The 288,358-nt window shown below is 36.9% G+C and overlaps 3 protein-coding genes and 2 long non-coding RNA genes across 31 annotated transcripts; 3 read left to right on the forward strand and 2 right to left on the reverse strand.

The window, feature by feature from the left end:
* Positions 1 to 5,200: 5,200 nt before the first annotated feature.
* LOC134666035 (uncharacterized) lies at positions 5,201 to 45,410 on the forward strand. Its single transcript, XM_063523141.1, has 5 exons — positions 5,201 to 6,176; positions 18,631 to 18,731; positions 39,313 to 39,384; positions 40,289 to 40,402; positions 41,363 to 45,410. Exons 1-5 carry the CDS (start codon positions 5,978 to 5,980, stop codon positions 41,768 to 41,770), a joined length of 894 nt encoding a protein of 297 aa, XP_063379211.1. The 5' UTR covers positions 5,201 to 5,977; the 3' UTR covers positions 41,771 to 45,410.
* A 2,211-nt stretch (positions 45,411 to 47,621) lies between these two features.
* LOC134666028 (protein still life, isoform SIF type 1) lies at positions 47,622 to 204,514 on the reverse strand. 27 transcript variants are annotated; one of them, XR_010098442.1, is made up of 45 exons: positions 204,116 to 204,512; positions 198,697 to 198,811; positions 198,089 to 198,236; positions 186,117 to 186,301; positions 183,899 to 184,017; positions 183,541 to 183,671; positions 183,021 to 183,100; positions 180,133 to 180,288; positions 178,602 to 178,732; positions 177,773 to 177,955; positions 177,343 to 177,448; positions 175,131 to 175,350; positions 173,136 to 173,346; positions 172,173 to 172,377; positions 171,533 to 171,589; positions 171,265 to 171,333; positions 168,900 to 169,014; positions 167,080 to 167,151; positions 159,221 to 159,271; positions 147,898 to 148,098; positions 140,676 to 140,808; positions 99,882 to 100,030; positions 91,656 to 91,935; positions 91,070 to 91,201; positions 87,930 to 88,112; positions 84,739 to 84,939; positions 82,195 to 82,419; positions 79,482 to 79,668; positions 77,040 to 77,154; positions 72,589 to 72,743; positions 62,005 to 62,108; positions 61,044 to 61,238; positions 59,148 to 59,342; positions 58,934 to 59,042; positions 58,585 to 58,764; positions 58,364 to 58,501; positions 58,124 to 58,281; positions 57,853 to 58,040; positions 56,778 to 56,925; positions 56,291 to 56,377; positions 55,972 to 56,095; positions 55,524 to 55,641; positions 55,168 to 55,271; positions 48,869 to 51,894; positions 47,622 to 48,673 (listed from the first exon to the last, which is right to left on the reverse strand). XR_010098442.1 is itself a non-coding variant. In XM_063523127.1 (44 exons), exons 3-44 carry the CDS (start codon positions 198,196 to 198,198, stop codon positions 51,713 to 51,715), a joined length of 6,225 nt encoding a protein of 2,074 aa, XP_063379197.1. In that variant the 5' UTR covers positions 198,199 to 198,236; positions 198,697 to 198,811; positions 204,116 to 204,511; the 3' UTR covers positions 47,622 to 51,712. The 27 variants fall into 27 exon arrangements, 24 of the variants coding, with proteins under 24 accessions (XP_063379197.1, XP_063379191.1, XP_063379189.1 ...); XR_010098443.1 differs by having other exon boundaries at positions 55,491 to 55,641; positions 61,044 to 61,217; positions 172,188 to 172,374; positions 204,116 to 204,511; XR_010098441.1 differs by having other exon boundaries at positions 55,491 to 55,641; positions 204,116 to 204,511.
* On the forward strand, positions 190,883 to 191,907 carry LOC134666038 (uncharacterized). The gene is made up of 2 exons (XR_010098444.1): positions 190,883 to 191,131; positions 191,210 to 191,907. It is a non-coding gene; the product is annotated as an uncharacterized LOC134666038 (long non-coding RNA).
* LOC134666039 (uncharacterized) lies at positions 194,523 to 195,547 on the forward strand. Its single transcript, XR_010098445.1, has 2 exons — positions 194,523 to 194,771; positions 194,850 to 195,547. It is a non-coding gene; the product is annotated as an uncharacterized LOC134666039 (long non-coding RNA).
* A 21,191-nt stretch (positions 204,515 to 225,705) lies between the features above and the next one.
* LOC134666036 (protein lin-28 homolog) lies at positions 225,706 to 244,060 on the reverse strand. The gene is made up of 5 exons (XM_063523142.1): positions 243,603 to 244,060; positions 230,155 to 230,315; positions 227,875 to 228,047; positions 226,710 to 226,830; positions 225,706 to 226,128 (listed from the first exon to the last, which is right to left on the reverse strand). Exons 1-5 carry the CDS (start codon positions 243,640 to 243,642, stop codon positions 226,048 to 226,050), a joined length of 576 nt encoding a protein of 191 aa, XP_063379212.1. The 5' UTR covers positions 243,643 to 244,060; the 3' UTR covers positions 225,706 to 226,047.
* Between the last annotated feature and the right edge of the window lie 44,298 nt (positions 244,061 to 288,358).

Here is a 288,358-nt window from a genome sequence, read left to right on the forward strand (position 1 = left end):
GACGTAACCTAGTGTTAGAAAAACATTAGGTATCTTACATACATTATTATTCGATAGAAAAAGAGTTTCAGAGTGATTGTTAGGTAAATAAATAAAATAAAATAAATAAATAAATATTATAGGACATTCTTACACAGATTGACTAAGTCCCACAGTAAGCTCAAGAAGGCTTGTGTTGTGGGTACTCAGACAACGATATATATAGTATACAAATACTTAAATACATAGAAAACACCCATGACTCAAGAACAAATATCTTTATCATTATACAAATAAATGCCCTTACTGGGATTCGAACCCAGGACCATCGGGTACCTACATGATGACTTGTAAATCTTGTAACGTCCGAATTTATAGAACCAAACGTATGGTTCGTATACATTGAGCTAGAATATATGTGTACAAATACAAACACTCCCTTCGATCGTGTTTTAATGTATTCGCCATTCGTTGCGGATTTCCTATTTTTCGCACTTGTATCGTAACGTATTATGATAAAATGTTTACTCTATTTATATGAAACGCGTTTATGTCGTTTTTACTGACCTGCTACGAGATTAAATTAAGAAAGTTAAGGGATCCGCAAAATAATTAAGTACGTATACGTATACCTACAACTCCTACAAGTAGAGTTACACTAATACTATCAGGCGTGTCTCACTCCGCGATTTCGTCGCTTTGCTACAGGTAACTAAAAGTACATCCGTTCGACCCCAATTTTGGGGTTTGCCATAAGCCGCGCGTGGCGCCGTCGCCACCTAGCGACCATATCTGTGCTGATCGTGACAGATGCGTTTTGTTAGAGAGTGAGTCTTCTGTGCCTAGTACTATTATTTATTCTGTGGTACTATAGCCTTGGAGAGCTGCTAAACTTGAATGACACTGGCTCCTCCCACACACGTCGCTTGTAAAACAACTGGCAGCTGGAGCAGAAAGGTTCCTGAGTGGCGACATCATGTGTCCTCCAACAAGATGGACAGACGATCCGGGCAAGAGCGCGGGGATCCGACATTACCCGACCCGTGTATTAAGACAGCGGGAAATTAGTCGTTTAGATCGATTTTGTATTAAGCATAAACGTTTGCAAAGTAAAGGAAAAACTGGAAAAATACTCCCACGATTTGCTGTCAACGTCTAACGTCGGTAGCTCAGTTGTTAGAGCAGTGGGCTAGTAACCGGAATTGTACGTTTCGAGACTTTCCCGAGACAGTGAGTATTTGTTTACTTTTACTTAATTTCCAAGAATTCCAAGATTGGTATCGTATTACCGGAGTATTAACGATGAAACCTATTATTTGCTCTTACCTTACCTCATAATGTAAAAAAAAAATTACTGACGAGCATGTAGTTTCAGCTAGGTAGTATTTAAACACGAAAGCAGTTAAATTTAATAAATATTGGTCACTTTTTACACAAAACACCTAAAATTAATTTACCAATACGTAATGGCCAGTATATTTATAGTCGAAATGTCTACTCATGAAACGCCTAATGGCCATTATACCATTAGATCTTTAAATTTTTAATTACTAATTTCAATAGTTACCACTGTGTTCTGCTAGGTGCACGCATCTGCTGAGTCAACAGATAGGTGCGACGACGAGCAAAGCGAGGAGGAGCGTGTTAGGTTGACCGTGTAATGACCAAACAAAATATTTTAAAAGAACTTCATTTTTGAATGAATAGATAGCCATTTTCTTTTTAAAATGTGCTTCATAAATGGTCTCCAATATAATAATTAAGTTGCCAAATAAATATTTGGTACCTGCCTAAAAATAATCAAAAGCTGTAACGGCATTAAAATACAACTCATATTGATATATTTTAAGGCTCCGTTCTTGTTGCCAAACTATTAATTTTAGTACCCATTTCTATTTTTCTAAACTACCCAAATTCCATTAATTAGTTGACCGGTTAAATACGTGCCTTAAAAATGTATGAATCCATCTTATCCCAACACACTTATTAGAAATAACTCTGCACCGGTAAACATGAGATTCTAAATCAGGCACTTTATAATAACGGTACAACATTTTGAAGTAAATATAATACCTACTAATCGACCTTGTTGAGGTTATTTTGTTATAAAATATTGTTCCTTTTATATGCGCTTGCAACTGACATGTTTGAAGTCAGACGCCTGAAACATGGGCGCAAGCTAGCCATTATAAACTCTATTTCAAAGCATTAGGGTTACTTATTAAACGGTATTGAAATCATTTTGAAACATACAACAGTAGTAGACAAGTCCAGTCCAGTGGTAATAACCTAATATAAAATGAGATAAAGTACCTGGTAAAAAAATATTACAATAATTTTGTGTTTAACGGGAATTTAACTGTTCATACACATATACAACTACTCATGTGTCTAAATGGTTCAAGTACCTACTCAAAATACACGGCGCAATTCGGGAAACGAATTAGAGATTCACTAGATATGAAATAGTAAAGATATGTGACGTTCCACGACAAAAGGTACCTTATGGCGGTGGCGCTTACGCTATTTATTAACTCTGCTCCAACATTCAGCCGGGGCAATGGTACCTTTTGCCGTGGAACGTCACATATCTTTACTATTTCATATCTAGTGAATCTCTAATACATTTCCCGAATCGCGCCGACAGTCAATTTTACAATATAAACAAGTATGTACAGTGGCGTTCAAAAGTGCATGGACACGCTTCAACCGTAATACATATAACTGTTCCTTCTGCAGTTTTGAAAGTAGTGCTTGTTAACTTTCCTATGGGCCCGATTCGGATTTTGAAATAGACATCTATTAGATATCTTTTAAACATCACCAAGATACGATAACGATATGTTTTAGATCTAACCTGTCACATTTAACATTTGCGCGATTCTGGAGATACTCTTGAACGATTTCTACAGGATATGACTTAGAGATCCAATTCACATCTAATAGATATCTTATTTTATCTAATGTAAAAGTGACATTTGGTTGCCCGTATTGCGCTGCAAAAGAGAACTAAGTAGTTGATATATATCTAAACTATAAGTACTATAACGTATCTAGAATGGATCTAGTACGTGTCGTCTTATGTGAATATCTTGAAGTTCGAATACGGCAGTATCACTAGTTTTGTCACTTCTTAACGGATAGGTATAAAGTCCGACACATTTAATGATCGATTGTACATGTATATCATGTCCCTATATGCTAAACTGCTATAATATGTGTAATTTATTCTCCAGTGATACTATGCGTAGCACACTTATGATATGATAATAAGGGGGTGATCATACCGTACATATTGATCAACACTATTGCCTCGTCTCGTAGCGCCGTAGCGATCCATGCTGCGCTACGTAGCTCTCCAGTTGCAATATTGCCAATTTACCTCTCTTTCTCACAAATGAAACAGCGATATCCCGGGATTCCCGGGCAATAGAGCCATATGACTTTGACATCTCGATTAAAGGGCCTGTGCAACTTGACGCGTTGACCTAACTCGTTATTAAATAACTAATTATTCAATCAAACTTTCGTAACCCGAACATGTTTGAGGTTAATCGGCAGGATGTTTCATTTCATTTCATTTCATTTATTTCATGCGAAAAACCATGGATATAAAGGTGTTACATATAGGTTTGGTACATGGTCACCCTGCAAGGGCGTAGCACTGTCTTAAAAACTAGTTAAAAACTAAACAGTTTATTTATACAAAACAAGATATGTTTAAATTGGTAGTTGCAGTGGAAATATTATAATAATCAATTGGTAATAAATTTTTAACATTAGTGATTTATCATAATTATCGTCAAACATTATTATTATAGTAAATTAGAATGATAACAAATTAAATAGTAAAAATTAGTTAAATGTCAAGTCGTTACAGTTAGAATTTGTTAAATTGTCATCAAAATATTCAGTAATAGTATAATAACATTTTGAGATAAGTAATTGTTTTAGAATTCTTATGAAGGTAGAGTCTAGTTCTTCGTTTCTAAGTGCGTCTGGTAATTTATTGAAAATTTTTATTGCCATGACATATGTGCTTTTTGAGTGCATTTTCAATGTTGATGAGGGCAGCATAAGCATGTTTCTGTGTCTGACTGAGTGAGCTCTTGATAAAAACCTCTTCTCGTTTCTTAAACATACCAATGTGTGGCCAGTTCAGCTTGAAACTGATTGCATAAATCATTTATGGATAGGGTAAACGGTGAAATTATACCTACTATACCTATATGTACTTATTGTATTGAAATGCCGTTTTCGGATCGGTAGAGATCATACTTTGGAAGTTGATGGTCTTGGGTTCGAATCCCGGTAAGGGTATTGAGTTAATACACACACTTAATCCTCAGTTACAGTAGTACCTAGGTTACGGTATGGATTTTTACATATAAGTACGTATGTCGTTGGTTCGTTGCCTGGTTCCCATACCGCAAGTCTAATAGTTTTGTTTGAAACGAGGTCGATATTTTTAAATTTCCCAAAACTTTTAATTATTTGTAAAATTGAATAAATGTTATTTCCTATTATTTGAATATTAATTGTTATAAGTAGGTAATTTAGGGCCCGATTCGGATTTTGAAATAGACATATTTTAGACATCACCAAGATAATAACGTTTAAGTTCTAACCTATCAAATTTGACATTTGCGCGATTCTGGAGATACTCTTGAACGATTTCCACAGGATATGACTTAGAGATCCAATTCACATCTATATAATATATATCTTACTCTATCTAACGTAAAAGTGATATTGGTTGCCCGAATTGCGCTGCAAAATAGAACTAGTTGATATCTAAACTATAACGTATCTAGAATGGATCTAGTACGTGTCGTCTCTTGTAAATATCTTGAAGTTCGAATACGGCAGAATTGTTCAGCGGGTCCGTAGCCGCTAACAATACGATGCGAAGATTTCAAGAAACCGTTGAATTTGAGTGGCGAAGTGGTTTGATGTGAACCTAGTTAGGCTTTTGCCCACGACTGGTCATTTTTGCTGACATTATGAAGCTTAGTTAATAGTTTCCTGCCAATAAATGCATGTGACTCGGCAATAAATAAAAGTTTGCTACACTTTTCAGGCTAAGGACGGTCGCGCGCGAACGTCACGAGTCGCGGCGATTTGGGTCACCGCTGTGTCGAAGGATTCAATAAAATTACACACTACGAGTACTCTACAGAGCTCAGAATGTCCGAGCAACAGGTAAAACATAGGTACCAAGCTTACCGCCTCTAACTGTCAATTCTCTTAACGCAATTGCTGAACTGCCGTCGTTGAATATTTGAAACAAAAAAACAAGTTCTTAGCATTCGCATGCTATTGCGCAATGTTTGCGAAATGTGCTTGAAACATGAAACCAAGTTTAAGTTTAGCGTGATTAGAGAAAGTGTATACTAATTAATAGTGCAAAGTATTGATCAATTGTTTCAACGTGATTCTAAATATAAAATTCCGTTGGGAAGACAAAGTTCGCGCGCAATACGGGCGCAGGCAGGTAGTGTGGGCGCGCGGTCGAGGCGCGGCGGGCGGGTGGCGGCGGCATATCGATTCCGCAGCGCCTTCAGTCGGCGTCCGTCGAGCGCCGCGCTGCGCCGAGCCGCCGGCGAGCGGGCGTCGCCCCTCCCTCGGCCCGCACCCTGCCCCCTCCGCCCTCGTCCACCGAATCTCTCGTCGCCCGTCGCCGGCAAACTCGAACGACCTCTTTCCGCTAACTAACGTCGCACCGCGCCCGCCAGCCGCCGCGGAACTACGCTCGATCGCTAAGCGACTGACTTTTCCAACTATATAAAAATAACTTGATTTGGCATCGTAAAGAGAAAAACTTTCACTGGATAGTATCCTAGCAACGTCGGGACGATGTTTGAGAGTGCGTTGTTATGGCGTAGGATCTAAGATCTACGCTACGTGGTCGGTAGTTCGGTGGTGGTGCGAGTGATGTGGTGTGCGCGGCGGCGAGCATGGTCGGCGCGGGGTGCGCGCGCGCCGGGCGGCGCGTAGGATGGACTGCTGCAACTACGAGTACCGCGCGGGCGGGGGGTACGCCCCGCCCGGCTGGGAGGGCTACGCGCCGTACGCGCCGCTGTACGCGCCGTACGCGCACGGCTACTACGCGCACGCGCATCATGACCCCTACGCACGCTACTACCGCTACGACTACCCGCACCACGCACACCATAATGATCATGTCTCACCAATGGGTTGGTATCATAGCTATAACATTTAGCAACATTATGTTGATTAGAGTTCCGGCCGGCAATACTATTACCGTGTCTGTAAGATAACGAAGGATTTTTTCAAATTACTATTAGGTAGGTATGTAGGTATTTAGGTACCAGACCTTAAGTAGGTATTAAGTAAGTCCATAAATGTTAGATATCAGAATATCGAAACCTGATTTACCTAATGTTGAATCACCTATGCTTGATTAACCTATTTTTAAATTAGCTATCGATCATTTTACCTAAACATTGACTGACCTAAGTTTATATTATCTAAGTTCAAATTACCTAATGGACGAAACGCCTAATGCACGATATAACTAATTCACGTTTTACCTAATGCATGTTTTACCTAAAGCCGATATACCGAATGCACGTTTCACCTAAAGCTATTATACCTAATGCACGAAGCACCTATGGCTGAATTTCGTGCTAGGTATATCGAATTTAGGTATTCCGTGCATTAGGTATGTTGTTTGGGAGGTATATCAACTTTAGGCATTTCGTTCGTTTCACAGTTTTAGGTATTTCGTCCATTAGGTAAATCAACTTTACGTACATCGTTCATAAGGTTATCGTCCATTAGGTATATTAACTGTAGGTAATTCGATCATTAGGTGTTAGAGTCCTTGCTAACTCTAACATTTACTTGATGAATATCTTGATAGTAATTTGGAACACGAAAGACGACTTCTTGAGATAAACTTGATTTATTATAACTTGATAGGTGTGCACACTTATAGAATAGCGAACGTGAATATGTTTTGAATGAATAGGTACTTATTGACTAATTACGATACTTTTATATAAAACTAAATGCTGATGGGGCAAATGAACAATATGTGCAATTTACTTGTACATAAGGTATACCGACTTTAGGTAATTCTTGCATTAGGTATATCAGCCTTAGATGTTTCGAGCAATAGGTATATCAGCTTTAGGGAATTCATGCATTAGGCATATCAACATTAGGTGTTTCGTGTATTATTTAGCGTTAGTATTTCGTATATTAGGTAAATCGGTTTTAGGTATTTCGAGCATTAGGTGTTTCAACTTAACGGTAAATCAACCATAGGTATTCTGAGCTTAGGTAAACCAATTGTAAGTGAAACGTGCAATAGGTAATTCGTTCATTAGGTGTTATGAGCTTAGGTTAATTGATCATTAGGTATTTAAATAAATAGGTGAAACGAGCATAGGTAATTCAACATTAGGTAAATCGATTTTCGGTATTCTGATATGACGTAACCCCATACATCACACTTAAAATATGAAAATATTTCACTAAGTACCTTTTAATATCAAGGTGATAGTTTATGTACCTATATAATGTTTAGTGGTCATGCAGTAGTTACCACTATACACAATAACACATAATATTAACATGGAGAAATTCGACATTATCTATTGGCATAGCGACATTGCCCGCTCCTATCAGCAAAATAATGCAGCGCATTGGTGACATCGCAACTTTCATTAAAGGTTGCACTGTCACTAATTGTCATTATACTCGTAATAAGAACAGTAGTTTTAGTAAAAAATTACACAACATTTATTGTATTAAACATTACACTTCAATTTTAAATATCATAACAATTTAACAACCCTATAAGTAAGTTACCACATCATACCTTACCATGTAAGTATTTTTTTCTTTTCGGTAGGGTAACGGGACACTGCGTACCTATTCAAGATATCTTTCAGCTTACCTAAATAAATTTCCAGTTTTAATTCCACCATAACAGCGTCATAATACCTTGGGTCCTCTGAGCAAGCTTGTCCCATAGGTAACCTAAGTGTAAGTAGGTATTCAAAAATTATGTATTAATTATAAGGTAATTAATTAATGAACTATAATTATGGGCATGTGGTATGTACCTCTGTAAATAATTTATAAGCATAATTTTGATCTATGCACGAAGAATTCTTGCAACAAAGCCATTATTCTAATAGCTGTAAAGAGAAGAATACCTAATGTGTAGAACGCATACGGCTATCCTTGAAATGTATCCTTGTCACAAGTCGAGGCTAATCTAGATAACGTTCTCGCGTTGCTAGGAGTTACTTTACTAAGGCGACCTTCAGGCAAGGAACTAACTAAGTAGAGAGCTAGACACAAATTGAACTTTAAAAACAATCAGTGAAACCTACGACCACCTACCTAAGACCTACCTACGACCTACCTTCCTACGACCTACGAGACTCCTGTCTGTGTAAACAGTACCTACTTAGTGTGACATTTGAAAACCATATGGTTTAAGAGCGTTTTACACTGTCCGGTCCGGTGATCTTTGAAGATAAATTAGCTGACAGAAAACGGCATCAAGTCTTTTCATTTTTGTATTAACGTTTTTTTTAAAACAACAAACAATAATTAAATGTATAAAAAATTTAAAATGAGTTTTTCGGAACTTATGTACGAAATATCATTTGATATTTACCGCTAGCTTTTCGGTGAAGGAAAACATCGTGAGGAAACCTGCATACATCTGCGAAGAAATTCAAAGGTGTATGTGAAGTCCCCAATCCGCAGTGGGCTAGCGTGGGGACTATATAGCCCAAGCCCTCTCGCGCATGAGAGGAGGCCTGTGCTCAGCAGTGGGACGTATATATAGGCTGAAATGATGATGATGATAAAAAATAAAGAAAGACACTTTTTTACTTTTTGCTTATTTGTAGTCGGGCGTTTTCGGAAAAAAATATTTGGGTAAAATATCACTGTCCTACGACTTTGGTATACTTTTTTACTGTCAAATACTGTTTTAAAGTGTACTACATGTATACAAAAATTGTAAAGTGATTTATTATCTGAGTTTTTATGGTAAAAAAACTGATTTAATGGTACTTTCAAGTAAAGAAAATGTACAAAAACTGAAGAAAGGGAGATGATTTTTGAGTGTCCCATGCACACTTTGCATACTTTGGATCCAAATATTATATATCTGCCTCCTTCTAGGCCTGAACCTGGTTGTTGTGTGATAAGAACGTACCAGCCAAAATCTATTAAAAACCTTATTTTTTAGCACCTAAAGTAAAAATATGCATTAAAGTTTAATTTATTGTTGTCCTTCAATATCGACGTAGTGGAAATTTCCACCAACGTCACGGAGTTTTTACCAACTTAGTAGCAAAAATCTACTAATATCATACGGATTTTTAGATGATCGTAACATTATAATCCTATAATTACCCGGTGTTTAGGTTTTACAAGGCAATTGGGCTCGAAAAAAGCTAGTGTAGGTTGTGCGTCACGATGTGCAGAAATTTGTTTTCCACAACGAACTCAATTAAACTGAAGATAAGGAGCCAATTATTGACTAAATATTTATGAATTACGTTAGATTATTATGTGTAGTATGATATCAAATAATTATAATTAAGAAAATTCAAACGATCAGACCGCTATTTCGCTTTATTAACCAACCGGCATGCCTACGTCACATCCAAAACGTTACGTGATGTATTAGTGGAACAAAAAAACGTGACGTATGGAATGAAAATGCACGGTTTACATGCCGTCATTTTAAGTTGCCAAAATATAGTAGGTAGAGTGATATTAAAAAGACAAATAATTTTATTCTAGCTATATTCTTCTAACTACTCGACCTACTAGTAATTACTTAGCACCAGTGGCGGCTGGACCTAAGAAACGCTGGCAGGCGCAGGTTATGCTTTCGACTGCAGCAGTATTGCAGTACGACAATACTGCTGACTGTAAATGTCAAAAAACTGGGCAGCAACATCTAAGTATTTTGATTTTGTAGCAGTATTGCAGTCGGCAGTATTTTCGTGCTGCAATACTGCTGCAGTCGAAAGCATAATTACTGCAGGAAATTTTAAAATCTGTTAAGTTAAACTATAATAATAGGTATTAATTACTAAATTATTTAATTTAGTACAACATTAAGTAGGTATTAAAAAAGTAGCTATTTATCCGCACATGTAAACCCGTCATGTAGTTCCTAAACGCGATATTATGGTCCATAACGTCACTTTGTCCTACTGTGGCTGTGATTGATTTTATTAGAATTTATATTAATTATTAGGATAATTGATACTGATTTCGATCTCATTTGCAAGAATAATATATGATAATTATTAAAAACAACTTTTTATAATACCTTTACCTTACGTTTTTTATAAAAAAATGATTGCAAAGCAACAATTAAAACGAAAAATGTGACGTATTGGAAAGACTTCTTTAAATAACTTTATTGTAATACTTAGTATTGCAGTTGTTATTCGTTTTTAGAAAATTAATATTGTTTTGTATTTCAATAAATAAAAACTGGTTCACTTAAAACACTCCGATCTTCACTTAAAACCTGCCTAAAATTTGTAACGTAATGGATCGTCACATTGGCTGTCATTCAGTTTAAAGTGATTTATTAAGAATATAAATAATGTATATAGAAAGAAAGTAACATTTTCATAAAATATATTAATAGTAGATTTAATTCAACCCATTTTTAGTAAAAAAAAATTTTTTTTTGGTGTGTGGAATTCCATTACGTGACGGACTCTAATTCTAAAAACGCCCAGTCGTATCCGACATCCAGTATAGGATCAGACAGTGTGAAAACGCTGTAAGTCATACAAAATATGTAACAATTCATTTTCTAAGCTTCCTTCGACGTTTGTGCAATTAAAAATGCACATTTTTAGGGTTCCGTACCCAAAGGGTAAAACGGGACCCTATTACTAAGACTTCGCTGTCCGTCCGTCCGTCCGTCCGTCCGTCCGTCTGTCACCAGGCTGTATCTCACGAACCGTGATAGCTAGACAGTTGAAATTTTCACAGATGATGTATTTCTGTTGCCGCTAGAACAACAAATACTAAAAACAGAATAAAATAAAGATTTAAATGGGGCTCCCATACAACAAACGTGATTTTTGACCAAAGTTAAGCAACGTCGGGAGGGGTCAGTACTTGGATGGGTGACCGTTTTTTTTTTCTTTTTTTGTTTTTTTTTTGCATTGTGGTACGGAACCCTTCGTGCGCGAGTCCGACTCGCACTTGCCCAGTTTTTATTAAGTACTTACCTACAAAAATAAACGTAATTTTAATGAGATAAAAAAAATCTATAACATAATACAACTCGTCATCATAAATATCATCCTAATAACCGTAGGTATATAAATCATACCTATAAGATTAAAGTGATGATGTTTTCAGTATGGCGTATACATACAGGTTGATGGGCGCCAGTTACCCGAAAGACTTTTTTTCGTAGGTCTAATGTAGTTTTTTTACACCTTTGATCGCGCTATGGTATGGTAATAAAATCTGACAGTGAGGAATTTGATGCGACCAATTATTGGTCAGGGTGAGTTTTTATTGACACCTTATTTTGGATTTTAGAAAATTAGGAATACCTAAGCATTTTCCGCCGATACGTAAAATTACTTTTTTGTGTACCTAACCTAAGGCTAGACAAGAAAACAAAACAAAACTAAGGCTTTCGTTTGTAACTTTAAACAGAATAATCTATATTAGACATTATGCAGGTTATTTGATCTCTCTGTATAGTTTCACTCACAAAAATTGAGAAAATACCTACTGCACGCATAGCTATTGGTATCTAATTGAAAGGAAACCTTACAATGAAACTACTCCGCTATGTTCTTTCGTTTTTCTTGACCTTCCGCCGGTTACGATACAAAAATATGACAACTATTTTAACTCTGACCCAATAGGTAGTAAGTGACTTTTTAAATAGAACACGTTATATTATTCATACAATTCTCCACTTGTTGCTAGTACTAACAAATTACAATGTCGCTGTCATTCGGTATGCCCATAAACGCATCCCGAGAGTCAGACTGTTAGTACACGCTCAATTTGTTTACTAATACGAGACATAGGCATCCGAGCGCGTGCTAACGTCAACGGCATTCTGTACTAAGAATGAAGTTTGAATTTAATGTTTACGTTTGGGCGGATTTCTCGGCGACCACGTCACGTGTCGATGTAGGAGGGCGAGTTAGCGGGGGGGACGCGCTACAGGTGGTCGATGCCCCCCCTTTTACCCCTCTAACCCCTCTCGACGATTGATCGCCTGCACAGCCACTCTACGTATTGACCGGGCGGCTACCACCCGTGTCGCGATTCGCTGCGAACTTCGTATACAAGCTACGTGAAATATACCGCCTTAATGTTTGCGGTGCTGGAAAACAATGCTCCACTTAATTATCGACCTGGCTACGGCCAATTTACTGCTCCCACTACTCGACTAGTTTCGATATGGGTGAATTAAGTATATCGGTCACTTCTTACACTACATACATATAACTTATTGCAAGTTGGTTCATGCAAATAGTATGTATGGGGAAATTTGTTGTCATAGGAAGATGACAGAAATTTTAAAATAAGTTTAATTTAGTTAAAATCCGTCCATTGATTTTGATTATCGATCGATGATGATGGATCTTCGGTGTTTTGGCACATTGAATGCACGTTCGCACGTACTAACGCACCGTCACAACTGTCACAAGTAGGGTTGCCAGATGGTCGGGATTTGGCGGGATTCTCCCGATTTTTAGCATGTGTTCCCGATTCCGGCGATTCCCGACAAAGTGTAAACTGTCCCGAAAAACAGCTTCACGTTATAAAACAATAATTTCAAATTCCGAACCGTCGTCGAGCGAGCGAGCGGACGTAGTGCCAATAATGTAAAATATCGTCGTTTTTAATACAATCAGTACTTTAATTTGAATATATTTTTTCCCGACTTAAGTCCCATAATCCCGAAAAATTGATATTGTTTCCCGATAATAGCGCCTTCCGATCTGGCAACCCTAGTCACAAGTGATACAACTAAGTACCTATGTACCTAAGCAATACATTGCCACTCGAAAAAAAATCAAAAACTAAATTCAATCTGTTAGTTAAAGCCAAATTAAAAATGTATTTTATAATCTTATCAATAGCACTAAAATCTACCCCTTCGTTTCAATTTGCCGTTGTATTGTAAATACACAATGTATTGTATTACCATGTGGTATTTAACATTCCATTTCTAACCGCAGCTGCACTTCCGGTACTGAATGCGTCGCTGTCAGTGTCAATTTCCATAGTAAAATGAACAGGCCGCGTAGCCAAGATGCCAATCGCTTACGCTCTGTAGCGATCGAAACGCAACTGTCACTGTCACACTAATAAGGAAGAGTGATAGAGAGACATAATGCTTTTCGTTGTCCAAGCGATAGCGATTGTAACCTTGGCTAGGCCGGCTGTAATGCAGCTGTCGTTGGAAATGGACTGTCACCTTAAATCAGATGACAGCATTACAGTGACAGAGGGAGTAAAAATCAGCAAGAAAAAGCATTTGAGTTAAATGTATCTTGCTCGTAGGCGCCTGTTAGATGGCAGTTTACTTCCCATCCCCTTATAAAAACTCGGGTCAGCGATTAATAAATATGTAGATGAAGGTTTTCACGTAATTTAACGTGGCAGATAACAATTTGTATTATAATTTCGCGCCAAGGAAGACATCAAAAAGGTGTAAGGATTACGGATTTTTCGTCCCCAGTTTTTATGTGTAATTAAGGCGTGCTTTTTCCGTAGGAGCTAAGCGAACCAGTTTTTTGAATCCATTAGAAATATAAAAAACAATGTTTTAAAATTGTGAAAAAAATATATCTTATACTTAAGGATCTGGCAGATACGTTTTGGATCTCAAAAACATGATTAGATAAACTTTGCTCGATAGAAAAAAATTCCAAAGTTACGCCTTTTTTTAACAATAAATCCAAACGATATCTACAATACAAACTTTTTTGACTTGTTTTTTACACAAATGTATAGGTAATAAGATAATCTAGACGTTTTGGATCACTTTTTCTCGGTAACATCATTAAAATAATTTCTATGTTTCAATACCTACTAAATCCGCAAGCGCAATCACTCGCGAACGCACTTACGCCCTCTTCAGTCGCGCGGCAGCGCTTGTAGAGGACGGACCTGTGTCAGTGTGTTCCGCGCGGTCACGTGATTTTACCATTTACAAACAATGGAAAACAAAGCATATGAAACGTAAGAAAAAGTCACTAAGTGCTATAAAAACACACTTTCTGATAACAGAAGCATCTAATACTTTACGAGGTGGTTGAAAGCGCCTAGCTTTACTACATCAACAGTTAAAATATTTCAGTATTTTCACTAGGTCAGCAACCAATTTCAATGTAGGTAAATAATATTATATTCCTAGATAATATAATTGTGAGTATGTAAGTATGATATATTTACAGTATTTCACCTTTACTGATATACCTACGTCCGATCTGCAAAATGATTATATTCCTTCGTGCTCTTTGACTCCTTTGAAAATCAGAAATTATTTATTTGGATTGACACAGTATGGGGATGTTACAATATATGTATAGTGTTACGCTTTTAGTATGAGGATGCCGAAGGCGCCCGGCTTTGGATCGCATGCAACGTGCCAGGCCCGTCAAGCGTGCAAATTCATCATCATAATCATAAATTTATATAAATATAAAATGTCAAATTGAAATAATTGAAAAAATTACCATAATAGGCATATCGCAATACAATTATTTAATAACTAAATACATATCACTAATTTTAATATTTGACCACGGTCGACATGAATTAAATATAATTGAGAGTTCCAAGTGCCTACAGGCAGTTCATCTTGTGCTTGGTTGTATTAGTCTTGTTCGAGAAACTGAACACGGTGAAAAATAGAGATAATACTCCTAAAAATACGTGTAATACCTCATTAGATTCGTCATAATGCCTAGAAAAATGTATTCGAAGCGTGTAGTAGCACACACAAAATATCAAAAGTTATAAGCAAAAAAAGGGGGGAAAAGTAGAGATCTTTAATTTCCCCAATATCTCAAAAAGTATTCATATTACGGTGCGAGATGGGTGGGGGGTGCTCGACCAAATGTCATAGAGGGCCCCAAGACAAAACAAAATACATTTAATTTTTTTCAAAATGGCAGACTTTTTTTATTTTTTTTCAAGTTGGTCCGAGCGCGCTGAGATTTGGCATGGCGGAAGATAGAGGCCCCTAAATTCCTATGAAAAAAATTTTATGGAAAAAATCCAAGATGGCGGAAATAATGGTCATTTTAATTTTGTATGGCAACTTTTAAACGGTGCGAGATGGGTGGGGGGTGCTCGATCAAATGTCATAGAGGGCCCCAAGACAAAACAAACTGCATTTAAAAAAATTCACACAGGGTGACTTTTTTTTTAATTTTTTTCATGTTGGTCCGAGTGCGCTGAGATTTGGCATGCGGCGAGCTTGGAGGCCCAAGATTACTATGTGAAAAAAAAAGGGAAAAATCCAAAATGGCGGCGGACACAGGCCAAATTCAAATTTCCAAGTAGGTTAGGCGAGCCCGAAGGAGGCTGAAGGCCGACCCCGCGGAGGGTCGTCAGGCCCGGAGCTTTATCTCGAATGTCCAAGCATGCTCCACCCCCAGTAATTTTGGGCGAGGCCGAAAGTCGAGCTGCGGGAATGACGAACTAAGCAAAATCCTATACAAAAGTTTATAGGATTATTAAGCGATTTGTTAGCCCGCGCGAGGCCGGGGCGGGTCGATAGTAATAAATAAACATAAAGCATACGCTAGACTGAATAAAAATATAAAAGTTTCACTAAAATTTACTGGATTGTACAGTCAGCAGCAGAAATAGCTACGGGGCCTAGTAATCAAAATGATGACACGGAAATGTCAAGATAATAAGGTCTGTGTCGATCATTTTGAACATGTTATTCTGCTTATCTATTTCTGCTGCTGCCTGTACTGGTTTTAGAGTCTGGCTAATTTAGGTAGAACTAGAGTTTAGCTAAGAAAGGTAGAAGAAATTAATTTGACTGAACCATATCTGGTAGAAAAAGAAAGTGATTGAGGTTTTAAACCTGTTCAAGGACGTGGAATAGTAGATATTAATTCGGCGTCCTTGAACAGGTTTTCAACAACAATCAGTTAATGATTTAATAGATATTTGGAAGAAACAAAACATAATATTGAAAATAATTTGTTACGTTACGGTATGTACGTGTGGCGTAAAGCCAGTGGACTGTAGTTTTTTAAGTTAGTTCCTTCGCTACACTATACTGCTTTACCAGATTGTAGAAGGGCTTACCGGGATTTTGTGGTCTGCAGCTGGCAGAGGCCTCGGCGGGTGGATTGCTCGCTGCTGGCTTCCTCGTTATTTCAAGGCACTGTTTTATGGTATATTTTGCGAATTCAGATATCCTTTCTGTCGCGTTGTTTTGGTGACATTGACACCGTTAGTTATTACTTTTTAGACCATTGCTTGTGTGTCGCCGGCCAGTAGCCTCGCTACCTCAAGTAAATCAGTATAGCAGTAGGTATTAAGGATGAATACTAAACACCCCCCACCGAAAGCACTATGTGGCTTTCTCATAATATGAAAAAAGTTAAAAGTTAGACCAAATCAAAATCGTTGCAGACTTATCTTTGTCTAGCTCTGCCAATCAATTCAATTACATCATCCGCTCCTCCATCTGACCTTTAACTGAGTTTTCCCTAAACCCGATAAAAAAATTTTTTTTTTTTTTTTTTGTGAGTACCTCTTATAATGAAGGATATTTTTGCTGAGTATCAACATCCTACTAGTGACAGTTTTTGACTTATGATTTTATTATTATTTTTCTTTAATGTATTGTTTTTCGGGATGTATTCAAGCGATTTGCTGAAATTTATTGAATAGTGTTCTTTATTTAGGTATGCCTTGATACTCAAAAACCGAATACCATTTGTCATATAAAAAAAAATTACTCTCTACTCAACCGGTGTTTTACAATGTAGTATACAAACTCTTCGATTATGTTTGCGTTTTCTTATCAGGTTGTCGTATTTAAGAGTAAAATGCTAATCTCTCACCCCGATTGATTAAGGTTCTACCTACCTACCTACCCACCTACCTACCTTACCTACCTACCTACCTACCTACCTTACCTACCTACCTACCTACCTACCTACCTACCTACCTTACCTACCTACCTACCTACCTACCTACCTACCTACCTACCTTACCTACCTACCTACCTACCTACCTTACCTACCTACCTACCTTACCTACCTACCTACCTACCTACCTACCTACCTACCTACCTACCTACCTACCTACCCACCTACCTACCTACCTTACCTACCTACCTACCTACCTACCTACCTACCTACCTACCTACCTACCTACCTTACCTACCTACCTACCTATACCTTACCTTTATATGAACAATACCTTACCTTAATTGACCGTCACCTTAAAATGTTTATTTCCTTTCGGTACTTTAATTCTACTACGCTGCCATTAAATTAAAACGTTGTTACCGATCACTAAATAATAAGTACACATGGCTCTGTAAAAATAATAATTCTAAATATAATGATCAGAAACACGTAATGCAAAAAATATATACATATACAATAAAAAGTATAAAAACGTGACCCTTGCACGGTATGGTTAAAATACTGCCATCATAAGATCCTTATACTGTGACCCGTTTGCTATCGCCGCCGCGCACAGCGCGCGCTCACGAGCTCGTCGAGCGGGTCGGGACGCGCGGGCGGGGCTTCACGGTTTGCCGCGCACCTCACCCCCTCAGATTCGTTGATGAGTCGAATCATATCGCCTTAAATGCTTTCCTCGTGTTTTCGTAAAGAATTTGTTTGGGCTGCATATTCCTGTAGCTAAGTCACAGAATAAATAATAGTACTAGGTACAGAAGACTCACTCTCTAACAAAACGCGTCTGTCGCGATCAGCACAGATATGGCCGCTAGGTGGCGACAGCGCCACGCGCGGCGAATGGCAAACCCCAAAATTGGGGTCGAACGGATGTACTTTTAGCTACCTGTAGCAAAGCGACGAAATCGCGGAGTGAGCCACGCCTGGCTAAGTTGATACCTATGTTGTGAACCTATTTCCATATATATTTTGGTGAATGGAAAATACTTGTGTCTAGTACTCTCATTTTCATGATTAGAAAAAGTTTATAAACATGACACTGCGTTATCGTATGATTTTTTTTAAATCGCATTTATTGTCGTTATCCATATCTTCTCAAACATTAGGTAACAAAATAAAATCTAAAATATTTTCTGTCGTCATGTCAGTTTATAGGAGTTGATTCACAAAAGCTGGTGCGGATCTTAAATATAAAACTGACTTAGGTTAATATTATATTTTGAGCCGTTAGTAGGTAACTTTTAACCGCCTTACAGTGGACATCGAATACGCAATTATTAATTCTTCTTTTTTTGAAGTGATAACTTCTTTAGCAGCGCTGTGCACTTTTTGTGATGAGGAAAAAATGTTAAACTCGCGACAGGTCACGTGACCGACAGATCGAAAAACTGTTACAATGTCAACCCGTTGTTTTTTTTTATTTCTTACATACATTTATTTAATGACGTTATTGCAGACTACGGCGCTTACGCGACGAAAGAGGCGCGCGTGCGGCGCGCGCTGGCGCGGCGAGATGCGCGTGCGCTGCCGGCGCAACACCTGCCTCTCACGCCCACGGTATGTTTCACTTGTGTTTGATATTTGGAAAATAGACAGATTTATGTTTTACCTTGTCTTATTGTTCGTAAAACCATATCGTGATCATTTGTTTTACACTTTTAATAGAGTTAGACCAAGAAAAGTCTGCAGAGATTTTGACAGCACACTCAGTGTCAATGTTATTTATACGTCATAATGTCTTACAGGATTTACGTTTAATATAACACCTGCACTGCGTGCGCTATAAAAATCTCTGCAAATTTTTCTTGATCTAACTGTACAAAACAAAACTAGTGAGTGTTTTTGGTATACTGGCACCAAAAACACTCCAGTGACCAGTGACAACCGGAAATGAAATAATTAAACACGAGTATAATAATCACAACCTTGTAAATTATGTCAGAATCCAACATGTTTTTGCTCACTGCGGTTAAGATCAAATAAGAAAATTTAAATTATGTAAATACAACTAATAATTACTTTGAAATTAATTTAGCAACAATGGAATATAACTTATATAACACTTTTAACTCTCGCGTTTTGTATACATAGGTATTTAATTACACAAACGTCTAAAAAAATCGGGAATAAAAAATCGGGTGAAATTATATCGCGTTAGAGCCGTTTGTGTAATTCAATATGCACAATGGAATAAGCCAGATGTACGGCGCGATTCGGGAAATGAATTAGAGATTAACTAGATACGATATAGTAAAGATAATTATCTTCACTATTTCATATCTAGTGAATCTCTAATTCATTTCCCGAATCGCGGCGCCAGCCGCTATAAAGTACCTTTTGCAGTGGAACGTCACATATCTTTACTAAGTATGTATTTCATATCTAGTGAGTCTTTAAGACGAAACGGGAGCTGAGCTAAAAGTCAATTTTGAGATTTCAAGCTGAATATACCCGTCGCTCTGACGGGGCGTAACCGCGGCGTGAGAGACTGTATTTGTATGTGTAATGCACGCACACAGACGCGTGCGGCGCGCCCGTACTCGCGCTGGCGCGCACCTCACTGATTGCAATTTGCATTGCCACTTTTTGTTACTGCTACTACTAAGTAGGGTAATTCGCCAGTAACTGGCCACTTTTAATAACTGGCCGCCCTAAACTAAAAATGAATCCTATTCACCTATAAACAGAATTCATTTTAGTATAAGGTTTCAATAACTTCAATAACTGGCCACTTTATACTAAAATTAATTCTATTTATAGGTGAATATAATTAATTTTTGGTTTGGGGTGGCCACTGACGAATTACCCTATTGCGATTGAACTTTTTTACTTAGGGGTCATCCATTAATTACGTCACACGAATTTCTAGGTTTTTTGACCCCTCCCCCCTCCTTGTCACACTTGGTCACATTTGGCAAACCCCTCCCCCCTAGTGTGACGTCACATTTTTTCTACGAAATCGCCAAATAGAATTAAGTAAGTACCTAAGTATTATTAATATTTTATCAAAATATTTTTGACGATATAAATATTAGTAATTTTATAACCCAAAACTGCTTAGGAAAGAAAATTAAACGAATAAAAACGATTATCGTTTTAAAAACTTGTTATTTTAATGTACAGCGAATAAAATAATCTAAATAATTTTTCGGTTACTGATGAAGTTAAAGTGACGTCACAAAGTTTGTGTCTCCCCCCTCCCCCATGTCACAATATGTCACATTTTCTTGACCCCTCCCTCCCCCTAAACGTGTGATGTAATTAATGGATGACCCCTTACCCGGCTTACGTTTACGGAACTCGATATCGAATAGGGTAATTCGCCAGTAACTGGCCGCCCTAAACTAAAAATGAATTCTATTCACCTCTATACTGAATTCATTTTAGTAGGTATAAGGTTTCAATAACTGGCCACCTTATATTAAAATGAATTCTATTTATAGGTGAATAGAATTCATTTTTGGTTTGGCGTGGCCAGTTACTAATAGTGGCCTGTTACTGGCGAATTACCCTATTTATGTACTTAGTGGTTAATACTAGTATCAAGTAAGTTTTTTTTTTTCAATAATGCTCAGAAACGAAGTATAGACATGACAAATATAAATATTAACGTCTTTGTAAGGCAGGATTGGACATTCTATAGAGTAAGAGTAAGTGTATGAAACAACCAATTCAGCTAGGACTAGGGAATGCTATCTAGATCTCGCAATTTCGAGATCTCGCTAGATCTCGCACGTATTTTCGAAATTTAACCTAGTTGACAGGAAATCTCGATATATGCAATCTCGGTCGAGATCTCGATTAATATATTCGAGATCTCGAACAAGACTGAAAGTGAAATACTTTGTTTTAAGTAATATATGACCTTAGATTCATGTTGTTCAGGCAGTGCTATTATGTGTCCGGCTTTAGCTCTATTATTGTTACGCAGTTTCTAAGTAAAGGTAAATAGTGGTTTAACATCGATAGCATTTCATAGAAGTAAAGTAAAAATTAAAATTGATTTTATGTTAAATATTTAATTTGTTGTTGTTATTTTCAAAATATAACATGAGGTACCTTAAATAAGTAGTATGTCGGCGGCATATCGAAAAATCGTAATCCTTGGCGTATCATGAAACGCCACCATTTCCTGATCTAATATTAACCCAGGCATATCACGATCTTCCTTATGAAAGAGACGGCAGATCCATCAGAGCAATGCATTCTTTGATATTCCTAGCTTCATAGCGGGCGCATTGTAAAATAATTGATCGAGAAATCATATTTGACGACCGGTCTGGCCTAGTGGGTAGTGACCCTGCCTATGAAGCCGATGGTCCCGGGTTCGAATCCTGGTAAGGGCATTTATTTGTATGACGATACAGATATTTGTTCCTGAGTCATGGTTGTTTTCTATGTATTTAAGTATTTATATTTATATATTATATATATCGTTGTCTGAGTACTCACAACACAAGCCTTCTTGAGCTTAGCGTGGGGCTTAGTCAATTTGTGTAATCATGTCCTATAATATTTATTTATTTTATTTATTTATATACATATTTTCAATGATTTTGTAAATGACTACAGTTATGACTACGGTTATTAGAAACCAATTATAGTATGTTTAATATTCTTTCTAATGGTATGCATCACCAATTGATCAGTAAAATAGAACCCGAGAAATAATGATCAGTTGAGGTCGGTCGCCCGCCATTTACGTGACGGAACAAAATTCATCATTACTTTGTTATATGTATAATATCATACATCAATAAAACTTATGTTTTTGGAAAGCTAATGAAATTTTTCGTATATTTTATAATAACATTAATTGCGATAAAGTTATAATTTATTGAGTTAGACGCATGTTTTGTCAGTACTTATGCCATCCATGCACGGTAAAAAATCATATATTTTAAATATTTTGTAAATGACTACAGTCATGACTACGGTTATTATAAAACAATAATTGCACGTTTAATACTCTTTCAAACGACATCTCACACGAACCGATCGGTCCCATAGGACTAAAGACGTGAACAAATATCAATGCTGGTCGGCCGCCCACTTTTTCCTTCCTTTTTTCGACACGTCCCCCCCCCCCTCCATAAAATAAAAACCGGTTTATTCATATTCTGGAGACCAAGAGGAACACGTCCATACCAGTTTTAGGTATTTAGAAGAGATGTCGACGAAAATCGTGAAGGAGACGACTTTTGTTTAATTAGCCTATAGACTATAGGAATATCAGAATACCACACCTTGAGGTTTGCGCAAAATGGCTGGTGTTCGCTAGGCAGATCATGAAATGTCGGCGTTTCATTATATTCCTAGGAATATCTCGATACGCCCGATTTTACGATGTCTATATCTATGGAATTCTTAGAGATTATTGATTAAAATAACACATTTTTAGTTAATTTGTCAAATTCGATCTCGTCGAGATATTAATCTCGATCCCGAAAATCTGACTGTCGAGATCTCGAAACACCCAATCTCGATTCGGATTTTTTGTGCGAGATCTCGAATCGCCAATTTTGGTGCGAGATTGCATTCCCTAGCTAGGACCTTAAATTGCTCGACAATTACGGAGCGTGACTGTACCTAAAAATTTTGTAAACCCATAACCATGCAATAAAATATTTTTGATTTTGATTTCTAATTTGAAATATTAGAATCAAAAAGTTCAAAATAGATTGTACCTATGTAACTACAAAAATGTGTTCCCTCTCAACGCAAAACCCCTTGTGTCTTAGGAGGATCTAGATATTTTCACACAAGACGGTTTATCGATAACTTCTTACATCACTAGATTATCGACATTAAATGTCGACTATTTCCCATCACTTTTCTGGCTGTGTACGTATTTAGAAACTTGACTCCGCCCCTAAAATTAGTGCGGTAGGGACAACTGCAGCTGAGGCGAAAAATCCTGCGTAAAAATGACAAAAATCGAGGTTTCGTAGTCCTCTTTTTCCTCCTCCAAAACTTAACCAATCGTAACCAAATTTGGAAATCTAAATGATTATGAAATTATCTGTGTCGGACCGTTTTGCTTTTTTGGCTAATTGATATCAGTTTTGAATACCACGCCTCTCATTGCGGCATAGTTAATTAGGCCATTTTGGCCATTTTTGAAGGGCTCTAGCGCCTTAAAAAACAAATATATAAAAAAAAAGCAAAACGGTCCGACACAGATATTGACAATATTAATCTGTGTTGAAAAAATCATTGCTCTAGCTTCAAAAACCACGGAGGAAAACGAGGACTACGTTTGTATGGAGAAATGACCACTCCTGTTGGCTCTTAATTTATTTCCCGAATCGCGCCGGTCGACCGCAGACGTTACCACCCCTAAGTACAAAATATAAAATTAAATGAAGGCGCGAGTTAAATCGTCACACTCGGCGATATGTATGTAGGTCAGTGTCGGCCGCCCTCTTTATTAGCTCTCCATTTATTATCAATCATACGCGCCTCTTTACACCAATCCCCAACAGTGTTGCCAACTCGGATTTTGAAAAAATGCTAGACTAATGTCTAGATTATGCCAAAATTATGCCAAAGATTTTTGAAACACCTATGCTAAAAAAATGCTAAAATATCACTTGAATTTAGACACTTAAAACACATACTTTTTTCAAATTTACCGACTTTTTCTACTGACAAGATCTGCTTGACCAACTTTATATAGTCCGTTGACGTCCATCCGTCCACAAAAGTCAAAATTCATATGAAAATATGAACCACATAAGGCGATGGCGCATATTGTTGCTGCCAAGTTGGTGCAAACTTGGCTTAGACTAAATTATGCTAAAAAATATGCCAGATGCTAAATGGAGAATTTTGGTGCCAAAGCGAGTGAAAATATGCCAGATCTGGCATCATTTATGCCAAGTTGGCAACACTGATCTCCAATTTGTATTCAAGCCAGGCGGCGGTAAAAGTCCCGGACATTCTGTCTGTCTCAATACAAATCAAATTCTTATTCGACCTTTCAACGGATTCGCGCGCTTTGGATCAGGCCCGATTTGAACTTTAAGATACGTCATGTTAGGGTGTTGCTTATTTCGTCGAAATTGAAATTTTCTATGTCTCACCCCCTTAAATTGTTCTATTTGACTAAAAAACAAATGTGGATTTTTTTCAGAATTTTCAATTACGTTTTAGGGGTTGCTACCGAATTTTGAAAGTTTGGATCCTCCATACAGATTAATTTTTTTTAGTTTTTTTTTCTCGTTTTTTTTGAGACAACGGGTCAGGGTGGGGAGAGGGATGTGCAGTTTAACATAAAATAATACCACTATTTTTTTAAAGATTATTATGCGTGTTTTAGGCGTTCTAAATATTGATTCTGCAGTGCGCACTCCTAAAACAGGAAAAAAATATTTAAAAATATATATATTAACTATACCTAGTATTGAATTACATATAAATAGCTTATACTGTGCATTCCAATTATAACGAAAATCGCAAGTACATAGACTAGGGTGTTGCTTATTTCGTCGAAATTGAAATTTTCTATGTCTCACCCCCTTAAATTGTTCTCTTTCACTAAAAACAACTGTGGAATTATTTCAGAATTTTTAATTTCGTTTTAGGAGTCGCTACCGAATTTAGAAAATTTGGATCCTTCATACATGATGTTTTTTTTATATTTTTTTTTAGTGAAACAGTGAGTCACTAAACACACTCGCAACACCCTAGTCTAGTCTATGTACTTGCGATATAATTGGAATGCACAGTATAATTTTGCAATTTTCATTATGAAAGTCTATAAAGAAATGCGTATTAAATTTTAATAAATTGAGATATTAAAACTATGATACATACCTACATATTCTACTTATATTTTAGTCTAAGTAATATAAGAATCGTATTTCCAATTTGAAATGATTATACTCTAAACTATTATTGGAATTTGGAGATCACCCTTTGAATATGAACAACCCTTCATAAAAGTTGATGTATTTAAGTAGGCAAGTAAGTAGCTATCCTAAATGAAAAAGTTAAATGACACAACAAGAATTGCACCGAACGTGCCACATTTTTTTTTGCCCAAACGGTTTAACCAATAACCAATAACGCACCACAAATATCCCAAAAGGCATATAAGCCAACGATTTAATTCCGCGGTATCGAATTGCGAAGTCAATGGGCGCGGTAATGGAGCGGCGTTCATTGACTTCTGCCTCTCCATGAATGATCGCTCCGGACTAAAAGATATTCAATTCATTATACCGGGTGTAGCCTGTAACACGAGCAAATAATTAAAACATAGATTGTACTCCTCAAACGGTGACACTTTTGTTCAACAACTTTTAAAAATTATGAAGTATTTAGACTCCCTATTTTTCATACAAATTAAATATTATCTTCAATGGACGCCATCGCCACGCTATATCATTGTGATTGACGTTGCTTGTCACGCCTTATAAACAACAAAATTCGCAATACATTGCGTCTTAGAATAAACTTTAGTGTATTAAAAATCAAACCACAAGTTATTTTTTAAAGTCGCTGAACAAATCTTGGTCAGTATGAGAAGTACAGCCTACAGTTAAATTTTTTGCTCATATTACAGGCCACACCCGGTATATCGAAATGACTTGTTTGGAGTTTACGTGGATGTCAATCGACTCGCTTCGTTCATGTAAATAAATGGTTTAGAAGTTTAGGCTTTAAGGACAGCTTTTACTTATTGCATTTTATCTACGTCGAATAGTGCAATGTTTTGTGCGGGCGCTGAAAATTTTTTTTTTTTTTTTATGAATGGGCTTACTCATGGCCACAGACTAGCCGAGGCGTAGACGTGGCCTACGATGGAGCGAGCTCGCCCAGAAGGTGCCTGTTCACTCTTGATTTGAAGGTTGCCGGGTTATAAGAACACGGAAATATAGACGCCGGCAAGGAATTCCATTCCTTGGCAGTGCGCATAAGGAAAGTAGAAGCAAAGCGCTTCGTGCGAATTGGTGGAATATCTACCAAGTAAGGATGGAAACCGGCCGTGCGTCTAAAAGTCCGATGGTAGAATGGGGACGGTGGAATAAGCTCGTGTAGCTCTTGGGCACACTCCCCGAAGTGCAACCTGTAGAATACCGACAGGCTGGCGACTTTCCGCCGATGGGCCAAAGACTGAAGCTTAGCCGTTAGCTTCTTGTCGCCAATCATCCTCCTGGCTCTGCGCTCCACTGAGTCCAAAGCGGCGAGTTGGTATTTAGCTGAGCCATCCCACAGGTGGCTGCAATACTCCATACACGACCGGACTTTAGCTTTGTAAAGTGTTAGAAGCTGTCCAGGTGTGAAGTATCGCTTCACCTTATTTAGGACGCCCAGCTTTCTGGCCGCAGTTTGTGCTTTAGACTCAATGAAGCTGCCGAAGCTGAGGACTGAACTCAGCTCCATGCCGAGGAGTTCCAGGCTGTCGGCAATAGGTAGGTACAGATGCACCCCGGAAAGAAGGAGTCAGGTCGAATGGACTCCGTTTTGCGGAAAATAGACACGTCTGCGTTTTGGAGGCATTGAACGTGACCAGATTGTCATCACCCCACTGGGAAACGAGACTAAGGGTCAAGTTCATTCGCTCAACCATGGCCTCTCTCTGTGAACGTATATCCTCCCTGCTGTCCCCTGCACCAGCCAAATATCTCTCAACAACCGTACTGTCATCTGCATAACCTACAATGCTGGGTTGCAGCATGTCGTTAATGTGGAGCAGGAAAAGGGTTGCGGAGAGAACAGACCCCTGAGGAACACCGGCGTCAATGGCCATGAGGTCTGAAGAGCAGCCATCAATAACTACTCTGATCGACCGTTCACTCAAGAAATCAGATAGCCAGCTACAAAAGTCAGCAGGGATGCCGTATGCAGGAAGCTTGCTAAGGAGACTTGCGTGCCAAACCCTGTCAAAGGCCTTCGAGATGTCCAGTGAAACAGCAAGCGCTTCACCGTTCCTCTCGATGGCCTCGCCGCAGCAGTGCGTGACATACGCTAAAAGATCCCCAGTAGACCGACCTCGGCGAAAGCCATATTGACGGTCACTGAGCAGATAATGATCTGCCAGTGCTTCGAGGTATGCCAGCAGCTTGCCGTTAAGTACCCTTTCCATGACTTTACAGAGCATGGACAGTGGCGTGCAGTGGAGATAAGACTTAAATCGGGCTCTAGAAGAGTCATTCTTGAAGGAATGTAACGCAAACTATAAAAATCGGCAACTTTTTTTTTGGTCATTTTGTATGGACTGCCTACCCTAGTGCCTACCTTTTTTTGTATGCACTGCACGCCACTGAGCATGGAGGTAATGGCGATTGGTCGGTAATTGCAGGGATCAGCACGACTACCCTTCTTGGGTACTGGCTGCACGTTTGCAAGCCTCCAGGATTTCGGCACCGTTCTTGTTTGGATAATTGATCTGTAACATTAATATATATTATCTAACAAGATAATATAGTTAGTTGTAAACATACAACTAGGCTCTAATAGACAGGACATTCAAACTATTCAAGATATTATGATACTAGGTTCAGCCAATTTAAACCTTGTACTACTGGTAACAAACATAGTTACTGGTAAGGTTAACTGGAAGAGATCCCTTAAAGGGACACGTTCGACTTTGTACTAATGACGATGTTATTTTTCCTGTTTTGTTTTGATCTTCTTACAATAAAGTGTTAAACTATGTACTACTAGGGGAGACCGAGGTGAGTTGTGACAGAGGAGAGTTGTGACATTGACGATTTTTTGGAATCTAATAACTGTTAGCTAACTCGCCACAATGTGCGTTTGTTAGCTCGTAACTAAACTAACGCGCATTATTGCGACCTTGTTTTTAGTTAATAGATTCCAAAAAATTGATGATGTCACAACTCTCCTCTGTCACAACTCACCTCGCTCTCCCCTACTAAGTTAAAATGACTGTAAAGTAACTGTGTGCACCAGCGTGCTGCTGCAATTTACAGTCATTTTAGCTTTATAATTAATTATTATTTAATTATATAGTATATTCATATTAAGAGTCCCGTAAAACCTAATTATGATCCAAAATTAACTGCAATGTCTTCCAGTTGTAACTATTATTTTAAGTTTGTGGTTCTGAAGGAAAATTATTTTTATTAATTAAGGAAATATAATTAAAACTTAAATAAAGGAGTAATAATTAAATATTTTTGGAAGAAATAACTGTGACGAAACCAAAGAGAACATTGGCGTTGATACTTGATTATTAATTACTTATTGAAGTTCAGGGCCATACAAGTATGGCTATGACCATACAAATATGGGTATTTCTCAACTACTACAAGTAGTAGTAAGGTGTGTTCGGGTAATACCGAATGTCGGATAATTCCGAAATTCAGATGAAAATCACCCTTAATTCCATCATAATAAAAGTCTCATTTCGGAATTATCCGACAGTTTCCGACATTCGGAATTATCCGAGTAAACCTTACACCAGTCTATAGTTGTGTGGTTTTTCGGTTCGATTATGTTTATCTAAATAATTCGTCCTTAGCAAAAGACTCAACAAGGTTAAACTACATAACTACACCGAAACCTAAGATAATAGACACGTTCTAAACATTTCACGGCACATAAAAAACCGTACGAACTACTGGCGGGAGATTTGCCGGCTAACTATCGAGCGAGAGGCGGGCCCACGTGACTTATCGATCAGCGCCCACGACACGACACGCGGAAAAATCAACCGCTGACAGCTTTCCCCCCACCCCCTCGCCCCACCCCCACCCCTCTACCTCCCCATCCCCTCATTAGCGCCTTTGTGCCGCTCACTTGTCTAGAAACATGATGCCGTAATGATACCACTTTTCACTCAATTATTTGGTCGCACTCATTATTGGGTGACGAGATGGCGGATAACTTTTATTGTTATTTTAACGTTTTCAACGTTGCATTTTTTTTATGTAATAGTCAGCAAACGAGCAGACGAGCCGCCTGATGGGAAGCGGTCATCGTCGCCCATGGATGGACATCACAGGAGCCACTTAAGCGTTGCCGACCCTTGAGAACCCTAAATACCCGCTTCTTGCGCTTACCCGCTTTATTTATTTATTTTATTTAAACTTTATTGCTCAAAAGAAAAACTTAATGTACAAAAGGCGAACTTGATGCCATGAGGCATTCTCTACCAGTCAACCTTAGTGCATTTCGGCAAATAAATATCTTTATTATTTTCTAAAGACTGTATGTACTTATATGAAAGTGTGTGTTAGAATTTAGATGTTTATTATTTATTAATTACAGATAAATAGAAAAATAATTTCAGGTATAATTTAACATACCTACTACATACTGTAATAACATGAATTAACAAATTGATGCTTTATATTACTTAAGATGATGAAATGATAGAATAAGTGTGCACTTAACTGCATTTCGGGTTGCCATACGTCGGGATTTGTCCGGACATGTCAGAATTTTTGACCCTTTGTCCGGATTGCGGCCGGACTTGGCAAGTGTCCGGATTTATGGGAATGACCTTATAAAAATATATTTATTTGATATATTAATTACAAAGTTTACACATGCCTCCAAATCTCTGTTACAAGAAATGTCCTAATTTTTAGAGTGATGTCAGGATTTTTATCAGGACATTTAATTGTTCCATATGGCAACCCTGTCTGCATTTAACTATTTCTACGTGAAGGAAGTCACGTTAAAAGTCTAACGTTGCGCCAACCCGACTAAAGCAAGCCACTGACGAGCCTTCCAAATGGATGCCGTTACAATGGATTCATCCAAATGGACGGCATCCTAATATTAAACATTGTACGTTTTTGACATTCACGGACCGATTTTGGATTGCAGCCACGCAATTTGGACTGTTGGAAGGCTCGTCAGTGGCCACCTTAATATGTACACATTGATGCGCTATTATCGATATCGTTTGTTATCATAACACAATAGATGATTAAATTACAACTATCACCACCTGACCGTCTAGCATGAGTTGCGGTGTCGCGCGACTCCATACACGACTTCAAGTATGCAATCACGCGCGAGAAGGCGAGAATGTAACTCATGCTAGACCGCCAAGTATTGGCCGAGTTTTTAAGACTGCATCGAGCTAAATCAGCGAAAAAGGCAGTCACCGTTTAGTCGCTAGCGTTCACATCTCTTGATAAAAAAAAATTACAATAAATGTCATTATTATCCCAAAGAGTGTGTTAACAACGAATCACCCTTGAAAATCTGAAATCTTTTACAATATAATAAATACACTTATGCAAAGTTGTACCTAAAATAGATATAGAAGATATATATTCTTCTGTCTTAGAAGAGATATCAGGTAGTCTAAGAAAAATGTTCTGCTATGCGATATTCGCGTCCGATATCTAGTAACTTCATACAAAAAGGTTTACCTTTATGTCAGAGCGGTAAACGCGTTCACAAATATCCGAACAAAGCTTCTATTTATTTATATCCACCCAAGGCCAAAAGTATGGAAACAAGCTTTGATAGAAAAGTTTGATTTTATATTATTCATTGACGATTTGAAAACTTTTTTTTTTCTTTTCGATAATATTTTAGGATATATTGATATGTAGCGGGAATTTTTAATATTTTGGGGTTGCCCAAGGCAAATTTTAGGATACAAATATAAAAGATAGATACATGAGCCATTAAAGAAAACAACATTGTTTCCATACTTTTGGCCTTGGGTGTACCTACTCGTATTCTCAAAAACCGGGCAAGTGCGAGTCGGACTCGCGCACGAAGGGTTCCGTACCACAATGCAAAAAAAAACAAAAAGCAAAAAAAAAAAACGGTCACCCATCCAAGTACTGACCACTCCCGACGTTGCTTAACTTTGGTCAAAAATCACGTTTGTTGTATGGGAGCCCCATTTAAATCTTTATTTTATTCTGTTTTTAGTATTTGTTGTTATAGCGGCAACAGAAATACATCATCTGTGAAAATTTCAACTGTCTAGTTATCACGGTTCGTGAGATACAGCCTGGTGACAGACGGACGGAAGGACGGACGGACGGACAGCGAAGTCTTAGTAATAGGGTCCCGTTTTACCCTTTGGGTACGGAACCCTAAATACGCTAAAATGCATATCCTTCTAATGGCGACTGTACGATTTTTTCTCAGACACACCTCTTCTACAATCGTCTGATCGTTTGCCTCCTTATATCATAAAAAAGCAATAGCAGAAAAACACGTGTTTATGATCTGATGTTAGCAGCCGTACAAACAGCAACTCTCCTAACTGTACAACGGTGGACCTTATTACAAAAGGCATAAGGTCCACCGTTGTGCAGTTAACAGTGTGGGCGATGGAAGTAGGGTTTTACGAGTGGAAAGTGAGGCTGGACTCTCGTTGTATGTGTTAGTCTGCCGTATTCGAACTTCAAGATATTCACAAGAGACGACCCATACTAGATGGGTCGTCCATTCTAGATACGTTATAGTTTAGATATCAACTAGTTCTCTTTTGCAGCGCAATTCGGGCCACCAATGTCACTTTTATGTTAGATAGAGTAAGATATCTATTAGATGTGAATTGGATCTCTAAGTCATATCCTGTGGAAATCGTTCAAGAGTATCCCCAGAATCGCGCAAATGTCAAATTTGACAGGTTAGATCTTAAACATATCGTTATCGTATCTTGGTGATGTCTAAAAGATGTCTATTTCAAAATCCGAATCGGGCCCAGTGTCTCTAGTGCCTCGTAAACTGACACCTGCCCTATTCAAGACGTGTTGGTAACCGTGACATGGGTAATCTTTAGGGTTACATACCCAAAGGGTAAAAACGGGACCCTATTCCTAAGACTCCATCGTCCGTCTGCCTGTCTATCTGTCTGTCTGACCGGCCATCTAAACTTTGATATTAAACCCAAGAAATAAGCCAAGTCATTTTCTGGTGTTACCGATTTAAATGATCGTAACCATTATGTAATGGCACTACTTTAAATTACGAACTAGTTAAATTAAAAAACACAATTAAACCTTTATAGAGCACGGAATGACTAATACGAAAGCATTGTCTGATTATTGTAAAAACAACAAAGTCATGTGTCACATTACAAATGTCCGCCCGTGCATATAAACATGCATTTAATCTCTTAATCCCGCCAAATACATAAGCGACTTTATTTTTATAACCATAAGGTGGCATATCGCGGAACAGCCGTGCTTGTAACTGATCCAATTGATTTTGTCTACAGCGCGTAGGCCGTAGCATCGTAGCACCCGGCGTAGCGCTACGACAAATTGGACTAACGAAGTTGCGCTTCGCGATCGAACGTACACCGATACGGGAGGCCGAGAGGCCGATTCGACATAGCGAATCGATGTCGATTTTGAATTCAATTTGACATCAGTCGCTCGTGCTCGCATATTGGTGCGAGTGAGATGCCCTGCGGGTAATAAGATATCAATAACAAAAAATAAAAACTCGAATTCCGCTCCAGGGCGCGCGTAATATGAGTTGCTGGCATCGTATTTCTATTAAATTAAATGAGCAAAGCTTTTGACATATGAAACGAATAATTTTATACATACTTACTTACATTACTTACATATTGTGTTTTTATATTTGGTATTGTATATTTATCCTATCGGGTTTTTATAACTTTTTCTATTATCTGTAGCGGATTTGTTAATTACTTATTTGCAGTTATAAGGATTTTAGCAATTCCAATAGTACTTGAAAAAAACTTTAACTACGCTACAGCCTCTACAGCGTGTAATTTTGATACGACCACGATCGAATATTCTAAAGCAGGCTACTGACGAGCCTTCCAAATGGATGCCGTTACAATGGATTCATCCAAATGGACGGCATCCTAATATTAAACATTGTACGTTTTTGACATTCACGGACCGATTTTGGATTGCAGCCACGCTATTTGGACTCTTGGAAGGGTCGTCAGTGGCCACCTTAAGGGTAGTTATTATATGCCCAATTTCAATTAACTGACATATGTTTTACTAAAAATTCACGACATTTTATTTTTTCTTATAAAGTGATTTAGCACACAATAATAATAAGATAAAATAAAATATCTTTATTTCAGAATATTAAAAAATTCCATATTGTTAGTATCATTTTAATCCTTTATTCATCATTTTTCTTAGGCTAGGTTTTTATAATATGTATATAAAAGTAAAATACAAAAACACATAAAAAACAACAAAAAATAAGTATAAACACATTATAAAAAACCTAACCTAGGGTGCCGCCAGCAGCGGGGCAGGGCCCAAGCTGCCGGTGGTCAGGGCCGCAGAGAGAGGAACCGGCGGACTATCCGCGCCGTGTCCAAGATCACCGCCTTCTGCATCTGACCCTTGATCCAACCACCTAGCGAGAGTCTCTCAAGATGTCGGTCGAGACTCTTCGCTATTAGACCGTTCACTGAAACGACTATCGGGACAATGATCGTCGAATCAACATCCCACATAGCGGTTATCTCGTGAGCCAAGTCTAGGTACTTACTGGACTTGTCCTTCTCGGCTTTCACGAGATTCTCATCATGGGGGATGGTGATGTCAACGAGCACGGCCCGACGTTGCGATCGATCTATTATCACGATGTCAGGCTTATTGGCTACAATAGTCCTGTCAGTGATGATAGATCGATCCCAATAGAGCGTGGCACGACCATTCTCGAGAACAGGCGCAGGTAAGTACTTGTAGTACGGTACTTCGCGGTCCACAAGGCCGTATAGAAGAGCAAGTTGCTGGTGAATAATCCTGGCTACGAGATTATGTCTGTGCAAGTACTCACCGTTAGCAAGATGAGAACAACCGGAAATGATATGCCTGAGTGATTCTCCGGGACGGCGGCATGCCCGACAAATGTCGACCGTACCGTCCTTCAGGATATATTTCCGATAGTTGTTCGTCATCATCACTTCGTCCGCAATTGCACAGGCAAAACCCTCGGTTTCTCCGAAGAGGTCCCCGAATCGTAACCAGTTCACCGACGCGAGCAGGTCCACATCGGGTCCCGTGAGGGCCTTGTAGAACCGCCCGTGTAGCACCTTACTCTCCCATGCCGCCTTGCGATCCGCAGTACTTAGTACCACAGGTTTGCGCCAGTTCTCGTTTGCCAAGGAGAGCGGCGTGAGGTTCCTGTCTACTGCCACCACATCACGATGCATCCCACACTCGTTGTTAAGGAAATAATTCCTGAGATTGTACACCTCGCGGTTGTGGAGATCCTTGGCGTTTAGGAAGCCTCGGCCTCCACACTTCCGTGGGATGTACAATCTCATAACCGACGAGCGTGGGTGTAGCATGCGATGTGTGGTGAGCAGTATCATTATCATTAGTATCATTACAGCTACATGTTAGTAAGTTCCTACATTAAAATTAATCATTATCATTATACAATGTAGTTATCATTAATTACTTTGTTTTTATCCAAAACGTCGCACTTACTATAGGCGCACCAATAAAAGTCTGCAGCGGATTTGATAGTCCACGCAATGTAAGTGTTATTTATACGTCATAATTTCATACAAGTTTGACGTTTAAAATAACACTTGCATTGCGTGGGCTATCAAAATCGCTGCAGACTTACTGTACTTTTTACTGTCTAACTCTAACGCGACATCGCAACTGTCAAAATACCGCACCTACCGCAATAGGCACCTTCTGGGCGAGCTCGCTCCATCGTAGGCCACGTCTACGCCTCGGCTAGTCTGTGGCCATGAGTAAGCCCATTCATAATAAAAAAAAAAAAATAACCGATAACTATAGTAAGTACGCAAACATTACCGCTCGAAAAAAAATAGCACTCTGTTAGTTAAGGTGTAATAGGTTCAGCCAGTAGAGGTTTTGAAAAACCGCAGTGCTATTTTAGATTATTATAAGCGGCGCTATGTGACGTAAGTGCCAGCCGCCATAAGGTACCTTTTTCCGTGGAACGTCACATATGGTTGCCAAAAATACGTCGGCCCGATCCGAACATTACGATACGTGAATTAATAGATCTACAAACGATATGGATTAGATATGTCAGTGTGAAATGTGACGTTTCTTCAAATAAAAACGTCATGACACTGACATATCTAATCCATATCGTTTCTTGATCTATAATTTGACGTATCTTAAAGTTCAAATCGGGCAGAATAGCAATTTAAAAGGCTTTTTTTTCTCGTAAGTAATTTCAACGATTGGAAACCTGATTTCGTGATTTTTGCTCGATAGAAAAAATCTGTCTCAGTATTAGTCATTATGTTTAGTGCATTCTGTTGAGGCCTCTCTTTACTCTATCTCATCTCATCATACCCTCGTGAGAAAGACCCAAGCTAACTTTTCCGCTTTTGAATTTGGAACTTTGTTTCATTTCTATAAGAGTTCATAATTTGAATTTAATTTGTACCTGTAAAAGTACACGGGGACTTACGAGGATACACATGTAACTATGATTTCAACATATATAATCACTAATATACTTAATCTAATTGTACAAAAAACTCGATCTCCTCTTGAATAAACTGTTTGCTGTGCCCTACAGGGTGTCATGTTGTACACAATTCTATGTAATAGGTTAAGATACAATGTGATATGCAATAATAAAGATTATGAGTATGAGTATGAGTATGAGTAATATGATCCGCTATAACATATGTGACGTTCCACGAGTAAAGGTACCTTATGACGGTCGGCACTTACGTCGCATAGCGCCGCATTAGTATTGGAGCGTCTTTAACCCTTTAACTGCCAGAGTCTGATATATAAGACGTTACATATCCAGCTCATTTCGCCACAGTCTGATAAATAAGACAAAGATCTGATTTGGTTTTTACAGCACATTTATAACTCCCGTAACTATGCCAACCTGACTCTGCGTGGTACAATTACTGTCGATGGCGACACGAGCACGCTCGATCAAAAATTGCTGGTGGTTAAAAGGTTAATAATAGCCTAAGCGCCATAAGGTGCCTTTACCAATGGAACGTCACATATAGAGTGGAGTCAATATGTTTAGCGTGCTGGGATGAGGGAAAGGTCGCGACCCGCCGGATCGATGTCCGTCACGCCGGCCGTGCACTGCGGGTGCAGCGCCTCATCCTATATAACGGCTCCTCTACACGATGGGCCAGCGCCGGCCACTCCAAGGGACGTATTTATGCGTTAGAGGGAGCAAGTGATATTGCTATCTCATTCTACCGCATGGCTGCGTCCCTTGGACTGGCCGGCGCTGCCCATCGTGTAGAGGAGACATAATAACCACGATACATCTCCAAAGCCAGGAGGCGGACTTTGAAATCTCTGAACAGATAGACGAAAGAGCTGAGCGCTTCTTCATACAAACTTGGGACTGCGTTTTTATGAACATTTTCCTCTCTGGTTATTAACATATAGAAAATATGTTTGTACAATTTGATGTAAATATTGTGCAAAGTTAGCTTAGATGGACTACAATATAGGCACAGACGTCATAAAAATTAATTAATTTGGTACATCTAGCGATTTAAATTACATTAACAGTTTACTGTATAGTGAAAATGCAAAAATAGAATAAAAGACACTCGTTAGAAGCGTTGGGATATGAGTATCTACAACCAACAGCCCTATGTTATGAGAATACTACTTATACTAAGGGGTCGTGAACCCCCCCCCCAGTCTTCACACAAAAAGGGGGAAATTTTCCATCCCCTAAACTAGGTCCGAATCCTTTCTAAAATGTAAAAAGTGATATGAAAAAATTGTATTTAGGTAAAATATTATGTACCTACATTTGAGATTATGCTAAGATCCTCCTTTTATGACCGAAAGTTGGAGTTACCCACGTAAATTTTACTTATTTAAGCAAAGATTTAACCGACCTATTAATGTACCTAAATTAAAATAAATGTCATATATTAAGAAATATGACATAATTTAATTTGTTCTAATACTTCTAACAGTAATCTATATCCTAACAAAACAAAATATTTCACCGCTTAGCGATATCGATTAAAATTACTTCAAAATCTCTCTACCTGTCTGTTAGATACTTCGGATGCCCAGATAATTTACATCGTGTTCCTTCCGTAGGAAAATGAATGGAAAGCCCTGTCGGGTGAGGGCGCGCGTACTCGAGCCTGAATCGATACGAGGCACCGCCAGTGCGCTATCGGCGTATGGGGCAGACACGTCCTGTGTTAGCGGGAAAATACAACTAAGTAAGGCTGATTTAGACGGCGCGCGAACTCGCATACGACTTTAGTTACATTGCGGACTGTTGGTTACGTCCAATTCAACCGACCAATCTAAACCCGCAATGCTATGAAACGGGCATGCGAGTTCTCGCATCGTCTAAATCAGCCCTTACCGAGTTGCACCAAAGCATCTGTCACCGTTAAAGCATTTGCAAAATTTTATTCTATGGCAAGTTTTATAGTTCGCTGCTGGATGACGTTGATCAGTGGTTAGTGCAACTGGCCCTTATTCTGCAACTTAACATTCAATACCAACGATACACTTTTAAATAAAATTGTGTCGCTGAACTTCAAACTCGGGTAAATCCATTCGGCCCTCTCAGCAAATATCTGCCCTATTACCTTTTCTTAATACCAAAATCGCATAATTTGACAGATGGATTTACCCGAGTTTGAAGTTAAGCGACTCAATTGTATGTCCAAGTCGCACAAGTGATACTGAACTGAACGCTATCGAGCCATGAATTATTTTGGACGTAATTTTGATACAGCAAATGTTACGGGAAATTTGCCGATAAGGGTCATTATAAGATGTGAAACATGACATGTTCGTATAGCGTTGAACTTTCGAATTATTCTTATAAAGAATGTACTGAGAACGATTGATTTAAGCTAGCTAGCTTTTCGGTGAAGGAAAACATCGTGAGGAAACCTGCATACACCAGCAAAGAAATTCAAGAGGTGTATGTGAAGTACTATCGCCTAACACTCTCGAGTCTGAAAAGTGGGACGTACTGAAATATTATAATCATATTATTGATTTAAAACGCGATTATAAACGGATTTATATCTATGGATGAAGTGAACACTCTTAAATTTACTCAATATTTCTCTATTGTACCTACACAATAAGTACCACAGAATAAATAGTCTCTAACAAAACGCGTCTGTTACGTTCAGCACAGACATGGCCGCTAGGTGGCCACAGCGCCACGCGCGGCATGGCAAACCCCAAAATTGGGGCCGAACGGATGTACTTTTAGCTACCCGTAGCAAAGCGACGAAATCGCGGAGTGAGACACGCCTGACAATACCTACATAGTAATATTAGTAATGTATAATATAATGTGTCTAATGACATTCAAACCTGTAATGTTTTAGGTATTCTAATAAATACGTCTGTGAAACGAAGCAGAAACATTTCTATACTCTTTTAAAACAAGTACTTGTAAAGTATTTTTTACCCTGAGAACTTCATTTTCAGCGAACGTCTTTCTTTAACGATTTGTTCGAAACTTTGTTTTCACAAATCATTTTCCGAGCTTCCATACCTTTTGAGAAACTTTCCAAGCGGCCGCTTGGTTTAATTTTGTTCACCTTTTCATTGTTAACATTACAAATTGTAATGTTGTAATTTACAATTTCTTTGTGGTTTTGAAATGTCTTTTAAGAGAGATTGGTTTTATGTTGCCTACTACCTAGTAGGCAAAATGAGTCCGTACTTTAATTCTAGAAAGGTATCGAAATGAAATGCTTTTATGGTAGAGTACCTATCATGCTACTCGTATCAAGCCGGAATGACTACTTAAGTATGTCAAGATAAGAAAACATTGAAATCTTTACATGACTGATGAAGCAAGGATAGTTACTAATAATTTTAAAACTGAAAAGAGACTTTATAGCGTGCGCTTATTTTTAATACTTGGCCTGACGTTTTGATCGTGATGTTACGTTCGTGGTCACAGGCAGACAAGCGCACAAGTGAATAATCAAGATGAAGTGCGGGTAGTTCGCAAACCCGCGCAGCTAAAAGATGTTGATACTCGTACAATTGAAGGGATGTTTACAAAAACAACATAACTGACTACACTGGTTGACACCTGAAACGATTAACAATGTTCTTAAAAAAGTGTCAACCGCTCTAAGCAGTTATGTTGTTTTTGTAAACATCCCTTCAATTCCTCGCCAGTCCCTCGCAATAAACTCCCGTAAATCAACATAAAAATACTAATGTTTATTTTTTCTATTTTTCAGCCTCCACTAGAACATGGGCTGAACAATCGCGGCTCTTCCTACTGTGAACCGCAAATGTGGTCACATTATCAGGTAAATTCTAAGCAGACATTTTTAAACAGAATCGACCTTGTTATTAACTAAATTCTTATTACTTTTTAATTTGAGTAGGTAAGTACAAACTTATTGAGCAAGGTTGCTTTCTGCGGCGGTATCAGCATGGTCGCATTTCGATATATCACTTGTTATGTCATCCGTCACTTTCGCACTTAGGTACATACTTGTTAGAATATGAAAGGCATGATGACAGACGATAAGAGACCGACCATCTTAGCCCTACTGGCTTTCGAAGTACTTGATGATGATGATGATGATGTCCGAGCAGACGTATCCGTCGACGGCGACACCCGGACAAATCAGTAGGCCTAGCCAAGGTTACAATCGCTATCGCTTCGACAACGAAAAGCTTTATGTCTCTCTATCACTCTTCCATATTAGTGCGACAGTGACAGTTGCGTTTCGATCGCTACGGAGCGTGAGCGATTGGCATCTTGGCTACGCGGCCTGTATCAGGTATTCAGTAAAGCCTGACGTGCATGGGCTCGAACGTGACTTGCGAAACCAAACTCACGCGAAACAAAACTTGTTTTAAACAAAACTCGAAGTACTTAACAGTAACGGCTCGGCCACGACATCGAGCGACTTGCGACGGCGGGAGCGATAACCATAGGTTGGAGCGAAAGGTCCGATCGCTGTGTCACGCTCCAACCTATGGTTGTCGCTCCCGCCGTCGCAAGTCGCTCGATGTCGTGGCCGAGCCGTAAGTACGTGTGACTTTTCGAAAGAGGAGCGCCTGTAATCTTAGAGAAAGAGCTTTAAAGACATCAATATATTCCCCTAATATCTCTCATGATTGAATCGCTTGGCTTTAATTTAATGTTTAAAGTTTAAATAAATATGCGTCATAAATAATAAGTTTTTGTTGGTGCATTTACAGATGGGAGCGATGAGTGGCGGCTGGAGTGGTAGCGGGCCGGGCGGCGCGTGGGCAGAGCGAGGCACGTGCGCCCGCGACCTTCCACGCTATCCGCCTGACTGCTGGCCGCTTAAGGTACAGTTGCTATACATATTATATGTCTGTGGCCCGTAGAACCGATGGCCATTGGGTCGGAAACGATCTCGAGTGGCGACCAAGTACCGGAAGGCGCAGCGTGGGCAGACCCCCCACAAGGTGGACTGATGACCGTAAAGGTCGCGGGAGTCCGCTGGATGCGGGTGGCGCAAGACCGGTCATTGTGGCACTCTTTGGGGGAGGCCTATGTCCAGCAGTGGACGTCTTCTGGCTGATATGATGATGATGATGTCTGTAGTTCATGGTGTGTTCATAGATGTGAGGGATCAGTACCATCCTAAAGAGCTGTGTATATGTCCTCAATCTACCTACCCACCTAACTGTCGGCCGCGATAAGGTACTAATATACAGGCATCAGTAAATATAAGTGATCTGTGGTGGATGGAAAGGACCATCCTCAGAAGACGCACGTACGTTCTAGACTTTCCGCGCTACCTACTGGCCTGACTGCCGAACGCACAAAATAGCGTTGATATGTCTATAGTCGATTGTATATTAGCACGGCAAATGGTAGCGGTGGGTTGTGCTTAGTGGGACTATTAGTAAAGATGAAAAGGGTGCGTGCCGCGTTAGAAACTACCTGCAGATCAAGCTTAACCATTAGGTACGCGCGCATGCGTGTATAACTTATAATAAGAACTCCTGTCAATATATTTAAAAATATTTTATTTGTTATCAAATGCGAAGTATGCCTTACCTTTTTTTGCCGCTACCGAGGTGGAAAAACGCCACAGGGTCCATTAAGTCATGTCAGTCAAGGAAAGGACTGCGTTTTGTGTGCGATCGATGTGGCAAGAAATGCCGCGCTGCTATAGGACTTTATAGCCATCAACGGCGATGCGGGACCCCATAAACACACAAGCGCCGCAACAAATATCTACTACAGATGATGTGGCCAATGATGTACGGTTATTTATCGACTGATTTATTCAATTTCAGGGACCTCAGCTGCATCTCCAAAATCAAATGTGCGCTTCCGAAGGGCGATCGACGCCTTACCCAGTGTATGAAGACTCTCCGTACAGCGGTCAGAATGGGCGCAAGCAGAGTCCTGTGCCGCGGTCCGGCCCGGCCGCGGAGCGCGCGCGCGAGCGCCTCTCCGCCGAGCCCAGGCGGTCGCCTCCGCGCGAGCCTAGGCCGCCTGTAGTGCCTCTACCCGCTTTCCAGCAGGCCTTCGGCTCCACAGAAATAGGGAAGTTTGCGGAGGCATTCAGCCGCACGGAGGTCGCGCTTGAGGACGCCTCGGAGAGCTTTAGCTACGAGTCCTTCCCCGAGTGGGACGCGCCCGAGCCGCAGTGGTCCTCCCAACCTGCTGCGCGAGAGGTCAAATGTGAAGACACCTTTTGAGCTGACTTCGCTCTAGTGCTAATTTTCGGCGTAAGCCGACTAGTTAATTAGACAATTTTTAGTTCCACCACCTTGTTGCCAAAATGATTAGAGATGGAGTTCGATATCTTAGAACTTTAGGATGTGATACCAAATTTACAAACGTGTACGAATAATGAATCGGTCGGTAAAATTGTGGTGTGTCGTTTAATTTATATGAAGTAGCATAATGTTATTGTTCCCTTTGACTAGTTTTAGACTCACCTTAATGAGATAAACAAAGTAACTTACTGGTAAAGGGATGTAGGGATTAAGGTACTGCAATGCATAGTAGAACAAATAAATCATGACTAAATGTGCCTTTATTCGGAGAGCCCGGCCCTAGCGCGCCCCCGCCCCCCGCCCGCAGCGCGCCGGCGTGGATGACGTCATACAATAGCAATTATTGGGACCAACGTTTAGACAAATATACCTACACCACCCAGTCGCATACACGACCGATGCTTACATGCACTCTTCAGCAACGTTGTTCTTTACGTAGCAGGAACATTACAACAGTTAGGTTAGACAATGATCAATGATACAACCCTATAGGACTACATACAGGAAACAAAAGACGACGAAACAATTATAAGACATTCAACACACAACTTATTTTGATATGCCGTAGAAAATGATCTTGAAACTGTGTCGTCAAAAAAACGTTTTCAAATATACGTTCTGGGCAAATCGAATGGAGGGGGGCTAGGGAGATGCCGCGCGATACTATAATAAACATTCGAAATTATTCAGGAAAAATATAAACAAGTCATGTATGTACGTAGGTGTATATTTAGGTAGTTAAATTTGATAAAATTTTTGAAGAGATTACACACTTATGAATAAAACGGCTTTTTAATTAAACGATTAGGGGTCCAACAACTTTCATGTAAAGTCTGTAATCATTGTGCTAATTTCTTTAAAATCATATGTGACGAGTCCCACGTTGACTTGCCACAAATTATTTCTGTTACAGAAATGGACTTTTAGTCAGACCGAAATTTTATTGGGAATGATACCAATAATTAATTAGTTATTGAGTATGTTTAACTCTCTGTGATATATTAATTTTGTTGTGTTACTCCTAAATTGTACGTGTTTACTGTTCAATTGTATTTGTAGTTCCTCTATTATTTGGTACGGATTTGTTAGTTAATTCGCACATTTAATTGAAACGTTAGTAAACTTTTGAAGAAAGTTTTGTAACAGTATTATGATTAAGTCGTTACTTCGTTACTTAAAATTTCTGAAGTTGTTGATTTCCAAGTAGGTATGTGCCACCTGTTGGATTGATTGATCTTGTTCTTTGTAAACTCTTTAACCGCTACCGAATCGTGGTTTTTCGCCTTTAATTTTCATCATTCCTAAGTTTAGTTATGTTATGAAAATTTCACAACGAATGAAAATTCGGCGTTTTCATAAACCAATAATATCAGAGGGTTTTACAAGTAAAAAGTGTAGGTTTAAATTGCAATGGAATCCCATTCAAAAGGCAGTAGAAAGTAAAGCCAGGCACCGCCGGCAACCATCTTCTTCCAGCGGTCTTCGTGTAATAGTTAAACAAATCTTCGTGTACCAGTATTTTTGATCTCTTTCGACAAAAAACAGCAAAATTAATGGAGTGCCTTACCTATTTAAATATGATATGAAATTAGGATGGATGAATTTTATTCTAGCATAATTTGATGAAACACCATAATATAATAGCATAATAAAACTTCCTTGAAACCGAGTAGGTATTTCTTTAAATAGTAGATAATATATTGTAATGAATTTAATAAAAGTTATTTAATAATTATACATGTAATTAATAACATAAATATGTACTAAAATAATTATGGTGTGCACTATTATTTGAAAGAAAATATATTTACGAAATCAATTTGTTATTTTGTAGAAACGTAAGTAGGTCTCTACTAATTTTTGTTTGCGTCTTTAATGCTAATAGCCTATACCTTCCATTTATTTCCACTGTCTTAAGAACCGTCTAATTAAATATAAGCATTGATTGTAGTATGTCTAACTAAATTGCATGTGAGAAAATCTGTAAGAAACCTTCATTATTGCACTTTAGAAAATCTACGAGGCTTGTCTTTTATATTTTCATATAATTCACAATAGAACAAATAGCAAGACAAATTACATACTTTCGTGTAACCAAGTTGGCAGCTTGGCGCTAGGACAAATACTTCCATTTTGGAATCCAAAATGGCGGCCATGCACTATGTCATAAAAGTCGTCATGGATGTCAAGAGTTAGACCAAGAGAAGTCTGCAACGATAAAGATAGCATACGCAGTGCAAGTGTTATTTATACATACGTCACAATTTCATAGAAGTTGACGTTTAAAATAACACTTGCAACGCGTGTGCTATCAAAATCGTTGCAGACTTTTCTTGGTCTAACTATGACCATCAAGGGACAAGTTTTTAAGCATTTAGCTGCGTAAGGTATTACGTTCGATTGATTTGCCTCAACACTTTAAATGTCAAGTATTTTTAGTGAACGCTTGATAAAATATTGATGCAATTCTGGTAGAAAAAATGCTCCTGTTATTTTGAACTCTTTATTAATAAAGTTTATTAAATCTAAATGTAGCCTGTGCCACATGATGTGTATATACAATATACATTTCTCTAGATAGTCCTATTGTTATATGTTTATATTAGGAAGGTCATTTTTACTATAGCGAATGTAAAGAACTTATTGAAATTAGGTGTTCCACAATAGAGCTTCCTGATTGATAACTCCATGATTTGTCTACCATCAAAGTTAGTTGTGTGTTGTTCCCAAATTGTATTGTAATAAAATGTATCTTTATTATAAAACTACGATACTTGCCGAAGCTGATTATTGAGCATATCTAAAAAAGTTATTTTATCTTTATCACGTTTTTATGTTTTCGTAATTAAAAAGAACCTCAATACACGCACTAAAATTTTAATGAAAAAAATTGGCAACAAAAAGTAATACCTAATAGTTTTAAGAAAGTATTATTTTTGTCCAAAGTTACTTTAGATAATATATGCTCTAATGTGGTCATATCATTGACAAAAGGGATTTTTTCGGAATAGCTTCAGTTTGTGGTTACCATTTTTTTTGTAATATTCCAAATAAATTCTTAACAAATATATTTAAAAAAAATCTACTTTGACCTGAAATCAGATGTAAACAATATTATGACGATAGATCAATTTTGCTCAAACTTGAAACTACTTAAATAAATTCTTACATGAATTAAAAAAATATAATCTTAAGGCTTATTCTTATTGTAATAACAGGGTGCCGATTTTTTAAATTCGATCGCTCGATTTCGTCACTCGAAAATCGGTGAGAAACAGCGAAATGCTAATTTTTGAAATACGAGCGATAGAAATTTGGAATCTAGTGATATTGACCACTCGTTTTCAACTCTATTTGTAGAATTTAAATGACTAGTAGTGGAAATATTATTTAACGATATACACGTTTCGAGCGGTCGAATTTCAAAAATCGGCCCCCAGGTTATGAATTTGATCCGGATTTGTTATGGATATAATCTGTCAGTGTCAAAAGTGATATTTCTGGTTATTAACATCAGAATGAGCCTCCTTATCGTTTGACTAAATTAAAGGCCTGTGTACTGCGGCTGCGTGTGCGTGACGTGCACGTGCGCGTGCGTAGTTGTAGTATTTAGATCCTTACGAGAGACGGCACACCGCTTGCGTGACGTGTGCGTGTGCGGCTCCAACATTTTAGCGCACGCGCACGTGCACGTCACGCACACGCAAGCCGGTGTGCACAGGCCTTAAGGTTTAGGCAGAAGTCATATTTTGGGTTTGATTTGACAACAACTGTAATGCGGACTAAATATGGGACTAATTCTCCATAATTGGTCGACACAAATTTGTCGTTTAGCATGTTATTAGACCTGTTCAGGTCCAGTTCAGATTGGTCTTATCGAGCGTAAGTTTATGAATATATCAATGCCTCTGCTCAGAAATTGGGCACGCATTATAACAAAATTAACGTAATTCTAAATTTAGTGCTTTGAACTTAGAGCCTTCTTCAAATAAAACGCTGATTCAGACAAAATATGTAATGTAAACACCAAAAAAAATCTATATATTCTCTGGAACACAAAATTCAAATTGTTTTATTTAGGTGTATTAGGAAAGCCTATTTCCTTCATGGCATGATTTATAAATGAGTAGGTATCATCATCAGAGTCCATCAAAAGATCGGTGTATATGTACAATCTCAGCGATCACGTAAGACAATCTCTATTTTTGTTTATTAATTAAATATTTGGCCAACAAAAATCTAAAATTTTTGTCACAGTGAAGTACTGAAAAAGGTTTTTGTAAGCTAGTTATAATTATCACGTACCTTGTAAATACTTATTATATTTTAAATGTTTCACTCATATCATTCTAGAGAAACAGATTTATTAGAGAATTGTAAGGTTTTAAATTCATGACACTGATATGTTTGATTTATGAAAGTGGATTTACTATTTAATAAACATATTGTACCTACATGATACATTGCTTTTTTATTTGTTCTTTTTTTTATATACCACATCGGTGGCAAACAAGCATACGGCCCGCCTGATGGTAAGCAGTCACCGTAGCCTATGGACGCCTGCAACTCCAGAGATATTACATGCGCGTTGCCGACCTTTTAAAAACCTGTACACTCCTTTTTTGAAGAACCCCATACTGTAGACCCTCGGGAAAACCTCGGGAGGGAGCTCATTCCACAGCCGGAGCGTCGGCGGGAGGAAATTCCTCTTAAATCGCACAGTACGCGACCATTTAGGTTCTAGGGTGTGAGGATGAACACCCTGCCGACGGCGAGCGGTGCGGTGATAGAAAGCGGCCGTTGGCATCATGTCAAATAGTTCCTCAGAGCACAGCCCATTGTACAAGCGGTAGAACACCCACAAGTCTTTCTGTATACCATTATTGTTTTGAATCTGGATTTAACATAGTTTTTGTTATTTTGAAACCTTTTACTGTTTTGAGATTCAACGAGCCGTGGAAAACCGTAGTCTGAAGTCATCACAGTTTATGGGGTCGATGGACTAAAGTATCTACTTAACGTTCCTTTGTGGAATTAACATATAACCTTGCTAGAATCTCCTCACATGAAAAAAATGGATCATTGTCAAGTCAAGTACTTTGTAGACCTAGGGGCTTAGCTAAGGTGAAAATATTTTTTTTCTTTTCGTTTGGCGTTAGTCGATGTACTCTCATATTGGCTAGGCCCCTGGTATGAGGTAGATTAAGTCACAATCTTTTTGATCAAGTATCTTAAGTAACCCCGCAGTCTAAATTGCCCCCCTGCACCGTACATACTATTTTTCTTTAGACTCTCAACAACCGCCACATGGCCCAAAGTGGTCAACCTCGGTAACTAAGTAGTTACACTACGAGCGACTCGAGCCAGAATATTCGCATTTCAGGCATATCTAATATACACAGTTTTATATTGTAATTAGCAGACATCGTAAATTTTATAACATTTTCGGTGCAGCGGAGTGGTGTTTTAAACGGAATTGGTATAAACAATTTCAACCCTAATGATTAATTAGCTTTAATTAAATTTACCATTTCAGTTGGAATTATCTATCCCGATTCCGCTAACACCACTCACCTGCACAAAAAATGTTAAAAAAATACGATGTCTGCTAATTAAAGTTCTCTTTTCCCGATAGTTAAAAACCCACATTGGAAAAATAAACTATACTAGGACCATTTTGTCTGCTCCTACCTTAGGTACATCTACCTATTATTCTGAAAATTTATACAGTAGTTATTTATGGGACCCTGGTAGGCTAAGAAAAATACTCTCAACTTGTATTTCATATTTATTCATAAGCAATAAAAAGTAATTTCCATATTCGTCACAAAATTTAACAAAACGAACATTGAAACGAGTCAATTACATACATCAATTATAAATACATATAAAGAATGACGGGAGGCGGGCGTTGACAAACTGCTGCCACAAGCGCAGTGTTCACATTTCAGGAAGGGTGCGTGCACTTTGCTTTCCCAAAATATGTGAAGGCACTTTTCATTTTAGGCTTTCGAGTGAAATGAACATTACTGAGCAAAGTATCAATATACACCGAGCGCTGTCGGCGTCTCAATGCAGGTCCAAGTAAGAGTCGAGCAACTAAAATGATTGTAACTCAAAACTAATAAGTTTATTCGTTATTTTCTGTGTCTCAGTTAGGTAAATTTAGTTTCAGATAGCTAATGTGCACTATCAGTGGAGTAGTTTGTCAATTCACACAATTATCACAAACGGGTAGAAAATTATTCTGCTTCAAATACAAATACACATGCGAGTAAACGATTCACTATACACGATGCACAAATGAAACTATGTCATAAACTATACAACGCAAACTTATAAAAGTTCAATACTTATTATAACATTAGGGTATTTACCTTCGTATTTACTTCAATAAGTCTTTCTAAATATTCACTCATTTTCCCTACGTTACTTTCAAATGTCATTGAAGTATGAAATACATTCGCAATTAATGAGCTTTCTTCATTTTCACTCATATTTGTTTATTCATTTTATTAATTATATTTTCTTAGTATAATAATATCTATAAATTGATTGTATAAGTTCGTAATTATTAAATTCGAATATTTTAACATATGTATATTAATAAACAGGTTTTATTTTAATAAATCACAAAACAATCATTTAAACGGCACGTAAAGTCAAAATATATACTCATGTTTTGTGGTCATAATTCATAAATAATTGCACAATCTACATAGTAATTATTAATAAATATACAATATTATTTAGTGTGAGGTAACTGTAAAATATGTTCAACATAGGTGTCGGAACGAGCAAGAAAAACTACGGAAGTATATCCTAGACGATCACTCGGTATCGTCTTGGGTCGTTCCATTCGTTTGTCGTCAAGTTCTTAAATTAGTCCTATTCTGCTTTCGTCACTCATTCTACATTCGTCACAATCGTCGGTGGCTTTCAATGTAGAATGAGTGACGAAAGCAGAATAGGACTAATTTAACAAATTGACGAAAAACGAATTGGACGACCCAAGACGATACCGATCACTCCGCTGGTGATATGTCCTAAGTGACGATAATGCCCCCTCTGTTAGTGGCGTAGCTTAAACTATTTTGTGTTCCTACGCCCTCGCATTAAATTAATGCTAGTATGAAGGTTACATTATTGTACTACAAGCAAATATCATTTTATAGATCTTCACGATCTCTGTTCATTGGAATGTGTCACGCCATACTCGTAGCTATTTTGAAATACTTAAAAAATATTGTTAAGCCGACCACTGATTTAACAGGCCGCCGGACGATATCGACCTGTCAGTTTGAACAAATATTTGACAGCTCCGAATAACTGACAGGCCGATATCGTCCGGCGGAATGGTAATCAGTGGGCCCCTTTAGTCTAAGAAAATTTTAGGTTGTCTTAGCTGCTCGCCTCTAACAGAGTAGGTACTATCACAACTCGGCGCCCATGCGGCTCGCGCAACTCAAGAGCGACATTCAAACTTCACAATTTGAATTATCTTGACATACTTATCTTGTAGAACAGATGTTCTCACTTGCACGTAACGATAGTGACATCAAAGCGAAATCAATTTGTAAAATTTGAAAGCCACTGCAAGTAGTCTACAAGGTACGTCAGCAGCTGACAAAACGGAGCAAACGTCTACTCTTCAGTTCAACCAACCCATGATGTCAATTAACACATCTACAATAAGCATATACTATAGAAACTTGTGGTAAAATTGGTTTTATTGCCAAACAAAACAACACAATTGTGTATAGGAAAGATGTTACATTCGCCTAGCCTATGATAGAACTTTCGAATTTGATCACGAAGAGAAATTATTATCAAAACTACCTAGTGTACTTTTCCATTAGGGTGTGTGCATTTTGAACTATAGGGTAGTGAGTTTTGCATTGCAAATGCGACCAAATGAAACGCAAGTACATTACAGCTAACTACTCTTACAATACAAGTATTTATTTATGTTATCTTGTCTGTGAGTATTATAAAGCATAGGTAGAGTGAGTACCTAATTTGGCACAGAAGTCCGTGTAGGAAGATGCACCCAAACACTCTCTTTAACTCCTAATATACACAATAAAGTAACAAAATGAGTCACATTTAAAATACTAGGTAAATATAATGTCGCTAGAGTCTTTATTGGATATCTCTTCAGTTTAATGGTTTAAAATATAATACAAGATTTATTTTATACTATCAGTGTAACAAAAACTGGAATGTGACTTCAGTTTTTGCCTTCTATTGATATTGTCATTTATTTTATACAAGACCTATTTAAAAGCACTACTGTTTGCCAGATGACTTTGAAATCGTATGAGATGACCAGGGCCCCAATTTCACATCGGTGACGTGCGAGAATTGAAAAACATAACTGTTGCTGACGTCACAGGCATCCATGGGCTACGATTACCACTTACCATCGGGCGGGCCGTATTCCTGTTTGCCATCATCATTATTCTTAAAAAAACCTTACTATATTGGAAAAAACAAATATTTCTCTTGCGAAGTTTCTGACAATTGTCAAGATTTAGAAGAATTGTAGGTAATTCTTGTCAGGTTATACCCGGCATACTCGTGTGTCGGAATTTTGTGACAATTGTAGTGTTTCTTGTGACAATTGTCATAAACTTAGCAAGAGAAATATCTGTGTTTCCGATATAATAAGGTGTTTATTAATAATACAATGATGGTGGCAAACGGGAATACGGCCCGCCCGATGGTAAGTGGTAACCGTAGCCCGTGGATGCTTGTGACGTCAGTAACAGTGATATTTTACAATTGTCGCACCTGTCACCGTGGTGAAATTGGGGCTTTAGTTACATTATGTAGGGAAAGAGTTTACCATCCCAGTCAGTAAGCATAACAGCAGCGCGATCAAAATAGCATAAGCTATGTTAGGTCGAAATGAAACTTAGATTCTATCAGTTTAACGGTACCTACGTATTTTTATTTAGATGTGACAGTTGTAGGTAAGTTCTAATTTCAATAGGAAGTGCATTTACTAGGAAATATTAAGGTACGATTTTGTATTGTGGCACAGATGAGTTTTTTATTTTGAAGTAAAAAAGTAACTTAATTAATTAGGTACGTATTCGTCGACAAGTTATATTCATAAGTGCGTACTTACTCGCAATTTCCAGTCTTTTGGTACTGGAATTGAATGTAGGGACGCAACATGATTTGAGCTTTGTTTTCTGGAGAAATCAACATTCATTAGGTAACGAAACGAAACTATGCATTTTAACTATAAATTAAATTTTAACCAATTTCAAATATAATAAATAATATTGTTACGAACGTGAATAACAAATTGATCAATTATCTAGTTCACATGGTGTGTAAACCATGTAAAAGTTCATGGGTGAACAGAAAAGTGCGAAGGGCTCACTGAATTAATATTTTCTTTTAATTCCTTAGAGGCTTCTTAATAAATTAACAACGCGATTGATATATCACGAGTCAGTCACATTAAAAATATAGTACGGTGAGACTTAGATTATATAAACAGGGAAGAAAAAATAGGTTGTGCCGAATTAGGTTTAGATATGTAAAACAAGAAAATCGCGAAACAATATACATACATCGCATTGGGATTGTAATGATTAACAGAGAATCTTTGCTGTTGTATGTAATTTTAACAGTATAAAACGGATTTAACTTCATCATTAGCTAAAATCAGCCCCACTTAGGCAGTGAGAATTATTCACACATTTTAACCCACTAACGGGACCCACTGGGGTGACGAAAGTTGGATATCTACGAGCGACTGACCTGAAGGAACTTCGAGGTAATCGAAGCTTCCTCAGTCGGAGGTCATACATTGGGAGAGGGACAGAAGGTCGTGGTCGCGGGAGTCTAGTGTCGGTGGTCCGGCGCGAGCGACTTGCGGCTCGCGGAGAGATGGTGCGCGCGCGGCGCGGGGCGCTGCGAGCGGGGCAGCGTGGTGGGCGCGGAGGGCGCGCCGCCCGCCGCTCCCGCCCCGCCGGCCCCAGCGCTCGCCTCGCTCAACATGTCGCGCGGTTTCCACACGGGCGATCCTACAACAACCAAACACCAAACTCTTTAAGTTTCACTTCCTCTTTTCAATGGACGAATTTTAAATTTAGAATGACAATTTTGCTCCGATCACCAGGACATCGCGGCGGCAAAAGAGTTGAATGTTTGATGAATGTTGTAGGTGCCACGCCCTGTTAGAAAGCGTACGAACATCGAGCTACACGGACGGCCGACTCCGTTGGGTCAAATGCAATAAAAGTTCGGAGAGCGAGCGTGCTCACTAGCGGCCGACGGGTTCTACGCCGGTCAACATTATCATCGAACATTCAAATAATATCACATCTACATAATACAATTTTACGACTATAACAATACGACTACTTGTTCGCACAGTAGACTAAAATACCTACTGTGATATATATCCACTAATTTCTAGAGTGCAGCTAATGAAGAGGCGTTGCCTAGTTGTGATCTAACACCAGATATCCACGTCAAGACTCTTACTGAGCATATTTAGGTGAGAGCGTTATAAGTATCGATTTAAGTGTTGGTGAGCTATGTGAAGCGCTAGGTGATAAACGACGGTGGGTTTGCCTATTTACTTACGTATATGTCTATGGTGACACCATTTATTATTTTTAAGATAATTGCGATTAATTTTACCAATATCCTGGCTACAATTTTATTAACTATATATTAATTTGTTAATTATAATATGCAATATGCGTTTAGTATTTTATTATAGGTGGACATAAGGAGGTTAAGTTATATTCACTAGATGGCGTTAGTACTGCAGTGAGTTCGCATTGAAAAATAAAAATTAGAGAGTTGAAGCGAATATTTTGTCAAGTTAGAATATAGTCATCTGGATGAAAATTAAAGGATGTTCTAGTTAACAAGAAAATAGGTTGAATCCTAGAATTAATCAATGGAAAATAATAATCACAAAAAATGTTATAAGCTTATAAGTAAATTTTGTCATATACATATTTGGTATCTATAAGCACACAAAGCAGTACTAACCCCCGTTTACATATATTTTATCGAGGGCACGATTACTCACATACATATACACGTGTATAACTGGTAAAGCTATAAAACCGATAATGTCTTAAACTTTATTAGGAAATTGAGCTGGCGCAGAAGGAAACCTCAGAAATAAATTAATCTCATTAAATATAGGTACTTCGAAATGGAAGACATAATGGTTTAAACTATACTTAGGCCCTTTACATAATAATAATTTGTTAACCTAATACAAATGTAAGTGTAACATTCAAATCAAATTGAGGAGAGAGAGAGAGAGAAAGAGACACTAAGACGACAGTGACTAAGGGTAACATCAGTACGATTCCACAGCCATTATTATGTAACACTTAGCACTTGGATTATCTAGAATTAATTTTATAATTGAATATTACGCTTAGTATTGGGTGTAAATTACCTTGTCTAACTACTCTTTAAACTACTACATTCACATAAAATATGAAGCCACTTGACTTTGTGGTATCGCGCGTTGTACGCGAATTGCCCTTGTTGCTCAAGACTTATAATTATGTAATTCAGTCACACTCAGCCGACGCGAGTGTTCGGCGCAGAGGGGCTACCGCGAACGTTCGACGTGTTGACTCCCTGTCACACTTACGTACGAATCTATAAGTGCGACAGAGAGGCAACCCGTCGAACGTGGTTCGCAGTAGACCCTCAGCTCGCACGAGAGTTCAACAATAGGAACTGGCGTACAATGCATTCTTCCGCTTAAGCTCCATTGGTGGAGGTAGGTAGTGTAATTACTTACTCAAGTTATATTGTTCTATAAGATCTTCATTCATTCATGATTCTACGCTATGTCGATAATATACTAAGTATTTATTATCATTCTAGAACTTTGAGCTAGTCTTACTGTTTTTGACTTTTTTTGGTGTTAATTCCAAAAAACTAAAATATAATAAATATCTAAATTAATGTAAGCTAGTGGTGTGAATTATAGGTATAAAAAATATATTGAAAAGGTAAATTGACCTTTTATCCTTCACTACTCAATTCCATTTATTATGATAGGACTGTAGGTACCTACACACCGTTGACTGCTAACGTATACGACCAGGTACAAAGTTAGGATCTAAGTAGGTTTCGGATAGAGCTCCAGGATCGGTTTCAAGTTGTAAAATATGTACTATTTAAAAATAATAGAGTACCTACTTACTGCTGTTTGATAAGGCAGTGTTTCAAATTAAAACTGTGTTATCGGCCTAAGAAGATCATGAGTATCATGACATTTAATAGGAAGATGAATACATCAATGAGATTGGAAGGGCGGAAAACCCAATCTCACTAGTACTAAAATTCCAAATTATTAGTTACTCATTTTTTTAGACCAATAGCAAGATTTCAAACATAGTCAACTAATAATCATTATTAATAACCAAAACTCATTCGAAAATTTTGTTGAGCATCTGCTTAGACGTGTATTTGATCGAATTCATTCATCTCGTAATGACGGTTGTTGGTGCAAATATCTCGAACGGGCACGTCTTCGAGAGTTTCAATGCTGCTTCTGTCCGAAGAGGTCAGAATCGAATGATGAGCAGTCAAAGACTTTCGCCTTGACTTAGGGGACTTGCCCCTAGGCTTATGCTAGGAGGTTTTGCTTTGTTTTTTCCCAGAAAGGTAGCATTGCACACAGGTCGGGTGTTCAATGGCTTTAGTAATTGATTCCGTCGACTTTGATACCACTATACCCATTTTGATTGCCTTGTCTTCCGCTTTAGCAAGTTGGGAGTAGTGCGTCATTCTGTCAAGCGAGTTAGTTCCAAGCCTAGCCAGTTTTTCTCCACTCGATTTAGAGGACCGACGGCTCACATTAGGTGATTTACACGGCGATCTGTCAAAACTCGCCTGAGGAGTTCTCATTATTCCCTTCTTAGGAGCCGGTTTGGGGGAACGCGACCTGTCCATGCTGTTCTCTCGAGATTTCATAATACTGCCGCGTGGAGATCTAGAGCCATCGAAACTTTGCTGCGGGGAGCGCGACTTATCAATGGATCCACGGGGAGACTTGGACTGGTCAATGCTACCTCTAGGCGACCGATGTAAAGTTTTGCTGTGTTTCAAGCTCGATTTATTTGGGGATTTGCAGACTATAACTTTAGTGACACGGTCTCGGTCCGGCGATGGATCCATGGATCTGTTAGGGGACTTATCCCTATTGATACTACTGCCGCTGCATGACCGGATGACTTTAATCTTTTTCTCAGAAGTTGTGGAGCTTTTTCTTTCTGGCGAGGATTTAAGTGACTGTGACTCCTGCTTACCAAGTTCTTTGACCATAGTAGGTTGGTACTGCGTGGGCTGGTGCGAGGACTGGATCAACTTTGCCTGGCTGCCGGTACTGCCGGCACTCAGCGTCGACGTCGTGCTGCGAAAGCGCATACAGTGTGACGTGAGTACATTAATCAGGAGTTTTACTTAAAGCAGTCAGTAGTGACATATGTATGAGTAAAATCAAGCAAACCTACATAAATTTAGAGCGCGTGGAAGAAATCAAAATAATATTAAAGTGTAAAGAGTAGCCAATTCGAATCGGTGTAGGTAATGGCATGTGTTGAAAGTGGTTAACCCATACATATGCTGGTACCTTAATGTCAGATGGTTGGGAGTTCTGCCTAACCCTCGCTTGGGAGGAGGTTGCGGGTGCTCGTCCTCTCCCTCCGACTTGGAGCCGGGGTCGGACTTGTCGGTGTCGGGCGGCGGCGGCGGCGGCGCACGCTTTACACTGGCTTGGGTATCTAGTGGGGAAGGAGAAGGAATGGACCGATGTTAGTACCGTTAGTGATCCCATGCACTGATAATTATTAGTATGTCAAGTAAGGCGCACAAATACAATACATACAATTTTTTCATGTTATTAAAAAAGTGTTAAAGGATTAATCTTCACTTTGGTTTTCCATAATGCAAAGTGGAAGATAGATATCAAGTTCCCATCAAATCATGCTTTATAAACCCTACGCGTTTTCCCGCAGCTATACGTAAACATCCAGAGATTGGTCCAACACTCAGGGAGTGAGACACGAACACTAACATACAATGACAAGCTTAGTAAGGATATATTTTCGTACATTTCCGGGACTCACCGGCCGCGTCCCCGAGCGTTTTGCTCCGGTGCCGGAACGCGGGCTCGTCTGCAACCTCTTGAGGCGGCTCTTCGGCATCTTGGGAGTTTTCGCGCGAAAGGTCGCCGACCTGAAATTAAAGCCATATTTGGTCATTTGTCATCATCAGTAGTAATCATGAGTTAGGTTTAAATATATTACTAGTAAGACACCAGTTTTACCATGTAGAAACAATATTATTATGTACCAAGAGTGTTTTATTACAGTATAAAACGGATAAATGGGTTCATAAAAATAATTATGAGAAGGTTTGACAAATATTTACCTCAATATTGCCGGCTGATAACCGCTGCCCCGAGGTTTTAGGTTTTTTCGTTTTTCCGAGTGTTTGAGATCCCTGCATGACTTGCACCTATTAAAAAAAAATGTATTGTACATACGTACATAAGTATGATAATTGAGGACAGCATCATGTTGTTCATCAACTCGCGTTAAGAGGCAAACACCAAAGAAAACATGCAGGTATCGGGATGACGGATGCTACAATAAGTCTATTATAACGTGACTATTTCAATACATTATTTAAGTTTTGATTGGCGTTTTCTATGAATGATTGCCATCTTGGCTAGGCTCCCTGTTTTATAGAAAAATCAAGAGTTCTCTGAAAAGGACTCGAGTCTCTACAAAAGACTCGGGTCTCTAACAAGTTGAAAAGAACTCGAGTTTAGACTTGATTATAAGTCTGAAAAACTCAGTCGAGTTTTGGAGCAGAGGACTCAAAGGACTCGAGTCCTTACCAACACTATAGTTACCTGGTGTTTAGGGCGGTCTCGCTCGAGCGTGTGCGGTGCTCGTGGAGGCATGGGAGCCGGCCGGTTCGTGGGAAGCGCCATGTTGCGCACAGACTCGCGAATGATCTGTCGAATCGTCTTGAGGAACGCGTTCCGGAAATCTGCGGTACTGTACAAAAACATATAGAATTAAGTTTTTGTACAAACATATATTGTAAATATTATAAGTTAATAGTAGAATACAAATACATAAATAATCAGTGATATTTTCGCAAGTTTCAATTTAAGTACACATGTCTTTAAGTAAGTATTTATTTGCATTCTACCCGAAAATAAGGCTAACGCAGGTAGCTGCCTTTTGCCATTTCCATGTACCTATAGGTACTGAATTTCATTACTAACTCTCAACTTGGTCTGAACGAAGTTGAAACATAATTTGAACTTTATTCAACAAAAGTAACCACTTGCGTAAATTTAAATCAAGTAAATAACTTTCAAATCCGTAAACATTCGCTTTACTTCTCATTTATTAATGTTCTTATAATGTTACTAGACATAACTATGTTTGATCTAATATTTCTTTTGAAATTAAAAAGCGCGGAACGATTGCGGTATTTTCTCTTCAGTTTAATAAGCGACAGTTTCTCTTGCGCGAGATATTGTCACCGTACACTCGTGCTAAGTGCTAGCTGATAATTATATATAACATAAATAAACTAATAAAAACTTAAAACGCCGCAGGTAGGTATTTAGACGCTATTGTATCTCGTTTAAGTTAAATATATTGTGTGAGACAACAAACAACAAACAATACAAAACAATATATACATATTCGGCTAGGTCACCCACATTATAGGTATTAGTTTTATATTTTGTAGGTAGTTTTAATTTTAGGTTACTTTCTATTGTAAGTTTGTTATTAATTATGTTTAAAGTAGATAATTTTATGACACATTAGTATTATTTGTTGGTCCTAGGAAACGTACATCGGAAAATTATGCAAATCTACGTATGTAATTATGTAAATTACGGGTCTGTATGAATTATAAACAATGCTGCATAATATTAAATTATGCATGCGACGTGTCTGTCTTACCTGTTTGACAGAACGTAGACCTTCTCCGAGCGCCGCTGCAGCTGACTGCGGAGATGGATGAGCTCCCAAAGGAAGTGACTGTCCATATCCTTCGCTGACGAGGCCCTAACTTGGACCTCTGTCACGGGAATCAACACTTGATATCGAATTATTTCTACCTCGTTTGAATTATTCTTTGAAGATACTCCCTGTGAAATGTAATAGAAATTGTTATCATACTGAGCTTTGCCGTGCAATTTTATATCAAGTTCTTTTCAAACTTCAAGCTTACCATTAACTTTTTCTTTTGTCTCAGTCTTTCTTTACAGAGGAAGACAACGGCTGATTTAAATACAAAGCACATAGCGTGCAGTTCCAATCCTTTCTTTATTTTACCTAAAAAGTCTGAAATATTTAACCATTCTACACCCCCGTAATATAACAAATCACCTGGAAATTAAAAAGAAACATTAGTTTTTTGCCTTGACTAGTTATACTTATGGTATGAAATTTTTCATACAAAAACACGTACCAGGACTTAGATCTATTGGTTGCTTGCAAGACTTTTGGTGTTGTCTAAACAAGTGATCAAATATAGCACCATATTCTTCATGTATTCGTTGCATCTCATTGATGTGTTCAGCAACTTTCTCCATGCCTTTCAAAGCCTCTGAAATATTTAAATGAGTTTGTAAACAAGCGTGTTTTCTTTAATATGTAAATAGGTACAGAGGGAACTCGCTACGCCCTTACCTACTAAATGTAGATGTTCTTCAGAATTTGCATCAGTCAAATTTCTCAATTGCTGGAGCAGTAATGGGTACTTAAGTATCCGCTGAATTGGTTTAATTAAGTACGACTCCAAAGTTGACGAATGTTGTTGTTTTGGATTTCTGGCAGCCAAGAATTCTTGCAATGCCTGATTGCCTTCATCTGTTCAAAATGGATTCATTTAATAAGTTATACCAACTATTGTGATTTAAACTTTAAATGATATTAGGTAAATCGCAGTTCACGTAGTTACTATTAAGTTAATAATATTAATTAGACTGTAACGAAGTTATTTAATATTAATTAGAGTTATAAACATGCTGAAACTTACTTGGATGTAAAACTTTTTGTGCTTTACTGTGACTAGCGCAGAACGAGCTGTATAATTTAAAATGATTTACGTAGTAGAGGAAGGCATTTCCCACCGCGAACAGAATATTCTGTAAAAAACATGTCATCTGAGTATCGTTGCTACAGTTGCTACACGTGTTTAGCTAGTTTATATTGAGAGTATGTATATGTAATAAACAGGGCGAAGCACTTACCTTAAATTGGTTTGAAAATTCAAAGTGATGGAAGTTGGTCTCCGATTTAAGCGCATCCTCTAAGTTTTGCAGAAATTGCCGCTGGAACGTTACAATCTCCTGGATGTTTCCGAACAGCGCGTTGATCTCGGCGTTCGATAAAAAAGTCTCCCTTTTCAGAGGCTCCAAGTAATTCTCTAATAAATTGTTTAGGTTCTGCAAATGTGAAATATTGATTATTAAATTTATCAACCGTCGCTTAACTGAATATCGGGTGCCTAATTAATTCATTATACGGGATCAGGCTACGGTTTAGTAGAAGATTTGTAGTTAAATGAAGCGCAGGTGCGACCGGCTTTACGAAGTTTTAATACATTTTGTAAATCCATTAAAACTTTTCGGTTTAATGAATATTTTTGTCAGCAAATACAATTTCGTCACGCTTTAAATTAATTTGTACGGTGACGTGTGTATGTAAGTAATGTGTTGGCTCGTTAGTCGCAAGCAATATGCATAACTTAAGTATAAGAGTTGTGAGTTCGACTTAAAGGAACGCAGCGAATACCAATGCGCGATATTGCGAGCATCGGCCCGGGCCCGCGCGGAGATAACAAGTGAAACAAGTATGCTGAGTTAGCAAATTCCAGTTGAATTACGCGAAAATGGGGCAAAGTTGCCGATTGGGGGTGCCTTTATAAACACGTTCATAGTGCTGTTCCTTGTTTAATATTACCTTCGTCTCGGGGCGCAGACAATGGTTACGGTTTGTTTACAAAGCGGTTAATTGAAGAGAATATTGGAGCTAAATGTCTATAAATACTTTAATTTTAAGTAAATTACTATTTTTATAGAGCATAACTAAATCACCAATATCCAACCAATATTTGAATACCACGAGTCTTAAATTACAGCGCAAAACTAGATACTACAAATGTGAATAAAATGGAATCGCTCACAAAATGGGATTTTTCACATCGCAAACAAAAACTTCGATCATTTTATTCCAAGCAAAGAGGGATTACAAAGGCGGCTCTACAGTCTACATCCATAATTATTCTTTCAGATAACTGGCGGCCAATCAAACCCTTTGTGTGGGATGCTCCATGCTCTATGATGCCCCTTATTTAAACTAGCGATCCGGCAGAGCATTGTTCGCTGCATGTTTGCGATCTCTGTTCATGTGTCATTGTTAGCATATTCATGTATCTAAGTCTTGTTAAAACAAAGCCGTGCTTCAGATGCAAAATAATGGAGATGAATATGATTATGCTAACTTCGTTAAGCCCCATGAGGAGGTTTTTCTAAAGCGTTCTCTTTGTTTTAGCGATACCAGTGAATGTAAATAAAAGAGTTATTTAACATACTTATTTCTCACATGGGATTTCATAACAACAACTGTTAACTCACCAAACTAAACTAACTCGTAATTAATTGTAGCCTCACCGAATGAAACTAACTTATATAATTAACTTAGATAACGCTTATTGTACACATATATATAGTTTTTTTTCTGAACGTAACACTCTTCCTTCTCTTTCTTTTCTACATTTGTTTATTTAGAAATAAAAGAAGTAAAAAAAATATATTTATTTAAACTGTTATTTAAGACACTATACAGCCTAATTTAGCAATAAGGCTAAGATTTAAGGTTAGCGGGAAGAGCTTCTTTATTTCTGTCATTTATTTATTTTAGCTATGAACTAAATTGTGTGTATTGAACGAATTCAGGGGCGTATTTTGAAATTTGGCGCCCGGGACAATACGTTTCGCCGTCCCAGAAGTCAAGGAAGAAAAACAAAATGCAATCCACCAGGGCATATGCTGCCCCCGGGGGTTGGCGGTAAATACGCCCCTGGGAACAACAACTACAAGTAAATGAATATTATTCTCTGTAACATAGGTAATATAATTAATTACCTTGACATAAGCGCGTTCGGTGTCGACGAGTTCCGACAGCACTTTCCTCAGCTTGTCCGCGTCAGAGAGGTGTCGTGAGGGCGTCCCGGCGGCGGCGCTAGCCACGCTGCCCGTCGGGCTGCCGCGGCGCGTCTCCGCCGGCGACCGGCACCAGCCCGTCACTTGCTCCGCGCTCTGACGACCACGCGGACACTTCTATTTAATGCCCACCGAGTTAGATGACTGTGTGACTGTTCGCGATCGAGACCATTCGACGACACGACATCGACGGCGCGACATTCATGCGGGTACGCTCGCAAGTGAAGTCTTTTAACATTAGTATGATTATATGCTTTTATGGTCAAAGTGATGAATGGTCAAGTGAAATTCCAATGTTGATACCTAATGCATAACTAATTAAAAAGGAATAACAAATGTTTAGTCGTAATTCAGCTTTCTTACCGAATAATTAGCGAGAAGCAAGTAGCGTTCGAACAAGTTAGTTCTTTGCGTCAGCAAGAACTAACTTGTTCGAACTAGAACTAGAGTAAAAAAAATGAGCTGAAAGAACTAAGCGATTAAAAATTAGAAGCTTTATAAGATTCTTGAGCAAGAACATGTTAGATCGATAGTCGCTTTCTTCCCGACGGTCGGACAGATGCCGAAATGAGACAATAATGAAATTCATATGCTAAAAGACTTCAGCTCGCAACCGTAGGTACAATGTGACTGCGTGCGTTGATTGGTTTCATAAAACGTGCTGTGTGGCTGAGGCATATAACAGGGTAGGCCAAATTGCGTCCCGTTCCATTTTCCGGACGATTATTATTTCCGGGGGAGACATTAGGACATTACCATGCAGGTGCCGTAACGTAATAAAACGGGAAAATACTCGGGGAGATAAAGATAATTGAATTGGGAATCAAGTCACACGAGGTAGGTTAGGGTGGCAAACTTATATTTATTGTTTTATGGACTGTACCTTGAGCAGGTTTTCGATCTCGAAGGAGTTGGTCCGAGAGCTGACTTTGGGCGGGCCGGACACGTCTCCGTGCCCGTCTGCATCAGGGCTATACAACTCCTTACCTGTTTGTGCAAATATTTTAATTAAAATCAGGATTCTACACTGAGAGAAAAAACATCACCAGGAATTAAAAAACAGTTCTGTACTGGGGGAAAAAATTGAAGTTTTAGTAATAATTATGGACGTCTCACTATTTCTGTAAAGTGTATTTATTTCTACAAACAGCTCAGTAATCCCAAATATAATTTCAACAAACAGATAATAGAAATTGCAAGAACTAATAGAAATTGCAAAAGTCAATTTGTTCCTATTAGTTAACTCTCCTTGTCCCCGGATTAAGTTTATTTTTGTAATTCTAAGTGTGTTTTTGTTGTACTTTTCTCTCAGTGTATGCGTTCATACGCATAAAGAAGTAAAAATGGTAAAGAACATTGTGACAATTGGATTCTGTTTTTAAATAATTCTCAATATCAATGCTTAGTTCAAAACGCGGTTTGTGGGTTCGATTCAAACCCCTGTAACGTACCATCATTGGCACACTTTGTACACAAACAGATATCCAATAGTTAGTTGCCTGACAATATGGAACTGTAGCTAAATAAACAACGTTCAACTTGCTATATAAATAAATAAATAATAAAATAAATAAATATTGGGGACATCTTACACAGATCAACCTAGCCCCAAACTAAGCAAAGCTTGTACTATGGGTGCTAGGCGACGACACACATACTTATATAGATAAATACATACTTATATACATAGAAAACACCCATGACTCAGGAACAAATATTAGTGTTCTCCACACAAATAAATGCCCTTACTGGGATTCGAACCCAGGACCATCGGCTTAGCAGGCAGGGTCACTACCCACTAGGCCAGCCCGGTCGTCTTATTAATATTAAATTTACTTAAATAAGAACTGCTTGGAAATAGAATATTGAAAAATGTATAAAGATATTCTTGCAAGAATCTCTCTAAACAATAACGTTTGTACAATGTACATGTATGCTCTAGCTAAAACAGGTCACCCGTTATCAAAGATTTCAATATCATCGTCGGAAATTACCCGCTCGCGGTGAAACTTTTATGCAGAGGGACGTTATATGACAAGTAACACAATGAGTTTTTGGCCGCAGCAAGTCAACACCGGCGCAAGCAAATAACCCGAGGTAGGGTCGCGGCCTTTATGTGTCGCAGTCGAGGTGGCCGCGATGCTTAAAATACCTACTGGAGGCGTGAGGCCGTTTCCAGGTATTTAAAATGTTAACATAACGTTCAGAGAAAGTCGTTTTATATACTGCGCTGACGTCAAAAAGAACCAGCAAAATGTAACTACAATCTACATAAAACCATTTTGTAATTAATGTATTTAGTGATTCTTCTAATTTAGATAAAGATGAGTAGGTAGTTGTTTGTAAGGCAAGGTAAAAAATGCCGTTAACTAAGACGAAAATATATTCTATTTAAAATTTTCAGCTACCTGCTCTAGATACGAAGTATCACGTTCAATTATTCGATAAGTACATTAATTCAGTTACGACCCGGGGCGGTTCCATGTAATTAAATTAATGTCGATAGCATTTATATTTGTGACTATTTTAACGCACACAAAATAAGTCAATCACCAATCTAGTAAAGATAACCCTTTATTCGATAATAAATCTTGTTTTCTGTGGATGTTAGAATCACTTAATTAGTTTTCCTGTTACAGTTTATTCATTTATCACAATTTATTACCCTCAGGTACCTAATGCTGGACTGGCTTTTCCGCCCTCAAACCCTATAATTAAGTAAATCTGCCTTAGTTAATGAAAATATGTTACTTTTTCACTCGCATTTCTGTTTATTTTATATTTACTTTTCTGGCTAATTAAGACAACGATGAAGATTAATGTTTTATTACGACAGCAAACGCTCTTAAAACTTTTTCATCATCTATGAAAATGAAAAATAAACAACGAACAAAAAAAGCCCTTACCTTTATACTAGCGAACATAATTTCACGCGGGAATACGACACGGCGGAAGAAAAATGAAACAATCAGAAGTTGAGAAAAAAAGCGCCATGAAAATAATAAATGAAAGGCTTTTTTCGCTACACGTATTGAATACGCATCATTAGAAAGGAGCAAAACAGAAGAGTGAGGGTCTAAATTGTCTCGTTAGGCTGAAATGTCATAATAAATAACGTGGTGCGGCCAAGAACGCGGCATTGTTCGCCCGCCTACTCGCACGCGGCCGCGCCGGCTCGGCAAGTCCTCAGCCCCAATATACGGCGGGATAGACATCATAAAACAAACAACAACTACGACACGAGTCGATATGTCGACATTATGAACACGCACGGTATAAATCATTGTTAACGTTTCAAGAGTGCAACGATTTCGAATCGGTAGTTTTTTAGAGCGTTACACCCACTGCCCAATGAGAAAAAGGCTTCGGGGATATAAACCAGCATTTATGTAGAGTCGGCCTCGTTTATTTGAATAGAATTACAAGCCGACTGTACAAAGTGCCTTATAAATATTGGAGATTTAAAAGAAAGCTGGCTCTGAACACGAAATATAGGCCAAGGTTGATTATAATTCGTGCAGCGAGGGCGCCGCTTTTCTTTTTCACATTTTTTCTGTGAATGATTTTGAGAGGGTTGAAGCTTCATATGAATTAGAGCAAAAACATTTTTTGTATTACCGAGACGGGTAAGTACGACACGGCCTTTTATAAATTTAGGTTGAATGCGAGGTAAGCATTTAATTTATATTAAAATATTGAAACGAAAAGTTAGATATTACGAGGATTTTAATATCAATGTGAGTAAATATGTACAAGCAAGTACTGCCTTGTCAATCACGAGTCATAATATCGGTAAGTCATATGCAAAGATCATAAACCCAAATTTCATATCGCAATAGGTATTTATATCGTCTTAGATATACTTAAAAGGGTGGGTATTAAACGATAAAATCAATAATCGCCGCGCTAGCGAAGGCCGTAATTTTGTAATCTGCGATGCACAAAATACTACTGGCTGTCAGCCACAATACAAGTCAATGAAGGTTGGGGATCGGGAATGATGCCAAGTATTACGCAGACATGAAGATTGAAGAGTTGCTTGTTAAGCGGCAACCGCAATACCAAATGAATGATGACTCCAATTTCAGCGTGGAAGGAAATGAAGTCCATATTTTCACCCAGTCAGATTATTGGTGAGTTGCCGTGGATGTTATCAAAGTTTTAAATTTACGGTTGGTTAAATTACTTTTTTAGGTTTCCTATCCGCAATTGATGCAAATTGGGTACGTTGGTTTTGCTGGATCTGGCGTTAAATGTCGGATGAAAATGTTGATACAAATACAAATACAAATGTTTTATTTCGGAAATAAAATTATAACAATATTACATTTATGCTAGCCACCACACTAGGCAAAGCCTGTCCTGTGGTGGACATAATACGGACACAAGTAATAACAATAATACAATGAGGCTTGAAGGAAAAAAAGGAAACAATTATTTGGTTAAAAAAGAAAAAAAAAAAAGCGGTGAAGGATGGAATTTACAGAGATACAGTTACCAGGGATGATAAAGAAAAGAGAAAGAATAAAAAAGATCGAATAAAGTACCTAATATTAAAATAATAAAACAAACATAAATTATGTTTTCCATTGGAAAAAAAAAAAAAACATTCTTCTTGAAATAAAATTAAAAATGTAATAACACTTAACGTAACATGTGTGTGTGAGTATGTGTGTGTACGTTGAGTGTGTGTGTTGTGTGTGTGTGTGTATGTGTGTGTGTGTGTGTGTGTGTGTGTGTGGTTATTGTGAGTTTATTCAATATAGTATCTTGATTAGATTTTCTGTGTCTTCATATCCTAGGTGCATTAAGTTCTTTGATAACACTTTTTTTGCCTCGAAAATGGAGTGTTCTTTGAATTCATATAACCTAACTAATCTATTGTAAATTCGGGGGTATAAGAAAGCGGAGAAGTGACGTGCAAATGTAGTTTTAACAGCAGTAACAGGAATTTTAAAAATTCGATTTTTAAGTAATGTGTTGTAATTGGATGAGCTAAGTACTTTTCTATGTACGTACAACGCGACCCTTATTAAGTAGAGCTTTCGGACGCTGAGTACCTGGGTGTCATTGTATAGATCGATCGTAGGATACCTAATTGGTTTCCTCAATGCGACCTTCAACACCGCTCTTTGCGCTCTTTCTAGTTTTATAATTCTACTACATAATATCACGCGTCAGTTTATAAAAAGAACTGTAAATACACCGGGTGTCTCCTATAACTAGCATGCAATTAAAACATAGATGTTACTTCTCAAATGATAAAATGATTGTTCAAAATGTGGTTAGGTATAAGTAATGTTATTGGTCGCCACGATACAGGCGTTACCAATGTTTAACAACTTTTATTGAATAACTTTTAAAAAAATATGAAGTCTTTATATTTTCCCTTTTCCCTAAAAATAATAAAGTAATTTTTAGGTACTTTTTAATTATTTTCTTTTCTAAAAAAATGTCCATTTCTCACCTGAAACCTTGCTTACAAATATCAAGGTGAAATGGAGCTCTGAGCGTGAACAACTAGGTACTTAAATTAAAAATTGTTGTATATTTATTCACAACACGGTGGGTGATAGTGTTTATATTACATAGGTACTGTAGGTAGATGAGGCTAACAAGCATGCAAGGGCAAACTTTATGATTGATCACTCCCATAACTTCCGATCTCGTAACAATAACGATGTTTGATATAACGGCGAGAATAAAACAACGTTACACGGACACAAGTCCAGAGTACGTCGTAAAATATAGCACAGAGACGAAGCGGCAATAATTTGCAAATTCTATTGATTCAGACCCATTGTCCTAGAATGGTTGATTTGTTCGCCGAGGGTTTTGTACATGCTGCGACACGACAATACGCCCGCCCGGGCGAGGTTGCGGTTTGTCTCTTGTAAAAGGAATTTCACACTCGTATGTGTGTAAGGTACGAATATCTTTGTCTTTGTACCTGGACATCCAACCATAACGAAGCTGCATATACGAAGGTGCTTGTACATTTTTATCTTACTAAAACCGTGAAAGCAGTGTTTTCTTAATCTGCGAATCCTTGTAACAGTACGCTGTTTACTTAGTAAATCCGTTCTCTGAACTGTGAGAGCTTTGACGCTTTATGTTTAGAAAGAAAATAAAGGTAATATAGAAAACAGGCGTCTAAAGTAGGAATTACTATTATACGCAGTCGTTTGCGGGCCGGGCGTGTGAGGGCGAGCGGCCGCGGTCGGTGATCCTTCACCCTCACTGAATTAGGCATAATTGGAAAGGTGTTTGTGGTCCACAGAAATCTGTTCAAATTTGTACCTTGTATAATGGAATCTTAGTAGCGAAGCCGGGCACAATCGAAGATTATTCAAATATCAAATATTTGCATAAATGCTCAAGCTGTAGGTATTAATTCCAAAGTTACATAAATGACGATTTAATTAATTCATCTAATAGGTTGCTTAGCAAATTGTAAATTGTAATTTCTATTGATGAAATTAATTTGTTTTCAAAATTAGCTATGCTATGTTATGTTACTACCATCACGCTGTAGACTACCTAAATAAGCAATTTCAGTTTTAGAAGAAAAGTGATAATAGGTAGGACACGTCTATAAATGACAAAATATGTCTATATATATTTATTTATCGTTATATTATCCTTGAAAATAAGAACTCCATTTAAAATTAAACTTCTTACAAGGGATATTTTAACATGGGTGAGTGAATTATTGTTATAAAGTGGAAATAAAAAAAAGCTTAAAATGTAAAGAAACCAAACAATGTCAATAATTGCTTTTAAGCTAAGTAATGCGGTTTACAATGAAAAAGGGGCACTTTTAGATAGATTAGATACAGCTCCTCCAACATTAATTCATTAAAACTTTTTAGCCTTTTCACCTTAATACCCTTTGCACTCAAATATTCTGAAAGCAAGTAAAACGCGAGCATAACAATGGAGTCATAAATACCTACCCTATTTAAGTTTGTTTAACCCTCCGGATAGCTCGCAGACAAAAAGGTCTGTAATAAAATGATCGTATCTCAAGTCGTAATTCAAATCGAGTTCACTTTGGAGGTTCGGTTCGGCTAGCTTTAACTTTTATGACTATTGCGTGAGAATATCATGTACAATTTAACAATATAGTAACGCCGTATGCATCATATGTAGGTAAGTATGGATTTTCAGTTTCGACATTACATGTTTCATCAAACCATAAGGACCATAAGCAGTAGATTTACTGTCGTATATTAATATAAAAGTTGAGTGTGAACACCCGTAATAAGTACTGTCACAGCCTAGCGCATAGTTATAACAACAATCCAATATAATTGATGTTATACTTAGTCTTAATCTGAAGTCAATGTATAATCGTTGCATTTATTTTGGAGTTTAGATGCACTAATACTACACTACATACTCAACATAAATTGAAAATACTCAAACTTTTTTTACTGGAATTTGAATTTAGACTATAGTTGTAAGTTGTAGACTAAAGTTACCTGATTTTACGGTATCAATGTTATCATTCAACGCAGAACTTTTGTTTAGTAATAGTAACACACCAAAGACATCTGAACATCTATCCAATCAACATTCGCACATCATATTTGTGTACCTACATTTCCATGTGCCACTTTGATTCTGGTGGAGCATTCCAAGCGCCTGCGTGCGGTCGCGCGGTTGATTGGTTTACTTCTCGCAGTGGCACGGTGCTACGGCGCAGGAATTCTAACTACAGAGGGAATCTATTCTCTACATCGGCTACATCACACGAGCTTCGTAGCAGGTGATGGGGGTAAGATAGCTACGATAGAAACTACGACCAGGGATCGGATACCATTATTTTTTGCATGGGAACGAAATCGGTATATTTTCGTTCTTTGTTAATTATATCATTTTCTAATTGAGCAATCTAATAATACGTAGTATTTACCTATAAAGGCTATAAAATAACTCGAAATATTTGGTTATTTCGAAGTTTTTGCAAGAAACTGTTTCCGATCCCTGACTAAGACACCTTAATAGTTAAGTAAATTTAATACTGTAGACGGTAGTTAGAAAATCGCTTCTCAATAAGCTGCTTAAAATTTATTTATTTTATACTCAAAGTTGTAGTATCAGAGATGCAAATTTTACATTACGTTTATCAATCAGGAATAATATTTATCAGCTTTATAAATAATAAGGATGTTGGTTGATAAGTTAAACCAGATTCTATTTTCAAAGTGTCGAAACAATAAATGCTATTTAACTATATAATACTGAACAGTGATTTTACTTGCGTGTTATGTCAAATTACCTACCCTGTGTAGTTCTTTCCGGTTTATAGGACATAAATTGTGTCCAATATATTCTGATGATTTCCGAATAGTTTTTACTGCATTATTTCGTTCGTCAGGAATAGTAATTGACTTTACTACAGTAAACATCTCTATTTGCGTAAAATAGTTACTCTATTCTAAAATGCATTGAATGTTGTATAGAAATTAGATTTGAAAAAGTATTAGCGTCCACACAAATATGTGAGAGCGCTACGCACGGCTGAGCTGAGCCTGCTGTGTTGAGCGTGTAAAATTAAATTCCAATATGGCCCTCGTCCACGAGCGGCATTCCAACTTAAAAATCTATTATTTCCGGCCAATTCGAACGTACACTGACATCATATTGATATTTAAATTATGTAATTTAGCAGTCGAAGTAAGAGCGAAATGCACGATAACTAAATGACATCACCTAGATATAATTTTAATGCCAGTCTACGTTTGAATTGGCCTGTTTGACTATTTATTGCTTAGTAACGCATTGTACTTGAATAAAAATATAAGTGAAAACGATATTGGATACCTAAATAATTTTAGAATGACATAAATTCGTTGAATTGGTTGAACAGTTTGAATAGAAAGTTTTAAAGCATAATAACCTGTTCACTTAAACTACAAATAGTATGTCCTCAATTTGTTAATAGGATTAGATAATTAAAACATTAGTTTTTTACAGTATGTGGTAGGTAGGTAGGCAGGTATAGGTATTTGTGTGTCCAACTCGAATCCGCCTCTACATACGAAATTAATAACTGTTAGCTAAGCTAGGGACATTATTTTTTTATTGACACTTTTATATAGGTACGGTTACTAAAACATTTCTTGTTAGCATTATTTTATAGTTAAGTTAAAACTGCAACTGCGTTATGCTAACTAGTCCGCATTGTGCAATCGGTGCAGTCATCTTTAAGGGTTTTATAAATAATACTGTATCGGCTCCTATCATGAAACATCTCGGCTTACTTCATCCGATCGCAGCGCTGCGTTCGATTGTGATTGCGATGACACGAGGAGACATATTCAATATTAAAAATTAGGTCTTAATTTGATATTAATGTCAGTGCATCTGATTCGCAGGGTAATAAGCAAATGCGAGAGAGTAGAGTTTTTGAAATCTAAATAAACCCATAGTCTTGCTATAGATAGACGGCGTATTACGTATAAAATAGATTTTAAAAGGTACACTATTTCTTGAGCTTATGAAACTTGGCATCTTTTTGTAATGGGTTGGCAAGATATTTCGACCAGTTGAACTGCAAAATTGGTGCAAGAAATGATATCAATTTATGAGAAAAAGCTCGTTGCAACATGATATTAATACATGTATATACCTTTACAAGTTATGGCTAAGCCATTTGTCTATTCTATACTATTAAGTGAACATAATCTGTAAAGATTAATTTAGTTGAGTTTTAGAAAATTTAAAGTAGGTGTCCATGTTTACAAAATATAGGCACACAATATTGAAGTTTTAGATTTAGTTTTAGAGATCTCGCAATAAAAGCAATGATTTTTTAAGTACCTCCATTTAACTATATCTTTACCTATATTAAATATTACATTCCATTCGGTTGCTGTTTGCTTCCTGGGATTTCGGTCAGTTTAAAATGTAATTTGTTACGAAAATATTCCGTCAACATTTCCAAATATCTCAAAAAGATTAAGTGCATAGCAGTGTCCACTTTATCTCCGACAGAAACCGTTTGTTGCTTTCTGCCTTGTAGGTATTTTATACCTTGTCAAAGCGAAGCTTTTATTGACAGTCAACTTTATGTATGCTATACCGTAGCTCGTAGCATCCTTGCTCTAAACAAACGAGGGAATCGCACAGCGAGTCGGTAGCACTCAAACAACTAAGCTTTGGTGTGGCAATTATTCCAATACGAGTGTCTAACGGCTCGATTCGGAAAATGAATTAGATTTCTACTAGACTTCAACAAGTTACGATACGGAGAATTTAAAGATATTTGTAAGATAGATATGTCAAATTTGACGTTTGCGCGATTCTGGAGGTCCTCTTGAACGATTTCGAAAAGTAATGACTTAGATATCCAAGTCACATCTAGTCGATATCTAATGTAGATCTAGTTGATCTCTACTATATCGTCTCAAGATTTTGTGATTATCTCGAATTCCGAATAGGCCTGTAAAATGTACGTAAAAATACACTGATTCCTATTCCTACTCATCTTTTCATGAATGTCGTTTTTTGTTTAGAATATCTATTATTCGGTAACAAGGAAATATAATTAAAACTATTTAGTTCTAATTATACAATTTAAAAATGTCTGTGACAGTAAAAAATCTAGAACTAGAAATTAAAAAATATTGTAAATTTGGATTTACTTAGCTGTCGATAGTATGGCTCCAGGCGGGCGCTGGCAAAAGCAGCCGACCTAGTCAAGCTGACAATCGCTATCGCTACGACAACGAAACGCTTTGCGTCTCTCTATTACTCTTCCATATTAGTGCGACAGTGACAGTTTCGTTTCGATCGCTACGGAGCGTAAGCGATTGGCACGTTGGCTACGCGGCCAGACCGGGCATCATGTCATCTGAGATACCGAGCGGGAGAAATGTTGAACATACGAACAAATCATTTCGTCGGTTAAAGCCGAAGTTTGCTAGGTGACTCCCTGTTGAGAGCAAGCCTGCAAGTAAGTACTCACTCCAAGCCGGCGCCGGGACGATCAGACCGGAGATCATGTCGTTGGAGATACCGAGCGGGAGAAATGTTGAACGTACGGACGATTCACTTATTTCATCGGTTAAAGCCGAAGTTTGGTAGGTGACTCTGGGCCCGATTCGGATTTTGAAATAGACATCTATTAGATATATTTTAGTCATCACCAAGATAGGATAACGATATGTTTAAGATCTAACCTGTCAAATTTGACATTTGCGCGATTCTGGAGATACTCTTGAACATTTTCCACAGGATATGACTTAGAGATCCAATTCACATCTAATAGATATCTTACTCTATCTAACGTAAAAGTGACATTGGTTGCCCGAATTGCGCTGTAAAAGAGAACTAGTTGATATCTAAACTATAACGTATTTAGAATGGATCTAGTACGTGTCGTCTCTTGTGAATATGTTGAAGTTCGAATACGGCAGTCTCTGTTGAGATGAGAGCAAGGCTGCAAGTAAGTACTCACTCCAAGCCGGTGCCGGGACGATCAGACCGGAGATCATGTCGTCGGAGATGACAGGCGGGTCGCTGGGCGGCGGCGGGCACACGAGCGAGTCGATTATGTCGTCGGTGGCCGCTCGCATCATGCCCGCGAGCTCGGGCGGCTCCGTGCGCGAAGACCTGGACATAGGTTATAGGTTATAGGTTCTCGCGGGCTTGGTTTCCGCAACTCGACGTTATATTAATGCGCCTATTTTGCGTGGTGGGTTGGCGGCACTATTCTTGCTCACTATTCTTGCCAACCCAACTCTACCAAGAAGCCTAGCAGACGTTGCCGACGACTTCTGGGAGAGACCCCGGTGAGCTGGACATAAGGGCTGATTAACGGCACGCGAACTCGTACGCGATTTTAGTTACATTGAGGACTATTGCTTACATCCAATTCAGCCGGCCAATCAAATACCGCAATGTAATGAAACTCGCATCTGAGCTCTCGCACCGTCTAAATGAGACTTAAACATCATTTTATAAATTTGATTCCTTATATGTTCATTAAACAAAAACATTTATTTAACAATATGTACAAAATGTCTTTGGATGACCGAAGTTTATCTGTGTAGGTACAGTCACCTGTGAAATACTATGTTACTCTTCGAAGGCCGCAAAAATATGTGACACGGTCTTATGGCTCTACAAATAAAATCGTATCAGATATTTTCATATATCAGTAAAAAACAATAGCTTCAGTTTTGAAAAGTTGGCGTCGTTGTCAAGGTTCTATGTTCAGAAATAATCTCGAAATAATTTTACTGGGCTGTACAAGTGTACATATTAGAAAACTACAGTATTCATAGACAAAATTAACTTTTACTTTCAGTAAATATTTAATAGAATAAGTTAGCTGTTGCCTAACTCTATTTTAACTTACAACAGCAGTTACAACAACATTACAGTTGTTTTCTGTATTTTTGTTTTACGAGTAAAGTAGTATGAAAAACAAGCTTAGACTATTTTTTATTTAAATATCAAGACCCGGCGAACCTAAAATTAGGACTTTGTGTTTACATTTTACATTTTAGTTTCGTCGTTCCAATTATTCACAATGGAAATCCTCATTTCAGATTTATAGAGGCAGATTAAATAGTACAATTCGCACCCGTAATGGAAATTAGTATACGTTGAATATTTAAATTTTAAGTCTGGCTTCACTGAGTGTGTTACATTATCACTGGAATAATTACGCATGTATTCCATAATCGGCTCTGATGGTTGAATGGTGAGATGGTTCTTTATCAAACATACCTACTGCTGCTTTTAGTTTTTTGGCAAAGCTAGTACAAAATAAAGTTTGTTTAAAACCATACCAATATTGACTATACTCCGGAGCGTAGCTTTGAATACCAAACATCGAGTCTGCTAGTATTTTATAAATCTCCTAAAACGTGGATATGAAAACCCGTGTCATACTTGTAGATTGATTGACAGCAAGTTTAATTGAAAGTTTTTTTCAATAAATCCAGAGTTGTTTATTTTTATCGTGTTAACAACACGATTCCTACCAGCAGATTTGATTGCTAAAGTTGTGTTAAGTGTAGATAGGAAACAACCCTGCTAGCGAAACAATGACGCAATTGTTTAGGTATCTATGTGTCTATTTAATTATGGCGCCAATGTTGCGCTCCTTTCGCACCGCAATGCACATCTCAGTGCACCATGTTTGCCAACAGCATGTGTCAAAACGACGTAAAGCTAAGTCGACAATAGCGCGCTTTCACATTCACCTTGCGTCGCTGTTTTCAATTCAACTTGCATCAAGCTTGTGTTGACGGTGCGATAAAACGTATTTAACAAATTGTTTACACATGTGCGATTTAGGACCACATCAATGCGGAATTGGTGTGCACTAGAGGCATTTGCGTTTGTTAATCCAGTTTTAGTCTACGTGCTGATGCATCCGTTATGCGTTATGGTGTTTTAGGCATACAAAACGTAAGCTAATCTGACTGGTGTGCACTGAGCTTAACGTTCACAGCCGCACCCGGATATGAGCTCACCAGCATCGTTAATAAATGTAACATAATCCAATTGAGCAGACAATTAACATAAATGAGACGTCTCGAATTTACCCCGTTATTATTCAGCTCACTCGACGGTAAACTATTTATCACACTTTGCCCATTGTGTTGTTCGGAAACGGTACTATAATTTATTAAGGTACTACGTCTTATTCATTGTAATAAATAAAAATGGGAAGCTATTTGACATGTTAGACATATCGCTCCGATGTTGCTATGATAGAATAATAAATCTCATATCGTGATTTAATATAAATTCGGAAAGTAGAAGGAACATGAAATAAAATACCAAAACACAGCCTAAATATAAATTACAAATGACAATGACAAAAATTCACGGTTAAAATGCTACAGAATATTTAACATTTAGACAGTGAGTAAACTTAATGATTTACGGCACAGCCCACATTCAAAAACAAAAGGGCCGTCTGAAAACCGGAGCGGCTTTATGATATAGCGATAAGATAGAACTCACAACAATAACACCAAGTCGCAAGCGTTTGTTCCGAAACGACATTTGTTGGGAACCATTAGTTACGTCTGTAATTCAGGCGGCGAGTCTCAATTGCAGCTATTAAATCTACAAAACATTTCGCCTCGGCTGTGAGCTCATTCCTAGTCCAACTTGATCTGGAGATTTGAATTAAATAGGCGGAATCAAAGGCAGAACTAATACTGGTGCGCTTGAAGCGATACGCGGCGAGTATTGCAAATAGCAGTTCAGGACGCACAATGCCAGCGCCGCCGCGGCGCGAGGTGTCGCAAGTAAATACTACGCAGAAAGGACGACGTAAACCATTTAAACGCTGCAAGCTATCGCTATCTTTGTCGTTCTAGTGCGTCAAAGCGGCGGAGTGCGCTGAAACATTGTCAAGTGCAACTACGCTTGCAAATGAAGGGTGCTGCCGGCAGCTTCCTTTTTATAAGGAACAGTTGCCTGTGTTGTTTTGTAAGCGGATAAACAACGGGTATTATTTCAAAGGGGCAAAGTTAATAGGAAAGTAATAAATAGCTAATTATTATAGTCCGTTTACGATTTTCTAGACGACCAGTTACGCTGCCTTATATACTTATTTATTTATCCGAAGGCTCATAAACTTTTAATGTCAAAAGTCTGTCAGGAACGTTAAGAACTTATACGGGTTTATTGCAACTACCGCGAAACCCTTAAGCGCAGCGATCGGCAGCGGGTGATTGTTTTATAACAGGTGCGGCGGAGGGCAGCGCAGGGCGAGGCAGGGCTGCAGGCTATGTAGGTCGCAGCGAGCGCTTCAGTAAACTTGTCGCGGCCGCGAAAGGTCAGGTGTATGGGGGCGGGAAACGCCGATGAACAGCCTTTCCACTCTGCCCCGACTCGCCCTGCCGCGCCACGCCACACTTTAACTTCCGCTTTATTATCCTCGCAACCAGCTTCCTATTCCTCCGGCGCAGTTTAAATATAAAACCTTTTCTCGCGCAATTCATATCGGGGTTTCTTCCGAGTTGGGGACGCAATTTTTGTCTATTTGTCCAGTACGAACTAAATGCAATTTGCATTTACCGTAGCCTAGAAGCATAAAAGGCAAATTGTTTGGCACCAAGTCCGTAATGTCGAGAGAGTGAGATGAGCTTTTCATATTGGACTTAATTTAAAATGAAGCCGTTATGTAAACATGTTTACTGTGATTAAGTATAAAACTTTGCATTCTAAAAGCTAGAGCATTTCATTAGGCGACCCCAACTGTTTTCAATAAACGTTTTAAATGACGGTAGAACGTGATGCGTGTTTCTGATTAATGGACTGTAACTCGACAACTAACATCCAGCCGTGCGGAAATCGAAAAGTAAATGGTCTCGTATTTAGACACAGAAAACCAGGGATGTTACGGATTCAGATATTTTTGACATCCGCGGATGCGGATGTCGATATTTAAAGGCTGACATCCGCGGATGCGGATGTTAAGATTAGGTTGTTAAAAATGGTGAAATATAATTTTTTTTTTGAATTTTTATTAAAAAACACGAAAAGTTTAGTATTTGAGCAAGAATAACAGTAACTTGGCCGACTTTTCTAGATCTAGATGATTTCGTTATAGGTAATGACGAAATTACCTAGCACTTACGCCGCCGCTAAGACGTTCCTGGCCGCGTAGCCAAAATGCCAATCGCTCACGCTCCATAGCGATCGAAACGCAACTGTCACTGTCGCACTAATATGGAAGAGTGATAGAGAGACACAAAGCGTTCCGCTGTCGAAGCCATAGCGATTGTAACCTTGGCTAGGCCGGCTGTAGCGACTTGTTCGACAGCCGCATCTGCATAAGCTCCGTATCGATTTTATGCGGATGCGGATGTTGAAAATAATGCGGAATTTCCGCGGATGCGCATGGAGATATTCGCAACATCCCTGCAGCAAACATACCTCATCATCATGACGAGCGAGAGTTCCTCTTGCAACACGCTCTCCAGGTACATCATATCTAGGTCAGATACGATCGCTCCGTTGATCACCATTATCTCGTCGCCTTTGATTATACCTGACACAACAACAGTTTTATAAACTGCACAGTTTATTTTTATCTTATCTAGGATGCGCTTTGGAATTGAAAATAGCTCGGGCGTTAGAAATAGAATTAAAACCTTATAAAGTTATTTTTATTTTGCTTTGGTTGAAACTATGGCAGGCTTAGTACTAAAGATATAAACCAAATCATTTTTTTAAACATACAGATACGTCTGCGAGCGATATTCCAAATTTTATATTAAAGGAAAAAATTAAAAAAAAAATATTGGTTAGAGCTAACGCACGGATTGCGGAGGTTGCAGGTTCAAGTCCTGCCGTAAGCGTAAATTTGTCCATTTTTCCTTTACTTAATATAAAATTTGGGATATAAAATAACTTTATGCAGTCTTTTTTATTAACTGTATTTTTAACTTGTATTACATAAATCTAATTTTATATTTCGTTTAAACCAGATCTATTATTCTGTAAGATGATCCAAAAGTTTGTTCTATCATAGGGATAAGTGCTAGCTAACACGATTGAGTCATGATAAAGTCTCCAAACACAAACTGGGACAAAGTTCGCTAACATTTTTTTCCGAACTTTGATAAAGTTGTGTAGATGTTGAAGCGTGTTACGAAACTAGTTTTTTGAAACCACCTAAACATTGTCATTGCTACGCGTTAATCATGCCAACACTTTTGAAAATAACAAGCTAATATAATAATATCTTAAGCTATTATATAAAATGACATATTTTCTAAAAAACAGTTAGGTACAAATAATATAAAAAAAAGAAAAAAGAGTATTTAAATAAACACCTCGAAAATATTTACCATAAATATTAAAGACGGTAAATAGTCGAGTCGAAATTTACTCTACAGAGTAGAGATTTATCGTTCCAGATATTGAAAGATGGATTACCTACGGTGAAACAGGGCAAGTTTGTCTTGCCACCATATTTTAACGAGTACGGAGTTTGTGTAAGCTTACTTGACCTTTCACCCGTATGATGGAAACACGATGGAAAATATATTGGTGAGAAAGAAATAAAATTCACTTTTATTCCTTATTTATTTAGTACCTACGATAGGTAAAAAAAAATTCGTACAAAACTTTAATGCATATTTTAATTTTCATTGCAGATGATTCAGTTAAATTGTGTTCTAATGTATGGGAAAGACAAACTAATTATAGCCAGCCTTTTATGAATGTAGTATGATACCTTAGGGTATGGAGCTTTACGCACACTAGCGTCCCTCCCCCTCCCCCTGACGCAACCCCCCCTTTTAGCATGAAATATGTCCCGGATTACTGTTTTTTTTTATTTTTGAGAAAAGTATTAGAGTTAGGAAAAAAGTGTCAAGGTAAGAAATAATCCTTAATCAATTTTAAACAAAAAAGGTTATATACAACTTTTTGGTAAGACTCACCATATTCATGCAATAACTTGTTGAAGTTCAATATAAGTTAGTACGTGATAGTACTGAAATAAAACTAATATGGAGAATAAGCTTGCAAGCTTATTCTCCGTGAAGATTTCTTTCTGTACTGTCACGTACTATGTTATATTGAACTTCAACAAGTTTTTCAACGGTTAAATTTTGTCGAAGTTCATCTAGCTATAACATCAATATGGTGCGTCGTATCAAAAAAATGAATATAACCTTTTTTGTTTAGAATTTAATAGGGAACATTTCTTTCATTGACACTTTTTTCCTATATTGTATACTTTCCCCAAAAAACAAAAAAAACTCTCAACCGGGACATATTTATGCTAAAAGGGGGGGGTTGCGTCAGGGGGAGGGGACGGGACGCTAGTGTGCGTAAAGCACCATATCCAAAGGTATCATACTACATTCATAGAATGCTGGCTATAATTAGTTTTTCATAAAACACAATTTGACCGAATCAAGAATCAACAACATCCAATTGAAGCAATTATATAATTATAACCTATTACCTATTTTCCAACAGTCATTTCCGTCTTCACCATCAGACAAGATGTATAATGATACAAATAGCAATTTATTTATTTTTAAACTATTAATTTCAGGAAATGTTCAGGAAAACACAACATATACAGACAAAAATTAGTAAAAAAATTGAAAAAAATTATATTAAAAGGAAAAAATCATATTAAAAGAAAAAATTAAAAATGTACGCTTCCGGCAGGACTTGAACCCGCAAGCTCCGCAATCCGTGCGTTCCTCTTAATCAATTGAGCTACGGATGCCTACCAGAGACTCGCTAATATTTCCATTCCTTCCCTTATGTGCACGCTTTTGGGGTGGCGTATAGCGACATCTACCGAAAGACGATTACATCTTTTAAAACTTGAAAAATATAGTGAGTACTGACCGTTTTGCATGGCGACACTCTTATCCTCGACTCGGCTGACGTAGCAGCAGAGCTCGTCCTGTCGCTCGGCGTTCTCGATCAGCTCGGCCTCCACGCTGAAGCCCCACATCTGCTCTAGCGTGTTCCTTTGCAGCTCCACTTGGTACAGGATCTTGGCGCACACCTCCACTACCTCGTGTGTGTGCAACTAAATTAATAATATAAAGTTAATCATTCAGATTGCAGAGTGCTAGAAAAATATAACTATGTATATACAGAATTAAATACACACACAAATATATAAATGAAAAACAATAGCCTTTCTTGCCCTGAATTTGAGTAAAGTAAGTAGCAGAAAGCACGTTTAACTGGACGTTACTAATAATTCCGATTTTATTATTTTACTTTTATCTTTGGGTGGACGAGATTAATATTGTAGGTACTGACTTTGTTAATTAATTATTAGACGGAATTAAGAAGAAAGCGTTATTTCTGTAGTCCCTAAAATTAAATATTTAAAACAATACAATCTTACATGAATTTAAACGTTTTCGGCGCGCGGTTCCAAAAACTGTGCCATCATGCTTGAGTTGAGAAGGTCTATTTGCTCTTTGTATACGAGTTTAATTTTCGTATTCTGCATTTAAAGCTTACGCTACAAAATTAGTTTGCATTTACAGTGAAATACGACGAGAGAACGACAAATAAAAAGCCCGGGGCGATGTGATTCGACCCGAATGAGTCTGACTCGAGTAGCGAAGTAGGTACTAAATGGGCAGACTATAAAGATGGGACCCGTGACAGTCAGCGCCAGTGAAATGTGAATGCAGGATAAAGTCATGATTACACAGGAGATAAAGTGACGGCCGAGACGCATGGAGGTCAGAGGAAAATTGATGCCAGGGATTTTAGTCAGCTCGACACGGATAGGTGAAGTGTATTCGCTAGTGTGTAACTACTATTAAGACCCGGAGCTGTCAATAGAATATATATGACAAGTTTATACCCGTATTTGTAGCTTAGAGGGATGAAATATTTTCTCTTTTGTTTTTCGCAAAAACTGTTACGTAATGCAAAAATAATATCAGTTATTTCAAAACTTTGGATCTAAGGTCTTATTAAAAAAAAACAACAATTATAATTTTAAATCCATAACCATTAACCGGTACACTTATTTATAATACCTATATATGTATTATTAGGTCCAATAAGTACCTATATCATTCATCTATTTATGTTTGTTACACCGAATATCCTGCGCTGGAATTATGCCAAAGACCATCAATTCACTTTTTTCAAGTTGGTTCAAAAATACACAGCACAATGTATTGGATCGTGTGATGTATTTCCCAGAGGATTGGCACGTCCCCAAACCTTCAGATGGAAATTTAAAACTCCCTTTAGAAAATATATTTTCGAGAAAATATTTTACCACACAGATGTAGATGTATGTAAGTACCTATAGATTATACATTCTTATTTGCGCTAAAATTAGAGAACACACATTAGTACATTAGTACCCTGCTAAACCGACTTCTGTCGTACCTCAATCAAAGTGAACCCGTAGCAGTTGCTACCAACATTAGCATAAGGGGTCAAAAGAATTCCTTTATCCTTATTTTGTTTAAATAATTTCAATGTATCGCAGACCCTATCTGTGATTGATTATTCGTAGCCGTGCTTCTGTCCGAGCGCCTGTTTCGATGTACCTTGATTTATGGTGTGATTAATGTGCCCTATTTATGCCGACGGCTTTCCCATGTCCGCGCAAAAAATTAGAGCAACCCTGATCTACGCTACATTAACTCTGTTCTAAAATATGCGCTATAGGTATTTTCGCGGTTGACTATTTTAATACGAGTTTGATGTAACTATCGGCCGTCCTCCCTTATAGAATGTGAATAAAATCAGAGAGTGAATAGATATATGGGCTGTCAGACCGTACTCAAACGAGGCTCGGTCGCAAAACACTTTTATACATTTTTTGCACCCCTTACTACCTAATTAAAAAAAATCGCGCGTGCTCCTACCCAAGCCGAATAATTTAATTTGTTACGCGTAATCAAGTCACCATGCCAAGTAATCTGTACAAAGGGATTTTTAAGACAGAACGTTGAACGTTGTATTAGGTCGACACGGGCTGCAGCTGAATCATTAACATAATTACTCCCCTTGTTTTGAGAACAACAGGAATACGCTAGGGACAAAAGTTAATCTCTTCTTACTCGTAGGTCGTTACTTTGTTCAAGCGTTTCGAGCTACGATCGTACATTACCGTCTAACCTTGAAGCTTGATTACTTTAGTGAAAATAATACCTAGTTGTTTTTTTTTCGTGAAATGTAATAACATTTAATCATTAAATATGATACCTTTGTATTTAGACTTTGTACGTTTAATACATAAACACTTCATCATGCTAACTTAAATTCCAGAAGCCAGCAATACCGTGTCGGCGTCAATTATTTAGGACGAAGCGGGATACAAACGAGCTAGCCCCGTATCGTAACCCATCCTTTTACACAAAAAAAAATCTAAGCCCCCCTGGCAAAAGGGGTGAGCCCCTGACACATAGAGTTGTAACAAAAAAAGGTTTTAAAATCTGTTTTAAAACGAATCGTAGCAGAGAGCCGGGGAAAAAGCAGCTCGAAAGCTTCCGGCGTCGCAATGTAAAATCCTAAATTCGTGCCCCTAGCAGTGTAAGATTTTCTACCTGAAAATTATTCGGGTACTCACGTAAGTCTCAATGAGGTCGCTACGATGCGGCACGAAGTAATTGTGATCCTCCATGTCACGGCGTTTCTTCACTCTGACGAAGTGTTCGAGCGCGTTGAGCGAGCGTCGGGCGCAGGCGGCCGCCAAAAACTCCTCCACCGTCATGCCCTCGCGGACCCCCACTGTTGCGGTCGTGCCCTCTGGTAAGGACACCCTGACCGCAGCCTCGCCTTCGTCGCGTGACATCTGCCGTCAACGGGCGAGGTTGTACGTAGGTAAACATGCATAAATGATCTGAATATGACGCGGCAATTTTGACGTTTATTGGACCGACAGCGTTCACTCGTTATCGATAACGAGCGTGGCTGAAATGAAGCTTATAATGGCTATTATTTTTCTTCGTTATTTTTTGAATATTGATATCTTTTAGCAAATGGAGTAAAATAAAATTGCCAGTAATGCAATGGATACACTTTGTATGGACATACTATAATAAGTGTACTATTTTTATTACTCTTGACTAGGCTATGCATAAAACAATAAACTCGGAGAACGTTGTGAAATATTAACTAACCGGCCAATTCACAGAGAAACGATCAGATTTTTCAGTTTGTGTAGCGTGCAATAGATAGACGGCAATTAGCAGCAAAAAGGGGAAATCATTCTCGTGGAGGCCGCGACCCCAATATTGAGAATAACGATGGAACGAAGACGAGTTTCGGGGCATTACAATTTGTATTTCAAAATACAACGCTCCATTCCCGAGATTAAATGTAAACGTTTTTCCTTTAAAATTTGTGTAAAAATAAATAAGTATAGAAAAAAAAATTACTACTACGAGTAAGTAGTGGCGGATTTGCAGCCTTTGCCGCCCTAGGCCCCAGGCCCTGTAGCCGCCCCTTTCTCAGCAACCATAATTTTGACTACATTTTGAGTTATTTTTTGCTATCATCAGCGAATATTTTGTCACAATTTGCCGCCCCTAATATCTTGCCGCCCTAGGCCCGGGCCTACTTGGCTGTAGGGCAAATCCGCCACTGACTATAAGAACAAGTGACATCAATACCCATGATTACATAGTATCAGTAGCTTATAATTCATATAAAACCATGACTTTTTGCACTCATAAGTTCAAGGCTCAACTTTCACCTTCCCATTTAGAACAAGATATAGGTGCAATTTGTTGTAGAAACAAGGGCGGTCTGCCTAATGACAAGCAGTCAGGGCCAAGCGGCGGCGAGTAATAGTCCGTTGTCGTGACGGCGGGTATTAGGCCCCGTCGACTTACAACGCCCAACAGATTTTTTGACCGGTCGGTATTTTCACGATTCCCCGCACAAAAATGTCCGGAACACTTGTATTTGCGTTCCTTTTCTACGTTGTGTTTTCAACCGTTTGTAGTGCCCACGTAACGTAATTAGGAAGCGGCAGAGAGCAAAATTAACGAAGTTGTTCAATTTTTGGAGACAAATTCCACTTTGCCCTTTTATGGCTAGCAAACAAAAAGATAACCTTATTTCCATTGAATAATGATTGCTACGTAACGTTAGCGAAAATTAAAATTTTCCGCCTTTTTATGCTTCGAAGCATTATTTGCGTTTTTGTATTAAGTTTAGTTAATTGATATGAACTCACTTATACTGTTTTGTAGAATGTCATACTATCAACTTTCGAATTGCGTAAAAACATTCGAATTAAATTAACTTACTAGATGATTTTTTGGAAATAGTGACAACCTTTTTGGACTAGGTACGAGGAAAAAATCATCATCATCATTTCAGCCTATATACGTCCCACTGCTGAGCACAGGCCTCCTCTCATGCGCGAGAGGGCTTGGGCTACAGTCCCCACGCTAGCCCAATGCGGATTGGGGACTTCACATACACCTTTGAATTTCTTCGCAGATGTATGCAGGTTTCCTCACGATGTTTTCCTTCACCGAAAAGCTAGTGGTAAATATCAAATGATATTTCGTACATAAGTTCCGAAAAACTCATTGGTACGAGCCGGGATTTGAACCCGCGACCTCCGGATTGAAAGTCGGGCGTCATATCCACTCGGCCACCACTGCTTAGGAAAAAATATATTTCGATAAAAACGTAAGTTTTTTTAATAGTAGGTATATTAGGTACAAAAAAATCTAAAGAAATTGTGACAAAACTATCGTGATAGTGACTAACTGTGAATCGACCAGGAAACAGACCATAATCAATACTTTCAATCGTATTCAGTTATTGAAAAACTACACCCACAAAACGAAACTCATTATTATCCGATTATCACAAAGACTTTGTGATCACATTATATACTAGTCAGCCAATTGGTTGACTAGTATATAATGCTTTAAGGTATTAAGCTCGCCATTTGTACTTGTGTAGTCCAATAAAGTAATTTTAAATAAATAAATGGCCGCGGAAGGCCCAAACGGAGATGGTGAGATGACCTGGACAGCTTCCTGAACAACTGGCCGGAGGAAGCGCCAAATCGGGAGTCGTGGAAATTAAGGGGAGAGCCCTTAGCCCAGCAGTGGGACACTCAAATAGGCTAGGGAAAAAAATGACATACCTGCATAGACCGTCGGCTGGAGCCTGAGTTGGAGCGCGAGAGGTTCGGCGCCCTGCGCTTGGTGGCGCCGCGGCCGGCCAGCAGGTTATTCAGCAGCGAAGGCGAGCGCGCGCAGATGAAGGCGTGGAATGAGGACACCGTGAACACGCCCAGCTTGTTCAGCGTGCTCTTTGTGCCGCGGGACACGTGTGTGAGCAGTGACTGTGGACAATATATACTATTAATCAACTTGAAACTATCGGCCCAATTCGAACTTTAAGATATGTGAGTTAATAGATCTAGAAACGATATGGATTAGATGTGTCAGTGTCAAGTGACGTTTTTGTTTGAAAAAACGTCACATTTGACACTGCCATATCAAATCCATGTCGTTTGTAGATCTATTAATTGATGTATCTTAAAGTTCGAATCGGGCAGTCAATCTCTTGCATCGAATGATTCCTATGACAGCTGCAGCTCATTAATATATGGAGTAACTAATATTGTACTGTAAAAAGAAAATAAACCGGACACAAACACACACATATTTTTCAAACACGATTTTCAGAGACGGACAAATTTCTCTGCAGATTATTGTATCTATATATTTTATATTAGCTGTTTACGAATAAGTACACTGTTGGTAAGCCAGTTGACAAAACACAAAACACAATCACTAAGAAAAATAGATCAAATAAATCGCTAATCGCTAGTCTTTTCTCACTAACCAACATGGTACAGTTGATTTTACAATCGTACCTAGTGTAATATGTAAATCAAAAACAACCACACGACACTATTTAATTATAAAACTTTTAAACTAGAACGTTGAAAAGGTTAAATATTGTGTAATGCTGACGGTATTCCGTCTTACAAAGTTTCTTGGAGCAATCTGTGTAGCGCAGGTGTAAGATAATGCTGTTAATTAATTAGTGACGTTAGCTAGTTAAGAGCCGTGGTAGCGTGGCGTAAACACCACCTTACATAGTTAAACACAAACTCGTGATACCTATAACTAGTTTGAATTGAAATTTGTTACCGAGAATCTTAGAGGATATAGTAACTGTAGACGCCTTGGCTGTCATTTTCTGTACAAAACAGTCTGCCGATTTTTGCGGGGAAAGGGGCACAACAAATGTATTTGTACATAACGTGCAAATAGCCGTGTCAGATAAACATCAGTCCATATAAAAGTTTGCACAATTGTGCAAGGTTTTGGCAGAGGGGTAAGCTCTTAAAGGCGATTCCGGTTATTAAATGCTCCAAGCCGAGAATAGAATAGGTTTCAGAATACGAACAGCAACACTCAGGTCCACCGATGGACAGTTAACAGTGTGGGCGATGGTACAACACTTCCTTGCGTATCTAATTATTTGGCGTTATATTAGATGAATTAAAATTATTGTATTTTTATAACCCTTTTACGAGTATACCTTGGTTTTATAAGAATAAATTATTGGTAAACCGAAAAAGATACGATACGTTAGAAATATTCGCTGGCCAAATCTAATTTGTCACTGAAAGGAAAGTATTATGGTACTACATCGCTGGCCCAATATTACAAGGTTCTATGTTACATTTTCAAGACAGTCGAGATTCGACTTAATGTCACTATGACAACATTCAAATTTCAGTTCGATAAAAGTGAAACATAGAACCCTGTAATATTGGGTCACCGATATTATGTCGGGCGTCATTATCGTGAAAGAAAACGTCATATGTGTCGTGACAAAGGTCGTCGTATAACAGTTTCCGTCGCGCCGCGCCCAGGAACTGTCGAATTTGACAGCAAACCTATTAAATTTGCCCAAGCTGTCAACTTGAACAAATCACAGGTTTATTTTGGCCCGCTGACATGGACCGAGCTGTCGCGTGAAATAAAACAATGCGGGTTACTATATTATGATGGCTGCGTTGTTTCTATCCGGGAGGATAATATGTACTATCCACAGGTCAAATTACTGAAATATTAGTTACACAACTTTTTGTAAAGAAGAATATTAAAAAGAACCGGACAAGTGCGAGTCGGATTGGCCCACCGAAGGTTTCGTACTTTTTAATATTTGTTGTTATAGCGGCAACAAAAATACATCATCTGTGAACATTTCAACTGTCTACAACAGTCTGTCTATCACGGTTCATGATATACAGACAGTAAAGTCTTAGTAATAGGTTCCCGTTTTTACCCTTTGGGTACGGAATTCTAAAAAAAACTTATTTTTATAATTCTCTAAGATGTCATCAAATTTTACCTATTGTCTTAATTAAAAATAAATGTGTTCCTCTTGGGCCAAGAGGAATACATTTATTTTTAATAGAAGAGTAGACAAGACTAGAACGAAGTTCTATTTTTGAATTCTGTTGCAATGTGAATGGTATTAACAAATACTTTTCACGTAACTACGTGTAAATTGTGCTTTAAATAAAATATAATTATTGTGACTACAAGGCGGTTTGATTTCTTCGCCCATACAGAACTAGCCCACTCCACCTCCACCGCTGAACAACCTTACCTTTTGATAATTCAATGCTAGGTGAAAGTTAAAAATGTCAATTAAACCCAATAAATAACAGCGCATAAATGGCTTGCGAGTGCGTTGAACTGAGATTTAATGTAATTTAAACTTTATTTAATCAAGCTTCGTGCCCCGCGCCTTCTCATTGTCAGAAAATGTTAAACATGATTACGTACACGTTTTAATATGCTGCAAGAGTGCTCTTGTTGGCTTTAAATAGCTTTTATGTCGCTATGTGAACTGAATGCGATGTGAACCAAAATGCCAGAAGGCTAATCAATACATTGTAATTAGATCGCGCGGTGTTGTAATCGTATTGGATTTGCGCCCGATCCGGATCCAATTACAATTAGCAGGGATATACGTATTTTTACCCATGTTTTGAATCGTAACCATGGTTCTCGGAACTTGAGAGTAAATTGTATTATATTCCTTTTTAACATTTAAAAATATCCAACAACGTAAGTGGCGTCACCAATGCGAAAATTGAGAACCTTTAACGTGGCAGCTTAAAAAAATATTCTGTCTAGTGTAAGGCCTACGTCTAGCATTCGGATGTGTATAGAATGGACTAGTTTATAATAACGACGTCCAAAATCAAACCCATCCTGTCCTTAGCTTTGAATACTAAGGGCACATAGATTGCTTACATTATTTTTTTATTTTTAAAGCATAACGAAAATATAATTAATTTACCTTAGGGTTAGGTAGCTCGCCGCTCTGTAAGCTGGCCATGTAGCACCTCAGTCGGAACTGTTCGCAATGCAGCCTTTCCAGGTTTTCTTCCCACTGCAGCATCTGCACTGCCAGCTGTGCCCGCGTCTCGGGGTCCGACACCACGGACTGTTGCAGGTCCGCCATGTGTTTCAGTTTGTGGTCCTAATGAAAAAACGATTCATTTTAACCTTTTCGCCGCCATGTCAAACACAAAGCAGTCACTCGTACGCCATGTCACCGAAGTGTCAAAACTGAAATTGAACTTTATGCGTATGCACGTATGTCTATGTTGCTCTGTGGTCTGTGACCGATTAATCCGTCTTTGGCGTTGCACCTGCGGTGCGGATATATCGGTCATCGGCGTCCAAAAGGTTAGACTGAGTGACGGTGCTAAAACTTATAATATTAACCATAACTCTTTTAACCTTTTAACCGCCATTGAATTTTTCATCGAGCGTGCTCGTGTGGCAGGCGGTACCTACGAAGTTACACGAAGTTTTGTCTTATTAATCCAGACCTCGACGAAATGAGCCCGATTTTGTATGTCTTATATATCACTCTACGGCGGTTAAAAGGTTAATAATCATATTGATAAAATCTAATAAAATAAACTAAGGAATTCGGAGTTTATTAAGAAATAGAATTATCAATAAGTTGCGTTTACTCTTTCAATTTATAATTACTATTGAATAACTAATTTAAACAACAGAGCTTTAAGTTTCAAAAAGTTTAACAAGTGAAATATTATATTAAACTGTTATAGAACCAGCGAGCGAATATAGATTAAATTTCATTCAAATTAACGTTATTAACGTTATTTTCAAGCAAGAACCTAAACTGTTATAGCCCTGACGTACAAAGGGCAAATTGAATTCGTTCCATGAATAGTTTCAACGTTAAACAAAACTTTAAATCGTTGTACATTTTCGTCAGTAAAATGATTTTATCTCAAGCAACTTTTACGCTTCTGCGGTTCGCAACAATAATTGGTGAAATGGAACAATATATTTATTGAAACTGATTAAACATCAAATTGTAAAGTAAAACAGCCGGCACGTACGGTCAGCAGCAGATAGTTCCCGTTCAGATTTAATTACCGCAGATTTATCTCCCTGTTCGTTGCCACGCAAGATACAAATCTACAATTCCGCTTCCAGATAAATCTTTTAGCCCCCAGATTTATTTGTTTGCGTGTTATATAATAATTCTCGGCTAACGTTCTGTACTTTCCGTCTGAAATGGGGCGGATGTAAAACAGATAAGCTCTGCCAAAATTATGCATATTTTTTATGTATAGCTTTGCATTGATATAATAGCTGCCAAATGGAAACCATGCGTAAATTTTACGTTATGAATACATTTTTAAAGCATGAACAGTATAAAGCATAATATCACTTTGCTTTGCAGATATCGACTACTTATATATAAATTATAAAGTTTGCCTATACAAAATAAGGCAAGTGTCCTAGTGATCAGATTATTTTTTGTAAAATTGTATCTAGCTTTAGTAAAATGTTGAAGCTGTAATGTATTTTGAATAGTAAGGGGTCCTCGTGGACTCGCGGCCGAGAGTGGCGGTATGAATATTAATAGGCGCGCGCCACCTGCCTGGATAACTATCGTGGTGATAAAATAGATCGCCCTCCCAACCGTGTTAGCCAGCACGTGTGCCAACCATAATTACGTTATTTTGAACTTTCCTATCTAGGTACACGGAAAATGGCGACTGCAACCGTACGTAAAATTAGCAAAAGCTGCAACAGTAATCCGGTTAAAAGACTCTTATAGGTTTTAAAGCATCCGTACTTTACTTCTGTGAACATTGCATTAACCCCGAATACATTTTGATACTAACCTCGGTGGCAAAGGTAAAATTAACGGTTACAAATCGATTTATGTTGGACCCGCTACTCTCGCTCTAAGTTCAGTCAACTATAAACATAGCGGCTACAAATTAGAGCCTATATTCGCGTGGCGGTAAATATGTAGTGGTGGGAGGTTGCCACAAAGGCTTTGACGCGTGTTGCGGTCGGCCAGTGCGGGTCGGAAATGGTGCGATTTCCAGCGCACCGGGACCGCACGCTGCGCGACGTCGAACCTCTAGGCACAAGTTTCCAGTTTCCTACCCGTATGTCATGGCTAATATGAAACTTCAACGTTGATAATAAATACGTATTCGTTCCTTAGGTTGCAGTGTATAATATAATATGATCAGATCATGTATTATTGTTTCTAAAAAAATAACACATTAAAAAGTCGACTGTAAAAATTATAAAATAAAGTATAATCCCTTTTATATGCGCTAGCAACTGATACTCGTACGAGTATATTTGAAGTCGGTGGCTATAAATCGAAAGGTGTTAAATAGTACAAGTACGTAACATACGCTATTATTTACTAAGAAGATATTACTTTTTTATAGGAACATGAACATATATGTACTGAATTGAGAATGAAGTGCAAATATAAATGTCCAAAATTGTTGTATCCTGTTTGTATGTATATTTATTTGTAAAGACAAAATGCGACAATTAATAATGCAATAAAATGTACACGACATCAACACAACGACGCTGTCACGTCACGGCTTTAAAAAAGCAATGAACATATTCAGGAAGCGCTGAGCGAAGGCAATATATTTATCTCCGCGTAAATAGAGAAGCTTTTCGTCTCGCCCGGTTGTATACTTGACGGTTTACAATGAACAATGAGCAAAGGATTGAGTTCAAAATTAGACTCTCGCTCCATTGTAATAAAGCCGAACGTCGGCATATAAGAGATCAGTTTACAGGGGTAGTAAGAGATCTGTACTAGTCAAACAATGGCAATGTTAGTTCAGGCCGAGCGATGAGCAGCCGGGGTAGAATAGTGCATTAGGTATCACAGTTAACCCCGGTTTTATTTGTACTGGGCAAAACCGCACGGCTCTTGAGTCGGAGCCAAAGCTAACCCGGTATCTTAGGAAGCTGGCGACCACGTCGTTATTTAATTTCCCTGCGGACCGCCGAACAGGAAAACCAACACGATCTTTACCTAAGCGGGTGTGCTTAATTGCAAACTTGGTATAAATGTACATACTTATTATTGACACGACTTTCATTACAATTATTTTCCCTTACCGATTCGATGGCTTTCTCGAGACGATAGATTTCTTCTTGAAGCAGATGGAGGGTGCCGGTCTTGCCGCGATGCCTAGCGAAGGCTGCTGCGCAGGCACTGTGTATGCTGTTCACCCAATTTTCCAACTCCACCTTGAACAAATATACGTATAGGCATTGCAACTCTTGATATCAATATTTAAATTAAAGCTTATTTATTAATCATATTCGTTCTTATTCGGAATTATTATTCTTATTCCGTCGTATAATGTAGGTACATGATTATAATACAACCAGGGCCCTATATCAAAAAAACGTACAATTACAATTTACAAGTTACAAGATTGTAGATTTAACAAATTTATGTAAGCATAATAAGCGACAAATTTGCATTGTTTATTTTGAATAAATATGTAAATTGTGGGAATAAAAGTCATTTGATATAAGCACCATGTTTTGTGTTAAGTGTGATCTTTTCTAGATTGTAAACTTGTAGATCTGATATGCATGTAACACATTATCTACAACGTAACAATATTGTCGACTTGCACACTTGTAAAGTTTTTTGTGACAGGGCCCAGGAATTTAATTTAAATATCACACTCACTTGGCAAGGTGCTTGGAATAAATACGCATCTCCGAACGCGGTGCTCAAGCAGAATATATAATCACGCTTCGGATGTTCAGGGATGGGCTGCATAATGGCTCCGTCAACAATGATCAGATGTTTGGGCGCCGCCTCGACGGAGCGGCCCTCCCGCGAGTCGCACGGGTAGAACAGGAGCGTGGTGCCTTTTAGGCATACCCAATAGCCCTTCCAACCTCGTTTTCGGGCTAATTCGATCTGATGTTTCTTGCGTAGCAGCCACTTCTTCACACTCAGGAAACTGTGGTCAAACAAATCTATGTTATAATGTGAAACTAACAGGCGTATTGTGATTTCAATAACATTTTTTTATGATTAGATATGGATCTGATCTGTCAGTATCAAAAGTAATATTTCTTCAACCAAAAACGTCACTTTTGATACTGACTGACATCTAATTCATAACCTGTTATTAAAATCAGAATGTATTTGTTGCATTAACAAAGCTAGCCAAGTATCCATTATTTAGTGCACAAACAGCTAAATAGCTTCATCTAACTGTGCTGTTGTTACTCAATGAAAAGCATGCATATATTTGTCAACTAAACAATTTATTTGCCTCGTAAACTAAATAATAAGTAACACTATTTATTTGCTAATTCGTTTTCCAAAACACGCATTTGTTCCATTAAGTTAACTATATTGTCTATTTGTTGACTATCGTTTTTCTTCCAGCAAGGTTTACAATATTGTTTAAGCCGAATCAAAAGTTTGTATCGGTACAGCTTTGCCTTGTCGAGTAATTCCATGGCTCCAATAACAGCGCTTGCGGAAGTTGCTTGATGGGTAGGTATTTTAGAAATCGTGTGGACCCTCAAAGCTATTGGTCACATTGTTTTGAGACTGCGATTACACTTAACGCTTTTTGCTGGTTTTGCCTTTTTTTTCGCATGCATGCATTTTTGCTAAACATGTCATTTTGGTAAACATTACATTTTTGAAGTAAAATGTCAAATGTCATATGAAACTTAATCTTCTTATTGGCCCGTGGGGTCCGACCGCGTCTACACTATTTAAGGATTTATCCAAAAGGATAGCAGACGCCACTGGTGATCGTAGAGCTGGCAGCTTCCTCGCACAAAGAATAAGTATTGCGATACAGCGGGGAAATGCTGCCAGCATCTACGGCACCATTCCGCAGGATAGTTTGTAATTATTTATTTTTAGATTAGTTTTATTTATTTTTAGATTTCGTTTTTAAGTTTTGTAGGTTAGTTATTTAATTATGTTTTAAGTATCATTTTTGTTTGTAGGTATTAAGTTTGTATACACTAATAAAGTTTATCTTCTTATTTGCTAATAATATATAAAGACAACCTACACACAACCGCATTCAGAACCTCCTTCATTTATGAATTATGATGCCAGTTAAAAAGAAAAAAATATATAAGTCCTCTGCTTTAAGAAGGCTTTAAGATTCATTTCTCGCAATTTCTTCTTTGCAATAATATTAGTAATTTACTTATTCAAATTGATTGGTTTGGTTCGAAAGGTGAAGGTCGAAGGGGTTTTTATGAATTGGCTTTACAATTTTCATAAGTTTCATATAAAACCATACTCTCAAAATATTTGGAAGTAAATAAAAACATTGTTTCTAAGTACATTCTCGGAAATTAATTCGACACTCATCCATCCATTCCAACCATTGGATCTGCCTCACGATTACTCTACTCTATAGTAAGGATCTTAATACACCCCTTTCCCCCTAAAGTTGGGTATTAAAATATTACGGTATATCACCTTTATCACTATTATCAGCATCCACGTGTAACTAAAGGATTTATCGAGTATTTTTTCAGCGCAACTCAAAAGGACACGAGGCTCCGGATAAATACTCCGCCAAAGATTTTGTAGGTTTTATCTGTATACATACAATTCGTACTAGCAGCAGTATATAAAGTACTTATTATTCGTTATTATATGTTGTACGTCACCCATGAATTTTACATAAGAGACAACGTATTTTGAATTTAAATAAAGATAGTTTTCTGAAAAGTACTCAAGTCTCCACAAAAGACTCTCTAACAAGTTGAAAAGATTCCAGATTCGGCATAATTGTACGAGACTGAAATATTCAGTGGAATCTTAAAGCAGAGGACCCAAATGACTGTAGTCTTAATCACTAAGTACGCAACAGAACACTGTGGGCCCGATTCGGATTTTGAAATAGACATCCATTAGATATCTTTTAGTCATCACCTAGATACGATAACGATATGTTTAAGATCTAACCTGTAAAATTTGACATTTGCGCGATTCTGGAGATACTCTGGAACGTTTTACACAGGATATGACTTAGAGATCCAATTCACATCTAATATATATCTTACTCTATCTAACGTAAAAGTGACATTGGTTGCCCGAATTGCGCTGCAAAATAGAACTAGTTGATATCTAAACTATAATGTATCTAGAACGGATCTAGTACGAGTCGTCTCTTGTGAATATCTTGAAGTTCGAATACGGCAGTGTGAACTTGTAGCATTTAATTTGTCTACATTACGTATTACATTAAATGTCTATTGCTATTGGTGTTTTTCCAGTCTATTCTCTTTAACCGATGACTTACTACGAGTGTCTCTTGTCTATAATTAACGGCACAGTCAAAACGGCGCAAGATAATACACACAATCAAGGTAGGCTCCTGCTCACGTAGCCATATAAGCACTTCGCCACTTATAACCATTAGGGGGGACATTAATCATTGCTAGGAATAAAGGTACGGCTAAATTAAGTGATTTATGAAGTGCTTTACTTGCGCTTCCCTATAATGCTGACGTTCTCTAATTTTCTATAGAGATGATTTATCGAACGGCTATGCGGCGTGTTTGATTTGATTTCGATAGCTTTAACCCTTAAAGTTATATTCACCGAGGTATTAATTACATTAACCCCTTCCAACAAAATGGAAAAAGCTGATTTATAAGTCAGAATTGGTAAGTTAACGATAAAATAGCTACTCTCTCTCAGAATTTTGAACTGAAAAGAATGGACGGGAATCAGACTAACTAATGGGAATAGATATGTATTTTAATGTTACATAATCTACCTGTAGCGTCATACACAATTTTTTACACGAATGCCCAAAAAAGGAGTGTATTGTCTCATCGATTTTAGCGTCGGGATCTAATAGAAAGTGACGGCTAAAGTGGCCAAATATATCGCAACACACAGTTTCTGGTTATCACTCTGACAGCACACCAATATACTAATTTACATTCATAAAGTTAAGTAACTAACATTATCTAAAACTATTTTTGTCATGATAACGTCTTATAAATCGTTGAAAGCAAGCACGAAAAAGTGTCACGTTGTGGACATATTTTCATGGTAACGTTGTGGACGGATCTCTATGGTAACGTTACGGCCACGTTTTCTTATGACGTTATCACGCAAAATTATCGTCCGTGAGCCGACTTTACAGACAACCTTATTTTTTTAGCTTTTACTTTGCTTTAAAACTGCAGTTGTGTTTTTGTTAATAATACGTAGCCTTATCGCTTTGTCCGAGTAGGGAAATCAATTAGCATATCCCTCACGGACCGTACCTATTCATCTATTGGGGATAACATTAGTCAGTCTATCTTATTTCTCTTGACTTTTACCTAACTACCTGTATGAAAAAAAACTTAATTTGTTCAGTACTCTGTATACTCGAGATGGCCTTTGTAAAAATCTATTGCATTATAAAATTATGGTTCACTTTCATTAGTCTCATAACTCTCATAAGGCAGGTGAGCAGCAATAACCAAATTTTTCTTGCGAGTGCCTTGTCTTTAAAAAGAAAGTATTCGTAGTGTGATTAGAAAGAGATCAGCGATTAATAAATACATCTCTTTCATTCACACAAGATCTACATCTAAACGTCATTTCTTTTGTGAAAAAATAGCCGGTCTTTACTGGCTTTATCGCCGCTGGTCGGGCAGCTGCCTAACGGATTGAGTGATTAATGAGTAACCATGCTTTATTACCGCGAAATATCTATTAGGTTCTGGAAGACGTTATAAGTATAGCTAGAGGCGTATTCTGGTGGTAATAACAGGTTATGAATTTGATCTGGATGTGTTATGACATTTATCAACTAGGAAAGTCACTTGTGACACTGAGAGATCATATGTGACGTTCCACGACAAAAGGTACCTTATGGCGGCTGGCGCTTACGTCGCATAGCGCCGCAATAATATTGGAGCGGTGTTAATAACAGCATAAGCCCTAACCGCCATAAGTTACCTTTACCCTTGGGACGTCACATATGGTTGACTTAATATCGAATAGCACACAATGCACTTTTGGAGTGCCCTCAGGGTATATTTAAACCTTAGCGCAGTAAGAAAATAATCTTCGACGAAGATTATTCATTGTTTTAAAACTATTAACGAATCTACTACCTACATTTATTTTTTAACTAAACAAATAAAATATAAATATTAAGAATATTCTAGAGGGTGTTACGAATAGTTTTTAACTGGTCGATATATTAAAATAATACCATAAACGGAATATAACTGAAGAACTATTCAAATAATAACTAATTGATTTATTTTAATTTAGATTAGTTTAGTTTTTATTTTTAGATTTAATTTTAGTTTTTAATTTTAGATATTACTGTACCCTAATATGTAAGAAGTTTACATTACCCTTTTGTATAATAAATAAATTAATTTATTTGTTTTATGGTTTCGCTCAGTTTGGTATTTCACTTTTTATTTTCGATAGTGTTCAAGAATGAATATAATGTATTTGTTTTATTGTTTATCAATTTTAGAATTTTTCACTTTGCTATACATGTGTCATTCATGTTATGTATCTAAATAGGTATAGCTATAACGAGGCTATAACTCACTCTCACAGACATGTCTCCAGACTCCCTATTCTCGCTATACCAAAAAGGAGCATCAGATACAAAATAATAGTAAAGGTAACTTCAAACATGTGTTAACGGAAGTATTCACGACGTTCGCTTCGTATTGTTTCCCGTATAAGAAAGTTGTTTGCGAATTTCCGTCGAAGGGGCTCTCGTCTTACGCCTTCAGTTTTTGCAGCGTTTGAAAGGGTCACGGCTAAGATTTCCCTCCGGTCATTTGGGATTCATGGGAGCGGATTGTAGCCGCAAGGAACATAAAGAACGCCTGAGGCTCCGACAGAAACTCGTCAGCGACGTACGACACTGGCTTTCTTCCTTGTCTCTTCTCAGTTACATTTTATTTTTAAATCTGCAGAGGCAGGCATTTATATTACACATTTTGTTTTTCTTCATCCAGGCATAAAAGTGCGATGGCGTGTACATTGAATGGATATTGAATTCTCTGCGGGAACTCCGACTTACCTCTATTCCGAGAATTAAAGTAAGTTATGCTCGGAGCGGCACCCGTAATCGATTGAATTTATAGTTCAAATGTCATATTTTAAAATTTCATTGCAATATTCTAAATTTTAAAGTATAATCTACACATGATGATAACATTTTTCAGCAATTTCTATATTATAACAAAATGTACGTTTGATAGTTTTATACATTTGATGTATCCTTGAAATGTTGTAAGGGCATTCATTGGGATAAAGGTGTACTTATAAATTAGGTGCAGGGCGGCCATTTCGACTGCGGGGTAATTTCTTCCATGATTTACATTATTAACTAGAGTAACACACAACACATCTTTTTCGCTACGCTATCTGGACATATATGGCACAGTCAACGGTAAAAATGTGGGTGTAGACAACTTACTCAAAAATATGTCCCATAGTTCTTAATTCACTGACATAAGAGTTATGGGACATATTTTTGAAATGATTTGTACACCCATATTTTTACCGTTGACTGCACAATGTTCTCATATTTTTTAATATTTACTTGCACTCTAGTTAATAATGTAAAACATGGAAGATATATTATATCGACTAGTTGAAATTTCTCCGCAGTCGATGTTGCCCCCTTTACCTAGAGTAAAAATACTCCTTTGCTACTCATAACTAATTATTCTTTGTAAAATTGTCTCATTATATCTTTTTTTAATTTTTTACTTCCTTACTTTAGTGTACATTTGAAATTCTGAATAAGTCTTCTAACATACATAAGCAGTTCCCACGCAACTTCGTTAATATGTGTGCTTAAACAAGTATAATACGTATTATCCTGTGAAGTTATATTACACTTTCAACTTTCCGGGTTATGTGACGAGATTTGCTATAAAAAGGCGTTATGGAAATGCAAAAATAAACAACGAAACGGCGACGTAAAATAAAAAAAGTGATTCTAGCCACTTAAGTAAGGAAAAGTATAGAGCAGTAGCCTCGGCAAAGTAAGGAGCATGATCCGCGTATTCGTTTATACTTGTTCTATCTTGTTGGAGTTTGTGAATGTACTTATACAGGTTGTTTGGTACATCGTTTGCCAAATTAAAACGGCAAATAGTTGAGTCATTTGCTATCTTTCCAGGCATAGAAATTTTTAATTTTGCGCACATTTTTTTTCAGTTCTATGGCAGTTTATCGTAAATTTCAAATTTTTACTTGAGCAGTAGTAAAAAAAACATGGCCAATTTCTTTTTCTAGACATGAGAAGATAGCAAATGACTCAACCTATCTGCCGTTTTAATTTGGCAAACGATGTACCAAACACCCTGTATATCTTTATTTACTAACGTATAAAGCTCAAAAGATTAGAATTTTCTTTTGAGTCTAAAGCACAAACTGCGGCCAGAAAGCTGGGCGTCCTAAATAAGGTGAAGCGATACTTCACACCTGGACAGCTTCTAACACTTTACAAAGCTCAAGTCCGGTCGTGTATGGAGTATTGCAGCCACCTGTGGGATGGCTCAGCTAAATACCAACTCGCCGCTTTGGACTCAGTGGAGCGCAGAGCCAGGAGGATGATTGGCGACAAGAAGCAAAACGGCTAAGCTTCAGGCTTTGGCCCATCGGCGGAAAGTCGCCAGCCTGTCGGTATTCTACAGGCTGCACTTCGGGGAGTGTGCCCAAGAGCTACACGAGCTTATTCCACCGTCCCCATTCTACCATCGGATTTTTAGACGCACGGCCGGTTTCCATCCTTACATGGTAGATATTCCACCAATTCGCACGAAGCGCTTTGCTTCTACTTTCCTTATGCGCACTGCCAAGGAATGGAATTCCCTGCCGGCGTCTATATTTCCGTGTTCTTATAACCCGGCAACCTTCAAATCAAGAGTGAACAGGCACCTTCTGGGCGAGCTCGCTCCATCGTAGGCCACGTCTACGCCTCGGCTAGTCTGTGGCCATGAGTAAGCCCATTCATAAAAAAAAAAATCTGGTATGAATGGAAAACAATAAATATTATGTCTTTATTTCTACATGCTGCATAAAATTATTTATCTACGCATTTTAAATATTTTATTTGCTTTTGAAGTAATGTCATTACTCACAGCATAACATAAATATGACTATATATATTATGAAGTGGCTGAAAACGGATAACTTGTGGATGTTTCGTACCCAGCTTTGTGACGTAATAGTTAAACCGTGCTCTCCTAATCTACCAAAAAATGTCGCGTAAATCATGATACTTTAAGAGCATAATAAATATAAGGCACGAGCTGCGTGCCTTAATTTATAGACCCAGTTTATCTTCATATATACCAGGATACTTTTGTGCTACGCGCTACGGCGTAGCAAATGCAGGTGTGTCTACGATAACGACTTAACGACCCGCTAGGCAAGTTCTCTGTTCGTAGGCGAATCTGCTACATTACACATTACCGGCATCTATAATATAATATAATATTATTTATCATTATTTATTTAATTATATGTCTTAGTAAATAGTGATTCTAAGTTCGAACTGGTTAAGCTAAGTCAAGCATGGTGGCGCATCATTTTTCTGGAAATATTTCTGGTTAAATTGTAATTGGTGTCATACCATGTAGTTTTAAAAGTGTAACACGTAACTTAAGGTTTATCGACAAATACTGTTAGGCCCACCTGCACCATCCCACTAACCTGGGGTTAAGCTATTAAACCTTTAACCCAGTCCCAGTATCAAGTTGTACTGGTAACCATGGTAACTCCAGGTTTAACCGGATTATTTCCATACGACTTCGACCTGCGTTCTTTCACTGATATGCCGAGACGAGTATAGAGCAATTGTGTGGCGACATCTATTCGAGAAGGACTTTTTCTTGATATCCTAGATTAGATAATAATGCAACTTACCCAGCTTTTCTAACAGCTCCGGTGCAGTTAAAAGAGGCCGCCGCAGCGCCCGTCTGCTTGCCCTTGTACGGCGAGTTCATCGCGCTCTCGCCGGGGTCCTCTTCGTCAGACACCGCCGTCGTCAGTGACATACGATCATCGTCCGATATCTGGTGGCAAATAAAATTACTTGTACTATTCTATATATGGTAATGTTATGCCAAAAGACTACCGACCAGTGGCGGAGCGTCCATACAACACGATTCCCATAGGCTTGTCTAATATTCAGGCTCTTGGGCCATTTTCTTTAAAATTATGAAGAAAAGGAAGGGCAACTCAGCTACGGCTTGCCTACGAACAATCTAGACGCGCCGCCACTGCTACCGACACTAACTTTACTACTTAATACTTATACTTAATAGGAATTCGGAACCGGCTGAATCTGTTTTTATCTGGCCTACTCTGTTTTCCATGTTAAAAAAAGGAACCATGTCTGAAAGAGGGAATTCCTCCTAATACAAGTTATTAACTTAAAAGAAGGATTCAACACATATCTACCGAGTGAATGTAACATTACTAATTCATATAATTTTTTTTTGTTATTGGATTAAGTATGTTAAAGTAAGAGGCAAGTTACGACGTCACAATATTATACTAGTAACTCATTTTGTAGAACAGAGTAGATAAATTTTTGATAGCGTTTCAAAAACTTATCCATTTGCTACATAAAAAGTGTTTACTAAAAGGTGTATTTTTTCAAGTTTTATTTACTATTTAACTAATATTTGCTGTGAAGCACCATAAATTATTTGTAGCAAAACTAGCTTATTGGAAAAACTACTCTCAGTTTCGTTAAAACTTTACGGAACGGCACTGGACTGTCCATTAAAAACTAGGAACTACTGACCCACATGGTAGGCGTGTTGCGTTTTTTTTTATCGCAAAGAAACTTTACAAAATGAGGACGCTGCGACCGCTCACAGTGGTATCAATAAGCTGGGCAGAGTCAACACCATTTCTAATAATAGTAACGCTAAATTGGCTCAGTGAAGTACAGCCTGATTCGAACTTTAAGCAGGCGTGGCTCACTCCGCGATTTCGTCACTTTGCTACAGGTAGCTAAAAGTCCATCCGTTCGACCCCAATTTTGGGGTTTGCCATAAGCCGCGCGTGGCGCTTTCGCCACCTAGCGGCCATATCTGTGCTGATCGTGACAGACGCGTTTTGTTAGAGAGTGAATCTTCCGTACCTAGTACTATTACGTATTTAATCTGTGCTTTAAGATTTTTTTTTTAATTGAATGGGCTTACTCGTGTTACGTCAAAAATTTACTAAAGATATGATATGGATCGGATATCAGTGTCTAAACATGACGTGACGTTTCTTCCAACAAAAACGTCGCTTTTGACACTGATATAATGCGATCCATAGCATATTTTAGATCATTTTTGACGTATCATAAAGTTCGAATCAGACCGGTAGCAGGCGTGGCTCACTCCGCGATTTCATCGCTTTGCTACAGGTAGCTAAAAGTACATCCGTCCCACCCCAATTTTGGGGTTTGCCATAAGCCGCGCGTGGCGCTGTCGCCACCTAGCGGCCATATCTGTGCTGATCGTGACAGACGCGTTTTGTTAGAGAGTGAGTCTTCTGTACCTAGTACTATTATTTATTCTGTGCCGGTAGCGTGGAAAACTAGTCGATAAATAGTTCGTTTCTAAAATCGTCGGCAATCATTGGGTTCATCCGCACGGTTGAGCTCTCCGCTCAGTTAGCCTCGCTTTGGACCCGAGCAAATATTTCTTCAATTGTTTACAATGACCTATGGGCAGAACTGGACCCGTGTCGATGTCGGCCCAATCACGCTTTGAGCGCGTTCCGTTCGCGAGCATATTTGATCAAGCGGAGAATGGAGCGCAGACTGGACATCAGCCAATATATGACAATGTAAGTTGCTATTTATATCATACGCTAATAGTAATATATATTTTTCATTATGGAAGAGAGCTTCGCAGTAAAATTCTTTTCATTTTCCTGAATCTAGTCTTACAAGTGTAGTTATTTAAGTTAACTCGACAGTCTCGACACTGATCCAAACATTATTTGCTTGATTTATCCAACCGTAAAAAAGTGTGAATTAATTTGTTATGTCGGTTTTCATTTACATTTAAAAGCTCGCATCGAGTTCGGTAAGCGGTGATTTGGCATCTAAACAATTTTATTGAAGATGTTATTACACTTTGAAAGCTTACTCATTCTAGTGTAGGTTGTACGTTTTGAACAGCCGTCTGAAGAGGGAGCCTCTGCCGAACGTGTTACTTGAACCGTACCTCAAATTTATTTGTTGTACATCAGTGGAAAGGAAGTCCTTAAATTGTGCTCACTACAATACCAATCGAGTCGTAGTATTTGTAGGGTTTATTTTGCTGTCATTACATTTAAAAAAATGTACCCTATGTTTAAAGACAACTATTATACCTGTCGAGGACTAATTTGAGGTTTTATTAAGTTTTCAATACTTTTTTTTTATACATTTTGTCTATGTTTTTATGGTATTTTGTTTTTACCTTTTGTTTTAATACAGTTGTCATTAAATGCTCTGTGTGAAGCCCAGCTTTTTCGTTGCTCCCAATTTTTGTAGCTATCGAAGTGTAAATTGTCCTGGATTCCGGGACAATACCTATAGAGTGCTTTTATACAATTTACATTTTGTACCCGATTTACGTTTCGTTTAGTAGTTGAACCGTAATTTTTTTATTATTTTAAAGTATCAGCCCGTTTCGAACTTTAAGATATGTACGTCAAATATTGCGGCTAGACACGACATGGATTAGATATTATGCCAGTGTCAAAAGTGAGCTTTTTGTTTATTTTATAAGGTACTTCTATTAAGTTTGTTGTATAATTGTGTTTAAATGTAATTAAACGTGTTCAAATTATCCATATCGTATCTTGCCCTAATATTTGACGTATCTTAAAGTTCGAATCGGGCAGTAGTGTCTGTTGTATTTTTGTATCAAGGAGGTGGCAAGTAAGATAGATATCAATTTCATATTATAATTATAATTGTTTGGCGAACGTAAGCTAGGTATCCTTTTTGCATTTAGCCAAAATAAGGCGACTGTATTGCCCTTTGTGTTTAAAACCCTTTTGGCAATGTCCATTTCCTGCCAGTAACATATCAGCTAGCTAGCACGTGTATTACTTGTATGCGTTGTGTTTAGTTATTATGTAAAGTAATTAACCGCATATCTATCATGTGGTTAAAACTTTAAAGTCAATGGAAAAGTTTATATATAGAGCATCAATTACGAGGTCGTTACATGAGTGTAGAGTTTTGAAAATTGAGAGTGGTGACATGGAAAATAGTGGTCATAGTGGTTAAGAGCCAACAGGAGTGGTCATTTCTCCATACAAACATACTCGACTGTTTCCTCCTTGGGTTTTGATGCTAGAGTAATTATTTTTTCAACACAGATTAATATTGTTAATATCTGTGTCGGACCGTTTTGCTTTTTTTGATATTTTTGTTTTTTAAGGCGCTAGGGCCCTTCAAAAATGGCCAAAATGGCCTAATTGACTATGCCGCAATGAGAGGCGTAGTATTCAAAACTGATATCAATTAGCCAAAAAAGCAAAACGGTTCGACACAAATAATTTTATAATCATTTAGATTTCCAAGTTTGGTTAGGATTGGTTAAGTTTTTGAGGAGGAAACAGTTGAGTTCAAAACCTCGACTTTTGAGATTTTTCCGCGGAATTTTTTGCCTTGTCCTTATCGCACTAGTTTTACGAGTAGGAACCGCTTCCGTTAGCGAGACGGGTATATTTACCTAAAATATTTAAAACTCAGATCCTGTTTCGTCTTAAGTTTAGGGTGTAACGAGTTAGATGAAAAGAGTGATAATCTGCTACAAAGTATTACTTTGGTTATACATGACTACGAAATGTTTATAAATATTTTATTTGCTACTTTTTTAAAGTAAATTTTGCATGTGAAATACTTTATCATGCACAAGGTGTTACAATAAATCATTCGAAGTTGTAACTGATATTGCTGCTTAAAATCATATAAGATTTATACCTCTACAATCATACATATACCGATAACGTTAAAGGTACCTACTGTTACACATGAAAGCATGCTACTATTGAGTAAACGCTACCTACTAGCATGTGCCTTTAGGACGTGCTACTTTTAAGCATGCTCAACAAGTAACAGCGGAGCATGTGTAACAATACCTTAATTGTAACATAAGTAGGTACCTGTATACTTTTTATTGTATTTTGTTTACATCGATAGATCAGATATTGTGCAACATTTTTGGCGGGCCATAAATTATGCTCGGTAATATAATATTTGTAATTAAATTAAAGATTGTTGCGCTTTTGATCGCGACACAATATACACGGGAACAAGGAAGCAGGCTCTTTGTGGCGCACGCGGCGGTCGCGCCCTCGCCTCGATGGCCCTTAACGCCGTGCGCCCTCGCTATCACGACAAAAAAAAAGAATATACCAACACGAGTTTCTTCATAAAATTAAATTCTGGCTTCAGCTGAAGGTAAGACTACAGTTTGCGCCAGAGATGAATGAAATGAAGAAATATTAAAGTCATCACGTCGTGCCATTTCAAGCGAACCACCGCAGTTTTACCAGCGTATAAACATTTTAGTTCTATATATATACGTACATTGAATATATCCAGCTATGATAAAAACGATACAACGAATAAGTTTAGTAACTATGTAAATAAGCTTGACAACTGTTATCATCATTAAGTAATTTTATTCATCTAAGTATAACATTATTAAGGTAGATATATCTAAAGTATAAGAAGATAAAGTATCAAGATTTTTAAAATATTTACCTATACGTAAAAACGTTCTACTTTATTTATGATTAAACCGAATAATTTATGTCCTAAAGGCATTTTTATCTAACACAGCAACATGTTCCTAATGTCCAGCAGTAAATTTATGGCAGACGGACAGCGAACGTCCACTAAGTAGGGATTTTATGATATTCATTGGATTTCTCAACGAGGGTGGAACGGTAAATCCTCTGGCAAGCCTGCGGGTTAAATCTTAGCAACGAAACGATATAAATGGCGCTTCCTTTCAGATTTTCTTTGTAGCACCTGCGTCTGGTTTTAGTGAGCATTTAAATAAGGGGTTACATTTATTATCTCAGTTATAATCTTCAAGCTGCCTTAAGATTTAGTTAAAGCAACGCCGTGCTTGAAACGTTTATTCGTCTTTAAACCTGCTAACTAGCATTTCAGCTTTCAGCTATAGCAGCTACGTCGTCGTTATGATTTTATGTTAACAATTCTAAGAACTTGTTTAACTATATTTTCTGCTGTATTTTATTTAATATAGAAAATAAATGACTGTGTACAAAATGCAGTCGGGCATGTTTACAATACATACAGCTAATGAGGCGTAATCTGACAACAACTAGGGAAAAGTTTTAAACTGAAACTCCAATGCGTATAATTTAAGTCCCTTTTTGGCACCTCAGAGCCGGTCCCAGCAGTTTGCCTGCAAGTTGTTCAAAATAGAATATCGCAGTTAACTAGAAAGTCTCAGTTTGGAACAAAGTTTCACTAAAGCGGACTATTTTCGTGTACCAGGCTTAAACTGATCCGTAGAGCAAGACCTAAGTGGCTACAGGTAAATCAGCGTAAGTTGTTTTGCATCAAAATAGTTCCTCAGCTGACCTAGTTAGTAGGACGTTGTTTAAAATTGATTTTATTACTACAAAATATTCAGAGATAGTCATAAATCTGTGAAATGAATTGCTCAGTTCTTTGTTTCATATCTCTGTGATTTAATTAGTAATACAAAAAAGAGGTCCGTCAAAGCCAACGGAATACACAAAAAGCTGGCTTAATATTTTACACACAAATAGAGGGTTATTTTTCAAGGAAAAGAAAAGGCCTCATTAGCAGGAAAGGAAATTGCGCTTCCCGAAGAGGAAACTAAAATAAGGTCAAAATGTTAGCTATCTACTACGAGTTTTTTGTCTGAACCAAATGAATTGTGCCGTTTACTAATTATCTATGGATACAATCTGGGTTTTTTTTGCTCTGCAGCAATTAATCTTAAGCGTACATTTACACTTTGCTCCAATCGGCCATATACAACCCAGGGCAAAAGTATGAAAACAATGTTGTTTTCCTTAATATCTTGTATTTTGGTAACCAAATAATTACATTAGGAAAAAAATTTAATCCACCCTAAGCATTGAAACATCCCACTATATTAAAAAGAAAACTGAATATTGGAATACGTTAAATTTGCTTGTTAATTGCCTTATAAAATGTTGAACTGGCAATTATCGTAAACCAGAATTTAATTTACTTCCTTTTGTAATGTTCTAATCGCTTTTACTATTTTGTTATCGTAAACTAATGGGTACCTAATATAAAAATCCATCACATAAAAGTCGCATTTTTTTATTGTCAAAAATATGTATAAGCTTGGGCCAAATTCGACATGTACAACTGTCAGATTTCGCATCCACGTCAAATCAACAGTTGATTTTATTGCATACTGAGTGTTGATTCCATCAACGGTGGATAATATCATTTGCCGTCATTTTCATTTGGTACAAGCAAAACTCCACTCTAAACTAAGGGTGGTTCGATTTGGTTTGCTTGTCACCCTAACTGTTGTCAAATTTTGACATTGTACGTATTCGAGAACTTATGATTTTTCCCACATCAACGGGAGATCAACACGATACGTCAAACGTCGCTTGTCGAATAGGGGTCGTTTCCATACTTAGCGCCTAGGGTGACTAGGTAGTGACACTTTAAGCTGTAGATCTCGCGAGACTATCTTTGCATAATTTAAAACAGAATAAATGCATGAATCCTAAAACTGAATCGACAAAAATCCATATAGCAATGTAATTATCGAAGCTTTGTTGAGCACCAAATTATAAACTGAAATAAATATCATATACTAAGAAAAAGTGACAAAGGCCTCCAGTGCCCCAGGCTGGAATCGAACCAGTGTCCTCTGCTATCGCGGCAGGTGCTTGTGCCATTCGGCCACCGGGCCACAGCGGCATAGGTCGAATTTTTCCAAGTATATGCACTTCCACCATATTTCACTAGAATAGGTTTAGAAAAACGATCTACAGGGGACAGCCGCACAGACTAATGAAAGAATTTTTGCCCGAACTCAAATGGAGCGTTTGTTTGGTCAATAATTTAACGATGAAATGAAGTATCTAAAAGCCTAGCTTGTTTTCTTTAACAGTTAGGTGTAACTTTTGTGGGTAAGTAGGTAAGTACGTTTAAATATCAACTATAAACATTTCTCACCTTTCTAAGAAACGCCTCGTTGCAAGTCTGGGCAGTACCTTTCCAGTGGTAATGTCTAAATCTGACGTTCCCAAGCAGCTTCGTACCATGCAACATGGACACTTCGTAGACGATGCGGCGAATGTTAAGAACATCAGTGCGTTTCTTGTACTTGTTTAACTTCCTCCGGCGCACCATGCGTTCGTCCGGCTCAGAGTATTCGCCAGTACTCGTTAGACCCTCTTCAGCGGCCCAGGCACTTAAGACGCTCTCAATAAAACTGAACAATTGCTGAACGTTGGGTTCTAATTTACTAGGTATATAGAGATAAGGCGAAACGGTTTTCTTCGGCACAATAGATTTTTCTTCGGGTTCTTCGGGCGGAGGAGCAACGTCGTGATAGGGGCAATTATGAACCTTATGGTGGTGGTGATGATGATGATGTTTTGTTTTGCGCTTCGGTTCTTTCTTTGCTACGGTGCCGCCGCCCTCGCTCTTATCTGCGGTCTCACCACCGCTCGAGTGCGAGTCTCCGCTGCGCTCTCTGCGCGGTTTAGGCTTGCCATTGGACGTCAGCGCGGCAAGTGCACCCGCGGCCAGGCAACAATGATGCGCCACACAGCAGAAACGTGCATCACCCTTGCGGAGCCCCGTATGAGCTTTATGACAGAAGGAGACATCCGGGATCCTCGCTCCGAGGGCCGCCAAATGCGCTCGGTCAGCGCAGACTTGCATAAGAAGATTTTCACCGAAGTGCACAGTCTTGTGGCGGCGGCGCCTGAGGTGCATAACGGTGTCGCTGCCGGCCAACGACGGCGGCGCGGAGACGGATGCGGGCTTGCCGCGGGGCTCCGCGCGCGCGCAACGAGGCGGCGGCGCGCGATGCGTCTCCACCATCATTGGCGAGGAGCGGCGGCGGAGCCAGGCGTCACCTCATGTCGCGCCGGCTTCCGCCGACACCTGCCTTGCCGCTCCGCTCCCTGTTCCGCTTCCGCTCCCGCCGCGACACTACCTTCGCCTCCGTTATCGTCGTAATATCAACATTCTACAGTTTTATCGATTTATCAGTCATTTATATTAACACTTCATTACTGAAAACAACTTTACGGCACGTCTATTTCCATATAAGATTGTCCATCTAATTCCTGTATCTTTAAGAAAAATAGTAGATCATAACAATATCACACTAATTTCTTTGCAATTACAGATAAGTATTTAATTTAGAGTTTCAAAGACAATCCACCAAAAGTCTAGAGATGAAATGTTAGGCCAACTTAAAACTAATAGGTATTTATGACCTGTATGAAACTATAAACTGTCGCATGCCTGCCAAGGATGCGAACTTTACACGCTGCCTGCATTATATAATACGTACCTAGTTACTTTTACGCTAGCAAGTTGGGAAATTATTCAAACGTGAACGTGCCAACGTCGTATATTTTATGAATACGTTGAAATGACCGCCTACTTTATGAACGACTCCACTAACATAAATTCCAATTTTATTCTGTACAAAATTATTGCATATATAAAGGTTTCGGACAGTAGGTACATTTTAATGGCTGCCTACTAATTAAAATAACCGAAATACGTATCTTCTTACAAATATGGCTTTTAAAACTACTCAGTATTTTACTTTTAACGTTTCAGAGATTAAAGTCCCATTCGAGTGGATTGGTACTCATGGTTAATGCAGCGTGCTCTACCTCTGTACTTGAGCTTGCTACAGCATTATAATGACTACCTGTTTAGGGATCAAAAGATTTACCTATTTCAAACTTTGTCCGCTTAATTTATGTCCCTTAAGCTCCAGTGAATATATAAAAAATAGCTTAGTAATCAAGATTAAAAGTATTCATAATTAATGTTTGACGCAATCATATTAAACGCTTATTATCATTTTGGTTTCTTTTACGTGTGTTAACCATGAGTCGTATTGATCATAAATGAGCCATAAACATATACCTGTATGTATATGTACTTAATTTTGCCAACTCAACACCTCAACGAATATAATAGACACATACTCGTACCAACTATTCGATTATTTAAACTGTGTCAGGCGTATGTTTTAATGTTGTCACAAAACCGAACGAACCAACAGGAACCGACGAAATAAATAAAACTAAATAAAATTACGTGCCGTTAAGATAAATGTCCAACTCTGCAAATAATCGAAAAGAACGTGTGCGATACAGCCAAGGAAAAATGTACACTTAAAACTGGGCCCCGGAGTAATCGGCCTGCGACTGAAGTGGGTTGTTCTGCAGTAGACGTTAACAAGCTGCCAGCGCGCAAGCTTAAAAAATTGACAATAGAACCCGTCGTATCTATAATTGAGTGAAATTCTCCGCATTTCAAAGATGTAGCAATTAAAACTGCAGTCGCATCCGTAAAAAGAATTAAATGATAGCACGCTGCGAAAACAAAGTTATTTGCAGTTCAAAGAGGTGTCTCGCTTAGCAGAGTTAAGATGGAAATAAATAGTCTGTAAGTCGGATTTACGGTGAGAATGACGTATCTTTTGTAGTTTCCGAGCGTTTTAATTACGCTAATAGCAGACGCGAACTTTCGTGAGTTAAAAAGTAGGACGCGACGCGACGCACTGAAGCGGCGACGGCGCGGCATCGCATTTGGTCCACCAGGGCCGTGTGTCGCCAAACGGTGTGGTGCGGCGACATCGACGTCGGCCTATTGCCCGGGGATGAATATGTAATCACTGTAATTACTGTTTCAATACTGCTGCATACCAAATGACGGTGAACTGGTTGTGTATGCGGGCTCTAATACCCGTACAACTCTACAGCTCTAAAATACGCCACCAGTTCGCCAGTATTCCAAATGCTATACATTGTATGTAATAGGTACTTACGTCCCTATTTTTAAAAGTGTTATTAATCAAATTCTCGAAAACTGTTTTAATTAATGTGTCCGAATGTCATATAAAGAGTAGGTAATTTGAGCAAACAACAAAAGTGTTAAGGTGTAAACTGTTTAAGTACTTTGTTCTTAATTATTTTCATCGTAACTAATATTTACTAAATAAAACACCTACAAATCGAAACAACAAAATTGATGGATCAATAATGTAAAGAAAGTTTATCTTCTGGTCTCGTCAGATATTATAAACACGCATATCTATCTTCATCGAAGCGTCGAGAAGTTTAAATAAAGTTTAAGGCTCGAGTCTGGTCCAATTATCAAGGCTCATTATGATTTTAAATAACTTTAATAATGGTGGCGTAAATTTCAAAGGTTTTTAATTAGTCACATCAGCAAGTAAATAGTGAGGTTGGCCGAGTGGCGGATGGTAATTTACACCGGCTGGTAGACAATAAGTAATTATCTCTGGATATTCATCTCAAAATTACATTTTCAGCTCCGATTTGGATGGAACAAAAATAGAAAGTCATAAGTGTTTAAAACTAAAAGTACATAACCCTTTTAGTGTACAAATAAATGTTACTCGTCGGCGTGCGTGGCCTCTCCAAGCTAATGCACATTTTGTGTGTCGGGGAAATTAATGGACCTCTTTTATTTTCTTGTTGGAGAAATGTTTCGGGTGCATTATTGACATTTTTCTTACGTGGAGTAATGCGTCCTAGAGACAGGGATGAGTGCCGCGTGGAGTGTCAGCACTTAAAAGGGATTTTAGCGAGAGATGGTTTCTGCAAATACTTTGCTAACTATAACTTACTACATACTTTTATTAACTTGTGATTAACGAACTAGCAGAGTAATTTTTATGGATTTTTACCTATGTCTTTGTAAATTCAAGAGATGGAACTTTTCAAGTACTTCTCTCCTCTATCTCTATTATATTTATCTGATCTGATGATGGAACCAGGAGGTGGATGCTGGATCTTGGCAAATCGCTGGTAAATCTTTGTACTTAGGGAAATACATTCTTGTAAGCTTATTTGGAATCCATTTGTACAAATTGGATTAGTAAAAGTTATTCTAAGGATTACTGTTCATTTAGATCTGTTTGATTTACAAATTTATTACGCCTTCGTGTGTTTTGTTTGTCAATAAAAACAGTTGTCGAAGAGTTAAAAAAAATAGTTTTTTACTCGATTATTATTGACAATCCAATTTTACGTCTGGTCTAACATACCTACAGTTTGAAATATAAATAATTCAGAATACAATTTTAACGTTAGATTTCTCGCTATAGGTTGAGCTGACTAAAACTACTACAATTTCTTCATTATTTTAAGTGATAAAATGATGAAAAACTAACAACAACTAACAATAATGAATAACTAAGTTAATGTTATATTATTGCTTTCAACTTTGCTCAAGATCTAATACGGGTACTCATTAATAATATGACAAAAATATTATATAATAAAATTGATATCGGTACATTAGTATTAACGCTCAGTAACCTATAAAATTCCTGCATGTATCGATGTTTTGTTTCTTTTGAAACAAATAAAATATCTCTACCCTGACATATACTAAAGTTTTACACAACACAATAGTTGCACACACAAATTGCCAAACTAAATAAGAACACACTCTTCAAACGGTAGAAAGGCAATCCCCAAAGTAGAGATAGATGGGATCTGTGTATTGAAGCAGAGCAGAGCCGCTCGGTATCTATGGGCAAATGCAATTTGGGACCCTGTACAAAGTGATTACTTATCGCATGTCGATATGGCTACGGCGTCTGCGAGCGAAATAGGGTTACCTATTATTTATTCAATTTGATACACGTGGACATATACTGACTATTAGTTATCCGCTTCGTTTGTAGTTTGCCTTTTCGATTTATAACAATAAAATATATCATTAATTGACGTTATTGCAAGAATTGCTGAAAAAATTAATCTATAAGTAACACTTATAAATAAATCCCACAAATTCAAACTTGCTAAGACAAAAGGAATTCTGATTTGTCAAAATAATGATTCAAAATATGATGGGATGGGTTATGATGGCCTTTGTATGTCTTAGGGCGGCTCGATCATAGATATCATAAAATTAAGTGGCCCTAAAAAATGTAATACTTCTTAAGAGTCCCCAGCAAGCTCGGTTCTCCATACAAATGAAGTTACGATCTTATTTTAAAACGACGAGCTAGATTGCTCTAAAACTTTGTACTTCCAATAGGATAAGGTATGTCTAGTCCTGTAATTAGTTTATGTAGCTACAGTTAAACAAATACAGCGAATTTAAGTTTTTCATACAAAACTTGTTTTTGCTCTATTTCGCTTGTTTTATAAAATGGAGCTATATAAACTAATTACAGGACTAGATAAACCTCATGTCAGTATGTACTTACAAGGTTTCACTACAATCCAACACGTAGTTTTAAAATGAGAACGAAACTCCGTTTGTATAGGAAGGTAGAATTCGGCCGAGCTTGCAGGGGACTCATAATAAAAAAAGCTCATTTATGCAACAATAGATATCGACATCAACACGGCCATTCATCGAAAGTTTCAATCAGAGGGATAATGAATGTTATCAAATACAGCCTAAATTTAGCTCGTATTTAATTGCAATCACGGCGCTGAACATGCCACCTGATTGCAATCAGTGAGCGGCAACAATAGACATCAGTAAATGAAATGAATGATACATTTGTTAGTAGAAATCATACCGCAAATCCAATAGATCAAGCAAGCAATTACTGATTCGGATTTGGAATGAGTCACCCTACGGGTGGACGTATTCAACCAGGCGTCCTGCATTGCGCCAAATTCCAATTGGATTGTTGTTTTATTTGTTCTTTTTAATTGGAACGGTAGCCTTTTACAGGCTCGACATTGTTTTAATTTTACACCTACATTTATTTTACCTTTCATATTACTTTATTTCCAGGGATAGTATAATCCGGGTGCATCCAAATTAATGCTCATCACGTAACGTAATTAAAACAATTTGGTGGATTGTCTTCATAACACTAAAATAAATCTTTCTTTAATCCAGTAAATTGTACTAGAATTTAGATTTCAGTGATAATTAATGTTACCATTTGACAGCTGACAGTAAGGATTTACGAAGGCACTTCAATTGGATTCTGATAAGGTAACGCTGAACCTGCTCTGACGTGGTATCGCCGCAAGGATAGGCGTACACATCACAGTAGCGCGGCAGGCAGCGCCGACCTTAGTCGAACGTGCATCAATCGGCGTCGTCCGGTCATCGCCGCAGCCGGGACGGGTCGCGAGTCGGTTTAAGTTTATAAATAAATAAGTTTTTTCAGTTACATAACCAAGCACTGAGTACACAATGGGACGCCCCAACACCCCGGCGGCCCTCGCTGCGACTGCCAGCACGCGTCGACGGAGGGTGGTCGCGATCGTCAAACTTCGTTACGATTCGGAGCAGAACGATCGTATGTCCTCGGGCGCGCTCGGAGCACGCGCGCCTGCGGGCGCCGCCGGCCCCGCGTCCCGCCTACCACTGAACCAACCAGCCTTTAATTTATTTCCGACTAGCTTTCCGTCTTGCGGTGCCGTCCACGGTTTTGCTTAGATGGCGATTTATCAAATAATTATCGATGTTTTGTTATATTTTAAAATAATTAATAATCCGACGCGTTGCTTACCGAAATTTTTGACTTGTAAAATAAGTACTTGGCATGACGTAACGTTTTCGTAGAGCGAAATTTCACCAACAATAAAGTTTCCTGATCTAAAGGAACAAGGAATATAATGATGGATATGAATACGAGTTGTAGGTGTCTGTGGTTAGGTTTATATATACCGGGTGTGGCCTGTAACATGAGCAAAAAATTAAACTGTAGGCTGTACTCCTCATACTGACCAACATTTGTTCAGCTACTTTTAAAAATAACTTGTAGTTTAATTTTTAATACACTTTAAAATTTATTCAAAGACGCAATGTATTGCGAGTTTTGTTATGTTTAAGGCGTGACAAGCAATGTCAATCACAATGATATGGCGTGGCGATGACGTCCATTGAAGACAATTTTTATTTTGTATGAAAAATAGGGGTTCAGAATGCTTCACAATTTTTAAAGGTTGATGAACCAATGTGTCACCGTTTGAGGAGTACAATCTATGTTTTAATTATTTGCTCTTGTTGCAGGCCACACCCGGTATAGCCTACCTAATTGTAGTTTCGGACTTGTTTTATGATAACCCAAACAAGTTTAGCCATGTCGGTGAAAGACGTTAAGCAAACTCATACACCTCCACGTGACCATATTATAATCTTAGCTAAATAAAATAATGTTTTCATAAAATCCATTAGAAATACCTCTACAGCAATATCCATAAAAAAGGTAAAATCCCAATTGTGACTGCATTACAGCGCCACATTGCTGCCGGCTATAACCGCCAAAAATGTAACTTATCGAGGAATAACATACTCGTAGTCATTAAAGTTTTGCTACGATTAATCGACACCCCCCGTTTTAAAAAATTATTGGTTCATTAAATATTCTAATAATTTACCTTCAATACGGCACAGAGTTGTAATTTATAAACAAGAAGGTTTACCTAATAGCGGAAGCAGTTATAAAGTTGACCCAAAAATTTTTTATTAAGCTATGAGCTTCATCACATATGTTCCTTGAGTAATTCTAAGCATTTCAAGCCTGGGAGCCAATAAGAAATGTGTGTCTACTCGGATTTGTAATGGATTCAAACTTTCAACCCCTTTTTAACCCTGTTAGGGGATGAATTTTACAAAACGCTGAAATTACTTTTCCTGTCTTTTAATAATATCCCCAAATACAAAGATTCAAGTCCCGCGTTCGAAAATTTTTTTGATATCCATACAAACTTTCAACTCCTTTTTCACCACCTTAGGGGATGAATTTTCAAAAACGGTGAAATTAGTTTTCTTGTATTTTAATAATATATCGTTTTACGAAGTTTCAAATTCCTAGCTTAAAATAAAACTTGAACCCCATACAAACTTTCATCCCCTTTTTAACCCCCTTAGGGGTTGAATTTCTCAAAATCGCTTCTTATCTCTTGTACACTTTATAAATGTAATCTAGTGTGCAAATTTCAACTTTCTATCTTTTGTAGTTTCGGCTCCGCGTAGCAAAAATCTCCAACCAAATTTTTCACCTTTTTACGTTTTTCTTGTAAAATTACTATGAAATTGAAAAACCAAATATCAGCAATGAATTCTACGTCTTTGGTTTATACGAAAATGATACCAAAGTTGCCCTAGTACCCACCAGGATCAGAGTAGATTTTTTTTAAAGATGACGGATGGCGGCCGTCTTTGTACCCCACCCTCCCCCCCACTTCACGCTAGAAATGCTTAGAATTACTCAAATATCAGATGTGATGAAGCTCATAGCTTAATAAATTTTTTTTGGGTCATGTATGGCAGCGTTACATAACTGACTCCAGTATAATAAATAAAATTGTTTACTGGAAAATGTCTAAACTTTATCAATGCCATAAATTTAGAGGAACTTCGTGAAGGCCGCATTAAGGCAGGCAAATAACGTAGTAACTGTGCTGGCAGAGTTTTCTCGTAGCTCTAATCGCTAGGTAACTAATTAGAGTATGCTATGGTATCTATAGCAGAGCGTTATCACCCGAGAGCGCTCCGCGAGCACTTCACGTACCTTAATGCTGTAAGGCCGTAACCCGGCACGCCTCGGCAAGCAAGAAGTCACGGAGCCAAACAACCAACCAAGGCACTCAGGCCTGGGTGAGCGCCACGGAGCTCGGAGGTTATTTACTTTGCGAGATTACTACAACACGCCATGGGGTATTGATTGATGTCATTTTACCGTTTTTCGATAATATCATAGTACCGGCAGTGATAGTCGTCCATCATTTTTAATCGTCGGAGAAATATTATGAAAATATGTGCGCGCCGTAAGTATCTCATAGGGATGATTATCAATCTTGCGTATGTGTGTGTTTTAGACGTAGGTACTACCTACTACCTATATTCCAAGTAAAATAAAAAGAAAAAATACGATATTGTGTATTGGAAGTTAAATTATTCGTAAAGAACTTGTTCTGATTAAAAAGTTAATTAATTAAGATTGTATCGCTCCTCGGTTCATTATAAAATTTAACATGTTAATTTTTATCTCCAAAAATAACCTTAAAGGTGGCCACTGACGAGCAGTCCAAATTGCGTGGCTACAATCCAAAATCGGTCCGTGAATGTCAAAAACGTACAATGTTTATTATTAGAATGCCGTCCATTTGGATGAATCTATTGTAACGGCATCCATTTGGAAGGCTCGTCAGTGGCCTGCTTAAAACAACGTCCAGATAATGCATGAACTATTGGACATCTGTGTAATTGATTGATTCAGTGGACGTGGGGATTAATTAGTTACCTGGTGGCTCTTAAATCGTCGACACTCGTGACGCGTGTATCACTACGTACTATTCAGTAAGAGCTCAATATCAATTAATTCTCGCTCGTGAACACCAAATGGAAGATAATTGCAGTTTTTAGGGAACCGCCCGAGTGGAAACCTCATCAAAGCGCCAATTTGTGTCCGCTTTGTCCATTACACTGTGCTCAGTCATTATTATGGTGACGAAAATTACGTAATTATGTACTTATTGTAATAACTTCGTTTAAACTTCAAATTAAACGCTTTAGGCGTACAATATTTTCGAATGATGTTAAAAACCAGCTCTTACCATTAACAGGGAACATTACCTACAAGAAATATTAAGATTAACTTTGTTTTATCTGATAGTACTGACGTTAATGCACTGATGGTTGGTTTCATTTGCATTATGCACGCTCGCGTACGTGCATACAATCAAGCGTGATGCTAAACGCACGCGTGTTTTCTACAGCTATACACATATACAAGCAGGAGTTTTTCCAAAAACTTTTGTAGGAATATGGGTACTATTTTATAATATTTCTATGTACAATGGAACGACTGGCAAGTCTAAAAATAAGAAATACGTTCTAAAATTATCGTGAATCATACATTCAAAATTACGACAATCCATATAAATATGTGGATAAATTCTGGTATTTGTTTGTTGCTATCTCACATAAATAGTACCAATGACACGTAATCATTTGATTTGAATTATACTTAAAAAAATCAGGCCTTAGTTAAGATTATGTTATGTGGCTGTAACTTTCACGCACATTAAATTTTCGCAGTCGAGGTAAAGCGTAAGCGAAAAGATGCTCGGCGGCGGTATTATGGCTGGCAGTAAAACTGAGTGTTGCCTTCATTTGCGTCAGTAAAAGTTAACGCAAATTATGCTCTCTGTTCTTGTTAGATTGTGATTCTTAACTTGTTAATTCAACTTGTTTGCGTTTCATCTTTGTTATGAATGTCATTGCGGTGCGGTGTAAGTACCTGTCTTGTAAAGTTACACCACGACTTATGTCATAAGTAATTAAGTCTTCCAAAACGTATTTAGGTGTTAACGTACGTAACGGTAAACATATTAGGCACTGTTACAGTATTTTATGATTTAAATAGCTAACAAAAGTAACAAAGAGTCTGATGTCATTTCATGAATGTGATATTCTTAGTGCTAACTTTACTAAGTACCTATATTCAACAGCGTTTAAGTTTGCATTGCATATACTTTACAACTTAGTCCAGACTTAGGTACCTACCTATTCTACAACACCACAACTACTAAACCACAGCTTGGATCATTAAGTAAGTAATCAATTATGCTCCCATCTATGTACATACAAAGTTAAATCGCGGCTTCGCTCAAGCATTAACCTGAAACCAGGACGGAGGAGGAAAAACATGATTTCACTTTGAGCGTGAGAATATGGGGTGCACGCTAAGACGTGTTTTTAAGTCGTAGATCAATACTCATTAGATGTCGCAATATAAATATTACGATGATGATTCGTAGGTCATCTGGAACTTATCGCTATGTTCAGTTCGGTTCTTTTGTACAATTTGTGCTATCGGAAATAATAACAAAAAAAAACTTAACACATTCAGTGCCAGCGCATGATACGCGCTACGAGCGTAGTCAATAAAATGCTTCTTCTTCCTCGCATTATCCCGGCATTTTGCCACGGCTCATGGGAGCCTGGGGTCCGCTTGACAAATAATCCCGTATCGAAAAGCGACTACGGACAGAGCGCCCACCTGGCGGATTGCTGGCAGTGAATGCATTAAGAGTGACATTCCATTTCCAACTGCAGCTGCAATACTGTTCATTTTACTATGGAAACGCGTCGCTGTCATTGTCAATTTCCATAGTAAAATGAACAGTATTGCAGCTGCAGTTGAAAATGGAATGTCACTCTAATGTAAAAAGTCAAGCTATTATAGCATTAAATGGAACTGATCGAAGTAACTACAATCAAGGAATAGGATATCTGTACTATTTTGTATCATGACACAGTGATGAGATCTCATATGGTTGTGACAAGTTGAGGTACAAAATGGTACATTGAATCCCTTGTTCCCACAAGTATTGAGTACGATACTCATACTCATACTCATACTCATTTATTCATAATATTCTTAAAATATTACATGTCAACATCAGAAAATAAAATACACATTATTATCACATTATTGAGAATAATAAAAAATGTATGTCTAGAATTAAAATTACAATAATCATTATGTTCATTAGATTAAAAATACAATTGAAATAGTATGACAAGATTAAAATAGGTAACATGTCATGTTAGTAGATAGGTACATATTAGTTATAGTTAGGTAATAATTAATTATTTTTATATAATTTTGACCCATGTTCATTCACTGATATCTATGTGTTAAAATACCTACAAACAATTAATTAGTTATTGCATTTTTCAATTTCAAATAATTGCATTACAGTATAAAAGGTTCTATCAATAAGCCATTTTTTAAGTTTGTTAATAAACATATTAGTACTATCTAACATTTTGATGTCATTGGGCAGTGCATTATAAATCTTTGGACCTAAGACATGCATGGTCTTTGAAGACTTGCTTAGTCTGTGGGGTGGTGGTAGCAGTCGTTCCTTGCTACCTAAACGGGTGCGTGTGAGTTTGTTGGTAACAAAAGTGTGTTTGTGTGTGTGTACGTGTTTAGCTATGTTGAATATGAATTGAGAGGGTAATGTGAGTATCTTCATGTCTGCAAATAGATGTTTTGCTGACGTACCTGGTGAGGCTCTGGCTATGATTCTTAGGGCACGTTTCTGAAGTACAAAAACTCGATGCCACTCTGCCGCTGTGCCCCATAGTTCCAGGCCGTAGCACATTATAGAATGGAAGAGTGAGAAGTAGGTTGGTCGTAGTTCTTTATAAGGCAGTACGTGAGCAAGCTTACCTAAAGCAAAGCATGCACCGGAAAGCTTCTTACAAAGGGTGTCTATGTGTTGGTCCCATTTGAGGGCGGAGTCTAAAGTTAGCCCCAGAAATTTTGCGTGTTGAATTTGTTCTATGGGAGTGTGGTCAATGTGAATTGATAGAGGCCTAGGAGGTCTACCACCTAAGTTGATGTGCATTACTTGTGTTTTCACAAGGTTAAGGACTAGGCCATTGAGGATGAACCAGTTTTGCATTCGCTTGATGTCCTGTGTTATGAGTTCGTCTAGGTTTTGTATGGAGGGTGCTGTCAAAATGTCACAGGAGTCATCAGCGAATAGGTACATGTCACCTTGGACGTTAGCAGGAAGGTCGTTAACCTGTAATAAAAAGCACAGGTTGGCCAGCGACGATCCTTGAGGTACACCGATATCTACCCCCCCGTATTCCGATTGTACCTGGCCTCCGTTCAAGGCCACCACCTGCTTTCGCTGTTTTAGGAAGTCAATCATAAGTTTATGTGCTGTACCGCGAATCCCGGCGTGGTGGAGTTTTCCCGCTAAGACGTCGTGATTACATAAATCGAATGCGCGGGTCATATCGCACAATAAAATAGCGACGTGAGACGAGTTCTCTTTAGATTTCATAATTTTATTTATTGTTTCGCGGATCACGTTAATGCACGACCTGTTTTTCCTGTACGCGTATTGTTTATCGCTTAGTATATTAAAACTTTCGAAGAAAAGGGATAATCTTTGGCATAGACAGTATTCGAAAAGTTTTCCAATCGCTGGTATTATACTAATTGGTCTATAGTTTTTTATGTCATCGATTTGCCCTTTTCCTTTATAAATTGGTACAACTTTTACGTTTATTAGAACTTGTGGATAAGTGCCGTTTTTAATTAAGAAGTTGAAGATATGTATTAATTGTTGTAATATGTACGGCAATGCGATTTTTAAAAGTTTTGTGGAGATATTATAAATGTCGAAAGCATTTTTACAAGCTATTTTATTCATTACGACGTCATGTAGTTCTTTGCCCGTAACAGGTTGTAGGTAAATTGAGACATTGCTAGGATTTGCGGTATGTAGTAACAAACGATATGATTCGATTGGATTTGCGGTAGGGGCGTGAACGGCGGCGGCCGCAGATAGAAAAAATGTGTTTACGTCGCCTGCCAACCGGCCCAATGACTCATAATACACACCTTCGCTGTCGCGCGATATGTATTATACATATACTCTATCTGGTGGCAGGAAATGATTCGTGTTTTAAGATTTGAATTAAGTACGGTAACAACGCGTGTGCTCGTCGGGACGTCTCGTGTTGATGAAGCGTGAGATGCGGCTGGAATCGCAAGATTGCCTGCCCCACTGCCTCCCCCCAAATCGTAACCACAGAGAAAAAGAACATAGATTTCTCACTCCATACATCAGTTTTGGTAGGTACCTAAATACTATTTTTTCACAGTCGACATCTAGCATCGAGTAGCGGAATTATCAGTACTGCTACTTGACAATAGATGTAGCAGTACTGATAATTGAGCGGAATTATCAATACTGCTACTTGACTATACATGTAGCAGTACTGATAATTCCGCTACTCTATACTAGATGTCGACTGTGAAAATAATAGTCTATTTGGTACCAAAACTGATGTATGGAGTGAGCACTCTTGTCTTACTATATTTCTCTATGTCGTTACTTACGTATTTATTCAACTCAATTCTTTATCAAATTGTTATTGATGTTTGCCGGATACCCGCGACCGTTACTGTTATATATGAACAGTTTGATTTATATTTATTGGACGGGGAAGTAATCCCAAAGTTATTTTAGGAGCGAACGGTGGATGTTTTGTTCTGTTTATATTAAATTTGAGCTTAATGAACCGGTTCCATTTGAATAATTCTCTTTATTTTCTGATTTTGAGCAACTTTATCCTGCTTAGGTAAACTTTTTTTTTGTTGAGTACAGTCAGCATGAAAAGTAGCGGATTAAATTTGTCTACCATCCTCTTTTAGCTTAGCAGTATTAAGTGATATACCTCTATGTGCAGAACCTACCTCTATGTGTGTTAGAGCAATTAGACCGTGGCAGATACTTTTAAACGCGAACCGTATATTATATGTATCTCGACTCTATTTTGAGAAAAAAACATATATTTACGTACAAGATATATACAGTGGTAGTATTAAACGAAATTAATAACCAGCTTAAATCTAAAATAGGCCCCTGATGCATTGTACCAAGGATGCTGGCGGCATTTCCTCGCTGTATCGCAATGCTGATACGTTGTGCGAGGTAGCCGCTAGCTCTTTGTTCATCAGTTACGTCAGCCAGACGCTTCACGATTTCTGCGAACAACTTGTGCGCGCTGGGACTTCAACTCCAAATGGTACAAAATGGTACTATATTTAAATTTTCATTTTGAAATGGCAATGGTAACTTACAAACCACGCAAATTAAATAAAACCTTATAATAATTCTAAATTTCGTAGAAACTACTACAACAATTACATAAACCATATCCCAATATTCTAGAACTGAAACAAATGTAGGTCTTAAGAGATGAGATAAAGCGCGCGCCGGCCACATCTAAGTGCGGGGCTTAACCCGTCCGCCGCTACGTGCGGGGCGACCCGTTAATGTTAGTATATTGGGTGTAGCCTCCTTTAGAGCTCTTTAAGCGTGAGCCTTATTCTTTAATGCGCCTGAGAGATTTTTCGATAACGCTGCTTTAATAAACCTAACTTGCAGCTTATTTCTTAAGTGAAACTTTTATTTTATGGATCTCGACATTCTTCTAACTATTAATTCAACTAAGTTTTAATTTTGTTACGAAGAAAGAAAATGCTGCAACGAACTACGGCGTAGGTAGAGCGTTTCGTTGCATTAGGTACTTGCTATGGATTTTAGTGAACACTAGTGAATATAATATAACAAGAGAAACTCTTTAAACAAACTTCTAGCAGTATTTAAAAGCTTTAGCAGTCTTAACACATGCACTACGGCATCAACCATACCGCATCGGGTCGAATAGATCCGATACCGGAGTGAAGAAATATCAATTGCTTTTATGTTAAAAACGATAATTTGTCACTGATTTTGTTACGATTCCCGGAAACACCATATTGTTTAATCTGATCCAAGAGTCGTAAAATGTAACATCTAAATCTAAGTTATCTATAAAACTTCAATAGTTCGGTAAAGTTTTATTATAGAGAGTGTAGACGGTATACGTGGGGTCTCATTACCATCACAAGCCCACGGCACCTAACGAACTATTTATCTTACGAACTTGACAGCAGGGCAATTCATTGTCACCTAGTGGAACGTCGCATTGTATGTCGCGGTGTGATGAATAGGTAAGTTTAGGTGACAGTTTGACTACTTCGCGATGAATACAAATGGGTTAAAGACTGTCATGTCTGCTTCTATTTAGCAACTATGGGTTAATAGACTAATAGTAGACAATTAAACTTGAACTGTGACTGTGACATACTTTCTAATAAAATTAACTGACCAAAATGTTAAGTGAATAGGATATACTTATAACTCGAATATCTATGATTAAAATCATACACCTATGTACGTCAGTCAAAAAATATTCCTTATGTGATAAACTGATAATAATAATGATTTTCACAATAGGCTCGCAGATATTTCGCAGTGAAACTAATTTCAATATAATTGTAAAACAAAAGGCCGAATCTCTTTCAAATATTATAATTAACCTAACGTTATAATTTCACAGAACAAAACTTTTCAGTAGGCTATATTTTTAAACGAATCGATCGTTAATTCAGGTGGTATTAGACAACTTATATTACAAATTTCGAAACTGACAAAACAAAACTCGTATTGCTATTTCGAGACTGTTATGATTTAAGCCGAGTTTAATTCGCTAAGTTTTAAGTCGGTTCATCAAAACTTGGTTAGCTTGGATTGTTAGGCACGTGGGTGTGATAATCACCGGTGATCTACCGGTAAACTTTACTAATCTTTGTCAGAAATTTAATTTACTTACAGAACCTTTATGAAGAGCCAATTACAGAGTCCAATTACGTACCCTGTGTATGTGGTACTATGTGACGCAAGAATGGCACTATATTTTGTGTGTCGGCTATAATTTGTCACGTCAAAATCGGCACATAGTTAGCTTATACGCTCTCACTCAGTACATATTAAAAAAAGGTTGTGGCGTTAGTAGCTATAGAATACTGTAGTCTTCTATGAAGTATTTTAGCAATTACTGCATGTATCATAGCTTCTAACCGTTCCTTTTTAGGCATCGTCACATACTCCAAGTAATATGCCAATGCGTACGTATTGTGCCAAATTTTTAAATTAAGAATCCGCGTTATTTTACTCGTACTTCAGTCACATTCAACCCGCAAGTGCCGCAGCTATTATTTATAATTGAAGAGCTTTAAAAAATACCCAAAGCGAGAACTGTGAATTGTGAAAATCTACAAGTATCGCAGTGGGCCTAGACCACTCGAAATATTCCTTGCTCTTTTTTATAGGTACCTATTTTAATTTTCTGAATCCTAACACTTCTAAATACGAGTGCTAGACATATATATTAATTATATTATGTTATGTAGAAAATGTGTTTAGTTGTTCTATTTACCTATATCTACTTTTAGGTAAACGTTTCGTAATATAAAATACACAGTAATTCTGACAACTACAAAATGCATGGTCTGATTAAAAACGGCTACTCTGCAGATTGTCATTCCAGATGAGTATTATAATATCCGTGTCCCCACAAAACAAGATTAGGAATATTTCGAGTGGTCTAGCCACTCGAAATATTCCTTGCTCTTTTTTATAGGTACCTATTTTAATTTTCTGAATCCTAACACTTTTAAATACGAGTGCTAGACATATATATTAATTATATTATGTTATGTAGAAAATGTGTTTAGTTGTTCTATTTACCTATATCTACTTTTAGGTAAACGTTTCGTAATATAAAATACACAGTAATTCTGACAACTACAAAATGCATGGTCTGATTAAAAACGGCTACTCTGCAGATTGTCATTCCAGATGAGTATTATAATATCCGTGTCCCCACAAAACAAGATTAAATCTATATTAAAGAGTAAAGTTAGATCGTAACGCGCCTCTGCTTCAATACGCTGAAGATAATTGACCGAGCAAACGAACCGAGCACACGTTACAGGAGAATAATATAAACGCTTAAGTGCCACGGGTCGTGATTTGTATGTGAGCCAGTGGCCTGGCGGAGACACGGGCACGCGGGCGGAACATTGAAGGGCGGTGTACGCAGGCGTTGGCCCCCTCCCCGGCCCCGCACCGATCGCCGCCAGCTACGATGAAGCCTGGGGGATTATTCAAGACACTCGGGATATCACCGAGATACGATAGAGTTTTTTGGAATGTTACTGAAAGCTATCGGAAAAGTCTTTTTATGTGATAAATTGAGGTGTCACGTCTGTTCTGGCAAATCTCTCAAATTACAAAGTGAATTTAATCTTCGTTTATACATTTTATTCTAAGACACGGATTAGACAAACTTTTAAATGTATGATTTTTTTCTTTTTGTCTGAATTAAATACATGGAAATCGTGATGTTAACTGATTGAAGAAATATTTGAAAAAAGTGTATATTTCGAAATACTCCTTTAAGTGCAAAAAAAAAACATTTCACTTTTCATTTCAGAATTTTTTCCGTTTGGCCATATTGTTGACTGGTAGATAATGCCACAAGGCATTAAGTCCGCCTTTTCTACTTTTATTTTTGATGTGCAATAAAGTTTAAAATCAATAAATAGAAAATAACAGCTTAACTTTGCACTGTTTGTCTCATATAAACTCTACGAGATCCTTCTCTCGATCTAAGTAATCTCTGACCAGTCGAGTCATTTAGGTCATCCCTTTACGTTTGCCTCGGCTTACTACGTCATCGCCACCCATCTTGGCCCATCCGAACTATGGGCCCGATTCGAATTATGGAATAGACATCTATTAGACATCACTAAGATACGATAAGGATACGTTTAAGATCTAACCTGTCAAATTTGACATTTGCGCGATTCTGGAGATACTCCTGAACGACTTGATCGATTTCCACAGGATATGACTTAGAGATCCAATTCACATCTAATAGATATCTTACTCTATCTAACGTAAAAGTGACATTGGTTGCCCGAATTGCGCTGCAAAAGAGAACTAGTTTATCAACTATATCTAAACTATAACGTATCTAGAATGGATCTAGTATAATACGTGTCGTCTCTTGTGAATATCTTGAAGTCCGAATACGGCAGTACCTTGGTAGCTAATTTAACCCGCCTTTGTGTTATGTAGTTAGACGTGGTTTCCTCAGTTCCAGTTTGTCGTGGCATTCTGAGCCCCAAAAAATGCAGATTTATGGGTAGAGTTTTAGTGCGGTTGATCCATTTTAACTAGAAAACTGTGCTCCGTAGCTTGTGGCTACCTTCGGTTTGGTATTTTTACCATATACTTAATATGCATATTGTCCTGCACAGACTTTTATAGTAGGTCACAGTAGGTTAGGATAGACATAATAACATTTCAATGAGTATTAGTTTCAGAGTTTTAGTTAACAAAAAGGTCTTTAACAGACTAATTTAATTAGTAGCTCTTTTAAACGTTTTGAGGAGGCTGAAGCCAAATATGAGTATTCGGGGTTTTAAGGATTTGTTTTCACGGTAGTAAAATCGCTCCTATTTCAATACAAACAAATCAAATTGTTACCTATTTTAGAATTGGCCCTCTGTCACTAAATCAAAACCTTTCTTCAATTCGATCGTGATCTAAAATGTAAAACATTCTTTAAAAATACCTTAACTTCGTCATTATTCATTCTATTCAAGTTAACAGGCCAATTAAGTTTTGCATTTTGCAAACTTAATACCCATTCTAGAGGTAATTCTAGAGTATGAAGACAAATTACGACAATTTAAGCACTACAATTGAGTTAATTGGAGCCATTAAAAGTAATGACTAGAGCGTATACAATACGTATGACTCGCCAGACTACTTAATTAGGGGCAAGTTTTTCTCTACAAGAACTATTGTAGTACTTTTGGAGCAGTGGCTATTATTTAACAAGCAAACAACCATGAACAGCTCTTGATAATAGAACGAATATACAAATTTAGTTGGCCACACGCCTCATTAGGCTTACTCAGCAAGATATGTGGGTGTTCTCGCTCATGACGACTGTTCCGCCAAGAGCACAAAAAACCGGATAAGTGCAAGTCGGACTCGCCCACCGAGGGTTCTGGACTTTTTAGTATTTGTTGTTATAGCGGCAACAGAAATGCATCATCTGTGAAAATTTCAACTGTCTTGCTAATCACGGTTCATGGCATACAGCCTGGTGACAGACAGATGGACAGTGGAGTCTTAGTAATAAACCCTAAAAGTGCATAGGATGCCAAAACTGCTATTAACATGCAGTGTCTAAATTGTCTGAATATTTTTTTTTTGCCTTTCACAGTACTTGTTTATGTTTTCACTGCTCATAATAAAGTTTGAATCATAAAACTTGACGTCGTAAAGCAATTCTGAGTCAAAACGAAATTGTAGTTTTGACGAGACAATTTTCCTTTATATACAACTAAAAGTTTCCGTTCCGTTTTACACTTAAATTAGCTTAATTGGCAATATCGAGTTGAACATTGTGCTGTTAATTGTTTCAAACGAATATATAATTGAATATTTGGTAAATTAGTGCATTGGAAAATTATGCTAAACCGCTCCAATTTATTACAAAAAGTGAGCCAGCTTCCGCCTATTAATGCTACTTATGAGCATAAACATTCACAATTATCAGGAAAGCTTTCAAATTCAGATCAAAAGAAGTTAAAAAAAATTGGTTTCGCATTATTATGCTAACTTATTTAAAATACCCAATTCTTTGCTGTTATCAGCCGTTATTTATATAGTTCTATTATAACTCATTATCATATTTTCTCGTTTAGGAGCGTCATTAGGACGTTATTAGAGTTATATCCTATAATCTAAACTTTGTCCTAGTGAATAGTTAAGGCGCCGAGCCGTTGGCAGTGCAATCAGGGCCAGGGTGGAGCCTCCGGGTGCCGTGGTACGTGACGCGGCTAAATTTAATATCAAAGGAATAACGCACCAAATCAGAGTGAGCCCTGTTAACTGTATTTCGCGCACGGAATGTTTTAACAATCAACTTTATTGTTTTCTCGCCCTGGATTGTATTTTTTGCACAAAAGGTCGCTTTATCCTTTACGCATGAATATTACCAGTAACGAAAATTTTGTTATTGTAAACTTATTAGGGCAAAATAAAATTGGATTCGATGGCAAGTCGTTCCTCCTTCGGTGGGTGTAAATTTTATTCGATTTACATAAGCTTTTATTATATTATCATACCTTTTATGCCAGCTACGTACTTCCGTATATCTTCTCATCATTACTGAGGTAGGTACCTTGACGTCTCTAAACTATATCAACTAAAGCAAAATTATCTTAACTTCAACCTTAACAGTAATCATTTTCACACTATGATTAACGTGAATTTGGAATTACACAAACTTTTACAACAACGTAATTTGATCATACAATTGTAACTTTTATGTTGAAGACGGGAATTAAAAAAAAAGAAAAATATATTTTAAAGAAAAACATTCCAATTGCTGGCCCAGTGTAGATACCTACGATTAAAGTGATAAAATAAAGCACTCGAATCAAAAGAAAAGGCAGTCATTACAGTAACATGCGAGTACAAGTTTGTATTGCCCAAGCGTTGTTATACCATATTCCTTAACCCGATTTAACTTCACAATAAACTTCAAAAACTGCGGGAAAAGTTGCAAACTATATTAAAGTTTGCCGGAAGTATTAGTATGGAGGTATACTCGTCAATGAAAATAACTTCCTCGGAGGAAAATTCTCAGTGAATACAAAAGGTTTCATAGAGTTTCGAATAAACCATTAAAAGTGAAGGATTTATTTTCGGCGGCACTTGAAACACTTCTGGCTCGAGCTAGCAAGTATTTCATTTAATATCAACTATTTAATTACTCTTTGTGCAGTGCACCAACATTTAAACCAGTTATTTCTCTCTTAATATCCTCGAAACTCAGACTATCAAACTTAGCCGACACAAATTATTATATCTCGTTTCGTTCGGATTAAATTTCTCAATTTGTGGTCTGTCTACGTAGCAAACTTACGGAATTAGAAGGGACTGCGAGTCGGAGGACTCAAATTACTTTAGTCAGATATAATAATTAGGCAGATTCTAAACATGAGGATTATTCAACCGTAAACTTAATTATTTTGGTACCTTTATGCACATGCGTGAACAAAGGGAAATTTTGAAACAGAATTTTTAATTGGATATTTTTCATTGAGTAGTTGAATTGCTTATTTATAGAACGCTAAATGCCACTGTAAGTTTAGAAGCTACTTCTTGCTAGGAAAATTTATTAAAAATATTTGCGAGTCGCTACATAACTTTATTTTTTCCAGAATACTAGTATAACAATTATTAAAATAACTAACTTGGTAGTTTTCTTTTGAAAAGTTTTTATAAATAATAACAAAAATTACGTATACAATAGGTAATGTAGTAACCTAGTTATATAATTGAGTGTTCAAAATGAAGTATTCATGACTTATTTTACACCGGGAACGAAAAATAAATAAATACGGGTATCGTATATTACTTACCATCATCTCCATAAGTAGATTAAGTTGCTACTTACCTCAAATGCTAAAAATCCCGAAGTACTTACCTGTAACAAAAATAATGTTATTAGGTAAAATCGGTCTTATATTAAGTAATCATTATTTTTTACAGTACCATCGCCAACACTGTTAACTGTACATACGTGGACCTTATGCCTTTTGTAATAAGGTCTACCGATGTAACGTTAGGAGTGTTGCCGTTTGTACATTCGCATATTCGCCATCTGATACTTATATCGGAGCGGCCGATGGTTTACAAATATTTGTAGTCTACTATAAAGACATTAAAGTGGATGTTCAGAAATATTTGACCACGTTGGCCGCTCAGATATATCTGATAGCGGCTGTACCACGGATATTTACTGCTAAATTAGGTACTTAAATAAATCACAAAGTTTGAAGAGAAGTTCCTAATCAGAGGCAGAAGTGTAGTTAGCTAACAGTGTTGAGGAAGAACTAAGTTCGAAGTTAACATCTAAATTATGTAATTAGGGTGCGGGGCACTTGTATTTAAATGAAATTAGCGAAAACGATTAGTTGATTTAGTATTTAAAAAAAGCAAGTCACATCGGAAAGCAATTGGTCAAGTTTTTAATGTAGATATACACCGTGTTTTTTTTGATTTCCGTTAATTTCAAGGGTGCATTCCTGAGCTTAAATTAAGTAACTTTCTCAAAGACACCGATATTCTAATTAACTCCATTTCGGAGATAATCATAAATTTATTTTTTTCTTATAAGGCCTCTACAAGCGTGTACACTTGCCTTAGGGCCGGTTTACATATTGGTTAGTGTTTAGAATGAGTTCATACATTTGCTACTAAACTTAAGTACAATCTCGGTCGATCGATGTTCGAAATGACATTGATATGTCACAGATTTCAATTGTTTGGTTGAGTTAAATATAATGCCCGTATTACAACAACGCTATATGCTACATTTAATTACTTTTTAAACTTAATATTTTCTTTAAAAAAAAACAAAAAAAATTTTTTTTTGAAAATTACCTATGCCAATTAGTTCACTTAAACGTTTTTAACCATACCCCGAAGTTAACGGAATTAAATAAAAACACGGTGTATACATACCTAAATGATTTTCATGTGTTTCATTGTGGCAATCGTAATTTTTTAGTGATAAGTATTAAGCACATAAGTGACATTTAACTTATCCATAAAGACTTCATGAGATTACTGCGTAAAAGTATAAATTCTATACTTTAATGATTTAAACCTTTTGTTTACGCGGCTCCATACATTTAGTCATTTTTTACATAAATACCTACTCCTGACTGACCGATTTGAACTTTAAGATACGTCAATTAATAAGATCAAGAAACGATATGGAATAGATGTGTTACAGGCCTATTCGGATTTCGAGATAATCACAAGATCTAGAGACGATTTAGAGATCAACTAGATCTACTTACATTAGATATCGACTAGATGTGACTTGGATATCTAAGTCATAACTTGTCGAAATCGTTCAAGAGGACCTCCAGAATCGCGGAAACGTCAAATTTTACATATCTATCTTGACATATACTTATATCTATCTTTAAATTATCCATATCGTAACTTGTTGAAGTCTAGTAGAAATCTAATTCATTTTCCGAATCGAGCCGTTAGTGTCAAAAGTGACGTTTTTGTGCGAAGAAACGTCACATTTGACACTGACATAATTATCTAATCCACATCGTTTCTAGATTTATTAACTGGCGTATCTTATAGTTCGAATCGAGCCGTGAATCTTTGTTTTTAGTGTTACCAGTTTACTCTTTCTAATTCTGGATATAACTCTAGCTTTGCGGGTTTTCGAACTTCCCTCACCTGATCTTAATTATTTACTTTAACTCTAGGGTTGCCACATGACTGATATATAAAATTCAAGACATTAGAGGGCTATGGTCGATGTTTATTACTCGAATTCACAAAAAGGAAACACAGAGCCTCAATTTTGGTTTAAGTATGCACACTAATATTACTACTTTAAATTACTTTTTTTACACAAAATACGGTAAAAACGTTCCGCTTGGAAAATTTTATGCCGTGAAGTTCAAACCAGGTCTGGTTTGGTCCTAATTTTAATAAGAATTTGGCTACAAAATTATAAATACGTATTAGGTACTACTTTTGCAGTAATGCAAGAATGAAGAACACGATTTCGTTTTTGTAGAATTTCTGTCAGCAAAGTTAAGAAACATCGACCGGCAAATGGAGCGCTATGTCTGTTGTAGACGTGTGACAGCCCTAGTGCAGTAAATAATGAAGACGAACAGTATTTCGAATAACAAGCGTAACTAGAAATTGTTGATAGCTGTCTTCGCCAGTTTCCCTGCGGTCACTAACGAAACGTCAAGTCCAAAACATCAAGACGAGTAAATATTTCTATATATCTAAATTTGATAAATAAATAATAAATATGTCTGTCGTTAAATTCTGTGTTGTTAAAACACAATTAATGAGTAAAATAGATAATAATAGTTCTACATGACATTAAAGCTCTCCAAGGGGCCTCTACGTGTTGGATCTATATCCCCACGCAAGCCTATCAAAAGACCGGGATTTATAGGCCCGTGAAATCCAAAAGGAGACACAAAATTATTATTATTATACAAGCAAACGAATTTAGTTAGGTTGTTATATTTTAAAAGCAAGTATTCCAATAATTTCTCCTACCATATTTTTGTATAGAATTCTACTCTGTTAATTAAAATAAAATTCTATTTCCAACAGCAAACGAATTGTGTGATATGGCATGCTTCATTTATTTTACATGACGTGAAATAAAGACGAAAAAATTAATTTAATAGATAGCTGTGTTTTGTGACGCAGGCGAACAAAACTTAAATTTTAGATTTGGGATTATTATGCGAAAAGGAAATGCACCGGCAATAAATTAGGAACATTTTATTTAAAAGGCAAATAATGGAAAATATAATATTTAAAACCTTCGCGTTTTAAACACGTATTAACTCACATTTATAGACGGGTCTATCGCGAATTTATTTTATTACTTTTATTTAGTTACCAGTAAAACCTGTGTCGAAAAGTCGCTAAATAAAGGTAGTAAAATAAAAATAAATAGACCCGTCTATAAAAGTGATTTAATGGAAAATATGTAGAGTAATTGTAATATTTCTGTTATATAACAGACGGTGTGTTTAAAATCTTGTCGGATATTGCTCACGATAACTGTTATTTATGCTTAGTGTCTCGTAGTTAATATGTAGTAGAACTAATAGAAACAGCATCGTTATTGAAATGTAATAAAGTTAACAAGCAATCTTCAACGAGAAATTGTACAAGCTTTCGATATACAAGTGGCAGCAGAAATAAACCGATTTGTCTATGAACTTTTTTGTGTTGGACGTAATAATAAAATTCCTCTCTGTCATGCGACTCGTGCGTAAATATTTCATGCGGAAAAACGTGTGTAGTTTCCACCTGCGACTGTGGATGAATCACATTATATGAGCGACAAGGGGGGAAAGAACATTTTGTAGGTACGTGTGCCTACCCACCCAAGACACCACACACAGGAGACAATTTGGAAAATGTAGGTATATGTCACCGTAAAACCCGTTAGATGTATGTATGTACATGTTTTAAAAGTATAAAATAGTGGTAAAATAGCTTATTAATATGGCTAGTTAATTGGCGCTATCATTATGTTGCTACGGGTCACCGGATATGTGCATAGGTATTACATAATTTATTTCTTTAATCTTTATAGAACAAAAATAACTTATCCTACAAAAGGCGGACTTCATGCCAAAAGCATTCTCTACCAGTCAACTTTAAGGCACAGCAGATAAATTTAGGGCGGTGCTACTGCTACTACTTCTAACAAAAATAATTTCTAAATCCTCCAAACATATCATTTAATTAGAAACCCAACCCTATTATGTCGCAAGCAATTGTGTAGCGTCCACACATTAGCCGATAAACCGGAAAATACATGAAGAGGGGCTGTTGCTGTGAAAGAAGCGGGTCGATACGCCCCGACCCTGACATAGTTTACAGTGCCCGTGCCTCGGTCCGCGGGCCCGCAAGAATAAACAGCGGGCCTCTGGATCCCATTACGGGGAAATAGAGCCCGTCGATGAACAAACACAACCCTATATTTGCATTTACTAAAATACAGGGTGTTTGGTACATCGTTTGCCAAATTAAAACGGCAGATAGGTTGAGTCATTTGCTATATTCTCTGGCCTAGAAATTTTTAATTTGATGCAAAAAAAAAATCACTTCTATGACAGTTTTTCGTAAATTTCAAATTTTTACTTGCGTAGTAGTAAAAAAAACCATGGCCAATTTTGTTTTTCTAGGCATGAGAAGATAGCAAATGACTCAAGCTATCTGCCGTTTTAATTTGGCAAACGATGTACCAAAACACCCTGTATACAGTGAATAAACATGCTTGAATACGTGGTTGGTATGACTGTATTCCTTTTTTAAACTTTACGAGTATTTCTATTTTATTACGTAAGGCCATTATTTACTTGGAAAGTTTCATACTTGTTTGTATTAAGGATTGACGTAACAAAAGGTCACATCCGATCAGAACTTTTCTTTCAAACTTTGCGCGGTATGCTCAATATTTCTAATTAAAAAGTTTTTCATTTGTCAGATGTAGTACCTACTTATCGTAATTTCGTTACTTTGACTGTAACTTTCAACGTGCCGGAAGATACGTAATTAGTTACAAAGCATCTTTATCGATTTAACTCCATTAATACTGCTAGGCTCACGTTATAGTCTTCTATATATAGCCCTTTGGGTCGAAAGTGCATGCTTCGCCGGGCATATAATCCATTAAGGTACAGGTTGCTGAATTTATTAACGTCGCTACCAGCGCTAGCAGAATATAGTGCTATTAACTATCTAGCTATCTACACGAGATTGGAAAGACTAATAATAATATTCTTAGATATCGTTTAATACTAAAGAAGTAGGTTATATACATGCCAGTTTTATTTAACGTTACCTTGATAAAATGCGCATTTTTAGATTTGACGGTCCCCATGCAGTTACCATAGACACATTCTATAGCGTGGCTTAGCCTTGAAAGTACAAACTAATCGAACAACAACAAACTACTCATATTCAACAGTATACAAATCTTTTTGTGTCCAAAGACTATCTAATTCAACATATTATAGAATCCGATTCTAACAATCTTCGTAAAAATTAGCACTTAATAACATTGAACACTCTAGGAGCAATAACTAGTAGTTTAACTATTTGACAAACATTGGCAGCGTTAGAAATAGGTACACAAAGTCTTTGTATCAACAAGGACGAATTATCACAGGTGGATGAAGCGATGTACAAGCAGGAACTCTACTATAAAATTTCCTAATAATCTCAATTTCTTATTATTTATGTTTATTGTATTGGAATCAAGGACTAAATCTATCAGGTTTCACTCGCAGATAGGCCGTAGAATTGACTTCACTTTGCCACAGGATATGTCATAAAAATAACGTCACAACAGTTCAAGCAGTCTATCAGTATTATTGTTAAAAGTCATGAATTAAATTCCATTAAAAGTGCGAAACGTAGTGAACACGATGCCAATATTCTTTGTCCGTGCACTTGACAGTAAAAGCTTTGTATTGACACAAACAAAACGTCTGAGTTTACGGTTTAAAGTTCTTTTGCGCGACATTCGACACGTTCTATTTTGAGGTTAGTGTGCGTTTGAAAGGGCCTCGAGTAGGCTCGGCCATTGTGTTACACTTTATTTGTGAAAAGCTAACCTCAAAATAATATTTGAGATGCTACGTTCAGAACACAATTGGGGTGCCCGAAGCGCAGGGCAGCGAACGAGCCACGGCGCGCAGACGCGGCCGATCGCGCGCGATGGCGCCCGACTCCCGTCCTGGCAAACCTTGCTTTTCAGCGTACCTACCGAGCGATACCGACCCAACTCATCTGCAGTACTGTGACACATTAAAGCTTTTACAGACCAATACTATTTATCCCAACGATTTAAGCTCACCCGCAAGCTAAATTACAAACTGATCAAAGAACAAAAAAATCTATCGTTTTAACTGTACGTACTGAATTATACTAAAGAACGTCCTTGTCGTAATTTTTCATCGTTTCTAATGTATCATTTCCTCTCACCGAATACATATTTACATCGTTATTTTTACAATTAGGAAAACTCTGCAGGAACAGGCACTTTCTGCGATAAAGCTTTGAAGTACATAAAGAATATGAGTGCAATTTTTATGTATTGTGTTTGTTGAAATGATTTCATACCTAGATACATTACCATTGGGCCGATTTTTCATTTTCATTGCCTAGGAAACTTGCGGTAATTATTTTGTTTTGGTGATTTTAATCAGCAAACTACCTATAGTATTTAATAAAACATGATGCACATTGTTTTCATAATTACAATCATTATTTGGATTGAATCCTCCGATTTCAATAATTAGATAAATGCACTAAATTGTCATAATTATGGAGTGCTGTTGCAGATTCTGTTGATTATCCTGCGCTAATCCATCCCGTTGGCTTTTGAGCGATTATATTAATTGATGAAACACGGCTGATTTAATCATGATCACTATCTATTATGTAACATTATGAAATAAACGCCATGTGCATACCTATTGAATTACAATTAATTGTTGAACAGATTATTACAATTTCATCGTTATAATTAAAATTTTAGTTAGGTATCTGTTTAGAGACAGAACTCGTTAATAAAATTATTTAAAAAGAAGAAAAACGGACTTCAAAAATGAGAAAATAAGATATTGTCCCTTATGCAAGCGACCGATATTTGTTTGAAGTCAGTGCCAAGCCAAATTAATGCGAATGCCGACCCTGGTGCGGTTCGATAAGAAGGAAAGAAATCTGTCCATTAGTTATTTGGCTTAGCACCGGCTTCAAACATATCAGTTATTGGCCGTCGAATTGATAATCTTCTCCTTTTTTAAAGTCGATTAAAAATGAATTAATTATTGAGAGTAAAATAAACAGAACATTACAACATATTCAATTCATAAGAATTTATTGTTTATGACATAATATTACCTATTGAGTATTTCTATACTAGATACTCCTAAGATAACCCAAAACAATACAAAGCGCAAACAGATAGCTAGGAGGTGAACACGTTTAAGATATCTACACCAATATATTTTCTCTCAAACGCTTTCTTGGCAGAATTTAAGAGGGCGGTAGGTGATAAGAGCTATGTCTGTGTTATTTATAGAGAGTTATTCTGCTTTTTACTGTCTGCTTTCGAATCTTACATTTAAAAAGAAAAATGTTTTAAGTAAAATAACTTCTGTAACTTGAATAAACGACATGTATAGTTCGGGCTCACAAAGCTGACTTAGAGAGGGTCGTCGGTAAATCACAGCCTTTGCATAAAAGATTACCTGCCGTTCCTTTATACGAGGTATCGAAATGCGTACCTGAGTAATCAATCTATTACACTTACATATATCGTGAGAGGTTTGAAAAGCAATTTCTCATGTTCAATTTCCCCGCTTGGGAGTTTAATGATATCCGACATTCTCTCGAAATGGGCATATTTCATTAAATCGTGGAGCATCAAAGCCATTTTTCTTAAAATGAAATGTAAAAAAAATACACGTGGTATTCTTTTTTTATGAAATGTGGATGGTCTTTAAAAATATAATGGAAAACTCAAGTGAAGTTTTTTGATTCAGTGAATAATTTCGGTATTACTTAATTGCTCCAATAGTTCAAAAAGTTCCCAGAAGTTAGTTTACAATACGGCCGTGTATAATATTCTAACATTTGCGGCTGAAGGGTCGACTTCGAGTTGAAGTAGAATCCTCACTATATACTATACACATACCTACTCAGCGCAAGGTACTTTTTCACAGGTACCGCTTCCCCCAGCCTGAAGATCCACAAAACTCGAGTTCATATTGTACATATACACTTATAGATTAGAGCCATTTAGTGAAAAAGAGGGCTCTCTCCGTAGGTACGTCCATAATGAAATCCGCAAATGCCGAGTGATATGCCAGGAAAAAGTTTTTCCAGCACAGCCACACTAAAGTAATAATTACGATACCTAGTGTACTTTTTGCGTTTCTTATTGGACACTTCTAATCATTGTCCTGAATGTCTTACTTCGATGAAAAAATCGATAGGCATAAAGTTTTTGAATAAAACTTAATATAAAGTTTTTCAGTTTTGACTTAAATTTTCTTGTACATTCAGTAACATATATGGAATTTTCCTAATTCACTTCATCATTTTCTAACTTTTTTGAAATGTCAGACGTATGTACGTATGTAATAATTACTTAGTAGTGTTTTGCTTATAAATAGCAATATATTTAGCGCCGTCTACAACAATGACGATTGGTGGTTAATACGGTCGTTGTCAGTCTAATTACCAGCCTCGGATTTGACTTATAAGAACCGCAATGCCCTATTCTTATACTTATTGACATATTCTTATGCTTATTGATGGTAATTTATTGCAAGTCATTTTGTAAACTTAATCAGGCGTGTCTCACTCCGCGATTTCGTCGCTTTGCTACAGGTAGCTAAAAGTACATCCGTTCGACCCCAATTTTGGGGTTTGCCATAAGCCGCGCGTGGCGCTGTCGCCATCTAGCAGCCATATCTGTGCTGATCGTAACAGACGCGTTTTGTTAGAGAGTGAGTCTTCTGTACCTAGTACTATTATTTATTCTGTGACTTAATCTAATTCATCATCTACGCTTAACTCAACTTTGACATAGATTTTACTCATGAATTTAATAATTTACACTATTATATTCATTACATTTGTTCCTGGTGCAAATTTACGAAAGTCCATACCAAATTCGAATTTACCTGAATGAAAACGAATATAACTATTTCAACTTTCACCAACAACTTGATTAAACTGCATCGCTACCAGTGGCAATTTAGTTGGGAGCCCGTCAGTTGCGTGACAACAACATAACGAGCTCACAAATTGCATTCCAGTTTAGTCAAATGGATTGAGATCGTTCGTTCAGTATTCAGGTATTGTTTATGGCTCGGAGTACTCAAACGAGCACACGAGCCTTTCTTACTATGGAGCTTTAAAAGCCCATCTACGTGCACACTAGCGCCACTGCTAAATAATCGTGATTATTGTAAATAAAATTTACAGTTAAAATTGAAAGTGAGCGTGGTTACTTTTACCGGATTTAAACACTCTGAGTACATATTTTTAGGGTTCCGTACCTCAAAAGGAAAAAACGGAACCCTTATAGGATCACTCGTGCGTCTGTCTGTCTGTCTGTCTGTCTGTCTGTCTGTCTGTCTGTCCGTCTGTCACAGCCGATTTTCTCCGGAACTACTAGACCAATTAAGTTGAAATTTGGTACACATATGTAACTTTGTGACCCAAATACGGACATGTAACGTAAACAAATGAATTTTAAACATAGGGGCCACTTTTGGGGGGTAAATGAGAAAATTAAAAAATAAAATTTTTCATACTATATCACGTTACATGTCAAATAAAAGAGCTTATTATAAGGATCTCAAATATTTTTTTTTTATAATTTTCGAATAAACAGTTTAGAAGTAATTCAAGAAAATAGGCAAAAAATGACCATTCCACCCCCCCTTATCTCCGAAACTACTAGGTCTAAAATTTTGAAAAAAATACATAAAATAGGTCTATACCTATAGATGACAGGAAAACCTATTAGAAATGTACAGTCAAGCGTGAGTCGGACTTAATTACTTAGTTTTTGATCCGACCCCTACGGATTTTTTAAAGAGATTTCACTCACGTTTCACATAAAAAATACATTGTTAAAAAGGTTTACTAATGTGTTGCAGAATGATTTTTGACATATTTTTGTATTGCATAATGTTACTTGGCAGAAATGTCGTTTGGCAGAATTACCTTTCCCATGTATCATTTAGCGTACAATCATTTCGCAGAGTTGTAAAATCCAGAACCATATTTTGGCATACTGTTGATGATCATAATATTATAGTCTTTTAAACGAGTTTGCAGGTAAATGTATTGCATAATATTTAGGTAGCATAAAGTTATCAAAATGCTTTAAAGTTAATCAGATAACCTAACCTAACCCACTTTTCTGGTGGCCGTTCGTTTTGTATGAGGTCGCAGTTCTAACCTAACCGAACCCACTTTTCTGGGAGCCGTTCGTTTTATACAGGAGGCCGCAGTTACAACCTAACAGGTACAATTTTGTTTGGGGGTCACAGTTCTTACTTAACGTAATCCACTTTTCTGCAAGTAGAAAAACATTATGCCATAATGAAAGTATGCTGCAGGATGATTATGGTACATAAAATAATGCTAAACCAAAGTCAGCAACAGTAATCTTCTGCTAAGTAATATGCTGCAAAATGTATTGTATGCTTAGTAATAATAATGCAAAGTAATATTTATACCTGGCCGATCTTCTGCAGAAGATCGGCCAGGTTGGAGAGCAATCCAAGAAAACGCAACTTATGGCGGTCACGACCCTCAGTCATGAGGTTACGACGAAGAAGAGAAGAAGAATATTTATACCTAATTATCATTCTACTAAAAGTGTTTCTGCGATACATGTTATGCGAAGTGTATTTCTGACAAACAATATTATGCCAGAAGAGGGGAACCCTGTTAAAAATTGTGTAATATACGGAACCCTTGCAACGCGAGTCCGACTCGCACTTGGCCGGTTTTTTTATTTCCAATACGAGGAAAGTCAAACACAAGAAATGTAGGTTTATTATAGGTATATTTCTTATGACGGTTATGAGGATAAGGGACTGGGAAATCAATTTCATTTTGATCGGAAAAAAATCTAAAACCACAGACAATCGGATCTTAAATTGGGATGTGTCTGACGGCCCGATTCGAACCTTAAGAAGCGTCAATTAATAGATCTAGAAACGATATGGATTAGATATGTCACTGTCAAATGTAACGTTTCTTCAAACAAGAACGTCACTTTTGACACTGACACATCTAATCCATAATTATTGTTTCTAGATCTATTAATTAACGTATTTTAAAGTTCGAATCGGGCAGTGAAACTGTTAGCCATTGCTCGAAGTACAAATAAATAAAAAAATATACATTCCACCGGGTTATAAGCCTATAAAAAAAAATAAAAAAGAAAGACAAACTATCTATGTCTATGAAAGGCGAACTTACCGAATAGGAGAGATAACAAATGTATTATGTACCTACATAGTTAGATATGTTTTTGTTTAAAATACTTAATATTTATTAGTAACAATTAGTTGACTATTCTTTATCTGAAAATTTCATTTTTACCATCTTTTATTTTTGAGATACCACTATTGAGCTTAGGAGGGCAGAGTTAGGGTCAGTTGCACCAAAACGTGTGTCACCGTTAAAGCGTTCGCTACATTTTATTGTATGGGAAATTACATACTTCACTGCTGTTTGTCGTTTATCAGTCTGTTAAATGTCGTTGGTGCAACTGGGCCTTACTATATCAACATAGTATACTGTACCGTTAACGTTTATTCTTTCTTATCCTACTTTCCTACCACCAAATAAAACGTCACTTACCTCGCTAGATGTCAGATAACATATTCTGGAGTCAGTGCTGTCGATAGAGGCTTGCTGCACTATCCCGTAGCGCGATGATTCTCGATCGCTGGTATACTCCGATCGGACGCTGTCTTGCCGATCAAAAACGCCCCTGAAAAAAACACTATACGTTTATATAATATACTTGTTCGAGCCGATATAGTTTGATGTCCTAATTTCACCAAAGATGGCGCTATTACAAACGCAAACTGGGTAACGGTAGTTCATCGCAGAATATACATATACCGGGAGTAGCCTATAATACGAGCAAAAAAATTAACTGTAGGCTGTACTCCTCATACTGACCAACATTTGTTCAGCAACTTTTAAAAATAACTTGTGGTTTAATTTTTAATACACTTTAAAGTTTATTCTAAGACGCAATGTATTGCAAATTTTATTATGTTTACGGCGTGACAAGCAACGTCAATCACAATGATATAGCGTGGCGATGGCGTCCATTGAAGATAATATTTATTTGGTGTGAAAAATAGGGACTCTAAGTACTTCATTATTTTTAAAAGTTGCTGAACAAAAGTGTCATCGTTTGAGGAGTACAATCTATGTTTTAATTCTTTGCTCGTGTTACAGGCAACACCCGGTATAACTGTCAAATATAAGAATAAACGATTGGTATTGGTAACTTAGCAACTTATTTAAACAATACTGTATTCTCTAAATCTCGGTAGCATTAGAATGTAACCTTTAAAATCTACCCCAAATCAGATACTTAGGCAAGTAATTCAATTTGTCATTCAGGCTTAACCCACTATTCATACATATAGCCGTCCGTAAAGCGGGCAGGATTTTAATTACTGAAAGAGCCTTTTTATAACGTGACTTCGTATGATTTTCATCCCGAGGGAATTTCGTTCCCTATATTTTATGCTAACGTCACGTGGAAATTGGTTTTAATAAATGAAATACGTACATACAGAGGGGTAGGGGTAGGAAATAGGGTATCCTTTAATAGTCCAACCGTAGACCCATTAGTTAGAGAAAATACACAGCCTTTGTTAACGAGATAAATTGTACAAATACTATGCAAGTAGGTATGATCATTTTCACAAAGCATATAAATGAATATATGTATATCATTTAAAATAATGTAACATTCTCCTCCTAACTCTACTACCAACTTTTAATATAATTGTAATTTTATCAAGTTAACTAAGTAAAAGCAAAACTTTATCTTAGTGAACAATTATTATAATAATAAAAGAACAAAGAACAAAATTATAACCAAAGAACCATTACATAAACAACATATTAAATTATTTCTTCAAACAGTTTCTTACAAAACTTGAATAGAATTGTTATCATAAAAGTGCTGCTTCAGTTAGGTGATCGAATTTTCGTATTTTGAATTAAGCAATTTGGAGACGCGCGGATCTTTGCGAGAGAATGACTGAACGGAAAAGTTGGTAAACTCCGTACGCGGTGATTTTTTCTAACAGCCTTAGGAAATGTCGTTTAGTCTTCCGTTACAATATCACATAAAGACGTTGATAAAGTTATCGCGCCAGTTGTAGCAACATAAAGAAACATTTATGACTTCAAGAGAAAATACTCTCCATTTACGCGAGAGCGCGTATTAAACTTACGACATCTTGTTGTAAAAAAAATATATAGGTAAGCGCAAACTTATATGAAGTAAAAGTAACGCGAGATATATCATTACAGAATTATACTAACTAGAAAGGAAAAAGTTCAAGACTGTTTATCTAATTGTTATAGCAAGTATAACAAAGCCTAATGAGGAGTAATGTCCTTGGGGAGCCATCGGATAATTTATTTATCATAGTCTCGCACACAAAGATAAGAGATATAATAATAATCTGCCGTATTCCAACTTCAAGATATACACAAGAGACGACACGTACTAGATCCATTCTAGATACGTTGTAGTTTAGATATCAACTAGTTCTTTTTGCAGCGCAAATCGGGCCACCAATGTCACTTTTACGTTAGATAGAGTAAGATATCTATTAGACGTGAATTGGATATCTAAGTCATATCCTGTGGAAATCGTTCAAGAGTATCTCCAGAATCGCGCAAATGTCAAATTTGACAGGTTAGATCTTAAACATCGTTATCGTATCTTGGTGATGTCTAAAAGATATTTAATAGATGTCTATTTCAAAATCCGAATCGGGCCCATAGTCTCGCACACAAAGATAAGAGCTGTAATAATAATGGGACGGACGGACATTTGTCCCGCTAACGACGGGGCTGCGACCGATAGATAAATTAAACGGTTATCCAGTTTTCAACTTTAAACTATCATTTATATTAGAAAATTTTATCCGAGTTATAGGATACTTTAATACATTTTAATTTGTTACAAATAACTCAATATCAGTGGCCATTTTCCTGTATGAAACGTATCTACCTACTCGAATAGACAATAAATACTTTTTGCTGACATCAATATCATCATCGTTGTTTGTTCGAGTCTGTTAATGCTTTTTTTTCATATTATTGCATTTCGTCGGGTGACAAGCAAAAGTCACTAAGTACTATCAAAAAATTAAAGTAACAGTGCACTTTATTACACTTCTAACACGGTTTATAGTCCAATAATTTCAATGGTGTTAGTTAGTGACTTTTGCTTGTCACCCGACGATTTGCAGTACCTAGTGCAGTTCAAACTGCCTAATGTCTCAATTAAATAGGGAAAATTAGAAAACGCAACTTCAGTTGTTTTAGTTCAGTGTTTTACTCGGGAGGTGTCTCGTCCTTATCACAATATTGTCACAAAGTCTCAGTTATCGATTACTGGAAAGTTTCCAAAACACAATATTCTCCCTAAGATTCAAGTGTCTCGAATCCTCCTAGTAGGACTACCCTTAATTCCACAGATTCACTGAACTGGAAAAAAGTGTCTGTTATTGATAAACCAATACAAACTTATACAATACGAATGTAGTCACTTTATCAAGCTCTCACTCACACCACAGACATTGGACACGCCATAATGTGATTTGTAGTGTTTAGTTTTAAAATATATTTTTATAATATGTATGCTAGTTTTAAGGTATTTATGTATGGGCCACTAGTTAGTTGCCTGAAATAAAGATTTTCTTTCTTTCTTTCTTTCATTGGACACGGTTATTTATCACTACCCCACTTAATACCGTCGTAAACATAATATATTGCTATTACTCGCAGTACACGTTCGGTTTAACCTGTATGTTTTGTCTCCCATTCGTTTCACGAATCGTTGACTAGACATATATGCAGAGAATATACATTTTTATTGTTCCCAAGAGAGTCATATCCGCTGTTTCAGTAGTTTTCTGAAAAGATTGACTGTTTTTATTGAAATACGGAACATTTGTGTCGTAAATAAATAGAACTTCTGGCTAAGGGCCATTTATTGATCATTATATTTGATTACTTTCTTTACCATCAATTTCACTAGTGTTATACACGGTGTAACATGAGTAAACCGAATAATTTTAACAGCGTGTTCCTGATCATATTTAGAGACATAAATGTCCTATAAACTTTTTGAAATTCGCCTAGTTTCAGAGATATTATTAATTTAAAAAAAAAGTTTTTATTGTTACATAGTGTAAAAGGCCTTTTTGATGGTGATGTTGCTGCTATGGGACGTAGTCTAAATATCCTTATTGATAGATGTCAAAAAGTGACAAGTAACACTTTGCAAAAAGTAGGTTCTACGAAAAAAATATTAAAAATCAATTTTAAGTGACAAGTTTACCAATAACATTAATTTTTTATGTACATTCAAAAAATTGAAAAAAACGAATCAAAAAAAAAAATTTGGCGAAATTGACCTAAACTCATATTACATTTTTTACTTCTTTTGACCTCAGAAATGCGTGGTTAAAATTATTCGGTTTCCTCATGTATTGTTACACCGTGTATAGTGAACTTGTCTACACGTGTCTTAAATTCATAGCCATACCTAAATAGTAAATATCGCCATTAAAATTTAATTTAGAAAGTTACACCAAGTTATCATTAAACGGGGATGAACTCTTTGACGAAATTGATCTAATTTTGGGGGACAAAGCCCGTAAAATTGGTTCGTATATCATAAAGCGGTATACAAAGGCCTTCCTCCCCCGCCTGGGTATCAGGCCGAGTTCTTATTGAGTGGCTGCCCGGTCCACAATACTCAGGCACTGGTCCCACCGCGAGCTAGTAAGCTATGAGCTATCGGCTATAAACACGAACAAAAGATAAGCACTCCCCGTGTAAATAAAATAGACACGGCGATATTTATAGTTACTCGCCCAGCGGTGAGCTATTAAATATCGCCGTGTCTCTTTTATTTACACGGGAGTGCTTATCTTTTGTTCGTGTTTATAGCCGATAGCTCATAGCTTACTAGCTCGCGGTGGGACCAGTGCCTCATGCTGCTGGCTAGAGATAATGGTTCAATTATTTCATATATACTTATCCTTTCTCAGCTGGCGCTTTTCATGATATTAGTTGGTCAGCACATTAAATTGTTCTATGTTTAGTTATTTTATTATTTTCTAGTTGATCTAACGTCAAATACTTGTAGATTTTATTTATCATTATAGTTGTTACTAGTATCAAGAGTAAAAATAATCACATAGCACTTTGTCAAGACCACTCAGAAATATTTTGTTTTATTAAATATTTAAACATTATTGCACAAAATACAAAAATAATGTGTAAATGTCGGACTCTTACTGCCTTGGCTATGGCAATAATAAAGGTATTTTCTACCAGACAACCTACGGGCTAAACAGAAAGATATCTTAAAAATGAATCTTAGAACAGTAAGAGTTCAGAACAGAAAGAAGGTATTTTTTAGAACAACTAAAAAGTAATCTTTATAAACTACACAAATAAAAATATTATTTTACACATATATAATACAACGAGACAATTTTTTTAAAGCATATACATATAATATCCTTAAAAGTTTCAAGTACAACTTCGTTATTACTTATTATATGCTAGACTATGACTATGTATGTTAATATCGTGCGCCCGCATGCACACTTTTCCTTAACTTTGCTCTAAAGGAGTTAAATTTGCAAAGGAGTATGTACGAGTTTACTTTACCTAACTGCATATAGCTTCACTCTGAACCAAATTGAAATTCTGCAGGTAAGTACCTACTCAAATAACAAGACAGTACTAGTTATACATATATGGTTTCGTGCGGGTCAAGCGCTGGTGGCCTAGCGGTAAGAGCGTGCGACTTGCAATCTGGAGGTCGCGGGTTCAAACCCCGGCTCGTACCAATGAGTTTTTCGGAACTTATGTACGAAATATCATTTGATATTTACCACTAGCTTTTCGGTGAAGGAAAACATCGTGAGGAAACCTGCATACATCTGCGAAGAAATTCAAAGGTGTATGTGAAGTCCCCAATCCACATTGGGCTAGCGTGGGGACTATAGCCCAAGCCCTCTCGCGCATGAGAGGAGGCCTGTGCTCAGCAGTGGGACGTATATAGGCTGAAATGATGATGATGATGATGATTTACCAGTCGCTATTCGGCGAAGGAAAACATCGTGAGGAAACCGGACTAATCCCAATAAGACCTAGTTTACCCTCTGGGTTGGAGGGTCAGATGGCAGTCGCTTTCGTAAAAACTAGTGCCTACGTCAAATCATGGGATTAGTTGTCAAGCGGACCCCAGGCTCTCATGAGCCGTGGCGAAATGCCGGGATAACGCGAGGAGGAAGATATGGTTTCGTGCGGGTGATGGGAGTAGAAGTCAAACACCTTATGTGTGATAGTATAAGAACGTATATTCTCTAAATGCCTGCCTATATATACACGTTAGGTTGCGCTGACACAAGCAATATGCGTTTATGTCGCAGTAAACCAAAGCGTTACTGCTAAACACTAAAAGTGGACATTTACCACATTACACTACCTACATAACAATCCAACTTTCTTTTATAAAAATAATAAAAATTCATGATGTAGGTACCTAGTTGAATATCATTATGTAAAGTAAAGGTCTATCCAAGATTACTCCGGAAAGCAGCTGCGAAGAGGGTCGATAATCGTATAGTAAATTAGATTCAACCCAATGCATTTCCCATGTTCCAAATTGCGAGCCTAATAAACTACTGCTAAAACTACCCTTTGAAATAAGAACTGGCAGACAAGGTGTTTTTGAACTTTGGGATAGATTGATCTGTTCCTTCAAGTGTAGATATGTATATACAAAAATTTGGGTCCCAAAACTTTTTAATTTACGTGATGATTATGGTTGAGATATAATTATAACTGTTGTCACTTCTGCTGAATGATAGACGACGTCCATTGACTTGTGAATATTGTGAGGTACCTATTAGTTTATATGAAAATATAGCAAAAAACTATTTCTCCAAACGGGTTCAAAGTAGCATTTGATATTAAGTCAATAGATTTTTGAAAGTATTTTCGAATTTATATGCGGTCGTACATTCAATTTTTAATCTCGAATATGTAGTTTTTATATTGTAATACTTACTAACAAAACTTCCTTACATGTTTTTTTATGATTTTGGTACAAATTGCTTATGTTCGTGATTCATGAATAGAGCTTTTGTTGAGCAACACACTAACCGGTCACGGAATCCCAGGAAACATTAAATGAGAGACTTACTGCTATATTCGAACTTCGAGATATTCACAAGAGACGACACGTACTAGATCCATTCTAGATACGTTATAGTTTAGATACTACAACTAGTTCTCTTTTGCAGCGCAATTCGGGCAACCAATGTCACTTTTACGTTAGATAGAGTAAGATATCTATTAGATATGAATTGGATCTCTAAATCATAGCCTGTGGAAATCGTTCAAGAGTATCTCCTGAATCGCGCAAATTTCAAATTTGACAGGTTAGATCTTAAACATATCGTTATCGTATCTTGGTGATGTCTAAAAGACATCTAATAGATATCTATTTCAAAATCCGAATCGGGCCCTTATTTAATATACACGTTGGCTAAAACATAACTGCATTTCCGTTACCAGGGAGGTTATGGGATTATACTGAGCAAAAATTTATCTGTGTCATACATTTTGGCTGGTCCATTTTCCTTGGAGGGTAATTTTTTTTTCCCGATTTCGGGCTTGATCCCATAGTTAAAGTTGTTCAGTATAATCCCAAAAACTCCCTGGCAACGGGATTGCAGTTATTTTTTTCCACCGTGTAGAATATAATAATATGTAGTTTCTGAAATCATACCTCTGTTCGAAGCTGTCAGCTCTGTTACTCCTGTAGCCAGAGTCGTTAAGGCTGCCCTCATGCCTTAGGCTGGGCAGGGAATCCCAGGGGGAGCGGCGCGGGCCGGGCGGGGGCGCGCCCCGCCAGCCGTCCGAGTGCCGGTACCACGCCGCCCTCGCAGATTCGCCGATGCAGGACGCGCAGCGGGAGGCGCTTACAAAACTAGACAAAAAAAAGGGGTATTTTAATACATTTTCTTCTTCCTTGTCGTATCCTGATGGCGGAGGGACGTGACGAATGTGGACACTTTTCACCAGCGCTCTCCAGACTGTCATGGGCCCAGTGCATGCTAGCCTGCAATGTGGCGTTTGTCTCTGACGCTATTCTGTCCGCCCAATGCATACAACATTTAATACATTTTAGGGTATCATATTCTACATAACTGAGAGTCTAAAAAATGGACAATCAAGTTCAAGTGCAAGCAGTTTGAAAAATCTGCGCAACCACCGAAAAAGAAGTCCGTTGCGATCGACAGGCCAATTCGAACGTACATTGATATCAGACTGGCATCCAACATATAATTCAAATATAGTTTTTGTTCATTTTGCTCATACTGCTGCCATATTCGAACAATGAGATACGTCAAATACTAGACATTGAAACGATATGGATTGGATAATATGTCAGTGTCAAACAAGTGTCAAAATTGACGTCTCCTCAAACAAAAAACAAAAAGTCACTTTTTACACTTGTTTGAAACTGACATATCCAATCCATATCGTTTCAATATCTAGTATTTGATATCTCATTGTTCAAATACGTCTGCTAGTCTTTACATACATGTATTGTATTGGCGCGGGCGCGATGCACGATAACTAAATAATATGACTCAAAAATAATTCTAATGTCATTAAATACGTTCGAATTGTCATGTAAGTCCCAAGTTATTATAAAAATCGTGAAAAATCTATCACTGCAACAACGGAAACGCTCATTTTGTGAACTAATTGAATAAATCACAAAAAATATTTAGAATTTATTCTTTCAACGAACATTAATGTATTATGAATCCTGGAAGCAATACATATATTGTTACCCCAGCGGTTACAATGTTTGAGCATGGAACCAAAAGCAGCCGGTTAGATACCCCTGGGGGCACTCACAACAACACGATAAGCAAATATGGACTTTGCTAGTTTTGGAATTTTAGATGTTGATGCGTTTATTTTAGACCCTAAATAAAGAAAATAGCTTTAAGCGTTTAGATTGAATTATAACTTTAAAGTGTTTAGGAAACACAATAATAACCATACAATTATATACTTATACATTAGGCTGTGTATTCAACAGAGATGTGCGGGGATGCATTGCGAGGGATGTGTTTGTTAAGAATCACTACATTTGTTTTCCTCATTCAGCGTGTAGGGATTCTATTTGTTCTTAACAAACACATCCCTCGCTACATATCTTTGCACATCTGTGGTGGAATCGCAGCCTTATTGTGAAACATACATTCAACGTGTAGGTACGTGAAAAGCGACATGCGCTTACTTCGTAACATTTGACAAACATTAAACTTGATTTCAGAAACTCTCATAATATGTTTTAATTAATTCCCCCTAACATTATTTTATTTGCGATGGCGTGAATAGCGCAGTATCTCGTCGTAAATGTAAACTCACATACGCGCCGTTGCCACTTAAACCTCAATTAATGAACCGAGTTCGAAATCCATAGCGTACGAGTATGAAATTCCCCATCGCGAAATTGCTTAAGTTAAACGATATAGCCTGGGCGGCGGCAGAAAATTCAAAACACCATAAATAACTTCGAACAAAGTGGAACAGGATATGGCACTTTTGCTAGGGCTTCAGGATAATAACTGTATAACAGGTTTATTTCGCTGGTTGTGTTACAGCTATTCATTTTTTCCCTAACATTTTCCTTGTACCTAATATATAAAATATTCTAATTTGAAAGATCATTTGGTGTGTTGTTAAACTTGTTTGAAAATATAGCAAATTTTCCGATTGTTTGAATTGCTCGCTTGAGGAAGTCATACGTAAAAGATGCCCCATCGAACAAAATCTCATTACTTGAGAATGTATATAATATAAAACATGTCGTCCGGGGTGAATAAAACCCTATACTGTCGTTTTCGAACATTAAAGAAGGAAATAAAGTATTCAAAACAGCAAAAATAATTCAAATAAAAGTTCAGAAGTCAATAACGAAGGTAATTTGAAATGGACGGCGCGGGTCCGACGGGGGACCCGTCGGACGTCAGTCCAACTTAGTCGGATTTAAATACCTCACGGCTTTAACGTCCGCCATGTTGCGGTATTTACATAGACTTTTATAAAACTTATTTTGCTCTATTTTTAACTGTAAAATTTATTCTTTCGGTAAAACGACTAACATCGAATACATTTATCACAGACGCCTTAAATTTTGCGCTTACTTTGCGTGAACTGGTGTATTAACATTGTGTTTATTGGAATCAATATAGATTCACTCGAAGCTTACCGTGTAACATACCTCTACTAATTAATTTAATTATAATCATGCGCCAATTTAGGGGAGAGAGAAGAGCTCAATTTACGGTAAATAATAATAATGAGTCTATTTTTGGGTAGGAAAGCGTTTCTTAACCCCGGCATCCGATACAAATTTATCTACATAATTGGATACCACGACCATACCGGTGTGTCTGAGTAAAGCGATCGCAAGCGATCAGTGAGCGAGGAGTGACATTCCATTTCCAACTGCAGCTGCAATACTGTTCATTTTACTATGGAAACGCGTCGCTGTCATTTTCAATTTCCATCATAGTAAAATGAACAGTATTGCAGCTGCAGTTGGAAATGGAAGCAAATTGAATGGCAATGAAGCTGTGCGCTAAAGCGTGCAAGCAAGCGCAACCAATAATTTTTCATGTGAAGAGTAAGGGTTGAAGCTTTAATTCAATAAAATAGGATCAAGCGTGTCGGCTGGAAATATATATAGAAAGGTTCTGGCGTAGTCTCATTATTATCATATATTTATAAAGCAAGTTTTGAAATGAATGAACTGTTAAATATACAAAAAAATCCTTTCAGTAGTACCTATTTGTAATCGTTAATTAGAAAGGTGTCTATTAAGTAGTGTAACCAATCCAACGTAACGATTTAAAAAAATCCATTTTGTCTTTCATTTTATCTGTGGTACTGTAGTACCACACCCCGTTGCCGTACCGTTGTAACGTTTGTTTAGATTTTAAAGTCTTTCGTTTGACACTATACAGTCTTTCGTAACACCTTGACTTGGCTTTATCATAAACGGTACTGTTTAATAAAAATATTTACATGCGAATTATGCACCTGGTTCATTGACAAAGCTGTGTAAGATATTTATAATATATACTTATATAATTATTATTTTTGTGTCATTACGTTAAACTCGTGTGAAATCAAGTGACTAAATATTTCATTCATCGCCGTTTATTACGAAACTAATAAAACGTGTAATCGTTAGATCTCGACTCTTCGCCTTTGGGCAAGCAATTACACCATATAATAAAATAATATTAGATTCTTGCCCAATGTTTTTTGTAAAATTGCTTGCGTCGTCGAGCCCCGGAGGACGTCCCCGTACGCAATAAACGTCAAGAAATAATTCAGCCCTAGCGCCCAAGATCGATACCTCACTCAAATATTATCAAAACCTCTGTATAGAACGAGGAAAATTTTAGGGAAATTTTACCTCAATATTGGTAGCATAATTGTTGACTTTATCTTTACCCCACTTGACATTTTAGAAAAGACAAATACACCCGAATCATAAAAACGAATCAATTGATCAAAATAGGCTCAGTTACCTTGATGCTTACAGAACGTACATGTAATGGGAGAACATAAATATTATCTTTCTAAAACCTTTAAACGAGCAATTCTTGTTTATTTATTTAAATATTTTAGGTATCTCGGAAACGGCTCAATGAAATTTGCTATATGGGGTTTTTGAGGTCGATAATTCGATTTAGCTAGGTCTTATCTCTGGGAAAAAGCGCGTTTTTAGTTTTTAAAATATGTTTTTACAGCAAAGCTCGGCCTCCCAGATATTTTGTATAATATGAACATGAAAAATCAAAATCAGGTTAGATTTCGGCTAATAAACTTGCGTATCAGTAGTGTTTTCGATTTTCTCTCTTTATTTAATTATAGCTCAAGCCGTACAGTCAGTGGTATGGCTGCTGTCCCGAAGCACAAAATATATATTGCCACTTACGAACGTGACGTAGAAGAACATTAAATTGTCACTAGGAAATGCAAGCTTGCAAAGGAATGCAAAATAATTTTTCTTGAGTGAGCAACCGTAAGGAATATGCATATTTAACACATAATGTAGGTTCATACTTTTAGAAGAATAAGGCAGAAATGTACTTTATGTATCCAAATGTCCTACAAGTAGGAATTTATTATATCATCCCGGGCAAAAACTCATAAAGTGGTTACTCGTACCGTATCACAATATCATTTAACGATCATCTGTCAAAGTTTCAATTGGAAGGCGATGACAAAAATCTTTATTTTTAAGCATTTGGGTGACTGCAGTTCCTCGACCCACCAACGGAGTGGCAGATGACGTTCACGAGGGAACGATGACTGAAGACATTTGCTAGGACTATTCGTATGAATATACTCTTAAAGGTGTTTTTCATACACGGTGTAACATGAGGAAACCGAATAATTTTAACAGCGTATTCCTGATCATATTTAGAGACAAAAATGTCCTATAAACTTTTATGAAATTCGCCTAGTTTCAGAGATATTATTAATTAAAAAAAAAAACATGTTTTTATTGTTACATAGTGTAAAAGGCCTTTTTGATGGTGATGTTGCTGCTGTGGGACGTAGTCTAAATATAAAATCAATTTGTAGTGACAAGTTTACCAATAACATTTATTTTTTATGTACAAATTCAAAAAATTGAAAAAAACAAGACAAAATAAAATTTTTTTGGCGAAATTGATCTAAACTTATATTACATTTTTTACTTCTTTTGAACTCAGAAATGCGTGGTTAAAATTATTCGGTTTCCTCATGTTACAACGTGTATTATAAAATGTATTTATCTATTATCTATAGCGTGAAGGAATATTTAGAATATAATTGGCATTAAAGTATTTAATTTAAACTATTTTTATTATTAACTAATTAATTATTATGACATTCAATATTTGAATTTTAATCGATTACAATATTTAGTAGTAATTAGTAAATACATAAATATTTTTTGTAAAATTTGCATGTCGTTGTGTGCGACTGAATACTGTACATACCACATAATAAAACACCACCTTTGTATTCTAGAATAAGTATTCTTGCAAATAAAAAATCTTTATCTTTATAAAATTTGACTCAATAAAGTAAATTATAATAACAAGTAAATAAAATTATAAATAGAATAAGTACTTATACGTCGCTGGGGTTCGTTATCGTGTTACACTAAGGCAGAGATATATAGGTAATCCGAGATTGTTCACGGATCCTTTGTAATTCGGCTAAATTGCTTTTTGGAATAATTTCCTATAATAGGATACCTTAGTCTGTCGCAATTTTTATTTTTAATCATTTCTATTTAGGACATAACCTTTTTATAAGAGCAAGTTACTAAATGTTTTTTATGAAATTTATCTGAGCTCTTCTTTACTCGAAAGTAGACATATCTCTCGAAAGACAGAATAAAATAATGTAACGTTTTACTAAGAGAACATTTGATAAGGACCCATTATTTAGACCGTAATTATGTCATTTGGAGTAATTATGTCATTGTCTATTGGTAAGTTTTACCTCATATTTAAAGCATTAGCCTGCCTAGGTGGACGACTTTCAACTTTACGTATCCCAACTTGAACAAATGAATATTACGGAACGCGGAACTTGGGAGAAGTTCGAATTATCAATACCAAAAAAAAAATCAGACAAACGATAACGATTGCTCTGTTCTAATAGGTACATACGTGCTGAGCTTGTGATAGTGTAAGTATCAGTTTTTTATACTTTTTACGACGACATCGAGGGTAATGCAATCTTCGTCTCATTTTTCATCCTATACCCTATTGGGCTCAAAGCTATGGCTGTTGAGGGGTAGACTAAAACTAAGTAAGTATATCTTAAACCGTGCGTCATTCCATTACATTTCTACTCACATCTAGATTAATGTGTCGATTTGTCACCTTCATTTTCAGTTTTGTTTTATTCTGTATTCGTGAAATACTAGATAACCTAATCTGCGTTATAAATCGAAATTGTACAGAATATTTTACATAAAAAATCATTCATATTAGCAGAGATATATATAACTCCGTATAAGATAAATAAAGTCTAAGAAAAAAACGTGCCTCGGATGTCAAGCAAAAGTCACTGTCGAATAGATGGCGCCATACACCTTTGGCCTATTGTCGTTTAGATGGCGTTGGCGACACCGTTTGATATTTAACAATTTTAACACGTATCAGTGAAAGAACATGGGTCATTGTGGAACAATAAAAATTAATAATCATATATCCGTAAACATATTTTAATTCATTTATACATTTTCAATTTTATTTTAAGTTTTAATCGTGTGTCGATAGATGGCAGTAAATGTACCGTGACTACAAAATTTACTTTGACAGGACCCCTCTATACTATCTATTCTTTTTGATATTAGTAACCTTGATTCGTAACGTGATAACGTCACATTTATATCAAATAAGTGACTCTTGTCAAACTTAATAAAAAGGTTACCATTGCATCCAAAAAGTTAATTCAGTAAAACATTTTTTAACTTACAAAAAAAAATTGTCAGTGTCAGTGCGTTTGGAAAAGATTTTGTCAGTGATTTTACTGATTTTGCTATGATATTCCTTCTTAAAGTGTGTTTGTTCTATTTCAAGTGCATAAGTGGGTGATTGTGGACTTTTTCAGAAACTATATCCGTCGCTTCAAGTTAATTACATGCAAGTACTTCACAACTATTCAAACAAACATAAGCGGAATAAAGTACCTAGGACCATGGACCTAGAATATAATATGTATATACCTCTATGCCTAGGACCAATTTGTTTCTAGAACTGTATTCTGAAGTCCTGACTAAAGAGTCAATAGAGGTCAAAGAGTAACATTTTCCATCCTTGTATGTACCCTAGTAAAGTGGCTATTATTTTAACATCGTCTCACATGAAGAGCCTAGCTGTAAGCGGAGAGCCTTGTGACACCGTAAGGCCGGTAAGCAGGTAATATAAATGCATTAACTATTGTGAGTCGCTGGCCAATCCGTGCGCAACAGAATCTACTGGAACAGTTTAAAAACGTTAGATACCATTAGTTCTCGTTTTCAAACAATTTGACATGATACCGATACCGATATATCCGATCGTGATAAATTCGAAATCGGGATGATTTTGAAAATAGCAAATAGGAATTTACTAAACATTTGGTGGTATCATGCTAAGAATAAAATAAGTTTAAAAATCTGAATATCGTTCTAGGGCCTCTTTCGTTACAGTGCAAGCGATAGAAAATTTTCTGAATGTAATAATAAAGAGTTTTATATAAACTACTGTTACTATAACAAATGTAAGTAAAATAAAGGATGTAAAGCAGCACTACTCTTCAGTGTTCATTATTCGAATTTCTTTGCTTACTCTGGTTTAGTTATATGCAAACTTCTCGCAAAACTTATGAAGCATAAATTTCAAAAGTTTCCTCTATAGCGAAAAACTGCTGCATTCTACGAACTTTAGACTTGGTTCTAGGCAGATACCAAAGATGTTGTATTTACACATGTAAATTTCATGGTCCCTTAACATAACATCGCAGAATTATACATATCATAAACAAATACTTTATTTCTTATATTCCTCTAGCCGCCCAGAGGCCTATTAAAGGCCCCCGTTCCATTCCAATTTGAATTTTTATTTTGACAAATCAAAATTGCATTTGACTTGCCACGTTTTGACGTTAGGGGATAAATTTAATATTACTGTATTATGTTGACTTGTAATTTTTGGGATTGTAAAGTAGCAAACGGTTTTTGAATGTACTTAAATATTCGGCGTGTTTACCTAATGCCTGAGTGTAGGTACATCATCAATATCATCATACCTATTTGTACACTTTATGAATTCATAGTTGTTTAAATGTAAATAGCATTCAAGTAATAAATTAAATGCAAACACAATTAACAGGGGCAAGCTTATCGATATCGAAAAGCTGGTTTATATGTATATTGTATATTTAAGTGCAAATATCGACTTCCGTTAAAATCATCGTACACATCTGTGTACATCTGTGTACGATTAATGATTTTACGTACGCATATTACTTACGTTTGCATAGGTGTCTACCTAAAGGTAAAATAAACGACTACTAGATATTTTATTGACATGGAATACAATTTGGTGATAAGGCTACCATTTCTACAAATCTAAATGGTTTAATTTTAGTATGTAATTAACTTATTACTATGAGCAACTTATGTTATGAAAGCAACTCTATCATCTCATAAAGAGATCAGATTGTATGGGGACCAAGATTCTTATGTGATATCATAATTACTGCTGCTATAGTAAGGGCTGATCATAGCAATGAGTACAATCGCGTACATACCTAAATATATCTTGTATCACCCAAAACTTACACAGTGTAATCAACTAATCATTACAATGCTGATTCTAGAATCAAACGTGGATATTCAATTATAGAACCTATCCAGAATCTGAATAATTATTTTGAATAATGTCTACCTACTACCCCATTGTCTTCTGAGAAGCACTAAGACCTATGCTGGTTACTGAGAATGTTAAGAATATGGTAATACGATATATATATAGCTGATAGTTATATATGCTGCTTTTATCAGTTACAAAGTAGGTACCTACCTACCATATGAATATATTATATCAAATTAAACGACGAACCTCTACAGTCCGTTTTTTTTTAGCATTAGAAAGAACTTCGCAGAAGTAAGCTTGTGGTTCCAAATCCGGCACTTTTAGCGGTAATAATTTGAAGTAAATTATATGTATTGACCATGCTACATAAGGTAATTCAATAATTATTAACAATAAAAGAGCCTGATAAAAATTGCACGCTTGCTTCTGTGGAGTTCTTTCTAATGCTAAAAAAAACGAACTATAATACTTGATTATGAAGTATCTGCATCGCACTTCAAGGCAAGTGTATATGTATAGTATATGAATATTAAATATAATATCAATTGAGACATAAATAATTCAATGAAATATTGAAGTTTTCTATTAGCTCGTTCCTAATTATTAATCTGAATGACAGTTTAATGCAAATTTAAAAGCATAATCGTGTCGCCACTGCCCCCGTCATTTTTGCAGACAGCTTCTTAAATATTGAATAGCTTTAAAAGTTTTGTCTATTCTAAAATAACCTGTCATTTAGGAGTGGGACTCACGTTCCAAAGGTTACATAACCCAATTTTTAACTATGTATTTTTTCATATGGAACGTGAATGAAATATCTTTAAAAAAACCCGAGTGATAAAAAACGAGTGATCCTATAGGTAAGGGTTCCGTTTTTTCGGAAAGGAACCATAAAAATATCAATTGTTTAGTTAAGACTCATATTGACTTTGATTACCAGAGAATTTTGAGATTGAGAAGTGCTGGTGGCCTAGCGGCAAGAGCATGCGACTTTCAATCCGAAGGTCACGGGTTCAAACCTCGGCTCGTACCAATGAGATTTCGGAAAGTATGTATCATTAGATATTTACCAGTCGCTTTTCGGTGAAGGAAAACTTCGTGAGGCAACCGGACTAATCCCAATAAGGCTTAGTTTCCCCTCTGGGTTGAGAGGTCAGATGGCAGTCGCTTTCATAAAAACTAGTGACTACGTCAATTCTTGGGATTAGTTGTCAAGCGAACCCCAGGCTCCCAGGAGTCGTGGCAAAATACCGGGATAACACGAGGAAGAAGAAGAAGAGGAAGAGGAAGAGGAAGAAGAATATTGCTAATGTATTTAAAATTACGATAACTGGAGAGAGGTGTAAAAATCAATATCATTACGAAATCATTGACATAAAAATAAAAATATATAGGTTTATAATTTACAATATGCGATAACAGTTTTTCTATGCTGTGATTTATAAAGACAACCCATAATACGAGTATAACATAAATCAGCAAACTGAATGAGAAAGAAAATGTATCTTAAATATATTCTGTAGGGATGTCTATTTTTGGCATGCCGTGCCGTAAAACTGCTTAGGGATTTGTTATATCTGATTTTGTAAGATCCGTTTAGGACACCAGACGCCACAAATAGACTAGATTTTTTTCTGTTAGCATCGCTTTAAAATTAGATTTCTTATTTTTAATACTTTCTTGAAAATAGTTTGTGTAATTCCATGTATTCATGAAATCTAATTTGTTTCAAACACTTCTTAAATTTCGATTCCTATAAGTAACGGAAGGACACTTGTAGTCTAACTGCCCGATTTGAATTTTAAGATACGTCAATTAATAGATCTAGAAACGATCTGGATTGGATGTTTCAGTGTCAAAAGTAACGTTTTTGTTTGAAGAAACGTCAAGTAACACAAGTATAGTTAGAATCGGGCCGTCAGAGGTAGATTTGCAGGTCACATTCCGTATTTTCATTATAATGTTTCCGATATAATGTTAAAAATTAAAGCTTTATCTACTTTATTTCAGACGGAGGGACGAAAAGGATTACAGCACGGATTTTACTGCTCTTCAATATTTTAGAAAATTAACATAATGGAGTAAGTCTTTAAAGTATTCTAATTTTCAACAGACGTATTTTTCTAAATCCTTTAGGTCCCATACTTGTCTTACACTATCCACCCTTTTATCCACAGCATCAAAAAACTTATTTTTTTTTATTATTTGTACCTAATACTGATAATTCAATATTTCTAGCGTAAATTGTATTTTCTGACTTCTCGCTCAGTACCTAATCCGTTTTTACTTCCAAAACGAACGGACGCGAAGTGAGCGGTAAACGAGTAAAATAAACTAAACGGTTTCCAGTTGAATCACTTGCAGAATTGGAAAAAATACTTCTAAATGGAAATGTTCAGAGCTGTTGCCAGGAAAAAATATTAATCTACTCTGCATAAACGTTATCAGAGATACTTTACTATATAGTATACATATACATTTTAGTATATTAAAAGTCGTTGCTGTGAAGTGTCTAGTCTGTGAGCTTAACTTATATCGGTAATTTTGCTGAGAAATTGATATCCCATAAAAAGCCAGTTGACTTCTTCAGAGAATCATAAGAGTAAAAGTTGGTAATTAGTAAAAACAAATCTAATTAGTACATACCTTGATTGATGGTCGCTCAGGTACCCTTGATCTCGGTCCCTAATACGGTCTCTGCAAAAAAATAAAACTTTTAACAAACTAATTAAAAGATTTCAAGTTTCGTTTCACTTTGGGTTCATGGAGAAGTCAGAGGTGGTACATAAATTATACCCTGGCATGTAGATGTGATTCGATTTTGTTATAATATATTATTCAATACATTTTACAAATGTAATGCTTGAAGAAGTGTACCGTAAGGTCGGGGTACTTTAGCTCCCCAAGGTTACTTTGCTCACCCATGAAAACCTATTTTATTGAATTGTTAAATTCTTAACAATTACATTATGTGATTAAACTGTTTTTGTGTAAGCGTTTAGGGGCGTATTTAAGAATTTATTATTTCATTGAATGGGTGGACAATGTAACCTTGTAAGGGCTAAAGTACCCCAACCTTACGGTACCGTAGGGCAGGAAGAAAATATCTCGATCAGCAACACCATTAGGGTTTAGACCCAAACTCTCAGCAGAAAGCGCCATTGTCTGTCTGAAGCATGCCGTCAAATACTATACCGATAGAAATACGCCCGTTTACGCCTGCTTTCTCGACTTGTCGAAGGCATTTGATCTGGTTTCCTATCATAAGCTGTGGGAAAAGCTCGACAAGATTAAATTACCTCTAGAGCTTATCCGGATATTTCAGTTTTGGTATGGAAGCCAGATCAATCATGTCAGATGGGGGGAGAGTATTTCGGAGGGGTACAGGTTGGAGTGTGGCGTGAGACAAGGGGGGCTGAGCTCGCCCACACTCTTCAACCTGTACGTTAACGATCTGATTGAGGTGCTCAGCAGCCGTCATGTCGGTTGTCACATTAACGGGGTATGCTTGAACAATATTAGCTACGCAGACGACATGGCGTTGCTGAGTGCATCTGTTGGAGGTCTCCGCGAACTCATTAGTCTCTGCGAGCAGTTTGCCAGTAGTCACGGCCTTAAATATAACGCTAAGAAGAGCGAACTAATGATTTTTAGGGCGGGGACTAAATGTCCGTCCGAGGTACCTCCTGTACGTCTCAGCGGGGTTCCCTTGAAGCGTGTTCACCGGTTCAAATATCTAGGCCATGTATTAACTGACGACCTTAAAGATGACGAAGATATTGAACGGGAGCGGAGAGCGTTGTCAGTCCGAGCCAATATGATAGCCCGCAGGTTTGCTCGTTGTTCTTTTAACGTCAAAACTACACTGTTTCGTGCATATTGTACCACATTTTACACGAGCAACCTGTGGGTTAAATACACACAGAAGGCATACAACGCTCTCCGTGTTCAATACAACAATGCTTTAAGGGCGCTGCTGCATCTGCCGAGGTTTTGCAGCGCCTCGGGAATGTTCGCGGAGGCGCGTGTGGACTGCTTTTACGCCACCATGCGCAAGAGACCAACATCAGCAGCGAGACGTGTGCGCACCAGCGGCAGCGCCCTGCTGGCAGTCGTCGCCGACAGGCTTGATGGTCCATTTATGGGACACTGGTTGTCATTGCATGCACCAGTGTCCCATAACTGGGCGAAATGATGTAACTAGTTAAGTAAGGTTCTAAAATTAATATTGTTTGACATTCCGTATTCCTTTTTATTGTATTGTATATAGTATGCCATTGTATTGTTTATGTGTATTTTTATTATGGGTTAAAAGCCTGAAATAAATGATATTTTATTTTTTATTTTTTATTAGCGGATGGCGCTGGAGCTAATATACGGCGTTGCATGAACAAGAGATTTCCTTTGGCAAGATTGGTCCTTAGGACCCAGGGATGGATTCAAGAAGTGGAGCCACCGAGATTTTTGATGTAAATTTTTAGGGGGGGCTCTCAACTTGATCTTGATATCTGTATCATTTAAGCTACTAGGTCAAATTTGGTATTGTTTCCGTATAAATCGGGGCTGCCGAATTCATTTCTGATATCATAATGACACCATTCATAAGTAAAAACACATTAAATATGAAAAAAAATCTTTTTTTCAAATTCCTCTTCACGCTTAAACTGCTGAACCAATTTAGTTAAAATTTGGTACAGAGATAGTTTGAGTCCCAGGGAATAACATAGCATACTTTTAATCTCAATAATCATCCCTTAAGGCGATATGATTCGACTCATCAACGAATCTGAGGGGGTGAGGTGCGCGGCAAACCGTGAAGCCCCGCCCGCTCGTCCCGAACCGCTCGACGAGCACGTGAGCGCGCGCTGTGCGCGGCGGCGATAGCAAACGGGTCACAGTATAAGGATCTTATGATGGCAGTATTTTAACCATACCGTGCAAGGGTCACGTTTTTATAGTTTTTATTGTATATGTATATATTTTTTGCATTACACGTAATGCAAAAAATATATACATATACAATATATACATATACAATATATATATATATATATTGTATATGTATATATTTTTTGCATTACGTGTTTCTGATCATTATATTTAGAATTATTATTTTTACAGAGCCATGTGTACTTATTATTTAGTGATCGGTAACAACGTTTTAATTTAATGGCAGCGTAGTAGAATTAAAGTACCGAAAGGAAATAAACATTTTAAGGTGACGGTCAATTAAGGTAAGGTATTGTTCATATAAAGGTAAGGTATAGGTAGGTAGGTAGGTAAGGTAGGTAGGTAAGGTAGGTAGGTAAGGTAGGTAGGTAAGGTAGGTAGGTAGGTAGGTAGGTAGGTAGGTAGGTAGGTAGGTAAGGTAGGTAGGTAGGTAGGTAGGTAGGTAGGTAGGTAGGTAGGTAGGTAGGTAGGTAGGTAGGTAGGTAGGTAGGTAGGTAAGTAGGTAGGTAGGTAGGTAGGTAGGTAGGTAAGTAGGTAGGTAGGTAGGTAGGTAGGTAAGGTAGGTAGGTAGGTAGGTAGGTAAGGTAGGTAGGTAGGTAAGGTAGGTAGGTAGGTAGGTAGGTAGGTAGGTAAGGTAGGTAGGTAGGTAAGGTAGGTAGGTAGGTAGGTAGGTAAGGTAGGTAGGTAGGTAGAACCTTAATCAATCGGGGTGAGAGATTAGCATTTTACTCTTAAATACGACAACCTGATAAGAAAACGCAAACATAATCGAAGAGTTTGTATACTACATTGTAAAACACCGGTTGAGTAGAGAGTAATTTTTTTTTATATGACAAATGGTATTCGGTTTTTGAGTATCAAGGCATACCTAAATAAAGAACACTATTCAATAAATTTCAGCAAATCGCTTGAATACATCCCGAAAAACAATACATTAAAGAAAAATAATAATAAAATCATAAGTCAAAAACTGTCACTAGTAGGATGTTGATACTCAGCAAAAATATCCTTCATTATAAGAGGTACTCACAAAAAAATTTTTTTTTTTTTATCGGGCTTAGGGAAAACTCAGTTAAAGGTCAGATGGAGGAGCGGATGATGGAATTGAATTGATTGGCAGAGCTAGACAAAGATAAGTCTGCAACGATTTTGATTTGGTCTAACTTTTTTCATATTATGAGAAAGCCACATAGTGCTTTCGGTGGGGGGTGTTTAGTATTAATCCTTAATACCTACTGCTATACTGATTTACTTGAGGTAGCGAGGCTACTGGCCGGCGACACACAAGCAATGGTCTAAAAAGTAATAACTAACGCTACGTCTTACGTAGGCGAACAACGCGCGAACGCGGCGCGGCGCGGCGCGGCGAAATCAATCCTTTGATGCCCATAGAAGTGTCCTACGTAAGCGATCTCGTTGCGAACGCGGTGCGGCGCGATTTGCACGCGAATGTCAGGCGGCGCGGCGCGGCGCGGCGCGGCGGCGGCCGCTTTCGCCGCGCCGCGCCGCGCCGCGTTCGCGCGTTGTTCGCCTACGTAAGACGTAGCGTTACGGTGTCAGTGTCACCAAAACATCGCGACAGAAAGGATATCTGAATTCGCAAAATATACCATAAAACAGTGCCTTGAAATAACGAGGAAGCCAGCAGCGAGCAATCCACCCGCCGAGGCCTCTGCCAGCTGCAGACCACAAAATCCCGGTAAGCCCTTCTACAATCTGGTAAAGCAGTATAGTGTAGCGAAGGAACTAACTTAAAAAACTACAGTCCACTGGCTTTACGCCACACGTATATACCGTAATGTAACAAATTATTTTCAATATTATGTTTTGTTTCTTCCAAATATCTATTAAATAATTAACTGATTGTTGTTGAAAACCTGTTCAAGGACGCCGAATTAATATCTACTATTCCACGTCCTTGAACAGGTTTAAAACATCAATCATTTTCTTTTTCTACCAGATATGGTTCAGTCAAATTAATTTCTTCTACCTTTCTTAGCTAAACTCTAGTTCTACCTAAATTAGCTAGACTCTAAAACCAGTACAGGCAGCAGCAGATATAGATAAGCAGAATAACATGTTCAAAATGATCGACACAGACCTTATTATCTTGACATTTCCGTGTCATCATTTTGATTACTAGGCCCCGTAGCTATTTCTGCTGCTGACTGTACAATCCAGTAAATTTTAGTGAAACTTTTATATTTTTATTCAGTCTAGCGTATGCTTTATGTTTATTTATTACTATCGACCCGCCCCGGCCTCGCGCGGGTTAACAAATCGCTTAATAATCCTATAAACTTTTGTATAGGATTTTGCTTTGTTCGTCATTCCCGCAGCTCGACTTTCGGCCTCGCCCAAAATTACTGGGGGTGGAGCATGCTTGGACATTCGAGATAAAGCTCCGGGCCTGACGACCCTCCGCGGGGTCGGCCTTCAGCCTCCTTCGGGCTCGCCTAACCTACTTGGAAATTTGAATTTGGCCTGTGTCCGCCGCCATTTTGGATTTTTCCAATTTTTTTTTCACATAGTAATCTTGGGCCTCCAAGCTCGCCGCATGCCAAATCTCAGCGCACTCGGACCAACATGAAAAAAATTAAAAAAAAAAGTCGCCCTGTGTGATTTTTTTTAAATGCAGTTTGTTTTGTCTTGGGGCCCTCTATGACATTTGGTCGAGCACCCCCCACCCATCTCGCACCGTTTAAAAGTTGCCATACAAAATTAAAATGACCATTATTTCCGCCATCTTGGATTTTTTCCAAAAAAATTTTTTCATAGGAATTTCGGGGCCTCTATCTTCCGCCATGCCAAATCTCAGCGCGCTCGGACCAACTTGAAAAAAAATAAAAAAAGTCGGCCATTTTGAAAAAATTTAAATGTATTTTGTTTTGTCTTGGGGCCCTCTATGACATTTGGTCGAGCACCCCCCACCCATCTCGCACCGTAATATGAATACTTTTTGAGATATTGGGGAAATTAAAGATCTCTACTTTCCCCCCTTTTTTTGCTTATAACTTTTGATATTTTGTGTGTGCTACTACACGCTTCGAATACATTTTTCTAGGCATTATGACGAATCTAATGAGGTATCACACGTATTTTTAGGAGTATTATCTCTATTTTTCACCGTGTTCAGTTTCTCGAACAAGACTAATACAACCAAGCACAAGATGAACTGCCTGTAGGCACTTGGAACTCTCAATTATATTTAATTCATGTCGACCGTGGTCAAATATTAAAATTAGTGATATGTATTTAGTTCTTAAATAATTGTATTGCGATATGCTTATTATGGTAATTTTTTCAATTAATTCAATTTGACATTTTATATTTATATAAATTTATGATTATGATGATGAATTTGCACGCTTGACGGGCCTGGCACGTTGCATGCGATCCAAAGCCGGGCGCCTTCGGCATCCTCATACTAAAAGCGTAACACTATACATATATTGTAACATCCCCATACTGTGTCAATCCAAATAAATAATTTCTGATTTTCAAAGGAGTCAAAGAGCACGAAGGAATATAATCATTTTGCAGATCGGACGTAGGTATATCAGTAAAGGTGAAATACTGTAAATATATCATACTTACATACTCACAATTATATTATCTAGGAATATAATATTATTTACCTACATTGAAATTGGTTGCTGACCTATAGTTCGTTTTTTTTAGCATTAGAAAGAACTTCGCAGAAGTAAGCTTGTGGTTCCAAATCCGGCACTTTTAGCGGTAATAATTTGAAGTAAATTATATGTATTGACCGTGCTACATTAGATAATTCAATAATTATTAACAATTAAAGAGCCTGATAAAAACTGTACACTTACTTCTGTGGAGTTCTTTCTAATGCTAAAAAAAACGAACTATAGTGAAAATACTGAAATATTTTAACTGTTGATGTAGTAAAGCTAGGCGCTTTCAACCACCTCGTAAAGTATTAGATGCTTCTGTTATCAGAAAGTGTGTTTTTATAGCACTTAGTGACTTTTTCTTACGTTTCATATGCTTTGTTTCCCATTGTTTGTAAATGGTAAAATCACGTGACCGCGCGGAACACACTGACACAGGTCCGTCCTCTACAAGCGCTGCCGCGCGACTGAAGAGGGCGTAAGTGCGTTCGCGAGTGATTGCGCTTGCGGATTTAGTAGGTATTGAAACATAGAAATTATTTTAATGATGTTACCGAGACAAAGTGATCCAAAACGTCTAGATTATCTTATTACCTATACATTTGTGTAAAAAACAAGTCTAAAAAGTTTGTATTGTAGATATGGTTTGGATTTATTGTTAAAAAAAGGCGTAACTTTGGAATTTTTTTCTATCGAGCAAAGTTTATCTAATCATGTTTTTGAGATCCAAAACGTATCTGCCAGATCCTTAAGTATAAGATATATTTTTTTCACAATTTTAAACCATTGTTTCTTATATTTCTAATGGATTCAAAAAACTGGTTCGCTTAGCTCCTACGGAAAAAGCACGCCTTAGGGTGTGAAAAGGGAGGAGGAAATTTGTATGGGGATTCAATAACCGCTGAACCGATTTAGATAAAATTTGGTATAGAGATAGTTTGAGTGCCGGGGAAGAACATAGGATAATTTAAATTCCAAAAAAAAGAAACCTTAAAAATGAAAGGTAAGGTGTAGGATTGTATGGGAAATCAATAAACGCTGAACCGATTTCGATAAAATCTATGTCTACATCTTTGATTTCGTTGAAAATGATACTAAACTTGACTTAGAACCTAAAGTTAAACGCTTATCCCCCCCCCTTCCCCCTCCCCCCACCTGCATCAAAAATCTGGGTGGCTCCACTTCTTAAATCTATCCTTGGGTCCTAAGGGCCAATCCTGCTAAAGGAAATCTCTTGTTCATGCAACGCCGTGGTTGACCTTTTTTTGCTCTGAGCAAACACAACTACTTTAATCCAATTTGAACAAGACTAGTAAAATATGCCAAGTTAAAACACGGAAACAAAACACTTTTCTTCTTAAAAATACCTATAATTTCGTCATTTCGTCAAAAAGTGTCTGTGACGTAATTTTGGCCTCTACTTAAAATATGGACATTAGCATCAGTAAATTCGGGAGAAGGACAACCCATAAACATGACAGCCCTATTAAATTACATTCAGTTAACCACTTTCTTCTGTTAAGTTGATATTACTATCTAGATTACATATATGGTTCTTTAGTTGTGTTATAGTAAGTATAGTTACTTCTACTATTACTTTACTGCTACAGTATTTATTAGATTATGTATCTTTAATGCGATATGTTCTCAAAAGGGCAAAAAGTGGAACCACGTCAAAGATACTGTGTGGTTTAGTATAATTAAAGTTAGTGCCTGCAGTACAGTTTTAGCTCCAATTTCACGGAATAGAATAATAAAATTTCTATTCGCTAAAGAAAGTTTATCATATTACAGAAAAGGGTATAATGTAAAATTTTCCCCTTGTTCACCATTATGACAACAATGTAAGAGATACTCGAGAGTGACTTCAAAGGAGCACAAAGGGACTGGGTTGAAAGCTTTGTAAAAATAACAAACCTTGAACTGTGATCACTTAAGTATCCCCGCTCCCGCTCTCGCTCCCGCTCCCGCATAAGCTCGTTGCGATCGCTAAATCAATACAATACATTATTCATTAGCATTTCTTTTGTTCTAAGAATTCTCAATTAGTTAGGTCGTGGAATTAAATAAGTAAGAATTGTTAAAGATTAAACCAGTCAGAATAACTTAGGTTTAACTCTTTTTTTCATGTCTTCAATGTCTTTTACTATTTTCGAAATCATGTAATTGTCATTTTTCTCGGTTTATTATGCTCATGACGTGTCAAGTCATAACGTACATAATATTTAGACTACCAGCAAATATAGTATAAAATGTAAATGCCAAAGTTAAAAGATATTAACAATAATAAGGTTACATAAATTATACATATGTTTTTAAGCCTATTTTGGTGTCGCGCTTCTGGGCAAATGCCTTTGGACTTCTGACTCTCTGTGAGCGACCATGTTTGAGCACCATTGGTTAGTCAGTATTTTTTATCATTAACTATTATTTTTAGAAAAACTGTTAAGAAAAAATGCGGAATAATTTAGAAACTGCACTGTAATATTTATAAGCATTATCTCTGCGGTGGCGGCGCTAACGCTCTTAATTCTTAGGCTTCGGTCTGTCTGATCTGTAAAATCTAAATTACCTACATGTGAACTCTTATGCGTTTCATCATAGGCCTTTCAGTATATTGTAGACAGTGTCAGGCAGGGCGACGTTTTTCATGTTATGCGTTTATTGCGTTCAAATTGAATAGGTAGCTAACATTTTGAGTTGTTACTTATGAGAGATAATGCAATAAGCAACCTTTATATTTTGTATAATATTTATAATCCCGTGAAGAGGACGGAAATTCTCATAATACGTAATATGTTATAAAACAAAATAATCTAATGGCGGTTCATAACATAAACGTCTGTCAAATCTAACAAATCGGTAACACCTGCACCTGCCCACCTTTAACGGCCGGTTAGCAATCGTTACAAAACTGACGGTCAATGTCAAATCCCATACATTTTGTCAGGAATATAACGGTTAGACGTTACCTAAAAACGAATTAAGTCGCGCTTTAAAGTAAAAGTTAAATGAAAATGCCCAGGTATTTTTTATGAATTCAGTACTTGCAACGACATTTGGCATCATTTTTATTTTTCGTCGCTCTTTTGATATTTGATAAGCAATCTTATACATTGACGATCTGTGCATTTGACAGCTCCACCCGCCGCTCTGAAATCAGGATGGCACGTGATGGATCTTTTAGGGTCATATTTCCAAAATGACAAAAATCCTTGTAGTCTCGGTATATCCGTCCCGTCAAAATATACCCTTTTGTGTTTAAAGGGGCCCACTGATTAACAGTCCGCCGGACGGTATCGCCCGGTCAGTTGTTCGGAACTGTCAAAAATTTGTTCTAACTGACAGGCCGATACCGTCCGGCGGACTGTTAATTAGTGGGCCCCTTAATACCTTTTATGATATGTTTTTAAATACACGACCGTGTAGTAAAGTAAGATAACTTTAGCAACACACGGGCGTTTATTTAAAGGCTCTTTTCTCCTGGATAATCTTTGTTTAAGGGCATTTTCATTTAACTTGTACAAGTTAAGCGCGATTTAAGTCGTGTTTCAGTAACGTCTAACCGTTACCTTCCTGGCAAAATGTATGGGATTTAACATTGACCGTCACGTTCTGTCACGTGACCGTCGGGTTTGTAACGACTGCTAACCGGCCGTTAAAGGTGTTCAATTAAGTGGAAATGCCCTTAATATGAATTAGGTTTCATTAAAAGTAAAAATAGGTACTGTACACACCTGTAATATCCGTCGCGGTCAGATCGCGCGCTGTGCTGTCTCTCAACGCCCAGCCGGTGCGGCAGCGGCAGCGTGGACGACCGGCTGCCGCCGCCGGAACACTGCGTCGTCGGACCTGACACACACACACTAGCTCCCAACACCGTTCTCACACATAAACATTAATTAACATGCCCATAAACAAACAGAACAAACTTATCTTTAACTTATACACAGGCAAAGGATCAGAACCTACGTCAATATTTTTCTCATTATTTACAGCCACTTCGTGCAAATTTTGACTTTTTGAATTATTTTATCACAATTATTCTTGTTTAATTGAAGAATGATGGTGTTTATTCAAATGTTTTATAAAGCAACTTCCAACTGTCTACAGAAACATCAAGCAAATTTTGACAAGCCACTTCCAATGCACTTTTATTTCATGAATGATACAGCTACCTAATAGTCGGACACGGGTTCCTAGTAATATTGAGTATAATACGTATGAAAAGCACATTGAAAACTGAAATATATGTATATCTTAGTATTATTGTAAAACATAATGATAAGTTGTGCCATCGCGTAATATAAATAAATTAAACTTAAAAGAAGGAATACAAATAATAAAGAAGTTTTTATTGGGGTTTAGTGTGATAGTTTTGTATATTATATCTGTGACATTAGCTGCAGCCCATGTTCCAGAATACTGAAGACATTTCTTATAAACTAAACAAGTATGATAACTTTATAAAAACCGGGCGGTTAAAAATTCAAAATTTCAGTGACCAAGTTAATTTTCCTTCGAGATGTTACACCACGGCATGGAAGTAAGTGATTACTTAATTTAATCTCGTGCCGCCCAATGTACATTAGGATGTACACTCAGTTTCGATGGAATGTCAACCTTAATTAAAAAGAAAGTAGGTAGCATTTTATTTGTCTCGTAAAATTTTCGAACAAATGAAAATGAACCCAATTGAAAATACAACAAGATTCTAATTTCCTTGGCTATAATTTTGTATGGTGGGCGGCACGAGGTTAAAATTCCAATAACAAATATACTGTAGGAGATAATGTGATGTTCTCGACCAATTCAAAGTTTCTTTCCCTACCTATTGTGATTCCATCAGATGTCTGTACCGAGTGGCAAAATTAATATTCTATTTATAATTATAATAGAAGTAAAATTAAATTAAATAACTTCACATAAATACATTTGAAGATAGTCCTTCTGGAAGGTGACAAGGACAAATATGTTCCGCCATATTTCTGCAAATGTTTTTCTCTGTACTCATTGAATTCAATTCTCAAATAGAAGCCAATTGGTTGCGTATTTCAAATTCATCGCAAAATATTAAACACTAGGGAGGTATAAATTGGAGCAAAGAAAAAATACGTCTCTTTCCGATATTATATCTTCGTCAAGTTCGTCATTTGTACAATAATGTCAATATTACAGAGTATAGGTACATAATACAATAATAACTAGAATATTAAAATATTGTGTACTTATTTCCTTCTATGCTTATTTTACGTTAGAATTTTCATTACTTTAGACCAGTGAGAAACACCGACGACCGACGCGACCCCCTAAGTATATACAAAATGTTTCGCTTATGTATTGCCTTAAAGCTGGTAGAGGCTTCGCGACTTCCCAGGATCCTCACGGGGTCGCGACCCACAGTTTGAAAAACCCTGCTTTAGACTGCCGCGAGTTACCATGTTATACATATTAGGTATATTAGTACCTATCATGATTTATTAACTGGCACGAGGGCTACAGCTCGTCAACGAAAAACCACACTATTCGCAAGAGTAGATACTTTATGGGCGGGGAGGTATAACGAAGTGTAAGTACAAAGCGATTGCAGTTATTATTGCCACGAATGAATTAAATTTAGAAATGTCCTCCCTTTGCACTGGACTTTAACTCTCACAGAAAATATTTAAATAAAATTTAATGACAAGAAACTATTGTCAACTAAAATGAATGTGTGTAAATGGCTTGACCGTTTATTAAGAAAAATAGGCTCTTGCCTGACACGCGTCATGATATTTTTACATGGAACATCCTCTAATGTACCGATAATGATAAGATGTATTGAAATAAAAAAAGGAGGAAATTCTGAATTCAATTCGTACGTCATCCACGTGTATCATCATTGTGACAGATGCACAATACGATTATGGAAAAGTGAATCGCAACTACAACATTGTATTCCTAGAGTGATAGAATATTATACAGAAAGTCTCACAATAATATGGATCGGTTCGCTACGTCAAGTCAAGTGGGGCGATAGCTACGGCAAACCTTCAAGATCCGATATTGTTATGGGTGTTACTAGTATGATATTATAGGTATAATAATAAGTGATGGCTTCACCTCCTCTAGCCCTTAAGGCTGCCTCCGTAAGGTTTCTCAAATAGTGTAGAACGGATTCTTGGTTCGGTCCTCAAGAAAAAATAAAAATTATATGTTTACATTTGTTTCGTGTGTGAAAAGGGCTGCGCCAGTGTCAAAAAATGTTGGTTAACTTTCGAAAAATTAAATTACGCTACTTTCTTTTCTTTTTAAAAAAGAAAACGGTTTTAAACAAAAATTTTAACAATTTTGCTTATTTTAAAAATTTCAGACCAACATGAATACTTACGACGTCGCGGTGGATATGGGCTTCGCGGATTCGAAGGCGGCATATTGTCGTTGTATTCTATGAGAAATCATTTAAATCAATTAGTTCAGAGTCTAACTTCTATAATAACATATAAATATGACTTAGATTTCAAATTGCCATTTTTGAGTAAAACACAGATATTCAGACGAAATCTTATTTCCAATAAGCGGACATCGTACATTTTCCAGCATTTTTGGTGTAACAGAGTGGTGTTAACGGAATTGGTATAGATAATTTCAACTGAAATGGTAAATTAAGGTTAATATTAACGTAATTAACGCTAATTAATCATTAGGGTTAAAAATATGAAATGAAATGAAATCACTTTATTGCCAAAACATGATAGGAAAAAACAACAGGAAGACAAACAATATATAAATTCTATGTTAAGTATGTACTAACTTATTCTAGGTTAATATTTATATCAATTCCGTTAACACCACTCCGCTGCACCAAAAATGCTGGAAAATGTACGATGTCTCCTTATTTCTATAATTATTGATTTTATAAAGCTAAGAGACACGCGGCAAATCACGGATTAGTATGACATTCTAAAAATTAAAATCTGCGTATAGCGTTTAATTGTTTAATTTTTTTGTTAAATAAAAATCGCACTTACCGTGGAAACACTCACCTAGATCCTCCATGCTCTGGCTCAGCAACGCTTCGAAGGTGTGAAGGCTGTAGCTCTCAGCGTCCATGCCTTTAGCCAACGTGTTGCGGAGATGCATCTCATACTCGAGAAGCAGGCGCGAGGTGGGCGAGCCGGGTGCGGGCGTGGCACTGGATTGAGATGCTTGCCGGGATAAGCAAGGCTTTTGCTGCTGTTGCAGGAGAAAACATATATTTTTAGCACATTATTTATTTATTTATCGTATGGCATTGCAGTTACTGGATTCAATTTAATTATCCAGAGATTGAGGTTTGCACTCTTCACATATTGATGTGATGGCCCTTTCACTGAGGTTCGCAAGGTCTTCAATCCGTCCCTTGAATTTGGTGAGAGGGCATTTCAGAACAATGTGTTCGACAGCACATGGATCATTGTTTAAAAAATCGGGTTTATTATAATACATAGGTACTTATAATTCTGATAGTAAATCCATTTATATGGAATGTCTACTGTATTATCTATTTCTCAAAAAAGAATACAATAAATAATTTTAGCAGGAGAGATCCAGGCGTATACTCTTTTTAACCGATGTGTGATACAATATCCAAAAATTTTCAGTGTGTAAAAACAGCCTGGTGACAGACAGACAGATTGGACAGACAGACGGACAGTAGAGTCTTAGTAATGGGGCCCCTTTTTTACCCTTCTGGTACGGAACCCTAAAATTGGGCAAGATAAAAAAATTACAACATTAAATTGGTAGTGCCTTAAAGTGCCTGAAAGCAGTGTAGAACATGCACCTAAGAGACTGACTCCTTATTCATAAACGTCTACCAAAGTTGACAAGCCGATAATAATCGTTGATCCCTTTCCATCATACCAATACGTCGGAAAGGGACAAACGATTATTATCGGCTTGTCAACTTATGTCTACTGTTTATGAATAAGAAGGGGGTGATATGCACTTACCGGATGATGGTGTTGCCTGCCATCCCGCCGCTGGCACGGCTCCTGGTCGGAGTTGCCGTTGGACGACGAGGGCGTGGTCGCGTAGCACTGGTTGTCGAACATGACGTTGTCCGACGGCGGGGACATGTCCCGCTCCCCTCCACCGCCCAGCTCCAGGTACAGGCCGCGGCCGGGGTACCCGCTCGGTGCGGCGCCGACTCCCACGCCGCGGCTGCAAAGTTACCGGTTTAAGTTGTTGGCAAACTTATTGTTGGTATGTAGGAGGAACGATACAAAGGGTAGGATAATACTTCTGGACTTTTTACATTATCTAATACCTATATCACTCGTAAATTAATACAATACAAAAAATCTAATCTTAAAAATAGTAATCTTGAAAAGACTGTGCCGATAAACTATAACTCCAATGTAAGTTAATTTAGTAAGTAAAGTTAGGTTTATTTATACAATGTTAATATTTGTGGCTTTCCATTAGAGAAGGGTCCTTATGCTTTATGTGCATAAGAAGCATAAGGACCATTTTCTGATGGAAAGGTCCCTTACCTTAGGATGATGTAAACATAACGCGTTTACTTTAAACATCGTGCAATTAATAAAAAATATTATGGACTGCGTAAAGATAAAGAGCAAGCTTTACCATTGTCAGCTAATAATGTAGTTCATGTAAGCTACACGGAATGGAAGTGACAGTGACATGATTATGACAATGCTCACAAGGATAATGCTTAATGATTACGAGTAGATTAGTGAACACATTACACTTCCTATGAATGAAGTCCATAATTGCACTCAACACCGCTCGCTCTAAATTGCATTAACTGACAAAGGACACCTAAGTAGATACCTTTGTGGAGCGACTATACAACATGCAGCCAGCAATGCGGCAGAAAGTAACTAAGCCGCAGTAATAATGAAGCTGCCATGTTACCAGAATTGATTACATACAACGTATGTAATTCAGTAAGATCTAGGTATGCATATATGCTATCGTCTAGAAAGCAAGCTATTTATCAGAAAATAGCATTAGAAAGTCTGTCAAAAGATTCTCTAGAGCCATAAGGAAGCGTATAAAGAAGAATTCCGCTATGTTTCCTGACAACAGTACCATGATATCTTGACCAGCCATGGAAGGTTTAGCGACCTTTATTGCTCTATGGTATAACATCAGGACGAAAGTAAATATTACTATCCGAAGAAGATATCATAAAATTACCTCATCATTGTAAAGTATTAATTATACACGAAGAGCTTAGCGTAACGATAAAACATTAAGTCTTGTTAGGAGAGACATATAAGCTACAGATATTGGTCAAATACGAGTACCTACAATGAAAACAATAAACGATAACAAGACGAATAAAGACCGAGTGGCAAATATAGAATGAAACGAAATAGGAATTCAACAAAAAACGCACGCGACAAGCTAATATTATGATACCGAGAAGAATACCGCAGTGCTGAAATCTGGTGTGTCCTGACACTTTGTGAAAAACGGGCTTATGTATGTACGCGGTTTTCAATGTTGTCAGGTTGGCGAAAAAACCCAACCATTTCTCTGTGAGTAACTTCTAGTATTAGATAACGTAAATGTCAAGTATTTACACGAGGACAATATCCTTAAAAGTACTACGATATGACTGCGGACATATTAAGCGAGCATTTCTACCAAATGAATAAATATGTATAAGTACCTATAAGATACAGTTGGGAATATGGAAATTAACTTCAGCTTTATTTTCGAGCTTAAGCTGTAAACTAGCTGTATAAGCATATCGCTTAGCCAAAATAGCAAGCGTTTATCCCTATAACACTAATACCTATACTGCGAAAGTTTCGCGGATAGTAGAAAGCAATGCCTAGCGTGAAAATTATGTTTTCTAATCATAATAATCATCTATCAAAGGAATACCGTTAGCGTGTTTAGTCTTTGCTCTTCCTAGCAAAAATAACATCGTTGCCGGCTGTAGCCCTGCAGTAAAAAGCAAGCATTTCTACCTATCAGAGGAATACCGCTGGGAGGTCTGTCGGCTGTTGTTATTGGCGGCGTGCGTATGATGCGCGTGGTGCAGATGCGGGCCGTGGCGGTGCGGGTGGGCGCCGCACGTGGGCGGGCACGGGCCCGCGCCGCCGTAGCGCCGTCGGCCCATCTCTGGCGACGTCACCGGACTCTCCGTTGAGGGCATCGGCTTGAGCATGCGTTTTAGTGTGCTTGAATCTGGAAAGAAATTTATCTATTGTAAGGAATGGTTAATCATCAGCTTGACATGAAGAATCAAGTAACATTCTGGCATTGTTTGAACGTCTTGACTTTTAGCAGAAACATTAAGGCCTGGATAAGGCGGGTATAATATTAGGTGAACCCTCTCTCTCTAAGCTTGCAGGTACCATTAACAGCATGAAGCTCTAACGGTGTTAGGTTGCCACTTAAAAGCCCTGCAATTGCTGCTGATTTCAACTATCGTCGTATATGTATTAAATAATTGAACATCGAGGGATGCAATATAATATAAATACCTACTCCAATTCGTCATACAATCACTATATCACTTTTATCAATTTGTACAAAAGTGGACGATTGGACATAAGGTATCTATGTCGGCGGCCGATTGTATGAGTAATATCCAGAGATGTGAAAAATACTTTATAAAAAGTATTTAAATACAAAATACAAATACTTCCTTGATAATACTATTTCAAATGCAAAATACAAAATAGTTTTTGAATTTGTATTTAAATACAAAATACGAAATAGGTATTTTCAAAATACTTTTTTAAAATACAAATACTTTGCGATAAAAGGTACTCTGAGTAGTGAATACCTAGTCTGAATTAAAAAGTATTACTCGGAATTTCCGAGTTGAGAAGACTCTCTTTATTCTTTGAAATAAAATCTAGTTGTTTGCTCATATGGACCATTCTATTTAAAGTTGCCCCTACACTTTTTCTCAAAATTGGGATTTTTTATGTTATTTCTACTCAGAATCATGAGCTCTTTTGATCCTAATAGGAGAAAAAAAGTGTCCCAAAATTTCCATACATTTTTCGATCTTTCCATTCCAAAACCGCCATACAAAGTCTATGAAAAAATGGTAACAGAATGGGAAAAAAACCTTGGGACACTTTTTTTCTCCTATAAGGATAGAAAGAGCTCGTTATTCTGAGTAGAAAAGACATAAAAAAACTCAATTTTGAAAAAAAAAAGTAGGGGCAACTTTAAATAAAATGGCCCATATTAACCTAGGTAGGATGTAGGTATGGATGATGGTTTTTAACAGCCAACTTTTAAAGCATTATGTTGTAATGTTTTACAGCCAATTAGCCAATTTAATGCCTCTCGTTAGTGTGATGAAAACGTCTCGTTTGTGTTTCACCAGGGCAGAAAAGTTTGTTCTCTTCTCGTGCCTTGAAACCCTCGCAACACTCAAGATTCCACTTTTTTAACCACTCGCTACGCTTGTGGTCATGTGCGACGTTACTAAACAGATTCAACAGTTCCATGTTAAAAGAATGAGAGAGTTGCCAGGATTGTCACATCAGAAGAGATTGTAACTCCTACCTACATTACCTACCTACTATAAAGTATTTTGTATTTTGAAAATAGAAAATAGGTCCCAAAAACTATTTCAAATAAAATACAAAATAGTTTTCTTCAAAAGGTATTTAAATACAAAATACAAAATAGGTATTTTGCATTTTGTATTTGCATTTTAAATACAAGTATTTCAAATAAGTCACATCTCTGGTAATATCTGACTGATCGTAAAGTTCCTGTGTTAATGTTTCGAAGGCATATTAAACCAATAAATAGGTAGGATATATTTTGTTCGTTAGGTTGCTTCAGATTGTCGAAGGGCAAATAAAAAATAGCAGAAATAGCTCCGTCGACTCCTGAGTCGAGACTATGATTTTCACGTTTCACGATATGCCTAGGGATTCCATGATCTGACGGATATTATGATCGGCCGCCATCATCGACACTACGACGTTTTACCACTTAAATTCTAGTGAGTGCACGAGTGGCCCAATCGATTCCTTGGAACGATGGAGGTAAGGTAAAACGCCTTGTCTGTTTACCTATAGTCTATGAAGTGTAGATTTTTCCAAAATTCGATGATTGAATTGAATTTGACTCCAAGTTGAAATTGTCGATTGATGTTAATAGAACGATCGTTTCGTGTCAGTTCCTACTTGTGGTTCTAGCACTTACCCATATTCATATCTTCTGTGCTCTTTGACTTTGTGCGACGCGAGCCCGAGGTGTTGTTGTTGATGACGTTATGATGGTGCATCGAGTGACGGTCCGATTCCCGCGACTGAAAAAAATTAATTGTTGTTGAAATGCTGATGACTAGACGAAAAAATCCAACCGTGTAAAATCGTAGGTTTAAAAAGGTGTTACGGCCGATCGTGTAAGGTTCTTGCAAGTAAACCGTCTGCAAGTAAACTTTCTTCTCCCTGCCCTTATCCCACGTTATGTGGGATCGGCACAACATGTTTTACTCTTCCATTCTCCTTTCTTCTGTCTGTATTTCGTCACCTCGGCACTCATTCCGTTCTTTCTCATAACCTCTTTCACACAATCCATCCATCGTTTTCAAGATACAGAAGTAAACCGTCTGTATATTGATAAAACTCACCGATTCGTTTCCATCTCCATAGTCGATGCTCTTGGTGTGCTGCAGATGTTCCTTGCCGGGCCTGGTGGATGTAGACGAGGACTTGGATGTTGTGAGCGTTCCGCCAGCTTGTACGCCTTCGGACTTCAGGTCCTGGCCATGCTGCGCTGAGGCCCCGCCCGACGCTTGGGACTCTTCGTTGGTCTGTGTATAATAAGTTATATTATACCTTTTTTCACTCTACAATCCTGTACCTAACTAATTGTTTCTGTTTATCCCAATAGTTGACTGGTAAAGAATGTAACTGATCATATCAAGAAAGTCTCTGTCACATTGTTATGTCAATACGTCGCGTAACAGAATAGGCGGCCCAATTATCCCTTAATGAAAGTCTGACTGAACCTACATAAGTCTAAATCACTGTTACTCCTACGCTTTAATAGATACTTATTAAAACAATATTTCACATCCCATGTCTAGCGGACACCACGTGGGCAGGTTATGGGCTATTTTTATTAACAAAGGCGTAACCTTTGGTATGCCGTGGGTGTGCTGAACAGAGTTGGTAATTTGAAAATGTCATCCTTGTTTATGTTAGTGTTATTAACGTCGTCGTCTAATTTGAAATCTTCATTATTTGCTCACAAAGGATTTAGGTAAATATATTAACGGAGGAAACCGTTGGTAGAACATTAATACTCACATTTTGAACTATTGCTTTTAGCATATTAATATACGTACATTATACCTATTATAAGGAAAACAGCTTACATTTCCTAGAGGAAGGTATTTCAATTCAGAAATCTAAGGAGAAGGTATTGCGGAATCGGAATCATGAATAGAGACTTACATTTGTGCCATGTGTGCCGACGGAGGCGGTAACAGTTTTAGGCGCCGTCGAAGTATTGGTGGTCATAGTGGATGTTTCCTGAGACTTGGGGGGGCGCGTCGGTGGCTGCGAGTCAGTCTGGCGAGCTGCAGCTGGAAATATTTAGAACCAATTAGACATTTTTTTTAAATAACATGGAAATATAAAATATGTGTACCACAATACAAAGATTCGCCAAACTACGGGGCAGTTTGTTGGCGATGAGTTCGCTTTTTTAATAAGTATGTACATCAAAAGCAGGTACATAATTTTGCACTGTCCTGCCGTCCCAGCGTAGCCCTTTCTTACTATATGTGCCATGGCTATAGTGAAGGAGGTATTTGCCTTGGGTGGTAGGGAAATTTGTCACAACTTAGATGGTGAAAATTAAATCAGTTCAACGTCAAAATCATTGGATTAGGTAGCGGTCGAGGCTTTGGTGGAGCGGGTGTTTTTCAGCAACATTAAAATCTAAGTCCACAGATGTTATCAGCAATACTATGGATCAAAAGTATAGTTTGGCAAATCCAGTAACGTTGTTGTGTAATATATGACAAGTTGTCAAGGTGTCAACAACTTAAATCTAGCACCGGCTGTTGTTTAAACATGCGATTTACTTTCTTAAAAATTCTAAAATTATTATCTTTCACTAACTTTATTAGCGTCAATTTATTTTTCTCATAGTTTTAACATTAACATTATTTTGTCTGCATACAGCATACTTGCCCGCTTGGACGGTGATCACACTCCTCTTGATAGTATGGCGCGTTTTGATGGCGGCATTAGCTGAGAGCTGAGCCGGAGACTTTTTTAATGAGGAGGACGAGACTGCCACAGTGACATTGTCGGTGCATGTTACGGCCCCTGGGCCCCTTTACTCTTAAGCTTACTTTTCGGCAGCAGCTAGTGTGCGGCTGGGAGCCGTTAACGTTGTCTTAGAGCAGAGTGTGAGAAGTCACAGTAAACACCTTGTTGGATCATGTAGCGTCCTCTACGCTTCCTTGGCATGCACAAGCTTACATTTTGGTGCGTCGGTGCGTTGTCGTACATCAAAGTGGACGAGATGGCTGAAATAACCTTGTCGGTTCATTCGGCAACGTTCGAGTACGCTTCCATGCATGCACAAGCTTACGTTTTGGTGGCGGCTGATGAGCCGGTTGCGAGCCGGTGACGTTGTCGTACAGCGAGGTGGACGAAGTCGCCATAGCCACTTTGTCGGTGCATTCGAGAACGTTCGAGTACGCTTCCATGAAACTTAAGTTTTGGTAGCGGCTGATGAGCTGGTTGCGAGTCGGTGATGTTGTCGTACAGCGAGGTGGACGACGTCGCCATAGCCACATTGTCGGTTCATTCGGCAACGTTCGAGTACGCTTCCATGCAACTTACGTTTTGATGGCGGCTGATGAGCTGGTTGCGATCCGGTGACGTTGTCGTACAGCGAGGTGGACGACGTCACCGCAGCCACCTTGTGGGTTCATTCGGCAACGTTTGAGTACGCTTCCATGCAACTTACGTTTTGGTGGCGGCTGATGAGCTGGTTGCGAGCCGGTGACGTTGTCGTACAACGACGTGGACGACGTCGCCGCAGCCACCTTGTCGGTGCGTGCGGCGGCCGCACTCGCCTCCGCTTCCATGGCCCGCGCTGACGTGCGTGGCAATGTCGAGGAACCTGTATAAATAAGGGGCAATCTGTAAGGACTGTGACTTATTGCCCGATTCAAACTTTAAGATACGTCAATTAATAGATCCAAAAACGATATGGATTAAAGTGTCTGAAGTGTCGTTTGTGTTTAAAGAAACGTCACATTTGACACTGACATATCTAATCCATATCATTACTCGCCGTTAATTGCTACATAAGCTTTTAGTGAAGAATGTGATCAGGTAATTTCGTCTCACTGTAAGATTGATGGGTCGATATAAATATAGATTTGATGGATGGTGATACCTATAGCGCCCAAGTATTTTTTGGAAGGGGTTGATACATATAGGTAGATTATAGATAGTCGTTTTCAACTTAATGTAATTCAATAAATTATACATAAAATTTACTTAAAATAAAAAATAAATAAAAAACAAATAATAATAATAAAAATTTAAAGTCTCTGGAACAACTTGCGATCCACGAATGCCCCTTAAACTTAAGGGGAAAATATACAGAACGATCGTGAGACCTGTTGTAATGTATGGATCAGAATGCTGGGCAACGAAAGTAGCGGATGAAAGAAGAATGCATGCAGCGGAAATGAGAATGCTGAGATGGATGTGTGGAGTGACGAGAAAGGATCGGATTAAGAATGAGAATATAAGAGGAAGTTTGAAAGTAGCCCCAGTCGGAGAAAATGAGGAGTACTAGGTTAGCGTGGTATGGGCATGTAATGCGGAGGGATGAATGCCATATAGGCAAAAGAATGTTAGGAATGAATGTTGACGGACGGAGAGGGTATGGTAGACCCAAAAAACGATGGATGGATTGTGTGAAAGAGGATATGAGAAAGAAAGGAGTGAGTGCTGAGGACACGAAAGACAGAGGAGACTGGAAGAGAAAAACATGTTGTGCCGACCCCACATAACGTGGGATAAGGGCAGGGGAAAGAAGATACATAAAATTTACAATTTACATACACGTCAGTACGTAGGTTGTTCCATAAGTCTTGCAAAAGTGTAACTTCTTATTAAGCTTTTTCAAAATAAAAACCATCACTGTTAATACACTTATGCATGCGTTCCAACCATGTATCAAATATGACCTTCCACCGCTCCTTTGTGACAGTGGCGCAGGCTTCATCCCATGCACTCACTAGCTCGTCATTAGTTGCAAACCGTCGTCCTTTTAATTGGCTTTTGATCAGCAGGAAGGGACCAAAATCGCACGGTGCAAGGTCAGGGTTATAAGACGGATGGTACAACACAGTAAGCCCCGATTGCTTCAAAAACTCCCGAGTTCTAATCGCACGATGAGCAGGAGCGTTATGATGGTGGAGGTGCCAACTGCCCAGATGAGGGATCCAGAGAGAACATAACTTTTTAACTTGTAGGTCTTCGTGTAAAATTGAATTAAGTGTTGATGCACTAATGTGGAGAATGTCCTCAATCTGCCTGCACGTAATTCGCCTATTAATAGTTATCAGTTTTCTAACAGCGTCTATGTTTTCTTGGGTCCTGCTTGTAAAGGGTCGGCCTGGTCTTTCATCGTCGTCTAAATTATAGTTGCCTCTTTGAAATTCCTTGTACCACCTGAATACGGTAGAAAGGGAAGGGCACTCTTTACCAAAGGCACCGAACATTTCCCTCGTGGCACTCTTGGTAAAATAATCCACGTCTGAAATTGTAATAGAAAATCACTCTGTACTCGCGGTTACCCTTTTCACAATTGTTTCGATCTATTTACCGACTATCACTGCTGGCAGGCTCAACAAACACATCATGTAAGAACTTGTAATTAGTGGCAGATAACCATACGCTCAGTCATACATGTCAAAGCTTGTTAGATTCCTTCCATTGCAAGACTTATGGAACAGCCTACGTATAAATCATGAAAATGTATCAAAACATTTAAATAATGCATATTTTTAATACTTAGACACAGCAAAGGTTAAATTTAAAATTTAATAGTAGGTAACTATACCTACGTGTTGGTAAAAGAAAATTTATCTTGATAAAATGACAAAAGTCATGTAGGCTTGAAATTATCTAGGCTGATATTTGTGTTTAAATATTTAGGTATCTATTAGTAACAATTGCCAACATTTTCATGGTTTCCAACTGTAACCAGGTAAACAAAACGCCGATATTCTAACATCACAGTTCATTTGTTTACGACTTCATCCACTTAGTAAGAAGATTATCTAGTTATTACGCAAGAGGATTACTTTAGGATTTTCTTAATTAACATGCATAGTCAGCCATTATGGAGCGGATATTTAGTTTCAAGGTAGGTACAGTCACCTGCAATAATATGTTACTCTACGAAGGCCGCAAAAACATCTGACACGATCTTATTTGTAGAGTCATAAGAGTGTGTCACATATTTTTGCGGCCTTCGAAGAGTAACATATTATTGCTGGTGACTGTACAAGACATTGATCACTACCTATGCTAAAATATGATTATCTATGACGTTCACAAATGTCAAGGAGTTATGGAAGAAAACAATATGCTGTGCCGTCTCTAAACAAATGGGATAACAACTTAATAAACATTTGATGTTGATGTTTAATGTGAATGACTTAAATATTGGTAATTGACTGTGCCGTGTCCTCACCAATTTTCACAAAAATCTAGTGTAACAGACACAAACACGTCCAGTTTTCCTTTGATAAATTACTTATTTACTGGAGCTAAAAATAGAAAGTGTGATGTTTAATTTTAAGTCGGTAACGTATTCCGAAATATACTTACGGTATCGTGGATCTTGGGCCCTGAGCCGTGCATACTGCTCCTGCGACATGCACGTGCACTGCGGCTCGCGGTAGTTCAAACTGTAACACAAGAACAAACTCACTTAATAATCTTGGGCATTAATCACCTAACCTCGTTACAAATGTTGCAGTTCATTAAAAATTTGTGCTGGCAAAACTACCTACCCTAAATTCGCCTTTAGGTACCTATACACAAATTAGCCGTAACTAGCATCATTATAATCATGTGTTTAAAATTGCATCGTACATGTGATCTTTAAAAAACCGGCCAAGTACGCGGCGTTCCATACTTGCATACAGTACAAAAAGCCGTACAAGCAAAAGGGCTTATCTTCGCGGTACGTCCTTTTAGCAAAAATATATTTTTTAAGGAAAATTACTGATGTACGGGTCATTCGATCATGTTCAAAACAATTTTCATGGATACCTAGTATTTATTAAGATATCTAGATGGGATTATATTTTAAATATTTATAATAATGATGCGTTTACAACATTACCTGGATCGATTAGGACTGGCCGGCGTGGAGAGCGGTTTCCTCTTGGCTTTCATCTTCTGCTTGCTGCCCGGCGGTTCTAGCTTTAGGCTGTAGCTCGAAGATGCCTTACGCGAGAATTTAAAGGATGGTGACTAAAATAACAAACAATTAAATAAATGTAACTTCCCACCTTCATAATTTATTTTAATAGCATTGGCAGGGTGCGCTGGGTGCCAGATTTTGGTCTGATATAGAAATTTGTGTCAATAGTGTTTAAGATATTTTTTTTTAAGAATAGAATGGACAGATTATTCAAAGTATTTTTTGTAACTGGAGGGAAGGTGGAAGCAGTGAGCAGTTTGACAGTTTAGTAACTTACGCAACACTCCTTGAATTGCTTGGCGTCGATGGGCGAGGTGAAGTTGAGGCCCCACGTGTCGTTGGTCATGGGGTCCTTCCAGTACACGAAGCATTCTGATGCTTGGCCGATACGAGTACCTGGAACATCACTCGGTTACAGACACCATCATGGCCGACATCCTTCGTACAATAAATATACTACAGAAGTACAGTTTTAAACATGATTATGCCAATATCCAGGGGAGGTCATAGTTATTTCGTGTTTAAATTTATTTTTTAAAGAAGTAGATACTTTACAGCGAGGTTAAATATATTAAGATCATATTTAATACTAGATTTTGTCTCGTAGGTAGAAAGACAGTTATGTACCGCTTCGATACAACTTAATTACTGTAAATATAGCTATATGCCTTTGGATGTAATAGACTAATTAACAGTATCATGTATCATGGCTACAACCATCTCACTACAGCATATTCAAAGCTACCTATCAAAAGCTCGTTACTCCAAACTATAACCTACGGGAAACGGAGTAATAAAACCTGTAGGTATTCAAAGTTAAGAAGCATACACAAGGTTATTAAATAGGTACCTAGTCGTCCTTAATAACGATAACATCAATTCAATCGGCAAACTAGTTTTTTTTCGGTTTCATTAACCTGCTTTGATACATTTTATTTCTGAAACATTAGACACATAACAACTAGTATCGGATTGAACTCGTTGCATAATTTAGCAGACTCAGTGGTCCGATAGACTACCCGAAATACACACATTAGTGATCTAATTCTCGAAACGAATACATGCAGACTTTTGAAACCTCTGCACTGCAGTACCTGACACTAATCTATTAATAAACTAATTTATCAAATTTACTAAACTTGCGCTCGACTTCACGTCAGGTAGCGGAATAAATTCAAAACGCTTTAAATTCAGATGACTGAATTATAAGATTTGTTATCCCTGTTTATATTTCGTAATTTTCCTCCTATTGTCGCTTTATAATTTGCATAAATGGATAAACGCATTTGTATTCTATTCTTCTCTGCTCTAAGTTATTCAGCATCAATACTTCCCGGAATGTCCGCGTTCGGCTACGGCCATAGTGGATTTCAGTCGATTGCTTGTGTACCTACTATCTAGTGTAAATTTAAAACTAGGTTACAGCGGCCTCGAGAGTATCTTCCAAATTGCCCTCCTTTGTAGATGGTACATACGCTAGCGTGGAGATAAAACTAGCGCCAGGTAAATGTTATACGGAGTATTGAGATTTAAAATGTATCCTAAAGTATATATACTTTCATTCGATTTGAATGGTCATGAATTCTCTTTTGAACTGTAATGCTACGTATAGTCGCACTCTTAATTGGTTCAAAGACATTCCGCTTGTTATTGACTTTTTCCAAATATGCATGCATAAAGAAAATTATAAGAGACCCACTACAATCGCGCATTTTCTTATAATCTCCAAGGTATATAAATATTAGGCTGTTACATACTTTCATAGATACTTTTGTAAGACGTGCAACTTTCATACCGGAGGTAGCGAGGTCGAATCCCATCTCCTCGTATTATTAGTTTTTCTGGGTTAATATATGGAATATCATTTGATATTTACTGTTTTTCGGTTAAGGGAAATTCAAAAGGCGTAATGTGAATTTGTCAACCCACTTTAGGTCAATTGTGGGGATTATAGTCCAATCCCTTATCATGCATGAGAGAAATCCTGTGTCCAGCCAGTGCGACGTAATTATATCGATCATAAATCATAAGTGTCCTATTCATCGAACACATAATAATAAAACTACTGCACTTACTTACTTAAATACTTCGCTGGTGAGCCGAAGTGTATCTTGGCCTCCGACACTAGATTTCGCCATTTGTTCCTATCCTGTGCGATCAGACGCCATGGAACCGCTTGGATGTCGCACAGGTAAAACTAGTGCAAAATTAAGATATTCCTCCTCCTTGCTTCGTTCTCCTCAGTGCTGAGAGTCGTGACCTCCTTGGAGCACATGATTCCAGATTGCAGATCTCCAGCCTATCCGGTCCCTTGCGACTTCTAAGGCATCATTGACCTTCATAGATAGCGATTTGCTAACCTGGTCGGACCATCGCGCTGGACTGCGGCCCCTTCTCTTTCCTTCCACCGAACCTGTGACCATTAGCTTTTCCAGGTTGTCTCCAGTCTTCTTTGCTATGTGTCCAAAGAATTAAAGCAAAATTAAGATAATTACCAGGTTGCAATAGCCGCACGTCGAGGATCTTGTCGACCTGCGAGTTGTAAGCGGTGATGTGGAACACGCACTCCGGCGAGTCCTGCACGCACGTGATGTTCACCGGCACCAGGTCCTCCGACACCTGCTGCCACTTGACCGTGCCCGCGCCGGACGCGGACACGTGGAACACTTCCGCCCATAGTCTGGAAAAGATTATTGTTTAGTCTCAAAGTGTTGGTAGGGTATCGAGAGACTAAATTGAACTTTCATTTTGAGTTCGAATTGCGCCAATACATTGATATTATTGGTATTATGGTTTATTGACACGTACGAATTATAACAAAATTACATAATTTTGACGTCAATAAAATTAAAGTCAAATTAAACTCAAAGACTAAAGTTTACGTTTGTCGTGGCCGCATTGCTATCTCAATTAAGGGGCCCACGGATTACTATAGTTCGTTTTCTTTAGCATTAGAAAGAACTTGGAAGAAGATAAGCGATTTTGACATGTCTTTTAATTCAAAAACGCTTTTTAAATATCAGTAACTATTACTTATGAAAGCAGAAGAATATAAATGATCGTATTAGATTCATAAATGTTACATATTTGCCGTAACTTATTTTTAAAATGTGTTTTTCAATTAAAAGACACATCAAGATTGTTTACCTTCTTCGAGCAACACCGGCTTCCGACATGTCGGAAGGGAGGGGCCCAAGCGATATCTCGCCGTACAAATCTTTCTGCCATTTTTCGCGGGGGGAAAGGTGCACACAGTCGCATTTCTCACACACTTACATACAAAATCCAATCTGTAATGACGACACAAATACATAGAAAATGACACACGTCAAAGACAAATCTTGCAAACCTCGATCTCTTTTTGTGTACGGACGAGTGACTAGTGTCACAACACGCACACTAACACATTTTCGTTGAAGTATGTCATTGTATTCTGAGAGATGAGAAGTCGGATTTGTCGCTCGACCGATCCGCAATTTGTACTGAGCGAGCAAAATCGATAAATCCAACAATTACTTGAGACTAAAATATAATGATTGTATTTAAATGTAATTTAACGTATGATATGTAAAAAAAATATTACATGTGAAATGTAACACTTTCTTTTTGTAAATTTGATGTCCCCGACCTCTTTTTATAACAAAAAACCGAGCAAACAGGCATTTTTGTGCAGCAGTGTTCACGCGCGCGTCTGGACTCGGTCTAGTGAAAAATCCAAGTGCAACTAGTTTTATTACCCGCGCTGGATTAAATTGACGCGCTAATCTTGTACCTCGGCAGAGGGGAAATAGTGCGAATGCCGCCTCCCTTCCGTGTTGCTCGAAGTTTACCTTATTTCTAATGCTAAAAAAAACGAACTATACGTCAGTTATTAAACGCAATAGGTGACGGTTGGAATAACTGACAGGCTGATATCGTCCGGCGAACTGGTAATAAGTCTGTGGGCCCCTTTAGAACGCCTAATCCAGTCGTAATTTTAATAAGGAGGTTGACAATCAAATGCTATCCGCGTCAACATTTCAACAGTAACGCTGCTGCAGTCTACTAATGTTACTTTTAATTTGGAAAAACTTTGCTACCTTTAACGAGCCTGTGCTTAAAATACTTCCAAAGCCTCTTTTTATCGTGAGTGTCAATAATAGACAATCGAGTACCTAAACGTTGCCTTCTCCATACGTTTAGGCAGATTCACGAACGATGGCGCGGATTTTATATGAGAAATTTTACAGTTCAGTACAAACCTGCCAGCCCTTAATATGCATCTCAGCTTTTAATATATTTATTTATGCTCTATAGGAAGTTCTTCGTGCTTGGCACTGATTTTCAATATCAGTTAGCGCATGCAATCATAAATATAATAGGTAATTTATACAACCTTTTTGAAGTTGGTTCATCTTTTAAATGGGATAGGATAGGCGTACAAAATATATCTACGTACCTACTGACTCGTTGCAAAAAAAATCTAGGTACCTAACAGTTCAAACAGTTTGTATGTTTGCCTACTACTAACTAACTTCACCCATGTCAACATTAAAGACACGATCTCTTATTAAATACTAATTCCATTAGCCACTATTTTCATGTTTGCTCGCTATAAATCGTAAATGACTTTGACCCGCTATTTGATACAATGGGACCCATTTCGCGTGTGTCAGGGCAACCCCAGTAAACGCACGGAATCGTCCACCCGGTAAATATATAATGATAGGGAGTTGCATGGAAAATGTTTTCTGTACCCTTATCAATTATGCTATGATTATTATTTAGAGTCCGTCTAAGCAGGCGTGGCTCACTCCGCGATTTCGTCGCTTTGCTACAGGTAGCTAAAAGTACATCAGTTCCACACTAATTTTGGTGGCTAGCCATAAGCCGCGCGTGGCGCTGTCGCCACCTAGCGACCATATCTGTCCTGATCGTAACAGACGCGGTTTGTTAGAGAGTGAGACTTGTGTACCTGGTACTATTATTTACTCTGTGGTCTAAGCTAACTTTGCACAGGTTTGAATAGGACAGAGTGGGACTGTGATCCGATTATAAGCGTCATATTTTCATAGAAATTTGATATTAATTTTGACATCGCTGCACTGCATTGTTGTTGCAAGTGCCATGCAGAGTTAGCTTGGTCCGACTCCATTGAGTTGAGTCATTGTATTCGTCGCTGAAAGGAGTACATTACAAAAAAAAATTACATATTTGACCTTAATTGAACCTTCATTCGACCACAATTAAATAAAAAATACCTAATTACAGTTCTTAATTATGTACCTACATATGTTCATATTTATTTCGCAATTCAACCTAAATCGGTTTTCCAATATTTCACAAAAGTCAAACACATATTAACGTACATCTGTTAAAAAGCATTGAACAACTGTTTTTGCACCAAAAATATATTTTCACATTTTAAAATCAAGCAGTGACGAAAAATATGACAAAGTTTATGTTCTGGATCGCAGTTAAAGTTTTGGAACGGATGATCAAAAACAAATTTAACTGCAGGCTCACGTCCATCGCATCGCATTTCTCAAAGCTCTTCGTTTTAATGCCTTTCAAAACACCTGTGATACTAATCGATTCGTGTCATATGCAGAACCACATTCAATCCTTCATTTTAGTCTCTGCAAGGGTGGCATTCAAACTTTGAAAAACAATTTCAATTTATTTATTTGTTGTAAAGCAGGTTGTGTTACATACAAGTGCTCCACTTTTGGCTATATGAGGCATACAAATATTAAACGTTAGTGGCGGTGTAGCTCATGAGATTCAAATTAAAATTGTCATCAGCATAATAATAAATGACAACTATTTACATAAATAGGTACACAATTTTAATCAAATTTTGATTTCGTATTATTCTTAGTGGACCTCGCTTGCGACAATATATTAAATGTGAGCGACTATTTTTACCTAATTACAAATTCAAAAAATTCTAAACTATTTATTTTTAAAACAGACATGGGTGACGAATCCTCCTTTTAAGTTAATAATTTGTGTTAGGAGGTATTCGCTCTTGCATACAAGGAGCGCTAAAAATAAAAATAACCTATATCTTACTAAAGGTATTGAAATATAAATTCCTTAATTCATTTTAACGATAATAATTATATTAAATAAACACACCTAATGATTAAATAAAGTTAAAAATGGCCCTTGCGGCATACTTACTACCGAAGAAGCTGGCAGCATTTAATCGCTGGATTGTTATGCTGATTCGTTGAGCGAGGAAGCTGTCTACTTTTGTGGCGTCTTCGAGTCTCTTTGACAAGTCTTTGAAGAGACTCAGAGTGCCAGGGCAAGAGATTAAGTATATCAAATTCAGATTTTTAAAATATGAATGCCGCTCCAGTGCATTCACGAACTTTTCATTACATTTAGAAAACGTCGCTTGATTCTGACTCGTTCTCATTTTGAATCACATAAAGTACAAATGCAACAAATCTTGAGCTGGTTTTAGTTTTCAAAATCGGAAAAATTAGGTCATTATTTTCCAGATTTTTCGTGCGAAATAAATATTTAGTCAAATTATCTCGAGTCTATTCTAAACGATGAAGTACTTCGTGACCTTTTGCCTTTGCAGACAAATGTGTTATTTAACGTTTTATGCCTAAAATAATAATGTTCATATCGTGTTGTGGGCAATCAGGAATGAAATGATTCGGGCATCAACTCGCACACCAAAATTTTGTTCTAACCGGTCTCTCAATTTTTTTATTTATCGTATGGCATATGTTCATATCACTGGATTACATATAAAAAGGAAAAATTTATTCATACGAAGAAAACGTTGCTAATTAGGTTTTTCAATTCACATATAAATAAGAACCTATTTGCATAAAATAATAATTCCAATGATCTATCATTGGAATCATCATATCATGTGGATTTCTAAATCCACAACCATCACAGTCGCCATCAAATATATCGGAGCGGCCGAGGTGTTCACAATATCTTAACGAGCACTCTAACTCCCCGACAATAGAGGCGTGGTCAGATATTTGTGAGGACCTTGGCCGCTCTTATATATCTGACGGCGACTGTACAGGAAAACATCGTTAAAAGTTGTAACAATAAAATTTTTAACTCTTCATTTTTTCAATACTGTTTAGTATGTGAGCCGTCTTCATTTGATACCCTTACCGCCATCTAGCGAGCCCAGTCGATAACAACATGGTCCGGGTTGCTAGATTGAAAAATAATTTCGGTGCCTTCCTACATTTTGTTTATCTTTTTAATCGAAAGGGGTTTGTAAATTAAAATTGTCTTCAAATATTGTTTTTTCTTTCTATTTAATATTAGTCCAAATAAGTAAAGAAGATAGGTAATGTTTTCTTTTCAAAATCACCTAGGATTGCACGAATCCAGTTCGGGCTGTGGCAACTCTGCCATTTGACTTGTCATTATTCTTCCTGTCAAAATGAAGATCGTGGACCGTTTTCTTTTGCGGTGTTTCGCCGTATGAAAGCCGTTTAATGGCTATAATACATCCCATCGGGAGACATCTCCTTTTTAAGTGAGTATTTTGGTGATTTTTGCGACGGGTTTTGTGCATAAGATTCCATTTAATAGCGTGGTGAATTTTATTTCACAGTCCCGGATTTTTATCCTATATGGAAGTCCTGTGAGACGATGGTGTGTTGGTGGAGGCCTCATCGAGTCGACATGCTGGTCAATCCCGGCCACGTATGCCGCTTCTCCTCGATGGGTAAGTTAAATACTTGTTTTTGAATTCGTAATCCTTACGCCCATGCGGGGGTCCGCTCTTTAAATCATGAACCGATTTTTCTCCTTTATTTAGGTTCCAGCTTGTCAAAAGTCTGTGAACCCTGTCTTACTACCTGTAACTCGTTACAGGGCCTACCACTTAGTCTACAGTTTGGCTGTAAGGCAGCCCCCAGCCAGCTTGGTGTACCGGCGGTCGGGGCCTGTTCGCTATTACTACAACTACCATGGATGCAGAGGCACTGCGACATGAGTCTCCATTAGTGTGTCGGCAGTGGTACCTTCCTTCTAATGTCACTACTTAAAAGGTCAGAGACAACCAATTTATTATATTCTCCAAGGCGCCCAACTTACTTTAAATAATTTTCCTTATTTTTTATACCACGTACCCAGAGTGCCCAACCATAAGAAATGTAGCCGCCAAACCCACATTTGCTCTCATATTTTTAGTTAAGTCTGTAGTAAGCTAGCCGAGGCTATTTAATATATTATAATGTCATAAGTTAACATTTGACACTTCTAAACTTAGATATTTGTCGTTTAGTCAAATAAATGTATTATAAGTAATGTACTAGTTTCCTTTATTCCATTTTAATTAGCCCCCTAAAATAATAATGGTAACAGTGTCACCCATCGCGGGGCTTTTCTTTTGGCGAGCACCCTTTAGTCACATATAAGTTAGCTAAAGGAACTTATGGTTGGACATCCTGTTTGCTTTATTATACCTACCTTTGTTTACTGCAATATTCAAAATAATTAACACTATTTAACTGTGGTTAGGACAGCCACATGTTGTCAATTATCTACTTATATACTTATGTTGTACTGTAAAGGAGTTGTAGTCTAATTACTTATTCATTTGCTGGTATTTAAACTCCAGATGTTATTAATTTAAAGCAATTTTAGACAATTGTCATAAACACAATTTATTTTATAGATGTATTTCCTTAGTATCTCTTAATGTTAAAAGTTTTACTTCATAAAAGACGTTGTAGTTTACCGGATAGCAGACACACTATGTTTTGACTATTGTATTTTTTTTGTGATTTATATCATGTTTTACCGGAGAGTCACTCACAAAAGGTTAAACCCTTACCGGGTAGTGAGGTACTTAAGTGCTTAAACTTTAATTTATTTTTTACTTTCAATTTTTTTTTGGTGACTTGTTTTCAAACAAAAGTTTATGATTTGCTGGAGGGTTAGTAGTAGTGTTAAAAATGTAATACCTAATTTCCATTGTTTTTTTTTATATACTTGATGTGAAGGATTAGTTACTGGTAATTGTACTACTATGGTAATCTTGTTTGAAAGGATGGACCGTATTATAAATTTATTACATAATGTAAAGGGAGCAAATTTGGAGGTTATAGTGAAGTACAGTCAGCAGGAGTTTACATTTATTAAGTTTATTACGGGATGTTTGGAGTTGAAGTTTAAAATAAATAAAATTAATATTAAATAGTTTCTTGACGTGGTTGGGTACAGTCAGTCACAATTATTGTTGTTGACTTACGTTTTTTTTTTAAATAACTTACCGATATTCAAATAGCGGTTTACCTTTAAGGTCGAATCTTATTGTAGTGGTTTTTGAAAGTGGTTTCGTACGGGAGTTATGTTTATTACCTACTTTTCCTTATCTATTGTCTCGACTTAAATCGAGTTTTTTCCTTATTGTTGTTACCTTCGGTGAAGTAAATACTTACTTATTAGTTTAATATCGTGATCGCGCAGTTTTTTTTTGTTGTTGATGTTTCGGTAGGAGTTTTTTTTTATGGTTGCGTGCAGGAGTTTTGTTTACGTATTACTTTCTTTCGATCGTGTCTGAGCAAACGTAACTCAGTCACGTGGTTTGTTTGTTGTTGGTGGGCGGAGAGGACGATTTAAAGACTCTTCGCGTGTTTTACCGGGGTGCTGGCGCTTTAAACCAGCATTCCAATCGGCACTGGCTGGTCGGGTTCTGGCGGATTATAAACCGTCAAGCTCTTAATAGCAGTGCCGTCTTCTTTTGTTAACGCTTTGCGGTATGACTTAAACCATATGCGTGAACGTTAATGTTGATGTTAGGGGGTTGTTATGCGGTACACGCCTTAAAGCGTCGTCCGCAAACATCGGATTTTTGTGTGTCAGACTGACAGACTTGCATTGCTTGAAATGGAGCCTGTACAGTCGACTTCCTTGTGTGTCTCGTGTTGTTTCGAACGTTACCGTCTGCCTGTCGTTCAGACACAGCTGGTCAACGTATCGTTGTGTTGTGTTTTTGTCTCGTTTCCGCGTTCAGACCTGTGTCGACTTAAGGCACGGCCTGATAAATGCGCGTTACTTGAATGGTGTAAAGTAGCAGTCACCGATCTTAGTTAGTTAAATTTTACCTGGCTATAGGCCGTCTATCCACAGTGAGTGTTGGCAGTGCAGGGCGAAATCCCTGATTTCGCACTGCAGGGCCAGTGTTCCTGTGAGGAGTGTCGATTGGTAGCTCAGTGACTCTTTAGCCGAGCTATCGGACACTGCCCTTAACTCATATGGGTAATTGACTGTACTCAGTCCTTACCACTGATTATTGATTAATCTGTTACCTTACGCACATTCCGCCATATAATTTGGACGTGCAGCCCGCGACCCAGGTCGCTCGCTGCGCCGCCAAGATATACAGCGATGCAGTGCGTAGGTAGGGAGCTTTGCAGCTTCGCTTATTAGCGTTTAGTTTCGTTTAGGTTAATATACGTTTAGGGTATCGTAGTGTAGATTACAGTACAGTAATATTATAGTTTGTAATGGGTAACTTGTGCACAGCTCGGCTGTGCTTATTTTTTTATTATAGTTTAATGCGTGGGTTCGAATTGGGTGGTCGTTGCTTTCCTTTATGCCTTTGGCGTCGATTTTTTTTATGGGACTTCGTCTAGAAAATAAGAGGGTGGTTTTGCGAGCTGGGGGCCAGCTCAAAATTTTGCCGTAGTCAAAATTTTCTTCGGGTAGGGGAGCACTGTAACAATAAAATTTTTAACTCTTCATTTTTTCAATACTGTTTAGTATGTGAGCCGTCTTCATTTGATACCCTTACCGCCATCTAGCGAGCCCAGTCGATAACAACATGGTCCGGGTTGCTAGATTGAAAAATAATTTCGGTGCCTTCCTACATTTTGTTTATCTTTTTAATCGAAAGGGGTTTGTAAATTAAAATTGTCTTCAAATATTGTTTTTTCTTTCTATTTAATATTAGTCCAAATAAGTAAAGAAGATAGGTAATGTTTTCTTTTCAAAATCACCTAGGATTGCACGAATCCAGTTCGGGCTGTGGCAACTCTGCCATTTGACTTGTCATTATTCTTCCTGTCAAAATGAAGATCGTGGACCGTTTTCTTTTGCGGTGTTTCGCCGTATGAAAGCCGTTTAATGGCTATAATACATCCCATCGGGAGACATCTCCTTTTTAAGTGAGTATTTTGGTGATTTTTGCGACGGGTTTTGTGCATAAGATTCCATTTAATAGCGTGGTGAATTTTATTTCACAGTCCCGGATTTTTATCCTATATGGAAGTCCTGTGAGACGATGGTGTGTTGGTGGAGGCCTCATCGAGTCGACATGCTGGTCAATCCCGGCCACGTATGCCGCTTCTCCTCGATGGGTAAGTTAAATACTTGTTTTTGAATTCGTAATCCTTACGCCCATGCGGGGGTCCGCTCTTTAAATCATGAACCGATTTTTCTCCTTTATTTAGGTTCCAGCTTGTCAAAAGTCTGTGAACCCTGTCTTACTACCTGTAACTCGTTACAGGGCCTACCACTTAGTCTACAGTTTGGCTGTAAGGCAGCCCCCAGCCAGCTTGGTGTACCGGCGGTCGGGGCCTGTTCGCTATTACTACAACTACCATGGATGCAGAGGCACTGCGACATGAGTCTCCATTAGTGTGTCGGCAGTGGTACCTTCCTTCTAATGTCACTACTTAAAAGGTCAGAGACAACCAATTTATTATATTCTCCAAGGCGCCCAACTTACTTTAAATAATTTTCCTTATTTTTTATACCACGTACCCAGAGTGCCCAACCATAAGAAATGTAGCCGCCAAACCCACATTTGCTCTCATATTTTTAGTTAAGTCTGTAGTAAGCTAGCCGAGGCTATTTAATATATTATAATGTCATAAGTTAACATTTGACACTTCTAAACTTAGATATTTGTCGTTTAGTCAAATAAATGTATTATAAGTAATGTACTAGTTTCCTTTATTCCATTTTAATTAGCCCCCTAAAATAATAATGGTAACAAAGTTCAGCTGACTTATCGATTCAAGTTTACTTAAGAAAATTGTATTGGCGAATAAGAGCTTTGCAATAAAATTACATTTTCGATGCACAACCCAGACAAATAAAAGTCGTACTTATTCTGATTGTAATAACAAGTTATGCATTTGATCTAGACTTATTATGGGTATGGGTATGATCTATCAGAGTTCAAAGTGACTTCAACCAGAAATGTCACTTGACACTAATTGATTAGCACCTGTCTTACATCGTTGGGTGACAAGTAAAAGTCACTAACTAACACCATTGAATTTATTGGACAATAAACCGTGTTACAAGTGTGATAAAGTGCATTGTTACTTTAATTTTTTGATAGTAATTAGTGACTTTTGCTTGTCACCCGACGACATGACAACACATTATGTCTAATAGAATCACACATTATTATGTACAGTCGACGTCAAAGATATGTCTAAATTTTTCTCCTTATTACAAAGGCATAAGGTGCAAAACTAAAACAAATCTTTAACGTTGCCTACAGGTACATAAAAAATCCAGGTACAATTTATGTCCTGTTATTACAATCGGAATACGTCTCCTGGTCTAGTTTAAAATAAGTAGGTATTTACTGCTTAGTTTAAATTCAGGAACAAACAAGGTAGCAGTTGGTTAAGAAGTTACAGCGAGGAATTGCCAGAGTCAAGCCTCAAGGCAACTTCTGCACTGCGGTAGATATACGTACGCGGTAAACTTTTCTTTAGATAATCTTCTTAGTACAATTAGCACATTTTCGAATGCACTATAGCGCAGAATAAGCAATAGTATTTCCAATAGAATAGACACTTCAACTCGACCCAAATGGAGATACCTCACCACGCAGTTGTCTACATATTGACTGAATCTCAGTTCGATTAGCATTGTATTAGTTACGTCATGTATGTAAAAAATAAATACTTTGGGAGCAATCTTACACAGATCGACCTAGTCCCAAACTAAGCAAAGATGGTACTACGGTTACTAGGCGATGACACATTTACTTACAGATGTGTAATTGTTTTCCATCGTGTTTTCTCGGAAACGTTTGTATTCATCATGCAACTTTAGTCAACCTCAGTACTGTACCGAGACTGACTGAAATAGCAAGACACATTCGTACTTTTCCGTAAAAATACGATGTAAAATAATTATGCACTACATGTGTAGCCTATATTATTTATCTCAAAGGTCTTCCAGGGTCACCCTGAACCTTCAACTCACTGTCGCAGTGTATATTTCATTCGTACATCTTAATATCACTCAGCCCCGCGACGTGACCAAACCACTGGAGGATGCCTGTCTCTATGCCTCTTATACATAAATCGTCGCTGACCGTATTATGTAAGGTTTATGTGGGTAAGTGAGGCTGCGGGTTAAGTTTGGCTGGCCTTCGCTTTTGGACATGTTTAACTCTCAATATACACTAAGTAATCAATGACTTAGTGTATATTGAGAGTTCGAATATTTGTTACTTGCTACTTACGTTTAATACTGGTAAAGTTATGATCTCGTACTAAACACTAATAGGCCAGTTAAATGTTATCCAGGAATTAATTCCCAGCAAGCTGGGCATCGCCTTCATTTGGTTCCAAATTTAATCCAAGTTTGCTCCATTCCAGGAATTGTGGATAAAAATTTGCTCTTTTTAAATTTTTTGCTTGTAGCTCAAAAACTGTACGTGCGACGGAAAATTTGTTCTAATCAAGATAAAAATTGATATCTGGAGATCTGAAAGATACCTTAATATATTTGTTGATTGTAAAAAATGGCCGCCACATTGAATTTCTTTTTTTATTTGGTATAATCGTGTTAAAATTCGACTTTTTTTCACTAGTGTCTGATGCACAACAACCTTGCTGGTAGTGTAATTGACTTTGTAATTGATGGTGGGTTCCTTCTACATCGAGTGGTTTTGTCAATCTAAGATAAAATGTTTCTCCCAAGGCTTCCAAAACGTATCCACACCTCCTGGGATAGCAAACTCGGATTATACGCATTTAGGACCAAATGAAGTTTTCAAAATGATTTCCAGCTTGCTGAGAATGAATTCCTCAAAACGCTTTTTTTTCTAATTTAACTAACTTATAATTATGTGGGCCCCAGTATGAATGTCCGATATGAATAGCTGTATGAATGGTATGAAAGTGTAATGCTCGAATAGATATATCGTGCTTTTTTTATACCACGTCGGAGGCAAAAAGCATACGACCCGCCTGAAGGTAAGCAGTCATCGTAAGCTATCCAAAATGACATAAGTATTTTACTCCCGCGTATTTAAATTTGTTTTGTGGTCGTGGTTGCCGCACACGTATTAGCTTATACAGTCATGAAAAACGTTGTCGCCCTGCCTGACATTGTTTGTATAGTCTGCAATAGACAGAAAGGCCTATGATGATTAAATAAAATAGTCCCAGTCTCGTAACTGGGTAAGTCTCCCAAACCCCCAAAGTGAGGTATGAGCAATTGAGCATACCGTAGTAGGTGTCCGTCGCGGCGGCGCGAGTTCTGCCACGGGCTGTCTTCATAGCGGTACGCCTTGCGCAGGATGGGTGCGCAGGAGCACGCCGATAGCTTGTTGCCCATCGTACGTGTTCCGCACTCGGCGCACTGCACTATGCTGCCTGTAATACCGTCGACAAGTTAATAATGGATGTTGTTAGCTATTAAGAAATGTAATTCCAATTAGCACGTAAGGTTGAACTGTAAGTTTTAATTGTAAGCAACTAATAAACAAACAAACAAACGCAAAAAAATATACAATTAATCTCACAGGTCAACAACATATATTAGAGTCTAACTAGTCTGACAAATCAATTTTGTCAAAAACACAAGAATTAATGAATTATACACATGCCACTTTTTGGGGATAATACTAGCATAAAAAAGGATTCAATTCAATTTCAATTCTCATTCAAAAATTTTGTACTTTTTTGTTACTCAGTAAAATTTTTAGGACAGACAGCGAAATTCCACTTATATTGTACAAAACGAATTTTATCGAAGTCTGGCGAGAAATAATGACAACAAAATAAAAATCAAGCGAACTACATTTAAAAACATTGTTTAAATGTAAGGTCATACCCGCGGTTCCGTGATGTCACCAGGTGCCATCGGAGCGCGAGAGCGAGTGGCCGCGGTTGAGACTCTGCGACCGCTGAGTGCCGTGCCGGTGCTGATGCCTCACACTGGCGCCATGCTGCAACCCACCACCATGTAACACCTATCTACCAGCTACAGTACTTGACTGGAATATTAAGGTATTCTTTCATTTTACCAAACATCATTTTATCGAACGTGTCATTTGGGATCATCCATTAATTACGTCACACGAATTTCTAGGTTTTTTGACCCGTCCCCCCCTCCTTGTCACCTGTGTGTCCTTGTCAAATCAAATCCCTCCCCACCTGGTGTGACGTCACATTTTAGGCAATTTTGTTTTCAACGAAATCGGCAATACAACGAAATTGGCATTATATTTTTAATAAAAAAATATTTTTGGTTAAAAAAATATTAGTAATTTTATAACACAAAACCAATTAGGAACGAAAATTACCTACTTCCAAAACCTCATTATTTAAATGTAGCTGTACATACCGAAAATTAGTTTATTAAAAAAAATAAACTAATTTTCGGTTACTGATGAATAGTGAGGAAGTTAAAATGACGTCACAATGTTTGTGACTCCCACCCTCCCCCATGTCACAACATGTCACATTTTCTTGACCCCCTCTCACCCCCTAAACATGTGACGTAGTTAATGGATGACCCCTTTGCGGAAATTTTGTAGAAAACCGGAGATAGTTTAGGCCATCTTCTTTAGAAAAACTGCAAATGCCGACCTATATGGATAGTTCGATGTAGACTGGGCGACAGGTTAAATATTTCAGCAATAAGAACAAGAGTTAAAAATACCGCGAATATAGCGCCTATCGTCGTATAGTTCGTATGTATGTAAAAAATATAAAAGTAAAATATCAATGACTAAATAATCTGTAATTTCCATTTTTGCGAAGTAAAGATTTGCGAAGTTGGTCTAGGTAAATTATTATTATACCAATTTGTCACATATTGTTGCAGTATCCGTGTTAATTAAATAAACATGATAAGGAGCAAACATTTCCAGACATTATAAATTGTTCGCCACTTTACACGAAAGTTTATGGAAAACTAGTTTAATTTATATAAAATTTTATGTTTAAATAGTATTAGAAGAGACATAAGTACCACCATCATTTAATATCGGACGACTCTTTTCTTTAAATGGAAAAATAATTATTTATCAATAAATAATAAAAATCATTTATTTCGGACCACAAAAATCCATAACAAACAGGTTAGTCGAACATGTATATGCAGGAACTTGATTAAGACTATGTTAGTACTTAGTAATAAACAAGCAAAAGTTTTATTATGAACTTTTAATTACAATATGGGAATATTGTAATTTACAATTGGTCATCAGGTCATGGATTGTTATACGTATTGCAATTATTGTAGCTTTTGGTACATAATAATGTATTTTATAATGAAATAAAGATATCTTATCTTATATCCCGCACGCCACAGACACATTCAAAATACCTATTTTCAAATTTGATAGGGACTGGTTTGGCACTGATGCAAAATAAGGAGGGGAAATTCTAAATTATTATATATTCGTTTGGTAAAATGATAAAATACCTGTGTTCAATCGTACTCTTTTTTTACATAATTATTAAATTGAAAATATATTTACATGTAAACTTTAAAAAGTTCTGTGTAGACAGTTTGCAAAAACGTGCATTGGTCAACATTGGTATTGGATTTAGGGATATAATTAACGGTTTAACATTCTAATTATCTAATAGGTAAATACTGTAGCAGCTTAAACAAATAGGAATTACGACTCCATACTTAACATGCAAGAATTTATCATATTATTATGGCTATTTCTACAAAATTACTTAGTTATGAATACTACGTAGTAAGGTGTATTCGGGTAATTCCGAATGTCGAAAACTGTCGGACAATTCCGAAAAGAGACTTTTATTATGATGGAATTAAGGGTGATTTTCATCTGAATTTCGGAATTATCCGACATTCGGTATTACCCGAATACACCTTATTAGCATTTGGTGTTTAAAACACTAAAACATACCTACTTCATGACAACAAAAGCAATTTTAATAAAATTTGATTAGTTATAATTAAATTATGAGATTTATGATAATGATGCGAAATATGAACTGACATGCAAATCACTAAGATCATACTGGGTACATGTTTAATAGTCCGGTATCGTCACAATGTAGTTAAATTTGTAAAGACATTAGTGATATACATATATAATTATTATTATATGTGTGTCTTTCCCGTTCACACAACAGTGGGGGTTCCAGACATTTGTGAGGCGTGCGCAGAGCCGAAGTCAACGCGTACGAGGCCCTTTTCATATTATGCCTTACCAGAAACGGTAGAAGAGATAGGTCAGAGCCGGCAAGCGCTACAGTAAGATAGCTGTACAAAAATACATATATTTAATCTGATTTAATACCCAACACGTATATATGCAATTCATGGTTTGGGTGCAATATGCAGTATTAGCAACGAGACGGGACCCATTTTGATAGGCTGAAGTCAAAGATACAGATGGCAGTACATTTACTGCCATCTTTCGACACAAATGATTAACACTTTTAGAACGCCATTTAACTTTGATCCTTATTTTTTAAATTTAAATTTAATTTAAATTTGTTAAATGTCAAAAAGTATCACAATCTAAAGTCTGTGTGGAAAGAGAAGAGTCGTAGAATGTATTGGATCCCATAAATTTCACGACTCTTTCCGCACAGACCCTACTCGAGAGTAGGCCAAAGGTATGGCGCCATCGCTCTAAAAGATGGCACCATACCTTGAGCCTATTTAGGTACATCAATACACAGAATATAAATAATCATTAGTTATTATGAGATCCATTCATAAAGTGGTTATGCTATTTTGCTACTGCGTGTATTTAAGTACATGATAATTTTAAACGTAGCAACCTACGCTCTCTATCTGAGGTCTAATACAGATGCATAATCTCCGAGGTTGGTAATTGTCAACACATAAACAACGACTAACACAATCAAAAACCCACGGATTGCGCTGTCGAGAGACACAAAGCTTTGTTATGATCAATAAACCTATTTTTATCGTACACCCAGCAGAAGTTATGGAGCGCCATGTTTGCCCTGCTAATACACAGACGTGCTTTCTAACTGTTTCGACAGAGAACTATCATTTACAAATATAATAAATTAATAACTGTAGGTTAACACTTTCCCTATTCATAGTACAGTCAGCAGCAGAAGTTGCTAAGCGGGCGAGGTGTTCAAAATTACCTTGACACGCTCTTATTCTCTTAACAATAAAGTCGCGTCAAGATCATTTTGAACACCTCGCCCGCTTAGCAACTGCTGCTGCTGACTGTAGTATCCATGGTTCATGCAACATTGATTGACCTAAGAGTAATTTACATTTTGTATGGATGACAGTGACCGTGTTATAATTGTGAACAGCAATGAATACCAATTGTAATGGATGAGTTGAAAATGGTGACAGAAAGATACGAGTATAAAGCATTCTCTTAACACAAATTGTAAAATAAAAATATGGTTAGCTATTTAACTAATTTGCTCCATCATAAAAATATCAAGTTATTAGGTATATTAAATAGTTAATCAAGGTAAGATCAGCAACGTATATCATACCTCCTTTATTCACAAAATCGGTTTATATTCATACTAGCTTTTGCCCGCGACTTCGTCTGCGTGGAATCAGTAACAGCAGCTAGTGTAAGCATAGCGCCTGAACAAAGTGTAATAGCAATCTATAGGAATACTGGTACCTAATTCAATTTGAGTATAAGTTTCAATCAGTGATGAGGTAATTCATTAACTCTCTCAATTCCACTCCCTCTTTTCACCCTCTTTAGGGATGACTTCTGACATAAAAACTATCCTATGTCCTTTACCTCTATGCCAAATTTAAACTAAATCCGTTCAGCGGTTTAAGCGTGAAGAGGTAACAGACAGACAGACACGTCCAGTACCTATGGATTATTTATTTCGAAATAAATATTTCCCGGTTTAGAAACCCCACAGGCTCGGTTGCAGCGCTAGGAGGTGCTAATCCATCGGTCAATTTCCCGGACAATGACCGCCCTAACTAAAGTGCCGATAACTGCATCTGCAGCTCGCTCCATTTCCCAATATCTTGATCAAACTGAGTGTAATATATATTCAAATTAGTTCATATATTATTCCCTTTTACATCAGTAAAAAGAGTATCCATAATTCGTAAGTTTATCTTGCGAGATTTATCTTTAGATTTTGAAAGTCATTCTACCTTTGTATTATGAAACGTTTCATTTTTAAGTTAACAAACAAGGCATAGAGGCAATAAAAAACTGCCCGAGGCGTAAATGGCCGGGTCTTCAATTGTGTTATAATCGGCTATATGGGTCAACTGAGTTTGATCACGTTTGGCTTCACCTAAAACTGCTTATGCTAACGCCGCGAAAACACCTGATACCCCACATACGGTATTGTCAAACACGAATAAATAATGTATTTAATCATTTAATCATGATTTAAATGATTTATTGACGGACGATTACAACTAGAACATCAAGTACACCTTAAATCAAGAATATTTATTTAATTCGAACTCTAATATAGATTTATTTTAATGTGTGTGAAAGTAGTTATTTAGCGTGATCTTACAAACTATCGACTTGGACCTCATTATGCTTGGAGCACTTAAAGACGGGTTCAATAAGAGTCACTCGTATTATCAGAAACAAACCCAGACTAATGTTATAAGAAACTGATACTTGTCTTGAATTCGATAGATATAGCCTTATTTACATTATTATAGAAGTCTGTAAGTGGTCTCAAGGAAAACGTCTCGTATTCTGCTTGATCAATCGTCCCATTAGCGTATCTCAGAGAAGTGGCGTTTCAAGTCTGTCGATTCGCGGTGCAAATCAGGTATTTGCATAGTAGACACTCTAGTCTGTAGAACCTTCACTATCATCAAGATAATGCAATGATTCATCGATGCTGTCATTGTTGTAAAAGGCGTATTAAATATGCAGAACCCTCGCTTGATTTCGTGGCAAATGGCTTCTCTTATGTATGAATAACAACTTACTCAATTTTTGTTATTTAAAATTTTGGTTAAGTACAATATATGATTACGACACAAACAGAAAACATTGTCACAAAACATTACCATCTTACATATCTATAGTATAATATTAATTAACAAGTGGTGTTGTTATTTAGCGTACTTGTTTAAACAAACGTGTAACATGCATTATTGTTGCTCGTCCAACGGTGCAGAAGGTTTATTTTACACAGTATTATTTTTATCTTTATTTAAAGGCACAATTTACCCATGGTAAGAATAGACATTCACGAGGAGGGAGGGGGATAGAGACACTCCATGTGCAAATTAATTTGAAACGAGTACGAACCTCAAAATTGTTCCAATTTTGCGCAGAAAATTTAGCAGCCTCCACGCTTTCTTTAGCACCCATATTTATGAAGTAGTGATATCACTCGAATGAAAATTTGGATTCGATGCTTGTGCTCTGAGCGATTCGTGACACTAAAATATTGCACTACGACTTCTCTCGGGCGAGAGTCGACTTTAATAAGCATTCAAGTACCTCTATCTAACGTCGGTGTTGGTTCGCAAACTTAAAAATTCACAGCGTCGAATAGAAAATGAGTTGCGTGCTGCAGCGAGCGAGCGCACGGGGCCCGCAAGTGCAGGCGCGGCTTGTAAACAGAGCCAGCTGCTGGCTCGGGCGGGCCCAGTGGCGCCTTGCTCGCGGCCGCGTGCCGCCTACTGCCTGCCCGTGCTGCCGATCGCTTCAAGACAACCCGACCTACACCTATGACCACTACGCACTGTTGGCACCCACACCCAATTCCTCCGATACAAATATTATAGATTATGTATTGCGGTGGTGGATCAGACCGATACAGCACACCGGCGGCTGGATTAAACGTCAGAGCGGACTGGGTCGCGGGCGCCCGAGCGCGAGGCAAGCGTGCGTGGCGACTGGAGCCGAGCCGAGTGCGCACGGCGCGGCGCGCAACGCTCGCGGCGCGACGCCGAGACGCAGCGACGCCCAAACCTAGCGACCGCGACGGCACAGCCTCCGTCTATCTCACGACTAACACCTTCATATACCTCATATGTTCATTCAAGATCATACGCGTGTAGGTTTTATTATCTCTTATAAAATTGAAATTTTAAAAATCCCCTTTGAAAGAGTTTGCATAAAAAAATATTAATAAATACATATTAGTAAGATCATCAATGAATATTCGCAGCGGTGCGGTGGGGGCGGAGGCGTGCGCGCGCACTCTTAGCGAGACAACATTCGATTTTGGTCCATGACTGTTGGATGCTTGCCGTAGCCCACCGAGTGTTTTAATAGTTCATTCTGGCCTGACACGGAGATTGGCCGCTTATTATTTAATACGTCGATGCTTCAAACATCCCCAACACCTAACTCATTCCTCAGAATCCAAAAAGCATAAGCATACTCCGGAGAATTTATTTAGGCATTTGTATATAAGTATATTATGTACTTAATTACCTACATTATAATTTTCTAATCTCAAAAAATATATAAATGGGTTATTATTTAGAAATACCATCTTTCTTTTCTATGAAATCAAAGAAATGTACTATTATGCATAATGAATTATTAAACGTTAGTCGCAATAGGTATTAGGTAGGTATTCATTTACACCGTTAAATTGGATTTAACGGTGTAAATTAATACCTGCTATCTATAGGTACCTGCTTCTTTTAAGAGAATTTCGCCCACATCCCAACTTTCGTTAACTTTTTATTTGTTTCTACTTCGATAAATATGCTCCCCTTTCGTACCGTTGCAATTTGTATATTTTACTATTTAATGCACTAAGCCGCTGTGCCGTTTTTAATTATTATTTATTTAATTATTAATACACAGTACAGAGTTTAATTATCTGCCCGATCTTGTTTTATAGATCCATTCATTTTGTAGACTTTTCTCGGGAAACTTATTTTCATTAATATCTTAAAACAATAAACCTTATTAAATCAATATTTTTCTTCTACTCATATTTTTTATGATAAGGTAACAATACCTAACATTAACAAATAATACGTGGGAGACCGAGCTTTGCTCGCAAAACATATATAATTTCAAAAATACGCGTTTTCTCAGAGATGAGACCCAGCCAGATTGATTTGTCGCCCCCGAAAACCCCCATATAACAAATTACATCTAAATCGTTAGAGCCGTTTCCGATATCCCCGAAATATATGTATATAGAAATAAACAAGAATTGCTCGTTTAAAGGTAGTAGATTTTATGTTGAGCTTAGCTCATAATTTAGACACATACAATATAAATATCGTCATTAAAACCTAAATAATTAAAACCAAAATATTACTTTGCTAATCCGCGAAAAGATAACGTGCTAGTCAATCAGTGCTAACCCACTATTCACTATTTACTATTTACTCGTATACAGTGTGGAAAGATAAGTCGGGCCCTTTTTTTTTCCTCCAAAACTACCTTAAATCCTTAAGCAGGCTCATTTTACTTAAAGGAGATATTCCTTTATTTTTAAAAAGAAACAAAACTGCATTCAAAGTATTTTTTTTTTTTCTTAAATTTGGCTTGTCAAAAAAATATTAAATAAAAAATATTGAGTACCTACTAAATATTAGATTTTATGGATATTTTGTACGACATACGAGTGTAAGACCTAATATTCCTTGGAGCAATGTTATCATTAACATTAACTGTATTGACTAGTAGAATAAAATTGCGAGTTTTTATTTTTTGGATTTTGTTGTCGGTTCGAGTCCCGGGCGAGGCAAGCGAGTTTTAGAAAATTTTAGATTGCAGTTTTATTTCTTTTAAAAAATAAAGGAATGTCTCCTTTAAGTAAAATGAGCCAGCTTAAGGATTTAAGGTAGTTTCCCTCCAGGGCCCGACTTATCTTTCCACACTGTATATCGTCAGTAAGTAAATTTCGCTAAAGCGAACGTTGTTTGCCCGCAGCTCAGTTTTATCTCCGTATTGGGTGCACAACGGGGTAACTATCCCATTGTCCCGCGCTGGCTGCCACTCAACGTGTGAACTAAACTATTCACTCGTGAGCCTAGGCACAAAGACGGCAGATAAGGCAGCGCGATGCCTAACATCGTTAAGTTGTACCTAAGTGTACTTGTACATATGTACTTCAAATGCTAAATGTTATAACAACAACTTTACTATATAAGGTGTTAACAAATTAGTCACGGATATTTTACAAGATAATACATTACATTAAAACAATTAACTTTTAACTGTAATTAAGGAACCTTTGTATATCATTTTTTTGTTTCCATTTACCGAACAAAAAAAAATATTATAATTAATTTTTAAAATAATCACCCCTATTATGTACCTGTCAAGATGTTTAACACCGTCTGTCATGTCACGTCACGCCAAGTTTAAAGAAGTTATAGAATGTCTAAAGAGGTCTCATTTAATTTTTATTAACAGGGTGTTTTAACGTAGCAAATTTGTTTCCTAGTTTTCTCCAAAAAAACATAATAAAACCAATGATGTTTTAAACTTAAATGTAAGTACTCCGAGAACAGAGTACTATCAGCTATAAAAATATCCGTGACTAATTGGTTAGCACCTTATATTTATACCGGGTGTGGCCTGTGACACGAGCAAATAATTAAAACATAGATTGTACTCCTCAAACGATGACACTTTTGTTCAACAACTTTTAAAAATTATGAAGTATTTAGAGTCCCTATTTATCATACAAAATAAATATTATCTTCAATTGACGCCATCGCCACGCCATATCATTGTGATTGACGTTGCTTGTCCAACAAATGTTGGTCAGTATGAAGAGTACAGCCTACAGTATTTTTTTTGCTCGTATACAGACCACAGACTGTAGATACTTTTTATTAATTATATGTATATTATTAATTATGGGTCACAAGTACCAATTGTAATTTCAATTATAAATCATCGAAAAAGTTTTGTTAGTTTATGAAATGAATTTACCATATTTAGAAACTTCTAAATAAACAAATTACTATATCGGAACCATGTTTTGTTTTACCCTCGGTTAATAGAGACCGAAATGTACTTAACGATGTTATGACTCTAGTGGCCCGATTCGAATTTTAAGATACGTCAAATATTACGACTAAATACGATATGGATTAGATATGTCAGTGTCAAAAGTGACGTTTTTTAAAAAAAAACCTCATTTTTCACACTGACATATCTAATCTGTATCGTATCTATTACCTATTTGACGTACCTCAAAGTTAGAATCGGGCCGTAGTTTATGTTACTAAAGGAAAGGAAGCACCACGACTTCGGCAACATCCTGTGTATACATGTCGCCTTTTCTACCCTGCGCCATGCTCCGCGAAAATCGCGAAATGAACATGTAGGTCAACCTGAATGCCTTTTACTATGGACACATCCCCAAAACAATGGCTGTTCCATAGAAATCATACATATTTAAAAAAAACCCTAAACTTTTTCTAGGTTTGTACTCAAAACTATTGTAGGTACTTAAATCCATAACTACAATGCGTCTTTACCGGTTACAACTAGGTAGGTACTTTTCTTCAGTCTAATCTAATTTTCACAAAGTGTCTTGTTAAAAATTTGAATTAGTTTTTGCTCAATATTAATTTCAAATAACACTACGTTTTCTAGGCAAAATGCGTATACACAAAAATAAAACCAATTTTCACGGGGTCAAAAGATAGGTGCGATGATGAACAAAGCGAGGAGGGTGTTAGGTAAACCGTAACTAAACAGCGCGCGAAGCCGAGCGAGCGAAGTTATGATTTTTATTTATAAAAATAAGCTTTTTGTGTTTTTGTATAGCCAAGTCAAAATTCGTTTTAAATGAAATGAATTTTTCAACAGTCAATCAATTCACTGGTCAAAAGTGGACTGGATCATAGATCATAAACCGACACAAAAAACCGCAGGAGATTCGGAATTACGTCAAAGACAGAACTCCAAAACTCTGAAGAAGACCCAAATAAAAATGGATTTAAGGCCCGACGAAGTCGAACAGCGAGTCAGTTGTCAGTTCTAGTTGTCACTACGGAATTTTGATATACCTAGTCTTACTAGGAAATTTAGTTTTCAAACAGGCAATTAGAAAAACTAGTTATATCTTGTAAAAACGCATTCAACTTCGGACTCTGTTACAACACATAATGAAATCATAATGTAGTTTTTAGAATTTTAATGAATAGATAGTCTGATACAGCGATTTAAATGGATTAATTACATCTCTTTATTGCATATTACATGGATTAACAACATTTTAAATTGTTTTATCTATACCCTCTATGATGCGCTCAAAACCCCAATTCAATTACGGCCGGCATAGATAAACTGTTTTGTTAGATCAAATTTCTTATCTGTGAAAACTAAACTAAACAATTCTAAAAATAAAGCGATTTGATTGACCTCTATTGTAACATCAATCGAGACGACGTTTTATTCGAAATGAAGTGCCAATTGCAAACAACTTAATATATTTATTTATAGTACAATTATATCTGTGATTAATTGATTATTTTATAGGACAATTTTATACAGATTGACCTACTCCCTTCAGTAAACTCAATATCTCATGATATGGCAGTTGGGACCGACTCTAATTTGCGTCTCAATGAAAACGCTACCGGTTTTTAAATAAACGACTTTGATACTAACATTATACAGGTTTCATAAGAATGGGTGAACTCAGTTAATTCCTAAACGTTAATGCATACAAGTACCTATTATAATTCTGGTATGTAAAACTATGTATCACATGATGTTAAATTGATAGGTATTCAAATCCAATTACACATAATCCGCTGTAGCTCGATTAATTTTGTCACCGATATTAATCATCGCAGTAAAACATAGTGTAATTCCATTGTTGTTTAATAAACTGATGGAATGATTGCATATTTGCACGTTGTTATTACTTCGCATTAGGGAATGCAAATCGGTTATAACCGTAACCGAAATATTCGGTTACAACCGAATATTTTGACAAAATTTCATAACCGAATATTGGAGACTCGAATAAACGGTTACGGTTATTTTTGTTTATTTATTTATGACTTGAATTGTATGTTTTTATCGTATAATGACTACAAAATCCTGGTTTTTTTGGCTGTGAAGCCTGTGACTAGAATTTTTGTCTTTATTTTTGAATTTACTTCCCTTATTTATGAAATATTTTTATTGAATATTGTATCACGTCCAATGTCATATTTTACTTTACTGTATTTGATGTGTTTTATTAAAAAACAAAGACTTTTACTCACATTCCCTAATACTGTAGAGTGTAACTAGATACTAAAATAAATATTTTTGTATTTTTTTAATTCTTACATCATTGTAAATTTATAATTTTTAGTCGAAAATAACCGTAACCGGTTTTAACCGTTATTCGGTTATTTTTCGGGCATAACCGTAACCGAAACCGGTTATGAAGTTTGGCCGGTTATTGCATTCCCTACTTCGCATTTCAATTTGTCTCTGGTTTCGCCGGTAGGTACACTGAAAATCTAAATTTTGATTGATCAAAATGTACAGCTTTTGAAATTACGGAAATTGTTCGTTAAAGGCAATTGTGACAGATTGGTATTTAGATACAGTTGGGTCACATAGAACGTCAACATATTGTAAATGTAGTATTACTTCAACACTACAATACTGTATAAGTATGTGTGAACTAGACCATATACCACGTAATATTTGGAAAAACATTCAGACATAATGATTATTTTTGAATTATAATTACGTATATCAATGATATTTAAGTACCTAGGTACTATTGTTAGATTTCTTATGTATATGATTTATGGTAAAAGGTACATTCTAGAGAATATTTACTAAAAAATGAAAACGAGGACGGATTATACAAGCTATTTTTGCGCTTTTGAATTTGAAACTTTGTTTTATTTCTATAGGAGTTCATAAATCGATTTAATTTGTATGTATTTGTACATGTACGCGGGGGGAAAGGTTGTCTGGAAGAGATCGCTCTTTAGCGATAAGACCGCCTGTTGTTTGCCTCTACATTTAATCAATTGTTCTTTTCTTTTGTATATTTTTACTGAGGCGTGCCAATAAAGAGTATTCTATCTATCTATCTATGCGGGGACTTAGGAGGTTAAATGAGCTTGCATCCAGTCTCTTACATCGACCGTAGGTACTGCAAGTCCCTCTGCCCGGTATCGATTTCCGCAAGGCATTGCCCAAATACCTACCCTATCAGGTTGTTCCCTACATCACTACTTTTCACCTCGCGTATATTACACGTTAAGGGCGTTTTATGAGCTTCCGTAACATGATAAAAGTAATATCGCTATTGCGAGGCACGTTTGTAGGCTGTAAAGATTAATGTTTATATTTCTATTTTATAAAAGTGTATAATGTATAATTGTATAATAAACACTTTTTGACATACCTTACACCTTACAGTTCTAATGTTCTTAATTTATTGAGGTAAGCTTGTATTATAAGTTTAAGTATGTTTTAGTGAGAGCGTTTAAGGAAGTAAGTGTTCATTTCAATAATATATCTGTGGCCCTAGTGAATAAGGGTACAAGTCTCGGACAGCGCAGTTGTAAAAGGACGTAAGTTCCAATTAACACTTATGCCCTATTACACCTAAGCTGCGCGAGACTTGTACCCTTTTTCACTAGGGCCACAGATATGTACCTATCAATGTAACCTATTATCCTGTCGCATACTTCTGTTGTTTCTCCAATAAAATAAAATAAAATAAAATACTTTAGATCAACCACTTATAACGGGTGGTTAGTAAAGAAGTCGCGCGGTAATTTACTAATACATAGAAGGTAGCTATTTATTTATTTAAACTTTATTGCATAGTAAAAAAATTACAAAAGGCGAACTTAATACCAGAAGGCTATTTGGGCCTGAATTTATATTTTACATGTTTATATACTTAACGTAATACAAGTCCGCTTAATGCAGCTTATCCTTCAACCAGTTTTAACTGACCGTAATAACTTCTTAGCAACTGGCTCACAATCAGTTGAACTGTAGTGCCATAATGTCGCAAATAATTGGTCCATTCAACATTTTTTTTCAGTTTAAATTTAGATAATTATTTTATATTTCTATTGTAACTGCTGTGTTGGTATTAAGAATTGTCTAAGTATTTTTTCTAATTTACCCCTTATTTAAAATATATATTATAATTACCTAATATTATACCTGTCAAACCATAATCACGATATTTATGATTACTGAGGAATCATATTTCCAATGGCTAACCTCACAATACAGACCTTGCCAATGTCAACGATAATATCGTATTATGTATTGTTAATACAGGCTGAAATACAACGAGGGTCACATTGTCGCCGTTAAGTTTACCAGACATGACAGCAGTGAAAAAACATGTAAGATAAACCGTAAAATTGACTTGAATGTTAATAGTATGTCTCACATTTATTTGTTGTTGTTGGTGTTTATTTATTTATTGATATACTTATTTATTTATAAGGCAGATACAAACGTTAAAAATAAAAATAAACTAACTTATCTATAAAATAAACCTAAATTAAAACTAAAAACTAAAACTAAATAAATAAATAAATAAATAAATAAATAAATATTATAGGACATTTTTACACAAATTGACTAAGCCCCACGGTAAGCTCAAGAAGGCTTGTGTTGTGGGTACTCAGACAACGATATATATAATATATAAATACTTAAATACATAGAAAACAACCATGACTCAGGAACAAATATCTGAATCATCATAAAAATAAATGCCCTTACCAGGATTCGAACCCGGGACCATCGGCTTCATAGGCAGGGTCACTACCCGCTAGGCCAGAGTGGTCGTCAAACAATGTAAACTTTAAATTCCTTATTTGGTCTAACAATAGCTACTTGTATACATGTATACTACTCGTATATTCTAACATTACTTAAAGTTTGTCATTAATAGAATTTAGCAATAAAATTAATAATATTGATAATAATGATTTATACACACACTTAACTTTGGGTAAATACGATATAGGAAAATTATAATATTGACACTCGAACACATATTTTGTACTTAAGTTAGGTACTTATAGTTTTTTAGTATAATTCAATCCAGTAGTAGAATTGTAGTACGGTGGATATATATATACAGGGCGTCCCACGGCGATGCCACATGGAGGGAAAGTACCTTAAATATCATAGATAGCATATTTTGCTGAAAGAAGACTTCATTTTATTTTTAAAACTTAGTTAAATTGCATTCATACTTTTTTTTTTTTTAATGTATGGAAAAAAAATATCGCGTCATTGGAGGAAAAGTACCTTAATTATTGTAAATGAACATCTTACTGAAAGAAGACATTATTTCGATTTAAAAAAACAAGTTGAATTGCATTTTAAATAATTTCATGGTTAAACCGGGAATCGAACCCGCTACACGAGAAAAAAAAATACCTTGTAGCTTTGTCATACCGATCGAAAGGCTTCAATGTGAGAATTATTTTTTTGGTACAAGGTATTTTTTTTTCTCGTGTAGCGGGTTCGATTCCCGGTTTAACCATGAAATTATTTAAAATGCAATTCAACTTGTTTTTTTAAATCGAAATAATGTCTTCTTTCAGTAAGATGTTCATTTACAATAATTAAGGTACTTTTCCTCCAATGACGCGATAATTTTTTTCCATACATTTTTTTTCAAAAAAAATTAAAAAAGTATGAATGCAACTTTACTAAGTTTTAAAAATAAAATGAAGTCTTCTTTCAGCAAAATATGCTATCTATGATATTTAAGGTACTTTCCCTCCATGTGGCATCGCCGTGGGACGCCCTGTATATATATTTCGGGGATCTCGGAAACGGCTCCAAAGATTTCGATGAAATTTGCTATATGGGGGTTTTCGGGGGCGACATATTTTTGAGTTTTTATGTTTTCCGAGCAAAGCTCGGTCTCCCAGATATTATATGTTAATATCCCATACAAATTTTCTAGTTTTCGAATAAAAATATTTGGGGTATATTTGTGTTTTACGAGTAGGTACTGGCATTAACCAGTGAAAACTTTGCCTAAAAGTCAGATATTTTTTTCAGTTCTCATGTTCTTAGAGTGGATCATTTTTGTTCTATGAAGTAAACAGAAAGTTATACGTTTCTGCTGTAGTGCATTTTACTTTCCAAGTACGATTTTTCTATTTTACGATAAGCATTTCAATTATTGTTTTAAATGAATTTATTTTACAATTTCTATTCTGATATTTAACTCCCCATTCCATAAATAACGAAACTTTTTCCTAATAAAACACTTTAAAAGTTTATACTTAGTCATCTTTTTTTTATGTACATGTACCTATTTTATTTTCTCGTACCTATTCGAAATGAAAAGTAGAGTGTTTAACTCGGGTGAACGGCACCATCACATACTGTTTTGACTGACATGAGTACCTTCTATCCCTTGGTTAACAATCTACATTAATACATTTATTTGCGATCAACCCTTGTGCAAATATTATTAAAACTAAATTCAAAACTCGTTAATTTTTTTAATAATTGAAAAATTTCATGCTAAAAGCGAACTCTACTTGATGCATAACGACCAATGGCGTTTTAATAACAACAAGGAAACATGTCATTACGGTTGCAAGCTGATCCCGTGACCTGAGGGCCTACCGCGAACCACGTTCGGTGTGTTGCCTCTCTGTCGCACTTGTAAATTCGTACGTAAGTGTGCCAGGAAGGTAACACGTCGAACGTGGTTCGCGGTCTCTAGCTACTCTATGGACACTGACACAACCACTATTAAACCCGCAATCAAACAATATAATTCGAGATATTGGGATTTGTATACCTACATTCGATTTAATTAACAGTACGATAAAGTCTTATATTATTAATATACTAGAACAATTGAGCTCGTAAAAGAGGATTAGCAGCGCAATAAACCCCTTTTGAATTATGTGCCTGCCTTTAAGCAGTACATTACATTACATTTATAATAATATTCTTACATAATATGTGTGATATATGCAAGTTGCGAAAAGTTTAAAAAAAAGTTGAAATGGCTCTTCGAAATTTCAGGAAAATATCGTAGGAAATTAAGGATGCTTTTATTAAAAAAAAAAGAATCATTACCCATACGTAGATATGAGACGTTTCCGAAATTTAATAATTTTGGAAGTGCTAAATTACTGTAGTCCTGTCTTTTATTATATATTATATATATAGATATTGCACTAAATAGAGACGAGTGGAGAAAGAGGGGGGAGGCCTTTGCCCAGCAGTGGGACACAGTGGGCTCTGAATAATAAAATAATAATAAATAATAATAATAATAACTGTCTTTTATGGCTACAAAAGTCAATTTGAGTAGGTAATCTACTAAACACGTGTCATTCCGATTCCCCGAACTAGTTACATAGGTGTAAATGGCTTATATCGGCCCGATTCGAACTTTAAGATACGTCAATGAATAGATCTAGAAACGATATGAATTCGACATGTCAGTGTCAAATGTGACGATTTTTCAAACAAAAGATCAGTCTTGACACTGACACATCTATTCCATATCGTTTCTAGATCTATTAATTGACGTATCTTAAAGTTCATATCGGGCAGTATTACATCTACATTTTAGTCAGAAAATTTCTACCATCTTTATAATGAGAGGGATAGGGAAATATCATTTTCCTTTCTCTGTCCCTCTCAGCAGAAAGAGTTCAACGAAAAGGTAGATCAGGTAGATGGTATAACCCCTTAACTTGTTAGGGCTTGCACACAGCCACGTTCTGAGTTACCAAAGTTTAAGGTAACTGGTTATAAAGTATAAAAAAAATAATTTTTAAACATTCTGTGATACGGCACCCTTAAATTGCGAGTCCGACTCGCACTTGGCCGGTTTTTGTATAGATACCCTAGGAGTTTTTTTTAAGTAAATCACATATTAGTGGTAATTGAAATAGGTACCATGAATCTTGTTAGTACTAAATATACGGATCGTACGATTGACTCTAGTAAAGGTTGCATCTATAGAGTTGTAGGCGCCTATTGGCTACAGTAACCGCTTTCCATCAGGTGGGCCGTGTGCTTGTTTGCAGCTGACGTGGTATGAAGAAATAACATCACTTCTTGCAAATATAAACTCATGATCATTCGATTGTACCTACTCGTGATTTTGTATATTTTTATCATTTCACAAACATAGTATTCCTATTGCGACAAAAACAAATTTCATTTTTTTTAATTGAAAACAGAAAGATGGTAATTTCATTCACGGCGGTGAGTCAATTATGGGCGTTTAACATCAAAGAGCAAGCTCAGCGAGCACAGTGTTTGTTCCAATTATGAATGCATATTTGGCGGCTACTTTATTTTCTGCTATTCACCAATTGTTGTAGATTTGTTTGACCGACTGTGCTTTAAACAAAATCGATACCTGGTTAAGGTATTCGCAACCTCAGGTCCTGACACTTAAGTTTCTAGAAGAGTACCTAAAAGAAACGACAGTCATCTAAGAATCAATCCAGTAGGTATCTCATACATACAGATCATGTTTCAATGCCAATCTAATGTTGCAATAAATAAAACTACATGAAAATGGATGATGGTCGTCCGAGTCTGTCGCCAGATGACCAGGCTGGGAGCTCGTTAAATACATAAATGCGGTTATGATGCCTCTAGTTACTAAAAAGCACTGATGCCAATACTACTAACGTTTGACGGGCTCGTTAACAAGCAACTTACCATAAACGACAATAACGTCAATTTATCCGATTATATTCTCAACAACTGAATGTTGACCTGTGATACACAATGTAGACAACACAACCAATATAATTAATTGTATTTGTACAAATCTGGCTTCGATTTACGTAAACAATTCCTATGGAAACCTAATCATGTAACAAGTTAGGCAGCCTCTCCTAGCGCCACATGTTCCTAACTAACATGTACTTACAAGTAGGTTCTGCTCTACTCCACGCCCTAACATTCTATATTTACAGCTGTAATTTTTCTAAACTCATTCAAACGTTACATTTTTGCAATGATTTGGAATATAAGATAACCATTTTTATAATGGCAATCGATACCTGAGATGAAATTAAATCTCAACCCAAAATACAACGTATTCACGTTTATCTTAATTTCTAATTCCCTTTAATCATACTATGTGCATAATGTCGTCTCAAAATTTAATTCATTAAGTTTAGAAATAGTGGAATCAATAAACTGTGGTGCTGAAAACGAGATTTTGCGTCGCTATTAAGGGCAAGTTAATGCAGAATGACACCAATGCATCCGGCATTGAGGTAGGTGTCTTAGATCGGTTGCGAATGGGGGATGATATCAGGTGTGTTCAGTCCATACACCTCATTCACTGGGGCTGGTTACCGTGGGGAAAGAAGGGTAAACGTCAAACGATTGGCACAGGAGGGCGAGTTGCGCGGTCGCGGTGGCAGCGGGAGCGCGGCGCAGCACACACTAGGGCTGGGCGGCGAGTCGCGGCAGCGTTACGTCAGCGAGGGACGAGGGGGGCCCCTCACTGCTGCATCCTCTGAGCGCCCATCTTCGCCCGACTCCGCTGAAAAACGTGACAACTCCGCGCGGGGTTGCCCGGTTTACAGGTGTATCGCGTTTTACACGTAATTTACATTACCGTCAAGTAACTTTAGTCCACAACTTAAAATTATGGTCCAAAATCAAGTTCCAGTAAAATAAATATAAGTATTTTTCAAAGTATGTTGAGTATATTATTAATATAGAAAGAGAATTAGTGGATCTAAATGAAGTCCAAAATAAATGTTAAGAGTCCAAATCATCAAGGCTCGTTAAGAATCAATGTTAAAAACTTGACCATAGTTGTACTCCGGGACTATAGTTACCTGATTTTACGGTAAGTATTTAGGTATTATATGTTGCCTTGTTGCCTGATTTCACAGAAAAAATTGACTATCAACCGGCCTGAGCAGTTTTAAGTATTTCAACTGTGAAGATAGTCCACGATCAAGTGAGTTGATCATATACAGGGTGGCCAAAAAATAACTGCATTCCCGTTGCCAGGGAGGTTTTGGGATTATACTGAGAAATTTTTATTATGGGACCAACCCCTAAATCGCGAAAAAAATTTTGGCTGTTTCATACATTTTGGCTGGTCCATTTTCTATGAAAGGTAAATTTTTTTCGCATTTCCCATAGTCAAAGTTGCTCAGTACAATCCCAAAACCTCCCTGGCAACGGGAATGGAGTTATTTTTTGCCCTGTATAAACAATGAAAAAAGGCTCAAATAAAAGAAGGATAAACTTTTCTTTCAGCTGTTTTTTCAGTAATGCCGACGGGATCTCTGTACCTGAAATTTTGCAGATCTAATGTTACATTACTGTGTCCTATTGTTTGATTTAGTTTACTTACTTATTTTTACATTATAATGACGAAAAGGTACAAAAAGTCAACATAATTATACCATTGGTACATTAAAGAATAATAGTGTAGATCATTAAATTTCATTCTGGCATCTTGCAAGCTCCTATGTGCTACATTGTCAAATTTACCATCCATCGCACATACGAATACCCTTGCTTACCACCAAGTTCACTATTTTTAACGTCATTGTAAACAAATCATTTCACACGCAACTCATTCGCGAGTTATTTCGGTCGTACGTCTAGCAACCCCTCGACGACTGGCGGCTACCCGCCCGCCCCTTGGCCCTTCGCTCTCTCCTAGGCCCGTCACATACGATCACTTACTGCAGCGACTCATTACCTTGATACGATTTCTGATAAACAGACGTTTATGCCTCCCACAGATGTGCAAAGCCATGTGCGTTGGCCATGCGATTATACCGGTCGACCGATTTTTGACAGCTAACTAAACACGCATTTTGAAATGGATTTGGTAACTATAAACAAGAAAGTTTTATGACTTGATGAATGATTGAAATCACTTAAATATCTTAAAAAAATATCTTATCGTATAAAATTGTACATAATTATGTTGGCAGTAAGGTCACAACCCAGTTTTGTACTTCTAATATACCACCTTTTTATGTATATGCAGATCTTAATAACTTTACACCCACAGATACTTAATTACCCACCTGTTGATTTTATCACAATTTTTATTGACGGAGCGTTAACAAAGGTCTCCGTTTCAGGTTGGGTCAAAATGCTTTCGTATAGTAATTCTCAACCGATTCTCCTGAAATTTTGTGAGCATCTTTGAATAGACTGTTTTTGTCGATCCAGTGTTTTGATTTTGATTTTGAAACCGACACATTGCGTGTCAGAACACGCAGAATGGAGGGTTGTATACCTCATGTTAATTTGCCGAATTAAAGTCTTATTTACAATTAGCTAAAATAAACGAACAAATATTGGGGACCTAAATAAATTCCGTAATCGTTCCACCAAACGTTTGACACTATAAGCACAGATTATTCTATGTACAGTCACCTGCAATAATATGTTACACAACGAAGGCCGCAAAAATATCTGACACGATCTTATTTATGAAGCCGTAAGAGCGTGTCACATATTTTTGCGGCCTTCGAAGAGTAACATATTATTGCAGGTGACTGTACAATAAATACTAGAAGGAACGATTATGTTGGTTGACATATTTATTCAGTCTTATAATCTTCTAAAGGGTTACTTAATAGGATGTTCATTCGAGTCGATATCTGATCTCACAATCGCATCGGACATCGGACTTCACCCTTTCCAAGCTGCCAGGGTCTCGGCCAGTTCTTCTCTTAGTAGTACCATTGTTTATTTCAATAATTTCAATACAACTGATAGAGTCTGGCTAGCCAAATTTTGTTGACAAATATTTCCTTGTTGCATCACCAATTGTCTATGCTTTTAAAAAAAGTTAAAAGTCTGTTGTCAATTTATGTCATTCATTCAAATTGTTTGCGGTTTATAAGGCGTTTATTTTAAATAACACTTAAATAATATTAATAATGACTATGCCGAGTGTGGTCCGCAAACTATTATTTAAGCTCTTAAATAATTAAGACAATGTGCGAAGTCGACGTGAAGCGATTATTAACGAAAAACTGCAATGTTTACAAGTCGTAAATAATTTAGTAGGTTGGTGCTCTAATAATATTTTGATACTTTAAGTACTATTTCTAACATTTCCCTATAACTTTGATTAAGTACGTGCATTTATTAATACCTGAAACAAGTGTGTAAAAAAAAACGGATAAACTAGAAGTTCTAGAAAATATCAATAAAATCAAAACATTGGACCGTAAACTTATGTGTTTGTCGTTAACTGTACTTTAAATAGTGGTATAAATTATGTGAGCTGACTTTGAGTGCACGTCAACGTATATTTAACTTATTTTATCAGGTACCTTACGTGTGCACGGAAAATCAAAAATATTTTCTAGTATCAAAACTATAAATCCTACTACACACAGTGTGACCAGCCCAAGATTTTTTGAATTTCCCGCCAAAACTTTGGGTAATATTTCAGTAGCCAGACTCTACTTTCTGTCAACAGTTCAAAAGGAAAATTCCTATGAAGTATTTAGTGTACTAGTATTTCTTATATTGTTACTGACTGGCACACAGCAAAGCGGTAGCATCAAAATATCACAATTTAAATAGATAAAATATTAAGCAAGGCGGGAAACTACTTTCCCAGTTGCGTAAACACAGTTATTTTACGAGGGAACGGCAGAACCGCCCATATTACAGCAAAATATAGTGCTTCCCTGACACGGGCTGCTTCAACTAACTAAACTAAAAGGAAAAATCTCGACACTTGTTTAGTTAAAAGAAAAACATCACGACCCGCTAAATAAAATTATCTTGAAATACAATGTTTTTCCTTTGAATGGTTAGTAGTATGCTTATTTCTAGTTTGTAATTTGATATAGGTATTTACATAATTATATATATTTGAAGCAGAACGCAAAAGTGTCGACACTGCTGCGTTTTCTTTGAAGAAATATTTACCTAAGATATTATTTAGTATTTACCTTACAATTTCAAACGGCAGGTACTCGTACTGTGATATGCCCGAGTCATTAAAACGTGCGATTTTCCAAAGATTTTTTTTTGTGCGAAAGAAGTTTGTGGGTTCAAACCCTGGACACAGAATAAATAATAGTAGGTACTAGGTACAGAAGACTCACTCTCTAACAAAACGCGTCTGTTACGATCAGCACAGATATGGCCGCTAGGTGGCGACAGCGCCACGCGCGGCTTATGGCTTTCCCCAAAATTGGGGTGAAACGGATGTATGTACTTTAAGCTACCTGTAGCAAAGCGACGAAATCGCGGAGTGAGCCACGCCTGCCCTGGAGTGTTTTTAGGAAATTACGAAAGGTTTAATATTTGATATTTACCAGTAAGTAGGTAGTTATGCACATAAAATGCAAAATCGGAATAAATGTCCCATTCGTCTTTTAGGGCGTCCGCTGGCGCGAGTGCACGGAGCGGGCGCACGCACGAGAGTGCCATTCGTCGGGGATAGGGCAATAACGCGTACCTAACAAAATAGATAGAGTTCTAAATTCAAACATATTATAAAAAATTTAATAAAACTATAAAAGTTTTAATAAAGTTAATAGTTTGCTTAAAATAAGTTTTAGAATAACTTTTGTAATTTTTTGTGTGCTAATACACGCCTCGAATACATTTTTCTAGACATAATTACGAATCTAATGAGGTATCACACATATTTTTAGGAGTATTATCTATATTTTTCACCATTTTCCGTACCTCGAACAGACTATAATGTTCAACATAATTATTATTTGTAGAATAGCAACAGATTCTTAACTAGCCCAGCCAGCAGCCCTACCTAACCCGTCTACCTCCACTCTGCACTAGCGCCATCTTTTTGTTGTTGCTCATTCTGTTTTTTTTTTATAATTTTACATTTTTGATGAATAAATAAATTACAATATCTTAGTTGATTCTTAACTTCGAGCAACACGGAAGGGAGGCGGCATTCGCACTATTTCCCCTCTGCCGAGGTACAAGATTAGCGCGTCAATCTAATCTACCGCGGGTAATAAAACTAGTTGCACTTGATTTTTCACTAGACCGAGTCCAGACGCGCGCGTGAACACTGCTGCACAAAAATGCCTGTTTGCTCGGTTTTTTGTTATAAAAAGAGGTCGGGAACATCAAATTTACAAAAAGAAAGTGTTACATTTCACATGTAATATATTTTTTTACATATCATACGTTTAATTACATTTCAATACAATTATTATATTTTAGTCTCAAGTAATTGTTGGATTTGTCGATTTTGCTCGCTCAGTACAAATTGCGGATCGGTCGAGCGACAAATCCGACTTCTCATCTCTCAGAATACAATGACATACTTCAACGAAAATGTGTTAGTTAGTGTGCGTGTTGTGACACTAGTCACTCGTCCGTACACAAAAAGAGATCGAGGTTTGCAAGATTTGTCTTTGTCTTTGACGTGTGTCATTTTCTATGTATTTGTGTCGTCATTACAGAGGGCCTACCGCGAACCACGTTCGACGAGTTGCCTCCCTGTCACACTTACGTATGAATTTACAAGTGCCATAGAGAGGCAACACGTCGAACGTGGTTCGCGGTAGGGCCTCTGATTGGATTTTGTATGTAAGTGTGTGAGAAGTGCGACTGTGTGCACCTTCCCCCCGCGAAAAATGGCAGAAAGATTTGTACGGTGAGATATCGCTTGGGCCCCTCCCTTCCGACGTGTCGGAAGCCGGTGTTGCTCGAAGATTCTTAACTATTCATTTTAATGGGCAAACTCAATTTGGCTTGAAAATAAACACAATTTCCGTTACAGGCTTTATTTTTCTTTGAAAAATAAAAACAAAAATTAAACTCTAAACATAAGAAATACAAACCTTAAGAAATTCGGCATTCAGCAAAGCTAATAAAGAAAATAATAATTGCTAGACTCTATAAATGTTAATATTGACTTATCGGTATAATCTACTTAAATTATGAGGTAGTTGTTTACAAATAGTCTTTCAATATATTCTTAAAATTAAGTTTCACTGTGATAAAATTGCAGCAGAAAACTTTTTAAATTAGTTTTGAACGTCACATATATATGCATTATAGGTATTGTTTTGACAGAGTACTATAAATATTCCAATGAGCACAAATTAAAACCCTCAGGCAGTAAATCTGCAATAAAAATAATAAAACTAAACAAGAATCAGCTTTATTCACTGACGATTACCAAACAAACCTTAACTGTAATCCTTAAGTTATATAACCCGTATGTTGTAATACTTAATGATTTATCAATTATTAAAAAAGACAATTGATATAATCTTCCAGAAATAAACCAATGTACTCTTGGACAAGCAATTTTTGTTGTAATATTATGGTGTTGATAGAGAAATAGTTTAGCTTTTCAGCGAACTTAAAATGACCTATAAAATATATTGTTTTTATGTAATGGTAGTGTTATAAAAGTTTACTTTATATTTATGTAATATACAGGGTGTGTCTGACCTTGGGGCTTTAAATCCAGGGCTCGATTCTACTCGTTTAACTGAGCTACTTTTATTATGGCACCAATCCCGAAATCCCGAAAAAAATTTTTACTTTGCTGATCAAATGTCGACGTTTTCTATGGAAAGGCCAACATTTTTTCCCCGATTTTAGGGTTGGTCCCATAGTAAAAGTAGCTCAGTTTAGCGAGTAAAATTAAGCCCTGGATTTAAAGCCCCATGGTTAGACACACCATGTATAGCATAAAAAATAAAATAAATAATGGCTACTTCATGATTAACAGAATAATTCGAAAAAAGATTTACGTGACGTTAAGTAATGTAAAATAATTATTGCAATTACTTAAAGTATAAAACTAGATAAACAGACATCTTCGCAATGTTTTCTGTGTAATTAAGTACCTATTCTTATAAAAACGTCACTTATCATTAGGCTTTTGAGCAAACTTAAAGTATAAACATTACTCATGGCTTTTGTTACATTTACAAAAACGTACTTTGATTTTAGTAGGTGGATGTGTGTACCATCGCCCACACCTATAACTGTCTATCTGTGGACCTTATGTCTTTTGTAATAAGGTCCTCCGATGTACAGTTAGGAGTGTTGCTGTTTGTACTTACTCAATATACTTTTTTTTTTCAATCTTAACATTAAAACAAGTTAACCCATCAGACGCCTCCTGAACATTACTGTAACTAAATTAATTATTGCAACTACATATGTTAGGTGAGCTTTGGCACGTAGATTAATTTTTTTCCTATTATTAATTGGTTATAATCTTATAATGTACCGGGTGTGGCCTGTAACACGAGCAAATATTTAAAACATAGATTGTACTCCTCAAACGGTGACACTTTTGTTCAACAACTTTTAAAAATTATGAAGTAATTTAGACTCCCTATTTTTCATACAAAATAAGTATTATTTTCAATGGACACCATCAATACGCCATATCATTGTGATTGACGTTGCTTGTCACGCCTTAAACACAACAAAATTCGCAATACATTGCGCCTTAGAATAAACTTTAAAGTGTATTAAAAATCAAACCACAAGTTATTTTTAAAAGTCGCTGAACAAATGTTAGTCAGTATGAGGAGTATAGCCCACAGTTTAATTTTTTGCTCATATTACAGGCCACACCCGGTATATGGATTAAACAATTGCACCATTACATATGTTCATAGCCAGTATTTAAAATAAAATTTCCATTACTGTAGATATCATTTTGGTTACGGTCTAGTAGCGTTGCAGATAACAACATACATACCTACATATTTACTATATATTATTAATAAAAATGAAGTGTAGCTATATTTCTAAATTTTATAGACCAAGACATTTTTAACCTATCATTATGTTTAACCTGCATTAGCTAAAAAGACCAAATAAGATATTTAAGTTCGAAAACCTGCTGATAGTAGTAACGAATAAGTTATGTTTCGTTTTCTTCTAATAATCACAATAATTAATAAATACCCCATGGCACAAAGTACAAGCCTTAAAGTAATACGGCAGTAGTAGAAAATATTATTCATTGAGTTTGGACAATGTAAATAAATAAATAAAATTAATAAATATTGTAGCACATTCTTACACAGATTGACTAAGTCCCACAGTAAGCTCAAGAAGGCTTGTGTTTTGGGTACTCAGACAACGATATATATAATATATAAATATGTACTTAAATACATAGAAAACAACCATGACTCAGGAACAAATATCTGTGTCATCACACAAATAAATGCCCTGAACCCAGGACCATCGGCTTCACAGGCAGGGTCACTACCCACTAGGCCAGACTGGTCGTCAAACAATGTAAACTTTAAATTACTTATTTGGTCTAACAATAGCTACTTGTATACTATATTCTAACATTACTTAAAGTTTGTCATTAATAGAATTTAGCAATAAAATTAATAATATTGATAATAATGATTTATACACACACTTAACTTTGGGTAAATACGATATAGGAAAATTATAATATTGACACTCGAACACATATTTTGTACTTAAGTTAGGTACTTATAGTTTTTTAGTATAATTCAATGCCAGTGTAGTACGGTGGCGTATGCAAGCGAAAGTAATCAAATTTAATGTGAAAGATTACGAGTCTGCATTTGCAATATTTTGAACAATAACATGTGCGCTTCCTTTTAGCATTTTTTCTTTCTAGTGAATATATTTTGCATATTTTATTTATCCAATATTAAATAACATTTTGATTCTTTAATAAGATTACTTAGGTAAAAGTAGGATATGTCAGTTTCAAAATGTTTAATGTAATTGGGTCTCTAATGGCACCAGCTTACTTCGCTGTACTTACGTATATGCCCAAATATTCTTGCCGTATTTATTGCCTTAATTAAAAAATAAGTCGAATAGTTACGATGCCATTAATTAAGTAACTGAATAACATACTGAGATAACCTGTATGCAAGAAAGGAAACAATAAAATGTGAAATGAAGTATCTCTAAACTTTTGTTAGGTCAAAGGATTTTTAAATAATCAGTAATTAAGTATATTACAATAAATTAGCAATAGGTATTATAAAAATCAGGTATCTTATAGCGCACTAACTTTAAACTTAATATTGTAACAAAATTAAATAAGTATAATGATCTTTGTACTTATCAGTCTTGCTTTGTACTTTCTGTATAGTTTCTGTCTTGTCTTTATAGTTATTTGAGGTAGATACTTACATGTTTATTTAAGTAAATAGCGATTTCTATGTTTGTGTTGACGAAATATTATGCATTCTTTAGCTTACGGCCTACATTTGTAAAATTAAAGAACCAATGCCGCTAGAATGCCTGTGAACCAATCTAGGATAGGGCCATCATGTATGCTGCGGGCTCCCCTCTTGACTGTCCTGAGAACTGCCGGAACTCTTCGTTTGCTGATCACTCTTCTTTTCAACCTTTAACAAAAAAATTACATTAAGCAATAAGGTTTAATAGCCTGAGATGTTTTAATTCTTTCTTGTGGCAAATACTAGTACGAGGGGTATGAGAAATATGTCAGCACAAACAGCAACACTTCTATACATCGGTGGACCTTATTACAAAAGGCATAAGGTCCACCGGTGTACAGTTAACAGTGTGTGCGATGGTACTCTACCCCACAGGTAAAAAATCAGCGCTGCGGCTTACCGTAACATTACGAGTACGCTGAGTCCCCGGTCCTTTTAACGTCCATCTAACCCATAACTTGTTTTAATTTAACTGATTTTGTAATTTGATGACGTGAATAAATGTATTTTCTTTCTTTCTTTCTTTCTATTGCTGTGAAATTTGCATTACTTTTTGATGGGGTTATTCGCAGACGGTCTAGAACGCAAAATGACTAGTGTAATATTTTGCCTATATCACTTTTAGTCTACATAGGAAACGGTCCAGAACGCAAATATACCTTTTGAAGGGACTCAGATGCTTGCGTCGGGGGAGGGCTTGAGTCCCTTAGGACAGAGACTGACAGGATAAACTGATGATGGTGAAGTACCTTTATAGGGCAATCAGCGATGAGATGGTCTTCGCTCTTGCAGTTGTGACACCTCTTTGGTTGCGGGTCGATGTTGCACTTGGCGGCTATATGATTGGCGAACTCTCCACAGTTGTAGCAGCTGGAAGACCGAAACATACATTATAAGAATTTTAATACCGTAAACTCAGGTTTGTTCGAGAAGATAAGCCCTGTATAAAAAAGGACTGACCTTCTCTTCACATCGGAATCTTTGGGTCTACCACTTGTCTAGGCGGTGGGTAAAGAAGTTGCGTAATAGGTAATTTACTAGTTGAAGGTAGCTGAATTCTCGGATTAAAACCAGTTAAAGTGCTAAACATATTTCATACTAAATACGCAGCTTGTGATTAGTTGTCAAGCAAACCCCAGGCTCCCAAGAGCCGTGGCAAAATTCCGGGATAACTCGAGGAAGAAGAGAAATAAGCAGCTTAGCTTAAGGGTGAAAAATCTAGATATTAATTTGTAAATTCCATACGACTAAATAAATTAGCAGTTGCATTCAGTAAAACCCTGCAGCCAGTCCGTAGCTAGCTACCAACCGCCTCAGTTAAACCGTAGAGCTACATAATAATAGGTAGGCGTGAGTTTTATTAATTTCTAATAATACTTAGATCTAAAATTAGTCTGCAGTAAATATATTCTAGTGGTGAGTGCCCCTTAATACACCTAACATTAATTGTCATAATATGAATTCGCACAACAGATTTGGCATAACATAATTATTCATAACATAACATTCAAAGGCATAATAATAAAAAAGGATAACACTTATTACGCATAATAATGAATCAACATAATTGAAATAAGTATGCATAACATTATTAACTATATCTAGTGGTACTTAAGTATGTCTGTAAAAGTCTAATTGGAATTTGTATATAATTTTAGTGTCAGTTTAAATCATCAATTTGACTCTTCTTCTCCCGACCGACCGGGAAAGTTTATGAAAAGAAACGGAAACATCTCATACACGATCGCGAAGCGCATCCACGCTAATTAGCAAACACTCTTAAAAAGATTGTTTATTCGATAAATATTCGGCAGCTCGAACCGAACTATTCGGCCGAATACAAACATTGAAAAATACGCCGAATAAGTATGCCGAATACCCATCATTTGAGTTCCTGTATTTTATTAAGTTTACCGTATTTTTCTGAACCGTTTCTTGGAGAGCGGCCTGCGATGCGAGCCCTGGCAGTCCACGGCCGAGGGCCCGGACACTCTGGTGGCCTCCAGGCCCTTGTCGGACTCCTTGCACTCGAACTCCACGGCCTCCTCGTCGCCCAGCGACCGGAATCCTGGCATCTGAATGACGCTCTGAAATCAAGTAATTAGTGGCTGTTAGTTCGTTAGCCAGTGGATTTAAGGGATAACACATACCTATTTTTCAAACAATTTTCAAAAGTGTTTTTCAACAAAAATACACGTCAAGATTGTTAAGATACCTTTTTTCTAATGCTAAAAAGAAACAAACTATAAGCACTTAAAACAACGAAATAAGGCATTAATCATTTCGGATTGAAATGAATATAAATAGCATATTAGAAATTTTTAGTGACACTCAAGAATAACTGAAAAGGGCTAATTTGTCTGGAAATTTCCGGTTGTCATTACTTTTGAACGGAACACTGTGTCATATAGAAGCAAAGTCAGCAACATCCAATAGGTAAACAGTGAATGTTGCTGATTTTGCTTCTATATGACACAACTTATTGGTACCTTTTAAACTTTACAATGCCTGGGTAGTGCCAGCTTCAAGAAGTTCATGTTAAATGGCGACAAACTGCGCAGATTAGCCAGAAATGGCGTCGCACTTAGCGTTTAGGCCGACTTAACCAGAGTAAAGTAAGGCCAACTTACTACAAGCCAGAATAGTTAGTACCTACAAGTTCCTAACCATCGAAACTCACAATAAATAAATGATCTATTGAAATATTAAAGTTTCCATTCAGGCCGCGTAGCCAAGATGCCAATCGCTTACGCTCCGTAGCGATCGAAACGCAACGGTCACTGTCGCACTAATATGGAAGGGTGATAGAGAGACATAAAGCTTTTCGTTGTCGAAGCGATAGCGATTGTAACCTTGGCTAGGCCGGCAAGTTAGTTAGATGGTCGACTTCTAAAGAGAAGCATAGTAAATATACCGGAAATAAAAATTTTATCCACTGACGACATTTAAATGAATTGTGCTGTGTATTATATTTCGTAACATTGACCACGTTGCGTATTAACGGGCTAGCACATGATTGGCGCGACAGTATCTTGCCGCGAGATAGTCTACCCGTCCCTCTTTAATTAATACAGTAAGAAAAAGACGGGTAGTCTATCTCGCGGCGAGATACTGTCGCGCCAGCCATGTGCTTGGCCTACGGTTCAGCTAGTTATCATTTATGAGAAAAATCAACATTATCGCTCCCCAATACCCGCGCACAACCTAATACATATAAATTTTACCGCGCCAGCGTTCCGAAGTACAAGTTTAGTAGCGTAAATGTAATAGAAAAAACATCCGGCCTTGATAAGCCGAACAAACAAACAAGCTCACTATCAGGTCAACCGTCAACCTAGATACGCCATTATTTGTGAATGGATTTATTTCTACTATTCTGGAGTTAATAGGTGTTTCAATATTTTGTAGTTTTACACATGCATTAGCACTTTAATGTACTTACAATTTCGTATCATTATTTTAATTGGAATTTGCCCTTCCCCACCCTTCTAAGTAGCTTTGCCTTGTAATTTTTATGGCTGGTGTGGCTCTAATAGATTAGTAATTAAAATGCATAATTTCAGCCCCCTAAACTTTACAGTTATTTGTAAAAAAAGACAATTTTTTTTCTAGCCAACCGATTTTAGCATTAGTCACATTGTAATAGTACGTGATGATTTTATGACATAAATTACGTTTTCATTATATCATAGAAAAAAAATAGAATATAATAAAATAAGTACTAAATATATTTCGTTTCCTGTATAATGTAAGTACCTATGCATTCTGGTGGTGGAAATAATGTGGTATTCATTTACTCATTTGTTAACCTGCAATTGTTTTCTCTACGCTGCATTTCTCAGTTCTGTGCTAAGGTAGCTGTGCCTAATGTTGACAGCAGATATATTTTAGCCATTCAGCCAGTGGTCAGCCTACCAGTCACCAATTTTGCCCACAATTTTTTCAGATTAAATTTTGTTTCCTCATCATCGTTGTATATTAAATCACTACACTTTATAAAAAAAAGTCCCCCGCCGCGTCTGTCTATTTATTTGTGTGTGTTCGCGATAAACTCAAAAACTACTGAACGGATTTTCATGACGTTTCACTTATCGATAGAGTGATTCTTGAGGAAAGTTTAGGTGTATAATTTGTTAAGTTTTTGTGTCACCCGTGCTAAGCCGGGGCGGGTCGCTAGTATCGAATAATAATTACCTGATGCACAAAGACATCCTGGCCACCGTCGTCCGGCGTGATGAACCCCCATCCCTTGGCCACGTTGAACCACTTGCAGCGACCGCGTCGCGTGACCCCCGTCACCCCCGTCACCCCCGCAGGCGCCGCTCCCGCGCCCGAGCCCGCTGCGTTCCCGACACCTGCAATAAATATAGTCAAGACTTTTAATGCCTTCGTTTATTTCCGATTCCGGAACTCTATGAGGATTCCGAATTCCAATACTCCGAATTCCAATGCGTTGTTGAATATATACTCCCAATCGTCAACTACTGCTTCATCATATTGCATTGTCACCGCGTGAGTAGCCAAAATATCTTTAAATATCTATAGGTACCTAATTACCTAAATATTATAACTTACATAGTTTTAAATTATAATGAATTGATTATTCTAGTCATTAAGTATAGGTATGTTGTTCTTTTTTACTGTGTCAGGCTTGCATTTTTATATAAGGTTTTACTATGAGACATTTGTGTAAATCCATATTCCATTAACGAAAATTGCCATAACTACCTATACATGTAGAAACAGGAGGCCAATTCGAACGGCCAAAAGTACAGTCAGCTGCAGAGGGGTCAGTAATCTTTGGTATGCTTTAAACATGTATGTCAAATCCCTACTTTTATATTCAACTTAGCAATTTAAGCGTATTAAGTTGTTGGTTTTAATAGTCAAAAATTTACAGTAGCATACAAATGGTTAAACTATGGAGCGTTTCACTTCACTCTACCATGCTTTAATGAAAGCTAATACGAAAGCGCAACATTAGACCTGACCAATTAAACTCTAAATTCTAATTTGGTAGAGTTGTTAAAGGAAAGTGGATCCCTCTTTTTAAATGCATACCGGGACAACTACATCGTTCGGAAATCTATTAGCAATAAATAAGGGCAGGCGGTTGTTTACCGGACTAAGAAAGGGTATACGATTCCTTTTATCGGGCTCCTATACAAAAAATAACGTGGGAACCGAAATAAAGAATAGTCTTTTTACATGTTTGTATGGTTATTGAACTCGAAGACTTTGAGACGGATAGTTCACATGACATTGTTAATATGTGTACGAGTAGGTAAGTGGGCGCTTCAATTCAATTAATAATCGTAAACATGACTAATCAGGGCTTTACGCAACTTCCGCATTGTATCGAAAAAGATGTGACTAAGAGCGAATTATTCGGAAATAACGTAAAAACATTAGTAAGCGCTACCAGAATTAGTAATCGACTTCAATATCTTACCTATGTAACAAAATTGTGACTAACATTCAAACTGTGTGTGGCTTACGGGTATCGTTTGATATAGACGAAAGTTTATCGGTAGCTTTGCTAATTCGATACACATTTTCAAGTGACGGTATGTAAGCTAAGCATATTATTTCGGGCGTAGAGAGGCGCAGCACACGTGGCGACGCCCGGGGCTAGAGGAATGCCTGGTATTTAGGTTGCGTTTCTGGTACCTCTCCATTCATTGCCGTAACACTGCACCTAGCAGGCATTCGTGCGCCCCCCGCACGCCGCGCCGCTCGGTGGCTTCTCAAACGACAAACGCAACAACTACGCATGGGGCTTTTATATAGTTAAGATCTTTTTAGTTTTCAATTCAGCGTTGCCTTGCCGCGTCGTACGCGTCTTTGTAGTCACGTAAGGCTACCAGATACCATGCTTATGAGCGATTTAAATGCTATTTGATTAAGTAACAAGGCCCCTTTACAAAATACTCGTAATCTTAATCTTGATAGATGCATTTGCATACTTCAAATCAAAAACAATTTCCATCTCGATCAATGCATTTCTCATTAGCACTTAACGTTATCAACATAAAAAATGCCAGTATTTATTATTTTACGCCTTAAAGTAACTGTCTTTCAGTTTTACAGTAATTGTAATGAATTTCATTGCTTACGGTAAAATAAATCACCAAACTAAACAGCGTACGTAATTCTGGTATGTAAGGTACAGTACCGACGTAAACCTCACGTAAACAGATGCATTTCTAGTTTGGGCGGATTCCAAACCATCGACACGGCACTTCTCTGAAACGCATTACAAATGTCAATAAGATGAGTTTTTACAACCAGGCGGGTAAAAGGAATGTAATTAATGATTTTCGTGTGGTGCCACGGTGCCACTTACATAGAACTGTGTAGATATTTTAATTAACTTATTAATGAAACATTGAGTATTTTTTTTTGGCATGCGAACTTGATTTTATATTAACCAAAATAACCAAGTTACTTTTATTAACTCACTATCACTACTAAATAAGATTGGTTTCATGTTTAGTGTCATTAAAAATATTTACCTTTATATAACTCTAAATATAGTATTCAGATATAAAAACTGAAGTAATAATAAATTGATGAGATATTAAAGAATTGAAATATTTGTTTATCTATTATTTAGAGAGCATAGATCACCTAGCAGCATACTCGTAGATATACATACATAGGTACAAGGCAGCTAAACACGTGTAGGTACCTATCAGATTATGTTTAGTGTTCATATAATTACAGCGCAAGTTAGAAAACGTATCTAATCTGCAACATCGTTGGACGTTTTTTTAACCTCTAGCTGCACAGACATCAAAACTTAGGAAAGTTGTAATAGTTACAGATTTTCCAAAATAAAGATTCGAATTAGAATGGAATGGGAAACTTTTTTATAGAACTCTGGGCGGCTAAAGGATATCTATAAAAGTGGCCAGCGCTCACGACAATTTAAAGTGGAACATTTTAATGTTTTGAATATTGAGACATATGAGTTTATCTCATTTGCAGTAATAAAAGGGCCGGCGCATGATGGCTATTATATTAATTAAGTCATCAACAGTGCATTTAAGCAGTAATTGTTTTAATTTATGCCCCTGAACATTTGTCTATTATATGAGCTTATTTATATTAGCTGGACGGAAAGGAAGACAAATGAAGAGGTCCTGAGAATGATAGGAGAAAAGCGATGCTTGTTAAATGCAATAAGAAATAGGAGAGGCATGATGTTAGGACACCTTATACGGCATGATAACTTTTTCCTAAACATTCTGGAAGGCAGGATTGAAAAGACAAGAGAAGAAGGGAGACCTAGAATCACTTATCTCAGCCAAATAAAAAATAATGCGTCGTATGTGGAAATTAAAAGACTGGCACAAGAAAGAAATGATTAGCGATTGCTCCACCGACAAGAGCAAAGCTCTTAAGTTATGATGATGATGAGCTTATTTGCTAGCGACTATACTAGAAAGAAGTATTTTGCATGCTTACGCTTACATATTAATGGTAAAGGATTTGGCCGTAACTCAAATTCAGATAAAGAGCCCGATTCGAAAAATGCTGATAAGATATAACAGCAATACGATACTAGTCTGTCAGATAAAAAGCAATAATGTGTTAGAATCGGCCTCTGGTCATTCAAAGACTTGTGTCGGATGTGCCGTAGTCAAATTTTCACAGAATTTGTATTTATACCTCTAAAAGAACACTGGGATTAAGTGGAATCGTTCAATCGTACATATTTCGCGCGTGTGAATCGTGTGCACTCGCTTGCACTACGTATGTGCTAGCGCGACGCACTATTAATCATATTAAATTGGAATTCAATTTGTTTGTTTTTACTGAATGCCATTTGATTTCAGTGCCGCCACCCGCGCAGCGTAAACAGTATAAAAACTTTTTACAAAAAAAAGAAAACCGACTTCAAAAAGGATGAAATAAAATATTATCCATTTTAAGTCTATGCGTTACCAACTGATATGTTTGAAGTCGGTGCCAAGCCAACTTTGGAAGCATACCATGATTTTGGTGCGAATCGATAAGGATGTACTTTGGTTTGCCTTACACGACGACAATTAACGTAGTTTCTGTAGGTACAGTTGACGTTAAAAATATGTTTACACTTTTCGTCTTATTAAAAAGGAGTAAGGTGCAAAAGTGTAACCATATCTTTGACGTCGAATGTACCTAAGAACACACCTCAGAACACACGATCAAACCTTCTTAGCACAGTCCGTACCATGTTAGTCGGCACGCAAGCGTGAGATTGGGACTGAAGTTATTTCCCGTCCCTTATTCAGAGAACTACCTTTCATAATATAAAACAATTCAAGGAATTTACTTTCTTGCCAAATGTCACCTGAAGCGGTTCAGTTGTATAGCCATGAAAAGGCGACAAAGAGGCAGACAGAATTACTTACACATTTATAATATTTATTAATACAGTTCAAATGGGATTTATAGTCATTAGACTGATTATTTTTGACGGGTATTGTTACTACTTGGCTTGGCACCGACTTCAAACATATCAGTTGGTAACGCATAGACTTAAAATGGATAATATTTTATTTCATCCTTTTTGAAGTCGGTTTTCTTTTTTTTGTAAAAAGTTTTTATTTTTCCATTTTTAGTTTTAACGCATTGTTAAGAGCGCGACGCATGAATGAAAAACAACATCATGATTAACACTAAATTCGTGTATCTACTTAAATAAATATGTAATCAGGAACCACTGACCCAATCTCTCAACCCCCCCGATCACTCTACCTCACAGCGTATCAACCCCTGATCCATGTACCCCTCGGCCCTGAACCAGCAGCCCTACAACCACCATTACCCGACTCCTTTATCCCCGACCCATTAACTCCTAACCCTAACCCCCGATCAGTAGCCTTACCAGCTGACCAAGAGTTTGACATTGATTTATTCGCTAGCGTGTGTGTAACTTACTTTCTTTGCATCTCGCTCGTACTGGCATATTAGTGCGAGCGAGATGCATAAAAAGTTAGTTAGGTACGAAGACGTTAGCGTCGCTAACTTAGCGAATATGTCAATGTCAAACTCGTGGTACGGCTACACTTGCACTACATCAAATTGGCGGTGTTCGGAAGCAAATGCTTGAGTTACTTTAGAAAACACCGAAATCACTTTACACGTGCCTTTAAAAACTGAGGAGTTCCCTCAGTTCCTCATGGATTCCATCATCAGACCAGAACCAAAAATAATACGAAATCACCTAGGAGGCGTCCTTCCAAACAAAAAAAGAATTACTCAATTCGGATCACAGGTGCTGAACATACTACATTTAAAAAATCATCATCATTATCATCAAAACAATCATCATCATCAGGTCTACTTCATCAAAGTGGTGGTTTTCGGGAGAAAATGCTCGAGTTGCTTAAGAAAACACACAAATCACCATGCATGTGCCTTTAAAAATTGAGGAGTTCCCTCAATTCCTCATGGATCCCATCATCAGAACAGAACCAAATTAAAATGGGACCAACTCGGAGGTAGTTTCTTTCAAACAAAAAAAGAATTACTTAAATCGGACTACGGATGTCGGAGTAATCGGTGAACGTACTACATTTAAAAAATCATCATCATTATCATCAAAACAATCATCATCATCAGGTCTACTTCATCAAAGTGGTCGTTTTCGGGAGAAAATGCTCGAGTTGCTTAAGAAAACACCCAAATCACCATGCATGTGCCTTTAAAAATTGAGGAGTTCCCTCAATTCCTCATGGATCCCATCATCAGAATAGAACCAAATTAAAATGGGACCAACTCGAAGGTAGCTCCTTTCGATCAAAAAAAGAATTACTCAAATCGGACTACGGATGTCGGAGTAATCGGTGAACGTACATAGAAAAAAAAAAATAGCCACAACCGAATACAGAACCTCCTCCTTCTATGAAATGGAAGTCGGTTAATAAATACAGAGCTCTGTATTAGATACTTTCAGTGAACAAGACGAATGACTGATCGAAATTAATTTAGTTTGACTTGGATCTATCCTTATAGCAAAATGCAGGAACTCACCTTTACATCATAATTCATAATCCATTATTTGACCATTAAAGTTGTAATTTGTAATGGAAAGCAAAATATCATTTTCTATGTGTACTTTATTCTCGCGCATTAACATTGCTGAAATATTGCTATTACACAATAATAGTCATAGGCACTTGTAAGATTTAAAAAAACTTTTGTTCTATTGTAATTATTCAATAATACTGAAATATTTGTCATTTAGTCATCGTTATTCATATATCATATTATCATAGTTTTTTTTATTATTGTCGCATATTTCTTAACCTGCAAGCGTAGTTTTTCGACTTCGCCAATTCTTTAACCGTTTTTGTTTCATATTATATAACTATTCTGAAACTAAAATGTCGATCGTGTACCCATTTGGAATTATCGCCAGTTCATAGCATATACCAGTGGCATTGCTAATATAATTAGCATACATGCAGTTCACCTGGTAAGAAACCGAATTGAAAAATACTGTAGTGTAAATATAGATTATTCTGGATCCGCGTAATCTTAAAGCTCAAGAATATCGGTCGACTTCATGAAGATAAGTTTCAAATGATCGCTGTATTTCATTGCGTAGCTTATCGCCGGCAGTGTGGCGCTCATTCCACACTCCAAGTCAACATACACTCAGGAATTTCAATGCAACCAAATGTTTTTAATGCATATGTAACATCTGATTGCATTCCTTTTAACCGGTACCCACGGCCGCGTCAAAGTAACTACACTTCTACTTTTTAAATAGTGGATTTTTTTACTAAAGTGTTATTCATTGTAACGTATAAAAAGTTACTACATAATACTTTCTTACACAAGCATTGTCAATATATTGAATATGTACATGAATGATATTCTTACATTGAATTGTACTTGAATAGGTAGGTAGTATAAGAATACGCGAATTAAATATATTACATATTGCCGTTTCTGAGGAGGTTGGTATGAAGTTATCATCAAGCTCTGTCTAGTGAAATTTTGGTTGATTGAAGCTGATTTGTATTATGTTAAGTACATAAAAATTATACATACATGTATTATATGTAAGATAGTTTTAGTCATAAAACTGAGCTACCTTCGACTAGAAAACCACCACTGTGGTTTACAAGTTTTTTACCAACCGCCTGTGATATGAGGTACTTATGCCTATTTCATCTGAGCCAAATATAGAAATAAGAAGTAATTAGTAGTATTAGTAGTAAACTCTTTATTGTACAAAAATACATATTAAAGATAACATCAAATTAGTAAGAAGTACAAAGGCGAACTTATTTCCTATGAGTTTTTTTTTTTTCAAATTAATTATTAACATAAATGTAATACCTACGTCAATAGCAAAATATAGTATGAGCAGGTATGCAACTTTCTTCAAAGCTTCTTTTATTTGTGCAGACCTTTTTGAGATGTTTTAGTGTGAAGTTGAATAATTATTGTAAACTTCACAACTAAACTAAGTTTTACCTCCGTCGTATATCTGTTCACCTTTGCAGGCACTATTTATAGAATGAGGAGTTAAATCTGTGTAATTTTAGAAAGGGAGGGTTAGGGAACCCCACACATATTAAAGATTTCATTTCTTCGAAATTATATTGCATTAGGTACAAGTAAAGATAAATAAAATAGGTTATACACAATGCACTTTACCAAGAGCTCAGCCTGAGCAATCTAAATGGGTCAGTAAGAGCTAATTGAAAATGGTAAGGGTAAAGGTAAATTTGTTCTGAGATACATAGATCATGCACTTTCAGTTATGTAGGGTAGGAGCCAAGGAGGTGCTTGACATACTCTAAAACTTATTCAGTTATTTGTTAACTTTTAGTAATTAGTTAACTTCCCGTAAAATACAGGTCATTTAAATTGTGATTCCTAAGTTCATCAAATCATCATCTATATCGATTATGGAAATATAAACAAAATTACTTAAATACAATCAGTAAAAAAACAACGAAATGTCGCATAAATTTTTGCAGGGTGCATTTACTGAAGCTAATCAAAATCTTTCAATATAAACCTAGCATTTGTACATTTCTAGTTTACAAAACTTATGTTGGGTATTAAAATTACTCCTTATTTTACCATAAATTTCATCGAGGTAAAAGGGTTCTAGTCAGGATGTTAGTGTTTTATTATTTTCAATACAGATATGTATCCCCAACATGTAAGTTTTCCTTTCCTGATTGATTTTAATCGTTCGCCCTGTCTATCTATTCTGGCTAATCAACGAGACTGCATTCCTACTGCTAAGTACACAGGCATTCAAAAGTGCATGGACATGTTTCAACCGTAATATTAAGGCACGGTCGACATCTATCCATGCATTTTTGAACGCCACTATACATGTGTTGGAACTGCATGCCAATTGCGTACGTGGTGTGCACCTCACATCAAGTATGCTGTAATTGATGCAGTTGAAACAGGCCACCTAACTTGAGTGTAAGGGTTAACATAGGAAACAGCTAATAATACCTAAATTAGTTAGCTATCTCAGGCAAACAGCCTCTCAGAAAAACGCATTTAACCGATTTGCAAGACCAAAGTGATCCCAACAGTGCGCCGTAACAAAGTTTTGTACGGAGACCAAAAACTGCATCTCTTAATTCCTATCATAATGTGATACGGAGACCAAAACTGCATCTCTTAATTCCTATCACAATCTAATAGTAGGTACATAGTAAAGACATTCACACTATTCTTTACTAAGTAGTAGGTAATACTAATAATTCATGAATTTCATTCAGCCAAATTTGATGGAAGAAAATAATTATACCCCAACATAGGGTACAGGACAGTAAGAAGAGTTTTAGCAGAAATAAGCTGACCGGACCGCGAATTTTAATTAAGTACAGCTAATTTATCAGTAGCCTAGTTGTATGTTGTACAGTCGCCATCAGATATATCGGAGCGGCCAAGGTGTTCACAAATATCTGAACACGCACTCTAACGCCCTGACAATAGAGGCGTGTTCAGATATTTATGAGCACCTTGGCCGCTCCGATATATTTGATGGCGACTGTACCACGTGGTAGGTCTACGGTTCGTAATGAAACATACTCTTATTAGAAACAAATATATAGTACATTATTGTCGTGGCTCGGAAGTAGCTACTTGCAGGCTGAGGATTCGTTTTAAACGGACGACCTTGGGAGTCCGTTTAATTGAATCCGAAGCCAGCAAGTAGCCTTCCAGCCGAGTCATATATAGTGCTTTTCTCAAAAATGGTGCAAGAAATATAAATATCATAGAAATATTTTACAAAAGCAACATTCTTACGTACCTATATATTTTCACAGAACAAAGCCCTTGCCGCCTTTTTATTTTTTTTTTAATAAAAAAATAGAAGTGTATTTTTCTGCCGAAAATACGCCAACCTATTTGAGACAGCTAAATAGTCGCGGTACTAATCATCTGTTTGGCTGTTTAATGGGCCTGTGCCTTCATTTGATATGGCCATTACAACTTTTAAAAAGTTTGGAACTCGACAAATAATGGAATTTGTATGCAACATTGCAGTCCTAAAATCGAGACTGCAATGTTTTTAACTTTTTAATTTTTGACTGACCATAAACTCCGCGCTTCGCGACCTATTTTTTAGATGGCAAAGTCGACTTTGCCGTCCATTTTTGAGAAAAGGAATTTACCTATTTCCGTCGCGGCTCCTACAGTAGGAAAGGCTTAGTCACATGTTTACAGAATTACAAAGCTATGACAAATTAATTGTGACCAGTAAATATAAAGGTAACTTAACTTACATGAACTTTCAACTTGGATTTTAAACAATATGAGTCAGACTTAAGTACCTAGTGGTTACTTTTCATTTAAAAAGTACATATTTAAATTTTATCGTTAGTATTTTTTCATTTCCAAAATAAATGGAGATTTTTTTTATTTGTGATGACGAAATTTCACAAAAAATAGAAGTTTTATAAACTAATTTAATAGTAAGAAGTACACAGTAGTACTGTAGCTGTGTACTTCTTACTAATACATATACTGTATATGTAGAAGCATACTAAAGACGAGGCCTATACTCTATAAAATAGTTACAAAGTTAATTATTTTTATTTACATTTTTCCTAAATACTTATTATTTTTGACATTCAGATTAGCATACTTGTTAAACGCGCGCAAAAAACACAGAGTTATAAACATCATCGAGTTATTTCCAATAACAGAAGTATGTCAAATTTTATGAGGTATATAAAATTCGTGGGGAAGGGCTCGATCTTTACGTTCTCTCCGAAGTTTAAATGTAATTTTGACGTTACATCTTACATGCATAAATAAACCTACCTATGGAAAGTTATGCAACTTCGCGCAGGCTTCAAATTTGCCTTAAATTTTTGAGGTGATGACATCTACTACCTTTGAAAAGTAGCGGCCTGAAATTCCTACTCTACAATAATGTTCAATTCAAGTGCATCTGGGCCTCCTTTCACCTGCAAATAAATTAATTCACACTTCTAAGTAGGTATGTATTCGTAATTATCAGTGTGGGGATGTTTTTTTACGTTAAGTTCTCAAAATTTTTCGTTTTGAACGTGTTTGTTTTTTCAACTGATCAATTATGTGAGGTAAAGTGAAATTAAATACGAAACATATTCTCAGCTTTCCGCAATACTATACTAATTTATCATTTGCTATGCTATCAAGGAATTATTTTTTACTTGCTTGCTTGTTTGTGAGTCTGTTGGGCAAACGTGTTCCTTCTCCACTCCTCCCTGTGCCGTCTTTTACGGTCTACTCCTGCCGCGAACATCATGGGGATCAATGGATCTTAGTGCCCTAACACAAGTATCTTCTTTTCTAAACAGCTATAGTATGGCGACATGATGGGTACTTAAGCTGGGGCACTTACTGTACCACGACGGTGATGATATTTGTGGAAGGGGTAAACAGATAAATAGACATGACACGACCTAGTGTGCGTTCCAGTGGGGTTGAAGAGGTATTTCTCAGCACATGAAGCTGTTGGATCAATTTAAAGTTCTTTAAAGATCAGCAACGAAGTATTTCTACAGAATCTTAGCAACCAAGGGTGTGTACGAATATCTGATCTCGACTAAATAGTATAGGCGGTAGTAACCATATTGACATACCTGTTTTGAGCACTCTGAATAACACAGATATTTTTGTTGAAGACTGTATATGTAAAAGTTTATTGATAAGGTAGATACAAATATTAAAAATGTAAATAAACTAACTTATTTATAAAATAAAACTAAATTAAAACTAAATACTAATACTAAATAAAATTCTCGCTCAACGTATTAGCTTAGCAATACAGCGGGGAAATGCTGCCAGCGTCCTCGGCACCATGCCAAAGGGGCCCAATTACTTAGATATATTTTAATTTTATCTTATTTTATTTAGTATTAGTTTTTAGTTTTAATTTAGACTGTATATTAAATAAATATTTTTCCGCACTCACTAAGATGTTGAGAAATGTTCACACCAAAACATCTGCCACAGAATGTGTAAAGTTTAATGTCATTAATTATGTTCCCCGTTGTTGATTGAATGACATGTGACAAAATCGTAATCACTAAACTGTCTCTACGACAATTAAATAACAATTAAGAAGGTTTTTGTTACGTCTATGAGAAAGACTCGATTGCGTCCTATCAATTAGAGTAGGTAGTTTCGTCGAAGAACCTTATCCGACTTTTTTTTAATATCCTGTTTCGTCATAGGTGCTTTGGTGTTATTACACTTTGAAAGTCAAATAGGTGCGGGCCTTTTCAAAGAATTTCCAGTATGAATAAACGCACAAGCACGTGTGCGCTAAGTGGTTGATAAACGGTTAATATTTTAGTAAACAAAACACATTTCTATGAATGTGGCACGCATGGGCTGCAAGTAAATGACCTAAAACGTCCTGCCATTCACTACTTTTTGCTGGCTATGTGTTTCAATCGCTAACGAAGCATTTGAGTTGGCTGGACCATTATTAATCTAAGTATCGATTACGCGTATTTGTTAAGGAATTCATAGGCCCAGTTATTTTGGTTTTTGTAAGCCGGCTACGCTTGCAAAGCGATGGCAACACAGCCTGTTATCAATCGTAGGCTTGGAATTCAAACGTGAATCACCGTCAAGTGGCGCCTGCCGCGGGATCTTGGACGGGAACGAAAGAGACAGCAACAAGTACCACTATTCGTATTTAATTGACTGGTTACGAACTCGGACCCCTTGGTAGGGACGTAACTGAACTACAATCAACTTTAAAAAAAATTCGGCATGATTAAATTTGCGTTGAAAATTTAACTTTATGTGAGTTGCTCTAATATTTACAAGTAAATCTTTGTCATAACAACATTTTACGGGACAATCTATTCTACTTTTGAGTAATATTTTAACGTTAGTTTGTTAAAATAGCTTATTGTTAAGCATCTTATTTTTAACCTTAGTATAGTATTTGGAGACAAACATCCCTATCAGCTGAACAGACAACAAAAATTTAACTAAGTATGATACTTAAAATGAAAGAATAATGTCCATCTAGACAATGCTAAAAAGTAAGCCGTTGGCAGATATAACATAGTCATAAAATGTATTATAATTGGTACTCCCAATAGGCCTCGTAGGGCATCCAGATACTTTCTACATCCAAACAAAAACAAAAGGAAACCATTGAGGAAATGTAAACAACACCGTTTCTGCATCACAAATAGTTGCCCCCTCGTTAGGAGTAGGACGTGACTAGTTCGACCTGCTTTTATTTTCATTCCCAAGTAAAAATATCGACATGGGTCCGTCACTATTTCCGTGGCATGTCGGCGACAAAAACGTCGTGTAGTGGGGAGTGGAGATTAAGGTCCTCCGAAAATGCAGTCGGCTCTAACCCACACAGATAGAAAATAACCCAGCCCACTCCAAAACGCACCTTAAACTTATAGCGCTAGAATCTAGAAAGGAATGCGGAAAGCAAACGCATTCGATGCATACCAGTGGTATGCACTCGAGCTCCCAAAACGGAGTATCGTATGGTATCGTAAACAACTGCTTCATGCGTAGAGCTGTGCTTGAGGAAATGCTGCTAAACTGCATTCTTTCATGCTCATTATTTATGAATACTTTTAAAAATAACCCAGCTTCCTCATTTAAGTTGTTAGCTAATTCATTAATAAAAACTAGTTAGATAATTTAAGCAATTGTTTATCTGCGGATATCAATATCTAAAACGCAACTGTTGCGCAAACAACATGACGTTATTATTTCATCAATAACAGAACTACGAGGTTACTGTTATAATTATGTATATCGTGTTGTTAATCAGCGTGGACGAAGTAAACATGGTGCGCATATGTGCGACATCTACAGTTCGAGACTCTATTAACCTCAATTTGAATAATTTCAATGATGTTGTAAACAAATGCCTTCGAGTGGCTCCCAGGGCACATCGCTACGCATCCGCCCGATAAGGGTCACGTCAAGTCCCGATGCATACAACAGCTTTTGACGTAAGTTGATTGCGTATGCGTGCGCGCACCAGGCGCACCCTTCCTTACCCACGTGTGAAGATAGATTTATAACGAGCGTAACGGAAACCATTAAACAACAACTACACCAAAATACAAACACAACACTCCTACGTTCGTAAGATAACAGAAAAAATTGATACTCACTTGAAGACGGAACTGCATTTCCGCCTTCCCTCCCGCTCATCGTGTTTGAAGAAACAGAAACTTAACAGCACCAACAAATATCACCTCTTCTTCGTAACAAACATCATCAAAATAAGGCACTTTATTTGTTTACAACGAGTTCATTGACTGACGTAGTTTACGCACATTTAAAAATAACATAATAACATATCAACAATGAAAGGTGCATAAGAGCGGGCGCGAACGCACGTCAAGCGGCTAGCGTAGCGACGCGTACGCAGGTCGACTGCATCGGCAACGAGTGGCACGGTGCGCGGTGCGGTCGGTCCCTTTCCGGATACCGGCAAGTAAGTAGATAGTTTTTAAAATAGTGAAGCTAACGAAACGTGTGCACCGGCCGAAAGCGGTGGCCGCTTTGCCCCGAAATATGTCACTTGCTCGCGGAGTACGCGCCACTTCCACCGGGAAAAGGAACGCAGCAAGGGAACGCCACGACTACCTAACGCGGACACCACTTTAAATAGTCAACGACATCTAAAATTTACAAAAAACACACCCGACTTGAACCGCCATCCGCCTAGAAGCGAGCGAAGGGATGTCCGAGTACTTTGTTTTTGTTGACCGATCCAATATTTTTTTAGTTAAGGCGTGCCTTTTGTTAATGTTACGCCATACAATACAGTTTTGACGTTCAATTATTAAATTGCGTATCTACCTGCATACCGTAGCCGCGTAGCTGTTATTACGTCGTAATATATTTCTGTTTGTTGAACAATTTTATAGGTAACGCAATTTTAGACGATGTTAGTCGACACGAACAATACTAGTGATATTTCTGTCATGGGCTTGTTTAATAATCGAATTATCATTATAGGCGAAGTCAAAAGTCATCATAGACAAAAACATTTGAATAATAGTAACAAACATGAATGATGTACCTACACGAATTGGTCCTTATCTTCATAGTTCCACTATAGTTACGATTTAGGCCTTATCTACTGACACGAATATCTATAAGTTTGTAATCAATTACTTTATAACTTTATTACTTACTCTATTAAATATGTTAAAAAAATAGTATTTTATTCGTTATTTTCATTTTACTACATAAGCAAACGCGTTCATTTCCGTTTCTTCCGGCTTTGAGTGCACACAGACATTAACACAAACAATTGAATGAAACGGATTTTATTTAAAATTAGAATTTAATAATGTTAATTCTAATGCATGCAAACCAGGTAAGTAAAAAATTGGGACAATCGTGCACCCCACACCCGAGGGAACCCCTAGTAAGCTGTCAGTTGGTGACGAACTCGCAGTATTGTCGCCGCCTCAAACAATTACGCACCAACAATGCGAACAATAACTCGCTCACAAGAAATACAAGTTTCTAACGTGATTGACACGGACTTTCTCCCATCTCCGGGAGTTAGTTAGCCATATTATCTAGGATGCTAATCGGGTTAATCTTTAAAAATGAAACTGAAATATCTCACAAACGATTGCTAACTAACGCAATTGTGTTGTCCTGTTCGTTATCTATTCTTTTGTATGTTTAGCTAAGCTCTACCGGACAGCGGAACTAAGAGATAGAGGGGGTTTGCACCTGCTTTTTTATTATTTTATTAACCTTGAATGTAGTTATCAAGTCATCAAAGGAAATGTAGATTAACTAGGTGCGTAGAAAAACAGACCTAACTTAAGTTTTTCCAAACAATTTAGAGAAACATGATTTTCTGAATTTAGATTAAACAATAAACATTGACCCGTTGTGAGGTCATCAAATAGTTTATGGCCGAATTTATTTTCCTTTGTACCATCACATTTTATACGACTGTAGAGTAGGTATCTTAATTTGGACAATACCGGCAAAATTTTATTTCACTGAAAAATGCAAAGAATCTGAATGCACAGCGAAACAGCAAACTCCTAAAGTTCAGGAAGTGTCATAAGTCATAACGTGTAAAATATTTTTAGTGTTATCAATCCAGGTGATATACCATATATGTAAATCAGTTGCTACAGCGGACTGCAAAAAAAGTTACGATAATATTGTCTATACGTTACGTCTATTAAAAATCCAAAACTTACATAGGTATCTCTATTAGCTGAAACTAAATATCTGTACTTCTCATAGCGGAAGCAGTTATAAAGTTGACCCAAAATTTTTTTATTAAGCTATGAGCTTCATCACATATGTTCCTTGAGTAATTCTAAGCATTTCAAGCCTGGGAGCCAATAAGAAATGTGTGTCTACTCGGATTTGTAATGGATTCAAACTTTCAACCCCTTTTTAACCCTGTTAGGGGATGAATTTTACAAAACGCTGAAATTACTTTTCCTGTCTTTTAATAATATCCCCAAATACAAAGATTCAAGTCCCGCGTTCGAAAATTTTTTTGATATCCATACAAACTTTCAACTCCTTTTTCACCACCTTAGGGGATGAATTTTCAAAAACGCTGAAATTAGTTTTCTTGTATTTTAATAATATATCGTTTTACGAAGTTTCAAATTCCTAGCTTAAAATAAAACTTGAACCCCATACAAACTTTCATCCCCTTTTTAACCCCCTTAGGGGTTGAATTTCTCAAAATCGCTTCTTATCTCTTGTACACTTTATAAATGTAATCTAGTGTGCAAATTTCAACTTTCTATCTTTTGTAGTTTCGGCTCCGCGTAGCAAAAATCTCCAACCAAATTTTTCACCTTTTTACGTTTTTCTTGTAAAATTACTATGAAATTGAAAAAACAAATATCAGCAATGAATTCTACGTCTTTGGTTTATACGAAAATGATACCAAACTTGCCCTAGTACCCACCAGGATCAGAGTAGATTTTTTTTAAAGATGACGGATGGCGGCCGTCTTTGTACCCCACCCTCCCCCCCACTTCAGGCTAGAAATGCTTAGAATTACTCAAATATCAGATGTGATGAAGCTCATAGCTTAATAAAAAATTTTTGGGTCATGTATGGCAGCGTTACATAACTGACTCCAGTATCAATGATGAATTTAAACTCGAAAATAACATTTAAAATACTGCATTTCGATGAAAACTAGTATTATGTTACATAGTGACCTCTACGGGATATAAACATAACTAAGCCAACATTTTGTTCAACCGTAACGCCAAGAAATCACCTAATTCCGACCATCTACTATAGATGGCATTAGAACCGCTTATTCAGCGCCATCTATGAGATTGTGTTAAAAGCACAGAAGCTTTCCCGGCGCCCTTTAAAAAAGCTCTCGCGGTTTTCATTCCCCTCGGTAAAGTTAACAATGCACTTCTCATTGGTAAAGTTTTTTAAAGAGGCGTTCCCGGCGTTGGGGTGGCGCCGGTACAGCCCTCGTTGATTACATAATGCTTATGACGATCACGTTCCATGGAAAACTACTACTGAACTAATATTTGGTGGACTTTTCGGTTTGGGCTGGTGGAGCGAAAAAATTAGCTCAACTATACTACCTTGTTTAATCAATAATTTTACAGATCTACCTCTAAGGCCCACTTGCACCATCCCACTAACCCTGGGTTAACCGGTCAAACCTGGAGTTGCCATAGTTACCGGTACAATTTGACACTAGGTTAACGGTTTAATCGCTTAACCCCGGGTTAGTGGGATGGTGCAAGTGGGCCTAAGTCTCGTTTACTTTAGTTTTAGTAAATCTATCGCTGATGTTAAATAATATATTAACTCTTTTTAACGCTCCCATAAATCCAATTGGCTAGAAAGCGTCATGTAAGGAACAAAAGCGATTACAATGCACATACTAAACCATAAGCGCTACTTGCACCATCCTACTAACCCGGGGTTAACCGGTTAAACCGTTAACCCAGTGTCAATATGTACTGGTAACCATGGTAACTCTAGGTTTAACTGGTTAACCTTGGGTTAGTGAATGGTGCAAGTGGCCCCTAAGTATTTATACCGGTTAACCTAGTTAGAATTTTTGTATATTGTTTTATAGTAAGAAGCTCTTAAGCTTTCTGTCTGTTTTTATTTTCTTAAACCTACAACTTGTTGCAACGGAGGAGCGGGGCTTCCTGATACAGTCGCCATCAGATATATCGGAGCGGCCAAGGTGCTCACAAAGATCTGAACACGCCTAGCGCCTCTATTGTCAGGGCGCTAGAGTGCATGTTCAGATATTGTGAACACCTTGGCCGCTCCGATATCTGATGGCGATTGTACAAGATAGTAAGTCCCCAACCTTTCATATTAATGCAATAGATATTTGTCTTTTTTTTTTCATTTTCATTTTACAAGATAAAAAATGACTCACTTATAAACAATTTTATCTAAGTTGGGTTATGCCGATGTTGTCTACGGTGGTTGCTTGCTGGCGCGTACTTCCACTTTGGTACAGCGTATACAAAATGCTTGCGCCCGATATTGTTTTAATGTACCATGCCGTTCCCACATCACGCCATTTTTAAACAACAATAAACTGTGGGCCCTCTATTACTCTATTAGACATCTATTAGATATCTTTTAGACATCACTAAGATACGATAACGATATGTTTAAGATCTAACCTGTCAAATTTGACATTTGTGCGATTCTGGAGATACTGTTGAACGATTTCCACAGGATATGACTGTATAATAAAAATTCCTTCTTTCATAACAGCAATATATTTCTTGATCACAATATTCCGTTACAGTTCAATCTCCAATCCTCTCACTTCACAATCGTCCTCCCTTCACCTCTGCCCGTAACCGAATGCCCGTTAACCGCCATGCCAGTCGTCTTTTATTCTTTCTTCCAACTACCCTCTATTTACAAAGGTCAACTATCAATCACGTTACTTTTAAATTTATTAAATTATAGATTACCAATGATTATTCAACTCTTTATTTCATTAAATCTGTTTCTAATAATTAGTAATTTTAATGAATCTTACACTCGCCCATCCTGACATTGTGCATGTCCTCATGCACAGTCATACTAATCGCGTCTGTCATCTAATCTTACACTCGGCATGTCAAATCATCGGGCATTCAATAAGAAAATTATTAATGCTTCATTACCCATTTAATACAATTTCTTTGTCTGTCTATATACATTTTTTTTATTATTTATTGAATTAATCTATATCTTCGCATAATTATTTCAAATCCAATAAATCCATCTAAATATATAAGTTTCTATTCAAAATTATACAACAATATATAATATTTTTTATGCATCAATACATATAAAGTACATTACTTAACATATTCGATTGCTGTTTTTTTTTTACTCATTATTTCTCCTGTTTTTTTTTATTCCGTTTTATTTTCCACTCTCATGACACAAACGTGTCTCACAACATACCATTTTTTTAATCAAATTTTACGTGTAGCACATTATTTCTCTTGTTTTTTGATTCCATTTTTATTTTTTTAATGTGCTACTTACTGAATCACTCTCATGACACAAACGTGTCTCATCACAACATAACATCCTCTATTTCCGTCTTTTTTTTATCATTAGCATATATCCGTTCCTCCATCCATAGCAAATAACTAATTCAATAATCTATTAATTCAATAATTCAATAATTCAATAATCCAATAATCCAATAATTCAATAATCCAAAAATTCAATAATTCAATAATCTAATAATTCAATAATGCAATAATTCAATAATCCAATAATTCAATAATCCAATAATCCAAAAATTCAATAATTCAATAAACCAACAATTCAATAATCCAATATTTCAATAATCCAATAATCCAATAATTAATAATCCAATAATTCAATAATTCAATAATCCAATAATTTAATAATCCAATGATCCAATGATCCAATGATCCAATGAACCAATATTCCAATAATCCAATAATCCAATAATCCAATAATCCAATAATTCAATAATCCAATAACTCAATAATCCAATAACTCAATAATCCAATAACTCAATAATCCAATAACTCAATTATCCAATAACTCAATTATCCAATAACTCAATAATCCAATAACTCAACTCAATACTCCAATAACTCAACTCAATAATCCAATAACTAAACTCAATAATCCAATAACTAAACTCAATAATCCAATAACTCAACTAAATAATCCAATAACTCAACTAAATAATCCAATAACTCAACTAATTAATCCAATAACTCAACTAAATAATCCAATAACTAAACTAAATAATCCAAGACCCCACCTAAATAATCCAATAACTCAACTAAATAATCCAATAACTCAACTAAATAATCCAATAACTCAACTAAATAATCCAATAACTCAACTAAATACTCCAATAACTCAACTAAATAATCCAATAACTCAACTCAATAATCCAATAACTCAACTCAATAATCCAATAACTCAACTCAATTATCCAATAACTCAACTCAATTATCCAATAACTCAACTCAATAATCCAATAACTCAACTCAATAATCCAATAAGTCAACTCAATAATCCAATAACTCAACTCAATATTCCAATAACTCAACTCAATAATCCAATAACTCAACTCAATAATCCAATAACTCAACTCAATAATCCAATAACTCAACTCAATAATCCAATAACTCAACTCAATAATCCAATAACTCAACTCAATAATCCAATAACTCAACTCAATAATCCAATAACTCAACTCAATAATCCAATAACTCAACTCAATAATCCAATAACTCAACTCAATAATCCAATAACTCAACTCAATAAAACTCGACTCAATAAAACTCGACTCAATAAAACTCGACTCAATAAAACTCGACTCAATAAAACTCGACTCAATAAAACTCGACTCAATAAAACTCGACTCAATAAAACTCGACTCAATAAAACTCGACTCAATAAAACTCGACTCAATAAAACTCGACTCAATAAAACTCGACTCAATAAAACTCGACTCAATAAAACTCGACTCAATAAAACTCGACTCAATAAAACTCGACTCAATAAAACTCGACTCAATAAAACTCGACTCAATAAAACTCGACTCAATAAAACTCAACTCAATAAAACTCAACTCAATAAAACTCAATTCAATAAAACTCAACTCAATAATCCAATAACTCAACTCAATAAAACTCAACTCAATAAAACTCAACTCAATAATCCAATAACTCAACCCAATAATCCAATAAACTCAACTCAGTAATCCAATAAACTCAACTCAATAATCCAATAAACTCAACTCAATAATCCAATTAACTCAACTCAATAATCCAACAAACTCAAATCAATAATCCAATAAACTCAACTCAATAATCCAATAAACTCAACTCAATAATCCAATAACTCGATAATCCAATAACTCGATAATCCAATAACTCGATAATCCAATAACTCGATAATCCAATAACTCGATAATCCAATAACTCGATAATCCAATAACTTGATAATCCAATAACTCGATAATCCAATAACTCGATAATCCAATAACTCGATAATCCAATAACTCTATAATCCATTAACTCTATAATCCAATAACTCTATAATCCAATAACTCTCTAATCCAATAACTCTATAATCCATTAACTCTATAATCAATTAACTCTATAATCCATTAACTGCTTAATCCAGTAATCCAGTACCTGATTAATCCAGTAACCGATCAATCCAGTAACTCATCAATCCAGTAACTCATTAATCCAATAACTCATTAATCCGTAACTCACTAATCCGTAACTCACTAATCCGTAACTCACTAATCCGTAACTCACTAATCCGTAACTCACTAATCCGTAACTCACTAATCCGTAACTCACTAATCCGTAACTCACTAATCCGTAACTCACTAATCCGTAACTCACTAATCCGTAACTCACTAATCCGTAACTCACTAATCCGTAACTCACTAATCCGTAACTCACTAATCCGTAACTCACTAATCCGTAACTCACTAATCCGTAACTCACTAATCCGTAACTCACTAATCCGTAACTCACTAATCCGTAACTCACTAATCCGTAACTCACTAATCCGTAACTCACTAATCCGTAACTCATTAATCCGTAACTCATTAATCCGTAACTCATTAATCCGTAACTCATTAATCCGTAACTCATTAATCCGTAACTCATTAATCCGTAACTCATTAATCCGTAACTCATTAATCCGTAACTTATTAATCCGTAACTCATTAATCCGTACCTTATTAATCCGTAACTCATTAATCCGTAACTCATTGATCCGTAACTCATTAATTAAAATAATCCAGAAATTTTATAATTCGATAATATTATACTTATCATCATATGTAGGTATTTTCATCATATCGTTATATTACTTGCCACTTAAGCGTCAGTTGCACCAACCACAATTGACGAATTGATCAACAGCAATCAGCAGAGCTTTGCAACGAACTTCTTAGAACCAAGGATACTGAAAGCGAATCAATACACGGTTATAACGAATACTTTACTAGTGTAGGCCCAACCTTGGTTATTCAATCAACACCAGCCAAAATGATCCCGCCAACATTATAAGATTTATAGGATTGAAAAAAAATCCCGTCAGTTTGTTTCTCTTATTATTCTAATAATTAGAAAATTGTAGATTTCCCGGATACGCGGAACTGTCCTGTCGGGCCGCACACGTGTTAGGGTTAAAGAACAAGTCGGTTATTTTAAACAAACTACTTTACATATACTTGGATTTACTTTGTTTCTAATCTACATTAACGACTCGACTTTCTTGGATCTGACCAATGCAGACGTTGTGCTACGCAGATGACACGGCAATACTATTTCACGGTGCTTCCTGGGATGCAGTAAGCGCCTTCACAGAAAGCGGTCTAACTTTGGTGACGAACTGGCTTCAATACAATTTGTAACTCTAAACGCAGACTAAACGAGATATGTGTGCGTGTATAAAACAGCTGCTTCCGCCTCGTGGTCTCTAAATGTGTCAAAAGTTTATTCGTACCTATTTAATATTAGGTACCACTGGTACCTACCACACGTCATGTAATTGTAAAACAATAGAAAAACTTCGTCTATAAAGTACTTAGGTGTTATTCTGGATGAGCAGACTGACAACCGACAGAGGAAGATGAGAAACTCAACTTTACAGCGCACATTCAAACCACAGTTAAATAGTGTCAGGAAATAACCTAACATTTAAATATCTTCGAAATGTCATGGATATACCACAGCGCAAATCAACCTATATTGCCCTAGCTCAACCCATTATTATGTAAGTAGGTACTAATATCGGTGTATAGCGTATAGCGCATCGATCGTTATTGTTGTTTTTTTTTATATATATATATATATATATATACTAAATTATGAACAAATACTGAAGAAACGTAACTTAGTCTTTCCTTTACCAGCGTTAACGTCACATTTTGCCAAAAGAGGAAACAACCAAGATCAAAACTTATGAATTAGGCTAACGAGCCCCATACAACTAACTTGAGTGAACTACAGGACACTACAGCATTGCCTGGACAACGATTCCACCCCCATAATCTGTGAACCCGTACCTCGGGACAACTTTCGTCAATACAAATAACTTTAAGGTACTGTACCAAAACATTCGCCGTTTAAGCAATAAACGACATCTATTAAAATCTACAACTGAAGACGACAAAGATATACAAGCCATCCGTTCCTGTCCTGTGCGGCTTCCACGTGAAAGCGATCCTGGCCGTGTTGTCCTTCCGTGTTGATCTTCGAAGCCATCTCTCATTGCCTCGGCCGTGTCTGCCGCTGCTGCGGCTTCGCCGGTTGCGACTCCGCCTGTTGTTCCCCGGGGACTGGCGGCGGTTGCGACTTCGGCTTCGACGTTCTTGTCCATCATCAGATTTCGATTTTCGGCCACGCTCAGGTGTTTTCAAGCGCCGCCTGGATGTTTTTTTCCCTCATGGTCCATAGTCTGGAACTCGAAAACAACACCAGCAATGGAAGAGTTCTAAATCTTTGGGTTGTTAATAGTAGACAAATATAAATTGTTCTTATAAAGCTAAATTCAACTGTTTTATTTATTTATTTACTGCTTCCGGGGTCTAAATGCGGGACGTTTAAAACAGATCCCTATCCCGGTACGGATTTGGAACACAGGCTTTTCGAAACGAGAAAATTCTAGAACTGGTACAGAAAAGGAATCTAGATCAAATTCGGGATCCGGCACTGATCCGATACCAATCCGGCACAGATCCGGTACCAATCCGGCACGGATCCGGCACCAGTCCGGGACGCGTCCGGCACGAATCCAGCATGGATCCGGAACTCATCCGGCACAAATCAGGTATGCATCCGGCACGGTTCCAGTATCCGGCACGGACCCAAATCCAGAAACGGGATCCGGAATACGAAACGGGCCGCGTAGCCAAGATGCCAACCGCTTACGCTCCGTAGCGATCGGAATGCAACTGTCACTGTCGCGCTAATATGGAAGAGTGATATAGAGACATAATGCTTTTCGTTGTCGAAGCGACAGCGATTGTAACCCCGGCCAGGTCGGCGGGTCGGTAACTACCAGTAAAAGTATCATTCCTACTTATTTACAGTCTGAGTAGTTTATAATTTCGAAAACACTTAACCCCGCTATATAATACTGACGTATTGATAAGTGATATATTGAAATATGGTAAAAGTTGTAACCAAATAAGCGGTACATACAAAGACTAAAAGAATTCGATCTACACCTGTAAATAATCATAAACGTATCCGAACTATTCAAAATAAAACGGTGTTCCAAAGGTTTCACGCTACCCGCGATGTAACGAATGCTTTAATTATATTATGGATAGGCATTACAGCAAACACTAAAAAAAAACCTAACTGTTGGTCTTGAAGAGAAAACTTGCAGTATAATTGCTCTCGAGTGAACGAATAGGCCGAAATGGGGTTACCCAATTATTTTGTTCTTGATAAAATTAACGGTGCCTTTGTTTCTAAGCGCCCGTTAAACATAAACTTCCTAACATAGGAAATATGAAATGATAATTAATTTCAACTTAACAACAACCAATATTATAAGTGTTACTAATATATGTATAGGTATATAATCATAATAGTTTTACACCACTGTTACTATTGTAACAAATTAATTGGGTAATTAAGATTTAACTCAATCAGTTCTAATATTAATACCTACATAATATAATACATTCAGGAATACCATAGTGACTTGTAGGTACTTACCACTTCTGATGTATAATAAAAATTCCTTCTTTCATAACAGCAATATATTTCTTGATCACAATATTCCGTTACAGTTCAATCTCCAATCCTCTCACTTCACAATCGTCCTCCCTTCACCTCTGCCCGTAACCGAATGCCCGTTAACCGCCATGCCAGTCGTCTTTTATTCTTTCTTCCAACTACCCTCTATTTACAAAGGTCAACTATCAATCACGTTACTTTTAAATTTATTAAATTATAGATTACCAATGATTATTCAACTCTTTATTTCATTAAATCTGTTTCTAATAATTAGTAATTTTAATGAATCTTACAACTTAGAGATCCAATTCACATCTAATAGATATCTTACTCTGTCTAAAGTAAAAGTGACATTGGTTGCCCGAATTGCGCTGCAAAAGAGAACTAGCTGATATCTAAACTATAATGGATCTAGGACGTGTCGTCTCTTGTGAATATCTTGAAGTTCGAATTCGGCAGTATTAAATGTGTCGGTCACGCGAACATTGCACTTTTCTTCGCTAATATTTGGGGTTATGCATACCAAACAACCATAATTACAATGCTCCAAGCGTGAAGTGCGGGGCGCTCAACGGCTTGTTGCCCCAAAACACAGTACGTCTGCTTTCCGTGGCAGCTTCCGTTACGCCGCCACGAAGTGTTGGAATAATGTACCACCACCAATTAGAAATTCTACGTCAATAGCAACTTTTTAAAGTATAATTAAGAAGTAATTTACTCGATCTTCAAACTTCCAACACATAAGCTGATGTACTGTGCTAAATGTTATTATCATTACTTAATACTTGTATTTACTTGAGTTTCCTTTATTATGTGTATTTAAACACGTACTTTTACTGTTTAATTGTTCGAAGCACATACTATCGGCGCGATTCGAACTTTAAGATATCTCGCCGTTAGACATTCACTAGATATGAAATAGTAAAGATATGTGACGTTCCACGGAAAAAGGTACCTATGGCGGCTTACGCCTATTATTAACGCCGCTCCAATATTCAGTCGGGGCAATGGTACCTTTTGCCGTGGAACGTCACATATCTTTACTATATCTTATCTAGTGCATCTCTATTTCATTTCCCGAATCGCGCCGTATGTAGGTATTTACTGTTTATTGTCCGGTTGATAGTTTAATCTTACCTTCTCCCACGTGTTAGCTTAGTTTTGTTCTTTAATTTTATTTTATTCTGTTTTTCTCTCTGGTTGCCCTGAAAACCAGCGCCATGGCTAAGTATCTTAGCCATCGGCTAATGCTGAGTGGCATCCATTTTGGTGTTAGTATGTATTGGAATAAGATGTATTTTTAGGTTAAGTTTTATTTTGACACCAAATAAACTTTTTCTATTCCTATTCTATTTTCTATTTCTAACTTGGCACAGGATACACAGTCACCAAAACTTATATACTAATTCTTTATTAATTTTATTCCTATCCTTTATTCAGGCAAACACGAACTATAAGTTTACAGCTACAGCCAAGACAATTATACTGTTATAACACATATGTAGTCAGTATCATAATTCATAAACATGTATACACTTTTCTTAAATTAAACATACATATTATGTATTACTAAGGCCCACTTGCACCATTCCACTAACCCGGGTTTAACCGGTTAAACCTGGAGTTGCCATGGTTACCAGTACAATTTGACACTAGGTTAACGGTTTAACCGCTTAACCCCGGGTTAGTGGAATGGTGCAAGTGGGCCTAAGTTACATAGAGATTTTATAAAAATCTGATATTAAGTAACGGACGGCCACTTGTCTGCGAATATAGACTGTAGCTATGAAGTTATTTAGTAATTCTATTGCTCGGTACGTGGGTGCGTTTCAACTGTGATAGATGCGAACATTTGGATAAGCGAAAAGGTTTTTGGCTCTACGTGCGCTACGCCCTTCTGCAGCTATGTAGTTGTCAGGGGTAAAAATACGCATACGCTCCAAAATAAAGCATCTTCAGGGAATTTGCGAATAGGTACGGCAAGGGGAATGAGATTTATTTGTAGAATGACCCAAAAATGATCTCCATGTTGACTTACAGTTGCCGTTGTACCGTGCGCCGTTGACAACGCCGTTGGCGATCGGCGCCGCCGCCTTCGCGTCGGGGCCATGCTGCGTCGCCCACGCCGCCGCCGCCGCCGCCGCCGCGGCTGCCGCTGCGCAGACGCTGCACTCTGGAAAACGTTCCATTTTACGGTAACTAGCCTGCAGCGGATTTGATAGCCCACGCAGTGCAAGTATTATTTTAGCCGTCAAACTTCTATGAAATTATGACGTATAAATAGCACTGGCACTGCGAGAGCTATCAAAATCGCTGCAGACTTCTCGTGGCTTAACTCTACTTAAGTGGTTATAACTTTTTTCACATCGCAGTCATATTCGGAAAAGGGTATTTCTTCCCTGCTAGGGTAGGAGGGATCGAGGGATCAAAGTGGCACTTTTCTGTTCTAGGGCACGATTTTTTTATTTGCATACAATTTGACCTGTACGTAAAGTAATTAGGATTGTTCATTTTTTTTCAAATGTTCTATTTCGAAAACCATTTCGAGATATAAGGTTTTTAAACAGTTTCCGACATTTGCTGCGATATAATAATTGAGGATTGAAGATATTTCAACAAATATCCTTATGACCTTAGTTTGACCTTCTCCTGGGCTGAATGTAAAGTCATTGCATAATAAAAGTTATCGAACCATAGTAAATAAATCCGTCACTCACGTATTGTCAAAGTTATCATTGTCATCGATTGTCATAACAAAATTTTTCAGTTAAACCGCTGCGCTTGTTTGTTACAATTTGATTTATAATTAATACCTAAACAGTAGATTTCATTGCTTAATAATATATCAAAAACCTTGTTCCTATGTGTGGGAATGATTCACAAAAATAATAGTTCGAATCCACGAAGACCTACGACGTGAAAGATGGTGCCGTGAATTAAACTTGGAATACCTACCTACTTCACGTGTTACACACAGTATTGCTGTGAGAATCACGTTGATGTAAGTATAAAATTAATATTAATTTACTACAATTAAGTATTTAAAAGCTGACTTTATTGGTAGGGTCGTGGTATCTATTTATTTTCTGTGGTAATGTAGCCAGAGTATCTAAAGGCAAACCGTTAAACAGAGATGGTGCCTACTAGAAAGAAGGAATATACAAGAATACATAGCCATACTCAAAATTCAGCCTGAAACTGCTTTAAAAAGATATAATTTCTAATTTCCAGGTACATGTTGCAGTTCAAGCTGCTGATATCATGGTGGACAAGACTTAATAAAGAGTTGTGAATAATAAAACATGTTTTTGTTTACCTACTTTTTTATTAATTTGGGAAATATGTTATATATGTTTCCAAAAAAAATAGTAACTTTACATTAAATGTATGTTTCCACGAGCATCTGACAATGATGGCTTCTTGTTGACCATCCAGAAGAGAAGTGTATGGTTTGTTATTTACTCTGTTCCCAGGCATTATTTACGGTCGTAAAGTATTACGACGATTAATAATTAATATGACGTTCGTTTCAATACAAAATGCTCAACTTTGTTCTGGGCCCAAGTGCAGTTACATATCTCACAGCTGTATCTAAATAGGAATCACGATGACCTGAAATAATAAGATATAATTAGCAAAATTGGCATGTTCCTAATATAGTAGTATAAGTATGTAGTACAATATCCAAACAATGGTGACAAGCCGGTAGAAAGCACCCACTGGGTGCTAAGCTACCTTTAGCAATGGACGCTTGTAACGATTTTATGAATCCAATCTTCTTACAAATCGAATCAGTTAAAATATATATGATGTAGGTAACTTACATTTGTATTTTTGCTCCCTTGATTTCAGCCTAGTTATGGTTGGAGTTGGATGCTATATGGATACATCCCATATAACCATTCCAGTCGCAGAATCATCAAAGTGGTAACTAAATGTCAGATGTGTCGTAACAGAGTCCACACAATGTGTCTAGAATTGTTTCGAAACAAAGTGTCGTCGCCGTGTCTACACTTTGCCGTAACAAGGTGTCGACACATTTGTGTGCACTTTGCGTGCGGTTTGCGACTAAATCTGACAGCAAATTTGTGACAGCAAATGTCAATATAAAATACCTCTTGAAAACCAAGGTTTGTCAAACTACTATTAGTGTCTCGTGTGCTCGTAATTCTAGTAAGTCATCATGGGCGATGCGAATGATAAAAATCGACCAAAACCATATAAACACCCAACACCCGTCAACCTTTTACAGAAAAGTTTTTAAAGAAATGCAATACGCTACTAGGTCAGGCAACGAATGCTCAATAAAGTTGTAGAGGGAAATGCTCAGAACACAATTTTTGGCTCCTTAACTTGGTTTGGACAAGTTAGGAGGTGAACATATCAAAAGTCCTCGGCCGTAGCCTTTGAGCGGGGGGAAGAGAGGGGGCTTTGAAGGTCCCATTTTCCGGTTTTTCGATTATATCTCGGAAACTATGCATCGTAGCGACATGGCCACTTATAGAAAATGAAAGTTAATTTAATTTGTTACAAGTTTATTTAGTCAATTTTTTCCATATATTGAATAGTTTTTGAGATATCCGCTCTTGAAACTTTATTTAGGGCTCTCAATTTTATCTTGATCTCTACATCAGTGAAGGTGCTAGGCCGTGTTCCACAAAATTTAAAAACAATTTTTTTAGGGTTCCGTACCTCAAAAGGAAAAAATTGAACCCTTATAGGATCACTCGTGCGTCTGTATGTCTGTCCGTCTGTCACAGCCTATTTTCTCGGAAACTACTGGACCAATTAAGTTGAAATTTGGTACATATATGTAAATTAGAGACCCAAAGACGGACATATAACGTAAACAAATTGATTTTATACCCAAAAAATGACCATTCCCCCCCCCCCCCTTTATCTCCGAAACTACTAGGTCATAAATTTTGAAAAAAATACACAAAATAGTCCTTTACCTATCACGATTATGAAGATGACAGGAAAACCTATTAGAAATGTGCAGCCAAGCGCGAGGCGGACTTAATGTACGGAACCCTTAATACGCGAGTCCGGCTCGCACTTGGCCGGTATTTTTTAAACTCCTCTTGACGCTTAACCGCTGAACCGATTTCGTTGAAATTTGGTATAGAAATAGTTTGCGTCCCGGAACAGGACATAGGATAGATCTTATAACCAAAATCATCTTTTGAAGGTGTGAAAAGTGGCGTGAAAATTTGTACGGACAATCAATAACCGCTGAACCGATTTATATGAAATTTGGGATGGTCTACAATTCTACATCTTTGATTTAGTTGAAAATGATAAAAAACATGACTTCAAACCTAAACTTAAACAGTAAGTATTAACTTCAAGAATTCAATTCTGAATTCCGCCCTGCACCACATTTCACACCTTTAAAGGATGATTTTTGACATAACTTATCATGTCCTGTCTCGGGACTCAAAATATATGTGTACCTTTAAATTAAAACTGTTCAGCAATTTAAGCGTGAAGAGGAGTTTAAAAGAAAGTATTTTAATAAGTTTATATGTTTTTACTTCGGAATGGTGTCAATGTGATACCATAACTAAATTTGGTACTGTGAATTTATACGAAAACGATACCAAACATGGCCTCGTAGCTTTACTGATGTAGAAGTCAAGATAAAATTGAGAGCCCTAAATTCTTATTACTTGGCCTAACTTGTGTAGAAGGAAAAGGAAAAATAAAAGTCTTCGGCAGGAATATAAGACACAAATATAATTTTTAGAGTTACTATTTCAACCATCAAACATAAACATACCTTGATTATATTATTCTAGTGAGATACGCATATATAAACAAAAACATTAAAAAAATTACAAGGTCGAAATGTCACGGAGCTTGTGTGAGTTATATGTGAAAAATAAAAACTTTTATGACAAGAAAATCTGGACACAATTTAAGAATCATCCAATTGCGTCGAGGAATCATCAGTATTTTTGCTTGTTTCATTACCTCCTTGCTTCTTTTTTTGTCCTTTGTATTCTGTAGCAATTGGTTAGATCTGAAAATAAAGATAACTTGCGTCGTCACGGATGTCGATTTATAGGTTTTAGGGAGTGCAGAATTCGAAAATGATGACCATTTTATAATCCAAGATGGCGGCTACGCATGTTGTCATAAAAGTCGTCATGAATATTGTTTTATAGGTTTTAGGACGTGACAGGTCCAACAATAGGGTATATTACTGCAATGTTCTGCCGCCAGAGTGCAGCACTACCGATACCGACTCAGTAAATTCATAGACTAACTTATACATACTGTGCCTTAAACTGTTTTTTGACAAGTTTTCAAAGACAATAAAATATGACATTGATGCATCAAGGCGGTTTGTTAACAAGTGCCTACCGGTAAACGCGAAAATCGAAATTTAGTTATCCGCCTCTTTATCGCTCGAATATGCGAGAGTGATAGAGAGGCAGAAACCGAACCCTCGATTGTCGTGTTTCACGATAGGCGATATGTGAGTGACGTAGTGACGCATGTTTGTTTACTGTATGTGTACTACTAGTGCCACCTACGCAGAGCTTTGCCTAATATTCCCTATTGTCTACATCACTGTAATTGAAGTCACAGGCCTCCATGGGCTACGGTAAACGCTTACCATCAGACGGGCGGTGTGGTTGTTTGCCACCAACATGTTAATTAAAAAAAACTCCACCATATCGCCAGTTAATAAGTACTTATTTTGCGAAGCTAATGACATTTGTCACAAGAAATACGACAATTGTCACGAAATTCCGACACAGAACTCAAGAATTACCGAAAGTTCTTTGAAATCTTGTGACAATTTCCATCATTATCATCATAAACATCGCAAAAGAAATACATGTTTTTGCCGATATAATAAAGTTTTTAAAAATAATACAATGATGGTGACAAACACGAATACGGCCCGCCCGATGGTAAGCGATAACCGTAGCCCATGGATGCCTGTGACGTCAGCAACAATGAGACTTGTCGAAATGTCGCACCTGTCACGTTACGTCACATTGTCACGCCAGGGAGTACATCTGAAAATTGTGTGTTGGGAACACACAATTTTCAGTTTTGTCCCCATACCGATAAGGTGGGAAAAAATGGGAAATATTTACATGCAAATCCTATTCCATCTGTTCCCTACGGAGATAAATGGGAATACATCCAAAAATTGTGTGTTCCCATTTGTCCCCACCCCGATAAGGTGGAAAAAATGGGAAATATTTACATGCAAATCCTATTCCATCTGTTCCCTGCGAGGATAAATGGGATTACATCCGAAAATTGTGTGTTCCCATTGGTCCCCACCCCGATAAGGTGGGAAAAAATGGGAAATATTTACATGCAAATACTATTCCATCTGTTCCCTGCGGGGATAAATGGGATTACATCTGAAAATTGTGTGTTCCCATTTGTCCCCACCCCGAAAAGGTGGGAAAATTGGGAAATATTTACATGCAAAGCCTATTCCATCTGTTCCCTGCGGGGATAAATGGGATTACATCTGAAAATTGTGTGTTCCCATTTGTCCCCACCCCGAAAAGGTGGGAAAATTGGGAAATATTTACATGCAAAGCCTATTCCATCTGTTCCCTACGGGGATAAATGGGAATACATCCGAAAATTGTGTGTTCCCATTTGTCCCCACCCCGATAAGGTGGAAAAAATGGGAAATATTTACATGCAAATCCTATTCCATCTGTTCCCTACGGGGATAAATGGGAATACATCTGAAAATTGTGTGTTCCCATTTGTCCCCACCCCGATAAGGTGGAATAAATGGGAAATATTTACATGCAAATCTTATTCCATCTGTTTCCTGCGAGGATAAATGATAAATGGGATTACATCCGAAAATTGTGTGTTCCCATTTGTCCCCGCCCCGAAAAGGTGGGAAATATTTACATGCAAATCCTATTCCATTTACGTACAAAAATGTCCCCCTGTCAACTTTCAATCGAGATTTAATCGATAATTTATTCGATTAATATTCAGATTAATGCAATTTCAATCTATGTTAGGTCGACTAAATTAATCGCGATTAAAATATGAGGATTAACTTTTTTTTATTCCACGGCATGGCTCTTACACTTTGAGAATATCTGAAAACGAATGAACACAAGGAGCCATTTTGCAAATCCAGTAACTTTGTTATTACTTTTGACAGCGCGTGTCATGTGTCAACACAGAGTCGACACAAAGTCGAAACATTTGCGACTACTTTGTGACTGCAATATTTCTCAGCCTTAAACCATATTTATACATCATAATTAACAAGTTTCGTAGTATGTAAAGCGTTATTTCTGTTATTTAAGTATAGTATACGCATCGAAGTACTAAAAATGCATCAAATAATATAGTTATGAACACAGGCACTGAGAAGTAAACAATTTCATTTCCGGCTAAACTAAAACAATGTGGTGGCGCGTTGATTATATTACACTTAGTTTATCAAATCACTCGAGCAGTTTAATTCCCCATAATAATTTAAGTCCTATTGTAATATAAATGCAAACAATATATAATTACGTCTTGTAATCCGTTTTAGAGATGGCGTATTAATGTCACTTATTTTTATTTAAGCATTTTTCCATCTGACAGTTTCCATTTGACAGGAACGAAATGAACGAATGAACGAATGATTTTGGCATAAAGTAGTCGCAAACCCGAAACAATGTGTGCACACGGCGACCACACTTTATGTCACTTTGTGTCATGTGTCGACCCTTCCCCATTTCTGGTAACTGTGTCGACACGGCGACGACTCTGCGACTGGAATTGTGACCGAAACAGACGGTGTCGACACAAGATGTGTCAACACCGCGTCGTAACGGCGACTAGAAATGGTTGTATGGGATACTCCAATAAAACTAAGTTATATTATATAACTTAGGCAGATTTCTGGAATCAGCTTTCTCAAATTTATAGCGTAGGTATTTTGAAATTAATGATTCAAAATAAACGAGTTTTCCATTCCAGACGATTGTTATTTATAGAAACACGTGACACTGACATTGTCGACAGGTGACATTACAATCAATTGACAATGACAACTATTTTTTTAATGCTTGTTGTTGCTTGTGAATTATCCTAATCAGCCGACGACATGTAATTTACGAGAAGTCGTATCTCATATTTTCAATAAATTATAAATATTCAACCGAGTCACGAATTACTAAATCATTCAAATTGGTATCTTAAATTAACCTATATTTTCAGAAAATAAAATAAAAATGGGGGTCTAAAAAAAATGAACAATCCTAATTATTTTATTTGTTCTAGAATATTTAAAAACATATTAAAAATACTGGTAGATAGCACATTTTTTAATTGAAAAGAAGAATTTATTAATTTGTATATAGGTATAAATAACGCAATCGAAAACACCTACTAGTTATATTGTTATACAGGGTGGAACATTTCTAGGGACTAAGTTAAAAGGATAGTGTTTTATAAGTGATATACAATTGAGTTATGATAATCGTGAAGCTGGATTAAGAAGTAAAACAAAATCATTAAAATGAAATATTTTTATATCAGTGACAACCCTACAAAGTTATTTACATTTTAAATTGACACCTGTTATGTCGTTAATAGGATTTTCTTGCTAGGGTTGAAACATTTTTGGACTAATGTTTAACAAAGAGTATCTCAAAAATTGTTAGAAGTGTTAGCGCCACTTGCACCATCCCACTAACTCGGGGTTAACCCGTTAAACCGTTAAGTCAGTGTCAAATTGTACTGGTAACCATAGTAACTGCAGATTTAACCGGTTAACCCCGGGTTAGTGAATGGTGGAAGTGGCCCTTAGTGATTAATAAGTGAAAAATAAAGTAGGTAGCTCAAACAATTCCCCGTTTGCATAAAAGTCCCTCGTTTTTTTCCACCTGATATTATGGCCTATAGTTTAAATCCATTGTCTTTATATAGATACCAAAATTAACTAATTAATAAAATTAATTAATTAAATCACATAGTTTATGGAAGAATGACTATTGTCATAAGGAGGAAGTATCACTTCACAGTTTCATTCTAAAAAAGTAATAACAGATTTTGACAGAATCGACCAATTGTGAAGAAATTACAATTTCACCTAAATAAATAGATTCTGGGGTAACTCAATAAATATAAAGATTTATAAGTGGAATTCTTGTTTATAAATTTTCTCATATGCTAAAAATTTGGATGTTTCCGGGTTTTGTCAATTATTTTAATAGATAAAGCTAAGAAATACGTCTCCGGCCGGGCATTAATAATATTAATATCCCTCAAGTAGTTGAAATATGTTAGGTTAAGAAGAAACAGGTTAATTTAAACAAAAAAGAAACCTAACCATAAAAACATACGAAAATTAAATATTTATGTTCGTGAGTTATTTTCTTTTCTTTGTTATAAATATCCACCACAGTCGCTACATGGTATATATCTTATCGTATCCCAGAAAGTGTTACATTAATTAAAGGGGAAATATATGACAAAACAACTTCGGTTTTCATTCATATTTAGCCTTAAAGTGATCAAATGAAAATCATAATGGTGGCATCAACTTAATGGTTAACCTAAATTGTTATGAAATTTCAAATTCCACATTAGGTACATGGCTTACCCTTCATGTACGCGAACGCCCCTCAGCAGTTCCACCAGGCGTGTCCCAACTGTTACTCAAAAACGTCGATAACTCGACATTTTTATTACAAACACAATGCGATAAAAATACTATAATAACACTTGTCGCTAACACCCTTCGATTGGTAGCGTTAAAAAAACGTGTTGTTGTTTTTTTATTCTTATTAGTCTTCACTTTTTAGTCAAATCGATCTACTTGTGTCACCGGTATAATATTTATTAGATTTTAGACACTATATTTAATTTATGGTAGTAGAAGTGGCTTGCCGAAAGATTGGCTCGGGACTGCGTGGTACGTTTTGCGTAGATTTGGGGTGCGCGCGTGGGGGAACAACGTTCACTAGTAAATAGGTACATACGAGTACGCTTTTGGATTACATGTATTTTTGTATACAGTGCGTATTTGTTGTGTTGTTAATACCTACCGAAGTTACAGGAAAAAACTATGGTTTAAATATTGTTTTCACTCTTAGACACTCTCCTGGCTGTGACATTTTGTTTTCCTGCGAAAAATTAGAATAGTGAAAATGAGTAACAAGCTGAACTTATCCCGATTTTAAAAAAAACCTATTAGGTTTTGTTTATAATATAAACTACTACTACTACTAAGTGTTGGTATAATAATACTAATTTTCTATTTCTTCGACAGCTTGAAATTGGTGACTAAGCCGGTGTCCAATTCTTTTTCATTTGCGGTCACAATTTCAGCCAATATTATTTATTTTCAGTTTTTTACAATAAAGGGCCTACAATATTTTTTTTCCTACTGATCAAATTATTTTGCAATCTCTAAAAATATTTTGCATATTCAATATTGTATTTAAGGATGTAGCAGGGGGAGTGTTAAGGAGCAGGTGACACACACTTAATAATGTGGATTACTTAGATTTCCACATACTTTTATTGTTCCTCCACTAAAGTAACTTACCTACTATTTAAATCAATGAGATGTAGTTAAAAACACTTCTAATGTTACTGGGATCTAACATTTGCCTAACCTTACCTAACCTTACATTAATTATATTTGAATCTTTGTTGTTAATTATTTTTGAAGCCAGTCAACATTGGAATACGACCGTCATTTTTCAACCATCTAAATAATTCTCAATAGTAACCTATCACCATGAGATAGATTAACAAATCAAACAAAGATGCGGTGCTAAGTGCCGCCATGTTGGATCTCGCGCACGCGCGCAGCCGGCGCACAGCTGCTGGTCAGCGCGGACACAATGCCCTTCGACATGACTCCATGATTTGCGAAATTAAAGGACATTTTGACCATTTTGCTCATCCCGAGACTCAATATAAAAATACGAGTACCTGCATTTTGACTCCACTCACGAGGCAACACCTCTGGAATATTCGAAGCCGTCTCGGGTATCGGAGGCTAGACATTTCTAGAACAGCCCAGACCAATCGAAAGTATTCGAGAGCATTCCACAGCATTTCAGAACGTTCTGACATGTTGTCGTATATTCGATAACATTCTAGATCTAGATCATTGTGGAATATTCCAGAATACTTTCAAATGTTGTGGAATATTCTGCAACATTCGGAGCCTTGTCGGGTCTCGGACAGTCCAGACCATTCGAGAGCAATCCACAGCATTTCAGAACATTCTAGAATACTGTCGAATATTCGAGAACATTCTAAACTACTGTGGAATACCTATTCCAGATCACTTTCAAATGTTGAAATATTCTGGATCTGGGTCGGTGCTACCTATTTATATACCCCTAATAAAGCAAAATCCGTCATGAGGTTCGAATGTTCGAAAACATTAGCAACTTACTATAAAGTAACTACATATTGAGGTTATGCGTTGCCGTTTACGTACGTATGTTTACGTTTGTGTAACATTTTATTTATGTTTGCCATGAATGCTATTCTGTTCCTAAATAGTTTACAAAGTAATTCGTTTTTTAAGTCAGCCAAGTTCAAATACTTACACACTTGTTTAAGAGTTGCGGAGGAGACGTCACCATGGTAACTAACTGTTAATAAGAGTCGGTTAATCTTTCTGGGTATGGTTGCCAGTAGTTGTACCTTATTTAGCGTGTCCAGAACAAAAACCAATCTTTGCTTATACAAAGGTATATTCCATTTGAATACCTAGTTAAACAGAGAAAGAAAAATATGTGACCGTCTCGACGCGATCAGTCTTTTTCGCCGTAGAATTTGTGGTCACTCTACTCTCGCATAGCATTGCACCCTGCAACTTGCCCACCCCAGTGGTGGTAAATGGTCTATTTTTTGCAGTTTGTCAAAAACTAATGTCACGAAATTGAATGTATTACTTTGCAAAATTCCAGATATAAATACATATTTTCAATTTGGACCGATCGAAATTAAATTGCGCTAATTGTCATTGCGAACAGTTTAACTCAGAATGTAAGTACGTGACCTAGCAGTTTTAATTTCTTATTATACCGATAGAGACAACTGAATCCATAACATAATAGTCAAAATTGTCTTAAAGATAAAAATAATTTCAAATGAATCTCGCCACATATAAAAAATGATAAAACGTGATGCGCCCACAATAATCCATAAAAATGGGCATTAAAATAACGATAAGGTTTCATGAAATATTTACTTTTAATAAGCGCTCGGATCAAAGGTCCCTATTATTTTGCAAATAGGGGATTTCGGAGAAAAAACTGTGCAAAAAAAATGATGAATAAAAAAGTGATCATAAAAAATGGAGATGAGACGCGTGGCAGGGCACGGGTGGACATTTGGACAATGGGCATCGCGATTGGGGATCGAACATTGAGTACTTTGGACAGGACTAATTTGTGGACGGTGATTTGACTGCCGAATAATAATTATTATTAATCAGTCTGTCAATCTTGTGTCAAGTAAATTAATAAAGCAATTCTTGTACCTATATTTATTTATTTAAGTATAAATATGTATATATTTTGGAGATCTCGGAAACAGCACTAACGATATCGTTGATTTGCTATATGGGGGGTTTCGGAGGCGAAATCGACCTAGCTAGGTGACCTATCTCAGGGAAAACGCGCATTATCGGGTTTTTATATGATTTACGAGTAAAAGCTCGGTCTCCCAGATATTATAGTTAATATAACAAGGGCAAAGACGAAATAAAGTTTACCCTGATATTAAATAAGGTAAAAAAAATAAGCAACATACTTATTCAATTTAACTGATGCTACTTGAATGCCTAACGATCTCGTAGTTTATTCTAACGGGTCATGAAAAAAGGCGTAAGGTGATGCTTAAATTATAAAAAAATAACCTCTACTTTCTATCAAAGAGTCAAACACTGCACTCGCTCGTTTTAATTTAAAGCGAAGCCCAATATGTAAAAGCTCAATACTGTTATACTGCCGTATTCGAACTTCAAGATATTCACAAGAGACGACACGTACTAGATCCATTCTAGATATGTTATGGTTTAGATATCAACTAGTTCTCTTTTGCAGCGCAATTCGGGCAACCAATGTCACATTTACGTTAGATAGAGTAAGATATCTATTAGATGTGAATTAGATCCCTAAGTCATATCCTGTGGAAATCGTTCAAGAGTATCTCCAGAATCTTTAGATCTTAAACATATCATTATCGTATCATGGCAATATCTAAAAGATGTCTAATAGATGTATATTTCAAAATCCGAATCGGGCCCATAGTCCTTTTATAGGGTTCCGCATCCAAAGATGATGTATATCTATTGCCGCTATAACAGCAAATACTAAAAAGTACGGAACCCTCGGTGAGCGAGTCCAACTCGCACTTATCTGATTTTTTTAATTCAATAAATTTGAAATAGTACGAGTTGCGTTTAATTTCTTAGGGCATCGTTAGATTCGTAACTATGTCAATGTGAGAGGCAGAAGCTCTTTACCCATTGCGATGAAAACGACATCTAGGTATCTCACACCATTGTCACGTTGCCTCTAAAACAGACAAATCTAGAGTAATAATTTTAGCATACATTTTGATATAAATTCGCGACCAACCGTTGAATGTCAATCAATCACGATAAAGGCAAATCCATCGGACTGACCCCTCGTTGACCAGCCATAAAAAAATGTAAAGCTCGTGCACAATGGCACAAAAAACGTAATATCAGAAAATCGGACAAAACCCTTATTAACGGGAAGGCCATTCATGGCCACTCTCCCCTCGTGCCAATTAAAATCTTGATAAACCGCGCAATAATTGCACATTATCATTGGAACTTGTAAAAATCTGTTAAGGAAATCAATGCAAGCTGGCGGAATATAAATTGTGAAAATTTAAATGAAGGCATAGTATGCTTAGACTGTTTTGTAGTTTTGTCTATTTTCGATCATATGTATTTTTTTATCCAATATACCATTAAATTATATGAAATACTACAGATATGTATATCTAAATTATTCTTTATTAATAAGGTACTTACTTCTTCTCTCATTTGTTGTTTTGAAACCAAGTCTATCTGTTAGATAATACATAAATACATTGAAAAATAAAACGCAAATGGATTACTTGCTTAATCCGCGGCCAAGTGGGTGTGTTTTTCTTTGATGTCATGTCATGCATGGTTAAGAATAGGTTTGCCAAAATAGGTATTACGTATGACATATGAGAAGTAAATTTTTCACTTAGGTACGTTTACTTTTCAAGAGATACCTTTACCTAAATTATGATTTTTTATAAATTTAGACGGACTTTGTCTGAATCGAATAACAATGGAGAATATAAACTCAAAGTTACCTATCGAACGGACTTAAACTTTGAGACTATAAACTATAGAACAGACTTAGGCCCGTTTAATATAGTGACAAATTGTACTGCTAGTTATAGCTAGATTATCTTGGGAGAAATATTTTCCTTAGCAGTATGCACTTGTCTTTTTGAGTAATTAGCTGGTACTTATGCTTACTTTACAAAATACATATAAAGGTCTATTTGATTTAAAACTACTAACATAAAAGTTTAAAATTATCTGTAGGTAGGTAAATGTATTCTTTATGATTTGACACCAGTTTCAATCTGCAGTTGGTTATTTTAATTTTTAATGTAATTATGTACCTTTTAAAAATGTAGACCCATAACTTACACGTAAACTATTTAAAATTACCCACGACATTACTAATTTACATTTTCAGTCGAAAAAAGACAGAACTGATCCCATAAGTGTTCTGTGAACAAAGTTTTGTACGGAATACTAAATAAAAATAGAAATATGTAGGTATTAAAAGTGCCAAAAACTTACAAGTTCCCCATTGACCGCGACCAAGGGGCACAAATGGCACAATCTATCGCGCCTGCGCGCTGCACTCGCGAGGGGCGGTTGCACCCACGACAACACTGACACATCCGTCACACAATGCATTTCAATCGTGACGTTGACGTTTACATACGCGCCCACACTCGAACGAATATCGCCAATAACAAGCGAATTTTTAACAAAACACTGTGACGAGTTTAGTCATGATGAGTGTTTGGATTTCAATGTTTGCCGAGCGCTCGCATGAAGTGGATGATTATTAGTTGATGAGATGGGATTTGTACGATTATAAATATTATAATGTTCAAAATTAGTTAGATATAAAATCGCAAATAGATCGCTGCCGTTACTATTAATCGTGTTCACTATTATTATTCATTAAATATGCGCAATACAATTTTTGCTATCCGAATATTAGCTAAGAACAGTATCGTAGAGTAAAAATATACTTATCTATATCTTAAGAATATTATGCAATTGATTTAAGTGGACTAAAACTGCAGCAAAATAGACTGCATGATCATGATCTCCTGGATCTCCTCCATATTAAGTTAATAACTTTTGTCCAAAATTTAATTCTTGCTAGGTACAAGTTTTTATTACCGACATTACTCGGCATGACAATCTAACGGACTCAAACTCAGTGAGGCTGATTAATTTTTTAGGGTTCCTTACCCTAAGGGTAAAAACGGGACCCTATTACTAAGACTCTTCTGTCCGTCTGTCTGTCTGTCACGAGGCTGCATCTCAAGAACCGTGATAGCTAGACAGTTGATGTATTTCTGTTGCCGCTATAACAACAAATACTCAAAAGTACGGAGCCCTCGGTGGGAGAGTGCGACTCGCACTTGTCCGGTTTTATCACAGAGTTCTCGTGGCGATCTTTTGTCCTCGTATGTAGATCAGCTTGAGGGCACCATATTATTATACTTAGGTACCATACCTAATACATGTACGCATTACCTTATACCAAAGACATATGTAACTTCGTATAAGATGAATAAAGTCTAAGAAAAAATGTGCCTCGGAAATCAAGAAAAAGTAATTCTCGCTTAGATGGCGCACACACCTTTGGCCTATTCTCGGCTAGATGGCGTGACGACACCGTTTCATATTAAACAATTTTAACACATAGATATCAGTTAGTAAACATGGGTCAAAATGATATAAAAATAAATAAATCATTTATCCATATATGTACATATATTTTTGGTAATTTTATACGTGTTTATTTTGAGTTATAGTCGTGTGTCGATAGATGGCAGTAAATTTACAGTGACTACAACATTTACTATGACAGGACCCCTCTATACTATCTTTTCTTTTTGCTTATACAAAACATTGTCATCACAGTTGTGCTTAATTTCGGCTACGTAGTTCAAATATTAGTTGCAAATTTGAATAGAATTTAGGTACGTACGTGAATTATTTGCAATGAAATAAATAGAATTTATTATAGGCAATTACGATTGATTTTTCAAAAGTTTATCGTCGATTTGTAAGTAATGTAGTTATAGAGTAGTATTTGCTACGATTGGGGCATGTTAAACTTAGAACAGCTATGATTGATCGAAATTATAATTACAAACATTTTCTCGTTTACTCTCCTACTCGTGGTTTGAGGTCTCTGGGAGCGAAGGGCGCGGACCCTCGCGCGGCGCGCGACCCTATTGGCCGCCCGGGAGGAACGCTGCGCGCCGCGAGGGCCCCGCGAATGCGCGCAGCCAATCAATTCGCCCTTTTTTAAATAAAGAACGCTAAATGGTAAAAAACATGATCGTTTTTTATGTGACCCGTCCCCTATGTACAGATAGATAATCGTGCAAAATTAGAGTGGCGGTCTGTTTTGCATATGTGTTGTGTAAGAACAACGTCGACGTTAGGTAGGTATAGGTTTTTTACTCGTATTAATCAAAATGCATGTGATTGTGATGATTTGTCGGAAATATGTACAGTAATAGATGTGTTAGATAGATATACAGGATGTCCCATTAAGTGACACGTCACAGTGACACTGGAGGTAGACCAAGCCAAGAGGACCCAAACCAACTTAACATGACCCCAGCAAAAGTGGCACGGTTTTCGAGTTATGGCCAAATTAAGGTTTTTCATGAATTTTGACCGATTTTAACATTGTTAGTGCCAGTGTGCACTCGGAAAGGTCTCGAAGTTATTTTTTTTTATGTGTACGGCATCATGAAATGTTAATTAAGAGAACAGAATATGTATTTTATCAATAAACAACGTAAAATGCAAAAAAATACTGGTTTGATCTTGGAATAAATTCACGGCGAAACATTACTTTCGACTTTGACCACCTGTCGTGAAAAAAATTACTAGAAAAGTAATAAGCAAATCATGTCAAACTATTGAGCATGTTATGCAGATTCAAAAATGGTATGACACATGTACCTTCCTGCAATAAAATAGGAATTATTATCATCTTTCGAAAGCCTCATAAAAAATAAGTTAAAACTAGGAAATCAGTAATTCATTGCTACTTAGTAAAAATAACGATTTATGTCTAATTCTCGATACAAAATAAAAAAACGCCTATTCAGTATTTGCCGAATGCCTAGAAGAAAGAGATGGAAAATGGTTATCTCCCTTTTTAAAGATATCATTGAGTTGATAAAGGTTCAAAGAAAATAAAATGCTGCAGGTTGAAGTTTAATCAATTTATTAAAGTAATTTTATTTTACAATAGGTGCTCGAATTGTTTTTCGTGTAGGTTGTATCGCTAGAAACAATTGGCCCAGTTAAATTAAGGGTTTCACCTCGGAATGAGAGATAATAAGCTAGAAACTCGTATACACCTTCGTTATGATGTGTTAAAGGTCCTCTTAAAAGTCGACGCATAGATCGTGTGCGCGTCAGAAGTTATTCAAGGTCAAATGTCACAAAAATCGGTTTTTCGCGGATATCAAAATTTCTATGGCTCCGATGTTTTTTACATGCAGGTAAGAATTGTAGAGTATATAATTTGCGACAGATTAGGTATCAAACATTTTTTCATGCGATTAGCCGCTTTCAAGATATACGGCATAGAAGGCGCAGCGGCCCGCCAAACGCACTATGACGCAAGGTTAGCTGGTAAACTCTGTGAATAATAAATTTAAAGTTTTATAATCGTTAAAATAACACTTGTTGGTCATAAATAGATTTTGAAACAAAAGTTACCCCTCCTGTGGACATTAGTTAACAGCTTGTGTGCATATTGTAATGATTTTATTACATAGTTTAATATAAAAAGGGTACCCCTTTACACAGGTTTAATCAGAAAATTATGCTTTATAGCCTTTAGGTATTTCTACAGGAAAGAGGTAGATTTTAAGTAATGCGTGTGTCATACACGAAAGTGGTTCCACAAGCTTTTATTTAACTCCCGATGTTCGTATGTACCTAACTATGAAACTTGGCTACAAAATTCAACTCAAATCGATTAAGCTGATCTATTGATGTTGACCTTAGATGACCATAGGAACTCTGTGATAAAATGACTCTATCCCATTGAGTTTATTTGTTACAATCGTCTAGAAGAGTAGTCGATCACCGTGAAACAAAGATCAAAATCCCTACCGTTTGAGGATCAATTATTTTCATTTTCAACGTCATCTTTATCAATGTATCATCTATTGTCAAATCTGGGTCAAATGCACTTTCTTCATCGGGATCGCTTTGCAATGAAGCCGCATTAATACACAAGCCTGTTTGCCATTGCACTGGCCACAAGCTAATGATCATTTCAACCCCGATTTTCTGCACCAACAGTGTGGACCACAGTCCTTTTTACAATTGCAAAATATGGTATTTTGCAATTGTCCCCCTCATCGTTCAGGTTTTCTGACCAACTCTTTCACTGTTCAAGCGATACGCCTGTGGAATAACCTTCCTCTCAACATCCGGAAAGCCCAGAGTAAACTGACTTTCAAGCGCATGCTGCGTAAGCATTTATCTGCGAAATATAAGTAATGTTTCAGAGTAGGTACATGTATAATGTATGTATATATGTAGATATTTATGTAAGTGTATCATACAAAGTATATGTGTAAGTTTATTATTTCATCGTATGTTAATTAGTGTTTATTTTGTAAATAGTAGTAGTAGTTTTGTGATTATCGCTTTAACTTTTCTATTATAAAACCTGCACCTAACAACCGTCTCGTCTCTTTTTGGCCCAGTGGTTGACTGGTAGAGAATGCCTTATGGCATTAAGTCCGCCATTTGTACTTATAATTTTATGTGCAATAAAGTTTAAATAAATTTTAAAATATTTAGTAGCTCATCTGGAGCTGGTGCTAATTTTGTTGTTATTGGCTCCATGAATTCGTTTTGAAGCATCCAATCCCATTCTTGGGGTTCTAAGTCATTCCCTAACCATGTTTGTACATGGTAATATGTACGGTTTATACGCTGATGGGCTGCTATAGTTACGGTGGAAGATTTAACAGCTCTACAGGTTTATTAAGCTTTGAATATAAATGTTTGGTCGAAAAAAAGAAAAATTTGGATTCGGAGCGTATGGGAATAATGTTGGATTTTCTCTGGAACTAAAAGGCAAACCAATATCTTAGAATAGAATAGAATAGAAGGACAGGACAGACAACTTTTAAAATCTGGATATGATCAATAAATGATAATTAAATAACTTTGTAGAAAGTATTATTCACCGATATTCACGATTGACCTCATCATAGTGAGTTTGGCCTGCCGCTGCGCCTTCTATGCCGTATATCTTGAAAACGGCTAATGGCATGAAAAAATGTTTGATACCTAATTTGTCGCAAATTATATGCTCTACAATTCTTACCTACATGTAAAAAACATCGGAGCCATAGAAATTTTGATATCCGCGAAAAACCGATTTTTGTGACATTTGACCTTGAATAACTTCTGACGCGCACACGATATATGCGTCGACTTTTAAGAGGACCTTTAACACGTCATAACGAAGGTGTATACGAGTTTCCAGCTTATTATCTCTCATTCCGAGGTTGACCCCCTTTTTAGGCTTAAGATGACTGGCCGAAAGAAAATATACCTAGATAAGATGACTACTCAAAAAATTACAATAATGTACGTAACTTAAATAAAATATCCAACCAAATATCAATTTAAATCTTTACGTAACGTACGTCTTTACGTAAAATCCTAGCTTGTCACATCAACTAGTTAAACAAAAAGTTCAAATTTAAAGTATGGAGATGGATTTTTTTTTACTACAGTCAGTATTTTAGAAATACAGTTGTTAATATAAATTTGTATTCCACCCACTTTCCATCACACTATTACCGATGGTTCTGAGAATAACAGCCAAAGCGCTAATAACTAAAGGCAAAAAGGGGAGCCAACAATTGGTTGCTTACCCCAGTTGTCAAATGTACAATTATCTATGTCAAAAAAGTGTATTATTTAGCGGAATAATAATAAATAAACATATACTTCATGCTCAGAATTTAAATAATTAAATTTCTCTGTAATGTCATGACAACACCTATTTACACTTAGCTATATTACAATTAGACATAGAGTTTTAATTTTAACTCGCACGACGAGCGAATAAACAAAAAAAAACCTTACCTCAAGTTCCCGCAGTTATAGCCAGAGAGTTTTTCCATGTGGGCTAAACTGTTTTCCGTTTAAAGTCATTACATTACCCTACTCTACTATAGTACAATGTTAAGTTTTATTAATTTTATAATTGTGTCAGGGATTCATTTTCATATTTTGTAGTGACATCTAGCGTAAAGTCTATCAAACTACAGGTCTGAAGTAGCTCTATCCTCTACCAAAAAGAATAGATAGTATAGAGGGGTCCTGTCAAAGTAAATTTTGTAGTCACGGTACATTTACTGCCATCTATCGACACACGATTAAAACTTAAAATAAAATTGAAAATGTATAAATGAATTAAAATATGTTTACGGATATATGATTATTAATTTTTATTGTTCCACAATGACCCATGTTCTTTCACTGATACGTGTTAAAATTGTTAAATATCAAACGGTGTCGCCAACGCCATCTAAACGACAATAGGCCAAAGGTGTATGGCGCCATCTATTCGACAGTGACTTTTGCTTGACATCCGAGGCACGTTTTTTTCTTAGACTTTATTTATCTTATACGGAGTTATATATATCTCTGCCTCTACTAATGGAAGAACGCATAGACCATGGTTCTCAGCTTGAGCCGTTCGGTCACCGCTATGCCACGGACTGGCTACGTGATTTTTAAATTCAACACAAGATGGCGCCTCCATGCAAACTTGTTTTGTAAATCGTAACGGCGTTTATGACTGCCATAATGCCCATAATACATAGGTGTTAAAGCTTTTGTCGTTACGATAATAAAAATATATTTTAATGTATCTTTTGAACTAGACTTTTCCATAACTAACTGCCGCATCTTTCATGTGCTTATGGCGTCAGGTACTAGGTAAAATGCAATAATGATAAAAAATAATTGTGTATACCTACGATTGGATCGGTGAAAACTATTCCTGTGTATGCTTGCTGATAATGATAAAAAATACAGTTGAAAAATATTAAATTTATTACACTTATAACAAACTACCACGCAATAAGAAGGTAATGAAGTTGATAATGTAACCAAGATGTTTTTCTGCACTTTATATAAATCCACCATATAAATACCCCTTTATATCAATACCGTTAGCTCCAAATCTATAACCAGCCTCAAATTACCTACAACGCTAGTGCAGTTGCAGCGGACATTATCCCGGCAGGCATAGGGCGAGGGCCGCCTAACGGTGCGGCGTGTTTCGATTTCATAGAGCATTTCTCCGCTCAGTCCCGTTACTCGCCCGGGAAAGTACTTTTGTTGAGCTGAACGCGCCATGACCGCGGCTCGGGTTCACGCTATTGAGTCTACTTTACGATTGAGAACAACAACGCTATGAAAATTGCCTTTCGAAAATTGCGATGACCTCGCCTTTGACTGAGGATGAACTTCCAATGTTGCCATTTAAGCCATTTATTAAAATGCTATTTTTGACAAAATATGCTTCATTAATGTAAGGCACAATTAGCCAGTTTAATTTGTGAACATGTCAAATTGTTACAATGCAACAAACATGGCTAAACTACATCTTTCAGGGTCAATGACTCCATTTACTAATGTATTCGCAACTATACATGCCTACAATTTTGAGTCAATTCAAAAACAAACCTTATCACTCTTGACAGTAGATTTAATAACCTAGATATTTATGTTTAAAAAAAAAATGAACCACCTTTGAATGATTGTAATGATTGAAAACCCCAGCACTCGTATGGGAATAAAGATCAGTCACTATTACTCTCTTTAAGCCCGAGTGAAATGTAATGAAAAACTCCCTTTACAAGCATTGTATGAAAAAGTTAATATTGCTGCAATACAACGCTAGTAAATTCTTACAACGAACAATTTCCGTGTTGTCATTTCGAAATACATAAAAGAATGTCGAGAAGCATGATATTTCATAAAATGTTATTCATACGGTTGTGCAAGCCGAGGTCGATGACCGCCGTATTTACTTTATAAGCCAACGAAAGTTCGGGCAAACTTCACCGAACATTCGACGAAAGTGACCACGTGTGAGGTTTGACTTGTTTTGCGTTGTGGTCGAAACTTGACTCATTTGGAGTACATTCACGGGAGCCACGGCTTCTTACTTTTATAGATCGCTTAAATTTTTTTATAATTATATGACATGAATTATAAATGAATAGCATTTACGTAGCTATAATTTATAACAATTACTTATATAACAAGATTGGAGATTAATTTAAGCAGAAATCAGTTCAAACAACTTTAATGTAAATCTGGACTATTAATAGAAATTAAAAATATTTTAGAGGGAACCCTTCAAGCACATATTGCCTTACAAATATTGTGCTATATATTATGTGTGGGCCATTTTCATATCAAGAAGCGACAAAAAAGTGGACATATCCAAAAACCCTCGAATAGTTTTTGCCGAAAAAGCTTCACGATAGGAATATTCCACAGCGATGTTGGAACTAGGCAGCGCAGTACGGAGTGCGATCCAGGGTTGCCAAATTACTGGCATTCACAAACAAGGAAGTGAAACGTCCTAAATGGGTTGCTAACCCTATGTTAATTATACTTAGCTTAGCTGTAATTCAGTTAGCTTTAAGAAAAAAAAAATACGGGTTCTTTTTTCATTTGAATTTACATTTCAATTAATATACCCAATGATGGTTAAGTGTCCTGGTATAAGCGACTTGCGCTAACGATTATTAATTATTTGTATGGACCAAACCAAATGTTCGTTTCGAATAGAATAGTATACAAAATCACTCAATTTCAAGGCAATAATACCACAGCATAAATTACACAATATAAAGCTGCGCAACAAGTAAAAAAAAAACTTTTACTTGACACAAAGTAACCTACAGTTAGCAAAAACAAAGTACTTTTAGTTTCATACCTACTCTGACTCATCGAAGCCTAATATCGAATCTAGACCAGGTCGAGAATCAAGCAACGCTATTCCGTAGGCTAACGTTTTTTCACGTACTTACCTACTTTATATTTTCACTTTTTTTATTACGAGACAACACAACTAAAGACCCCAAAGATTTAACAAAGTTATTTGTATTTTTTAAAATTTCTCTACCTATACTCTGTATAATAATATTTAGGTATTTAAATAAAAGTAAACAAAATGTACCCTCAAATGGCTCCTTAAGCCAGTTGAGGGTAGATGAATACATTACATGATCAAATAATGTAGGTTAAAGTCAGGTTGTGCATTGACAGTTTTGTATTTGGCTGGTTAACCAATAAATGTTATATGTAATTATACTAATTATAAATACCCAAAAATGTACAAATTGTTTGTTTACTTTTATTGAAATACCTTATACTGGAATCAGTTATGTAACGCTGCCATACATGACCCAAAAATTTTTTATTAAGCTATGAGCTTCATCACATCTGATATTTGAGTAATTCTAAGCATTTCTAGCCTGGGGTGGGGGGGGAGGGTGGGGTACAAAGACGGCCGCCACCCGTCATCTTTAAAAAAATCTATTCTGATCCTGGTGGGTACTAGGGCAAGTTTGGTATCATTTTCGTATAAACCAAAGACGTAGAATTCATTGCTGATATTTGTTTTTTTCAGTTTCATAGTAATTTTACAAGAAAAACGTAAAAAGGTGAAAAATTTGGTTGGAGCATTTTGCTACGCGGAGCCGAAACTACAAAATATAGAAAGTTGAAATTTGCACACTAGATTACATTTATAAAGTGTACAATAGATAAGAAGCGATTTTGAGAAATTCAACCCCTAAGGGGGTTAAAAAGGAGATGAAAGTTTGTATGGGGTTCAAGTTTTATTTTAAGCTAGGAATTTGAAACTTCGTAAAACGATATATTATTAAAATACAAGAAAACTAATTTCAGCGTTTTTGAAAATTCATCCCCTAAGGTGGTGAAAAAGGGGTTGAAAGTTTGTATGGATATCAAAAAATTTTTCGAACGCGGGACTTGAATCTTTGTATTTGGGGATATTATTAAAAGACAGAAAAAGTAATTTCAGCGTTTTGTAAAATTCATCCCCTAACAGGGTTAAAAAGGGGTTGAAAGTTTGAATCCATTACAAATCCGAGTAGACACACATTTCTTATTGTCTCCCAGGCTTGAAATGCTTAGAATTACTCAAGGAACATATGTGATGAAGCTCATAGCTTAATAAAAAATTTTTGGGTCAACTTCATAACTGCTTCCGCTATTAAGATACAGAGTACATATATTGATTACATTCAAGTTTGGTGGTCAATAGGCATACAAGGTAAGCTGCGCACTACCAACCAAAGTTGAAATTCTGTATTAAAGGATACAAGTCAGTGATAATCATTTCTATGTTTTTGGATCAATCGTGCTTCACATATATTTGCGCGTGCACAAATCGTGATTATATCTTTTAGTTAAATATTCACTAAGCACATGTTAAACATGGTATAATCTCGTAAGTAGGTTTTAGGTATTTGGCATAGTATATCGCCTTATTCCGGTTTTCATGCACTTTTTCTTTATTTCTCAGGTAAAATCAGGATAGCATCTTTTCTTAAAGAAAATAATGCGAAAACTGTAGAAGTAAGTATAATGCTTTCGGATGAATAAATCTCATGAAATGGTGGTGATATTGTTTTTAATTATTACACGCTTTATAAGTGAACCCCACCAGATAGGTTTTGGATCATAGGGGAAGTAAAAAAGGCAAGACGTCTTAGTGCACATAGAGATTATTAACTTTTAAAATTAAATCTCAATATTTTATTGATATATGTTCATCTCGCTCGCCACAACAATATAGGTACCTGATGTAGTCCTTACGCCCATGTAAACCCTTCATAAACTCAAACTAGTGTTATTAGCAAATAAATATTGTTAGTAACAGTACCTACAATAAAAAATTAACCAACCCTTTTTCGAAGTGTAATACTAAAACAGATTGTATGATTCTCTCTGCCTAGCTATATTCCAGTGTAACTTGTCAAACTACTTTAATCCCAAATGGACTTTTGACCTTTTACCGGCCGACCTCATAGTCCTTACGGCTCCTAAAAATGAAGATTTGACTATGATTTTTAGCACCAGAGTCGGAGGTAGCCCTGGCGCGGCAGGCTTGCGCGGGTGACGTAATGCCGCGGTTCGATACTCTCGAAAGGCACGGGGTCGTCGCCCGCTAGACGCGCAGCCTACCGCTCAATTAAACATTCCGCACTGCCTTATGTACGCTTTTGTCGATATTTTACATGGTTATCGTACAAGTCAACACGCTGACTTGTATGTATGTTGACTTGTTGTTGACAAAATTTTCTTGATTTTAAAATTAGCATGTTCAGAGAGACCATGCTGGCCGCAGTTCATTTTTATTTGATTGTTAATAATAATATAATGGATCTATATCCCCGCGCAAGCCTATCAAAAGACCGGGATTTATAGGCCCGTGAAATCCGAATTGGAGTACAAATAAAATAATAAAAAATAAAAATGACTATCCATATTTTTTTTCGTTGGCAATTATAACAAGTTTTTGTCTACTGGGGTGGTATTTGGAATTCAGATAGGTTACTCCAATAGGAATTTGTACAATTTTTATTTTCCAATCAGAACAGAATATCTTAAGAAAATCAACTGAAGTTTAATTTCTGTACAAAAACTTTATATAATATGCATGTATGTTTAAATACCTATTCGCATAATGTTTTGACAAAAAATATACTATTGGTAAGTGTTAAATTAGGAATTAGGATAGATTAAGTAAATGTGGTGTATTTTAATGATTATTCATATTTTTATACCAATCATAAAACTAATAATAACTTCGATCGATTAATCGATTCCCATTTGTAAAGAAAACTAAGTATTAAGAAAATCAACTAGGTACCTAGTAGTTCTACTTATGTTGAAAATATTTGGAGCCATATCTTTGGTCAAGGCTGTATTTAAAAACCGATCCACTTACGCGTCCCAAATCCAATACCATAATTCAACATATCACGTCAACACGGCGTGTTAAGATGATATTGGACGCTTATTTCTTGTTATTTCTTGATACTAACGTAGTTTATTTTATCTATCCTGGAAATTGAGGTCATTTTGTTCACTTGCAGCAAAGGGCATTATACGCACCTATTTTAATTATTTCTAAGAAAAATATACTACTATGAATGGAATTTTAAAAATATTACTGGCCTATTTTATGGGGCTAAAATCAGTACGTGCACCAGTTTTACTTTTTAAATTTGCTTTTTGGTTTGAATTTATTTTACTCGCTTATTCACTTTTACTGTTCTCAGTTTTGATTTGAGCTATCTGGCCTGTCTCTCAAAAAGGAGTCCAAGTTGTTCCACCATCTCCGGTGAGGTCATTAAGTTAGGGCCCGATTCGGATTTTGAAATAGACATCTTTTAGACATCACCAAGATAAGATAACGATATGTTTAAGATCTAACCTGTCAAATTTGACATTTGCGATTCTGGAGATACTCTTGAACGATTTCCACAGGATATGACTTAGAGATCCAATTCACATCTAAGTATTAGATATCTTACTCTATCTATGTGACATTGGTTACCCGAATTGCGATGCAAAAGAGAACTAGTTGATATATAAACTATAACGTATCTAGAATGGATCTAGTACGTGTCTTCTCTTGTGAATATCTTGAAGTTCGAATACGGCAGTTAGACAGAAATACATAATATTTTCTTTAAGTAAATCTCTGTTTCACTGCGCTGTAGCAAAAAGTTGAATGATCCACTATCCTCTTAAGCGTTCGGTAAACAAATAAATAATGGGCAAGTGCAATAATGAGAATAACGAGTCCAAGTGAGAGGCGAAGGGCCCGAGTTACACAAGGGTTACAAAACTGTGGCAATGAACGCGGGTGAACCTGAACCTTGCGAACCGCTACTCGCCGGGGGCGGCAGGCGTCGGCAACCTACGCTGTTGCAAGCCTTCATGCACAATACTAACGACCATTGGAGAAAAAATATGCAATTTTCTGTAAATATTGTATTTACCAAAAGCAGGCGTAGCTCACTTCGCGATTTCGTGGCTTTTCTACAGGTAGCTAAAAGTACATCCGTTTCACACCAATTTTGGTGGCTAGCCATAAGCCGCGCGTGGTGCTGTCGCCGCCTAGCGGCCATATCTGTCCTGATCGTAACAGACGTGCTTTGTTAGAGAGTGACTGCCGTATTCGAACTTCAAGATATTCACAAGAGACGACACGTACTAGATCCATTCTAGATACGTCATAGTTTAGATATCAACTAATTCTCTTTTGCAGCTCAATTCGGGCCACCAATGTCACTTTTACGTTAGATAGCGTAAGATATCTATTAGATGTGAATTGGATCTCTCTAAGTCATATCCTGAGGAAATTGTTCAAGAGTATCTCTAGAATCGCGCAAATGTCAAATTTGACAGGTCAGATCTTAAACATATCGTTATCGTATCTTGGTGATGTCTAAAAGACATCTAATAGATGTCTATTTCAAAACTTTTTATTTGCGCAAACATGAGCAGTTAGGGTCGGTTCCACCAAACCTTCTGTCACCGTTAAAGCGTTCGCTAAATTTCATTGTATGGGAAATTACATACTTCACTGCTGTTTGACGTTAATCAGTCTGTCAAATGTGGTTGGTGCAACCGAGCCTTAATCTTATTGTGCAAAATAGTTAATATAACTTAGTAAAGTGCAGTTGCAACAAAAGGTGTCGCGCCACTGCATATCGTGCGCCGGCGCACGCGGAAACGTCGCAGCGATCACTGCGCCGGCGGCCAGCAATGCGGAAACACGCTGCACATCGCAGGGCTTAACACGTGCCACGCGTCATCGACAGCCTTTAATGTTACTTGTTTTCATAACCCATAATATCCATACAATCTAATATTTAGTACTCAAGACTTTTTAAGAGATTTTTTTAGACAAGCCATATTGATGAAAAAAAGAAAAAATCTTTTAATGCAGGTCTATTTCTTTAAAAAAATAAAGGAATGTCTCCTTTTTTAAGGCCAGCTTAAGGATTTAAGATAGTTTCCCTCCAGGGCCCGACTTATCTTTCCACACAGTATACTATGCTACCTGTTTTTTTATGGATAATGATCTCCAACCTTTTTGAACGCATCACGATCAGACCTTAATGAGAAAAGGAAAAACTGAAAAACTGCAGTATTAACTGAAATATATGTCATATACTAAAGATAAAAAAAACTGGCCAATTGCAAGTCAGATTCGCGCACGAAGGGTTCGGTACCATTATACAAAAAACGGCAAAACAAATCACGTTTGTTGTATGGGAACCTCACTTAAATATTTATTTTTAATTCTGTTTTTAGTATTTATTGTTATAGCGGCAACAGAAATAGGTAGATGTACATCATTTGTGAAAATTTCAATTTAAACTTACGACACATGTTTTCATGTATGAGGCGTGAATGTACAAATGATTCTGAGTAAATTCTGAGCCCAAGAAGTCAATATTTTGAAGACAAAAATGGTCCAAACCATACTCACAAATAATCAACTGGATCAAAGTCAGAATACAAATATCAACTGAGCGGTCTCACTAAGAATTAGAGGAACGAGAAGAAGGATAGTAAGATTTGGATCTGAAGACGGCTGTGGAATACCCATCCTTGAAGATTAGATTTCTCTTCTTTCTACCGCACAACTGTTTATTAAATACGTTTAAAATTTTTATTATTTAACGTAATAAATGTGTTATCCCCCATATATTGAAGACATGAATGAAATGTACATTTTTTTGAAAATTGCTCATTGAACTTTTGGACCTATTGGACCATTACTTTTAGTACTGGATTATAGTTAGGCATTTAAATAATGAGATATCTAGTTATAAGCAGGGCTGGTTCTCCGCATATTACATATAAATGTAAACATAAAATCCGCATATAATGTAAGACATCCGACATTGCATTTTCATTATCTTGCATATGAATGCTACAAGTCCAACGTAAAACTAGTAAGCAGGTATTATGTAAAGCAACGGACATATTTGCGATTCCTGTGTACAGTTGTGGCGACGCGGAAGCCTTTTTGCGGCCATGTTTTATTGATACCATCCCGGCTCCTGCCGGCGCAGCACGGTTCCATTTTTGTCGTCTATAACTACCCTTCTCTTTCGCACTTACATACTTGTTAGAGCGTGACAGGCATGGTGACAAGCGATAAAAATGCGACCATGCTACCGCTCCTGCTGTGTTATTTATACTCGACCGTTACAGCATCCTATGTTGGGTTCCTTTTTTATATCCTATAGAATGTTATTTTTACAGCTTATACGTATTTAAGACCGATGAAGGTCTAGTCTTAGGTCTTAGGACTAGAAATGCAGGGAACGAAATTGATTCATGCAAAGTTTACTTTGAAAATTGTAAATTTAAAATGTTGCCTGAGAAATTTTATAATCATAAGCAGAAATAGAGTATGTGGCAAAACTTCTTTATGAAGTATCTCTGAAAGTTAAACCACATTCTTATTTATATAAAAGCTTGAAGATAAGGTACTTACTTAAACCTCGGAGTAATTAACAATGGAGCCGTCATTAACAGGCGTTCCCCTCTGTCGAAAATAGGCGGCCAATGGTCAACCACATGTCAACCATATGTGTGGACTGACGTTTATCTGGCATGACGTACGTCATAGTACCTATACATTTGATGTGCCCCTCCCCCGCAAAAAACGGCAGACTATTTTGTACCGAAAATTTTAGACATGGCGTCTCCGTTGGTTATATCCTCTAAGACTTAAACTAAATTAAAAAGCTTAGAATAAATTTAAAAGTAGAAAAATTACTGTATGGATGAGATTTGAACTCACGGCCTCTGGATAATAAGTTTGGGAATTTTGGTATCATAATATTATTTTATACCAAAATGTCTCCAGCTATACCATAGACACCAATCTTTAACAGTAATTTTAGCTGAAATGTATACACTTTGTTGCAGATTCTTTAGAGTTTTTATTCTTCTTTCCGATTATAAATTCAAAAGAAGAAACTGACACATTAGATTATTAGTTTCATTGATTGGGTTGTCAAACGCTGTGGTTTTCTTAACCTTGTTAATGCTAAAATATAATTAAATACACGCTAATATCGAAGGTAAAATCTTATCATTTAATACAGTCCATACCCCCATATCATCCTTTTCACACGTGTAGGTACATTTTACGCTCTTAACTATAAAAGCAAATAAAATAAAAAGTATGAAAACCCAGCGCGATCGCGTCACAAGTAAAATAAACAAAATATCGAAGCAGAGCTTTGCGCGTGAATGTTATACAAACGACATCAACGAGCGCGGGAACCACTAGTAAAGGTGACAGTCCATTTCCAACGACAGCTGCACTACTGTTAATTTTACTATGGAAATTGACAATAACACCAGTTCAGTACCGGGAGTGTAGCTGCGGTTAGAAATGGAATGTTACCATAATCGATGAACCACGTCGTATCCCTGTGTTTCATCAGACATTGCATAAGACCCAAAAAATAAGCAAGGTTTTTTGTGTCATTGTATCGAGTTAAACTAAAAATAAGAAATTATTTAGTATATTATTCTAAAGATACGACAGTACAGACAGTGGACAGATTTCACGAAAGATAAATCATCAACTATGACTAGATACACAACCAAACAAGTGAAAACAAATATTTAAGTACACAGACAGACAATCTGTCATTGCTACTACTAATACTGGTTTCCAAATAAATAATAGGGGTTTATACATAAGCTAGAACCTAGTGATGTACCGACTATTGATTTGGCCGACTAGCCGACTAGCCGACTAATCGGCGCTCGAATGGCCGATTAGTCGGCCGACTAGTCGGCTAGTCGGCCAGATCATTAGTTTCGTATAAGTTCAGGTGAAAAACAATAGTTTTGCTCCTTTTGTTGCGCTATTCATCATATTAGCTTAGCTAAAAGGTATTCTCTACAGGTTCAAAGACCTATCACAAGAATCCTCGTTCAATTTCAGTCTTTAGTTCTTTTATTCTACGATCCTGAGCAGACCGTCAGTACAGCTTGTAGGAGGTATTTCCAAGGCTCTATTTCCGTATGAAGTCGCCAGTTAAGAACCTATTCCCTGTGGTCAGCGTCTTCACGAGCAACGTCTAGCCCTCACGAGCCCTGTATGTCTCTAAATTTTGCAATAACAGTTCCTCATGGTTCTACCATAAAAAAAAACTAAATAACAATAAAAATAATTAACTGTCGAACTTGCACATGAAATTACACGAGAATCAGTTGAGATCGACCTGTAGAGGAAAACACCAGCCTACCGACATACGATTCGGCCATTTTTGCCGACTAGTCGCCGACTAATCGCCGACTACAAATGTGTCCGGATAGTCGGCTTTCCCGACTAGTCGGCGACTAGTCGGTACATCCCTGCGACATCGACTGCGAATCTTTAAGGTTCTAGTAGAACCTTAAAGATTACAGGTACCCACATAATATTAAGCATATTTGGGGTCATTTTTAGGGTTCCGTACCCAAAGGGTAAAACGGGACCCTATTACTAAGACTTCGCTGTCCGTTCGTCCGTCCGTCCGTCCGTCCGTCTGTCACCAGGCTGTATCTATAAGGCTGTATGTATAAGCTAGGGACTATATTCAACGTATTATTACGTCAGCTCTTGTAATAACAACTTTAATACCGTAATCTATTAAATTTTGCTTGTAAGCCAAAAACATAATGTACTTTTTTAAACATAATTTGTAATAGAGTTCTTACAAAAACTACAATATCACGACACAAGTTCGTTCGCACGACGTGAATACGGTCACTTGTTATTTTTGAACTCACGTTGATGACAATGATGACTGTGACTCACGCCCCACATACAACTTCATTTCTGCCAACTTTTTTCGTTATTCATGTGTTCTCTTTCAATAAACGACCTGCAGTTACCTCCAAATCACCGGCCGCTTTATGTGAAGGCAAGGTTAAAAACAATAAATGCAACAGTGATTCCTTAAAATAAAGACAGGTTCAAAACCTAAGTAATTTTATTTAAAAAAAGTGACTATGTATTGTATTTTTCACCACACCAGCTCGGAAAGGCTTACTTTGCACTTCAAAAACTGATAGCAAAGTTGCATTTTATTCACATTTGAGGCAAAGTAATCAAATACAAATTTTGAGTTGTTTTCTTGTGTTTGATGAAAGAACAATTTGGGAATCTTTCGTTTGCTCGGGTATC

The sequence above is a fragment of the Cydia fagiglandana genome, chromosome 7 (genome assembly GCF_963556715.1).
Source record: "Cydia fagiglandana chromosome 7, ilCydFagi1.1, whole genome shotgun sequence".
NCBI classification, from domain to species: Eukaryota; Metazoa; Arthropoda; class Insecta; order Lepidoptera; family Tortricidae; genus Cydia; species Cydia fagiglandana.

What these genes read in the sequence shown, in the direction of transcription:
- LOC134666035 (XM_063523141.1), top strand. Translation starts at nt 5,978, where the DNA reads ATGGACTGCTGCAACTACGAGTACCGCGCGGGCGGGGGGTACGCCCCG. An exon ending in TGATCATGTCTCACCAATGG is followed by an intron (nt 6,177 to 18,630) that starts GTTGGTATCATA and finishes ACGTTATTGCAG; the next exon opens with ACTACGGCGCTTACGCGACG. An exon ending in ACCTGCCTCTCACGCCCACG is followed by an intron (nt 18,732 to 39,312) that starts GTATGTTTCACT and finishes TCTATTTTTCAG; the next exon opens with CCTCCACTAGAACATGGGCT.
- LOC134666028 (XM_063523111.1), bottom strand. Translation starts at nt 198,198, where the DNA reads ATGGGCAACAAGCTATCGGCGTGCTCCTGCGCACCCATCCTGCGCAAG. An exon ending in CCGAACGCGCTTATGTCAAG is followed by an intron (nt 59,343 to 61,043) that starts GTAATTAATTAT and finishes TCACATTTGCAG; the next exon opens with AACCTAAACAATTTATTAGA. An exon ending in GGCCGGTGAGTCCCGGAAAT is followed by an intron (nt 55,642 to 55,971) that starts GTACGAAAATAT and finishes CTTCCCCACTAG; the next exon opens with ATACCCAAGCCAGTGTAAAG.
- LOC134666036 (XM_063523142.1), bottom strand. Translation starts at nt 243,642, where the DNA reads ATGAGCGGGAGGGAAGGCGGAAATGCAGTTCCGTCTTCAA. An exon ending in AAATGCAGTTCCGTCTTCAA is followed by an intron (nt 230,316 to 243,602) that starts GTGAGTATCAAT and finishes TATTTATTGCAG; the next exon opens with GTGTCGGGAACGCAGCGGGC. An exon ending in TCGCTGATTGCCCTATAAAG is followed by an intron (nt 226,129 to 226,709) that starts GTACTTCACCAT and finishes TTTTTGTTAAAG; the next exon opens with GTTGAAAAGAAGAGTGATCA.